Source organism: Nuphar pumila, chromosome 4 (genome assembly GCF_984573655.1).
Source record: "Nuphar pumila chromosome 4, dmNupPumi1.hap1.1, whole genome shotgun sequence".
Classification (NCBI taxonomy): domain Eukaryota; kingdom Viridiplantae; phylum Streptophyta; class Magnoliopsida; order Nymphaeales; family Nymphaeaceae; genus Nuphar; species Nuphar pumila.
Window position 1 is genome coordinate 127,188,688 of NC_143252.1, and position 262,099 is coordinate 127,450,786.

The window sequence follows — 262,099 nt, forward strand, 5'->3', positions numbered from 1 at the left end:
CCCTGAAGAGGTTATTCGTGTTATATGCTAAGTCGTGGAGACTTGAGTGACGTTGTTTCGAACTGCGGCCCTAAGTGGCTCCTTATATTTTCACAAGTTTACACTTGCTTTGAATTTGAATACTTTTCTACTAGACCAGCGATGGTTCTGACCCCGTTTCATGTGGGATACAAGTATTGAACCTATGATGTGATATGTAAAGCATGGCGACATCGAGTTCCAGTGTTTCTTTAAACAGTATTGAACATTTTTATTTATAAAACCAATTTCATAGAATACTGCTTTTTAAAGGTGTGATGTTTGTAATAAACAACCCGTTTTGATAAATGAAATAATTTGGTAGTCAGTGAGTGCTTAGCAACATACTTGTGACTTGCCCAGAGTTTTCTAAAACCGATGACTCATTATCATCTATTTTCGTTGTTAAAAACATTTTCTAAATTTTGCTGCAAAGAAAAAAAAAAGAAATCTATAAATTTTTGACCAAGTATTGTTTTGAAAATTTGGGGCATTACAGAATTGGTATTAGAGCCTAAGTTCAAGATCTGTCATGTTGACAGGATCACACTATAAGTATGGTTTAAAGTTTTTGATCATGTAAAATCATTGTCAACTATAGATGGCAACCCACGATTTGTGAGGTTACTGTTATCGGTGTTGAATTATGCACTCTGAATGACTATGTCCATTCAAAGTTCAAGACTACCAATTTTGTGGCAAAGAGAGGAATTCTGCCAACGAATGCCAAAGGAAACACATCGTCGATATGGGTCGACAGGCATCGCTTGGTCTTAGAGACGAGACCTTATGCATCAGTCAACCCCATCACTCTAGTGTGGGAAGTAGCAGTACCCCATCGACCTCGATAGAATCACCGAGTCTGGAAGGCAATGGTTGGCTTTTCTCTACTAAATTCTATCACTCATCAAGTTATAATCCGAAAATACCTACGCCTATCCTGAACAACCCGAATAAGGGATACAACTCCTTCTATTCGCTCATTTTGATCTCGAACTCTCTGAGTCATAATACTGCAATGGCTCAGAATGGACGGGCATCACCAGTCTACCCATCGGCTTCACTTGAGAGTGCGGAAGTACCACCCGAGACAACTCTAACTGCGCCTAAGACAAGGCGATGTGGCGACCGACGAGCCTATTTGAGGCTATTCACATCGAAAAAGAAATCTAGTTCTTAGAAACTGGTTATGTTTTGAGTCAATGGACTTGTGTGGGGGGGTTTCGCCGCCAATGTCTTATAATTAAAGGCGATGAAAGCTTGTTGGGATACAATGTATATATACAAGTAAAAAAAATCTATTTTCTTATATATATCGAGAAAATTGAACCACGTTGTTTGTATGTGACTAGATAAATAGCTCCTATGATGAGAACCATGACAAGTGAGGAGTCTTACACACAAGGGTTCCTGTTAGAGACTCTCAACAACCTAGTGATTGTCATCCGTGAGACGAGGCAGGAACCAGCCCCTCCTCACAACGAGAGTACAGGAGGAATAACTTATAAAAAGTTCCTTAAACTAGACCCATTGATCTTTACTGATAGAGCCGGTCCAAAACTTGCAGAAACTTGAATCGGGAAAATGAAATGTGTGTTTCTAGTATTGATAGTGTCAGAAGACAAAAAAACAAACTTTGGCATGTACAGGCTGAAAGACAACTCACTGAAATGGTGGGATACCATAAAAAGTATCCAGCTCTTGGAGTACGAGGTTCTCCCTTGAGATGAGTTTAAAAGAGTCTTCCTGGATAATTATTTCTCGATAAATTCTCAAAATAAGAAAAAGATAGAATTTCTAAAACTAGAGCATAGTGGTATCAGTCTTATCGACTATACTACCAAGTTTCAGAACCTTAAGTGGTACTGCTCCAGGTTATTCAAGACTAACCAAGAGAGATTCGACAAGTATATCAACAAGTTACAGTCTCGTATAATAACCAGTATGCACCAGACATTCCAAGTTGTTGTGGCAGCCACTTCAAATATAAACATAGATTGGAAGCGATTCAAAGGGATCGTAGGAAAGAAACGAGTAGCAAGTAATGAAAACAACAATAAGACGTTCTCATGTAGACAGAAATCACGACCACCTTTCTGTAAGAGGGATTTTTGAGTAAAGAACTTCGCTCTACCGGTCGAGAGGCCACCGCAAATGAAGAAAGTCATTCAACCCTACCAACAATCTAGTTTTTGTTGCCCAAGGTGTAGCAATCATCACCTTAGAGAGGCATATCCTCGTGATACAGGGGGTTGTCTATATTATGACAAACAATGTCATTATATAAGAGAATGTCGCAAGAAAGCTTCAGACCATCAATGGAAGAATATGAGATTTGAAGGACCCTCCTAACAAACGCAACAACATCCCCCATTCCAACAGTCGCCACTACCTATGGCAAAACAGAAACCCGTGGTGGGTCGTGTTTATGTTGTGTCAACCGAACAACTCACGGATAATGACCTTATCGAGGAACTTGAATACCCTTGATAGGTAAGAGTTATGTTGGGTAAAAAGCAATAAAAAAATAAAATCAAATGAATGCTCGAGCTTAGACAAGTGGCTCATGAGCTTGTGTATCGTTATTTAAATCGATATGTATTTGTTCTCCAAAGTAATGATAAAAAATGTTAGACTTGTCAAATCAAATTTATGTGTGCTTGTGCCCAAATTGATGGCTATCGACCCTGTAAGTGGATAACTGAGTTTGCGCAATTAGAACACTAAAAGTCACTTATTAAAATTCATAAACCGTTGAAGAAATTTTTTTCAGGAAGAGAACCCTGTGAGGTTTTACATATCCAAGATCAGATAGTCTAGCCAGACTGAGCCTATGAGGATGTATGGCTCCATAATCAGGCAGTCCTAGGAGACCCTGTATGAGCGTATATATCCAAAACCAGTAGCTTGGCAAGTATGATTCTGTGAGGATGTACTATCCAAATATCATGTAAGTCTGACGAGGAGGAGTCTGTGAGGAGGTATATTTCCAATACCATGTAATCTAACAAGAGACTTGTTCTAATATGGTAAATCCTTGTGAGAATGATCAGAGTATATGGAATAGTTACACAGAATGGCTATGCTTGATAGCTAGTTAAAATATTATAGATCTAACTAAGTTGTCATTGTGATAGCATAATTTGATATTGAACTCGGACATGAATAGCATACCCTCATCGATCATAGATCGTGATATGGGGTTATGATTTGAATGAATATAATAATAAACTAGGTAAATAACTTGAAAACCCTCAATTTTTTGATATTTTACAAGAAACAACAATGAACTTAAGGCTAACATATTATTTAAAATTAAGATTAAATTAAATTATAATTTAAGCATTAATCAGGATTCAAAATAAATTTCAAGTTAAGAATCTATTCTGAATCAGGGTTTTGATTTTTAATCAGATTTAACTTGGATTTAAGCTAAACTTAAAATAGAATTTAATTTGAGTTTCAATATTAGTCTGGACTCAAATTAAGTATGCATTTCAATTTGAAGTCTTATTGAATTTCAATTTTAATTTTTGAAGCTTATTAATTTGGATTTCTATTTAGGCATTTGAATTCAGATCAGATTTGAATTTGAACTCGGATTTAATAAATATGTCTCGAATATTATAATTAGATTCGAGTTTGATTCAAATCTAAATGAAGACTTGATTGAATGCAAATTCAAGTTTGAATTGTATAATAATTTGGATTTTTGTTGAAATTAAATTTTGAATCTTAAAATGAACTTTAAGGTTGCAAATTCTTCAGGGTATTTTTAATGAATAAAATAATAATAATAATAAATTTTATGAGAAAGAAGTATAAAAATATAAATTAGCTTAAAATAAATTATAAGAAACATTCTATGAAAAATTAAAATTGATTCGAGTTGATTTAAGTAAAATTCGCATTCGGAATCGAATTTATGAAAAAGATGAAAGCACATTGGGAAAAGAAAGAAAAGAAAAAATAAGAAATTTAGGCAAGACTAGTCAAACTTGCTTGCCAAGCAAGCAAGTTTGACATTTCAATTTGGAAGGAGTGAACCATGGGGGTCGACCACCCCATGTGGCTCCCTTATATATGGGATATAACTATATACTATATTAAGGTGGATCCAAATGTTGAAAATGAGGATATCAATCAAGTCTCTCATGTGAGTAGTTGCTTCAAACAAGGACTCCTCCTGATCAAGGAAACTGAAGTGAAAAATGACTCCTCTTTCAAGAAGAAGACCCGTAAAAAGAAAATCTGTAATCATAAGAAGTCCAATTATAATTGGGTCTTCCTATACAGAGAGAAGACCCAAAAATGTGTAATCTTTGAGCCCATGAATACAAAGTGGAGAGACCCTCTCTCAGGTGTATGAAAAATGAGAGAGAGAGAGAACCCATAGTGGAGGCAGGTCAAATTGGACCAAACCACTCTAAATCATGTTTTTCTTTTGTGTGTGTGAAAATCCCAAGCATTCACTTTTTACATGGTATTAGAGCTACTGGCTCCATCAAGTTCAGTGTGTTAGTTTTGTCTCTCATTATCCAGTGTCAATGGCATCAAGCTCATCTTCCCTGGTTCTTAACTCCACCATACAATGTAATGTGTTTTCCTCAGTGTGTGTCAAGCTCGATGTTTGTCAAGCTCAATTGAAACAATTATTTGTTATGGCACTCCCAAATCGAGTCTGTTATGTACAACTAGGACCTCATCAAGTTTGTAAATGGATCATATTCAACTTTGTGTCAGTATGTGATTGAAGGTGAGCAACTCAAAATTAATCTTAAATATGTTGTTTAGAAACGAGAAGACCAACTTGCATTGAGTTGGATTAATGCTACCATTATTGAAGTTGTGTTGGGGCAAAACATTAGAATCCCCTCTTCCCAGGACACATGGATTGCATTGGAACAATCATATGCCTCCCACTCAAGATTTTACAGTTAAAATGTGGTCCGCAAAACATAAAGAAAGAGGACAAAAACATGATAGAATATCTGAATCATGTTAAGTTTATTGCAGACTCTTTGTGTGCTATTAAGAAACCTACCTCTAATAGAGATTTGGTCCAGTACACTCTAAATGGCTTAACTCATGAATATGAGAGTTTTATTACTATTGTTACCACATTTTTCCTTAATAAGCTGTCAAAGTTTAGTGAGTTGTTTGATCTCTTGCTAAACCAAGATAAAAGACTTCAATTATTAAATCCCAAGCCTCTTCAACAAGCTGAAACTTCCACCATCGTCTTTTTCTCTTAAACAGGTGGTGGTGGTTGTGGGAGAGGGGCGGGTTGTTTTAACCTCTTCCAAAACTATCAAATTATGAGTGTTAGAGAAAATTAGGGGCAACAAAGGACCTTTCGGCGTGATGGTAGGGACTGACAGGTGGTGTGCTAATTTTTTTGGATGCATGAATCACACAGCACAAACATGTTATGATATCTCAAAAGCCTTTGTGATCATGGCCTTAAACTGCATGCATGACAACTCGCAGTACCCAAATACAGGAGCCACACATCACATGGCCACATATGACCAGGGCATGATAAACAATGAAGAATATCATGGGCAGGACAAAGTCACGATTGGCAATGGCATAAATCTATTGATTGCAAGCATAGGTAATGTTTTCTTAAATCAGTTTATTCTTTTAGATGTTCTTCCAGTTGCCAAGTTTACCTGAGATAATAATTGTGCTTTTGAATTCAATGTTGATGGATTTTGTGTGAAAGATTGAAGGAACAAGACTATTCACCTAAAATGACAAAGTAAATGAGGACGATACCCCACCCCTTCTCCTTCGAGAGAAGAGTAATTTTATTACCTACTTCTGGTTGATAATTATTCTCAATTTTCATGGATTTTTTCTTTGGTTAGAAAATCAAATCCTCTATGATGCTTTGAAAATATTAAGGCCATAGTTGTAAATCAGCTTGACAAAAAAATTAAAATCTTTCATAGTGATGGGGAGGAGAGTTTATCAGTGGTGTTTTCACGGAATTCTTCAACAAACATGGGATAAAAAGATGGCTCACTTATCCACACTCACCTCAACAAAATAACATTGTTGAGCCTAAACATAGGCATGTTCATGAGACAGGGATGAGTCTTCTAGTTCATGCATCTTTAAATGTAAACTTCTAAATTGATGCTTTTCGTATTACAGATTATTTGATAAACCAACTTCCAAGTTCAAACCTAGGTGACAATTCCCCATACGAATTATTATTAAATCATGTGCCTGGGTATCAACATCTCAAAAATTTTGGATGCACATGTTACCCATATTTGAAACCATATGTTGATTCAAAATTGTCACCTACATTCAAAGTATGTGTTTTTATTGGATATGGCACAAATTACAAAGTTTGTTTGTTGTGATCATGTTTCAAGAAAAGTGTATTTTGAAGCATGTTTTTTTATGAATTTAATTTCATTTATGATAGAAGAAACAATAAAAGTCATGTGGGTGATAAGAAAAATGCCTCTTGGATACCGAACTCCTCACCTATTCAACCTCTTGTAATGTTTGCACTTGTCACCCTACACAACCCTATGATAGTCAGTCCTAGACATAGTCTCCCTCAATAACCGAAAATCAAAAATCTTGAAAACGTGGACTCTGACCCAAATTCATAAGGTGGGTCCCATGGTGTGCCACCGAATGAGTCCTTCTCAATACTTGTTCATGAATTGTCTGGTCTAGTAACTATCCATGAATCGTCTACACCAACTCCTAAAGACAACCATACAAAATTGACCGCTATTAGGACTCACAATATGATAACCAGGTCTCAAGATGACACGTTAAAGCTCAGGTCTCCTTTCCATGAAATATCACATTCTTATGTCTCTTAACTGAAGTATTACATGAAGAAAAGGAACCTTGTGACCTTGTCAAGCTATACAGGATCTAAAATGTCAAACTACCATGAAAGATGAAATGAAAAATGATTGTATTGTACAGTAAAAATGACGTATTTCTTAAAAACCCACAATTTGCTAAAATTTGCTTGATAACCAAAATCATAAATAGCCAACTTTGTTAGGACCTTTTTACCCTTTGCATGTGCAAAACTCATGAAGTTTGCACGATATATCGCTCCGCTCGTCGAGTATCGCAAAAAAAAATTGTGAACCTCAAGAAAAGCACAAAATTATGTTATTTATGTGGTCTTCTTTGTATAATCATAAAATCACAAATACCTTAATAAAATCGCATATTTTATACCAAAGTCATGAAAAAATGTGTGAACATCCTTTCTTTAACCCTCACTTAAATGTATGTTTGCAAATATTTTTTTGCGGTCTTCACAAAGCATGCAAAAACAAGTTTTGTGAACCTCCTTGTGATCGTAACTTCTTAAATAGCTTAGTAAAAGCATATATATCTGGTACCTATAAAATATGATTTTTATGAGAAAAAATGCTCATTTAATGTTGCAAACATAAAGAATTTCAAGATATGACATACTTGTGTCTCTCCACGCAATTAGATATGTGATTTTTTTATAAAATATATGATTTTTTATGCGAGTATAATATAAAAGTGAAGATAGAGTTTCACAGAAACTAGGTTTTGTGGTCTAAAAACCAGTGAAAATTATGGCCATTTTCTCGTAGTCAAGCATCAGCGGTAAGATCCGCTGACACTTCATCGGCAAAAAATATTGACAACGAGTTTTTTCAGCAAACGCATCTTATAGTATGGGTAGGATATGAAACAAAACTCCGCAAGTTGTTTGTGAGTATTGTAGTTGATCATCTGAAGACATGTTCTCATCATAGAGAACATGAATGATGATGTAAAATCGATGGGGTTATGTGTCTTTAACGAATTATGATAGTCAGATAGATGTGTTGGATGATGATGATGTAGAATCAATGGTAATAAAGTATTTTCTTTCCATCAACAAAGAGTCAGTGTATCTCACAATCAATGTTCGATCATTAGGATAAGAAAAATCAGGAAAACATAGTGTAAAATCAACAATGGTATACTGTGTTTTCTCTCCATTAATGATGTGGTAATATGCAGCATTCTTGAGGCCCAAGAGATGGAGGTACCTATATGCATACTTTGTCTTCTCCTCATCAAAGAGACAGTGAGAAACAACATTCTTGTGAAAGAATAGAATGAATGCAATGTATGAACAACTTCATTTTATGAAAGAATGAAATAAATGTAATGTATTACCTTTCATTTTGTGAAAGAATGACATGAATGCAATGTATGAGCAACTTCAGTTTGTCAAATAATGGAATGAAAGCAATGTATAAGCAACTTCAATTTATAAAATAATAAAATAATTACAATATATGAGCAGCTTTATTTTGTGAAAGAATAAAATGAATGCAATGTATGAATGACTTCATTTTATGAAAGAATTGAATAAATACAATGTATAAGTGTCTTTATTTTATGAAAGAATGGAATGAATGCAAACAAATTTGTATATATTTTATATGAAGATGAGGAAGTCTACATATATTTTATCAAGAAGATCTTACGAAGTCCGCATAAAATATAAGAAAAAAATAATTAATATTTGTGAGGATGAGGAAGTCCGCATAAAATATATATGAATATCATCCTCACAAATATTGGTTATTTTTTATCTATTTTTTTTATGCAACCTTCATGAAGTCCATAAAAAAACCGTATGAATCTACCTTTTAATCAAAGGGAGCAAAAGCATCAGGTGTCTACACAACATGACATTGTCATGGACATTAACATAACATGTTATTTCCTAAGTAAACAGTGAACCATGTTGAAACATGATCAACACACATTAAACTCAACTATGAGTTTTCATGATTTTGATAACCTTTGTTTTTGTTTTTAAAAGTTTTTTATGATGATTTTTTGTGTGCACATTACAAAGAGAGAGAGAGAGATGCCATTAAGCTCTTGTCAAAATGTTCTCTAAACAGGATATGTTTTCTGATGCTACCCGTACACAGATAAAACTCGTGAAACATTCATAATTATTAACTTAAAATGATCTTGGATGGCATGCCTTTTGAAATTTTTGTCAAACAAAAAAGTATCTTACAACTTTCAAGGGACTTTCACGTAGCCATACTTTTAGTTTATTAATTGCAAGCATAGTCACAAATATCGGTATCAGCTATTTCCCGTGATATTATAGATTTGGTGATAAATCTCAGGAAAATCTTGGGGCTTAAAAACTATAAAAACAACAAAAACTAAGCAATAAAATATCATGTTTAGAAAAACTACATAAATAATACAAAAAATAAGTAAAAATATAAAAAAAGAAGAAAACATATTTAAAATGTAAATAAATAAAAACAGTAAAACTAATTGATAATATCGTGATAATATCACAAGAATATCGAGAAATTCTCAAGATAATATCATGAAAAATCAAGATATTCTCGTGATAATATCATGATATTATCAAATTGACAATATTTTCAAAATACCATGATATTTTACCTATATTATCGCTTGTAGAATTTACAGAGATAATATTGTTGTCACATGCCTACCATGAAGCAGATGGTAACGAGGGCAGTCATGATTTGAAGGGGTGAGCATGTTCACCTGTGACCTACATTGTACAGTCTGTTTTGCTTTGGTTGAGTCTTGATGTCGAGTCACTTGTAACTTTCTTTGGGCCACCCTTATAATTTGGTTGAGGTTGATCAATACCCTGAATGGTTAGCCTATAGATTTGAACTATAACGTGTCTGCGGGCAAAATTGTGAATGAATGCAAATGCGAAGAACTTTCTTTTATTCACCTTCGTTGTGATTGCTTTCGAGTAATTGCAATTTCTCTCCCCCTCTATTCTATCATTTTCTTGCGCTCTCAATTATCAAAGCTTCCACAACGGCAAGGGAGCGATCGAAAGGCTTGTGGCGGTAAGGAAAGATTGTCGTGTACCACTATGTTGCACTGGCGATTGCAACTAACACATCATGTATCAAATGCTAATGGTTCTAAACACATCATGTGTCAAATGCTAATGGTTCAAAGAGAGCAAAACATTACAAAGAATTACAAGAGAAACCAACCAAGGACTCTTTTAGTAATTTACAGAAGTATGCATTAACAAACACTTTGAGTGTTGATTTTCTTCCAAATGATCAACACAATTTAGTGAATTTATTAATAGCTTAGTACCCACCAACTATGTATTACAGAGAAGAGTACAAAACATGGTGAAATCATCTACTAAAGCAATAGTGGAGGTGTTCAGCTAGTATTTCCAGTCTGTTTGATTTGTGGTTTGGTAACTACTGGGTAAAAACCCAACCTTTGTTGTGCATTGTTCCGCTCGTCGAACGAGACTCTCACAATGTTCTGAACCAAGCTCACATACCACTTTAATGGTCGAACAACCCAACCCTTGGGACATAATACTGCCCAGGTGGCAAAGATCTGACCCTTTTGAGCTCGACCAGAGTAGGACAGGACAGTGCTAGCTCAATGGTGAGAAAGAAATAGGAATTCAAGCAGTAGGAAGGCATCGAGAGGGTTCCTGAGTGGGAAGCCCGAGCAGAAAGAAACGTTTGTACTCAGCTACAAAGTTCTTGTGGAGGAAAGGAAAGAAGATAAACTTTTGACTGAAAAGAGCTTACTAAGGACTTCTTGTGCATAATGTTGCTTCATTCTATCTACTAATTTCTTCTAGGCATCATCCCTCTCCTTCAATTTTGTTTGCAATCAAGTTTCATTAGATCAGAATACTAAGAGAAAAAGGAAGTGTGAAAGAGGGATAAGAAAGACTTATATATGTCTTGCCACTTATATGAGCATTGTACCTTCTTCATCCTCTTGATAACAACATTAGTATTTTTTAAACCAAATTGTTGTTCATTATTGCAATGTACGAGCAACTTCATTTTGTGAAAGAATAGAATGAATGCAATATATGAGTGACTTCATTTTATGAAAGAATTGAATGAATGTAATGTATGAGTATCTTTATTTTATGAAAGAATGAAATAAATGCAAAAAAGTTTGCATATATTTTATATGAGGATGAGAAAGTTCGCATATATTTTATCAGGAAAATCTCACGAAGTCCGCATAAAAAATAAGCGAAAAATAACCAATATTTGCGAAGATGAAGAAGTCCGCATAAAATATATACAAACTTCATCATCCTCGCAAATATTAGTCATTTTTTGTCTATATTTTATGCAAACTTCATGAAGTCCATAAAAAAATCGTGTGAATCTACCTTTTAATCAAAGGGTGTACAATACAACTTCATCCAATTCATTCAAACTAAACGTAGTCATACATATATTCATTTCATTCATTCAAAAATGAGCATGCTTTATATATATATATATATATATATATATATATATATATATATTTCAGTCATTTGTTCATACATATATTTATTTTATTCATTCGAAAATAAACATGTTACAAACATTCCCAATGCATAACTCAACATTAGAGAGTTTGGTCATTAATTGATGAAATAAGGGAAGGCTCAACATGGGGGGAGGGGGAGGGCCTTCTGTATGGATGATACAAATATAGATCATTTTGTCCATAGAAAAAAGAAAAAATAATGCACTTGCATATCCTAAGGACAACTTAAAATGATAAGCATGTACCATCCATACAGAAGCCGTATGAAACTGCTGGCAGGTCTTATGATACAGTTCGCTACCATTCCTTTCTCCTTACTAATGGAATAGGAGTTCTGGAACTGGACGATGATCCCTTTCCTGTAAAATTGTTTGGTTTTGCAGATTGAGATATGCTGTCCGAAAAAACAACAGAAACAAGGTCAGTTCACGTTATGTACTTTAAGAAAATTACACTTCTAAACAACTTTAAACAAATCTTTAGCTGCTATGATATCAAATTTGCCATTTTTCCTCAATTATTGTTCAACCTCTCATCTTTGACCTTTCCAAAGAACACTAGTAATTATTAGGAGACATGAATCAAATGATGTCATAATATAGATCACGAGTTTTAACCTTATATACTAAAGAATAGAATTCAGAGGCTTACTTTCAATTGACATTTATTGAATACAAATTCACTCAGTTCAATGATTGTGTACTTCGCAGACTCGGTCAGAGTGCGATTGATCCCAAACTTAGTTAAACCAATAAAACAGTGGACTAAGTTAGCTCTTGGAAGCTTCTGCTTAACCATATGGAGTAAGAACAACCCAAGTACTGCCTAATTAGAAGTGACAACCAAGTTCTGGCTGCAAGAATCAACTTAAGCGATTCAAATAGTGAATTATGATAAATTCAATCTGCGAAAATGAAGCTTAGATATTTTCAACTGACTCTTTTCTTTCAAAAATTCTGGTTTTAAATTCTTAGCCGCATAAAGAGGGGAAGAACCAAACAAAACGACAGTTTTATCCAAACTTGGAACTCTCTCTCTCTCACACACACATACACACACATATCTGTTAGATATATCTGTTTCAACAAAAGTTGCATGTTTGAGACTCACCTTGATTGTGAGATGCACTTCTTTTGCAGCGCATTTTTCCTCATATCTGCATGCACTTTCGCCTCATGGCTATTATAACCCAACAGAAATCAATATGGTTAAGATGCCAGTGGTGGATTAAAGATTATTTCATTGAATAAGGTTATACTACTAAACAACAATTAAAAACTAAAATGTTATGGATGCCCAGTTCATCAGATAACCTGTTCAGGTATTCCATTTTTGCCTTCTTCATCAGATTGCCCTTTATATTAGAGAAGTTATTGCAAGATCCACTACCTGAGAAGATAATGCACCAAACATCAGGCCCACTGTATGCTTATATATCTGCAGATGGTATGTCTGCAAGTTAACTGATGCAGCTCATATGAAAAAGCAAGGATAATTAATAAAAACACCTTCAAAAAAGGGTCTTTTCTTGCTTGAAGGTGGAATCTTTGAACAAATCTGAATTTGCCGACTCTGCTTTTCTGCAAGGTAAGAAGCACAATGCATTGTCTTCATTAAGTACACATGCTTTAATGAATAAAATATCTCATATCACAGCAAAAAAGGAAAAACAGAAAAAAAGAGAGTTCGACCTCTAAGTTTGTCATTTTCCATTATGCCTGATGACAACTAGATGCCCAGAGTAGTTTTTTTTATAGGTGACTGAGAGATAAGCCCCAAGACCCCTCCTCGGTTACGATAGTATGACCTCACCATACAGTTATCTCATTCGACCCGAAATCGAGTTAATAGTAAGATGAATTTAGTCCAGCTTCAAGCTGTTTAGGCTAATTTGGCCTCTGCGAAGGCAGTTAGTTTTGAAATATAGACTGTGACACAAGTACACTTAGCAAGAGAATCAGGTGTCTACACAACATGACATTGGCATGGAACATAACATGTTATTTCCTAGGTAAACAGTGAACCATGTTGAAACATGATCAACACACATTAAACTCAACTATGATTTTTCATGATCAACACACTTTCAAGGGACTTTCAGGAAGCCATACTTTTAGTTCATTAATTGCAAGCATAGTCACAAATAACGGTATCGGCTATTTCTCGTGATATTATAGGTTTGGTGATAAATCTCAGGAAAATCTCGGGGCTTAAAAACTATAAAAAACAACAAAAAATAAGTAATAAAATATCATGTTTAGAAAAAAATACATAAATAATACAGGAAATAAGTAAAAATATAAAAAAATAAGAAAACATATTTAAAATGTAAAAAAATAAATAAATAAATTTAAAACTAATTGATAATATCGTGATATTATCAAATTGACAATATTTTCAAAATATCACAATATTTTACCTATATTATCATTTGTGAAATTTACAGCGATAATATTGTAATATTTTGAAATATCGCGCTATCCTAGACTATGATTGCAAGTAACACATCATGTATCAAATGCTAATGGCTCTAAACACATCATGTGTCAAATGCTAATGGTTTAAAGAGAGCAAAATGTTACAAAGAATTACAAGAGAAACCAACCAAGGACCCTTGTAATAATTTATAGAAGTATGCATTACCAAACACTTTGAGTGCTGATTTTCTTCCAAATGATCAACACAGTTTAGTGAATTTATTAATAGCTTAGCACCCACCAACTATGTATTAAGAAGAGCACATAACATGGTGAAATCATCTACTAAAGCAATCAAAGTGGAGGTGTTCAGCTATTATTTCCAGTCTGTTCGGTCTGTGGTTTGGTAACTACTGGGCAAAAACCAAGGTTGCCAGACTAGGAAGCGAAAGCGGGAAGCGGAAGCGGGAAGCGGAAGCGAGAAGCGATGCATTTTAAAATGTATAGGAAGCGGGAAGCGAGGGATAAAAAAATAAATATAAGAATTGAATGCGAATCAAAATGAAACACAAATAAAAGTGATTAATATTAAGTTTCATGATTTTTTTGTGTAAGAATTAAATTTTTAACAAAATCTAAAAGTTATGACTACCAAATTAGAGAAAGCACACGAAAGTGAGTGAGAGAAAATACATAAAAAACACAAAAAGTTGAGTAAGAAAACATATGAGAAGAATATATGAAGCGTGTGGAAAGTATAGGAGAAGTGTGGGAGAATCGAGGTTCTCATCAAGTTTCGGAAGCGAGGAGTATTGTGCTTCTGAAGCCAGCTTCCCACCTATATAAGAATCTTCTAGTAACTTTGGTAAAAACCCAGCCTTTGTCATGCACTGTTCCGCTCGGCGGACGGAATTGTCTCACAACGTTCTGAACCAAGTTCACATACCACTTTAATGGTCGAACAACCCAACCCTTGGGACGTAATACCGCCCCAGGTGGCGAAGAGCTGACCCTTTTGAGCTCGACCAGAGTAGGACAGTGCTAGCTCAATGGTGAGAAAGAAATAGGAATTCAAGCAGTAGGAAGGCATCGAGGGGGGTCCCGGGTGGGAAGCCCGAGCGGAAAGAAACGTCTGTACTCAGCTACAAAGTTCTTGTGGAGGAAAGGAAAGAAAATAAACTTTTGACTGAAAAGAGCTTACTAAGGACTTCTTGTGCATAACGTTGCTTCATTTTATCTACTGATTTCTTCTGGGCCTCATCCCTCTCCTTCAATTTTGCCTGCAATCAAGTTTCCTTAAATCAGGATATCTTTCATAGAGAGCATAAAGATTAAGGCTATGCAGATTCTGCTACATACTAAGAGAAAATGGAAGTGTGTGAAAGAGGGATAAGAATGCCTTATATAAGTCTTGCCACTTATATGAGCGTTGCACTTTCTTCATCCTCTTGATAACAACATTAGCATTTTCTACACCAAATTGTTGTTCATAGTGTCTCTTCCACAAGCTGTTAGTTACAGGACTCAAATCTCTCCCCTAGCACAAGTTGAACAAAGACAAATGAAAGTTGCATTTACCAGAATCAAATTGCATGCATCAGGCATTCTAAAACAGTCACATTATGGATAAATGCAAAAAATAAAAATCATGCTACAAGCTAGTGCAAGGTAGTAGTCTATGCAGCTGAAATACATTACTACTTGCACTTTAGCATTAATAAGAACGAATTGCAAGGAAAATAGCTAGCTTACTTCAGAAGAAGTTTCAATGTGCATTAGTTGATCAACGGTGCAGTGTGGTAGAATGAACTTCAACAGATTTATATCTGTCTCTCCAACATCCCCAATATATTTGATGTTGTCAATTGCAGTCTGAATACAGATGTCCACCAAAGAGGGAATCCTGACTACCATGTTTTTATTGAGAAAACCAAGTCAATCTAGTAGCAGGAAACAAGCACAGGTACTATTTCCCAAGTGCTACACAAAATGTGGAAAAAATGTATTAGTCAGTTCTAAATTTAAACCCTGAAATGTGTAAGCAACAATATGGCTCCTGATAAGAAAGTAAAAATCTAATTTACAAGAAAAAGGGGTCAACCGGAGCAATAATAGGAAAAAAACAGGAATATAAAATAAACAATTCTCACCACATAGGAAAAGATGAGTTCATTCAATCATTCCATCAAAATAGTACATGAGAAAAGCTTAGCGTTAGTAGCTTCTTCAAAGTTCAAACTAAAGGTGTCAGACCCATTCAGTTAAAGAGGCCATCATATTTCCACTGGACCTTAGGGTCCCATGTGTTGAAAGGCTCGTGAGGGAACCCCCCTTCATATGAAAGGGGCCATGCCCTTTGAAATAATGCTGGGAGGTGAACCCACACATGCCAGCATGTATTTTTTGTATGAAACACCTTCCAAGGAGGGAAGGAAGGTGTGGATGGCAATTCGTGAGAAAGGGCTTTAGGCTATGGGAAAACCTGGGGCCCACACTGCCACATGGACTTTTCTCTCCAGTGTTTCCTAGCTGTTGCCAGCTTTGACTTTTCTAATGAAAAGGGGTCATATTCCCTTGCACCAAACAAGCCTCAGGAGAACTGCATGTTGACAACTGATACAATAAAATACTTTAAAGTCCTTAACAAATTTACACAGATTCCTGTAATTTCTTAGGTTTCTTGCTTCTGCAATTGTGTGTGAATTGGCATTTTTATTGCTTTATTTAAAAATTTGGCTTAGGGTTTGGGCTTTGTGTACAACAGTTTTTTGTCTGAAAGGAGCTGAGTCTTGTTTGGATTTAGTTTGAACAAATTGTGTGTGGGTCGTTGGAAATGAGACAGTTATGCTTTCATTGGGGGGAAGCATTCTTCAAATCCGATTGATGGGTTTTTTTTATAGTAATGGAAATTCCCGATTTCTTGTTAACAAAACTTAATTTCTGTAGTGAATTTTGGGTGTCTTGTGCCTAGTTTAGTGCTTAATGAAGAACTTAGAGGTTTTTACTTTCATGTACAGTGTACAGTTTTTCTTTCAATATGTCCTTTTCTTCTGTTTTCAAGGAAATTCTAGAATTTATGGTCAAATAGCCCTAGCTTCTATATTTTTCGAGTTTCATGTTTTCTCTTTTTCCATCTAGGTTTGATCTTTGTATCATTATTAATTTCAGGAGAGTGCCATTTTTAATTAATGTTATTTCTAATAGATCTCTGAAGTCTGAAGTGTTGCTAAGAGGTTCCTTATCTTTTCTACAGCTAGGACACTTTTAATGCAAACCAACAAACAAAAAACACATAATGTTCAGGAAGTTTATCCTCTGGACAATAATAATATCTGGTGTTTATGATGCACCAAATTTTCTTTGGATTTTGGAGTATGGATTTCTTCTGCTTTTTTTGTTCAATCTTTTTGAATGATGTCTCCAATTGGTCACACCAATATTAGGTCAGAAATTTCTCTTTTTATTAACTTTTTCTAATATGGTGGAATTTATGAAGTAGAAAATAATGTAAAGGGCTCTAGGGGTTAAGTTGCCACCTTTGGAACTATTAAACTCTGCTATTGAACCAAATCAATTTGTGACATAATCTTCAGCTTATTGTTGTTTTTCTTGTTTCCCCTTTTCTTTCTCACATTTTAGAGTTTCAATTTTCTATGAGAACCATGCTGACACTAGGCACCAAGAAAGTAGTAAGGTTTCATTTTTGACAAATCAAATTGCTATTGTTATAATCTTATTTCTCTTGGAATTAGAATCTTGTTCTTGCTAAATGATTCTGGTTGAATTTTATCTTTTTTTTTCCTTTTACCATGCATGCTTAGGTGCAAAGGCGATTGCTGCTATGTATTGAAGCTCAAGGAAAGTATCTTCAGAAAATCATATAAGAACAGCAATGCCTGGGTGCTGTACTCAGTGTTGATCTTTCACTGCCCAATGTGTATCACCTTCTGGTGAGTGATCTTTGGTTGCTGACAACAAATCTAGCCCCTCTGACTCAAGCCACGATATCACAAGCACCATCATTGCAAGGCGAAGCCACCAGTGAGTCCAACAAAGAACTAACAAACTGCATTATTGCCATCTTTCCAGGGGATGAAAGATCGTCCTCACTTCATGTGGCCTAACTCAGGATTCTGGCTGACAGCCCCTCAGCAGAAAGTCCAAAAGGCTAGAGGCCTGATAAAAAACAGCAAATGGTGATGCCACAAGCTTCAAATGGAAGTTCAGGACAGAAGCATGTGCAACCAGACAACATTGAGGCCAACTAGAAGCAACACATGCAAAACTAGAGATGTGGTCTCAAGCCCTATACTTGAATCAAGCACTAGGTAGATTTTTCCGGCAGCTGGAGATGTGCCATGTGATGTTTATCGGGTTGGCAGTGTGACTTTGTAATTTTGGTTCCTGAGCACCACTTTCTGAGGGATATGAATTTGATAATATCCCTGATGGCAATGGCATGTGGGACTGTGCATTGTGCTTGTTCTTCAGCTTTAGGATCAAGGTATCTGGTCTTAAAATGTTACATGTAAATGTTAGCTCACTGCTTTTCACCCTTTTTGTTTTCTTTCCCTTCGTAGAAATTATCACGTAGAACCATAAATATCCAGTATAAAGAATAACTTTGTATGTTATTACTAGTTTTCTAGTAATTGTTATCTGAAAGCAGTTTCTTTGTCGAATGAAAGCCTAAAAATTTTAAGAAAGAGTTCTTCAAATTTTTTTTTTATGACAAACCACCTTGCCTTAAGTGGCCCACCTCCAAAAGCCACGGACACACCGGTGTGCCATCGGGTTTTGATCTGGGGTCTTCAATTCAACACCTTCACAAACCTCCCACTGGCCACGTGGGCGACGTGGTGGTTGTAATTCTTTCTTTTCTTACATGGCAACCAGGATTTCTGGTTAAAAGGTAGAAATGTCAACAATAGGGTTTGGAAAGGAATAGCGTGGGGGAAGGGAAGGCAAGAGGGGATGACAGGGGTGATGCGTGAGGAAGGTTAGGAAAGAGGAGGAATGATGATCTGCCAAAGTGAATGTTCCAGTAGGGTCAACTATCATCCACTTTGACAAAAGTGATGGTCTTGTAGAGAGAGAAAGAGAGGGAGGGGCTGGATGGAGAGCAAAGTTGCATAATATCGGTGATGGTTAGCAAGCAGTCACTGAACACCTCTCCATATCCTGATGAATAGTTACAATCTAATATCGATGGTGCACCTTGAGTGCATGGAAACTGGAATATGTAAACCAGCAAAATATGTAAACTGATAAGAACTGAGATTTTCATAGGTTTTTTTGCAAATCTAACATTGCAAATGCAGTCGGTGTGGTCCACTTCCAACATTTTTTTCGCAAATCCAACAATGTGGATGTGCTTGGCATGGTGAATCTGATAGGAATCAATCATTGGATTGTGTATTTACTATGAAAAAATGCAATTTTTGAATGCTTGAATATTTCTGAAGATTATGAGCCATTGATTTTAAAGCCTTAAAAAAACTAGTTTATGCATCAAGATGGGATTATTCAAGAGTGGGTTATTATAAAACATTCAGACCACATCCATACAGCTAGATTCAAGAGAAAAGAACAAAAAATCCACGAAAATTGCAGTTCACATATTCTAGTGAATATATATATATATATATATATATATATATATATATATATATATATATATATATATATATATATATATATATATATACGCATCTAAAATCTTGCAATTATACCACATTTTACAAAATGCTCCGCTACTAAGTTATAGACTGTCAATCGTGAATTAAAGCCTAGAACAAGTCAATGATATATAGTTAATTAAGAAGAGTTAATGATGAACAAATACATAAACAATAAACAATTTTGATGCCGCACATTGACCAGATGTTCAGATCATAAAATCGATAATATCGGTCGAATCATGTCCGAAACCCATTTGACCAGTACCTAGGAGTACCAATACCGGTACCGGTGACATGCTGTGTCCACACCGGTATTAGGTCCTGGTGGAGGTACACATGTTATATTGATTCTGACATATTTTTCTCCGATCATCCATCACTTATTCGATCTACATCAACCGCCATCTTCTTTTTTTTCTGTTAATTATACTCACCAGACTTGGTTGATTCCTTGCATTTAACAACTTAAAATCATCATCAGAACACACGCAAATATGCTTTTCCGTAAGATCAACTCAACAAGAATCACAATCTTGATCAAAGGAGGGAAACAAAAACACTATCAAATATATCAGAAAGAAACGATATAGTGCAATTCTTAAAAGAAAAGGGACCAGCCGAAATGACAAAATATTGACCTAAATTAATCCAAATTTCTGATTAGTTTATCAAACGAGTTCATGAAAAAGAAACAGCATGCGTATTCTCGATCGAAATAACAACCAAACAGAGACAAAGAAAGAAAAGAGAGGGATCATTCGTCACATCCAATCTAATGATCGACGAGAAATCAGATCGTCGTTTTAATGAGCTACAAGAACAAGAAATCAGATTTCGGGGAGGAGAAAGATCATCAGATAAAACACTAATTTGGACGGAGGTGATCGAGTTCTTACCAAATCAACGGCGACGATCCGATTCCCCGCCAGAAAAAAAATAATGATAATAATGATTTTAAGGAGAAAAAAAGAAGGCCTAAAAATAGAGGGGTTGGGAAGGAAAGCTTTTCTTCCACGCCAACCCCCTCTCTCTCTATCTATCTCTCTCTAAATGCTAATATGGTTACCTGCTTTGAGACGTTCAATTGGAAAAAGTCCCAAGAAGGGGTTGTTGCCACCTGTCTTTCATAGCGTGTATTTCCTAGTAAATGCCCTATCATTATTGAAAATACCATTATTTTCCCGACTCATGCACGTGGCAGAATCTCAATGTTTGATTATGGCGGGTAGTCGACCCGGACCAAACACAAATTTTCCGGTAGGGATGTCAATGAACTGGATTTTGTCCGATATCCAACCAAATTTGATTCTGATTAGTTTGCATTTGGTAAGCCAAAACAATATCTGAGTATAATCAGATGCGGATATGGTTTTGATATTTTGCTACCGAATCTGAGAAAATTTAGAATTTGATAGATATCCGAATCCGTTTGTGGTATTTGAACTGAACTATTTACATCCTTATTTCCGAGTCCCAGTAATTAAACCATTTAAAAGGAAATATATAAATTTCGTGTAAACATAGATTTTTATTTTTATTTTTTAATTTAACCGTACGGATATGATTTGGGTGGTGATTTTTACTTCTAGGATCGATAGACCATTCCTAACAAATGGACCATGCCAACCATTATTTGACTCTGTCTTGAACTCTGACTTTTGTTGGACATTCGACCCGAATTGAACCTGCTTTAATGTATTTTACATGCAAATATAGGCAGTATTTTTTTGGTAAATCTCAAGAAAAGTTAATAAATAAAAAGAATTGAAATTATAAAAATATGAAAAAATCAAGAAAGAAAACAAATAATAGTTTTTTTTATTGTGGTAATGCAATCTTTTGCCATATTTTAAAAAATATCACATTATCTTTTAGATTATATCGGCTTCTAATTTTTCAAAATATCGCCTGTATTTGTTACATAAATTTTAATTCCGTTTTAATTTCATTTCAGTCAGGTTTGGGCTTCCATCTTTCCTACCCAATACTAACCGGAGCCCAAACACATGATGTGGACAGGTCTCAGTGCACCCAAAAGGGTCGGATAAGTCCCTAAATACAGGAACCACAAGGACTCAGCGATGTTTGGAAAGGATATCTAACTGACCCAAGCTTGTTTAGTCCAGTTCTGTTATAATTTTTAGGACCCGTTGAAGTAAATGGGTTGTATTTGGTACGGTATGATAAAGTATAATTGGATCAGAATTCAGTTTATATTTCCATTTTATCCGATTCTCATGAGATGTAAAATGGGGGCCTTTGTGAGGTTTAAACCCAACACATGGGCGTCTGGATCAACTTATACACATGGTGTCATTAGAACCCGTTTGGTATGGATATGTTACTGACCGATTATTGCTCTTCCAATTCCTAGGGCCACTAGAATATGAGAACTATTGGGTGAACTAATATTTTCATGGGTTTTTTGCTCTTTTCTCTTGAATCTAACTACACGGATGTGATCGGAATGCGTTTGTTTTAGCTCTTGAATCATCTGATTCTGAGGCATAAGCAGGATTTCTTAAAGCTTGAAAATCAATAGCTCGGAATTTTCATAAACATTCCAGCATACAAAAATCATCTTTTTTGTCAAAAAATACACTATCCAACTGTTGATTTCCTAGCAAATTCACCACGCCGAACTGTTGGATATTTTATTTGGTCTTGCATAGCTTTTAATAAAATCCATTAATAATCAAATTTGGTATTGATCATGTTCATGAACCATTGTTTTGGTATTGCATGCAACTATAGAAATGGGTGGGGCTGGGTTCGTACTCAGGTGGAACCTGACCTGACCTGACCCCAATTTTTGGGTATAGTATCAAGTCTAGACCCAGGTCTAATCGGACCTACTATAAGACAAATCCATACTCGGACCCGATAAGAACTACATAACCAGACCTGATCCATACCTAGTAAAATGATATATTTTACATTGAAAATTTGTGGGTCTTAATTGAAACTCGAGTCAGACTCGGGTCTGGTATAAAATTTCACAAACTATGCTCGGCTTCATGTATTAATCGAACCTTCGAGTTTGGACCTGAGTCTTGATCGGGTCTTCTTATTTATCATTTGTAATACATGTGAATTTTATTCATTTTAATTTTTAAATTTGAGCAAAATTCAAGTTAAATTCATGTTAAAATTAGGCTAATCCAGGCAAAATTTAAGAGTTTAAGTTGAAATAGAACTCTAGTTAGATCTGTTATCAACCATAGATCTTGTAAGAGATTCGATTTGGCAATTTTTTATATGGGTTGGTTCAGAAAATATAATTTTTAAATTGGACTAGCCTTCATTTTTGGTTTTTCAACTTAAATCGGATTTAGAATTTGATTTTTTTAAATTGACTGGGCTATGTTTTGAACTCAACTCAGGTTCTTTATGAGACCCAGAGGTCACACCCAACCTAGTGGGGTGCCATGTATCAACGTGGTGGTCCACAGGGTTCAGGAGGTGGCCAAGGGTTTTATGAATCTTGAATGGGTCATATTTGGATCCAAACCTTAGTATTCAAATCCAATATTGACTTGGATTTCATTAATAGATATGGACCTTCAATTTAAGTGATGGATTTAAAATTAATAAATGGTTTTTGGATCCAACCCAACTAGGATTGGATACGGTTTGGGGTTTCAGATCCAGTCTTCTTGGATTGGACCCAAGTGGGATGCCACCTAGGTGGGACCCGCTTTAGTTTTAGATTCCTCATGGATGAGGCTCTCAAACAATTGAGAGGATTCTAGAGAGGGCAGGACGCCCTCCCTAGTGGACCCCATATTTGGTTAGAAAAAAAAAATAGGTAGGACTCTTAAGAGACCAAGGAGATTTGTCAGTCAAAATCTATAGAGAGTTTGAGAGTTGGGAGTCTCCAAGGTGTGACGTCATGTAACGACTCGATAGATTTCAACCCAAATATGCCAAGAATTTTTTTTTTCCAAAATAACAAGTTGTTGATTTTCTTTTTCCTTTTTAACATGTAATAATGCAATAATCTCACTAATAGACTTGTTTCAAGTACTAGACAGCTCGTTTGAGCGCAAGTATGAGTGTGTATTAGCCTCCTAGTACGAAATCACCATTAACAAATCTAATTGAACCATTACATAAAAAAAAATATTTCTAAAGAGTGAGACTGTGCATGCACCAATGTTTAATAGCTCCTTAGAACAAAGTTTGAGATAAAGAAGACCAAATGACAAAATCCTTATACCTTTATTTATGTGAGAAAACACAGCAAAAAATATTGATTTGAAATCAATTTAATATGCTGATTTTTTTTGTTAAACCTCTCGAACACATTGCATTTAAAGACATTTTCATTCAACCACCCATAAAAAAATAATTAAAATATTAAACAGTCCAACTAAATATCAAATCATTCAAGCATCTATTCAAAAATAGACAATTAAATAGTCAAATGAGTATCAAATTAAAATTAGATAAGTAGCTTCGGGATTTCGAAAACATCAGCCTCTCACAGCATTCTGCATTCGCTCCTCAGCTCACATGTTACCTGAAAAATATTTTATTTTGAAAGTATGAGACTTTTAAGAGTTTCAGTAAGATTTATACCGCTAACGCAGGTATACAACACATTAAGCTTGCATAGCATGCATCAATCACAATATACATCATTCAATATTTAACAGGGAGATAAATGATTAAACAATAAAGTTCATGCATTCATGATACTAAAAATGCACTCAGGCATACACAACTGCAATATAATTTATTACAGCATGATTAAATAAATATTTATTTATTTTCATGTATTTACAGTATAAATTATATTTCAACAAATTTATTTCCTGTGTTTTATGATGATTTTACATGCTAGCATCTTAAACTAGAACTAGTTATTATGTGCATAAATCGTGAGTTATATTGCTAATTTAGGCTCTAAAACATGTTCTAGGATCATATGATGTTTTTATGAATTTATATGATATTTAGATAATGTATATATGGTTGATGAAACACATTGATGTTTGTGTTTTTCCTATATTTATCATGTTTTATATTATGATGCACATGCTGTCATGATTTTTTTAATTGACTCGTTGCGAAAAAATAATTATAGCTCTCAAACTGAATCACCTTTTGTTAAATCCTTTTATGGAGACCTTTCAAATATCGGGTAGGTGTCTCAGCAAAAAATTGAGCCTTAGTGGTGGTACATAATTAAGGGTTATACATGTTGCAACACAAGATAGAAATTTTATCCTATGTGCAGAGCAGTTTTTGATAGTTGATTTTGCAAAAAATCCAATAAATAAAAAATTTGGTGTTTATAGTTGATTTTTTGATATGTGATGGTCAATATATGGATAAATCTAAGAAAAACAAGTTTCATTTTCTATGAATCTCATAGTCTCACACAAGTTGTTCAAAAATTAAGATTCTACAGAAAATCAGGATCTGAAATTATCTCAGATAGGTTTCGATCCAGAAAATGCAGAAAATTCATATGATGGAGTTTTCAGTGAAATTATATGATTTAGAAAGGTAACATATATATCTATTATCAAAAAATTTTGAGAAATTAAAACTTCACACGAATTGAGGTTGATATCAATTTCTTTGAAGAACATATTTTTGCATTGTTCCGTCATGGCAAAAAAATAGGTTTTAGTTTGTGATTTACTGTGATTAAACGAAAATAGATTTTTATGATCTGTCACTTGGTTATGAAAACTAACACCTAAGAGTGTCACCATAAAGTTTGGTGAGTCTAATTTTATTATGTGTGTTTACGAGCTTTTGATAATACATGTATGAAGTACGTAGGTATGACTTGAATGACGTACATAAAAAATATGTATGCTTGAAGTTTAGATATTTCATATTATGAAATACACATGTTTTAAATTATGAGATATAATTGATTCAATGAATCTAATACGCATGCTTTAAGGTTTAATTTATGAATGTATTGATTTTAAATAATATGAAATGCAATATTACATGTAGCTATGTTATGATGTCAATGTGTGAGATGATATGCTTCTATGTAATGTTGAAATGTCATATGAGTTGAGGTTATGAATATATGCGATAAAAGTTTAAGATCAATGATGGAGCTATTGGATCACAGAACCCTATTGATATGCTAACATTGATTACATGTTGAATTGTCATATGATTGTAGCCTATAATGTGATGCACGTTGAATTTATATCTGCTTGTGCTCGAATTTGTGGCTATTGACCATGTGACCAGTTCATTGTGTTTATGCAAGTATGGCAATAGATCTATTAAGAAACTGTTACAAAAAAAATATCTATGAGGGTGTTTATGATCAAGATTAGGTGATACGGCTATGGCAATAAATCTTTGTGAGGAGGTGCATTATCCAAGATTAGGTAACTCGCAAGAACAATAAATTTCTATGAGGAAGTGAATTGTCCAAGACCAGGTAATCCGATTAAGACAAAAACTCTCTGTGAGGTTATACATTTTTAAGATCAGGTGATCCAGAGTGGAACTTGTTTTCAAGATACAGTGAATTTCTAAGGATGAACATTTAAAGTAAATTTTGATATAGTAGATTAAGGATGTATGTTTGTGATTACTCATGTTGATTACGATTTAAGGTTTAATATTTGATACTGCAGAGTAGAAATTGATTTTCTAGACCACTGTGAGTCTCTCTCGATCACAAACCATTTTAGTGGATATTTTTTAGACTCTTCAAATCAATAGAAAAATTAAAATACATTGCATAATAAACACCTCTTTTGATTGCTGAGTTTGAGTTAATTTTCTGAGAGTATACCCTTAGAAGATAGAGAAAGAGTAACAATGTAATAATTCATTAGATCAGGTTCATAAGTGTTTAAGTTTTCATTGAATATTGGAAAAAATGTCATGTTAGGTATGGTTTTGAGTTTATGCATATATTGGCATATATGATTTTGTCTTATTGTGATCTTGATTACTAATGATGTGGATGCAAGTTTGTTATTTCAAGGTAAGAATGATTAATTGTGCAATATTATATATTTATCATTGTTGTAATCATGATTCTTGTTGTGCTTATATGTTATGTTAATGTCATACTATGAATTGTCTGTTTGGGGAAAGATATATGCTTTATGCATTTGTATTCTTTTCATGCCTATGTTATAGGGTGTTTTCTATTGGATCCATTGTTAATGCCTCTACTTTTAATATTTTCACGTAATGAGTAAGCGGGCTAGTGATGATGGGAGGTTCGGGTTGGTGCCAAGAGAGTCACATTCTTGTAGAGCTTCTAGAAGGATTTGAAATATTTCTTAATTATGATTTGAATTCTTTAAACTTGTAAACTATGATTAAGTGAGCTAGCACTTTGATATATTTCAATCCAATTCATGGTTCACCAAGTGTGTTCCTTGTGAAATGACCTAACTTGAGAAAAATGTTCTAGTAAGAAAAGGTAATGCATTGAATTGCGGTTAGGTTAAAGTCTTGTTGTAGCTGCACTACCTACTATTGGATAAAAGCTCAGTAGTAGTACATTAAATTACGATTAGGTTAAAGTTTTATCGTAGCTACACTAGTATCATTCAAGTGAAAGTCATGTGGTAGTGCATTGAATTTTGGTCAAGTAAAGTCTTGTTGTAGTTGCACTACCTACGATCAGGTAAGTAGCATGTAAGAGTGCATTGAATTTTGGTAAGATTAGAGTCATGTACGATGAAGTAAAGTCCTATCGTAGTTGCAAAAAAGGCAGTCAAGTAAAATCTTGTCTTAGTTGCACTAATTATGATCAGGTTATGAAATACGTGGTGATGTTGGCTCATGATATTGAGGTTGATCAAGTGGGCCAGATATAAACCTACACATCACTATTCATGTGGTAATTGAGAGGCTATATACAAAAGTTGTTTACATGTGTCACTTGTGAAAACTCTTCTTTCTTTTCCTTTCTCTTTTTCTTTCCTTTCTATGAAACTATGTTATTTCATTTGAATTGGTTGTGAACTTGATAATGGCATGCATTAGTTGCTTGTGAGTAGGGTTGTATACCTGAATGAAATGCATAATTATATGCATGAATGGTTTATGTGCCTAGTGGCAGGATTTAAGTGAATTATGAGATAATTATATGCATTAATTGTATGTGAGCATAACCTGCACACATAAGTATATGTGTTAGTATGAAATTTTATGATTATATGTTGTATTGTTTATGTGTATCCAAGTATACACGAAATTGTATGTGATTGTCTCTCAGACCTAGCAAGGATCTGAGGAATCGTACTAACACATGATATCTTACTTCACGTACTTAATATTTTTCAAATGCGTGCATGTAAACGAATGAGTGTCATAGCACGGAGACTTATAACGTATAGACTAGACTAGACTATACTCTTTTGTTGTCTTTTTGTTCTTATTGGATTGTGAACCTAAAACTTTATTTTGTGAAATGAATGATTTAATTTTCAGTTATATTTGAATTGCAATGGTTTGAATGGTTTGGTTCTAAATTGTGATGTGCCTGGGTCTTGGGATTGTTTTGAGAACTCTTCCATTGTGTTTATATATATATATATATATATATATATATATATATATATATATATATATATATATATATATATATATATATATATATATATATATATATCGTCTAGTTTTTTAAAGTCGGGGTGTTACACATGCTTGCAACAGACTAAACATTGTCTCTCTGCCAGTTAAGCTATTTGAAACGTGCGGGGGGGGGGAGGCAAGTATTCCTATTGAGAAGCAATGGTTAATAATCACACTCATTAGCAGCCTTCGAGACAGGATTGGTTGCATGAACTTTGGTCTTAGACAATCAGTGTGTCCTTTATTGATACTATATATCTACATACTTGGTGAGCAAAGTTTTTTTGATGTTCGTAATAGTAACTAGCATGAATGCATTATATTAAGGTCAAACCTCTAGTACATTTTTTAATGTAGTCCCAATTAGTATACTAGTAAATATGCACATTGAGTCAAAGTTGTGATTTGTCAAACAAGTTTTTTGTAAATCTTGTTTTGGGGACATGTTCATAATTATTATATTTGTTATTTTTTATTCTTTGTAACCTTAAAATCCCTACAATGTTTAGAGTCTTATTTTAATAAAAAAAATATTACCTAAATGGAAGATGACCTTATCAATTAAGAAAGTATAGTTAGAGGTCGGCATCAACTGTGGCTCCTTTTTTTAATGGAAGATTGGAGTCTACATACTCTATAAATAGAAGATTTCACCCTAGGGAGGAGCAATGGAAAAATCTTAATAGATCACATTATGCCTTATAGCCAAGAAGAAAGTCCAAGTCTACCCCATTTGGTATTCTCCTAAAGCAAGAGTGGACACAAAAGCTTAAACTTAATTCTCTTTTGATGATGATTCAAGTTAAACTAAGTTGATCTAGCCTTTTGCCTTATATTTTTTTCTTTCTTTTTAAATCAATATGAATATGGGAGATTTGGTTGGTGAAGGGTCTACTTTCTCTTTCTCTCTTTCTTGATATTGTTATTAATTTATATATATTATTTATTCAAATTCATACTTGGATCCTACACATATATTTAGGTCAGATCAAAAGCCAAAATCAACTAACACTTGATATAGTCTGCTTGCGAAAGCCTTAACTTCGCAACCATATATCAGAATTCAGTAATTTTTTATGTGTTAAAAAGCTTACTTAATTCTCTAAATTTTGTCTTTTTAAGATAAAGAAAATTTATCTCTTTCATGTCTAAAATTGTATAGCAATCAAATGGTTTTTGTTTTGGCAGATTTAATTACTTATTTAAATAAGTTTGATCTTATTTTTTATCTTAATTAAAATCATGTTGATGATTGTTTATTATAATTATATGTTTGTTTCTATTTGCAAGTATAAATTATTTATAATTTGATTCATTTATATGTACTTAAATATTTTAATTGATCATTTGTAATCTTATATACTAATTTAGATAATTGATTTGGTCATGGAGATTTTATTTGCATATTTAAATTGACATGTTATATGAATAATATATAAAAGTGTATTTCTTCTCTCGTTACTATTATTATTTTAAATAAATAAAAATAAAAAGGCAATGTAATTATTTTTCATAAAACAAAGTAATGAAATTATATACTTAGTTACAATCATATATAGATATGTCATACTTGATTGATAATATTCTTTGTAGTATTTGAAATTTATAAAGTTTATAGGTTATTTTTAGTATCTTGACTTACCATCTTTTCCAACACAAATACATCTTCATGGTTAGATTTGCAAAAAAGGTGTTGAAAATGCCCAATTTACACGGTAGATCTTACATTCTAGCAACCCCTAGTGTTTGTACTTGATTACCAAGTATGTTGAAAAACATGATATGTGCTAACAAAAATTAAATAATATATAATATATAAGTCTTTGACTAGGAGCTTGGAATACATGAGAATAGCATACATGCAATCTAATTGAACACACTATTTTTTACAATTTTCTTACATGATGTACATAGTTTACTAATTTAGTAGAAACAAGTTTTGAGTATTTTATTTACAATATGTAAGTTGGCTTTCCAATGGCATTAAAAATCAGTGATGTTAGAATGTATATTACTCAAATAATCATAACTTCTCATATTATAAACCAAATTCATTATTATAGTATCATTGACATCAACGTCACTCACACATTTGCTGGTGGTTGTCAATTATCTCAATAATTCAATTAGCCTCTTTTAATTGAAACTAGTCAACATCTAACTCTTCATTTAAAATAATATATGAAGCATACATGCATTAATATCATTTTTTATCAGTGTCTTGAAGCAGTATTGCGTTGGAGTACTTGGTAATAATGTGGTTGTTTACAACAATTAATTTCATAAATTATTGAAAAAATCATGAGAAACAATGTAACAAAGGCAAACCCACATATTTCACAATAAAAATCACTTGAGTAGCAACTTGACAATAAATCAAATGGTAAAAATAATGATGTCTCATGATTCACCAATAATATATTATTTCCCAAAAAAAGGGTAAGAAAATCATGAATATCATAAGAAATTGCTTGAAATTTTGGGTTTTTAATGGTTTTCTTCTTAAATGTTGATTGGACATGTAAACAAACATTTTTTTACCAAAATAATTGGTTTATATTTATATATAGAAAATGTTATTTTTACAAAGAAATATTCATCTTCTTGTTTTCTCTTTGATTTTTTATTAAGTCTTTTCTTTTATTTTATAGGTGATTGTTGATATTTGAAGGTTGCAAAAGTCATTTCTCCACCAATTTTGTGACATTTTAAGGTTGGAAATTTTAAATATCTTTACATGTTCGATTCTTTATTCAACTTCTATAAAAGAAGGTTGTGGTTTTATAGGTAAGAACATGAAAGTTAGTGCACGAGAATTATTTTTTTATAAAATTCTAAACTGGAAAGTACTAAATTGTTTTATTTTTTATCTATTTCATCCACTTAATTTTAGTATCTGATTATATCATACAAGCTTGTTTGTGCATATTTTAGTTTAAAATAAAATTAGTTATTTATTATTTTCATTTATTGTCATATATATTTAAAAATTCTCAAGATCTTGAAAAAACCTCATTGATATTATTGTGACCTAACAATAGTGTTCTCTCTCACTATTTGGCTTGCCAATTGAGGTCTAACACGTTCACATCAATTAACTCATTTGTTACATTTCCCTATTAATATAGTCAATATTAGTGAAGAATATGCAGATTTTGTCACTTGAAATAATAATTACCATGATCTTTTATCAATTTAATGAAGAAGTTTAGATTTTATTGTTAGAAGGAAAAATATGTGTTATCCTTGCCTTTGTTCTTGTTTGTTGTTGGCATTCAGGATAATAGTACATCAATATAGTTTACCTAATTAGAAGCACTTCAAACTTGTGATATTGTTGAGAAACTTTAATATAAAAGATGATAAACTTTTTGGCTACAAGATAGTATCAAAAAATTATTCACAGAGACAATGGCAATTTGCCCATAAACAACCTTATAGGAAAATAAAACAAAATTGTAGAATTTGTATTAACATAGCAAAACATTCAATACATACTAAGAAACAATTTTGAAATCTAATCACTTCATTAGTCTAGCACATTTAGGGTCTCTTTTAGCCTTGTAGTCCACTTATTGATATAGTAGAAAACTCCAAGAATATCTTTGTTGCTAGCTCCAAGATGACCCATAAACACTATAAAACCTATTAGCTTTGGGTTTGTCTTTGAAAATTGAGAGAATAATTCAAAATGAGAGCCATTATCTGCCAGTTCCACTATGAGAATCCAACCAAGTTATTTTATCGTTTACTTCCTTTTGTCTTCAATAAAATATGATTGCAGATATCAACCACAATTATAAAAAAGGTTGTTTTTTTGTTAATAGAGCAAATGTAAAGGAATTCCACACCAAAACAAGGTCGGCCAACTACTTCAGTTTCCCACTGATCGTAAGTCGCAGACCAAATTTATATATGGATCACAAAATTTGAGAAAAAATCAAGCTAAAGTTTGAGTATTTCTGATGGTTAACTCTGCCATTTTAACCAAAATCTTTAGTGAACTTGCACATATAGTTTCAAAAGGTTTTATATGCCCAATTAAACTCAAATTTGAGTCACAAGAAGATTTTTTTTTTTTGAAAGGCAAGCTGGGGTTCGATCCTGAGCCTTCAGCTTGGCACAGGACCCTGCTTACCACGTCGTCTATTTGTGTAGATAGTGGTAGAATAGAAAGTTTGTGCAAAAAGATGTGATACTTCAGGAGGTATGAGATGAGGTTTGTGCACGGATCCACAAATCTTTAATGTCACAATGGATTGCATTACAGAAGGCACACAACTAATTGCATTCTTCTTCACCAATCAATGTGAAGCATGTATAATGATGGATCATTGGCTTGAAGATGCACATCTAACCACATTTTTTTAATATTTCAGATTCATGCCCCATGAAAATACATAATCATTTTTATTCTTAGTTATTAACTTACTACTATGTAGAGTAACTAGAATGTGAGAACTAGAAATATGGGCATTTCCAACACTTTTTTTGCAAATCCAACCATGTGGATGTGCTTGGCATGGTGAATTTGCTAGGAATCAACCATTGGATCATGTATTTTCCATGAAAAAATGTTATTTTTGTATGCTTGAATATCTATGAAGATTATGAGCCATTGATTTTAAAACCTTAAAAAAATCACGTTTATGCATCAAAATGGGATGATTCAAGAGCGGTTCTTATAAAACCAAGCATGTAGATCACATCCATACGGTTAAATTCAAGAGAAAAGAACAAAAAAATCCATAAAAATAGTTGTCATATTCTAGTGATTCTTACTATGCATGCTTATGTTTACTATACCAACTTTAACCTCATTAATATTTCGTCTCTTTATCCATTTATCCTCATTAATCTCTCTCTCTCTCTCTCTCTCTCTCTCTCTCTCTCTCTCTCTCTCTCTCTCTCTCTCTCAATACAACCCGTGTGAGTGCAAAATGGATTGGTTCTGCTTTTGGGGAGTGGATCCAGATTTAGATATGGATATGACTCAAATCTTAAGCTGTGTTGTAGATCTACCTAGGATTTGAAGCATGGTATCGTATAGGGATGCAAATGGGTGTTTGTATTATTAGAGCCAGATAACATACATCAAAATTCTGAGTCATATATAGTGGAACAAATGCAGTTGGATCTAGCCAAATCCATATTAGGTTCGAGTAAATAAATATGTTTCGAACTAGGTAAGGAATGAGTCTTACCTAACCTGTTTTACATGTGGTCCACATGAAAACTCAAAACTATTGTAATTTGATCCACTTTGGCAGATCCAATGCCAAAAGTTATCATGCCACATTTGGATCTAGGAAATTCATATGATACCCATGCCGAATTTGGATCTAAAAACCAACTCACTTTGAAATCTGAATTTAATCTCAAGTTAAGCTTGACCAGACTTATGTCTGATCCATTTGCAACCCTAGCATTGGGTTTGTTCAAAACATGAAAATCATTTTGATGTGCATAAGAAAAAACGAACATGAGTAACGTTATGCATGTTGACCCAGATCCAATTATATTTACCTATCCAACTTAAATTCTTTTGGAATGCCCTAGAGTGTTGTAGATGCAAAAGATTGTTACATGGAATCTTAGAAGCCAGAATTATTAGAAAAAAGAAAAGAAAACTTCAAAGGGGATGGGGATGAGAGAAACAGGGGAACACACGTTAAGGGTAAAACTGACTTTTTCAATAATTATGAGGGCAAAATGAATTTAGAAGGTGAAAACATGAACTGTCACCTTGGGGCTTGTCTGATGCCTTGTCTAAGATTGGATGGAATGAACAAACAAAATGGACAGAGCACACGTTTTGCTTGTTCTGTTATGTAACAATTGTACCAAGTCTAACGTTTGTTTCGGCTCAACAAGAAGTTGTGTTTCATATGTCCAGTGTTTGGTTTTTGTGTTGTACGGATAGCTTGTACACATATGGATAATGGTTAGGATAACTTCATTTTGGATCGTACAACTCGATTTGCCGAACCACCCGAGTATTTTAGTATGTTTATTATGGATTTTATCTTCGGATATGAATCTCGAATTGGATCTAAAAACTAAAAAATATTTAAATTTTAGGTAATTTGAGAAAAAATAAAAACTGATATTTTATTAATATATATATACTTTAATCGATGTCATATTGATCTAGTTATAAAAGTTTATCAAAAATTTATGGATTTTAGCTTCAAATATGGATCTCAAATTAGATCCAAGTATGATTTAAAAAAAAAATGGGTAATTTGAAAAGAGGGAGAGAGAGAGAGAGCTCACCTTTGGCCTCGTTGGCAGCCACTACATAGGGGGAGAGAGAGGGTGGGGAGAAAATGAGAGGGTGTCCATTTTTTTTTAAAGGGTGCCGCCCATCCTGTTCTTTGCGTAACAAGGGATAAAATAGTGAAAACCCATTCTTGAGACGCAAAAGATGCACGTTGCGCGTGTCCATCCCGTCCCTAGTTTGTTTTAATGGGCATGATTTGCAGTCATGCCATCCCAAATCACGCCCATCATGCGGCATCAAACGTGCCCTTAACGGTGCTTCAAAGTGCGGCTAAAGCCCCTTTCATAAATATCAGGCACATCCCTATGATGCTTTAGCAGCCTTTTGAAGCATCGCTAAAGTGTCATTTTTGCCTTAGTGTTTTGCGGGGTTTTCTTTAGTGTTTTTGCATGTTGAACATCCATCAAGTGTGCGCTCAGGGTGCGTGGGTTTGATTTAGGCAACTATAGATTAAGCAGCTACCAGTTTACGTGTGTGTATATATATATATATATATATATATATATATATATATATATATATATATATATATATATATATATATATATATATATATATATATATATATATATATATATAGAGAGAGAGAGAGAGAGAGAGAGAGAGAGAGAGAGAGAGATTGGGGATTGGTCTGTCCTCGTGTCTTCTTCAAAAATCTGATTGCACAGATATGTTTTTTGACAAATCTGACATAAGATGTGATATCCATAGTGTAAACCTACAAATAGTATCTTGGCTCAATCTTTTTTTTATATGTATGTAGGATTTTGTAAGGATCTAAAAACCAATGGTTTTGAAATTTCTGAAATTTTCTACATAATGAAAGTGAACTAGTAAATCTAAACTATGAGATTGTGCATGTAATCCTAACGTCAACTAATTTTGAAGGTAACCATATGAGATTGTGCATGTAAATGTTAATTTTGACAAAAAAATGTTGCAAGGGTAAATAGTAACTTATGGACATGAATTAGTGCTAACGCAGTGACAAACTAACGGCCGTTTATGAATGAGGGCATTGGATTACTGGTGACGAAACTTTGGAAGAAGGAAATTAGAAACCCCAAATGTTTCGTGCGCACGTGTATTAGAGTAAAATGATTGGTAGGCATTTTAAATTTTCCTCATGAAAAATTTTCCACTTGCAAACATTACACAAGGAAAATGAGGAGGGGCAATTCTTGGTTACCAACGAGAAACTTGCCAATGGATAGGGAAATGGCCTTTTCCTCACATTTGCGAAAAGCGTCAAAAGACTTTGAGTTCCCTCAAAACAAATAAATGCAGATGACCACATTTGTTACGTTTATAAACTTTTCAAATTTTTATTCTTCAAAAGGGAAAAAGGAAACAAAAATAAGAATTTCCATTGCCGGGATTTGAACCCGGGTCGCCTGGGTGAAAGCCAGGTATCCTAACCGGACTAGACGACAATGGATTGTTGTTACAAAGGTCTCTCTACCGTTATATATACATATACAAAACCTTGCACAAAGCCAAGTTGAGCTCTGGATCGGGTTCCCGACCCAGGGTCGGTGGTCTTGGAGTTAAAACTAAGGCCCAGGCTTAGACAGACATTTCAAAGGAAAAATGAGCCACCGGCGCAGTCCCATTCAATTTGATATATAAATGGGCCCTTTTGTTGAGACTGAATCCAGTAAGTACCAGGCGGGGATGCATATGCAATTTGGATATGCATGCAATCCTAGTTTATTCAAATTCCAACCCAAACTTTCAGCAATAGATTTGAATCCAAATCCAGATCTAAATAAGATCTAATGAACTGAGTTCCCGCAAAACAAATAAATGCAGATGACCACATTTGTTACGTTTATAAACATTTCAAATTTTTATTCTTCAAAAAGGGAAAGAAAAGGAAGCAAAAATAAGAATTTCCATTGCCGGGATTTGAACCCGGGTCGCCTGGGTGAAAGCCAGGTATCCTAACCGGACTAGACGACAATGGATTGTTGTTATAAAGGTCTCTCTATCATTATATATATACATATACAAAACCTTGCACAAAGCCAAGTTGAGCTCTGGATCGGGTTCCCGACCCAGGGTCGGTGGTCTTGGAGTTAAAACTAAGGCCCAGGCTTAGACAGACATTTCAAAGGAAAAATGAGCCACCGGCACAGTCCCATTCAATTTGATATATAAATGAGCCCTTTTGTTGAAACTGAATCCAGTAAGTACCAGGCCCATGCCAGACGGAGATGCATATGAAATTCGGATATGCATGCAATCCTAGTTTATTCAAATTCCAACCCAAACCTTCAGCGATAGATTTGAATCCAAATCCAGATCTAAATAAGATCTAATGAACTGGAGTTGTACCCAGATGCGAGTTCTATATGGTGGCACTGGATCTAGGAAAAAGAAAGACTGGGAAAACATTCTTTGCGTGCAAAAAGTACAAAAAGACCGGATTTGATCTGAAACAAAAACCAAATCTGGAAAAATCCAATTGGATGAGTCCAATATCTGATTTGATTACACATTCAGGTCTTATTTTGAGAATTGTAATCCATATTTGAGAGCAAAGTGTCGGATTCAAACCTAAGGTTTCTATAACTAAACCGATCCAATTGCACTCCTAGCTGCATCTCCCAATAATGTATGTGTCATGCCCAAATGGCTCTTGCACGCCTGGCTGCCTCTCATTCTAGGTGTGTTACTGGACCAGTTTTGGGTTGAGTTCAGGTCTAGCTTCATCAGAACTGGTTTTGAATTGGGTCAAAAACTAGATCCAAACTCGAGCAAATTTGGATCGGGCTTCATATTTCCTTTTTGGTATATAGTTTATTTTAGAAACAAATGGGCCATTGGATTTTGGCATTTGTTGGCTCAGGTATAGATGGGTCATTAGATATCTGGTCAAACATCTTATGGTTCGGGCCATGTTTGGTTTGGATGCAAAGTAATCCCGATTGGTTAAGTGTGGTTCGGGTTGGGTGTATGCTAGATGGTTAATTAGATATCGGCTCAAACATCTTGTGGTTCAGGCCCGATTTGGTTTGGATGTGAATTAAGGCCCGTTAGTTATGGTTAAGTGTGGTTCGGATTGGGTGTCTATTTTTTGAGGGGTTCGGATTGGGTGTATAATAATCATAGTTATATTGGTTAGGCTATGGATAGGTTTGGATACATAAACAATTTGGATTTGGTTAGTTTGCGAACATTGTACCGATTGGATTTGGTTCAAACCAGCTGGTTAAATCAAATTGGTTGTCTTTTGATGAAGAAATTTAATCATTTTCGGGTAACTAGTGTTTAATATCTATAAAAAAAACTAGTGTTTAATAAAAATATATTCAAAAGATCCTATGTTAACATCACAAACTTAGGTAGTGAAATGTTGTTCTGAAACAATCGGATCCGTGGATGTGATCAGCATAACCAAAATATTATGAATAAATGATAATTACAAAACATCCAGAACTGTGATGATAAATAACCCTAGTTAAATTTTGATGCCAACATTTTTTTAAGGAAGAAAAGATGTAAAACTCATAAATTTTTAATATTTTACAAGAAATAACAATGAATTTAAGGCTAAAATATTATTTAAAATTAAGATGAAAATTAAATTATAATCTGAGCATTTATCAGAATTCAAAATAAATTCCAACTTAGGAATTTATTCTGAATCAAGGTTTCAATGTTAATCGAATTTAATCTGATTTTAAGATTAACTTAATTAAAATTTAATTTGAGCCAGGATTCGAATTAAGTGTATATGTCAATTTAAGAGTCTTATTGAATTTAAATTTTTGTAGTTTATCGAATTTGAATTTTGATTTGGGAAATTAAATTCAACTCGGATTTGGATTTAAATTCAGATTTTATAAATATGTCTTGAATATTATAATTAAATTTAAGTTTGATTCAAATCTAAATTAAAACTTAATCAAATATTAATTCAAATTTGAAATATACAATAATTTATATTTTTTTTAAAATTAAATTTAGAATTCTAAATTGAATTTAGAGGTAATAACTGTGAATCCTTCAGAATGTTTTTATGGAATAAAATCATAATTAATAAATATTTATATAAGAAAAAATATAAAAATATAAATTAGCCTAAGACAAATTATAAGAAATATCTTATAAAAAAATAAAGTCGATTCGAGTTGATTTTAGTAAAATTCGCATTCAAAATCGAATTTATAAAAAAGATAGAATTTAATAAAATGGTTAATAAATTTTATTAAAATAAAGTCGAATATGATTTCATATGAATTTATGATAATTTGATATGTATGTAATGTAAATTCAATAAATTTGAATTTAGTTTCAGGAGTTTGAAACATATTTTACAAATAAATAAATAAATAAAATGCTCAATTCGACAATGAGTCATGCCGACTATGGTGAAAATCGCTTTCGAGGTTTATTTCTAAGAAAATGATATTTTTAGAAAAAGAATTTCATAATCTAGATAAATTGAATATGTTAATCCATACTAAGTGATATACCATGGGTCATGAAAGACTTAGATAAAATTTTAAATGTAGAAAATACACCCACATGCCCAAGGGTCCTATCGACCCTAGTGAAACCCCTTTTGTCAAAATTTATTTTTGAGGAATTTAATATTTGATTAGACAAAAAATATTGAATAACAAATATAACCAAAATTTAAGTAGAGGCACTCACCTCCATGTAAACCTAATTTAAGTTTCATTTAGTCTCATTTCACTTAATCCTAAATTCTAGTTTTGAAAGAATTGAAATCTAAATTGTAATTTAATTAATTAGAAATTAATTAAGTGAAATAAAAATTTTGATTCAATTAAATTTAATAAACTTGTAAGATTTCATAGGTGGGTCGTCTCATCTTATGTGGCACCTCCTTGTTAATTTAAACAAAAAAAAGTGAAATTTAAAGCTTTAAAAAAAGGGTTTTTTAAAGTTACCAAAAATTAAATCTTAATACCAAAGTCAAAACTTACCTAATTGAAAAGAGAGTCTCCCAAGGTGGGGACGTTCAATCCTATAATCTTTTAGGATGGGGCTGAATAATAAGAATGAAGAAATATAGAAAGTGAAGAAAGGAAAGTATGAAAGAAGAAAAAAAATGACTAAGTAAAACTTGCTTGCCAAGCAAGCAAGTTTGACAAAGTTCATATTGAAAAGGGGAAACCCCATAAGAGGGTAACGACCAATTTATGTGGACTATCTCTCATACCATATACATTATGGTATTCCACAAAATAGCCTAATCTAAGAACCTAAAAAGAAAATATATATATTAACATGATTAAGTCAAATTTGCTTGCCAAGCAAACAAGTTTGACAATAAAGCATTAGGGAAAGGAAGAACCCCATATAGGGGGGGGGTGTCGACCAACCATACCCTCTTATTTTATGTATTATACCATACTATAGTATGAAATGTATAAATATATGATATATGTTAACCTAAGCTAAATAACTTAAATAAAACAAATAAAAAAAAGAAGAGAAAAGGAAACAAGAAAGGTAGAAGAAAAGAAAGAATAGTCATGATTAGATCAAGTGCTAAAATTTAACCCAGCACTTGACCTAATCTCCAATTCCTATAAAACCATGGGAGGGGCTCATACCCCCCCTTCCCCTTATTTGCTCACTTTGTGATTTTTCTCTCTTTTGCTTCCTCTTCTTCCCTTGTTCCCTTTATTTTCCTTCTTCATTCTCTTCCTCTTTATGTATTCTTGTGCATCCTTCCTTGGCCGAACAAGGAGGATACCCATGTATGTGTGAGGAGTAGGAGTTTGTTGGTGTAGTCATCACTCATGTTGAGCAGCCGGTTCGTGGTTGAACTTCGTTTTCGCAAGCGTAGGAGCTGATTTCACCAAAGAGGTAGGGAGTTATATTTTCTATACGTAAATCGAAATTCGTAGGCACAAGTTTTTTCAATTTTTTATACGGATAGACTCTAAATCATGCCTCCCACATGTGGGTTTGGCTTAGGACTATCAAAATATTAAATGAAGAGGGTTTTCGAAAGAAAACCCCCTCTAAAAACCAATTTCTCTAAAATCGGGTTTGAGAACCTGAATCAATTTTTTGATAAAAGAATAAAACATGAATTTATGTAAGAAATTTGTATTGAACTTAATAGAAAAGGGTTGATTTTGATTTTCTCGATAAGGAATCGATTGACCCTCAAAAGTAGCTGAATTATCACATTAAAAATAAAAAAGAAAACATATATGCATACTATCGGTTTTATCATAAATAAAATTTATAAATTTTAGAAAATACATATATTACTTAATTTTTTTCTATAAATTTTGATTGGAAATAGTAGATTATGTTCACGTGAATGTATTGTAAAAATTAACATGCTTTTTATTGCTTTCATCATAGAAAAAATATGTTTTTCATGCTATCGGTTTTTTCATAAATAAATTTTGTAATTTTTGAAAAAACCATGTAATATCTAGATGTTATAATGCAAATTTTAGTTAAAGATTGTAGTGAATATTTATGTGAATACATTGTGACTATTAGAATGATTTTTTTGAATTTATGTCATGAAAAAATTATGTGTTTTATATGCCTTATTGCAAAATTTATTGAAACTATTGATGAGGAAATAGGCTTCAGGGAGACAGGTTTGTTTTCCAACCTAACAGCTGCGAAAACTAGATTTGTCCATGGTAGATTAGTTAAAAGTAGTGTAGTTATGATTTTATGAATTTTTTCAATATGTTCATGTGAAAATATTTTGAAAATATGAACTCAGGTGGCCTGTTTTGGCCCACGTGAATGCCTATTTCCCGTTAATACATAGTTTTGGCCTGACACTCAACCGGTAAATCACTCATATCTTCCTTGTTTGGAGAAATTTTTATGAGTGATTTGTTGCATTAAAAAGATAACAAAAATTTACTGCTCTTGAAAAATTTTAAGCTTTGTTCATATACTGAGTATTGTTCTGTGACAGTAATAATAGAAAAGTATAGGTTTACACCAAAATATTTGTAACTCTCTCATTTGGATGAATTTTTATGAACGGTTTAAGGCATCAAAAAGTTGATAAGATTCTATACAATCTATAAAAAAAAAAAAGCTTTTTCTAATAAATGAAAAAAATTCTGTAACCTCTGTAACAGTCAACCAAAGTTGGGTGTTCACAAGTTTGGAACCGAGTTAGGAATTGGCTACCATGTACTTGGGTATTTGATGCATTTACGTGCATACTTTTGCGAATTAATGTCAAACTGTATATGCACTGTCAAAAACAAATTTTTTGCGTGGACTTATGTGCATATCCATGAGACACGAACTCAATGTTATGTGAATGAATAAGCTTGCCTATGTGGCCTATAGCTAACTAAGGGATTGTAGTGTCCATCTTGCAAATTTAATTGCAAATATAAAAGGACTGCATCTGCTATAATTTTCATTCATATGACTGCTATGATGATGATGATGATGACATATGGATGCATGAAATGTTTAAAAAAAATCATCATGTTGTTTATGCATATGCTTGAAAAGAAAGAAGTTTTGAATAATGTTATCGAATGAAATTTATTTTAATATATACATCCATTGGCCCTAAAGTGGCCAAATCCCTTTAGTGGATTTATATATGGTATTGCATGTAAATTAGTTAAATTCAGAAGTTGAACATGTAACACTAAAGAAAGGTGCTGGCAAGGAGATAGCAAACGATACTTATGTCTTCGTGAGAATATGTTTTGAGCACGGAAGGTTGCTCCCCCAAAACCATGAAGATAAGGAAAACCTCTATAATAGACTGCAACGTAGAGGAAAGAAACTCATGAGTGAAAATCTGATGCATCAGGATGACAATGTTGGGAGCGCTCTCCCGCTACACTCATCCCTCACCCGTAAGACTGATGAAAGGTGCCCAACTAGGCCAAGGCCACCTATGTTTGAAAATATTGTATGCATCATGGCTCTGATTCAAGTATAAACCTCTATTAGTACCCATAGGGCTAAGAAGTGAAACTTAAATGATTATGCATTAGATAGGCATGACATGCATCATATAACAAAGAAAATTTAATTAAAGATAAAAAATGGCTCATGCATAAAATCAGCTTTTGCAATGGTAAGTGGCTGCATTTTTAAGTATTCATGCATATTAAATTATTCATGTTTGAGTGGATGATTGGTCTAAGTTAATTTCGTGAATGAATGCTTGCTTGATATATCAGAAATTCATGTTTATATTTGTGTTGCATTTAATCTTGTTGATGTATGAAAAATCATAATAACTCATGCTTGTTAGTTCTAATTTATGTGTTCTGAATAGATCTACCCTACTAAGACATGTTTTTCTGACCCTAGTGATTTTAATATTTTTAAGAAGTGAGTGAACTCATATGCGAAGGCGGGAGGTTGCAACAAGGAGGAGCCAAGCCTTTCCCAACCTCTGAGTGTTTGAACTAAGAGCAATTTTAATTGTTCAAAACTTTGATATTTTATTTAATATATTAAATGAACTTTTATTATTATTTTGGACATGTATAGATGTTTATTTAATTTATAAATGTTTAATTTTTTAATTAAATGCATGTATGGATATGAATGTAAACGAGAATATAACATGCCAAGTTTTCGTCCTAACTAGTTTTTGTTGCAATTTTATAAAAGTATTTAAAAAAAACCATGGTTTTTGGGATACAAAATTTGAGGTGTTACAATCAACTCTTGAATCATAATTTTTTGACATAAAAATAAATTTTTATGAGGATTTGAAATTTTGATACATTGTATGACATTGATTTTTTAACCTCTGCAAAAACTTATATACACATACCAATACACATACCAAATTGTGCTAACTCAAACATGTAGATCACATCTAGAGGGTCACATGTGCAGCAGACATAAAAAAAAATGAAGGTATTACGGTTTTTCATTAGGGGTTCTTTGCCCATGAGGGTAGAAAATGTTAACAACCCCTCCCCCTCACATACACAATATTGTACCACCATACTTGATTTATATAGATCTAAGCTCCAAAAGCAAAATCTAATTGTTGATCATGTTTAACATATTTTATTTAATATTTTTTTTATTAAAGTTGATTCAAATATGATATTTTATTTTATTTTTAACCCATCATTATTTTCATGAATTTGAGATGTTGATTTTCACAATATCAAAAATAAAATCTTATGGTGTATTAAACATGCTAAACCTTTTACTTTAACAAATAAATTATGCTAGTGTACCACTATATGGTATTATGGCAAAATATATATATATATATATATATATATATATATTATTTTCTATTATCAATTGTATATACACTCAATTTGTAACACCCCAAATTTTGTATCCCGAACATCATAGATATTTTTTTTAAATACTTTAATAAAATTACAGCAGAAAACTAAACATGACAAAAACTTGTCGTGTAACTTTTCGATCACATTCATTTCCATACATGCTTTTAATTCAAAAAATTAAACATTCATAAATCAATTAAATATCCATTACATCTCCAAATTAATAATAACAATCTATTTAAAATTTAAGTCAAATAATCAGAATCTTGAGCATTTTAAAATGCTCGCAATCTAAAAGACACTCAAAGGATGAAAAATGCTTGGCTCGATCCCCATCACAACCTCTCACCATCATATGTGAATTCACTCACTACCTAAAAATATTTAAAATAATTAGGGTAAGACAAACATGTCTTAGTAGAGTAAAGTTATTCAGAATACATAAATTGAAAACAAGCAGAATTTGATTTGATCTTTCATTCATTCAATAAGATAAAATACAACACAAGTACAAACATGAATTTCCAATATGTCATTTAAACATTTATTCCCGAACTTGCCTTCAATTAATCATTCACTTAAACATGAACAAATAAAGATGTATGAATAGATAAAAATGCATGCACTTACAATTGCAGAATCTGAATTGTATTAATGAGTGACTTTAACATGTTTAATTAAGTTTTATTTTTAAATGCTGCATGTTATGCCTATCTAAATGCACAATCAATTAATATTATAGTTCTTATCTTTGTGAATACAAACAGGCAAAAATCCTACATCAAGACCATAGTGCAAATAGTGTTTTCAAACAAGTGTGACTTTAGCCTGGGTGAACACTATTCACTAGTATCGGGTGAGAGATGTCAAAAGCAAGAGAAGTTCTCACACTACCATCCTGATGCATCGGACTTTACTCATGAGATTTTGTATCCTCCATATTGCAATCTAATGTGGAGGGTTTTCCTATCTTTGTGCTCAGGGAAAAGCAACCTTTCGTGCTTAATTTGATACTCATGAAGCCAAACTAGTATCACTTACCTTTTCTTAGTAAGTATCAATATTTTAGTATCATATATTTAAACTTTCAAGTTAATTATTTTACATGCAACACTCACATAAGAATCCACTTAAGGGATTCGGCCTCTTCAAGGGTCATGGATGTACATTTTAAAACATATGCTTCCAGTATCATTGCACATGTCTTTCTTTCATTTCAAACTTAATCATGTGCAACATAAAGCATTGAATTTCTTTACATTTAAATGCATCTAATCATTCACAACAATATCATCATGTATATGGCAGTCATATGAAAATAAATTACAGCATGCATAGTTCATTAATAATCCACATTTAGCTTTGGGCTCGGTACTATTGTATATGTTTAGTTCATCTCAATTTTAAGCCCACGTGCATTACTGAAACAATGAATTTCTTTTTGCAGCTAAATGCATCCAATATTTCAATCTTTAATAGCAAATACATGTCGGTATTATATCAGAAAGAGACAACATGCATAATCACATAATATTTGCATTAATTCGCAAAACGAACACTTTGGTCCACTTATTCGTTGGGGGTTGCAAAGGCATGCTTGGTCCTTAGCACATCAATCAAATTGTGTCTCAATAGAGTACACTTAAATTCCCTGCATCAAACTCATTTTTTCAGTCTCTAATAGTACAACATAAATTTACAAGGGTATGCATACAAACACATAAGATGTGCAAGCATTCAGTAATCAATTCCTAAACCAATTATAAACTTGCAAAAATCCAACTCTGTTTGACTATTATAGAGGTTACAAAAAAAATCAATTATCGATTAAAGCTGAAGTTTTCACAGTTTATAGATAATTTCATCAGTTTTGATGCCATAAACTATTCATAAAAATTTATCCAAACAAGGGAGTTACGAATATTTTAGTACAGACTTGTACTTTCTATTGCGACTATCACCAAACAGTTCTCAGTCTATAAACAGGGCTCAATTTTACAAAAGCTGTAAAATTTTATTAGCTTTCCAATGCAATAAACCTCTTATTAAAACTTCTTCGAACGAGGGAGATACAAGTAATTTACCAGTCAGATGGCATGCTAGAAATACGTATTAACGGGTATATGCATGGGTGGGCCCAAAACCAGCCACCTGAATTCATATTTTTGATTTTTTTTACAATGGTACATTAAGAAAATTTTTGAAAACAAAACTACACTACTTTAGACTAATCTACAATGGACAAATCTTGTTTTTGCAGCTGTTGGGTCAGAAAATAGACCCGTCTCCCCCAAAGCCTACTTTCTCAGAAATTATAAAACCCAAGATTTTTCTTTGACAATTAAAATAAATAAATAATGAGCTTTATGTATATCTATGGCATGAGTGCAATTTATTGGTTTTCTTAAAATTATTGAAATTCTTGATTTTTTTTTATTTCAAAATATTATGAAATTAAGTCTCAAGTTATGAAAAATATTGCAAGAATAATTATAAATTTTAAAATATGGACTAAACAATAAAGTAAATGATTTATATATTTTAAGATTATGGATCTTGGATAGATCATATTCAGATCCAAACTTTAGTATTTAGATTCAATTCAGATTTGGATTAAATATAGATTTAAACCTTAAACTAGGTAGTGGACTTAACTAATGGTATTTGGTTCTAACCCAATTAGGTTGCATATAATCTATGACATTTGAATCTAATTAAGGATGGATTGGACTTGATATAACTCAGGATATTTAGATCTAATCTCATTGGATTAGACCCATAGGGTCAGATGCTCTAAATAATGTTATTATTGTTTTTATAAAATTTTCAGTTGATTAGTGGCTCAACTATTATATTCAAGTTGACCATGACGTTCTTTATTTTGAGGGCATCAAAATCAACTATCTACACGCCTAAATTGGTGTTGATTTGAGCATTTTATCATCGACAAAAGTTCATGCCTAATTGTACGTCAAAATTAACATTTTTCAACATCAACTAATTTTTTTTGTTGATCCATATGTGTACAACATAATGACAAATATCGCAAGATTTATAAAAATCTCGTGATAATATCGCAAGAAAATGCCTGAAAGTTTAAAATGGCAATTTCTCGCGAGATTTTCAAAATCTCATGAAATTTATGAAAAATCATAAATATCGCGATTTAAACACGATATTTACATTTTAAACAGCTATTTATCACCTAAAATGTGTATTTTTATTTTTATATATTTTTTATTAAAATTTTCTTATAAAAATAAAATTTGTTTTTTTTATTTATTTTTTTATTGCTGAGATTTTGCCAAAAAATGCGAGACTTATAAAAAATTTCAATTTCTCATGAGTTTTTGAGAAACGAGAAATTTCCGTTTAAAATGTTTGTCACTATGGTGTATGACTAAACTTAATATCACCATCAAAATATATGTTTTGAGGGCTATCAAATCAACTATTTAAACATTAAATTTTGATGAGTCTTTGGGTCTCTAGGCCTCCCGGAAGGTTACCATGTCACTGAAACCCAAGCCAGGGTAAGAAGTCCACACAGTTTTACTCTAGCTTAATTAATTTTAAAACTTAATAAATTAGAACCCATAATTTATTTTCTCATTTGATTAATAAAAAATTTAATAAATATTAACATCTTATATTAGAGATAAGACTCGTTCCTATGCTCATCTATAAATAGAGGCCCTAATGAGGAGGATTAACAAGGTTAGTTCTTCCTCCCTCGCTCATTCTCATTAGAATTCCTCATCTTCTTTTTTTTCTTGCTTCTTGAAGTTTTTCCAACAGCCATTAAAGCTCATCTAAGGTTCTAAGATGGAAGACAAAGGTTGATCTATATTTAAGAACTCGATTAAGGTAGGATTCATCCTACACATAGTATAGATCGAATGCAAACACATAAATTGTGCATTTTATCGATTCTATGGGTTGATCCATGATGCATCAGATCTGGAATAGGTTTGAAAAAGGTTTTGAAAGTGTTTTTAATTCAATATCATGCGTTAAATCATATCTATAAAATTGTGATTATAAGGATTTTTACCTTGAATCCTGTTTTTGCTTCTTTGATTTTGTATGAGATTGAATATTGGTCATTATGTTCTCATTTTTTTTATCCTGACATATTTTAGAAAAAAATTTGATATCTTTATGAAAACAAAGTCAATAAATAAAACTAAAAATGTTGGAGTGTTCTACATATCCAGGGCTTCAATTTTGAATCTCGTTTCATTTTGTTTGGATCTGTTTTGAGGCCAAAACGTCTATTACAATAGAGCATAGGTTTTACCAATGCTTTTGATGGTTTTAAAGACCCAACCAAAACTGATTAAAATAAATTAAGAAAAATCTGCGTGAAAGGTAACATGTATAAAATGATCTTGTAAAAAGATTTTTGTTAAAAGATTTTTTTTTAGGTTTATATAAATTTCTCAAACTGGGATAAATTTCTGCATATGACACGATTTGTCTTATATTTTTCCTGAATAGGGTTTAGTCCCCAAAAAAAAGTTTTATTTTATTATAAAAAACTTTTTGGTTATGTTTCTTAGATTGTTTTTCTAAGACATGGAGGATTTTTCAGTAAAATTGAGAGAGTATAATTCGGTTCCTATGATTTTTGGTGGGCTTTCCAAAATTAGGTTTATAAAGATCCAAATTTATAAATTATGAGATGTATGGATGTTTAATTGTATTTTACATTATGCAGCATGATTAAACATGTTATTATATAAAAAAACCATGCTTTAATGATTTCTTAGGGTTTCTTATGATTCTTGCATAGATAAAATTATATTTGAGATATTTTTCAAAGGTTTTGAGATTCTTGAATGATGTATGTTATTGTTTAAGCAAAATTTACATGAATCTCATCAAATATGAATTATATGATGATATAACAATTTTTATAGCATAAAAAAAATTTGATTTATTTTGATAGTTTAGATTTCAAATAATGTATTGTGAATATATGATATCTCTTTGTGACTATAGATGATGTTTAGATACTATTCATGGGTTGATGCATGATAAAAGCTTGATATTTTACGTTCATGTTTGAGTTTTCTTGCTTTTCTCATCATTTATATTGTATTTTTCATGCAGTCTTGATTTTCTTGATCGATCTATTATGGTAAAATAATTATACCTCTCAAATCGGATCACCAATGGCCAAACCCATTCATGATGACCTTTCAGACATCTGAGAGGTGTCTTAAAAAACTATTAGGCTTTTTTATGGTACGAACGTGAAGGTTATGGCTGCTGCAACCCAAGACAAAGTTTTGTCCTTCGTGCAGAGCGATTCTTTATAATATGTTTTCTAAAAAAATCTATTAAATCAATGATTTTTAGTTCATAACTAATTTTTGGATAAGTCATTCACGTCATATGAATAGACCTTAAAAAAACAAAAGAAATATGTTTCATTTTTTATAAAGCTTAAAGGCTCACACAAGTCGTGAAAGATTCAAGATTTTGCAGAAAACCTAGATCTAAAACTATCTCAGGCAGGGTTCAATCCAGAAAACCTAAAAAAATCATATGATGGAGTTTTTCAACAAACTCAGTTGATTCTAAAACCTAATAAGCATGCCTTCACCAAAAAATACGAAAGAACAAAATCCCTCTCAAATTGGGCTTGGTGGCTGCTTTTTTAGGAAACATGATTATGGTAGGTTATGTAAAAAAATAGAAAAATAGTTTTGGGCCCGTAAAATTTCACGGGTAAAGGACATCATTTTTTCTTAGATCTACCACTTGAAATTGAAAGCTAATATCCTCCAACATGACATTGAATTTTTATAGAGTTATATTTGTTCCTTTTGATGGTCTGTCAAACCTGTGAACAACATATAAATTTTGATATTATACAGTTCTTGATTTTAGATAATATCTTGATTTGTGAAATTATGTTCCTAAAGTCATGTGTTTGATTTTGATATCAGATTTTAATCACGTATATGTTAATATGAAATTTGTCATGAATATGTTGTATGTATATATGTGAATTATTTGAGCATGATAACATATGATACTCTATATTAAACATGAGAATTAAGCATGATAATTAGACCAGATGGTATGCATGATCATGCATGTATTATTCTATAAAATTTATGGTTCATGCTAAATTGAAATGAGTCATATGCATCATGGAGTGTAGGATATGGCATGTGATATATTGTAAGTCATATAAAGCATGCATATATATGACTCGAATGTGAGTAAGGTTTAATAGAACCAATAAGATGCTTGTGGGTACTTGTTTTGACTTTGTTATACATGCTCATATATACACACACTCTCTAACTGGACTCTTGGGTCTTCTTTAAGTTGAGTATGTACCTTGAGATACTCTTGGGTACTCCTTAATGTGAGTACATACCTTGAGATAGTCTTATGTGCTCCTTAAGTTGATTATAAACCTTGAGTTGAGTTCAAATGAGCTATGTTAGGCCACCTCAGTAACTGTAGGAGGTGTGGGTTCATGCCTTGCGAGGTCGTGGTTTGTTGAGCTATGCATAGTGGAGCTTGGGGTTGTTAAGCCTGGTGTTGAGTGTACCTAGTGTTGTAGTTGGACTCAATATAAATAACACCTAATATCTCATTTGTTCTAGTGACCTACCTTTGAGTGGGTAGGAGGTACACTCACTGACTAACATGTTTGACGACATTGACACCTCTTGGGGCCCCAGTCATCGGTGTAAGAGGTTGGGAATGTCAATTTATCCTAGGCAGACAGTCATACAATGCAAAGTAGGAATCTATTCCCTAGACCACTGTAAGTTTCTCTCTCGGTTAAAGACCGCTTCAATGGATGTTCGGTCTGTCTCTTTGAATCAGTGGGTTAATTAAAATATATAGCATAATAAACCCACACCTGATTGTTGAGTCAGGATTATGTTCTGAATGTTTACCCTTTAAGAAAGAAAAGAAAAACAATGCATTAGATTAGGTTCACCAATGGTTAAATGATTCATTGAATGTTGGCATAAATTTTTATGCATGTCTTGTGAAATTTTTAGTTTCTGCATAGGTTGACATGTATGGACCCTTTCATTATTGTTTATTGACTATTAATTATGCAGGTACATCACTTTATAGTAAGATTGAATTATTATAAAATCTTGCATAATTAAATTATTAGAGTTATAATCATTAACTGTGATAGGTTTATATGCTATGACCTGCTATGATTGAGTGTATTGGAGAGGTGTATGTTTTATGAACTTGTATTCTTTTAATGCCTTTGTGTAAGGTATTTTTCTACTGGGGTTGTGGCTAATGTCCCTATATTTTAATATTTTAGGTAATTAATGAGCTAGAAGACCATGAAACGAATTTCAGGGTGGTGTCAAGAGAGTCAGAGTTCTTTATGGCTTTGAGAGGACTTAATATTTTATTATTTGATTAAGTTATGTTAACTTTAATAATAATTGATTTATTTTAAATACAAAATATGGTTTGATGGAGTTATTTTAATCTTACTTATATATGTATTCTATTTGTAACCCGCCCAAGGCTTGAACAATATTTAAAAAGAGTTCTTGTTGTGTTTCTTGAAATCCATGTAAAGAGGTTTTAAAAAAATAAAAATGAAAAATCTAAACTTTTTTGTTTTAAAATTTGGGAAGTTGCAGACTTGGTATCAAAGTCTAAGTTAAAAAAGTTGTGACTCCTGACCCGTCGAGGATCTGGTCATCACAGTAAGTATGGTCAAGCTGAATTGTGATTATTTGATGTTATTGTTGCTAGAAAAATATTGTGTAATATGTGATCATGCATATATTTCACATTTTATTAATCAATATTCATGCATGATCCATGTTAAAATTGCCTTAAAACCCCATTTTTACCATTAGTTTTGATAAACTGCATTGAATTGAATTTTATCATAAAATCGTATTTTTCAAAGCTTTCCGTGTATATATTTTTTTAGTGTTTCTATTATAGTTAGAATTTCTTAATTGTAGTTTAGTTTTCTTAGGTTTTTATTAGCTAATTTGTAATTTTTAATTAGTTTAGGAAGATTGTTTTTTTTAGACAATAAAACAGGTTTTACTAAAGTGGGTCTTTTGGAAATTATTGAAAATTGTTGGACTTACTTTGAAAATTTTGTTTTACCCTAATATAATATTATAAATAGTATACTAAAGCAGGAAAAAAGGGGTCTCTCTCTAGGGAATTCATGCCTCCCACTTTGAAGCTCTCTCTCTCTCTCTCTCTCTCTCTCTCTCTCTCTCTCTCTCTTTCTCTCTCTCTCTCTCTTCCCAACCGGTTTCTTATTCTCCTCCCTTCTTCTTCTTCTTCTTTATTCTACTTCTTTTCCTCTCTTTCCTTTATTCTTCTACCCTTCTTCTCCCGGCGGTTTCCTCTTTCTTCATCAAAGGGTGCAGCGTGACGATCTCATTGAGAGAGACCATTCTCTTCCTCAACCGTCCATCGGAAACAAGCTGCAACAGGTTATTTATCTCTTCTTCCTTTTTACGTAGTTATAGCATTGCATTCCCTAATTGTATTTCATTTCATACATCTCTGCATCGTGCATATAGATCTAGCATCATCTGAAAACAAAACGAAAATAAAAATCAGAAAATAAAAAGAACAAAAAAAAATATATATGTTGTTTTGGTTTTGTTACAACGTGTTTGACGCTGCCAATAGCATCAGCGTTTTTCTCTAGTGAGGTTTAGCTTTTATGTGTGTTAACTGTCTGGTCAGCAGTCTCGTTTTTACCTAGGTTAGTGTGTGTTGTTTAATTAGGTTAGTTTTGTTTGTGTCAGCAAGTGTCACTTGGTTACTAGTAGTTTGCATCTAACGTCTATTATCCATTGCCTTCAACGTTTTTTTTTTCACTTTCTCTATTGCATTGTTGTCACAACCTCACGTTTTGTTACAGCATTACATTGTGTCTTTTATTTTCTGATCAACATTGTTTGATTGAATCCTTTTATAGTATATAGTATATTAGATAGGTTAGCCTTAGTCCTTTTCTTTTTTGATTCAGTAACATAGGCCTTAGTTAGTTATTTTAAATGTTTAATTCATGTGTTCATTTTAATTTCTCTCCTGCTTCTCGGTTAGTTTAATTCTTGGATTGTCTTTTAGATAGTAATCTTGTCCTTTCATTAGTCTGTGAATAGTTGAAACTGATTCTTGTTAATTAGATCTAAGTTAGTATCATATTAAGTTTGCTATTTATTGGTCAGAGTGGATTTCATACAGTGAGTTAGCACTTTGAGTTAGTTAGTATTCTATTAGAATTAATACTTTCTTGGGAAATTGAATTCAGTTAGTGTTGTTTTCTTATTCTTGATTATTTAATTAGTTAAGTCATGATTAGTTAGAATATATATAAGTTGTTAAAGTATTCATTAGCTACTTTAGTTCTTGCATTCACATTTTTTATATATAGCATTAGTTAAGTTCGATTTTTTTGTACGGTTAGCATATTTTGGCCCTTTGTGTTAGTTAATGTTGCATGTTAATTCTTGTTTCATAATTAAGTACTGATTTGCGTAGTGTGTATTAGTTTAGTGTAGTTCATGTTACTTAATTCCTGGGATTTTTTCTTTTTTTCATCATATTTCTAGTTGATTTTCTTGTAGATTTCTTGTTTTTGCGGCGTGTTTTGTATTTTTGTTTTGCAGGAAAGCGTTTGGACGTGCGAAAGAAGTGATCTCAAGCCTCTGAAGATCCCTCAGCCCTTCAGGAAGGATCCCTCAGAAAAGCCAAAGTTCAAGAAAACATACATTACCTCAAGAAGGGATAGAAAGCCTCAAGCACTGAAGACTTGCTTTTCTTTTTAGATTAGGATTTTATTTCATTTAATTCAATTCATTTGGGTTTGTAATAAGGCACTTTAATTATTTGTTTAAGCCCTTTGTGTAGGATAGTACTCTTTAGATATTCATTCATTTATTTAATTATTTTTCTTTATTTTGGCAATAAAGAGTAGTGTAGTTGTGTGTTTGAATAAGAGTATTTCCCGTTCCCTGAGTTCGACCCGGACTCCACCACTCGTGCGAGCCGGTTTTTATATTTTTGGTGTCTAGCTTTCACTGGATTTTCATTAAAAATATTGTTTTAAAAAGGGTTTTCATAAAACTCACACCAATATGTGAACCTAGAAACATGCCAGGAACCTCATATGACAGACCTAACATTAGGTAATTAAACTTAAATAAACATTTAATTTTTTTAGGAGATAAGTATTAATCTTTGAGGGTAAATATTTTATCAGAGTGCACAGTGAAAGTGTGATGAACTATATTTTAATAGTTCTTTTGTTTGATACTTATATTGAATTTCCAGGATGAAATTCTTTTTAAGGGGGGTAGGATATAAAACCCAAGAATTTTCTTTGATAATTAAAATGAATAAATGATGAGCTTTATGTATATCTATGACATGAATGCAATTTCTTAGTTTTATTGAAATTCTTGAATTTCTTAATTTTCTTGATTTTGAAATATTATGAAATTAAGTTTTAAGTTATGAAGAATAATTATAAAATTTAAAATATGTACTAAACAAGAAAGTAAATCATTGATATATTTTTAGATTAGGGATCTTGGATAGATCATATTCAGATCCAAACTTTAGTATTTAGATCCAATTCAGATTTGGACTAAGTATGGATTTGGACCTTAAATTAGGTAGTTGGCTTAACTAATGGTATTTGTATCTCACCCAATTAGGTTGGATATAATCTATGACATTTGAATCTAATTAGGGATGGATTGGACTTGATATAACTCAGGATATTTGGATCTAATTTCATTGGATTGGACCCATAGGGTCAGATGCACTAAATAATGTCATTATTGTTTTTATGAAATTTTCAATTGATCGGTGGCTCGACTACAAGCAAATTTTGATATTATATAGTTTTTGATTTTAGATAATATCTTGACTTATGAAGTTATGTTTCTAAAGTCATATGTTAGATTTTGATATGATATGTTAATCATGCATATGTTAATGTATAATTTGTCATAAATATATTGTATGAATGCATGTGAATTATTTGGGCATGATGGTATATGAAACTGTATATTAAACATAAGAATTCAGTATGATAATTTGACCAGATGGTATGCATGATCATGCATGTATTATTCTATAAAATTTATGGTTAATGCTAAATTGAAATGAGTCATATGCATCATGGAGTGTGGTATGTGGCATGTGATATATTGTAAGTCATATGAAGCATGCATATATATGACTCGAATGTGAGTCAGGTTTGATAGAACCAATATGGTGCTTGTGAGTACTTGTTTTGACTTTGTTATATATGCTTATATATACACATACTCTAACTAGACTCTTGGGTCTTCTTTAAGTTGAGTATGTACCTTGAGATACTCTTGGGTACTCCTTAATGTGAGTACATACCTTGAGATAGTCTTATGTGCTCCTTAAGTTGATTATAAACCTTGAGTTGAGTTCAAATGAGCTATGTTAGGCCACCTCAGTAACTGTAGGAGGTGTGGGTTCATGCCTTGCGAGGTCGTGGTTTGTTGAGCTATGCATAGTGGAGCTTGGGGTTGTTAAGCCTGGTGCTGAGTGTACCTAGTGTTGTAGTTGGACTCAATATAAATAACACCTAATATCTCATTTGTTCTAGTGACCTACCTTTGAGTGGGTAGGAGGTACACTCACTGACTAACATGTTTGATGACATTGACACCTCTTGGGGCCCCAGTCATCGGTGTAAGAGGTTGGGAATGTCAATTTATCCTAGGTAGACAGTCATACAATGCATAGTAGGAATCTATTTCCTAGACCATTGTAAGTTTCTCTCAGTTAAAGACCGCTTCAGTGGATGTTTGGCCTGGCTCTTCGAATCAATAGATTAATTAAAATACATAGCATAATAAACTCCTATCTGATTGTTGAGTCAGGATTAGGTCCTGAGTGTCCACCCTCAAGAAAAGAAAAGAAAAACATTGCATTAGATCTGGTTCACCAGTTGTTAAATGGTTCATTGAATGTTAGCATAAATTTTTATGCATGTTTTGTAAAATTTCTAGTTTGTGCATATGTTGGCATACATGAACCCTTTGATTATTATTTATTTAATTATGATTATGCATGTACATCACTTTGTGGTAAGATTGAATTATTATAAAATCTTGCATGATTAAATTATTAGTGTTATAATCATTAACTGTGTTGGGTTTATATATGTTATGACATGCCATGATTAAGTGTATTGGGAAAGATGTATGTTTTATGAACTTGTATTCTTTCATTCTTTTGTGTAAGGTGTTTTTCTACTAGGGTTGTAGCTAATGCCCTTATATATTAATATTTCAAGTAATGAATAAGCTAGAAGGCGATGATAGCAGGCTTGGGGTGGTGTCAAGAGGGTTAGAGTTCTTTATGGCTTGGATATGACTTGATATTTTATTATTTGTTTATTTGATTAAGTCATGTTAACTCTGATAATGTTTGAGACTAGTATTTGATTTATTTTAAATGCAAACTATGGTTTGATTGAGTTATTCTAGTATTACTTATGTGTGTGTTGTATATGTAACCCACCCATAGATTAAACTTTATTTAAAAAGAGTTTTTACTATATTTTTTTAAAATCGTGTTAAGGAGTTCTAAAAAAAAATAAAACAAAAAAATCTCTAAAATTTTTGGTTTCGAAAATTAGGGCATTACGAAAATAGTTTCGGTAAGTTTTGCAATAACATATATAAAACACATATTTTTTTCATGACATAAAATAAGAAATCATGCTAATCATTACCATGCATTCACATGAACATCTACTACTATCTCTAACTAAAATTTGTATGAAAACAATTTGATATTACATAAATATTCTAAAAATTATAGAATTTATTTTTACAAAAACCAAAGCAATGGAAATCATGGTAATTTTTACAGTATATTCACGTGAATATATTATACTATTTCTATACAAAACTTATTGAAAATGATTAAGTAATACATGTATTTTTCTAAAATGGTATAGATTTTATTTCCGACAAAATCGATAGCATGCATATATATTTTCTTTTGATTTTTAATTCATAAACCTCTTTTTAATTATTTTTGTCAAAGTTCAAATCGGCTCCTCGCACTAAATTTTGGAAAAAATGATTTTTACAGGGGTTTTCTTTTAAAAACCCTCCCCATCTTATATTTCGACAACACTAAGCAAAACCCACTTGTGGGAGGCATGGTTTAGGGTTAATCTTTATAAAAAATCAAAGAAACTTGTGCCTATGAGTTTTGATTTACATGTAGAGAATAGAACCCCCTAACTTTTTTGGCAAAATCGGCTCCTACACTTGAGAATTCAGACTTCAAGCACGAATCAACTGGCCAACAAGTGTGATGACAGCGCCAACGAACTCTTTTCGATCCTCGCATGCATGTTGGTGACCATCCTTGATGGGCCAAGCGAGGATGCACAAGAATTTTGTAGGAGAAAAGAGGAGGAATAAAGGGGAGAAAAGAGAGAGCAATACTCAAAATTGCAAATAGGGGGTGTAAACACCCCAAATTTTCCTCATTCATTCTCAGACACTCTCCTTGTGTAGGTGCCAACCCTGGTAGGTCAATGTAGGAGTCCAACCCCGAGTCTGTGTCAGAAAATTACCATTTTACCCATTTTTTATTAAAAATTTACCATTTTGCCCCTAGGTCATCCCAGACCCCGAGTGAGTCAGATTTGACCAAGATCATTAGTAAGCTTAGAATAGTTAGAATATCAGTCATTTCAAATTCATCTGAGCTCATTATGAGCAGACCATTTCCATTTCTGACCATTCTTGCCAAAATGGGATTATTTCTTCAGAAATGAGCTTATTTCTCACTTAAATCTAAGCCAATTGTCTTCGAGTTAATCCTATTTCTCTGAGTCTAGCTTGAGCTCACTAGGAGTTCAAGTGCTCCTATTTCAGTTTAAAACCACTTCCAAGTATCTAGGATCCCATTTTAGCCCATTTTAGCTCTTTCAACTGAAATTGAGCTGAGTCCAATCAGTTGAGCTAGTGTTCGAGCTTCAATTTTAGTTCATGTCAGCATTACTGATCTTTGATTCAGCTCTGGTCTATAATTCACTTCACTCCAGTGATCATTTCTCACAATTTCTCTACAAATGGTAGCTTTTATTGATCTTTTAGTCCCGGAGTTCACTTGAGTCAGTATCTTGTCAACCCAGTTGAGTTTCGAAACCCTAAAACCCGGCTCAATCTAATTTATTTCAGTTCAAATTAGTTCAAACCCTAATTTTCAGTGTCACTCTTACCCAGCAGAAACAAAAATCATTTCTTAAACCATTTTGCCCATTTCTATCAAAATTGTCATTTTCTGAATTGGTACAGCTGTCAAACGGAGTTTAATATCCAAATTTTTTCATTCAGAGTTAGCATTTCGCATGGCATTTCATATCATTTCTCATCATTTCATAACATTTCATCACATTTCATTTCATTTTTGAGGTCCAGAACTCTAATTTTGAAAATTCTAAACTAGATTGAGTTTTAAAAGTTTTCAGAAATTAATTTCAAACCCTGGGTTTTCAAAATTGACATTTCTACCACTAAGATTCTAAATTTAGAAATATTTTCTCAAGAAAAACAATCTAGATTTCTTTCAAACTCAAATTTTCAAATTCGAAACTGGATTTGCTTCGCAACGGGATATAAAATTTCAAATTCGGAGCTCGTTTCAAAAACTGTCAAAAAGAGCTTATTTTGTCCAGAAATCTTTTCTGAAAAGACTATTCTACCTCTCTGGTCCTCAAAATGAATTTCAATTTTGGAAAGTGAGCCCACTCTGAGATGGCTTTTTCATTTACATCTACATTTTCGTTTTAAAATAAATATATATATATATATAATATTTTTGTTTATTTTATTTTTTTTATTTCATTTCATTTTATGGGACCCACAAGGGGGTCAACCCCCTTAGTTCCCCTTTCTTGCTTTTCTTTCTCTATTTCTCCTTCTCTATTCTTTTTCTTTTCTTTCATTTCCTCTCCTTTTCTTCTTTTTCTTCTTCTTCTTCTTTCTTTCTTTCTTCTTTTCCTTTCTTCCTTTCTCATCTTCCTTCTTTCCCTTCTCCTTCAACTCATGTAGCCCTTTCTTTCCCTCTTCTTTTTCTTCCCTATTTCCCTCTTATTTCTCTCCTTTTTTCCTTGCTTTCTAATTTCTAAAACCTCATACGGCTGGACCCATTCACGTTTTTTTCTTTTTCTTTCCTTTCTCGTTAGCCTCTCTCAACCTAACTTTACCTCTTAATTAAAACCTAAGTTTTTGGTTTTAATAGAGAGGGCCTTACACAGCTGAGCACTTTGGCCCTTCTCTCTCACCTCTTCCCATCTCTCTCTCTCTTCCTCTACACCACCACCTTCAGCTGCCCCTTTGAGGTTTCCATCCAGCACTTACCTCCATTAGCTCTAAGCCCATCAACGAGCCTGCTTCTTTCCAACTGGTCCAGCATAGCAGACCACCATCGTCACCTTGGCAGTCGTCCCCACCAGCAAGAGCATCTCCAGCCACAGTCCTAGCAGCAACTCCTCCTTCCTCCAAGGCAACCAACCATTGCAACACCTTCTCCTCCAAGGCAACCAACCATTGCAGCCCATCAACAAGCACTCCATATCAATTGATCCAAGGTAGGACCCCTTTAACTATTTTATTTGATCTCATCCAAAGTTTATTTTCTGTTTTATCTTTTGTTGCAAGCTTGATATAAAAGTCATTTTTTTTTATGAAAGAGATGACCATAGCTTGATGTCAATCAAGCCATGGTGATGTTCGTTTTGAACCCATCATGTGAGAGATAAAAAAAAATGATGAATGGCTAATAGATAGACCACTGCATATAGATTAAATTCATGTTATCCTCTTCTGTAGGATAGTTTGTTTTAACTTTAAATGTTTCAGGTTTACCATGTAGGTCTTTTATTTTCATTATTAAGCATTCTTCATGTTCAGAACACACATACTATATGTAGGGGCTAAGAGAACAAAAGATCCATCTAATTGATAGATTGAATCTTTCATTTCATAAGTCAATATCATGAAAATGAATCTATTCCCCCATTGAATTTCATTTTAGTTTTATGTTTTATGAAATTTTATTCAAAAATATTCATTTAGGTTAGTTTATTAGTCATTTCATTCATGTTATATAGATTTTATTGCTATTTTACTTAGAATTCATTAGATTTCATTTTAGTACAAAGTCCATGTGTTATTTCATGTGAATTTCTTCATCAATAAAATTTGTAAATTTTATGGTTATTAGAATTTACATGTCCTTAAATTTTCATAAAAAGTTTGATTTAATTTGAAATTGTTATCATCATAAAAAAAATAAAATATCAGCCTCTATTTTGAGCTATGTAGAAATACAGTAAATAGTGATTACAGAATCTTAGAACTGATATCTTCCACATGAAAGATCCAATTAAAAATCCAAAAATTGCATGATAATCCTTGTTAAGTCTAGTATTTAATAAGATTTTTTGGGACTTTTTCATGGATTATCCTTTTCTGTAAAAATCAAACTTTTGTACCCCTCTGCAGGACATGTTATAGGTCTGATAGAACCCTCGACCAACTTGAGATGACTATGGAGCCCAATCCATAAGTCGGATGCTCAAGCTTTCAACAAAGGAATTGTTCCTCCCCATTCCCTCTGTCACACCCCAATATTTTAGGATTTTAGGAGTACCCTAGGTATTTTTATCAGAGTTATTTTCTTGTCTATCAGAATCTAATCTCTAAGAATTACAGAGATTTAGATCTCTGATAATCCTCTGCTCATTCCCAAACAGTAGCTTGGATCCCAACATTGTCAAAAGAGGAATTGTTCCTCTGTTGTCAGTAAAAATTTTCCAAAAATTCAGCCATTTTGGCCTACTTTTACCATTTTTCCTTGAATTTTTAGTGAAACCCTATCAGTCTGCCATAAATTCTAGAGTCATCGGATTTTGATCTGACTTGTCGGAGCTGTTAAGCTCCGACCATAGATCAAATCCAGAATCTGTAAAAAGCAAAAATCTTTGCCTAACTTCCCTCTGTCGCACCAAAAAAATTTGGGAATTTTTATGGTAGGTTAGTACCCGAAATTCAGTTTTCATTAGGTTAGGTTTAGACTTTTAGGCAAAAATCTTGATTTTTAGTGTTTTTAATTAATTTCTATATTAAAAAAATATCAAAAAGATTTATTTTCGATTTACATTCTGTTTTTAGGGTTAGTCTAGGTGTCCATGTTAAATTTGAGTCAATTTTATGCTCATTTGCCTTTTGTGTTAATTGATTTTTAAAATTAAAGGCGAAATTTAAGCGAAATTCGGCAATTTTGTGATATTTTTGCATTTTTATAGTTTTAATATGTTTATCATCATCTCATATCATATTATAGTTGATTTCCATATCATTTTTATTCATTAAAATTTCAAAGTTTGCATTTTTACAAAATTTATTTCAGAAAACCCTAATTTTAGGGCCATAGTGTTGCTATCAGGGGCATTTTGATCATTTTACCTCAATTTCTAGTTTCCAAACTTTTATTTTCATATTTTTAATCATATCATATCATATTATGTTTGATTTGTTTTCATTTAGATTTCAAAATCTCATTTTTACAAGATATTTTTCTGAAAAAACCCTGATTTCAAGGCCATAGTCTTGCTATCAAGGGCATTTTGGTCATTTTGACCCCAATTTTGAATTTTTAAGTTTTATCTTTTGAATTTTCATTATATGCTTCTCATGTTTATATCAGATAGGTATGAATCTGGGTTTATATTTTGATAATATCCGATATTTTTTAATGTTTTTAGATAAATCCAGATAAACCTACATTTATGTGCTAACATGTTTTCTAGTTTTGCAGAATTATTCAAGTGGAAGACTTAGTTATTTTAGTTTTTTTTATTCAATTCAATGTAATATCATACGTAATAATTTGGAATAAGAGTTACATTTTTTGCTTAGAATATGAGGTTTTGCATATAGTTTACTTTCGTAAATTCAATATCTGATGTATCATTCATGCATATTCTTTGCAAATCCACTATGGTTGACATGAATGGCATGTGCACAAGTTCTTATGGAGTTGACAAACTCGGTAGAATTCGTATTTATGGCCATAGTCAGAATACGAATGAAACTCAGATTTGTGATATTCGTATTAGCCACATTCAGCCTAAACTCTTTGGCTAACTTAAAAAATGCATTGCATTTCTCAAAAACTCAAAAGGATTTTCCCAATTCCTCAGAAAATATCTTTCAAATCCATGTTCATTCATTCATTTCATTCAAATTGTATCATTTTCTAACTCATTTCCAAATTCTATTCCAGAGAAATTGATTTTCTCAAAAAATTTCCAAGTCTTTCTCATAAATTGATTTTCTCAAAACTCTGAGTTTTCCAATGACATTTCAAGTATTTCCCAAGTTCAAATCATGATTTCCCAAGATTTTCACATTCTCAATTTCATTTTCAAACCCAAAATTGATTTTCCCAAAGTCCTTGAATTACTTATAAAATTGTTTTTTCTCAGAATTCTCAAATCCATTTTAGAAATCAATTTTCTCAGAAAAGTAGTCTAAATCTCAAAATCGATTTTCTCAAAGTTCAAGTTTTTCTGAGAATCCGTTTTTCATTCAAAATTCATTTTCCAATGCAATTCCTGATTTTTCATGAAATTCAATTATTTTTCCAAGCATTTCTCAAGCATTTTTCCAGAACATTTCAATTTTCCAAGCAAACATCATATTTCTCAAAATGTGCATATTTTCAAAACTCCATAGCACATGCCTGATTTTTTGTGCATTTTAGGAAAATAGAGCATGATTTAGATAATTAAACTTGGATAAAGCACACATTTGATCCTTGGTTTGATTACCCCTGATAAAGGCGCCAGGAACGGTTGAACCTCATACCGACAGGCGGTTCCCATTCCACAAAATTTTCCCGCAAAATTTCAAAAATGGAGGTGAGTAATTTTCAAAAATTATTTTTAAAACTTTGGTCGAGTTTGACTTACAGAATCGTCTCTCTGTCTCGTAGAGGGAGGGAAAATTTTTGCAATGATAACAAGAGGGGAGGCATGAGCCCCTCCCATGTTTATATAGGGGTTGTGACGGGGTCAAGGGCTAGAAGAAATCCCATCTTTTGATCTCAATCAAGCTATTGTTTTCATTTTTCAAAAATCTCTACTTTTCTTTCTTTTTCTTTTTCTTTTCTAACCTCTTTTTTTGTATTTCTAGTTTTAGCTACTTAAGGTTTATGGTTTATTTCATATAACATATATATTATACTATATAAGTTATATCACCTATTTAAGGGGGGCACATGGGTTGGTCGACCCCCATGGTTTACTCTTTCTAAGTTTAAAATATCAACTTGCTTGCTTGGCAAGAAAGTTGACTAATAAATGCTTATTTATTTATTTATTCTTTTTTTCTTTCTTTCTTTTTTTCCTTTTCTCAATGTGCTTCTATTTTTTTTTCTTTTTGGAACAGCCAACCCCCTCCTAGAATCCTCTAGAAAGGTACGCCCATCTCATGGAAGCCTCAGACTTGCAAAAAGGCAAGTTTGACTTCTTAAGGCTTGCACTCTTATTTGGCAAGTTCCAAATTAACTTAGTTTTTAAAGTCTTATTTTATTTTTTTTATCATTTTAAAGTTTTAAATTGGAGTGCCACACAGGGTTGGATGTCCCACCTATGGACTCCAATAAAATTATAGATCTTGGTTTATTTCTAAGTTTCATCCCACTAGATAAATTCCAAATTAATTCACTTGAAATTGAACTTCATTATTTTTCAAAACTAAAATCTGAAATTAAATGAAATGGCTCTAAATAAAATTAAATTTGATTTCAAGGTAGGTGAGTGTCCTCTATTGGGATTTCAAATATATATGTATTTTAATTATTTATTATATATTCTAACTAAAGATATTTCGAATTCTTCAAAAATAATTTCTAAAGAAGAGAAATCCAATAGGGTCGATGAGACCCTTGGGCATGTGGGTGTATTTCATACACTTGAGAATGTTTTCTAAGTCCTATATAGCCTATAGCATAACACTTGGTTTAGATTATTGTTTTGATTTATCTAGATTATGTAATATCTTTTCTAAAAATATTGTTTACTCTGAAAAAAAAAACTCGAAAGCGATTTCCACTAGGGTTGGCAGGCCTCATTGTCCTTTTGAATGTTTTATTTTATTTTTTTGTAAATTAGATTTCAAACTTATTAAACTAAATTCAAATTTATTGAATTTACATTACATATCAAATTATCCTAAATTAGTCTAAAATCCTATTCAACTTTATTTTGATAAAATTTACTAGTTATTTTATTAAATTCTATCTTTCATAAATTCAATTCTAAATGTGAATTTCATAAAAAGCATTTGGAATCAGCTTTAAATTTTTATTAGATGTTTCTTATAATTCATCTTAGGCTAATTTACATTCTTATACTTCTTTCTCGTAAAAATTATTATTAATATTATTTTATTCATTAAAAATACCCTAAAGAATTCACAGGTATTACTTCTAGATTCAATTTAAGATTCCAAATTCAATTTCAATAAAAATGTAAATTATTGTATATTTATAACTTGAATTAATATTCGATTAGGTCTTAATTTAGATTCGAATCAAACTCAAATCTAATTATAATATTTGAGACATATTTATGAAATTCCAATTTAAATCCAAATCTGGTCTGAATTTAATTTCCAAAATCGAAATCCAAATTGGATAAACTTTAGAAATCGAAATCAAAATTTAATAAGATTTCAAATTGAAATATACACTCAATTCGAATTTTGACTAATATTAAAACTCAATTTAAATTCTAGTTAAGTTCAACTTAAACCCAAGTTAAATCCAATTGAAAATCAAAATCTTGATTCAGAGTCAATTCTCAACTTGAGATTTATTATGAATCCTAATTAGTGCTCAAAATATATTTTAAATTTTATCTTAATTTTAAATAATATTTTAACCTTAAATTTACTATTATTTCTGGTAAAATATCAAAAAATTGTGGGTTTTACACAATTTGACTTTAGAGATGTGTTCAACAACTTTTATTTGTTATGGTTTACACTTTAGATCATACTTTCTTGACATATATTATGAATTTTTGAGTCATGAAGTTTTGTCATATGTGATAAAAAAATGACTAAATTGTTTGTCCTAACCAAAGAGATAGACACAACTAGGTGGGCAAAATCATGAGCCAAGCTCCCGTAAACTTGTCTTGTAGTAAAATATTTTAGCCCTAAACCACCAATAATCATGATTCTTCACAAAAGAAAAATACTGTGCGGTAAGTCCAAAGCCAACTTAACTCAGCCCAAGAATTTTCAAAAGTAAATGAAAAATATGTTGACATTCATACAATATAAGGTGAGCCTCAGCCCCCTATTTCACATGATGCCCAATGAGCTATGTGCAACCTCATAATGTTAAGAGCAGTTTCAGCTGCCTCACTCAAAATGCGATAAGGGCAAAGTATTGTACTGGAGCAACTTTTTTTTCTAATAGGCTCATCTTTTCTGCTGAGCTTTAACTAATGCTTCATTTGGGCAAAGGTGGTTGAGGTTATGGCTGCAACAAAAATAAGATTAACGCAATTAAAAGCATATAATTTTAATACGAAATTTACAAGTTTTACAAAATTTAAAATGGTAGTTAACTAAAGCACATGTTTTAAAAGTATTTTGGTGATACCATAATCAGTTGATGTCTATTATAAGTGGGTGGTGTCAAAAGCTTTTCCTTTAGTATGGTCAATCTAGACCACAACTTGGGCAGACTCTGACCACTTAATCTAGGCTAAGTGGCAAAGATATTCCAAATGGATTGATGACCTTAACCATAGGTGGTTGATTTGAAGTGGACTACTATCACTAGGAGGACAAGTTCAAGGCCCAATACCTCTTTTTCCTAGCAGAAAGTTGCTTGAAATTCCTCCTCGGGGATGCTTTATTTAAACTGTACCCTAGTAAAACCAAATATAGTCTCAAGGCAAGGCCCAGTTCCCCAACTCACTCCATTCAAAGAGTGGAATGAAAAAAATCTCAGCCTCAATATGTCAAAAACCCCATAGCTTTGATATCTCCAAGCAGAAATGGAGGTTTCTATGGTCATAATAAAGGATTCTATTATTATGATTTAGATTAATAGTCTATTGGTGGGGTTCAGACACAAAAAGGGTTTGACTCAAATAGGCTAAACTGGGTCAACTCATGTAGACAAGGTTGGCTGGGTCAAATCTCTACGCTATTCTACTCCTTAAGATAATCAAAACATGCAGAAAAATGTTGAAAATGTATAAATTTTTAAAAAAAAACTTCAATCATTTGTTTCTCTAATCCCTCCTCACATAACAAGTATTTATAAAAAAACAAAACTCTAATCTTATTTTGGAGATAGATTCAGTACCCGAATAAAACTCCAAAACTCATAAGAAATAAAATTCATAATGATTTGGATCCTAGACCATCATCAGTCCTTCAATCTTTTCTTGCCCTTCTTTTTGGCGGATCATCCTGGCATCATCCTGCTCGAGTTAGAAAGAAGTTGTCCCCAACGAATCCTAGGAAGTGGCATTGGCAACTCCACGTGCAAGGGTTGCAATGTCATATTCACAAATATAGATTGTCTTCTTTCTATTCCACATTGTTGGCCTGTTCTACACTTGCCTCCAACCCGATTATTCAAAGTTGGACATTGGACTGCCACCTGCCCAACTCCATCACAACAGAAACACCTTGACCTGCCCTCACAAACTCGGGTATGGGCTTGAGCATTTAATGTGGATCCCTGATCCTCTCACAATGGTGGTAGCTTTGGGTCCTTTTGATTGACATTAGAAGCATCATGGAGGTTTGAGTTTGATCCTTGGGTTGGGAAAGCATCCTTAGATTGCAATGTTCAAGAATCACTCATTGACTTCAGTTTTTCCTCCATATTTAAGGCATATTGGTATGTCTAAACAACTGAAAGAATTGAAACATAACTAACATCATCAAAAAATGAAGACTGAAGTCTAGAAAATGTACCTGGACACACATTGTTCTTTGGTCTCCTTAACCCACTTCTCAAGCTAAGTTTGTAAAAATCCTCTTGTATTCGGCAACTGACCTTGATCCTTGTTGAAGCTACAAATCTTTTGTAGACCAGTTGAGCATAGTTGTGCGGCATAAACCGATCCTACATCACTCGCTTTAACTTGACCTACGTGTCAATGGGATCTCAATCCCTATTCTCCTCAAGTTTGGAGCATATCCATCCACTAAACTGTGCCCCCCCCCCAAGACGGTCGCTAGCTACATCTCATGTTCGGGGTCCCAATGAGCGCCACGTATGTAAGCACATGTGGCTCGTATCCCCATGTTTGTCAACATCAGTTAGAGTCAGAGTCCGGTGCGATTGCAAAGACTTAAGTACCCTTTCCTTCATTGGTGCCATAAAATCACGATTCTAGAAAAAGAGCGTTTGCAAAGACTTAAGTACTCCGAATATGGTTATTTAAGACTGAGTCACTGCACTGCAGGATTATCCGAGAAAGGAATCCTCCCTGAAGAAGGCCATGAACATCAACACACTCTCTCTCCCCCTTCTCTTTCTACCTTTGTGCACATCCAGCAGACGATCATACATTGCTTCATCAAACAGTGACTGCTATGCACACTGATTGTAGCATGGTTCAACTTGATGAGTTATGGAGCTTGATTCAGAGTTTTTGCCCTTACAAAAGGGGGTTCAAGGGCTCTCCTCTCTGGCGCAGGTCCCGTTGTGCAGTAGGCGGGCGAGGGTCCAAAGGGGGCCGCCCTTGGCAGGGGGTCTCTGTGGGGCAGCGCCCCTAGAACAAAAAATTTTTTTGGGCCTTGTATAAATTATTTCTTTTCTTTCCCTCTTGTAACTGTCGAAAAAGAGTAATAAAGTATTTTGTTTGATCGTGAAGCTCATATGTTTCCTTTGGTTGTTTCTTGATCAAAGTTTTCGTAACACCCTTTCTCGCGATTTTATATATATTTTTTTACTACGCAATTTTCGTAAATCGCTACTCAATTTAGCAATTTTTTTTCTTTTTTGCTATGCAATTTTTGTAAATCACTACTCGATTTAGCGATTTGCCATTTATTTTCGCTATGAGATTTTCGTAAATCGCTACTCGATTTAGCGATTTATGAAAATCGCATATGATTTGCAATTTATTTTCGCTACGAGATTTTCGTAAATCACTACTCGATATAGCGATTTACGAAAATTGCATAGCGATTTGCCATTGATTTGGTAAGGAGGTGGGTTATGTCGGAGAGCACGACACTGGAGGTCGAGATGAGGACCTCGCGGTACCAAAACCCAACGAATGTCAGCCAAGACTTGAGGGTGCGAACGCCCATGTTGAGAAGCGTCAGGGTGCCCTGGAAGGCATATCCCTGATCGAAAGTATTGCCAACGTAAGGGTAGACGGATTGTACTTTGAAGGACTCTGTTGTAGGTATACTGGAGGAAGTTTCCGCTGTAGGTGTCCCTCGAAGGCGGTGGTGGGGTCGCCGTAGTTGGCTGCCTGCTGGACGAAGGCAGCATCCTGTTCACTGCTAGTAGAAAGTGCACGCCGATCACCATCGGATCGCCGACTCTTTGCCTCCCTTAATACAATGTTTCACAAAGAAGGAAGAAAAAGAAGATGACAACGAAAAGTTCAAACAGAAAAGGAAGAGAGAGAGTTTCAGGTTTGTTTCACTGTTTGGAGTTTGAAGAGTTAACATCATCCTCGACTTTCTCGGTGAAAGATATTTTTGCCCTTTTTTCGAACCATCATTTCCCTTTTATTTGAATGAAAGACATTTTTGCCATTTTCTCGAAGTGTCGTTTCATGGCGAGAATAGCAAAAAAGGGTACTTAAGTCTTTGCAATCGCACCGGACTCCATCGCTAATTAATGCTGACAAACATGGGGATACAAGCCCCATGTGCTTACATACGTGGTGCTCATTGAGACCACTCAAACATGCGATGTAGCTAACGACCATCTTCGGGGGAGAACACACACCATCCTCTCATTAAACTGCGTAGACGAGTCAAGGCTAGGCCTACTCTATAATTTTAGGGTACGCGATGGTAGTTCAAGTGTCGCTCTACTGTTGCACACTTCCAAAAAAGCACTTGTAAACTCATATAGATCCCACTTGATATCGTAAGTCTCTACTCACTCAAGACGAAGCAGGTTATATGTTCCCCCAGGAACACACAAGTGCGTGTTCTCGGGTCTCAATGAGCGCCACATATATAAGCACGTGGGGCTCATTTCCTTGTGTATGTCAACATCACTTAGCATCAGAGTCTGGTGCATTTACAAAGACTTAAGTACCCTTCCCCGCCATTAGCACCATAAAATAATGTTTTGAGTAAAGGACAAAAATGTCCCCCTATCAGAAAGGGTTAAAATCATCATTGTTTTCGCCCTAAGGAGTAAACTCCTCTGCTTTAACATGAGCTCCTCGCAATATGTCACCTTAAATATTCTAGATCACCCTTTGGCGATGCACCATCTGCTGTAACAGAAGCTCCGATTGACGACGCACCCTTTGTCGTCGTCTGCTGCTGTCAAAGCACCCTTTGCCGTCGTCTGATGCTGCCAGAGCACCCTTTGTCGTCGTCGTCGTCTATTATCGTAGGAGCACCCTTTGTTGTCGACTGTTCGTGAGAAATAGTTGAACTACCAGAAAAAGTAGCATTTTGTCTATTGTTCATTATGATACGAGGGTGCAAACGTCGAACTAAGTAGATAGAGAATAACAATTTACAATATAGATAATGATGGTAACGTCAAACTAAGTAGAGTGGTGATTTACAATAGAAATCAGATAAGAGAGTAACAATTTACAATAGAAATCAAATCAGAGAGTAACGATTTACAATAGAAATCAGATAAGAGAGTAGCGCTTTACAGTAGAAATCAAATTAAATAGTAGCGATTTATAGTAGAAATCAAATCAGAGAGTAGTGATTTACAATGGAAATCAAATCAGAAAGTAGCAATTTACAATAAAAATTAGAGCAAAGAGTAGCGATTTACAGTAGAAATCAAATCAGAGAGTAGTGATTTACAATAGAAATCAGGTGAGAGAGTAGCGATTTACAGTAGAAATCAGACCAGAAAGTAGCAATTTACAGTAGAAATCAAATCAGAGAATAGTGATTTACAATACAAATCAGATTTCTACTGTAAATCGCTACTCTCTATTTGGATTTATATTGTAAATCGTTATTCTCTGATCTGATTTCCATTGTAAATCGCTACTCTCTGATCTAATTTCTACTATAAATCGCTACTCTCTGATTTGATTTCTATTGTAAATCGCTACTCTTTGATTTGATTTCTATTATAAATCGCTACTCTCTTATTTGATTTCTACTGTAAATTGCTACTCTCTAATTTGATTTTTACTGTAAATAGCTACTCCCTTGTCTGATTTCTACTGTAAAACACTCTTTTCAACAATAAGAGAATAAAAAAAAACATGTTCGCTTAGAGAGAAATCTTATTACTATTTTTAACAGTTACAAGAGAGAAAGAAAAGAAAGAATTTATACAAGGCAAGGGCGACAACCCTAAACCTAAACAAGTTATATCTGATCCATAAGAAATCGAGTCTCAAACATAAGCCCAGCACGACCCCCCAACAGGGGCAGCCCCCCTGGACCTTCGCCCGCTGGTCGCGCAACGGGTCCCGCATTGGGGGAAATCCCCAGACTCTCCTTTCTGTAAGGAAAGAAACTATGAATCAGACTCTACAACTCATCAGACAGGAACAAGAAGGCAACAATGTTTTGTAACACAAGCTAGAAACAAAGGTGAAACATGCAAATCTATTTACGGGGAGCAAGATGACATTTTCATCCAACACATATCTATCTTACCAGAGGACATTTTTGTCAAAAGCATATCTACCTTTTTTATATGTTATTTTATTATAAAGTTATCATGGGCAACATTTGCATATGAATTATTGCAGGTCCCAAGATATTCCTTCATACACACAGGAACACGCAATTTGTGTTTTGGAGAGAACACACACCACCCTCCCCACTCAAGATCATACTCTAGATGTTCTGAACGTGCACAACATGATCACGAGCAGCCGATTGCATCAATTGAAACTCATCAGGAACTGGACTTGGATCCAAATGCACATGTGGACCATGGGTTTAAGGGGATATAAAATAATGTTTTTTGTTCTCTATGATGGGCCTAGGTGGGTACATAGGTTGTTTTGGGATGGGTTGAAACTGAGTTTGGAGTTGGTTAGGTGTTGGTTCAAATTTGGGTCTTGGGTTTGGTTTGAGTATATCTTGGGTAGGTAGGGATGTAAATGGTTGGGATTCAGATCAGATGTAGCCAATACCATACCTGACCAATCAAATTTTGGCTAAATGGATTCGAGTTAGGGCCAAATCCACTTTTTTACATGTAAACATATTCAAATATTTGCCAAATCCATATATTTTTCATATTTAATAGCAAAAAAATCAAAACCATATTTGCATATGATTATAATCGGATATGATTTTGGCTTACCAAATGCAACTAAGTGATCAAATTATGCAAAATATCAAATAACATACGATTCATTGACATCTCTGTCAGTATGGTACCTAACTAGACATGTTGACCCTTAACCAAGGGTTGAGACACTTAAAAAGCGGTAGATTTAAGAAAGTGCACAAGCATAGGCAAGTGGATAGGATGCACACAAGTCGGGTTCGAGTCGAGCTTGGTTTGGCTCAGCTCGAGAAGAAAATCTAGTTGTTCAAGCTCGACTTGAGCTTTGTCCGGGATCAGCACAAGCTGAACTCCTTTAATTTAAAAAGTTTTCAAAGTTTTTAAAATTTGTGTTAAAAGCTTTCTTTGAAAAGGAGGAAAATGATAGGATTTGAACCCATGCCACCAGTTAAGATAAAACTTCTCTTTGTGGTGTATACATATCCTATGCCACCTGTTAAGGTAAAACTTTTCTTTGTGACTACATTATGAACAAAGTGCATACATATATAAAATCTAATTTATTTATATAAGCTTACCGAGCTTATTCGGGCTAAATGTTCAAGTTCAGCTTGTTTACGTGTACCTTGTTCAAGCTTGACTCGTTTATTTTTTATTTTTTCGAACGAGTTTGAGTTGAGCTTAAACGGTCGAGCCCGAGGCAACCTGAGCTAGCTCGGTTCGCTGTACAACACTACTAAAGGAGGCTCGTTTAAGGTAAGGTAATCCTCCCCTCTATTTAGAGTTGTGCAAGTGGAGCCCATCTTGCCAGCGAGAGAGAGAGAGAGAGACCCTTCTTTCCATCCGCTTCTTGAGAGGAGTTAGGGTTTAGTGGGGGCGGTAAGGGAGGGGTTTAGGAGGATGGTTACGGACAAGAGCAAGCGGTCCAAGGCCTCTGAACCAGCCGAGGAGGATGGCCACGAGCACATTGACAAGGAGCTCGTCCTCTCCATCGAGAAGTTGCAGGAGATACAAGATGAGTTGGAGAAGGCAACCTCTCTCTCTCTTTCATCTCTCTCTCCCTTACTGTTGATAAATGTATGTGGCCATTGCCAATAGTTTTTTTTCTCTCATTCATTAGGTTGGGTTGTCGGTAATTGACATATTGGTCGATCACCCACAAGACAAAAATCGCAATTGTTTGTTTGCACTTGGCTTTGCATGTTTCTGAAGCGCCCACATAAGTTTCTTTGTTAGTTTGTCACTTTGATGATCAAATGCCCAGAAGAAAAAGAGAACGAGTATTTGGTAAATTTTGGGCTTGTTTTGGAGAATTTCTGCATTATTTGTGGAGTAAATCAATTCGGACGTTATGTTTTTTTACATAGGATGATTATGTGCAATGCTTATTTGCTACTGGTAATTCGTCCTCCTGTTGTTTGGACAAATCGATTCTTTTGGTGTCATTTTGTTCGGTTTGTTCTGTGGAACGGGATGTAACCCTTCTAATTCTTCCTCCTTTTTGTGAATGCCGGTCGTATCTTAGTTGGGTGCCCCATTGTGTGAAAATTTGAGAAGGTGGTCTATTATTGGTTGCATGCATTCACATAGCATACTGGATATAAAATTCATTGTAAACAGGGACTATGGGCTCATGATTTTCAAATGGAAAAGGACACAGTTTGTTCTGTTTGGGCAATTTTATTCATATTCTACTGCTTGTATAAGGGTAGGACTGATTTTTTAGCTTGTTATCTAAGAAATTGTTATTGCTTCATTGTTGAAAACGTGGACCAACAGTTGCACTATAATGTTGTGTAACTTTCATTAAAGAAAAACAAAAGCACAGTGTTTTTTATCTCTAACCTCAACCATGCATTGGTCAAACTATAGGCAAGACCATCTTAGTAGCTTGTGATTGCTTTCACAATATTCTATTTTACCAGCAAACTAAGGTGCAGCATTATACAGTTATATCATTGAACTCTAATTTTCTCAACAGAACAGCATCCCATTTCAATGGCTGTGACTAGTTAGTCATGGTGGAAAATCCAATGTTTAGCAAGTAGTGACCTCCTTTTTCAAGATAAGAAAAGAAGAGGAAAAATAAGAAAAAAGAAAAGAAAAGAACAACACTGCAGCATCATAAAAAGGATTTGGAAATTATAATAGCCTTGCATCTCCTTACATTTATAAATCATTAGTCAAAAATATGAAAAGATGATAATTACCTCTTCTTTACCTTTCATGAAACTAGCAGGTGGAAAATGCTACCATCTTATTTTTTCAAACACAATAAAGGATCCCACAATAACGGCTAGAATCATGGAAAGCCAGATTCTTATCATATGCTAGGAGACTGCTTATTATTCAAAACACTCTTAATGCAATTCTTGTGTTTTGGATCTTATCTTTTAAAGTTCCAAAGAAGGTGACAGTGCAATTAGAAACCATGTTCAGGAACTTTTTGTGACAGGATTCAAATTTTGGGAAAAGGCCCCACTTGGTGGCATGGGAGGTGCTCTGTAAATCGAAAAGTGAAGGAGGTGTTGAGCTTCATAGGATTGTGGAGCTGAATCTTACCTACTTGTCTAAGCTTGTGATTAATGTCTTTTTTTGGAGACTCTCCTTGGGCAGATTTCATGTGTTCCAAATACCTTCGCAATAGAAGCTTTTGGGGGTGCTAACTCAGACGTAAGCTCTGGAGCTTGGAAGGGGATTGTATGGGGTTGGAAACAGATTGAACCTCTGATGTCTTGCAAGGTGGCAGAAGGGACTTGTACTTGGTTTTGGTTGGGTCCCCGGTTGATATCTCTCCTCCCTGAGAGGGAAAGATGTAGGCTAGTAAGTATGAAGAAAATATGTGTAAAGGATGGTCTGGCTCTCTGTACGGATCGTTTGGATCCTCTCCTTGGGCTTGAAAGCTTATGGCTTAATGATGCAGAGCAGGCCCAGAACAATGATGCAGAGCACGTCCCAGATCCAGCAGCAGCAGGCAGAGTTCGTTTCGGGTCCAGGTCCAGACCCGAGACCCAGATCCAGCTGAAGCCCTTTAAACTAGCTTCTTAGGGTTGTGTGAAGAGGGGGGAGGGGGATTGAAGATCGAATTAACGCAGCCTCTCTTTTCTTTTCTTTTTTCTGTTCGTTCAATTGCAGCCTTGGTTTCTTTCTTTCCCGTTGATTCCTTCATTTATTTCCTGCATTCAGTCTTACGTGAATATTGTTTATTTCAGCCTACTGTTGTTATCTTATTTCAACTTAGTTCTATTGTTTGCCAGTTCTACGTTTTCTTGTTTTTTTCTATTAGTGTCGTCGTTTTCTTTCTGCCCATTGTAAGTGTCATCAGTTTTCGCAATTAAATCTGCTGCTCGAATCTAATGAACCGAGCCCTCTGTTGCTTCATTTGTCAATGCAATATTGGGTTCACACGATCGTAACTGAGGAGCGTCTGCAACGTCAATCCAGCCACTGGAGACGCTGATCCTGTCGCTGCGTTAATAGCCCTCAGTGTTGGCATCCACACGTCAGCGTCAGCGTCAGATATGTTACGCGGCTGTTCGCTTTTCGGTCGCTGCATCGAAGAGCAACAACGTTAGCACTCGTTATCGCGAGAACATCGTTCCCTCGCTGCATCACTTAATCTGATAGGATTTTAGCTGTCTCCCAGACCTAATAAGCTATGGTGGAGAGGCTCTGTATGGGCTGAGAAAATCAGTCATAAGGATATCTAGGATTCCATTCACAGTGATGCCCCAACCCATGAATGGTTTGGCTATGTATGGGCAAAAAAAGGTGTCACCCAGGGCAACATGGGTTGCATATTTAGCTAGCCACAACAAACTTCTTACTAAGGATAGGCTGAAGGGGTTTGGAGTTGCCTTACCTAACAGATGCCCAGTCTTCTTCAAGCAAGAAGAATCTCAATTACACTTGTTTTTTTCGTGTCCTGTTGCCCAAAGGATTTGGAAATATGAAAAGGACCCCGCATTCTGACTTTATTTATGAGCTAAAATGGTGGATGACGACTTGCTTCCACCCTTTGTGGCTCAAGTTGTGTTGGATCGTCACTTTTCATATTGTTTACTGAAATATTTGGAAGATGAGAAATGCGTCCTATCACGAGAGTTCCGGGCAGATATGAAATAGTTGAAATGGTTTGGGCATCATGTATAGAACACTTTGTTGTGCTTGAGTGGCCGATTTCCCAGCAGAAATTCATATCTTTGTTTGTCAAAATAGGCTTGATAGTGAATAGCTTTTGGCTAGCTGATTCTAGCTCTTTTGCGATTAGATTTGCATCGTGCTCCTATAAAGGCTGGGATCTCATTTCTTTTGCTGTCTACTCTAGAAAAAGACTTATTTTTTTGGGAGGGATGAAGAGAGCATCTACCACCAACCTCGTTGAAGGTGAATGTCTTCAGTACTTATCGTCTCTTCCTTAGGGAACACGTGTGCCTAATCTCCAATAATCAGCCATGGTGCAGGGATGTGAGAGCTACTGCTTGAAGGGTGACGTATTTCAAGACCAGTTTATGATTTGATTAGTTCTTATGTCTGTGAAGTTGTTCTTCTTAAGGGCCCTTTATTGGCTATGGGTTATGAGTTTTTCTTCCTTCAAAATTGTAATGATTTGATTTGGAATCACAATGATATCAAGCACACAATTTAAATCACAACACTGATTTAAATATAATTATCTATACAGTCAAAAATAAAATTTTTCAAGACACTAAAAAAACAAATTTCACATGATAGCTCTTACCAGAGATGTAGAGACAATTTCTGGAGTATGAGTTTGTGACCTTTATGGCGGTTGTTCTAACTAGCTTTGACAACTCTTATTTTGCGCTTTTATACCAACTCTATAACGACCCCAATTGACCCTCGAAAATAGTAGATTTTTTTTTGTTAAAACAATTGCAGAAAACATTCCAAGGATCCGGGGTACATTACAAATTTAATATATCCATCCACAAACCATTCCATGCACAAATTCAATTGAAAATAATAAATTGAACTTTATATAATTAAATCAATAAGTTAGAAGTCCAAAATAAAAATCGACTCAATCACATCTCACACACAAGTCAGAACTCAAGCACCAAGTCACAAGCCTCGAGTCTTCCAGACAGCTAGTCCTACGCATCAATGAGCCCCTGTGCCTGAAAAACAGTTTTAGAAAACGAGTAAGAATTGAAGTTCTCGTACCAATTCCTCTAAAAATCTAACTGTAAAGGAAATAACATAAATTAACTCATGCATAAGTTTAAAAGGAAATCATAAGCAATAATTTACCAAAAATAACTTACCATTCAAGCATTCAACAATATCATGCGAAATAAAATATTCAGAAATGCATGCAATGCAACTAATGTTGAACAGTAAAAGATGCATGATTTAATGCACATGCATGAATAACTTCTTAAGTTATTTATCAGAGTTGCTTTGCATGTATATCTCTATTAAATGCACAACAAATTAATTTTCGCTTTGTCTTAAAACCCACGGATATGCAAAACAAGCAAAATTCCCAAGGTTCAAGGTAGTTTTCAGTTATAGCTTAACACACAATTTGTATTTTAATTACTGGGTTCTACTTATTCCCCGACTGATTTTTGGAATCATCACCATCAATCGAAACATTAGGAATCATCACCTAATGTCAGAATATCAAAAAAATCAACATCCATTGATGCCACACTCTTGGTATACCAATAACTACAGCTGAGTTAACAACACCACCTCAGGCAAAGTGGCTGAAAGCTTCCTAAAATCATGGCCGAAAACGTGAACCTCACGTTGGGTTCCGGGGACACAATTACACGCGGATTTTAGTATCCTTACGGTTCCCCATAACTGTTATCCAAGATTCTTACACTATAGAAGGGACATCAAGGAAGAGCATAATTATACTATTTTAGTCACTTTTACCATTTAAATCAATTTCAAATTCTTTACACAAGAACCGTTTTTCAAATCCACATGCAATAACAATTTTGGGACATGACCCTCACAATTTAACAATGTAATTAATTTTAGAAAACCAATAATTTTCATAAATCATTTTGCAATGCATAAGCAATTTCAATAACACTAGAGGAACACATGCGCCTGACCTACATAGACCCATAGTGGTTCACACTTAACTACTAATATAATCTCAAAAAGTGATTCATGCCATTGCAAAATTTCAGTGAATATACATGTATATTCCCAAAATTTCAGTGAATATACATGAATACACATAATTTTACTATTTCTTTTCACAATGAACATTCAAGCACAAAAATAACACGCATTTAGCCATGCACATACACATGCATATAGAAAGCTTGCAGACCACACTATTCATGATCAAATTTATGCATATGATCAACAAACATGCAAACAATTTAGACAAGATTAGATTTATGTATATGATCAATAGTCATGCAAACATTTAATTATAATCAAATTCATACTTATGATAAAAAACTACAAACTGATCTGTTTAGGATTAGATTTGTTTACATAATTGGTTGACAGGAATTCAGCTGACAATATATATATATATATATATATATATATATATATATATATATATATATATATTGATTGCAAACATGCACATGATCAGCTTCATGCACATGAATCAGCTAGCAACAATAGGTGTATATATTCTGATCAGATTCATCTACATGAAGTTGACTGCAAACATGCACATGATTAGTTTTATGTATATGAGTCCGCTGACAGAAATAAGTATATATATTTTTATCATGTTCATGTACATGATCAACTGACTCCAAACTGCACATGATCAACTTCTTGTACATGAATCGACTTACAGAATATGCACTTATATTCTGATCAGATTCATGTACATGATCAGCCATCAACTGACTGCAAATTGCACATGATCAACTTCATGTACATGAATCAGGTGACAAAAATTAAGCAATATATACACACATTCTGATCGGGTTCATGTATATGAGCTGACTGCAATTATGCACTTGATCAACTTCATATACATGATCGACTAACCTCAAAAACATGGTCAGATACATGCACAAGATTCGGCTAGCTCCAAACATATATAATCGGCTACATACACAAGAATGAGCTAGTTGCAAAAAACATATGCCTATACATCAGATTCATGCACATGATCAATGAACAACATATGTTATAAATCAGATTCATTTGCATAACCGACTAGCCAGAAAAATATATTTATGTTTATAACTGAAAAAAGAATACATATATCATATCCAAGCTCATGAAATCGGCAAACTGAAAAGCAAACATTTATCAGATTCATGAACCTGAATAGGCAGACTCATAATTTTATATATTTATCAGATTCTTGCACAAGGATTGGTAGCCTGATAAATATATATTTATCAGCTCCAAACACAGGGATCGACAGTCTGATATATATACATATATTAGACTCAAATACATGCTCTGAAATACATATATGTATCAAATTCAAATACATGATCTGATATATATATATATATATATATATATATTTAAATAAGATTCTAACACATGATCAGCAGTCTGAAGTTAATAAACATTATCAGGTTCATATACCTGAATCATCAGACTGACATATATATTAGGTTCTTGCCCATGAATCGACAGAACTGAAATATATATCAGTCAGGTCCATAAACTCGACAGACTGAAAAATAAAACATGTGTGGTCAGGTTCGAATACATGAATCATCAGACTGGTATATATATCATATTCTTGCACATGAATCGGCAGGACTGAAATATATATCAATCTGATTCATGCTCATAAAATCGACAGACTGAAAATTAAATACATATATATAATGCATGCTCATGAAATCGAAAGACTAAAAATATGTGCATATATTATATCAGATTCATGAAGACGTAATTGGATACTAGAGCAAATACATGTATCAGATTTCATGAAGTGGACAACCTGAATATATATATATATATATATATATTGTGATCAGATTTCCCGTTTTCCTCTCTAAGCCCATGCTTAAATCAACTTACACAACTCTCTTCCCGTTCAGATTTAGAGAAAAACCTGTACCTTGATTCGAAAGTTGAAAAAAAAAATACTAGTGGAAGGATGAAATACGTTGAAAAAGCTCTTCTTCTTCTTCTTCTTCTCTCTTCCTTTTTTCTTCTCTCTTCTTCTAGCTCACAATTTTCTCTCTCTTCCCTCTCTTTCTTTTTTCCTCAACTCTCTCTCTCTAGAAATCGAGTTATATAGAGAGAGGGGTTCCAACCTCTTTTTATAATAGTGTATAGTCTCTAGAGGGGGGGGGGACGCCCCCTTCTAGACTCTTTTAGGGGTAGAGGTCTACCCTGGGAGAACGCTACCTCTAGCTAATCTTATCTTCTTAATTTTTAAATATTTTATTTATTCTTATGGAATATTCTAGGGAGGACGCCCTCTTCTAAACATCCGTATGGGGTAGAGTTCTACCCCAGGTAGAACTCTACCTCTTTCTTAGTCTTTAATTTAAAGTAGTTGCTTTTAAAATTTTAAATCCATTTTAGTTTAAAAATAGCATAGATGGATTATGGATACAGGTTAGATCCATGATCCAAATCCATATCCAAAATCTAATTGGATCTCAACCCAGACCGGATCTTACTCAATATGGATCATGGATTGGGTTAAGATCCATATTAACATAGATCCAACGAAGGAGGTCGAGTCTGATCCAAACCGAAAAAGACTCAAAGATAGTGGTTGGTCATTTTAGAAAAATGTTTTTTTTGAGCCAATCATGATCCGATTTCTAGAAAACAGATCTCCTCAGTGATCTACCTTCTGAAACGGATCTACCAATGGTCTTAGTACAATTTCGCTTCCGAATTTTGCCTGAATTTAACCTAAATTTAATCTAAATTTAATCCAAAGTTTGCTTGAATTTAAAGGTTAAAAACAATTAATTTCATAGATTTTACTTAACATTTATGGATCTTGTCAGCGGGCTCTGGACCAAGCCCAAATCCAAGCTGACGTCATCCCATAATTAAATATTTTTCAGGATTTTATCAAATTAAATATAAATATTTAATTTTAAAATTATATTTTTAGGCTTAGAAATCATGGAAAAATTACAAGATATTACAATGTTTCTTGAGGCTCTATCCGATCTTCTCGATCTCCCACGAGTCTCTTGAATGCATCAATAACATCAAAAGATCACCAAGGCTTTGATACCATGTAATGAAATACAAAAATGTCACTTGTGGACATAGACAATCACAATGACCACTTATGGGTCAAGTACATAAGCACAAATGCACAGAAATAAGCCACTTAAGGGCATACAACAAACATAAAAATATAGGATTTGTATTCAAAAAATGCTCTAAGCAAAAACATATTTTGAGGAGGGGTTTCAATCAACCCCTATATATACAAGAGGGAGTGCCATATAGTTATTGGGCCACTGTTCTATGGCAATTTACCATAAGACCCATGGCCTATTTAATATTTACAATTAAAGTAAAAAAATAAAAGAACAAAAGTATAAGGAAACTACTCCAGTGACAGACATGTACAATGACCAAAATGCCCCTACATAAGTAAAAGACCAAAATGCCCCTATTACATTGACATCACTTTGCTTGTGTTCAATTGTTTCTCTAGCCCACATGCTGCATGGTAGTTGACCTGTTTGATGGGACTGAAAATTTCTCCATCTACGAAAAACTTTTGGTTATTGGTGGACCCCAGTCCCTCCATCAACCACTTCAAAAATTCCTCTATTTTTTCTGCCATTTGGGAGAGTGTTTATCCTAAAAACCGGAGATAAAAAGTCTCTGGGTGCCCCCAGCAACTTTCCTATGCATCTAGTTTCTCGGTTCTTGAGTACTGTTTGTAGTAACACTTGTAAGTAGAATTAAATAAATTAAGTGACTATAACAATTGCATGTCTGATGTCTCCCTGTGCGTTACATTTTAGGTGGTTTATGAATTATTTTGTTTTCTTATTCCCCAAAGAATATGATTACTATAAAAGTAGTGTGCCAAGAATGTGAGGGATATTCTATTTAAAAGCGCCATTTTATCAATTTCTGCACCAAATATAATCAGGCTTGCAATTTAAGATATGTTGTCAGATCATCGACTAGTCCCATAGCATGTTAGATAGTCTAGCTCCTCTTCGTTTTATGAATGGGTCCATCTATTTTGAGAAATTTGTCACATTTTATGCACGTCTGTTCTCTCGTTCAATGATGGAATCTTATTCAAAACTCTCCTTTTTCGTAGCATTTGCTGCAAATGGTTGGCTAAATGGCTTTAGAATTAGGTCATTCTGTTTAAGTCATCCAAGTTTAGGCAAATCTTCATAATTATGCCATTGAGCACTGAGTTGCAAAACATTATTACTTGGATATTTGAAGGCAATCTACACATTCAAAACTCACTGAGCAAAGAAAATAAATGACTGTTAAGGTGATTGCACACATGCATCTTGTTCTTTGCTTGGACGTCCACTAATGGCTGTTGTTGGAGTGGCGTGGAGGTGAATTTGCTACAGATGCTTCTGCAACCCAATGCCCTTTGAGTATTGAGTTACAAAGTTTCATCACCTAGGTCCTTGAATGCGACTTGCACATTCAAACTCACAAACAAAGCCTGTGTGTGCTTGGATGCATGCATGTTTTTGGTTCCATGCTTGCAAGTATGTTGACATAGGGTTGGAGTTGTGTAGATGGGGATATGCTGCACGCACTTTTTGAAATATATCTATGTGCCAACTTGTAGCAGTTATGTGAGGGTACAAAACAAATTAAGATATTACTGCCCTAAAGAAGGACCGAGAATAAACACCAAAGAAAGGGAAAAGAAAATTTGCTTTATTTTGATGAAGGTGAATGTATGCATTTTAAAGCACTTAATGGTTTGAGGACAACCTTTTCTCCTTTTCCTCCTGATCACTTAAAGGAGCTTATAGTTAACTGAACCATTGTCACAAATATTGTTCTTGGGAATTTCTCAGCAAGGGAAAATCTTGAGAGATTTTGAAAAAGTTATTTTCTTAGAAAAATCTCACTGAATTCAAAATTTGTTAAAAAATGAGAAAAATTAAAGAAAATGAAATAACTCGCCAAGAAAAGAGAAGGATAAAATATGTAGATAAAGAAAAGAATGCCAAAATTGGAAACTTTATTCATTCTCTAAATCAAATAGAAGTAAAACCTACTTTCCACTCTCTATGTAGGGAAATGAACGTTGAACTAGAAAATAAACACGCATCATTGAGAGAGAGAGAGTCCAAACTGAAAGCTTAAGCCATATTACCACTCTATTGCTCTGATCTCATCTTTACCTTCTGCCTTGTTAACTTTTTTAGGAAATTATAATGAAAGGAATATGATTTTTACTTGAGGAAAAACATTAAACGGCCATAGGCAGAGCTAGATTCTTCAAGACCAAGGAAAAAGGAAGAGCTAAGCATCTACAGATAAATTTGTAGTTAGTTACTGTCACCTGGCTTTGGTAACTTTGATCAAATATGGTATCATGGCATAAACAAAGTTGGAACTTGGAAGTAAGACAACTAACCTGCAGATCTAGAAGTAGGGAAGTCCTGAAGCCTTCATATAAAGTAAGAACTAATACAATGGCAACATCAAATGGCATATTATAACAATTAACCATATTCATCAGACACAAAGCATGGGCATAAGAATGAATAACAGGATATATCTCTAATGAATTTGAGTGCTTCCCCAATTGTAGAATTCCTTGGCTTGTTCTGCAAGTGCTTCAAGGACCACAAAGAAAATTAGGGGAAAAAAGGAAAGAAGAAATGGATTGAGGAACCAAAGAGCAATCCAAAGAGTAGCTAAGACCATTGCTTAGGGCAATCTAATCAAAGCAAGAGTAGCACAAAGTGCTTGGGGGAGGTGTAGAGGTGGCCATTCGGCCCTTCACAAGTTGCTTCTTTGAGGGTTTTGTTCTGCCTTTACTGTTGCTTTGAGTAAAAAAAAAAGGAAAATAAATGAAATAACGACTCTCATATCGACCAAGAATCAAAAGTGCTCCCCTCCCCCTCCATGTCTTTAAAACCCTCCCCAACGCCCAATGTTGTTTCATGCTAAAAGCCTCATGAGTCATGACTATAAAAGGACTTTAAAAACTTTTCAGGCTTTTAAAATTTTGAATTTTTTGAAGTGTTTTTATCACAGCTTATTTAAAAACTTGTGAAAAAAATCATGGGAAATTAAATACAGGTATTTTATTGAAAATAGCACATTTTAAACATGAAAAGTTCCGGCATTATAAAATTTGCTTTTTTCACGAGAAATTGAAAATCTTGTCGAGATTTGTGATTATGAATTGAATAGAGGTCATTCCAATGGGGAAGTTATCGGTCACTTTTGTTTGTTGCTTGTTTCTCCATTATTTATTTTTCATGGAGTTTATTTTTAGCAATACCACTGGGTTTGGCCCCTCAATCTTATCTTGCTGACACACCTGAAAGGCCTCACTCTTCCATTTTTGGCTGGTAATATCCCCCATTCAAACATTGCTTGGGTCTCAAAAACTTATCCTTTGATACTCTTGTATGTTTGCTGTGATGCACAGTTGATTTCAAATCTTTTTATCTTTATCCAATATGGTGTTTGTCCCTTATACTTTCATTCAAGAGATAAATGGGGTGTGTTGTTGATGCATATAATCAGAGGAAAAAGTCAAATTATTTTGAATGTAGCCTTAGTTCATGTGCACTGACATCGCTATTAAAAAGATGTTAAATAATAGTGAATGGTTGCTTTTGTATTCACTCCTCCCTTCTTTTGCTGAAAAATTCATGGTTGTTTTTTTGCATGGTTGACTGAGAAAGGGATGCACACAGTCTGCATTTGAGTATTGGTGAGATGATATGATTTTCATATATATTTTTAACTTGGATTTTGCATCTAACCTTCGATATTCATTATTATAGGATTTTGGTTGTCCTTGTTTCAGATGCCATCATTATTCACAGGAAACATCATGATATTTTGGTGATGTCAAGATGCACTTGTGTGTTCTCATGTAATCAGAAATATAGGAAGGTTTTTAAAGTATCATGGATTATGTAAAATGTTTTGTTCTAGGCTGGTGGTTCATCATATTTTTTTGCATTTGGGGTCTGTTTGCCATTTCTGCGGGCCCCACAATGCAACACACACACTGGACCCCCCTTTTCCACAGATTCAGTTCCTGTGTCGGGGGTGTGGTCCGATTTGTATTCCACGAAAGAATGTGCTGCGGCAGGTTCTGCCATGGCACCTTCTTCTGTGACATGAAAACACCACCTTGTTCTTTGTACATAAGGGCATCTATATGGAATCTGTTTTAGGGGTTGTATAGATACCAAACTTTTATTGCAGTGCTAGCTCCTAAAAATAATCTGTCTTTGTTTGCAGTGGATGTAATTGTGTTGCCTAGTCTTCAAAGTTCAAACAGTACTATGAACCAAATGTAACTTTGTAATCTTGAACCTTGTTTGTTGGAGTTAAGGGTGTTTTCTTTCCATGTATGTCTTTTTTGTGCAATTAATTCTTTTCTTAGTTAATTGTTCTAATATTCCTATTTTATTGATGTTCTACCCAGTTCAAGATTTGCAATGTTCTGCACCATAGACTCTCTCTCAAAAACAAGAGAACATAACAGTTAAAAGGATTCTATGTTTATCTAATCATTGATCTCTCTCCACTTATTAAGTGTAATGGCAAACTTTTCTCCATATTATCTATTAATATACTTTGTAATTGTCTTGATAGGTCAATGAGGAAGCAAGTGAAAAAGTGTTGGAAGTTGAGCAGAAGTACAATGAAATACGGCGGCCTGTTTATATCAGACGGAATGAGATAATTCAAACTATATCTGACTTTTGGCTGACTGCAGTTCGTGATTCATCCTCTTTATTCCTAAATTTATCTGTTCGCTTCTTTTTCTGTTTTTTTTTTTTTGGGATTCAACTTAGAATCATTTTCATGATTAGATATCAGATGTTGCTACTTCATACAATAACATAACTTTGAAATTACACATTGCAGTTTATGAGCCACCCTGCGCTTTGTGATCTCTTAAATGAAGAGGACCAGAAGGTCTGCTCTCTTATGCACTTGATGTTTGTTTTGTGTCATTCTCTTAATTCCTTTTTTTGTACCCAGTAAGCTTTCCTATATTTTATTTCTTAATGATTTCAAAATATTGATATATTGCCTAAAGATGGATCTATTAATGCTTATTTCTTGATTGACCTAGATTTTCAAATACTTGAAGTCACTGGATGTTGATGACTGCAAAGATCTAAAGTCAGGCTACACCATCACATTTGTGAGACTCTCTTCTCCATTTTCAGTGTCCAAAATTTAGCTTTTTATAATTGTTCCTATATAGAGATATGATAAACAAGAAATTAAATACTGGTTTCCAGTTCTATTATTTAGGCCTTTTTAATTATTTATATTCTTGAGGGATAATATAACTAAGAAATACTAAATGCTGCTTTTCTACTCTGTGTAATTCTGTAACTGGATTGTTGCAGAACTTTTCACATAACCCTTACTTTGAAGATTCAAAACTTACTAAAACATATTCCTTTGATGAAGAAGGAATGCCAAAAATCACTGGTACAACCATCAGATGGAAAGATGGAATGGTAAGGATACTTCTGGTGGTTTTGTAAGATTCCTCTGATGACTCTTTATGTATGTTTTTTTATTTGTATTTTCCTATTTCTTATTATGCTTAAACTTTGGAAGGATATTGCTAATGGTGTTGGTAATGAGAAGATAGGGAACAAGCGCCCATTTACTGAGGACAGGTAGGTCTTGAGGTCACTTTTGTATTTCTTCTGTAGTCAGGTGTGTGTGTCTATATATTGTGACTGGCAATTCCTGTGATGCCTTTGACTTTTGATTACATCACCATATGTATGTGCTGTCTAATATTGATTCTAACCGATTGAATAACTCATAACTGGGAACAGTTGCAGGGAATCTCCATAGTTCTAAGAGATTTAAAAAGCTTTATGGAAGGGCCTAATTAATGATCATGGCCATTTAGTATTTGCCTTTTCTTTTCCCTGTCTGAAATTTGTTAATGATTAACCATTGGCTGGAATGCTTTGAAGGCAATAGTTTCCTTGATCAGCTTTTTTGAATGGTTGGCCAAGCAAAATCATTGAAGGAACATCCATTATAACCATACCCTAAATTGATGCAACTAGCCTTTGGTTTCAAATAGTCATTCTGTTTTTAGTAATTGTGCAACATGTCAGTTGTCTTCTGCACGTGATTCATGTACAAAGGCTGAAGTGGACAAAGTTTAGGTCTGTCTAAATATAAATGCTGTTAATTTGTAGGCCTGAGGTGAATTCTTACTGATTATCAGTAGATCTTTACTTGATAATTTTGCTAAGCTACTTTATAACTAGTCTGCTAGAACTTAGTTATGGTATTTCCTTCTACATCTTGATGTGACCCGTTTTGTGATGAATTTTACAAATGGGGTTTCTCCATTTGGTTGGCTTTAGCTGACGCCTGACAAAATATGGATATGATGAACTAGGTCAACTTGGCCCTTTTTTACTCCAGGTTACTAATCTTTCCATATATCTTTAGTTTAAGATGGCAACCTGATATTACATGAGTTTGCTTGCTTGGCTTGGTCTCATTATTACCCTTAGTTCAATGTTGTCAATATCGGTTTGGGACCCAATTCGGTTTGATTCAGAGAACTGGCTGATTCAGACTCAAACCAAATTGAGCTGAATTGGTCACTTTTACTTGTTTCATTATAAAAATCACTAAATTTTTAAAAAAATTAAAATATTAAAATAAGGGTCGATCCAACCTTGATTCAGCCCCGACCAGGCTGATTCTTCCCAATTTGAGATGAATCGGGATTGAATTGGCAGCTTTGATGCATATCTGCCCATGCAGGCTGATTCACATTGATACTGACAACATTGCCTTGTCTTTTAACCACTCATTGCAATTGTTGTAACCTGCTCATTCCAATCCATGCCAACTTATCATACAGTGATATGCTCCAGGGGCCATTCTTCTTATTCGCCATTGCGTGTAGGGCTGGGAAATGAGACGAGTAGCTTGCCGTTCGGCTTGGCTTAGCTTGGAAATTGGGCTCCACAAACCTGTAATGAAACAAGCGTGGATACAAATAGAAAACCCACAAAGGGATTACAACAAACAATAGAAATTGCACAAGCAATAGTCCACTATGGGACAATACAACATTCAAATGAAAACAATCACAAAGGCACAATATGTGCATACAAGAGCCACAAAGGGCGCAAACAATAAGTAAAATAAATATCTTTGTTATGAGAAATGCTTGGAAAAGCATTGAGTTACACAATAGGGGAGAACTCTATTTATAAGCCAAAAAGGAGGCAGCCCAACGACTAGTTGGGGCTGTTCCAACAGTCACATTGTACATATTAAATAAAAAAGAAAAGGAAGATTAAAAAACAAAAAGAATAACAAGGACCCCTAATGGGTCAACCCTACAACAAAGGGAAATGACTGATGAGAATCACAAAGGCACAATATGTGCATACAAGAGCCACAAAGGGCACACACAATACATAAAATAAATATCTTTGTTATGAGAAATGCTTGGAAAAGCATTGAGTTACACAACAGGGGAGAATCCTATTTATAAGCCAAAAAGGAGGAAAAGGGGCAGACCAAATAGTGGTTGGGCTAGCCCCCAATGGTCATATGACTGTTTGGACTGGCCCAACGACTAGTTAGGGCTACCCCATCCGTCACATTGTACATATTAAATAAAAAAGAAAAGGAAAATTAAAAACAAAAAGAATAACAAGGACCCCTAGTGGGTCGACCTTACAACAAAGGAAAATGATTGAAATACCCCTGATGGGTATTTTAGTTTACACAGACACACACACACACAAATATATATATATATATATATATATATATATATATATATATATATATATATATAATGGTGTGATCACCGAAAGTTTGCCAAGAAGAGACAAAAACCGAGGTGAGGAAAGGCCTTAGTGAAAAAATCTGTCAAGTGACATTTTGAAGTCATGTAAGGCAACTCAATAGTTCCTCTAAAGTGTTCCTGACGAATATAGTGGCAATTTATCTCTTTGTGTTTGGTTCGTTTGTGGAATGTGTGATTGCTTGCAACGTCGATAGCACTCTTATTGTCGCAACACATTTTCGAAGGATTAGAGATGACTAAACCTATATCTTTGAGAAGACTTCACAACCAAATAATATCCATGGTTGTCATTGCCATGGCTCGATATTTCACTGAATGACAAATAGACCTTCTACTGGTTCTTACACCTCCAAGATACAAGAGAGTCCCCTAAAAACACTCACAAACAGTAGTTGGAGCTCTATTATTAGGATTACCTCCCCAATCTGAATTAGTATAAAAAATTAAATCTAAAGAAGAAGAGGAGGATAGAAATAACTTTTAGTTATAAAATTCCTGATATATTTGATAATTCGTAAAACAATACTCATTTACACTGAAGATGGTGCATGTTGGAACTAATTGGTTGAGTGTACCACATGAGCAATGTTTAGTCTTGTGATGGATAAGTAGGTCAAGGATTCAACCAGTTGTCGGTATTCAGTTGGATTTTCAAAAGGAATTCCATCCTCTAATCTTAGTTTTGCATTTATAACTTTTGGTGTGTCAACCTTCTTATCATCAAAGATTTCAGATTTGGCAATAACATCTGTAGCCAGTTTCATTTGAGACAATATATATCCTCTAGGTGATTAAGCAACTTCAATACCTAGAAAATATCTTAGAAAACCAATTTCAGACATATCAACATGTTTTTCAAGAATATTTTTAATTTCACTAATTTCCTTTTTGTCATTCTCTGTGATGATCATATCATCAATATATAACAAAAAGATAACCATAACAATAACTGTATCTTTGGCAAAAAAAAATAGTATCAATATAACATAATTTATATCCCAAGTTTAACATAACATTGCTAAGCTTGTCATACCAAGCTTTGGGGGCTTGCTTAAGCCCATACAAAGCTTTCTTTAATTAAAAAACTTTCCCTCTCTCAATCTCAAGACTGAGAGGAGGATCCATGTACACTAGTTCATTTAAGCTACCATTCAAAAAGGCATTCTTAACATCAAGCTGGTAAATAAGTCATTTTCTAATGGATTCTAAAGCAACGAGTATTCTAGTACTCATCATACGAGTTATGAGAGCACAAGTTTCTTCATAATTTATTCCATATTCTTATGAATAACCTTTGGCCCCACTAACCTAGCCTTATATTGTAACGACCTCAACTCATCCTCGTTGAAAAGTGATTTTTTTTAAACAATTGCGGAAATCAAAACCCAAGGAGTCGAGACATCACGGACTTAATACATTCCAAACCACAAGGGATCTTACATTCAACCATCCAACAAAATAACTAACTTCATTAATCAATAATCAAAGTTTAAGAACATAATCAAATCAATGTCTAAAATTGTGAAGCCACACCGTTCCAAATAAAATATCATAAGAAGTTAAGCAGTCTCATAAGCTCCATATGGCAGACGTCCTCGTCATTGGGCTTCAGGTCCTGTGAAAAACAGAAATTGTACTGGATAAGAATCGAAGTTTCTTATACGAATTCTTCTAAAAATCCAAATAGGCAAGAAACAACGTAAATCAAATTCATGCAAGGTTTCAAAGGAAATAAACTACAACTATCTTATAATCTAAATAACCATTCATGCTTTTAACAACAATTATCATGCAACAATATCTCATATGAAACAGAACAGGTAAGAATGCATGAATTAATGCAGAATAATAAATATCCATGATTTTAATACACATGCATGAACACATTATTAAGTTATTATCAGAGTTTTCTTTTGTATGTATGTCCATATTAAATGCACACAAATTTAATTTCATTTTTCATTAAAACCTGTGGATACTCAAAACGGGCACAACAAATTCCTAAACTTTAAGATAAGTTTTCAATTGTAGTTTAATACACAATTTGTATTTTGTAACTAGAATTCACTCTTGTTCTTCGATCGATATCAGGATTCAACACCATCCATCAGAACATTAAAAATCAATATCTAATATCGGGACACCAGGGAAATCAACATTTACTGATGCCACTTTCTTGGTATACCAATAACAACAGTTGTATCTACGCACCAACCTCAGGCAAAGTGGCAGAAAACTCCCTAAAATCGTGGCTACGAGGTTAACCACTATATCGGGTTCAAGGGTACAATCACACACGGAGTTTTTAATATCTTTACGGTTTCGCAAAACCGCCGTTCATGATTCCCACACTGTGGAAGGGACATCAAAAAAGAAAACATTAATTTTATTGTTTTATCTCTTTTATCTTTTTATCAAAAGATAATTTTTTTTCAAAGGTTCATTTTGCAAATCAACATGCAAACCACAACACATGACCTTGGCCCGTTACAAAGTTTAACAGTGCTATTAATTCAGAAAACCAATAATTTCAAATGGATTTTGCAATGCATAAAACAAAACTTGGAGCAACAAAAACTCCTAGCTCACGTGGCCTGTAGTGGCTCACATCTGACCACCGATGCATCTTATGTTAAAATCCTCAGTGAACATGTTACCACGTACATTCAAACATGTCCACAATGCACATTCATTGATACACAATAAGAATGCACATATAAACACAATTTACATATGAACACATGCTTTCATGATTCATCTCATGTATCTCATTCACTTATGCACATGATCGTGGTGATGCGACTTCAATCTAATTTTAAAATTCATGTGTTCATGATATGCACATCTATGCGAACATGATATTTAAATTCATGATCATGCATAACCATTAGACATCCTTACCAAATTTGGGCATGCTTGGGTTACAAAACATAAATACCGAGACAAAGCTAAGCTGCCCCCATACACCGAACAACACTGACATGCTATTGGCAACATGTTTCTCATGCATAAACATGCAGCCAATAGTGTTTGACAGCAGACAATGTTGCACATAAATATGCAACCTTGTTCTGCCCTATAGCAGCCCACCAAAATCATAAATGGGATACCTCTCACAACATTAAGAAACAATACAATTTCAGCCAAACCATGACAACATAAAGGAAACTACGATTTCAGCATGTTAAAAAGAAACGGAAGAAAAGAAGTCTAAGCAACACTGTTGTTCATAGAGTAAACAATTTTGTATGCTCGGTAAACTTCCAACCCTACCAACCAATACACATAACCAGATAGTATGCAGCTTAACCTATGTCCGAACTTGACACGGGTCCATAAGCATCTAGTTAACATGAGTCAAAATGAATCACTACACAAACCCAAATTCTATATAAATGTACCCAGTTCACTATGCAAGGTTAATTTGCAACAACATACTTGTCTAATTCACAATCTCCGTGACTTAAGAAAAGCATATTGATTCCTTCACATGCTTAATAGATTAAAACATATAAGTCCTATCACATGCGCAGTACAAAAACCATAAATTCCTGTAAACAACCTTAGGAAATTCTAGAGACCAAAACAGAATTTTAACCGATCATTGTGACGATATCAAAACCTGTTTTGGGACCACCTAACAGAGTCCAATATAGTCTGGATATAACACTGTTAATACTGTCTCGAATTAACGTGATTATGAAGCATCAACAACAGTGGCGAGAAATAATATATCACTGTTATACACTTTGCAAGTTATCGACCCTACTGTCCTTACACAACCAACAGATTTTTAACTCATGTACGCCTTACTGACAGTTTTTAAAACACACTCTCAAAACCGTTTCGATAAACATAATTATAGTGACAGCACAATACATCGATAAGGGCCCTATGATAAAGCTGGGTAAAATATATCCGCTGCACAACTTATCAAAAAGAAAAACTCAGACCTGCGAAAATTTCATTAACAGCCAATGGTTTTCATTTTATGTGATCATGTCTTAATGACAGTCCAAAACATAAACACTTCAACAGTTAAAATCAGTCTGCTAAGCGTGTGACAGGCAAACCTGTCCGTCATGAGTTAAGAATAACCCTGTCTGAATCCCACTGATATATATATATATATATATATATAAATATAAATATAAAATCATGCATAAAGCACGTTCTTGTCATGAAATCAAAAGTCTGAATCTGAAATACATAACACAAGCCATGCATACTTCTAAAACATTGGATCCTACTCTTGTGCATCAATACATTGATTGAACATGAAAAAAAAAATCAGATTCATAGTTTCCATCTAAAAACCCCACATAAATCTGATTTAGAGTATTTCTCATTATTCAAATCAAGAGAAGAACCCGTACCTTTGTTGAAGTTTGAAAAAGGACTGGAAGAAATATCGGACGATCGGAGAGGAAGAGGGTCTCCTCCTTTTTCTTCTTTCTTCTTCTTCATCTCTTTTTTCCTCTCTTTCTCCTCTTCCACGATTTTCCTTTCTCTCTCACTCTCTCTTTCCTCTTTCTTTCTTTCCCATATTTTTTTGAGTTTTTATAGAGGAGGGAATCCTCTAGAGGGTGACACCCCCTCTAGGTTCCCATTTGGGTTGGGAGATAGAATCCTCCTTCACATGGGATTCTATCTCCAACCTCTTTTCTTTTCTTTTCAAACTTTTTTTTGTTGACTTTTCTACTTTCTGTCTCTTTTAATTGCTTACCATTTTTTTTGTTTACTCAACTAAATTAGGCTCTTCTGAATAAATTAATTATTAATATTTATTTATTTATTTATTTATTAATTAATAAATATCCAAAAAGTTCCAGAGGATGCCTTATATCCCTCTGGGAGTCTTTCTAACTTCAAATTTCTTTAAATTAAATCTTTATACTGAATTTAAAACTTTAATTTCGTTGGACCTGCATTTTGGCTTTGGATTCAAATCCAAGATCCAAGATCCAAGATCCAAGATCCAAAATCCAAATCCATATCCAATATCCATATGGATCTTGAACTTGACCAAGTCCTAATTAATATGGTCTTGGATTGGGTCCATATCCATATTAACTTTGATCATACGGATCGGATCCAATCCGATTCAATCCAGATTCGGTCTCATCGAGGTGGACCTTTTTTGAAAAAAAGCGATTTTCGGGCCAACCGTAGCCCGAATTCAGAAAAGTAACATATTGACAAATTCAAAATTTTGAGGTGCGTCTAATGATATATAACTTGAATTTTACTTGAATTTAACCCGAATTTCGCTTGATTTTAAAGGTCAAAAATACAAGTTTTATCATATCTTGTTTGGCTCGTTTAGGTCTTATCAACAAGACTTGGGCCAAACCCAGACTCAATTGACGACACCTAATATTGAGTATTTTACCGATTTTTCTACAACGCATCCAATTTTTTTGAAAGTCTCATAACTTAATATAGTATAAATCCACACTATATTACATATATCTTTCTAATGATCCATCGCCTTTGGTGCTGACTTTATATACCCACCTACATCTTATAGTATTTTTCCCTATTGGTAATGGTTGGATTTCCTAGGTCTTGGTTTTCTCAAGTGCTCCTAATTCTAGGTTCATGACATCAATCTGTTCAGAAATTTCTTTAGCCTCTTTATAGATTGAGGGTTTATAAAAGGAGTGGATAGCCATAAGAGAGACTCTATATCTAGGTGAGAAGCTTTCATAAGACAAAATCTTTCAGAATGTCTAGAAGTTCTACTAGATTTCCTAATACTAGTTCTCTTAGATTTTGTTTTTGAGAATACTTATCTAGTGCACATGGAGGGTTTTCAACCGTTCGTCTATAAAGTCATCAATATGCATATCATCGAGATCATTATCAACATAATTAAATTCATCATAAGATTCTTTTGGCAATAAATCAAATAAAAAGGAATACTCAAGATCGTCTGCTTATCAAAATCAAAACCAATTCCATTTTTGAGAAAGTTAACATTTCTTGGGACATATAATGTCATTTTTCTTATCATAAGATCTATAACCTTTTTGGTTATTTGCATAACCAAGAAACACACATTCAGTGGCTTTGGAGGATAATTTGTCTTTTTTTTTCAATAAATACAAAACACTTGCATCCATTTTTTTAAAAATTTTAAATCTGGAGAAGTTTTATAAAGTTTTTCAATTGGCGATATGTTTTGTAAAGATGATGAAGGCATTCGGTTGATAAGATATATCACGGTTAAAGCACCTTTAACCCCAAAATTTTTTGAAACATTTTTGGAGATTGTAGTTTCAACGATATGATGATGCTTTCTCTCAGGGAAACCATTCTCTTGAGGACAAAATCTTTGATGTGAAATCTCATTTTCTTTCAAATAATTTTTGAAATCATTAGATAAATATTCTCCCCCTGAGTCCAATTGAAAAATGATAATATTAGTTTGAACTTGATTTTGCACAATTTTATGAAATTCTTTGAAACAAGAGAATACATCAGATTTTTGCCTAAGGAAATAAATCCAAGTATACCTATTATAATCATCTATGAATATAACATAATAGGAGAAACCTCCTTTTGACATGACTGGAGCCGGTCCCTCATACATCCGAATGCACATGTTCAAAGTGTCTGGTAGAGATAAAAGTTCTAGAACCATAAGGAATTTTCTTCATTTTTCCAAGAATACATTCATTACATATGAACTCTTTGGAACAAGAGTCTTTAAAAAATAAAAAAGCGCTAACTTATATACAATAGGATGACATAATCTTTGATGCACACAAAAACATCTTTTTTCTTAACAAAATTACAAAATAATTCTTTAGGAAGATGAAAAAATCCATGTAGTAGAAGGTTTCCCCTCCTATCTCTTTTCTCAATCAGCTTCCCTGACTGTCGATCCTGCACCCAACATTTTTTTCATGAGAATGATACCTCATACCCATAATCTGAAATTTGAGAAATCGATAGTAAAAAAATTTAGTTTTGGAACAACTCTAACTTTAAGAATTTGATTTTTTTTTGAAATATTTGAAAATGTTCAAATACTTTTTATTTCTAAATTAGTTCCATCGGCCATAGTAACACAAATTATAAAAGGATTTTGTGCATTCAAATACAAAGGGTTTTAAAGGAGTCATGTGAAAGGGGGCACCAGAGTCAAGAATCCAGCAAAGCGTACCTAAAGGAGAGAAAGTAGACACAACGACATCAGAAGTAAATGCAGAGGAGTTTTTAAGGAATAGTTGAAATGCTTCTGTTAGATGTTTAATTTAATCCTTAAGTTCTTCTTTGATGGTACTTTTACCACATTTTGGTGGTGTTTATTCAATGGTTGTCACCTTTCTTCTGAGCTTACGACAATTTAGTCTAATGTGTCCAACTTCTTGGCAATAATGACAAATAACTCCTCTTCTTCCTCCATGGTTATATGTACCTCCTTCATTATTATTTTTCTAAAATTGAGGAGGTTTATACGTTTTGACATTGTTACCGAGTCTTGTCATGGCAAAAACCTCCTCACTTCCCTTAGTCATGACAAGTCGTGTCTTGACTTGGTATATTTCACCAAGAGCATCATCAATAGGGGTAGTTTTGATCCTATGTAAGATGTTGAACCTAACTTGCTCAAACTCGGGTCCTAACCCAAAGGGGAAACAAAACAAATGTTCTTCCTCGAGTTGCTTTTGCCTCATTTCAATAAATGCTAATTCATCCCAAAGAGGTGAGAGGATATCATAGTTATGTCTTAGACTCTTATTACCTTGTTTAATCATACAAATTTTCTCTTGAAGAAAATATTTTCGTTCCAAATCTTTTTGTACAACATTTTCTTGAGAAAATTTCAAGCCTCACATGTTTTTTGAATTTAACTATACTTGGCGCAATTTTGAGTTCCATACTATTAAAGAGCCAAAAGAGAATTTGGGTGTTTCGGCTTTTCAGTACTCCACCTTGATGAGATCATCTTTGGGTGCTTTTTTTCTTGCTTCTTTGCCATCAATTTTATTAAGAGTGAGTTGTGGTTCACATTAAGTACTACTCACCATAGTGACAAATGTCATGAGATTTATGAAAATATCGCGAGAAATTGCCTGAAAGTTTAAAACTGCAATTTCTTGCGAGATTTTCAAACTATTGCGAGATTTATGAAAAAACATAAATACCATGATTTAAACATGATATTTGCGTTTTAAACGGCTATTTATCGTGAAAAATCATGTATTTTGATTTTTAAATATTTTTTATTAATATTTTATTATAAAAACATTTTTATATTTTTTAATTTATTTTTTAATTGTCGAGATTTTGCCGAAAAAATGCGAGATTTATGAAAAAATTTCAATTTCTAGCGAGTTTTTTGAAAAACGAGAATTTGCCGATAAAAACGTTTGTCACTATGCTACTCACATGTCCCCATAACTTCTTTTCCTTGATATGTTGCTCCATGGTGGTGGCCCACATCAAATAATTGGAGTCATTTAGCTTGAATGCAACCACCGTCATGGATTCTTTTTCGCCCATCTTAATGAAGAGAAGTTGGAGAAGTCTCTTTTCATGCAATCATGAACTTTGGAGAAGTCCCTTTCCTTGTAATCACTTACACAATCCAAGAGCTGTAGGCTCTGATACCATGTAACAAAACAAGCAAAAATACAAATAGAAAACCCACAAAGGGATTACAACAAACAATAGAAATCGCACAAGCAATAGTCCACTATTGGACAATACAACATTCAAATGAGAACAATCACAAATATCTTTGTTATGAGAAATGCTTTGAAAAGCATCGAGTGAAGAACCCTGTTTATAATCCAAAAGGCAGGCAAAGGGGGCAGCCCAACAACTATTTGGGGTTGTCCCAACCAGAGTTACCGGAAGCGCCTAGGTAAGTGGGGAAGCGCGTTTCGGAAGCACGAAACGTCGGTCTTTCGAAACGCGCGGGGAAGTGCCATTTTTAAATGGGAAGCGTGCTTCCCTTTTATGGGAAACACGCTTCCCATCACGCTTCCCCCACACTTCCCCTAATTTTTTAAATTTTTTTGTATTTTTTATTTTTTTCGCTTCCTAGGTCGCTTTCGGTTCGCTTCCGAGACGATTTTCGATTCGCTTCTAAGTGGTCCCACGCTTCCCTCTTCCTAAAATTTTGAAAGTGCGTCGCTTCCCGCTCCCGCTTCCTCAACTGGCAACCATGGTCCCAACAGTCACATTGTAGTTATTAAATAAAAGAGAAAAGGAAAATTAAAAAAACAAAAAGAATAACAAGGACCCCTAGTGGGTTGACCCTACAATAACAGAAAATGACTAAAATACCCCTGATGGGTATTTCAGTTTACATACACAGTAATATATATATATATATATATATATATATATATATATATATATATATATATATATATATATATATATATATATATATATATATATATATATATATATATATATATATACAACTTAACAAAGCCGAGCTATGAGCCAACTCATTTAGGTAAATGAGTCGAGCCTGAACATGGCAAGCTCACTCATGTAGGCTCGTTTTACATATTATATATTTTATACATTATCATATGTGTTATATACACAAGATGCATATTATATACGTTTTATGTATGTGTTATGCATATATTCTAATGAAATCAAAGAGTGCACAAAAGCAATCCCACTAATGGGCTATAAGAGAGCAAAGTGTGCACAAACACAAAAACCACTAATGGGCAAAAATACAATACACTAGAAGGGCACATACCAACCACTAAGAAAGTGGGAGAGAGCACAAATAAAATAATAAAAATATTTTATAGAATGCTTGAGGCAAGCATCACATGAATAAGGACAAGAGGTCCCTTTATATACAACACATAGGGCCTTGGGAACTCCCAATAGTCGTTGGAGCTCCCAACGGCTAGAAATATGATCGTTGGGAGATCCCAACAACTCTATGGTCTAAATGACCATAGAGCCCCTAACCTATTTCGAAAGGACAAAATAATAAAAATAAAATAAAAAAATACAAAATTGTCCGTAGAGGACAAAACCTATTACATTGAATAAAAAGGACAAAATCTAGAGGGCATTAATTATTATAATACAGAAAAATAATGGCAATCCATCTTGATATACGTTGTTCATTCATGGAAGTTGTGGTTTCTAGCAATGTAGATTGCACTATTGTTATTGCAACACATCTTCGAAGTGGTTGCTAGCAATGCAGATTGCACCATTGTTATTGCAACACATCTTCGAAGGAGTGGAAATGATGACACCCATATATTTGGTCAGACTCCTCAGCCAAACAGTTTCAGTAGTAGTAGTTGCGATCGTCCTGTATTCAGCTTCAGTTGGGGAGAATGACACTTTGTTGTTTCTTATATCTCCACGATATAAGTGAATCCCAAGAAATGCATAGTATCCTGTAGTAGAAATATGATTATTGGGGTTGCCATTGTGTATATATATGGATGTTCTCCCTCTTTGATTACTATGCCTTTTGGCACACTCTCTTTATTGAATAAATTATATTTTTATCCTCTTTGTGGAGTTTGTGAGAGTGATTATTTGGAACTCTTTGTGGTTATCCTTGTGAATGTTGTAAGTGTGTTCCTTGAGAGAACACTTTCGTTGATGATTGGAGAACCTTTGGTTCGTGATTGGAGTCTTCTTGTTTCATTACACCACATTGTGCCAGGTCGAGTTGAGTCTAACGTAGACCCGAACCTAAAAAAAAGCAAAATCTTCTTTCTCCCGAAACCCTTGACTCTCTTCTCCCCTCTAGCTCTCTTCTTCTCCTTTCTTGTTTCCCCCTTCTCTCGGTGACTGCAAGGTCACTTGAGAGAGTGAGAGAGAGGGTTGGGGGAGGGGGAAACGAGAAAAAGAGGGAGAGAGGGGTACCTAACTCCTCCTCCATCTTCTTCACCTCTTTTTCTCCTTCTTCGGAACCCGGAGAGAGAGATGGGTTTGTTGGGGATGTCACTTACGACTTTCTCTCAGGCTCGCCACGCGATTGAAGAGATGATGATGGGCTCCCCGTATTCTCTTAATCCACCGTGAAAAGCCATTTAGGCACATTCAGAGAGAGAGAGAGAGAGAGAGAGAGAGAGAGAGAGAGAGAGAGAGAGAGAGAGAGAGAGAGGTGTTCCTCTTTTTTATTATCTTTTAAAATTTTTGAACACCCCCTCCCTTTATTCATTGTTTACCGAACACCCCCTTTATTCATTTTTTACCAACCCCCCCCCCCCCCCCTTCTTTATTTATTTTTTAATTATACCCCCTCCTTTATTCAAAATGCCATCTCACAATTCCTGCATTGGATTGGACCTTCATATATATGAATCTTGCATTGGATCCATATATATATATATATAGCTGTGTCCTTGTACCCTCATTTTAAATTGCCGTGTCGTACCCGTACCCATGTGACATAGGTAAACACAACATGGTAATGAATAATTATTTTTGAGAGAGAAAACAATAAACAATAAATTCATTCTGTGCCAGTGTTTACAATTAATGACCCAACAACCTGGCAACCTTATCTTTACAAATGCATGATTTTATGAAAAATAAAAAAGGGAAGAAGATGTCGCAATTAGAAAAATGTCTTTGTTGGGTAAGCTTTGGACTTTGTTAGTTGGATGAATCCAGTCCGTTTAACCTGTTTTACTGGATGACTAAATCATAGCCACCCATTTGTTTGTTTGTTCAAATGGTTAGCTTGACATGTTATGTCCAATGAACTCTTTCGTTCTTTTTCTTTTTGGCACTGGCATGTTAACTTCCAGATGAATTCTCAGGATTATGAGAAGTGGAATCAGAAGTGTATTATACGCTCCATTTAGTTTTCCTACTTTTTTGGGAAATTTGCCATGACTTTCTAAGATTTTTCTTTTGTGTATTCTCCGGCAAAATTGCATTGCTGATATTTTAATAATAATCGCATTGAAGACCTACACCCTAGAAAAACATGCCAAAGCAACAACTATCTAAATTATGACTTGTAGTAATTTATCTAGTGTTCCTTTCTAGATATTTTTTCTAATTTATGGTTTTCTCTTGTTGATGCAGTTTTTTTACATGGTTTAATGAAACTCAACAAAAGGATGATATTACAGAGGGGATTCACGATGAGGTAATTTTGACCTTTATTACCAGTTTCTGGCTGATCTAAGAAACAGCCTCTGGTGCATCAAGCATGATGCTGATAATGGCATCTATGTTGTGAGTTGCATCATGCCAATGTGACTTATATTTTGTTCCTATATGAAAGTGGAAGACAACTCTCATCTGCTTACAGATCATGGCTGCGGAACAGAGCTAAACCCAAAATATCTTTGCTTAGTACCATTAGGTTGATGTTGTTGTGGTTTAAATCTGTACCCTTCTGCTTTTTCAGGTGGCAGAGATAATCAAGGAGGATTTGTGGCCCAACCCTCTAAAGTACTTTAACAATGTAAGTGACTTCTATGTCTTGCTGATTCCTCTCTTTATGCAGAGTGTCGTATGTCTTTTTTATCTAATTTTATTGCCAATGTAGGAGGCTGATGAGGAGGAGTTTGATTCTGATGAAGAAGATGATGATGGTGAACTTGTAAGATTTCTTCACAGTTAAAACATCAAATACTACATTTTTGCCTATTTCTTTTTCACCTTTTACATGCTGTATTTTGGTTTGGCATAAGATTTTGTCAAACATGTGAAGCTATTTGGTACAACATATCTTAGTTCCATACTTGACATGCCTGTTTGGTGGAACTTCATGTGTGGTTAATGGTGTTCAATGAACTGAGTAGTTCATTAATTACTTGGCTTCAGTTTGATAAGAGTTCCTCTTGAACTTATTTATTTTGTGAACCTTAAGCTTCCGTATATTAAAACAAGTCAAACTCAGACTTCTAACTTAGTTCGCTAAAGTTCAATAAGATTATTTAGAGATTGTTCACAAAGTAACATGTGTCTAGTATTTAGTCACTTCATTTCATAAACAAGTGTTCTGGCATGGTCATAGATTGCTTCACCTGTTTTAAGGTATCCCAGGTACAAGTCTACTTTTCTATTACATTCTTTACAAGTTTAAAAAATATTATCTTTATTGAAAATGTTCTTAATGAGCAAACTGAGCTGAACTTGAGCTTGGCTCATTAAACTCAAAGCCAAATTGGCCTCAAACCTATGTCACAGGGACTCGGCCAACTGGGTGCCGCACCCCGGTGCGGTCAACCTGACCCTGGGTGCAGACTGCACCCAGGGTCATTTATGTCCAACTTTTGGACTTTATATATATATATATATATATATATATATATATATATATATATATATATATATATATATATATATATATATATATATATATATATATATATATATATATATGTCACATGGATGCGGGTGCGGCACTTTCAAAAAACTTGGGTGCGGCAAAAAAATAATAATATATATATAAAGTCCAAAAGTTGGACATAAATGATCCTGGGTGTGTTGACTGCACCCAGGGTAAGGTGGACCGCATCGGGTGCAGGTGCGACACGGGTGCGGCACCTAGTTGGAGAGTCCCTGTGACATATATATATATATATATATATAATATTTTTGCCTCACCCCCGCACCCAGGTTTTTTGAAAGTGCCGCACCCCCGCACCTGCACCCATGTGACATAGCCTCAAACTCAACACAAGCTTGAGATCAGATGAGCCAAACTCAACTCAAACTCAACCCTAAGTGTAGGAAAGTATGATATTTTTGGCAAGTCTGAGGTTTGGATAGTTCAGTCAGAAAGTGCAACTATTGGATTATTGGAGTTACCATACTTAGGGTGTTGGATACATGTCATGCTTGGCTAATGACTTCATGACTCCAACCTCCCCTCCCCTCCCAACCTCTCCTCCATCCACCCCATTCAAAATAGAAAAATGAAAAAATGAAAAAATGAAAACAAAAAAGTTACCATCATGGAGTATTTTCTTGCAGTTGTTCATCCTTATTCCGCCATAAGTTTGAAGTTGTGATTTGGTTTTCTTTGCAAGAATCAAGGTGCTTTTCATTCTCATTAATCATTATACTTGTTGTAATTCATATGGGCTTTGATTGGTTTATATTGGAAGAATTACCTCCCTCCTTTCCTCTGCCAGTGAAATCAGCAGCAAATCTAATCCGAGGAGAACAGTTTCCTTTTAGAGAATATCAATTGTAGTGCCCATGTAGGATATAGACATCATATTTCGTCAAGACTTTGATTCTCAAGATTTATCTATTGAAAGGGAAAATTGTATAAAATCTTAACATGCAAGAGGCCATCAAGATGCAGGCCTGCTGTTGTAGTTGTTCCGTTATCATGCAAATCGTAATTTTCAGTGCATTCTTTGCTAACGAGTCATGTCTTTCTAGAGAGCTGGTAGGTTGGGTCTTGACATTGAATATTCAATGACTGATAAGAGCCTTTCACCAGCAAAACATTAATTTGTAATTTCACATGCACAATTTGGTTGGCTGATTACTTGCTTGTAAGATAAAGGCTTAAAGAGGCTGTAAAGAGAAGCCATGGAAGGACTGTGGAGGATAGAATCTTAGGGAATGAATCTACTAGGAGCAACAAAAAAGGTGAATAAGGTGAAGTACCTTGCAACAAAGAAGATTAACAACTGAAAGGGCAAGCAGAAAGGAAACTTCTCTTTGTTAATGCACTTAGGGTCCATTTGAATGCCCTGATTTTGAAAACCAATCTTGAATTTGTGAACTGAGGATTTGAGATTCGCATATTTCTAGCCTGATACCTCCCCCCCATCTCTTTCCCCCTCTCTCCTGATCGAGCCAGAGATCCATGGATCTGAATAAAAAATGTATCTTTGATCGTCATTAAATATAGGTCTGAGATTGTGTTTTAATCAACTCAAATTTGGTATAGGCTCTGTTGAAAGAAGCACCAAACCCTAGGTAGAGAGAGAGATAGAGGGAAAGATAGAAGAGAGAGAGAGAGTGAGAGGGAGAGACGGCTGCATAGAGAAAACACTTCTTACTTTCATTAGGGCTTCTCTCTATGTTAAATAGAGAGAGGCTAAAAAGATTAATTACATCTAAGCCCTCTATGAAAAATAATTTCAAATAGCCTCTAATATAAAAAGACTTAACTTAAAACCACCTATTCTCAACACTCCCTCTCAAGCTGGAGCATAGATATCAATCATGCTCAGCTTGTCACAACATTTTGAGAAATTAGGTCTCGCCAGGGCTTTGGTAAAAACATCCGCTACTTGATCTTCGGAAGATACATGATCGGTGCAGATAAACCCAACTTGAACCAGGTCACAAACATAGTGACATTCAACTTCAATATGTTTAGTCCTTTCATGAAATAGTGGGTTGTTGGCAATATATGTAGCAACTCTATTGTCACACATCATCAACATAGGAAGGGATACTTTCTCTTGAAGCTCGGTCAAGACTGATTTTACCCACATAATCTCAGCTGCTGTCTGGGCCATTGCCCGGTATTCAGATTCAGCACTCGATCTGGCTACAACGGTTTGTTTCTTACTCCTCCAGGTAACAAGATTTCCTCCCACAAACACACAAAATCCAGATGTTGACTTTCTATCTTCGACAGATCCTGCGTAATCTGCGTCAGTGTAGGCAACCACATCCAACGATGGATTTTGTTTAAACAACAGACCTTTACCAGGAGATGACTTTAAATACCGAAGAACCATCATAGCTGCATCCCAGTGAACTTTTGTAGGTTTGTCCATGAACTGACTGATTTTACTCACGGCTAATGAAATGTCAGGTCTATTAACAGTCACATATAGCAACTTACCCACCATGGATCTAAAGCTGACACTATCCACATAGTCAGACTTCTCATCGAACATGTGAGTTTTGGGATCCATTGGAATATTAGCTGGCTTAGCTCCTAGCATTCCAGTCTCTTTTAATAAGTCCAACACATACTTTCTTTGAGACAACACTAAGCCCTCTTTGTTTCTTGCAACCTCGATACCCAGAAAATATCGAAGGTGATCAAGATCTTTAGTAACAAAGTGCTTCTGAAGATGATCTTTTGTTGCAGAAATATCTTGGGCACTGCTCCCTGTTAATATGATGTCATCGATGTATACCACCATAACAACAATTTCAGTACTGGTTTTCTTGATAAACAAGGAATGATCTGAAGCTGACCTGACAAATCCAAAGCTCGACATTACCTCAAAAAATTTGTGAAACCATGCCCGCGGACTTTGCTTCAGGCCATAAATAGCCTTCTTCAACTTGCACACCTTTTGACACTCCCCCTGAACCTCGAACCCTGGAGGTTGTTGCATGTAGACAGTTTCATGCAAATCCTCATGCAAAAAGGCATTCTTGACATCCAACTGAAACAAGGGCCATCCATGGTGCACAACAACAGAAAGAACGAGACGAATAGTGCCAAGACGAGCAACTGGGGAGAAAGTTTCAAAAAAGTCAATCCCATAAGTCTGAGTGTAGCCTTTTGCAACCAACCGAGCTTTGTACCGTTCAATCGACCCATTCGAGTTATACTTAATGCTATATACCCATTTGCAGCCTACAATATCTGCATCTGTGGGAGGATCAACCAAGTCCCAAGTGTCTCGAGACCATAGGGCATCCATCTCATCACGCATAGCCTGCATCCAGTTGGAGTCGACTAGAGCTTGACTGTGATGAAGCGGAACAGAAGAGGCAGACAGAGCAGAAATAAAATTCTTTATAGATGCCCCAAGATTAGCTTCTGATACAAATTGCGTGATGGGGTAAAGAGTGCACTGTCTCTTTCCCTTGCGCAGAGTAATGGGAAGATCAACATCAGATGTAGGGGCAACAGTTTGCTCAGAAATACTTACTTGAGGAGAAGGAGGTGATGGCGGCATGGAGGTAGGAGGCACCCTGTGCGTGTATACTATGGGAGGGTTTCGGAAGCGAGACACACCTGACACTGGAACCAAGGAATGAGGAGGAAGCGACTCTAACGGAAAGGGAGGAATCGGCAGAGGAAGGATATCACCAAGGCTCTCCTGTAGTCTGGGAGTAGTACTTGAAAAATAAGGAATAGACTCAAAGAAGGTAACGTCCGCACTAACATACTCTTTATGAGATATAGGGTCGTAGCAACGATATCCTTTTTGGTTCTTAGGATACCCAAGGAAAACACATTTAATAGACTGTGCAGCAAGTTTATCTCGATCCTGACTCAGCTTATGCACAAAACACACACATCCAAAAACTTTAGGGGGGATAGGGAAGAGAGGAGCCTCTGGATGGAGAATTTGAATAGGGATCTGGTCTTCTACCGAGCTTGACGGCATGCGATTTATCAGAAAACCAGCTGTCAGATCCGCATCGCCCCAGTATGAAGCAGGCATATTGGATTGAATCATTAGGCACCGAACAACATTAAGGATTTGTCTATGTTTCCTCTCAGTCACTCCATTTTGCTGGGAGGTATGGGGGCATGTAAATTGAGGTTGAATCCCATTACCAGAATAGAATTGAAGTAAGTCTTTGGATTTGAACTCAAGAGCATTATCAGTGAGAACAATTTTAACACATACATTAAATTGAGTTTTTATCTCGGCAATTAAAGATTTAAGAATAACAGGACCTTGAGACCGATCTTTTAACAGGAACACCCACGATAACCTTGAGAAGTCATCAACAATAACTAGATAATAACGACACTGAGACCTATTCGGAATCCTACTCAGACCCCACACATCGACATGAAGAAGATCAAACAATCCTTGACTTGACGGACTCTGACTAGTGGGGAAAGAGCTTCGACAATGTTTTCCCAATTGACATGTTTCACACTGAAAAGAAACTGAGGGAGGTATATGAGGAACGACACGACGAAGTTTTGTCACTGGAAGGGGACCCAAACGATGATGCCACAATAGAGGACTTGAGGATGATGTACCAGTTGAATAGGCCGAAACTTCTGGTTGGTGTAGGTAATACAAACCACCTTCCTCATAGCCGCCACCAATCTTTCTCCCCGTCAGCAAGTGTTGAAAGGTGCACCCCATAGGATAAAAAATCACTCTACAATTCAAATCTTTTGTCATTCGACTGACAGATAGTAAATTCTGTGGAAACGAAGGAGCATGAAGAACATGCGACAATTGAAGAGTAGGAGAAATAGACATGCTTCCCTGCCCTACAATTGGGGAAGAACTACCATCAGCAAGACGTACCCCTTTTTGACCAGTCACAAGTTTTAAACCCAAAAAATTACTCGAATTTTCGCACAAGTGACCAGAGGCTCCAGAATCAATGATCCACCTATCACCTTGACCAGATAGGCCATCACCTGCCGAGCACACAACCTCCGCAACAGAAGACTTCGAAGTGGATGATCGTAAAGTAAGGAGCTCGTCATATTCAACCCTGCTAAGTGTTACATAATCATTAGAGGAATCTGCATCTGATTTAACCACTTGAGCCATAATATAAACTAATTGGCTAGATTCACAAAATCAAGGAGCAACCACACGCGCACACCCACAATCAACTACGAACCCGACTATATCAAGTTTTGATTTCACCAATGAAATATGAGAAAAGCGACTTGCTACTATTCAGATCCAAACTTAAAAAAATTTAAAGAAACTTGACCAGCACCTTCCACCTCAACCGCGGATGGCTATTGGTTGCAAATCAAGATCACACATCCAACACGATAAAGATGTGTCTGGTTTTCAGACTATCACACATCAGTTTTCCGCGACTACACAGTTTTCCACACCAGAGATAAACTCTGGACAAGCTTCAAATGACACAAGGAATAGCGTGTGTTATCATCACACATCAGCCACTAAGACAACCAGTAGCAGAACTCAACACAGAATCCCTCGACAAAAACCAATTCCCACAAACAAAATATTTTCTCACACTACAGGGAATCACGCCTGCTGCTTAAAAAAAATTCTGCAATAAGTTAACATGCTGCTTTCACAACACACACTTTCCAGCCAAACAGATCACGACACAGCAGGGAACAGGGCTGCTAATATTCATCTTCTGAAATCTAATCAACAAAATAGAATCTGAGATAAACTCACCATCCAGATTCACAACTAGCGATAACTTGAGCACGCAGAAACATAGGCCTTCAAAGAACTCGGCAACAATACAGTGCAGGAACCACGATACTCCCAGCCATATACTCACAGAAACCACGACAATAAACGAACTCGGCAACAATACAGTGCAGGAAATTACAGCATCACGGCAGAGATAAACACAGCAAGGACTCACGACAGGGGATCACGGCATCACAGCAGAAAATCAGGGCAGAAAACCACGATCCACACGCCACAGTCAACTTCCACGTCAATCTTCAGCAGACCCGATCTCCACTTGATGGGTAGCACCTGGCGACTTCAACCATGACAGAAAATCGAAGACTTGATTTTCTTTCCCAAGCCTTGATCACAACAAACATACCCAGATCTGAGTAAGATCTGATTCCTCCCCCTTTTTTTTCAGATCTTCACCCTGTACACGACGAGTTCTGGCACCCACGACAATTGGGTCTTCATCCACCTTCCAGATCTGGCTTCAGATGTGAGTCATGACCTCCAGTCAGATCTTCATTGTCGTGACTAGGTCTGACTACAAATCTGTCGCCAGATCTGATCTTCACCAAGAGGCGCTGATCGCTGATCAGCAGAGGAGCGATATCCACCAAGAGGTTTTATGCAGATGCTGATATTGCTTGAAGGAAACTGAGATTGGAGCTCAGGCACCCAAGATCGCACGTGGCTTTGATACCATGTTGAAAGAAGCACCAAACCCTAGGTAGAGAGAGAGATAGAGGGAAAGATAGAAGAGAGTGAGAGAGAGTGAGAGGGAGAGACGGCTGCACAAAGAAAACACTTCTTACTTTCATTAGGGCTTCTCTCTATGTTAAATAGAGAGAGGCTAAAAAGACTAATTACATCTAAGCCCTTTATGAAAAAATAATTTCAAATAGCCTCTAATATAAAAAGACTTAACTTAAAACCACCTATTCTCAACACTCTATGTATGCACAATCTGATCCCTTGGATCTAGATCCAAAGGATTCAAAAGCATCCTTAGGGTGTGTTTCACACTAGAAATGGGAGTCCCTCGAAACCAAAAGCTGCAAGAAAGCCCCTCATGGGCAGAAAATGTTTCCAAAGGTGGGGAGATGTGCCCATTGTTAAGATGGATGTACTATTTTATGTATATATACATATATATGTATGTGTATATATATATATATTAATATATATAATATATATCTTCATATATATGGTATGTATATATATATTATATATTTATATATATGATATGGCATCTTAGTTAACCTAGGTTGACTAAGACTAGCCGTTGGACCCTCTCTAATGGCTAGAAGGGCTCCTCCTTTTCCCCTTTTTTCTCTCTCTTCTCTCCTCTCTTCTTTCTATATATTGTGTGTGTGTGAGTGTGGGTTGAGAGAGTGATGGTTAGTGTTATGCATTTTGTGTGCATTTGACATCCAATAAAGCCTTTATTTTTTATGTTGTGTGTATTTTTTTAAGCCTCTAAGTGGCTATTGTGCTTGTGTTTATTTCTCTAACCCCTAAGTGGCTATTGTTCTTGTGCCCCTTTGTCTGAGTTTGTATTTTCCTCTTGTTTGAGGTGTGTGGAGACTTCTTGATCTCATTACATGGTATCAGAGCCATTGCAATCTTTATCGCAGTAAAGCTTGCTCGTGTGGATGCGAGATCGTGGTGCTCAAAAGAACTCCGTTTTCATTCTCTCCTTCCTCTCTATTTCTCTACCTTTCTCTCTCTTTCTCTCCTTGTATCTATGGAGAATGAACTAGAAGTGATTGCCACTATGCCCGTGAGACTCAATGACACCAACTATGTGATGTGGGCATCCATAGTGAAGCACAAAATTTAGGAAAAGGGTCTATGGGACTTGGTGGATGGATCCGAGAAAGAACCAAAGCTTATGCTTACCAAGAATGAAAACGACAAAGAAATTGCACTTTAAGGAGAAAAGATGCATAAAGTCATTGCCGACTATGAAAAGAGATGAAAAGAGTGAAGGATGAGTCATTCCAAAATCATGGGATGACTCATTAATAATGTTGAAATAAAAAAATGTTCTAGTTTAGCAAAGTTTGAATTTGCTAGTGATTCTTGGAAATATCTCCAAGATATGTATTCCTTAAGGCATGTAGCTCATATATGTAATCTCCAAAAAAAAGAAAGGACAATGATACAAGGAGATATGACCATAAGAGAACACTACAATGTTCTTTCTCTCCTTTGGGATGAATTAGGTCTCTTAGAGCCTAAGTGACATTGTCTACTTGACATAGAGCTTCGTAAAAAACAAATCAACTTGGAGCACTTTTATCATTTTATGAATGGGCTTAGACCCAAATTTGAAAGGACTAAATCGGCCCTTTTTCATAGAGGAGGCGTTTCATCGATAGTAGAAACTCTAGAAGAACTAACTATGGAAGATAATAGATTGAAGAAACCCTCCTCTACCAAAGATGAGGAATCGGTACTTGCTATGTGCTTGTACTCCTTTGTGTGGGTTTGTATTTTCCTCTTGTTCGAGGTACGTGGAGACTTCTTGATCTCATTAGAGTTGTTTCAAGTGAAAACAAGCAAACCATATTCACTCTTTCTCACCTGCAGATAGAGAGAGAGACCTTTGTCGGAAAGACTCATTTGAAGCCCTCATCGCATCTATAAGATCACTAAAAGGGGAGGGTTTAAGAGTGGAAAGGTTCGACAAGCCTTGAGGGGTCAAAAAGGAGTCCTAACTATTGGGTCCCTTCCCCTTTATGGCCATTTTTCACTTTGGGTCAAATGGGAGCTTTGACACCAATTTGACCAGCTCTAATGAAGCACAAGCCTCACCTTTGAGGGGTGCCTCGTAGTGAGGCATGTGCCACGCGGTTGATGAGGTGGACAACTCATACTTTGTTGCACCTCAAGGTAGAAATCACCTTGTCTTGAGGCAAGTCGCATTGCCATAAGGCAAGCTTTTAATAACAGTAGCAGAAATGGATGTAGGAAGAATTAGAAGAACGTAGGAAAACTTTTTGACAAAATTGCACATGTCGAGTGTCATAGGGATGAGCATGGAATGCAATGGCTTGGAGCCTAGGAGTGAAAGTGTTAGATCAAGAGTGGGAGTAGGCAAGAGCAAGGCCAATGATTCACCTGGTGGGTGCTTTGAATACACGCATGTACACTGGTGCGCACGCACACATGCACACACACACACACACGTGATGCACACACATAGGTGCCTAATCCAAACTCACTGGTTAGCTAGCTTCGGGTGGGTCCATCGTGGCCCAAGAAGACAATTTTCTGAGTTGGTGCCATTTTGAGTCAACAAAATATTAATTGGGATGGGAATAGTTGTAGGGGCTTTTGGGGAAAGGGTATTTGAGCCTATAAGTAGTGGCCAATTGTAACTTCATTGACTTGTAATCTATGTCACATAGGTGCAGGTGCAGATTGTTAAATTATGTATATATATACATATACTTATATATATATACATATGTATATATATATATAAGTATATATATACATATATGTATATATATATAGTTTTTCCTTTTTTGATTCTCAAAATACCCGATAGGGATATTTTGGTAAATCCCCATGTAACTCCTTTTTTCCTTTTTCTATTTTTCTTTTCTTCCTTTTTTCTTTTTTCCTTTTCTTTTTTTCTTTTTTCTTTTTACCTTTTTGTAAGACCACAAGGGCCCCACACATGTAGCCGTTGGGGCTCCCAACGACTACATGGGAGCCCCTTATGGTCCCTTCTTCATTGCTCCCTCCTCTATAAATAGAGGAGGTTTTCCTCTTGTATTGCAAGGGTTGTTCACCCTCTTTTTTCCTTCTTCAATAATATCCAACTTATGACTTTTGGTCATTTTCCCCTTTTGTGGGTTTTTTTATACACTTTTAGTGTTTGTGTTCTTGGCTCTTGGAATCACTTTTAAAGAGTGATTTGCTTTATTGGTGCTTCCGCCGCTCCCCCTTTTCATTACATGGTATCAAAGCGAGGTTGGTAATCCGGCTTCTACCTTTTTGGTGCCTTGGGACACGTGCCTCTCAGGCTTTTAAAGAAGGAAAGAAGATCTTTCGGCTCCTATGGAACGTGATTCTAAAGTTGAGCTTTCTTTCAAGCTCAATGGATCCAGTTATCTTATGTGGGCCTCCGTTGTGGAAAATCATCTAAGAGGTAAGAAACTTTGGGGTTTTGTTATGGGAACTACTCTCGAACCCTCTCTTGTTCTCACTAAAATTGAAAATGATGTTGAAAAAGCTTTAGATGGCGATGAACGCATCAAAGCTATAAATGATCATCAATCCAAAATTGAGGATTGGGAAAGTAATCATGCCAAAATTTTGGCATGGTTTATGAACAATGTGGAGCTCAAAAACTGTGCAAATATTGCAAAATTTAGAAGAGCCAATGAGGCATGGTTCTTCCTTAAGGGTATGTATACTCAAAAGGATCTTGCTAGACAATTTTTTTGTCAAGAGAAAATTCGTTCCACTAAACAAGCGGATATGAGTGTCCGTGACTACTTTAGCTCTTTAACCCCTCTTTGGGATGAACTTGTTCTTCTTGAGCCTAAATGGGTGGCTCCAGAAGATATTGAGTTAAGAAGAGAACAAATTGAAAAGGAGCACTTTTTCCAATTTCTTCATGGTCTACGATCGGAATATGAACAAGTTAGAGCATCTCTTCTCCATAGAAGTAAAGCCTTACCCATTGAAGACGCCCTTGCCGAAGTATGCCAAGAAGAAACTCGACTTGGCCTAAGTATCAAGAGTGATGAAGTTTTGGCCGTTTCTAGGCCCGGATCAAATATAAAAGCATATAGACTTCTCCACTTTAACAAAAATAATGGATATAGAAAGGGTGTGATTTGCCACTATTGCAATGAACCGGGTCACATTAAACCGGTTTGCCCAAAGCTTAAAGGAAAAGTGGCCACGGTTGGAGAAAATTCTCCAAAGAAGGAAGAAAAGTGTCAAAGAGGGAGATATCAAAGAAACTCTTAATCATATCTTTGAAGTTCTCCAACATCTTCTCAAGACTTCTTCATCTTCAACATCCAGAGCCGCCATTGTCTACTCTTCATCACCTCCAGGTACGTGGATACTAGACTCTGGTGCTTCTTTTCACATGACATCTCATAAAAACTCGCTTTCTAATGTTTTTTCCGAACCCATATCTTCTTATGTTTCAACGATCGATGGGACATTTTTAAAAATTGAAAGTATTGGAACACTTGGTTTTGAAACTTCTCAAACCTTCTTTGTTCCTAAAGTAAGAGTCGTTCCAAAAATTAATCTAAATCTTTTTTCCGTTTCCCAAATCACCGATCATGGATGCTAAGTCTCTTTCTCACCTAAAGATTGCACCGTGCAGGATCTCCAGTCAGGGAAGCTGATTGGGCAAGGCCATAGAAGGGGTGATATCTATTTTATGGATTTTTTGACTCTTCCATCTAAGTCATCTTGCAATCTTGTAAAGGACAAAAGTATTGGAATTTGGCATGAGAGACTTGGTCATCCAAATTTTGTAAAAATGTCTCTTTTTCCTTTTTTGAACAATACTTGTAAAGACAATCACATGACTTGTAAAGATTGCATTTTTGGGAAATCTAAAGCTACTCCATTTCCTCAAAGAAATTATTTCACCACTCGGCCTTTTGAACTTGTTCATTCCGATGTATGGGGACCTTCCCCTATTTTGTCCAAAGGAGGATTTTCGTACTATGTGGTCTTTATTGATGACTTCACTCGATTTACATGGATTTACTTCTTAAGTCGCAAATCCGAAGTTTTCTCCTTCTTTAAAGAATTCCATGCGATGGTTAAAAATCAATTTTTGGGAAATCTATCAATTCTTAGGTCCGACTCAGGAGGTGAATACATGTCCAATGAATTTCAAAATTATTTAAAAGAAAACAGAATTTGCCACCAACGTTCTTGTCCAAACACTTCGCAACAAAATGGTCTTGCGGAAAGAAAGCATAGACACATAATAGAAACCACAAGAACCTTATTAATCTCAAAAAATATTCCAAAATCTTTTTGGGCCGAAGCGGTTCTAACCTCAACGTATCTTATCAATAGAACTCCATCTTATTTAAAAAATCTTTCTCCATTTGAGAAACTTTACAATGTCTCTCGATTATAAAAGACTAAGAATTTTCGATGTAAATGCTTTGTTTTAACTCACAAAAATGATAAACTTTCTTCTAGAGCTATTGAATGCATTTTCTTAGGATATGGTGAAAAACAAAAATGTTATCGATGCTTTGACATATCAAATAATAAACTTTATATCTCAAAAGATGTTACTTTCTTAGAAGAAGAAAATGGTTTTCCGCATAAACCAAATGAAGATATTGATTATTCCTTTTTATTTGACTTATTGCCTCAAGAAAAGGTCATTGATGATAATGTTGAATCTAGTGAATCGCTCGTAGACGATTTTTTTGAACCTCCAAATGATGACCAAAATTTACAAGAAAATGTACAAAGGCAAATACAAGTCTACTCTAGAAGAAATGAAAGTAATCCTCCTTGTGCCCTTGAAAAATTCTATCAAAATGAGTTAACTGAGGAAACCGCTCAAAGAAGATTAAATCGTATTTCAAAAATACCAAATAGATTTGTATCTTATGATTCTTTTTCTCCAAATTTTCGGGCATGTCTGCTTGCTCTTCACTCAATTCATGAACCAACTCATTATAATGATGCTAGACAATATGCCATTGGAATGAAACAGTGGAACGGGAACTTAATGCACTTAAGAGGGCTCGAACTTGGGAAATTGTTGATCCACCCAATGGCAAGAAACCGATTGGATGTTGATGGGTTTTTAAAGTTAAAACTAAGTGCGATGGATCTTTCGAAAGATATAAGGCCAGGTTAGTGGCTAAGGGATATGCCCAAGAGTATGAGATAGATTATGATGAAACCTTTGCCCCTGTTACTCGAATGACTAGTGTTCAAGCTCTTATTGCAATAGCCTCTGCTAAAAAATGGCCAATTTTTCTACTAGATGTCAAAAATGCCTTTTTAAATGGAAATTAAATGAAGAAGTTTACATGGAGCCACCTCCGGGTATGAATTTAAATGGTAAAATTTTGAAATTAAAAAAGGCCTTATATGGACTTAAGCAATCTCCTAAAGCTTGGTATGATAAGTTTAGTATTGTATTAATCAATTTAGGATTTACTTCTTGCTATACTGACACTGCTCTTTTTGTTAAAAAAACAGGTAATTTTATTGTTATTCTTTTGTTATATGTTGATGATATGATCATCACTGGGGATTACAAAAAGGGGGTAAATGACATGAAGTCCATGTTAAAAGAAACTTTTGATATGTCTGACCTTGGATTCTTGAGATATTTTTTAGGAATTGAAGTGGCTTACTCCCCGCGAGGATACATTTTATCTCAGATGAAATTGACAGCAGACATTTGTACCAAATCTGGAATATCTGATGAAAAGAAAGTTGAGACTCCCGAAGTTATCAATGCAAAACTGAGACTTGAGGATGGTGTTGTTCTTGAGGATCCAACTCCCTATTGTCAATTAATTGGATCTCTCACCTACTTATCCATCACCCGTCCAGACATAGCTCATGCGGTTCATGCTGCAAGCCAGTTTCAGCATGCACCTACTACAGTTCATATGGCGGCTGTGATGAGAATTGTGCGATACATCAAAAATACCATCTCCAAGGGACTCTTCTTATCCTCTTCCTCATCTCTTGAATTAACTGCTTTTACTGATGCTGACTGAGGAGGAAATCCCAATGATCGTATCTCAACTACTGGTGTTTGCATTTTTTTAGGTGAATCTCTCATATCGTGGAGATGCAAGAAGCAACAAAAAGTCTCACTATCATCCACTGAAGCTGAATATCGGGCTATGGCAATGACAACAATGGAAATCGTGTGGCTCAGAGGGCTCCTTGGTGACATGGGTGTCCTCATTTCCTCACCCACCAAGCTCTGTTGTGATAACAAAAGTGCGATCTACATTGTAAGCAACCATACGTTTCACGAACGGACCAAGCATATCGAGATGGATTGCCACTACGTTCGAGATGAATACCTCAGAGGAACTATCACATTACCATACGTCACTGCAGAATATCAACTGTCTGACTTCTTCACCAAAGCGCTCCCAACTCCACGATTTATGTTTCTTCTTGGCAAACTTTCGGTCTTCTCCCCGTAAAGTTTGAGGGGGCGTGTTAAATTATGTATATATATATATATACATATACTTATATATATATACATACGTATATATATAAGTATATATACACATATATGTATATATATACAATTTTTCCTTTTTTGATTCTCAAAATACCCGATAGGGGTATTTTGGTAAATCTCCATGTAACCCCTTTTTTCCTTTTTCTATTTTTCTTTTCTTCCTTTTTTCTTTTTTCCTTTTCTTTTTTTCTTTTTTATTTTTACCTTTTTGTAAGACCACAAGGGCCCCACACATGTAGTCGTTGGGGCCCCAACGGTCATATTTATGACCGTTGTGGCTCCCAACGACTACATGGGAGCCCCTTGTGGTCTCTTCTTCATTGCTCCCTCCTCTATAAATAGAGGAGGTTTTCCTCTTGTATTGCAAGGGTTGTTCACCCCCTTTTTTCCTTCTTCAATAATATCCAACTTATGACTTTTGGTCATTTTTCCCTTTTGTGGGTTTTTTGTATACACTTTTAGTGTTTGTGTTCCTGGCTCTTGGAATCACTTTTAAAGAGTGATTTGCTTTATTGGTGCTTCCGCCGCTCCCCCTTTTCATTACACAGATATGTGTGCGGATGCAGCGACATGGCACTTTGAAAAAACTTGGTGCGACAGTGCTGGGTGGGTATATATATATAGTTTTAAGTTAACACTTTGTGTATGTGTGTTCATTTATGTATATATACATATATAATATAGATAAAACTGGACTTGGTTAGGGTTAACCGAATCTACTTTTGGATAGAAATTGACCTCAATGTGGTTGACTTCACCTGACACAAAGGAAGCCGTGTCCAAGTGTTGCATGGGTGAGACGCGGGTGCGGTGCCCTGTTAGAAGAGTCTGTGTTACATAGCTTGTAATGAAATATGCGGAAAAACAAATGCATAGTGCACAAATACTATTACAAGTCCAAGAGAGAACAATACAAAAGCACTAAGGCACTACACAAACACAAAGTGCATATACAAGACTTCAAAGAATCAAAACAATAACACAAGAACATAAAAAATATAATCTTTATTGAGTAGAATGCTTAGGAAAAGCATTAAAAATACAAGAGGGAAAACACCCTATTTATACACAAAACAAGCCACACATACAGCCATTGGGACCTCTCCAATGGCTAGAAATAGAGCCGTTGGGGAGGTTCCAATGACTCTACGGGTCCTTGACTTAGTTGCCCTCAACTCTATATTTAATTACTAAGTTACAAAAAAAGGAAAATTATAAAAAAAGACTATTATGCCCCTAATGGGCACAACCGATTTCAATACTGCTAAAAGATCGAAATACCCCTAATGGGTATTTCCTATTACATCACACACATATATATATATATGTGATATATATATATATGTGTGTGTGTGTGTGAATATGTATATATATATATATATGTTACAACTTAACACTAATAACATTTGGAAGCTCTCTCTCTCTCTCTATATATATATATATACTTCCTGAAGCTCTCTTTCTCTGCACTTCACGCCTTTAGTGTAGATCTGAAGCTCGTAGAGTTACCTAGAGGCAGCTGCGTGAACAACTAAAGAATGAAAGAGTACAAGAGATCAAGAGGTCCCTTGAGGAGGACCCGAACAACCACCCACACTGCACTGTGCGAGGTAAGGCTGTTCTCTACAAGGGTCGATTCCTATTGCCTAGTGATACACTACTATTACTCAACTCTCATAGGTGGACATGAGGGAGTCTTCAAGACTTACCAACAATATGTGCGTGAATGCTTGGTGTGCCAAGCCAATAAGTATGAGTCCATCAAACCGACCTACATCCCCTACCAATTTCAAAAAGGGCATGGGCTGAGATAACCATAAACATAGTGGAGGTGTCACCTGAGTCTCGGAAAAAAGATGTGATCTATGTTGTTGGGGACTGATTCACCAAATTTCCCATTTCATAGCCTTACCTAGTTCCTACACAATTCATTCAATAGTGATGGCCTTCCAACAAAATCTATGCAAACTCTATGTAATGCCTAAGTCCATATTATGTGTCTCTGACCAACCTTTATAAGCAATTAATAAAAATAGTATTTTGCTATACATGGGACCAAGATGAAGTTCAGTTCAACAAACCATCCTCAAACCGATGGCCAAAGTGACGATGTCAATAGGACTCTTGAGACCTATCTTAGATGCTTTGCGAGTGAACAACAAAAAACTTGGGTCACTTACCTTAGGTTGAATGATCCTATAATACTTCTCACCATTCCTCTATCAACATGACCCCCTATGAAGCCTTGTATGGTTATCCCCGACAAAGACTACTACAACAACAACAACAATTACTACTACTACTACTACGCCTTCATCCCAAAACAATTGCGGTCGGCGATATGAACCAACAAAGAAAATCATTCTGGGTCTTCCACATGAATCCTTCTCCTCCAATCATTTCTATCCAATGCCATGTCCTCGGTGAGGTTCAAAGCATTCATATCCTTATCATCTCTATCCAAGTCTTCCTAGGCCTACCTTGACCTCTTTTAACTAATATATTTTCCCATTTCTCCATCCTTCTAACTGGAGCATCATTAGGCCTTCGCCGAATATGTCCAACCCACCGTAAATGATTCTCTCTCATCTTATTTTCAATGGGTGCAACGCCTACCTTCTTACGTATCTCCTCGTTCCGAATCTTATCTTTTATTGTATTTCCACACATCCATCTAAGCATTCGCATCTCAACTACACTTATTTTTTGAATATGATGTTTCTTGGCAGCACAACATTCCGTACCATATAGTAAAGAGGGCCTAATAGTCGTCCTATAAAACTTTCCCTTCAACCGCAATGTCATTCTACGATCGCACAACACTCCAGTTGCACTTTTTCATTTCATCCCCCCAACCTTTATCCTATGATTTACATCTTCATCAATTTCTCCATACTTTTGAATGATAGATCCCAAATATTTGAAGCAATCATCCACCAGTATTTCTTGCTCACCAAGCTTCACTATACTCCCGTCACTACTTCGTTGCTTACTAAACCGACATTCCATATATTCTGTCTTATTCTTACTCAACTTAAAACCTCTTGCTTCCAATGTCTGTCTCCATAATTCTAACTTAGCATTAACCCCAACTCTAGGCTCATCAATCAAAACAATATCATCAACAAACAATATACACCACGACACATTTTCTTGAATTGATCTCGTAAGCTCATCCATCACTATAGCAAATAGGAAAGGGCTTAAAGCAGATCCTTTATGTAACCCAACCGTTATAGGAAAATTGGTTGTCACCACTCCACAAGTGCGGACATTGGTTACTACTCCTTCATACATATCCTTAATTATAATGTACTTGAGAGAAACACCTTTCTTCATCATTGTCCCTGACAAAGACTAATGCATATAAAATTGGGAGTGCTTGTTTCACCAAGATAGACCAACTTCATAGTAGGGATGAGAATTTGAGGACTCTCAGGCACAATCTAATTAAGGCACAAAATAAGATGAAGCAAGTGAATGACGAACAAATAAAGGATTGCAAGTTTAATGTTGGAAATTGGGTGTGGTTTAAGTGTATGCCCTGGGGACAAAACTCTTTGCCTGTGCCAACCCATTCAAAACTCATCCCTCGCTACTATGGGCCATACCAAGTGGTTGAGCATATTGGGCCAGCAACATATAAGCTCAATCTCCGATCAAGTGCCTTAGTGCACTTGGCTTTCCACGTTTCCATATTTAAGCCACACTTTGGCACCTCCCCCAAGTCATCCTTGAGGATGTGTTTGAATCGTGACCACACGTGGACAAGACGCGTCGGAACGTCCATGCACATTCGCAAACAAGACATGACACACTATCGTGCCTTGTCCACGCCCCAATTTTTTTTTGTTCTTTTTTTGTCCATGAGTGCCCTTTTCTCCGTTGTTCGGGGGGTGCATGGAGCAGTGGTGGACACCAAATAACCATCCACATAACGCACCAATATTGTGCTCGTGCATTCCACATTTGTGTGGGTGTGCATATGTGCGTGGGGCCTGTGCTTCGTGTGTTTCAGGAACGGGTGTGGACAACCATTCAAATGCGCCTTGAGTTACCAACTAAAGATGCAAACTGGTACCACCACAATAATCCTCAAAACAAGGCATGTCAAGAGTCTCAAGACAAAGGATCATAAGGGGAAGAGATACTTAATTGAATGGAACCATGGAGAGGCTACAACAACTTGGGAGTATGATTACACCATTCAAAAGGAATACCCCAGTTGCTTACCTAGAGGACTAGGTAACCCTCTAGGGGGAGGGAATCGATGCACACATGCATAGGTGCCTAAGTCAATCACACTAGCTGACTAGCTTGGGGCGGGTCCATAGTGGCCCAAGAATCCAATTTTCTAAGTTGGCGCCCTTTTGGGTCAACAAGGTCATAATTGGGATGGGAATGGGTAGAAGGAGTATTTTGGGAAAGGGTAACTAGCTGAGCCTATAAGTAGTGGTCAGTTAGTTGTAACTTATTGACTTTTGTCATTTGGATGTTAGATCATTTCTCTCTAAGATTCTACTCTCCTCTCTCTCTTCTCTAGCTCCTTCCTCCTTTCTTCTTCATGTAGCTCTTCTTCTTTGCAATTCACACCATTAGTGTAGATATGAAGCTTGTGGAGTTACCTAAAGGCAGATGGGTCAACTACAAGCCAACCCAATCCTAGTTGGTTCACCCGATCTTCACCTCTGCAACTTCTCGGCAATTTCGGCGATCTCACCAACACTCCTTAATATCGTGTATTTTTACACTTAGTTAAATTTGATGATTTTTGAAATTTTGGCCAAGTGTTGTAGATAAATCAATAAATGCTCGATTTTAGGTGGCATCAATTGAATCTAGGTTCGGCCAAAGTCTCATTGACAAGACCTTAACGAGCCAACTCAAATGTGATAAAAACTTTTATTTTCAACCTTTAAAATCAAGCAAAATTCGAGCAAAATTTGGGTTAAATTCAAGTGAAATTCGAGTTATATATCGTTAGATGTGCCTTAAAATTTTGAGTTTAACGATATTTTATTTTCCTAAATTTGGGTTACGGTTGGCCCGAAATTCATTTTTTTTTCAAAAAAGACGTGTCTCAATGGGACTGAGTCTGGGTTGAATCCAGAGTTACCAACAGCTTCTTAGATAGGTGGGAATCTCGCTTCTCGGAAACTCGCTTCGGAAGCGCAATACTCCTCGCTTTCGAAACTTGATGAGAACCTCGATTCCCTCACACTTCTCCTATGCTTTACACACTTCATATATTCTTCTTATATATTCTTTTATGCGTTTTCTCAAACTCTTCTCACTCACTTTCATGTGCTTTATCTAAATTGGTAGTCATCATTTTTAGATTTTGTTAAAAATGTAATTCTTACACTAATTTATTTTAATTTTTATTTGTGTTTCATTTTGATTCTCATTCAGTTTTTATATTTCTTGTTTTATTCCTCGCTTCCCGCTTCCTATACATTTTAAAATGCATCGCTTCTCGCTTTCGCTTCCCGTATCGTTTCTCGCTTCTGCTTTTTAGTCTAGCAACCTTGGTTGGATCAGACCGGATCTGATCCGTATGATTTAAGTTAATATGTATCTGGTCTCAGTCCAAGACCCATATTAATTAGGATCTAATCTAGTTCAAGATTCATATGGATATTGGATATTGGATCCACATCTATATCCAAAATCCATGTCCAATGAAATTAAAGTTTTAAATTCAATATACAAGTTTAATTTAAGGAAAATTCAAAGTTAAGAAGACTCTCAGAGGGAAAAGACACTCTTTGGAACTTTTTGGATATTTATTATTTAATAATTAATTAATTAAATATTAAATATTAAATAATAATTAATTTCAAAATTTTATTTCTGATATGACAAGAGTTCTACATTTGTGGAACTCTACCCAGAATTAGGGATTCTAGAAGAGCTCACATGTAGTAAAAGGTAAAAATAATAAAGTAATAAATTTGTTAAAACGTGGAAAAGAGGTTAGAGATAGAGTTCTACACTGGTAGAACTCTATCTCCAAGCCGAATGGGTGAGAATCTCGAGAAGGATGTCACCCTCTCTATAGAAGTCCTATATATATATAAGGGTCTACCTTGCCGTTCTGATTTCATTTTCTAGAGAGAGAGAGAGAGAGAAGGGAAAAGAAAGAAAAAAAAGTGACAAAGGGAAAGAGGAAGGAAAGAAGGAAGAAGAAGAGAGCTTGCTTCCGTTCTGATCATCCGACGTTATTTTTCGATCTTTTTCCATCTCCCATCGAAGGTGCAAATTCTTCTAACGGTTTGAATGGGAAAAACGACCTAAGTCGAACTCATGTGATGTTTTGGTGGAAAAGAAAGGGGAAAACCTGATTTTTTATGAGAGTATATTTTTATATACTTGTAGAACTTCATGGCTTCGGATTTATATATGCGTATATGGCTTAACGTATGTGTATATAGGCCGATTTGCACACATGATGGTCAATTTTTCTTATGCACCGAATATGTAGATGTTTGGGATTTCATGTACCGATTTGATGTGTGATGGTATTTTTTTTTCTGTATATGCATCAAAAGAGGACAAAGAATACAATATACATGTTCTTATAGATCGGATCTGTCATATGTACAGGTGAACAAGTCTGCACAGACCTGTCCAACAGTATGTGGACAGATCTAGACAGATCTGTCCGACAGTACCGATGGACAGATCTGGATAGATCTTTCCGGATACATACTTGGATAGATCTGCCGACATACACATATGCGCAGATCTGGTCCAGATCTATTGGTTTTAAAACTGCCTTCAGATTTTGCTTGTCATACCTTTGATTTCTTTTATTTCATATATATATATATATATATGGGAATCAGCCCCCAGCATGTTGTAGCCATGGTTTGGGGATTATATGTAACGACCCCAACTCATCCCCTTTGAAAATGCGGATTTTTTTTTTTTTTTTAAACCAGTGCGGAAAACTTCCCAGAGACCCGGGGTCCTCATAGTTCCAATTCCAACTGGATAGCCACAACCCACAAAGGAACTTGCAATTAACATCCATAACTAACCATTACCTTTATTCATGAATTAAAAACTAATCTCAAAAATAAAGTGTCTGACTCAAGTAACTACTGATGACAATAAGCAAATAACAAGAACACTAGATTGAAAAACCAAAACAAAGAGCCACTCTGTCCACAAAGAAGACTGTCAAAACTCATTGTGACTCTCGCGCCCTCGCAGTAGCTGTCGACTTCACTGATCACCTGTTTCTGCGAAAAACCAACGAAGTAGGGTGTCAGAATCGAAATCCTGAGCACAACTACTTCTTAATGAAACAAGTGAGATAAAGATTGAAGATGAGATATCATGCAACAATTAATGGAAATACATACAAAACAGTTTGTAGCAATTGAGAATTTATTCATGCAACAATCATAATTGCTAAGCACGCAAAGACAGTAAAGCAGTAGCATCTACTAAAATTTCAGCATGCAACAAGAATTTAACATTTAACATCTACCCTCATGTATTGGGTAAGGAAACCATTAAAGTATGCATGATCTAATGCATAACAGGAAAAATGCATGTCTTTTATGCAATGCATGAATCATTTTATTATCTTCCATTTAAGTCTTTTGTTTTCTTATGCATGCCCTATTAAATGCATACAACTTTAAGTTTCTCTTTTTAATTACCGTTGCCCGCGGATACACCAAACGGGTACAAACCTCGACGTTAAGTTAGGTTCCCAGGGTAGCTTAGCACACAATTTATATTTTATTACTGGGTTCTAACTTAGCCCTCGACCGAATCACCTTCGGAACATTAGACCTCCACATCTAATGTCGGGGACACAAGGGACACCCCACGCCCACAAGTGCCACTTCCTTGGTACAAAAAACAGCAACTGTGTCAAACACACCACTCCCGGGTAAAGTGGCGGGCTCTCCCTAAAACCGTGGCCAGGAAAAGGAACCTCAATATCGGGTTCAGGGGACCAAAATTAAGCACACGGAGTTTTGTATCCTCACAGTCTCCCCAAGACCGGATTTCTAAGATCCCCATTCTCCAGATGGGTGATCCCAGAAGGTATATTACACTGTGCTTTATTATTTCTTTTATTTAAATTTTAATTTCTTAAGTTTTGCAACATCACATGCAAAAAGAAAGAATAAAAGCTCGCATCTACCTCGCGAGAACCATCACAGGACTCCGGCCTGTGGAAACATATAGAACAGTGCAATAAAGCTGAAATATTTATGAAGCATGATCTTTGAAATGCATTGAAATGAGTAAGGGAAAAATATTCCCACAGCTCGGGTTTACCAAACCCTCGATGATTCATTTTGATCACCGGAACACTAATACAGGGATCACAAATTCAATACCATCTTTAATTTCTAAGACATATGAGAATTAAACCATGGATGAATTATCATCTCATTCTAACCATTCAAAATAAAAATAAGAATGCCTAAAAGCATGATAAATCCGATGCCAATTCATTTAAACAACATCAATATTTTCCAATCATTCAAATTAAAATAGGAATGCCTAACAACATAATAAATCTGATGCCAATTCATTTAAACAATATCAATATTGTCCAACCATTCAAATTAAAATAAGAATGCCTAACAGCATGATAAATCTGATACATTTAAACAATATCAATATTTTCCAACCATTCAAATTAGAATAGGAATGCCTAACAGCATGATAAATCTGATACATTTAAACAATATCAATATTTTCCAACCATTCAAATTAGAATAGGAATGCCTAACAGCATGATAAATCTGATGCCAATTCATTTAACAATATTAATATTGTCCAACCATTCAACTTAAAATAAGAATGCCTAACAGCATGATAAATCTAAATGTTTTTCCATAAAATTTCATATCGATATATGAAAACACAAAATGGGTCAACAAGGATGGATCAGAAGCTAAGAAAATATTTATATTCATAATGGAAGATTAGGATGGATCACAAAGAGAGTTGACTTGATTTAAGTTGAACAAGAAACATATACTGTATGTATCACAGATACGCACATGCATCATAGTGATATATTCATGTATTAAAAATACAAATTGAGACTTGTTATTGTTAAAAAAAAACATGATTAAACATGATGTGTAGAAAAACAAATCAGCCCAAAAAGGCTTATAACTTAAATCCCATCCTTCTCTTACTGTCCACAACTTAATCCAACAACGTAAGCACCTTTGTTATTATATTTTTTTTTTTGTAAGGAGGAAACACCCAGCCCAACCCAGCCGACCCTGTCGGCTGGGTCCACCAGTATGTGCACAGGCCCAGTTTGGGCCTGTGTATGCTGTCAAAAAGAACAGCATACCTGCTACAAGAAACTGATTTTTTTTTTTTTAAAAGGAGAATAAACCCAGCCCAACCGACCCTGTCGGCTGGGTCCAAAAGCATACACACAGGTCCAGTTTGGACCTGTGTAGGCTGTCAAAGGTGACAGCAAAACCCCCCCACAAAAACTGGATATCTTTTGTTTTTGGTTAGAACACACACCTGCCCCAGCCCAGCCGATCTTGTTGGCTGGGGCTTAGCAGCATATACACAGGCCCAGTGTGGGCCTGTGTATGCTGCCAGCAATCAACAGCATACTCTATTCGCACAACTGAACTTTCTTTTTTTTTTTGTTCTTCTATACAACAAAAGCACAGAAAGTGCAAGGGAGCAACAGTGGAACTGTTCTCCAAGATTTTCCATCGACTGCTACATGGAATCAAACCTCCACCGATGCCCCATTTGAAATCAAAAAGAGGTACCCGTACCTTTTTTTCACGGTGGCTTTCCGGTGGCTGGAGGCTGCTGTCGTGAAGAAGGGAGTGGATGCTGCTTGCCGCGACCTTCAATGGCAGCCGGTAGCCCACGCTGCCTGACGATGGTGGTTTGCCCTCCGGCGTGCGCACACCGAGAGAGAGAGAGAGAGAGAGAGAGAGAGAGAGAGAGAGAGAGAGAGAGAGAGAGAGAGAGAGAGAGAGAGAGAGAGAGAGAGAGAGAGAGAGAGATGCTGCCAAATAAAAGAGGATAGTGTTGACGCATATCCGCCTCAGGCTCCCAAGTGCATTCATCTAGCCCATGATGCTGCCAACGCACCTTTACAAATGGAATCGTCCTACTGCGCAGTACCCTTTCCTGGCGTTCCACAATCTCTATCGGCTTCTCGTCCGTTGTTAAGTCAGGTTGTACCTCGATCGCCTCATAGTGAATTACGTGTGAGGGGTCAGGCACGTACTTTCTCAACATCGAGACATGAAAAACATCGTGAATCTGCGAAAACTGAGGAGGAAGGGCTACTCGATACGCAGTCTCTCCGACACGTCCAAGGACTTCGAAGGGTCCCACATACCTAGGACTCAACTTGCCTTTCTTCCCAAATCCGAAGATACTTTTCGTAGGCGAGATTCGAACAAACACATGATCGCCTACCTCAAAACTGAGCTCTCTGCGCCGCCGATCGGCATAACTCTTTTGCCTACTTTGAGCTGCAATCAACCTTTGCCGAATTAAACGCACCTGATCCGCATAGTGCTGAACGATTTCTGGAGACTCTACTGCTCTCATTCCAACCTCATCCCAACAAACCGGTGATCTACACGGTCGGCCATACAGTGCTTCATACGGGGCCATACCAATACTAGCATGAAAGCTATTGTTATAAGAAAACTCTGCAAGCTTCACATGTTTGTCCCAATCACCGGCCCAATCCAAAGCGCACGCTCTCAACATGTCCTCGAGTGTCTGAATCGTTCGCTCTGACTGCCCGTCTGCCTGCGGATGAAAAGCAGTACTAAACTTCAAGGTAGTGCCAAGGGCTTTCTGAAGCTGTCGCCAAAATCGAGATGTGAACCTCGGATCTCGATCGGACAATATCGAACGAGGCACTCCGTGAAGCCTAACAATCTCTTCTACGTAGAGATCGGCCAAGCTTTCCAAGCTTTGACTAATCCTGATCGGAAGAAAATGAGCACTCTTTGTCAAACGATCCACAATCACCCATATGGCATCTCGTTGTCGTCGGGACTTAGGCAGCCCTACGATGAAGTCCATCGAGATATCATCCCACTTCCACTCTAGAATCTCAAGAGGCTGCAAAAGTCCACCTGGTCTCTGGTGTTCAATCTTCACTTGTTGGCAAGACACCGAGATACGAACTCCGCGATGTCCCGTTTCATCCCATTCCACCAGTACGTCCTCTGAAGATCTTTGAACATCTTGGTGGAACCAGGGTGAACGGAATACTTCGACCTGTGAGCTTCACTCATCAACTCTTCCCGTAATGCTTTAGGAACCCACCATCGATCTCCGAACATAATGGTTCCGCCCTCCTCCCGGCGAAACTGCGCTTCAGGTTTCTAAGCACTATCGCACAACTTCTCAAAGTCCGGATCTTCTGATTGGAGTTCCTCGATTCGGTCTATGATCTCTGGTCGTGCCTGCATCCCGGCACAAAGGATGCGTTCGGAGTCGTCAGAAAAAGGTTGCCATCGTACGAACTCCTCGACCAGATTCCAACTGCGTCCAATTAAGCTAGCTGCTGTGATTGACGCCTTTCTACTAAGCGCATCAACCACCACATTCGCCTTACCCGGATGGTAAGCGATGGAGAAGTCATAATCCTTTAGGAATTCCAACCACCTACGTTGCCTCAAATTCAGGTCCTTCTGGGTGAAGATATATTTGAGGCTCTTGTGGTCAGACATGACCTCAAACGTTTCTCCATAAAGGTAGTGGCGCCAAATCTTCAGCGCGTACACTACTGCCGCTAACTCCAAGTCGTGTGGGGGATAATTCTTCTCATGCACCTTTAGCTGTCGGGAAGCGTATGCTATGACATTTCCATGTTGCATAAGAACACAACCCAGTCCAGTCCCTGACGCATCACTATATACCACAAAACCACCCGCCCCGGAAGGCAATGTCAACACCGGCGCTGTGGTCAACCTCTTCTTTAACTCTTGAAAACTGTCTTCGCAGCGAGAGGACCATTCGAACTTCACTCCTTTCTGCAACAACCGAGTCATCGGAGTCGCTATACGCGAGAAATCTTGAATGAATCGACGATAATAACCCGCCAATCCCAAGAAACTCCTAATGTCTGTCACCGTCTTCGGTTGTTCCCATGACAAAACGGCTTCCACCTTTGCTGGATCAACCTCTACACCTCTCTCGGATATCACGTGACCAAGAAACATCACCCTATCGATCCAAAACTCACACTTTGAGAATTTAGCGATGACAAAAGAATCCAGCCATAACTTGAAAACCCGATTCATTAGATCCATAAATGCCGCAGGGGCATTTGTAAGTCCAAATGACATCACTAGAAATTCATAATGCCCATATCTGGACCTGAACGCTGTCTTAGGAATATCTTTGGTTTTAATCCTCAGCTGATGATATCCTGAACGAAGATCGATTTTCGAGAACACCTTGACCCTTCTCAACTGATCAAACAAATCATCGATCCTAGGCAAAGGGTATTTGTTCTTCACCGTTACTTGATTCAACATGCGGTAGTCAATACAAAGTCGCATTGAACCATCCTTCTTCTTAACAAAGAGGACCGGGGCACCCCAAGGGGATACACTCGGTCTAATAAATCCTTTGTCAAGAAGCTCCTGCAACTGCTTTTTCAGTTCCCCTAACTCAGCAGGTGCCATGCGATACGGAGCGCGTAAAACTGATGCTGTACCAGGCACTAGCTCGATCGAGAACTCAATTTCTCGATGCGGAGGCAAACCTGGCAAATCCTCGGGAAAAACATCCGGGAATTCGCGGACAACGTCTAACTGCTCCAAGGATGGTGCCTGACTGTCTTGAGCAGAAACACTAGCCAAGAATACCCTGCAACCCTTCTTGTGGTACTTGGAGACCTTCAAAGCTGACACGATTTTCACCCCATCGATTGGTCTCGTCGAATGGCACAACAATGCAGACAATTTGGGGTGCTCCAAGATTACCTTCCTGCCTCGACACTGGAGGGTCGCATTATGCTTGGACAACCAGTCCATGCTCAAGATGACATCATAGAATGTCATATCCAAAATGACCAAATCGGCCGACAACTCATGGCCTTCTATCACCACGCCTACGGACGGAAAATACTTCCCGCAGGAAGAGGATGCACCCATAGGTGACATCACATCAAGAGCCCTTTCGAGGCTAGATGGAACCAAATCAAGCAACTTTGCAAACGAAGAGGAAATAAAGCTGTGTGTTGCACCCGAATCAAACATAACACGTGCAAAGTGTTCGGCGACTAAGAATATACCTTCGATCAGATCAGCCTGATCATCCTGGGAGGTTGCTATCGCTGCGTAGACCCGTCCATTGGTCTTGCGCTGACCCTGCTGCTGTTGAGGCCTCTGCTGCTGTGGTTGTTGCGGCTGTCCACCCGGAACCGCAGGCTTGTTCGGACAGAAGGGGGCAATGTGCCCTGGCTGTTGGCACTGGTAGCATACCCCCTTAAACGATGGGCAAAAACCTAATGGATGATTCTTGCCACATCTGCGGCATGCCGGTTGGGCCTTCCCCTGTTGTCTCCGCGGCTGAGGTCGGCCCTGTTGCGCGCCCTGCTGTCGCCCGTCCCAGGTCCGCTGCTTCTTCCCGTTCTGCACTCCCCCTCCTGTTGGAGGATTCTTCCTAGTCCCGCCTGAAGAACCTCCTCCGCTGCCACCCTTCTTCTGAAAACCACCTTTGGATCGTTCCCCCTCCTCGGTCAGTACGGTGGCCGACTCGATCGCCTCGGCCAGGGTAGAAGGACGACCCCCGAGCACACGAGTCCGCAACCCGTCCTTCAGTCCACGCACGAATCTAGCCGCCCTTGTCTTCTCATTCTTGAAGAGGTTTGGGTTATACTTCTCCAGACTCCGGAACCTAGTAGTGTATTCCACGAGACTCATGGTCCCCTGAGTCAGGTCGATGAACTTTTGTTGCATCTGCTCCTCGGCGTAAGGGGGAAAGTAGGCGTCCAGAAACTCCTCCCTGAACGTCTCCCAAGGAATCTCATCCCAATCAACAAATTTCACCCTTCGCAGGGTGTCCCACCAGTTCATGGCATCGCCCTTTAAGCGGTACGTGCCAAAGGGTGTCTTTCTCTCCTCAGGGACAAGTAAGACGTCAAACACCCGCTCAATCTCCTCGACCCAGCTCGCAGCGGCCTCTGGGTCTGCCTTTCCTGAAAAGGAAGGCGGGTCCAACTTCAGAAACCTCTCGAACGAAACGCCACCTGCGTTGGGAACAATGTTGACCGGAGGGTCACGAGTCGCTGCCTGCACGGCTGCCTGTGCAGCCTGTGCCGCTTGGGCCGTTTGTGCAACTTGTGCCGCCATAGTCTCTGTTAGGGTATGGATGGTCTCCATCATGAAATCTCTTTCCTCCTGCCAGTTCGTGGGAGCAGCAGTAGAAGACGAAGCACCTCTGCGGGTATAGTGCGACATCTACAATGCACCACCTTTTTCAAATTAGACTATTATTGACACTACCCCTTTAGGGTTGATCATGAACAGTATTCGTTCCCGAATCACATCAGACTTTTAATTCACACCAAAGAACATTAAATTTTAAGTAACATAATTACACAGGACTTATATAAAGTAAAAGTATTAAGCAACATACCAGTGAAGATGACTGCTCTGGAGGACGAGTCACAACTTGTCGACGCTTCAGGACAGGGCTCACATACCAATTATGAGAATTACACATTAAAAGACGATAAAATTGCAAGTATTTGTGGTCGCTCTGATACCAAACCTGTAACGACCCCAACTCATCCCCTTTGAAAATGCGGATTTTTTTTTTTTTTTTTTAAACCAGTGCGGAAAACTTCCCAGAGACCCGGGGTCCTCATAGTTCCAATTCCAACTGGATAGCCACAACCCACAAAGGAACTTGCAATTAACATCCATAACTAACCATTACCTTTATTCATGAATTGAAAACTAATCTCAAAAATAAAGTGTCTGACTCAAGTAACTACTGATGACAATAAGCAAATAACAAGAACACTAGATTGAAAAACCAAAACAAAGAGCCACTCTGTCCACAAAGAAGACTGTCAAAACTCATTGTGACTCTCGCGCCCTCGCAGTAGCTGTCGACTTCACTGATCACCTGTTTCTGCGAAAAACCAACGAAGTAGGGTGTCAGAATCGAAATCCTGAGCACAACTACTTCTTAATGAAACAAGTGAGATAAAGATTGAAGATGAGATATCATGCAACAATTAATGGAAATACATACAAAACAGTTTGTAGCAATTGAGAATTTATTCATGCAACAATCATAATTGCTAAGCACGCAAAGACAGTAAAGCAGTAGCATCTACTAAAATTTCAGCATGCAACAAGAATTTAACATTTAACATCTACCCTCATGTATTGGGTAAGGAAACCATTAAAGTATGCATGATCTAATGCATAACAGGAAAAATGCATGTCTTTTATGCAATGCATGAATCATTTTATTATCTTCCATTTAAGTCTTTTGTTTTCTTATGCATGCCCTATTAAATGCATACAACTTTAAGTTTCTCTTTTTAATTACCGTTGCCCGCGGATACACCAAACGGGTACAAACCTCGACGTTAAGTTAGGTTCCCAGGGTAGCTTAGCACACAATTTATATTTTATTACTGGGTTCTAACTTAGCCCTCGACCGAATCACCTTCGGAACATTAGACCTCCACATCTAATGTCGGGGACACAAGGGACACCCCACGCCCACAAGTGCCACTTCCTTGGTACAAAAAACAACAACTGTGTCAAACACACCACTCCCGGGTAAAGTGGCGGGCTTTCCCTAAAACCGTGGCCAGGAGAAGGAACCTCAATATCGGGTTCAGGGGACCAAAATTAAGCACACGGAGTTTTGTATCCTCACAGTCTCCCCAAGACCGGATTTCTAAGATCCCCATTCTCCAGATGGGTGATCCCAGAAGGTATATTACACTGTGCTTTATTATTTCTTTTATTTAAATTTTAATTTCTTAAGTTTTGCAACATCACATGCAAAAAGAAAGAATAAAAGCTCGCATCTACCTCGCGAGAGCCATCACAGGACTCCGGCCTGTGGAAACATATAGAACAGTGCAATAAAGCTGAAATATTTATGAAGCATGATCTTTGAAATGCATTGAAATGAGTAAGGGAAAAATATTCCCACAGCTCGGGTTTACCAAACCCTCGATGATTCATTTTGATCACCGGAACACTAATACAGGGATCACAAATTCAATACCATCTTTAATTTCTAAGACATATGAGAATTAAACCATGGATGAATTATCATCTCATTCTAACCATTCAAAATAAAAATAAGAATGCCTAAAAGCATGATAAATCCGATGCCAATTCATTTAAACAACATCAATATTTTCCAATCATTCAAATTAAAATAGGAATGCCTAACAGCATAATAAATCTGATGCCAATTCATTTAAACAATATCAATATTGTCCAACCATTCAAATTAAAATAAGAATGCCTAACAGCATGATAAATCTGATACATTTAAACAATATCAATATTTTCCAACCATTCAAATTAGAATAGGAATGCCTAACATCATGATAAATCTGATACATTTAAACAATATCAATATTTTCCAACCATTCAAATTAGAATAGGAATGCCTAACAGCATGATAAATCTGATGCCAATTCATTTAACAATATTAATATTGTCCAACCATTCAACTTAAAATAAGAATGCCTAACAGCATGATAAATCTAAATGTTTTTCCATAAAATTTCATATCGATATATGAAAACACAAAATGGGTCAACAAGGATGGATCAGAAGCTAAGAAAATATTTATATTCATAATGGAAGATTAGGATGGATCACAAAGAGAGTTGACTTGATTTAAGTTGAACAAGAAACATATACTGTATGTATCACAGATACGCACATGCATCATAGTGATATATTCATGTATTAAAAATACAAATTGAGACTTGTTATTGTTAAAAAAAAACATGATTAAACATGATGTGTAGAAAAACAAATCAGCCCAAAAAGGCTTATAACTTAAATCCCATCCTTCTCTTACTGTCCACAACTTAATCCAACAGCGTAAGCACCTTTGTTATTATATTTTTTTTTTGTAAGGAGGAAACACCCAGCCCAACCCAGCCGACCCTGTCGGCTGGGTCCACCAGTATGTGCACAGGCCCAGTTTGGGCCTGTGTATGCTGTCAAAAAGAACAGCATACCTGCTACAAGAAACTGATTTTTTTTTTTAAAAAGGAGAATAAACCCAGCCCAACCGACCCTGTCGGCTGGGTCCAAAAGCATACACACAGGTCCAGTTTGGACCTGTGTAGGCTGTCAAAGGTGACAGCAAAACCCCCCCACAAAAACTGGATATCTTTTGTTTTTGGTTAGAACACACACCTGCCCCAGCCCAGCCGATCTTGTTGGCTGGGGCTTAGCAGCATATACACAGGCCCAGTGTGGGCCTGTGTATGCTGCCAGCAATCAACAGCATACTCTATTCGCACAACTGAACTTTCTTTTTTTTTTTGTTCTTCTATACAACAAAAGCACAGAAAGTGCAAGGGAGCAACAGTGGAACTGTTCTCCAAGATTTTCCATCGACTGCTACATGGAATCAAACCTCCACCGATGCCCCATTTGAAATCAAAAAGAGGTACCCGTACCTTTTTTTCACGGTGGCTTTCCGGTGGCTGGAGGCTGCTGTCGTGAAGAAGGGAGTGTGGATGCTGCTTGCCGCGACCTTCAATGGCAGCCGGTAGCCCACGCTGCCTGACGATGGTGGTTTGCCCTCCGGCGTGCGCACACCGAGAGAGAGAGAGAGAGAGAGAGAGAGAGAGAGAGAGATGGGGAAAGATGGGGAAGAGAGAGCCCGAGTGAAGAGGGCATAACCCTCTCTTCACCCCCCTTTTATCGACCCCAGGCCCCCTCCTTCCTCGCCGAGATGGGAGGGGGAGGTCGGTTACGCCTTGCGTAATCCCCCCTTCCCCCCTTTCCTTTCCTGCTAGGGCGTATCGGGCAACCCTTATCGGGTTGCCCTTTCTGTTTTAAAAAGGCTATTAGTTTGGGGTGGGGCTCGGGTCCGAACCCGGGACCCGCAACCCAGCCCCAAAACGAAATGGGTCCACAAGTGGATCCAAATGGATCCACTGTGGATCCTCGAATTAAAATAAAAATTTTAAATTAGAAAATTTTTTCATTTATTTATTATTACCCTTTAAATCAAGATTTCAAATAATCAATCCTAATTACCCCCTCCCCTTTATGGGTCCTGGATCCGTAATGTGGGTCTAGGCCCAAATTGAAATTTTTTGAGATATTTTCAAATAAGAAATCTCGGGTTTTACATCATATCTGACCCAAACCAGGCCAGACGCAGGCACAACATATATATAACTGCACACTGGGCTGATGCATCCAGGTCTGGTTTTGGACCAGATCTGATCCAAAACCAGATTTGTGTAAAGCCTCAACTGTCAATCGATGTTTGTTAAAAAAACAAACTGTATGGCTCTAAGTCTCATGTAAAGTTTATAATAGACAAGCATGCTCTTTACTTTTCATATAGTATCTGTATGAGGTTCACGTCACTGAGCATGTGTTCAGATTTCCTCTATTAACAGTGCATATCTTGATTGATCCAGCATTAAATATTTTTTTTGTGTTGATCCATGATCATGTTGGTTCATTTTGAAATCTGATCTGCATGTTATATGACTGTTTTTCAGATTGTCATATGACTGATTATTGTACTGTTTATTGGACTGGTATAAGGCTGATTTTTTGGCTTGTACATAACTTTTTTTTTTGCCTGTACGTGACTGAATTATTGGCATGATATTTGGCAATTTTTCAGCCTCTCATATATGACAGATTTTTGGCCTGTTACATGATAGACTTTTGGTCTGTCATATAGCTGATTTTCAACCTGTTACAAGACATTATCTAACTGCTTAAATGCATTTTCATGTGACTGTTCATGTATGTCATGATAAGATTGTTCATGCTTTATAAAATGTCACAAAATGCATGCTTCTATATGACTGTTATGCATACTTTTATGTGACTATCATGCCTTATGATTGTTGCAAAAAACATGTGTGACTAATTATGCATGCTTGTATATGATTCTTTATGTGTCATAAAATGTCACAAAATTTTGATATGGTTAAGTGTCGTAAAGAGACACCACATATGTACAGAAATCAACTGCATATGGTTATCGGTTCGGACTGAGATGGTTTTGCCTAAGCCCAGCTGATTGCTAATCAGGTCCCCTGTAAAGGCAACATTGCTTCGGGGTCGATATGTTTCGATTGGTAACCCGAGCATTATCGAATTTGGTAGAGATGTGGTTGTTTACATATGCTCATTAACTTTAATATTATGTTGGCTTAAATATGCATATAGTGAACACGTGAATTTTGAAATTACATTGTTGTTGTATTAGCATGATCATGTTCACGTTTGCATGTTATGCATCAGATGAATCATGAAAATAAAAATGTATATTGCAGGCATGTGTTCATGTGCATATGTAAATTGTTTATTCATGTACATTCGTATTGTGTGAATGAATGTGCATTTGTGGACATGTTTGAATAATTGTGTTATCACATGTTCACTGTGGTTTTTGCATAAGATGCATCATGTGGGCTACGAGCAAGTGTTGTTCTAAGTTTTTATTTTATGCATTGCAAAAATCTATTTGAAATTATTGATTTCTAAATTAATTGCACTGTTAAATTCTGTAACGAGCAAAGGTCTCGTATTGTGTATTTCATGTTGATTTGCAAAATGAAGCCTTTGTAAAGAACCTATCTTTTGATAAAAAGATAAAAAGAGATAAACAGTATAATTAATGTTTTTTTCTTAGATATCCCTTTTTCCAGTGTGGGAAATCCTGGATTTCAGTTTTATGGAATTGTAAGGATACTAAAACTCCGTGTGCGATTGTGTCTCTGAACACAACTAGGTGGTTCACCTCTTGATCACAATTTTAGGGAGTTTTCCGCCACTTTGCCTATGTGTGGTGTTGTAGACACAACTGTTGTTATTGGTATACCAAGAAAGTGACATCAATGAATATTGATTTCCTTCGTGTCCCGACATTAGATTTTGATTTCTGATGTCGGTCGAGGGTCAAATGTAGAACCCAACAATAAAATACAAATTGTGTGTTAAGCTACAACTGATAACCTAACTTGAACTTGAGGAATTGTTGTGCTCGTTTTGAGTATATGTGGGTTTTAATGAAAAGTGAAACAAATTTTTGTGCATTTAATAGGGATATGCATACAAAAGAAAATTATGATAATAACTTAATAAGTTACTTATGCATGTGCATTGATATCATGCATATTTACTGTTATGCATTAGTTCATTTCGCATGTAAATTATTGGAGTGTATTTGTGTGTTATTTGGCTCTTGGTAATGATTTATAGGGTAGTTTGCTATTTTTGGCTAATCTTGTTATAATTGGTATTTTTTGAGTTTTTGGCATTTGCGATCGCACACGAAGGATTCATTGTATTGCTTGGGTAGCGGTCTTTGCAGACTTTGAAACTCCTCAATCTTTTGAGTTTCGATTCATTGTTCTTCATATTATTAAGGTAAGATACCTTAACTGAAGTTATAGAGAGCATGTTTAGGCACTAATTGTGTAAGTATAATGTTGCACTGAATATCTAAATGAATTGGAAATACAAGTTATGCTCACACACTTCACTTTGTTGTGGATATCTAGGACTCTTGTGATTGTAGTGCGGAAATCATGCTTGTCATGATTGTAGTTAGCGGAATATAGAGTGTGTTATAGGTACACCTATGTATGGGTTTGAATGCTTGTGCACTTATGAATGTATAATATGTACGCAATGTGTGTCATCATACTTTAGTTTATGTATACTATGTTGCTTTGTGTGTTTGTATGAATTTGATACATGGTGCACATATAACTACTATGGATATTATAAGTCGTGTTCGATGCATATTGTGAATGTTATATATATTGTCTTGTCATATGATGGACTCATTTATTCTTGTATAGAAGAAAGCATGCGAATGTTATAAATTGTTTTGAACTTGTATGTCTTGTTTGCTTGGGAAATATATGTGTATGATGTACGGTAAGATGGTCAATGAGATTTTGACCAACCCTTACACAATTATATCTAAGGTGATATATCGATTCATGTGGTGAAAAATGCATATGACTTTTATTGTGTGTGCACATCTCGAACTACGTAGAAGTTATGTATATTGATGTTTAGTTGCTTCGTATTATGAAATGTGCATGTTCACATATGCATGCATAGAACTCATGTTTTGTTTACGCATGCTTCGAGGTTCAATTTACGAAGTGCAATGTTCTTTATGACGATGATATGATGCGTAGGATAATATGCTTCTGTATGATATGATTTAAATGTCACGTGAAATGAAATTATGAATGCATGTGATAAATGCTTAAGTTCAATAGTGAACTTTGGTTCATGAAGCCTTATTAGTTAAATGTGTCATTTTATAATTTTAATGTCATATGAAGTGATGTATGGTGTGATGCTTTGATTGTATACATGCTTATGCCTTTGTTGATGGCTATTGACCCTAAGAGTGGTCAATCGTATTGATGCATTTTTCACAATAGTTTTTCATTGGATATGGTACTCGTTGAAGAACTGTTCTCAAAGGATTCTTTGTGAGGGTGTGCATGACCAAATCAGGTAATCCGGCTAGAGCGGTAAGTCTCTGTGAAGAACTGCATTGTCCAAGAGCGGGTAGCCCGCGAAGACGGTATATTCCTGTGAGAAAGTGCATTGTCCAAAACCAGGCAGACCATCCGTCTAGGGTGGTAACTCCTTGTGAGGTTGTACATTTTTCAGACCAAGTGATCCAGCGTGGATTTTGTAAATCTTTATTATGAATAAATGAAATGCTATGATGAATTGTGATGATCTTCTGAGTTGATTGAGATAGTCAATTATGAATCTATAGATTTGGCTTTTATATTATAGCATGATTATATATTGAACTCAGATATGATAATCAGATCATTATTGATTTTAGATCTTGATATGAGGTTATGATTGTGACGCTTATGTTAGCGTATAGGTGAATGACACATCACGCCTACAAATGACTAGTTTTGACTTATTAAGTGAATGATACATCACACCTACATAGTTTCATTGCAAATGTTTGTCTGAGTAAATATATCACACCTATGTATCATGATTGATGTTTATTATAAATATCTAACTAAATTACTTATAAGGTATGTGCGTGTGTTTCACGTTGGAATGGTCAAATGTGATTTGACTTATTGTTTATAAGAATTATGAATGCATATGAAAATGATGCAATGATCTGAATGTCTTAGATGCATATATATATATATATATATATATATATATATATATATATATATATATTTATGCGATGAGTTGTATGACTTGAATGCATATAGATTATGCTTTATTACGTGAGTTAAGGTTAATAGAATATTAAGTGATGAAATGCTTTTAAATGATTTATGTTCGAATGCTTGAAATGAATGGCTCATAGGAAGTTGTTTCCTTGTCTATCACTTGACGATGGATGAATAATATATCTTTACCTTTAAATGCTTGATATGTTTTCTTTAAGATTGAGTTTGGGTTGCTTTACCAGACCTTAGCGAGTCTGACCCCATTTTATGGGGGACAGGTAATGCAGGTAAAGTATGATGAGTAGTTGGAGCGAAGGGTTGGTCGAACCTCATCCTTGAGGATCCACTCTTACCTTGCGATCTTGGTATTCATGATTTTTTCGTTTTAAGTACTTGATCATGTAGAGACTGAAGTATTGTTTTCATACTCTTGAAATGAAATTAAAACTCTTCGTATTTCAGTCTTATATTGTACGTGGTTTGAAATGTGTATATCCTGTACATTTTGATTTGATTGTTATCTTTAGTGTAACCGCGCCAAAAGTCTTAACCGTTTTTAAAAATCGTTTCCGCATTATAAGATCTGATTTACTTATACTTATAAAAAAAAAATGGGTCTCGAAATTTCAATATTTAAACTATAATTAATGTTAAAATTTTTGGGGGGTTATACACTTTGGTAGAAATGCTCCGTTTTAATTTGATTTTGACGGAGTTCTACATCTTGAGGACAATGCCATTTTGGCTTAAGAAGAGTCAATTCATTCCAAAAGAGAGAAAGTGTATTGTAATATTCTCTAATATTCATTTCTCCTTGGGTCATGGTTCTCACCTTGTTTTGGACATTGCGTATGTATGAAATATCTTTAAGACTATACATGTCTTTAAGATATTTTCATGCGAAATCAAATTTCGCTAAGCTAGAACATATGTGGATGGCTACACTACTGATGAGCCATCCAATTATTTTGGAGTGGCCCATCCTCCACTCTTTTCATTTTTTTCGCATAATCGAAAACGGCTTTACCCATTTTCTATCCTTGAAGAGCAACCTCTTTCCCATTCTCAATTTTCGTAAGAATGAGCTTGGGTTCTCTTTCGGTACCGTCTACCAAACCCCATAATCCCTTTTCCCATATTTTGTATTTAACTATGGATACCCACATCACATAGTTTGTATCATTTAGGCATACATGAATGAAGACCATTACCTTTCTTTCATTCTTCATTTCCTTACAAGGCTAAGAGAAAGGGTAGAGAACGAAGAAGAACGAAAAAAGAGTGAAATACAAGACTTATTTGAGAGATGGTACGCTTTCCGATGCAACACTCCTCGATTTGTTGTATCCCCTTGGCGTACGATTCTCCTTTTGATATCGTCACAAACTTTCTTCCAAAAGTTTGCCTTTGGACCACCAAAGCTCTGATGATACCATGTAATGAAGTGGATTGAGTCCAATACACATGCAAGAACACACTTTCAATCAAGTAAAATACTTTATTTAATCACGAAACCACCCTCACAAGGGTATACAAACTTGTTATTGCATAGAAGCACTCAAAAATGAGTTGGGAATACAAGGCCACAAGAGGCCAATTTATAATACAATCGAGCCAACAGGGTGCACCCAACCGTCATAAATATAGCTGTTGGGGGCAGCTCCAACAGCTATACGGAGCTGTCCTATCAAATCTGAAAAAGACAAAAATAAATACATGAAATAAAATGCAGAAATGTCAGTCCCTAATGGGCTGACGCCTATTACAAATAAAAGACCAAAATACCCCTAATGGGTATTTCGGTTAACAATAAACACATATACATATATATGTATATCTTAACACTGTCGCTCACCCAGCCAACTGAGTGGTTGTGTGCGCCTAGTCGGTGCTTGGCAAGCCTGCTATGCCTCGTGTGTGTGCAGTTGCCATATCTACTGAGGTGTGCTACACATGGTGCATATTTAAGTTTCAAAATGAATAAATTTGAAGGGAAATATTTATTATATTATTGTCTATACATGTCTATGATTCTGTTATTTTGTTCTTGGTGCACTTTAAGATCCAATGTTTATTTTGAAGTGCAGCAAATTTATAGGGTATACACAATGTTTTAAACTTTTAAATATTTTGTTCAAGTGTGTGTCTTCGCCTTTTCAATATGCAGTTTATCCAAAATTATTAAGCTTATCCAAATGGTATATGCATTATCTATTGAAATTATATAAACATGAAATAAGAAATTACAGGTCTATTTGTAATTTTGAGCCTCTCTCTCTCTCTCTCTCTCTCTCTCTCGTGTGTAAGTGTCATTATAAATGGACCTGGAACTATTGAAATTCTGATTCTGTGGTGGTGGTGAGGAATTGAATAGAATTCTAGTCTTGTTCACATTCACAGTGAGTGGTGACATTTTCCAAATTTCTATAATGGAGTTTTCATAAGCAAATTCATTAAAAGGCATGTCATGCACCTCATCCCCTGGAATCTCTGATTGCTTACTGGAACCGTAGCATCTTCTTGGACGAGTATTTAAAGTTCATTAGCACTCCAAAAATCAAAGTCATGTCAGGGTTTTAAAATTTTCCTGGGAGGTGAATCAGTTTGATGGGGATATATATGGTGATACCTATGTTACATAGGTGTGGGGGTGCAGGAGGGTATATATATAATTTTTAACAGTTAACAGGAACACTAATGAAATAAAAAACAATTATTATATCATCAATTCATCATGCATACAATAAATCAAATTAACAATCTATAATTCTATTCTTCAATTGCAGTCACCGGACGAGAGAGATTGAGAGACAGAGAGAGATAGAGACATACCTTGCACGTGCAGTCGACGGATGCAGTTGTCAGAGGAGCGTTGGAGGAGAAGAGTAGGAGAGGACTCAGAGGAGAAGGTGAGGCATAGGGGGAGGGAGGGCGGTAAATTTTTTTGCCCTAATCCCCCGCCCAGCCCCTTTCATCATATTTTTTTTCGAGTCCAGATTTGGACATTTATGACCCTGGATGTGTTGATCACACCCAGGGTTGGCTTGACTGCACCGTGTGCCACACCCGCACCTGAGTCGCATCACATCGATGCAGGTGCGGCACCCTGTTTGCCGAATCCCTCTGACATAGGATGATACATTTGAAATGAAATACCCAAACAGTTTCAAGTATCACAAGTTCCTTGCTTAACAAATGCTGAAGTGGTGTTGGTCATGGGAGGATATTGGTTTGTCAAAATCACATAAAAAACATGCTTCTACCAGTTTTTGTCCATGATAAGGCCAGAATTTTCCTTGGGCCTGAATGATGACAGTCTAATTTTGATTTCATCGTCTTTGTGACTTGTCATCTCTCTCAATTTTGATTTCATCGTCTCTCTCTCTCTCTCTCTCTCGTGTGTGTGTGTGTGTGTGTGTGTGTGTGCCTATGTGTGACTGACCTATCTGTCTGTGCATCACTTGGCCTACAACATGAAGTTCTGCCCTCAACATCATGAAATGGTAGTGATTGTGTGGGCATTGGATGTATGCTGATCCTGAAAGACCTGTTCTAAGCGTGAACTTTATTGTGGTTGTGTATGTGGATGCCATAAAATAGTTTGTAAGGAATTGCTCTCCTAGGTTTGCAAACTTGGATCTACTGATGACTACCAATTTGGATAAGTTTCTACCACTTGTTGGATCTAGCTATTAAGTTTCCTATAAGATGGACCTGACATCTAAGTGATATTAATGTTTGCTTAGGGTTTATTTGTTCATGTATTTAATCATTTCTACACAGTTTAAATACTTCGCGAGTCATAATCCCTTGTTTCATTGTCAGGGTAAAAGCACTGATGGCCATGATGATGATGATGGACAGGAAGAGGACGAGGATGATGACAGTTGAGCGGTTGGTTTAGGCCATCATTTTGTAAACCTTTAGCAGCAGCAGTAGTTGTAGCTCATGCGTAGAAAGTGGTGTAGCTATAGAAGGGCCTAGAGGGTGCCCCAAGGGGCTTTTGTTCTAATTCCTTTTTCCTATATTTGCTTCTCTGTTATGCTAATTGTTAATGAAATGCCGTTCTGGTGGGGTTTAATTTTTATCTGAGTACAGGGCGTCATATTGAGTATTCTTGCAGACTCGGTCACTCGGGGTTATCTCTGAGTTGTGATTGTTACATCCTGTTATGTTTTCGTTCTCAATTGCATTTGGATAACTGGCGCCATCTTTTTGCAATTCATTAACATATGATGCTCAGAGAATTATGAAGGGAATTTCACAAGGTTTTATACGTTTATCATCAAGAAACTTGTTTATCTATTAAAGAAGGGAAATCTACTCTATGACCTTAAGTTTGTTAACCATGAAGAGAATACAAGTCAATGTTGTAGTGACATAGCCCCGTGAGACCCATGTTATTACAACCAGAGGGCGTGCTGCTCTCTTGCAGGCACCTTGTCCGATGGTGTCTTGCACCATCTCTAAGGGTGCATGAAAAAGCCTGAGGATTTTTTATGTTTCTTTTTATTTTGAGGATTGTCGAAATCCCAATCCTAGGATATTGGCAGTGTTCAAGGTTTTCATTTTTGCATATAATCAAATTAGCCAGATGCAATCTAACCAAGATGTTTGCATCCTCAAATGTTGGTCTAGCTGTTATGTTTGGATGAGTCCAACTGCCCTCCATGCTTCTGGTGTGTTTTTAACAAACTTTTCACTTATGTTCTCCACAAACCATTCTTACTATTCTTAAGAGAATACCACTAAGAGAGTTGCTTGACTGCATGAGTTCGTGCTTTATTACTCATACCCGCTCACATAGTTCCAGATGATAAACCTATCTATCAAATTCACTATTGTTTCATCTTGAGCCAGCCACCCATGACTCTCCTACTCAAGCTGCTCAAACCTTGGACGTCATTTCCTTTTCAATCCTAGGTCTGTTCTTACCCATCTCCAACTGCCCTCCTCTTTGTCTCTTGAGCCAGTTTATGACTTCCATTAATATAATCACTCTATCCCCCTCCCCCTGGCGCTATCTTCTTTTTCCTAGGAGTATCTATGAACTATTTTTTGACTCACTTTTTTACTGTGTAGTATTTCCTGGTTTTGGCCAATCTCATGGCTTTGCCCATGACCACGCCGCAATACGCTCTGTGAACCTTATTTGCTTCTTACGAAAAATAAGATAAGTATAAGTTTTAGACTATTCGAGTAAGAAGCATAATATCAATATGCATATGTTCAATGTCGTGTACAAGCATAAGTGCATCATATAACATAATAAAATTTTAAAAGAGTTTTATGATAGTCATTCAATGCAAATAGTTCATGATGTGGTACATAAGGAAAACATTACTGAACAAAAATTAACATAAATGAACCTTAACTATGTTATAACAAATACTTCTAGAATTATATAAAACATCTAAAGGAGAGCAAATTTTTTTGTTAATTATTTTGTGGGTACGCACATGTATTTGACATCGTAGCAAACCAAGACTACATGGGGGTCTGTTATACTTTTTCAATTAATAACTTGTGTGATTAATCGTATGGATACTCAAAATAGACGGTTCATGACCGAGAGGATACTCCTTAATGGCAACTAGAAATAGGATGCACCATGAAAATGTCTACAGAAGACTTCGATCTACCACCTAGGATGCATTGGTAGTCCTAGCCCCTTAACTTCGAGGACTGGAAACCGGGTGAGACATCTCGCTCTCACAAAAACATAATTGTCCCACAGAGCTTGTATCATCTACCCTCACCAAGGTAGAATATGGGTCCAATAACATACACCGTCTTTCAGGTGTACTCAGAATCTTAGGAAACCAGTAACATATATCATCTTCCAGGTATACCCAGAATCCTCCAGTTAGGTTATATGTGCATATATTAAATTTTGTTTATTTCTTGGTGTGAGTCATTGCACCACAAGGAATTTTCAAAATCTCAAACCCACCCTCGGAGTGTTTTAGTATATGCATATTACTAACCTAGTGCCTAATAAGCACCAACTACAATTTTCAGAATCATGGCTCAAATTCGAGTTGAGTACTTGTATTTAAACTATTTTAAATATTATTTTTTGATTAGGGTGTACGCATCGTACCCCACTGATCATGCAAACACATGACCTGTCTCAAGTACAACATTTCAGGTGTGTTCATATGATATTACAAGGGCTTCACGAAATCGCAAGTTTAGTTTCAAATTTTTGCATAATTATGACCATGTAATTTTCATTATTGTGCAAAAGTTTATAAGAATATGCATTTTCTATTAGACGATCCATACATTGGACACAGTCATAACATTCACATGCAAATCATATACAAATTTCATAATGCTCATATGGCACCACAAGAGTTTTGCAGAACCGCAAGCTCAATTTTGAGCTTTCACATAATTCATGACCTTGTAATTATCAAAATAATGCATTTAACAATAAGTGTTTCATGCATTGGACATAGTCATGTGAATCATATATTCAATTTATATGCAGGATAATTAGCATTATGGATATCTTATTCATGCTATGACACATTCTTTTACACTAATAAATGTACATATGAACACAATCTTAATTTCGATAAAACCCCGCGTATAAATAATTGTCTTCAATATACGTTTACGTATGTCAATATGTATATGACTTTTCTCTAGAGTTATAACTCAACATAAGTCACAACAGTTTTGCATCTGAACATAATCTTCCTTGCTATTGCGATATACATATCTCTCATGAAACGTATTCAATTAAATCAAACAAATACACAAAATTCAAGTTCTGGATGTGTAGATCATGATAGAATCCTTATTCTCATTTATTGGATTTGTTATCTAGGAGATACATGTCCTTCTTCGAAACTGGTCGAGTTAGAGAAATTTGTACAGTCCTACAACAGGATAGAAGCTAGTACCATTGTTACAATGGACATATCTTCTAGGATACAGATTCAAATAAATCAAATAAATACACCAAGTTTAAGTACAAAATGTATAAATCAAGATATAATCCTCATTTATATTTTTCGGATTCATTTTTTAGGAGATACAGATGTTCTTTCAAAATAGGTTGGACTAAAACATCAATACAGTCTGGCAAATAGGATAAAAACTAGTCTCCTGTTGCAACATACATATCTTCTAAGATACTACTGTAATTAAATCAAATAAATACACCAAATTTAAGAATAAAATGTGTAGATTAGAATAAAGTCCTCATTTATATTTTTTTGATTTGTTTTGTAGGAGATACAGATGTTCTTCTGAAACAGGTCAACAACAATATGAATACAGTCTGACAAACAGGATAGAAACTAGTCTCCTGTTGCAACAAACATATCTCTTTGGATACTATTACAAATAAATCAAATAAATACACGACATTTAAGTATAGAATGTGTAGATTAGGATAAAGTTCTCATTTATATTTTTCAGATTCATTGTTTAGGATATACAAATATTCTTTCAAAACAGGTTGGACTAGAACATCAGTACAGTCTAGCAAATAGGACAAAAACTAGTTTCTTGTTGCAATAGACATATCTTCTAGGATACTACTACAAATAAATCAAATAAATACACCAAATTTAAGTACATAATATGTAGATTAAGATAAAGTAAAAAAAAAAAGAATATAAAGTTTGAAAGTTTGAATTAGGAAGTTAAATGTTTTTCCTCCCACATCCACGATTTTCATGATGTGCTTGTGTGTATAGCTGGAAGAAAGGCAAGTGTGAAAAAGGCTATTGAGAAATCAAATAAGGGAAAAAGTGAATAGGCGTGAGTGAGGAGAGGGGCAAACTAGTAACTATCATTTTGATAACTTTATCGAAACAATAATCTCAAATTATGGCTTAAGGAAGGGCGATTTTCAAGAGTTCAAAATTTTGGCCATGAACTAAAAAAAAGTTAAAAAGGAGAAATTCTTGAGTGCCAAAAGACAGGTTACACGATTTTGGTGGTTGGATATCTCTCGTTATCCCTTTCTCATTTTACTCATCTCTCTCGATTTATCTTTTCTTCCCTTCTATCTTCATCGCTACCATGCGACCATCCTTACTCGAGGTGCTAGACGAACGAACAACCAGAGGAGGGTGTGTGAACATAGATCCGGCCAAACTGTGCTAGACTATTTGGTGATTCGACTCATCGAAAGAGGTAGAGATCCTTATATCTCTATGCGTGTGTCCGATGTTATGTGTTCATACCGACTAGTCTTGGAAAACTGGTTGGATCTCCCTCATATCTTAATCAAAATTCTCAAATAAGGACTCTATTATAATCTATACATTCTGTACTTAAATTTGGTGTATTTATTTGATTTTTTTGTAGTAGTATCCAAGGAGATATGTATGTTACAATAGAAAACTAGTTTTTGACCTATTTATCAGACTGTATTTATATTGTAGTCGACCTATTTTGGAAGAACACATGTATCTCCTAGAAAATAAATTCAAAAAATATAAATGATGAATTTATTTTGATCTACACATTTTGTACTTAAATTTGGTGTATTTATTTGATTTAATTGCAGTAGTATCCTAGGAGATATATATGTTGCAACAAGAGACTAGTTTTTGTCTTATTTGCCAGACTGTATTGATGTTTTAGTCAAACCTGTTTTGGAAGAACATTCATATCTCCTAAAAAATAAATCTAAAAAATATAAATAAGGATTGCATCTTGATCTATGGATTCTGTGTATTTAAATTTGGTGTATTTTTTTGAGTTTATGTCCTAGGAGATATGTCTATTGCAACAAGGGACTAGTTTCTATCTTGTTGCAGGATTGTACAAATTTCTCTAACTCGACCAGTTTCAGAGAAAAGACCTGTATCTCCTAGATAACAAATTCAATAAATGAGAACAAAGATTTTATCATGATCTACACATTCAAAACTTGAATTTTGTGTATTTGTTTGATTTCATAAGAGATATGTTTATCGCAACAACAAGAAAGATTATGTTGAGATGCAGAACTATTGTGACTTATGTTGAGTTATAACTCTAGAGATAAGTCATATACATATAGATATATGTAAACGTATATTGGAGACAATTATTTATACATGGGATTTTATCAAAATTAAGATTGTGTTCATATGTACATTCATTAATGTACAAGAATATGTGATAGCATGAATAAGATATCCATGATGCTAATTATCCTGTATATAAATTGAATATATGATTCACATGACTATGTCCAATGCATGAAATGCTTGTTGTTAAAGGCATTATTTTGATAATTGCAAGGTCATGAATTATGTGATAGCTCAAAATTGAGCTTGTGGTCTCGCAGAACCCTTATGATGCCATATGGGCATTATGAAATTTGTATGTGATTTGCATGTGAATGTTATGATTGTGTCCAATGTAGGGATTGTTTCATAGAAAATGCATATTCTTATAAACTTTTGTACAATAATGGAAATTGCATGGTCATGATTATGTAGAAATTTGAAACTCTGTAAAACCCTTATAATGTCATATGAATACTCCTAAAATATTGTACTTGAGATAGGTCATGTGTTTGCATTATTAGTAGGGTAGGATGCGTACACCCTAATCAAGAAATAATATTTAAATTAGTTCAAGTACAAGTACTCGACTCATATTTGAGCCATGATTCTGAGAATTGTCGTTGGTGCTTATTGGGAACTAGGTTGGTGATGTGCATACATTGTATCACCCCGAGAGTGGGTTTGGGATTTTGGAAATCTCTTATGGTGTAATGACTCGTACGAAGAAATAAACAAAATTTAATATATGCGTATATAACCTAACTGCGGGATTTTGGGTATATCTAAAAGGTAATATATGTTATCGGTTTTCTTGGGTTCTGGGTACACCTAAAAGACGGTATATGTTATTGGACCCATGTTCTACCTTAGAAAGGTTAGATGGTACAAGCTCTGTGGGACAATTTTTTTTGTGTGTGTGATAGCGAGGTGTCTCATCCGGTCCTGAGTCCTCGGAGTTAGAGGTCAGGACTACCAATGTGTCCTAGGTGGTAGATCCAAGTCTTCTGCAGAAGTTTTCAGGGTGCATCCTATTTTTAGCTGTCAATGAAGAGTACTCTCTCAGCTGTGAATTGTCCCCTTTGAATATTGTGAACCGTTCACTTTGGGTATCCGTACAGCTAGTCACACATGGTATTAATTGAAAAAGCATAACAGACCCCTGTGTGGTATCGATCCACTATGATGTCGAATGCTTATGCGTACCCACAGGGTAATTAATAAGGAAAACATAAAGTTTGTTCACCTTTAGATGTCTTGAAGTACATATACTTCTAGATATTGTGTTTGTCATAATATAATTGATGTTCATTTATGTGAATCATCGTTCAATAATGTTGTCCTTATGTACCGCATCATGAACTATTTGCATTGGACGATTATCATAGAACTCTTATGAAATTTTATTATGTTATGTGATGCACTTATACTTGTACACATGACACTGAGCATATTCATATTGATATTATGCTTCTTACTCAGACTGATTGTAGTCTGAAGCTTTTACTTCTCTTATTTTTCGTAGAAAATGAATAAGGTACATGGAGCGTATTGCGGCGGCATTGTGAGTGGAGCCATGAGATTCATTATTTATGATCCTGCATAACTCTTATAAACCTTTTGATATTTTATTAATGAGTTTGTATTAATTTTAGATATATCATTTATTGATGATATTAAATGTTACTCGAGTATTCTCTGTTATACCCTGTAACTCGCTCAATTGTTTGATCGAATAAGTTAATCGGTATTTCGCTATGATATATAAAAAAATTTATTCCAAAGTTTTTGAGTCAAATTTTTTGAGCGTTACAGGGCATGCTTACACTGCAACGAGATGAGACACTTCATCAAGGATTGTCTCAAATGAGTACTGTAGAACGGTCAGAATAGTGCACATAGAGCACTGCAGCTACTGCAACAAGGACAAAAGAAGGCCACAAGACGAGTTTACACTATAACTGCAACAAAACTAGAGTAGGATGCCGATGTCGTCGAAGGTACAATTTTTACTGTAGGATATAATGCTAAGGTGTTGTTTGATACTGGAACCACACACTCTTTTGTGGCTACTCGTTTTGCTGAAATGATTGCATCATCCCATGTTATCTTAGAGCACATCTTAAAAATAGTTACACCTTCAAGTGATAGGACTATTGCACGTACATGTCTACTAGAGGTAGAGGTCTTGATTTTGGGGTAGAACCTATCTGTCAATCTGATTGTACTCGATATGATTGAGTACAATGTTATCTTGTGTATGGATTGGCTCTACGAGCACCATGCCTATGTGGAATATCATGCACGTTGGATTTGATTTGACCATCTAGACTGACCTATGTTGAAGTATTAAGCCACAAAAGGAGATCAAAATAAAAGGACGATCTCAACTTTAAAGGCCCAACACCTTGTGAAAAAGGGATGTGAAACCTTTTTGACTAGCGTATCCCTAGCAAAGCCTGAAGTAACTCCATTGGAGGACCTCGATGTAGTGAAAGGATTCCCATATGTGTTTCTCGATGAACTTCCTGGAATTCTCCCTATTCGGGAGATTATTTTTGCAATAGATTTGGTGCCTGGAATGACTCCAATATCTAAATCTCTGTATCGGATGACACCAACTGACTTGGAGTTGTTAAAGAAGAAGCTTTAAGAACTGATGGACAAAGGGTTTATTAGACCCAGTATATCAACGTGGGGTGCACTCATTCTTTTGTAAAGAAGGACAAATCAATGTGTCTCTGTATTGATTATCGATTGTTGAACTGAGCGATGATCAAGAACAAATCCTCCCTGTCGTGCAACCAAGGTAAATATTGATTTGGATATGGTTAGACTCGTACCTTGAGTTTTGAATCCAATGTTCAACAGAACTTCTAACTTATTTTGTCAATTTGTTGAAGGCATTTTCTAAGATAGATCTCAGATCAGGCTGTCACCAGTTGAGGATCAAGGAGTCCGACATTCAGAAGACAACATTCTAGACTTAATACAAACTTTATGAGTTTTTAGTTATGCTTTTTGGGTGTCCAATGCATCGGCAACCTTCTTGGATTTAATGAATCAGATCTTTCGATCCTATCTAGATCTCTTCATGAGTATTTTTATTGATGACATTCTGATTTAATCAGAGAGAAGGGAAGATCATAGTGTATATCTTTGGATTGTTTTAGAGATCCTTAGAGAGCATTAATTATTTGCCAAATTCTCTAAGTGTGAATCTTGGCTGGATAAGATAATGTTTCCGGGTCATGTAATCTCTAAGGATGGGATCTCACTAGATCTGGCTAAGGTAAGCAAATCTTTTAATAAGATAATAATGTTTGGTCATGAAATTATAAATTTCATTGAAAGTTGATTAGTGAAATCTAGTATTTTAATAGATGAAAGTTGTATTGAATTGAAAGAATCTAAAGAGTATCACGAACATCCAAAGTTTCTTAGGACTCGTTGGATACTACATAAGGTTTATCCAAGATTTTTCTAAGATTGCAATGCCATTCACTAAGCTACTTCAAAAGGGTATAAAGTTTGTATGGACACAATAGTTTGAAGAGAGTTTTTAGGAGCTTAAGAGAAGGCTTACTATAGCCTCAGTGCATATTCTCCCATTAAGACACGGAGGCATTGTTGTTTACAGTGACGCTTCAGGAGTAGGCTTGGAAAGTGTTTTAATGCAACATGAGAAGGTGATAGCATATGTGTCACGTCAGTTGAAGATTCACGAGCGAAACTATCCCACACATGATTTTGAATTGGTAGCAATTGTTTTTGCTCTAAAAATATGGAGACATCTATTTGAAGAGCAATTTGAAGTCTTATCGGATCACAAATATAAGACCCACGAAATTCTATGTGTTTTTCTTATATCCATCTTATTTATGATTCATAATTCTAAGATCTATAATAAGAAATTGATATGATTGATTGAACCTAGAATAATTAGTCAGAAATGAATTTTAGAAAAATATAGACTTGTAAATAAATCTTGGAAAAATATAGCCTTGTAAATGAATTTTAGAAAAATATAGTTTTATAAATGAATTTTGGAAAAATATAACCTTGTAAATGAATTTTAAAAAAATATAATCTTGTATATGAATTTTGAAAAAATATAGCCTTGTAAATGAATTTTGAAAAAATATAGCCTTGTAAATGAATTTAAAAAAAATATAACCTTGTATATGAATTTCAAAAAAATATAACCTTGAATATGAATTTTGGAAAAATATAATCTTATATATGAATTTCAAAAAGCGTGACCTTGTAAATGAATTTTTTAAACTATAGCATTGTAATTGAATTTTGTATAATACAAGGTTCAATATGAAATTATCTTAAAGTGGGCAGGAATATTCTAATAAATAAAAGATATATAGTTAAAGTAAATGGAAAGGGCAACTAAATAGTTAGAATCTAATTAAAAGAAATAATAAACAATTAAAACTAACTAGAAAGTATAAATTAGGTAGAAATTACCAATTTGATTCAAACCAAATGCAAGTACATTAGAGGGGGGTGATTTTTTCTAATGATTAGATTGAATTTTCTAAATCAAATAAAATCTGTAAAATATTTACTAATTCTCAAAATATCTTCTAAGAAGCTAAAATATCTAGCCTAATAGGTCTTCATAATAGGGTCAAGGGTTATGCTTGAAAGAAAAGTGTTGGAGAATTGAGATAATTTAATTTCAACTTTTTATTTCTTGTAATTCATCTCAACCCTTCATTTAGAAAGTAATTATTACCCCCTATAAATACCACAACAAATTGAGAGTTTTAAGCATCCAATAACTTCTCTCTTCCTTCTCTTTCTTGTTTTTTTTTCTTCTTTCTTCACTTGAGAATAGTGGATGGTGCCTCTCTAGGAACTCTTCTTTACTCCCTTAGTGCTTTGAAAGAACCAAAGCAAGAAGAAGTTCAAGCCTAAGTCCCAAGTCAGGGTAAGTAAAGTTATTCTTTATGCATATTGATACTATTCAATTTATATTCTCTCTCCTAATCCCTATTCTCATCTATATGGGATGTGCTTTCATAACACATATTGTATTAGAAAATGAGTTGTTATTATACTTTTTAATTTTTTTTACCCCTTCCCAAGATACACGATTTTCTTTATTATGATCATATGAAAAAAAAATGATTTTCATGTCCTAATGATAGTTCATTATCATAGAAAAGTTTAATTAGCATTAAGAGAAATTTTCTTTGATATAATGCATCATGCATTTTAGAATTATACAAATCATGCTTCATCCCAATTTAAAAGATTTTTTGAAAATCCATGGGCTAATGACAAGTTGGAATTTTACTCTTGAAAAATCGTGGGAAAGGATATATATTAATTATACTTGCAATCTTGAATGTTATTCATGTAAATATAGGAAAATGTATGCTCAAGATTTGTATGATGTGAAATCAATTTTTGAGAAAACCGTGCAACCATGATCATTAGAATCATGACCAAAGTAAAGTAGATGAATTAAAGATTCAAATTGAAGAAATTCGAATAGTTGTAGTTCATCGAATCAAAAGGAAATTAGTTTTTTGGAAATTTGGATTTCTTTAAATAAAAATTCGGATTTCTCTTTGAATGAGTATAGATTTTGGATTTGGATTTTCTCTAATTGGATTTTGGATTTGGATTTTCTCTAAATGGATTTTTGGATTTGGATCCTCTCAAATGGATTTGAACTTTCTCAAATGGATTTGGATCTTCTCAAATGATTCTTTGGATTTAGATTTTCTTAAATAGATTTGGACCTACTCAAATGGATTTGGATCCTCTCAAATGAATCTTTGGATTTGGATTTTCATAAATGAATTTGGATATACTCAATTGGATTTGGATCCTCTCAAATGAATATTTGGATTTGGATTTTCTTAAATAGATTTGGATTTTCTCAAATGGATTTGGATCTACTCAAATGTACTTCGATTCATTCAATAGAAGCTTTGTAAATTGGATCTACTCAAAGGAATCTGTATTCACCCAACCACACCTTGGAAAAACATCAAAAATATTCTATCAAAGGAATCCTTTTTGAATATGAGTCTTATGCAAATCCTTATAATGAATTCGATGTGAAATCCACGCACCTTAAGGGTGTAATGCTCAAAAAAATGAGGTTACCAAAAAGCTCGCATCCAACATTCAAGTTGACATGATTTCAATTGTCAAATGATTCACAAATATTGTTGCCTTAGAAAGGGGCTAGGCAAGTATATAGTCAAACATTAAAAGGAGTTCACATATGCAATAGGCAATAAAAAACTTTATGAACTCAAGCCAAGGGCTAGGCAATAATACAACAAAGTTGCATGTGAAAAATGCATACATGTGCATATAAATATGATGAATGTACATTGACTTAGACATACAACTTATGCTTGAATTATATATTTGTCTATGCATAGGCCAAATAGTATATGGATATATGCAACACTCATGTGATAGTGTGTGTATTGCCTACAAAATAAAAGGTCAGGAAAAGAAGATGCATATGACAAATGAAATGCATGAGTAGCATATGTTGCATATAGGTCAGTGCTATTGATGTTCATATTTTCATACATGATGCCTTTGTAAAATGAAATATTGTTGCACTTAACTTAGCATGGTAATTATTATTGCATTAATGCATGATGAACATCTCATATGTATATGAAATGAATGAAATTGCATAAGGCAATAGTGTTCTGTTGAGAGTTGGGTGGTTGCACCCCGTGAGATGAAGTCTTATTACTTGTACTAACTCCCATACATTTAAATATGATATTTATGCCATCACTGGCAAGGTGCTTTTCGAAAGAGCACGTGATTTGGGCTAGGCATAGACCTTGTCATGACATACTACCTTGTAGGAAGTATGAGATTGTTGAGCCTTTAAATCTCGTATGACATGAGAGCATGACTACTAACATACCCATAATGAAGATGGAGCCGCCCATGTCACCCATTCACAACTGGTTCACCAAGAGAGGGTGGATGATATACCTCAAGTGACAAATGACGCATATAGAGTGTTATAACTACATGTCATACCCGATTTGAAAAACAAGGTACAAAGCATCCTTAGGCCTCCGTCACTCGAGGCGTAGAGGTTCGGTCACCTGAGGGTAGAGATTAGATGCTACAGTAGTAGGAATTGCAATCCAAATTTACCTATGAACTGATCATCTCTCGATCTTGAGGAGACCGCGGCTTGGGTTAGGGATCTGGGCAGCAAAAGCTATGACAAATTTACCCTTGCATAATAAACTCTGTAGTAACTCTCGTTGTCTCGATGTCCACCTCTACATACTCGAAGGAATAAAACTATCAAAACTTAATACTAACCATGCCAACTCACTAACATAGTTAGTTGCAATTTATTTTGATTATATTGCTAAGATCATGATGTTATTATTGGTGTCTCATTATCATCTTGCTACTATTATAAACTCCTGGTCATGACATTTTATATGATTCTAGCATGTTACATACTACATAATAGATATTAATGCCTTATCATAATGCATGATGTTTAATTTTACTACTTGCTCGCAAGAGTTGACCTCGTTTGTTATGGGGCGCAGGTAATGAAGAATGATACAATACAAGACTTGGATGCATGGCGGGACCCTGATCCAAACCTCCCTAACTAAGTTTTGATCTTGGAACTAACTTTTGTTGATCTCATTCTTATGAGATATTTTGATTAAACTTTAATGATGTATAAACTTTGATGACTTATTATATTTCAATGCATGGAATGGTTTTAATTTCTTAAGATTATGCAACTCTATTTTAAACATATTTCTCATCTCTATAACCCGTCGAAATTATTTTCGTTGTGCTATTTAAAAAAAATGAGGTTAAAATTCTAAGTTTTTAAGTTGAAAATTTTGGCGCACTACAACAAAAGCCTTAAATATATCTTCTCTCAGAAGGAGCTTAATATGAGGCAACGTAGGTGGTTGAAACTTCTGAAGGACTATGATTTCTCTATCTCTTATGACCCTGAAAAAGCTAATGTAGTTGCAGATGCCCTAAGTAGAAAAGAGAGTAAAATGTCTTGTCTCATTTACAATGAGAGAAAGCTTTTAGAAGGCTTTGTTCAGTAGAGTCTTTTTAGATCTGAGCAAGGCATGATCGGGATCACTAATATGGTTGTTAGGACCGTTATCATGAACTATATCATTAATAAGTAGAAGGATGATCCACGGTTTAACAAGATGATAGCAACCCGTCAGCAAGATGAGTCAAATTTGTACCTATAAGATGGTAGCATATGGTATGGATAGAGATTATGGGTGCTAGAAGATCCAAAATTTAAGAAAGAACTATTAGATGAAGCACACCGATCCAAGTATATTATTCATCAATGCAACACCAAGATGTTCAAAGATATACAAAGGAATTTTTGGTGGAACGGGATGAAAAGAGAGATTGCAGTGTATATTTCTAAATGCTTAGTGTGCCAACATGTCAAAATTGAACACCAAAAAACAGGAGGACCGGTGCAGACTATAGAGATACCCCAGTAGAAATGGGAAGATATCACCATGGGCTTTGTGGTGGGATTACCTAAGACTAGGCATCAATATGATGCTATATGTATGATTGTAGACCACCTTACGAAGTCAACACACTTCTTACCGATCAGGATAAGGCAGACCTTGGAGAGTCTCGGTTTACGCTATGTTGTATGCTTTATATTGTCTGTGTGTGTTGTGTGTGTTCTTGAGCAGATTCATAGCCTAACATATATATATATATATATTTGTCTGGATTGTTGTTGAACGGATACACGACATAAAATAGATATAAATGTTATTTTCTTTTTTAACAGCTTCACGTCAATATATGTGGATATGTAAATATGTTGTCTGTATTTGAACATGAAATTTTGGTTATTATGTGTACTTCATGTTCACTGAAAAAAATCTTGTAATGCTAATTTATCGTGGTAATGAGTATGTGTTTCTTACAAAATATTAAATTATGATTTTTGCATTGCAAAATAATTTTGTTGAAAATTGGTTTTTCCTAAATTAATTACACTATTGAATTTGATGGAGCAAGGACTCAAATTTGTTATTGCATATGAATTTGCATAATTGTTCTTGTGTAAAGAACTCTTAATTAATTAAGATGATAAAAGAGACCAAACAATATAATAATTTTCTTCCATGGTGTCCCTCTAAAAAGGTGAAAACCTTGGATAACGGTCATGAGGGACAGTGAGGATACTAAACACTGTGTGCATTTGTTGTCTCCAAGAACCCGATGTATTGTTCGTGTTTCCAGCCACAATTGTAAGGAACTTTCAACCACTTTGCGTCGGGGTTGTGTTGTTGACTCAACTGTAGTTATTGGTATACCAAAAAAGTGGCATTAATGGTTGTGGATTTTCATTGATGTCCTGACATTAGGTGTAGATTCCTAATATTTTGATAGATGATGTGGACACTTGATATCAGTCAGAGAACAAGTGTAAAATTCAGTAATTAAAATACAAATTGTGTGTTAAGTTACGATTGAGAACTGCCTTAGACTTCATAAACTTTGCCAATTTTGAATATTTGTGAGTTTGTAAGAAAGTAAAAATTAAATTTGTGTGCATTAAACAGGGACATATATGCAAAAGTAATTCTGATAATTTAACTTAAAAAGTTATTCATGCATGTTGTATTGATTCATGCATCCTTAAATGTTTAATATTGATTTTATACATCTCTAAATGTTTTATTTAGCATAAAATTGTTGATTGCTTACCTGAATTGCTTAGATGGCAAGTTTGTTATGATGATATGTTACCTATGATTTCTTTTAAACTTATACTTGATTTACTTTATGTTATTTTCTTACTGTTGGAAATTTAGAGGGTCTCATATGAGAACTTCAGTTCTTACCCAACTTTTAAAAAAATATTTTTCCGGTACTGAGGCTCTGTGATGAGGGGGATTGACAGGTTGGAGGACTTGAGGTTTATGGTCTAGTGGCCTGGGTTTTGATGTGCACAGATTGGATAGAGTAGATTTTAGAATTTATTTAAATTTTTTTAATATTTGATTAAATAAATGAAGTTCAATTCATGGTTTAAATTTATTCTCTGTCTGAAATGGTTGATGGGTTGTGAATATTAAATCTATAATGTGCCCCTCATCCTTGGAAGATTTTTCACAATTATTAAAAAAAATGTATTTTTTAAGCGTCAATTTAGGGTTGTTACAATTTATGTATATATATATATTTCAATGATTCAAACAAAACAAGAACTACCACATGATATAGTCACCACACATTTTTCTTTTCTTGAACATATAGACAAGTAAAGTTCGAATTCAAATAACAATTTTCAAAAATATAAATTGCAAATTCAAGTAACAGTTTTTTTCCCTCTTAGTATAAAAAAAAACACAGACTGTTGTGCACACATACGTATTTGTTTTCCATTGCTTAAACAAAATCTTCAATGTGAAAATGTACATGACAGAAAAAAAGTATGACAACAACCATTATTTTTTTCTAAAAAAGAAACAAACCTTGCATGGCTCAGTTTCTAAAATAAAAGCCCAAAATCGAGTAGGCTCAGTTTCTAAAATTAAAACTCATAACCGAGTAGGCTCGGTTTCTAAAATCAAAACTCAAAACCGAGTAGGCTCGGTTTTTAAAATCAAAACTCAGAACCGAGTAGGCTCAATTTCTAAAATAAAGCTTATTATATATATATATATATAATCTTAGGTTATATAAAAGAAAATCCCAAATTCAATGATCAACACTTTCTTTTTGTTCTTTTTTTTTCAAAGAAGATAAACCGTAGAGGACAACTTATATATATACACGTATAGCATAGATATATCAATACTTTTTTCTAGATTATATCTAGCATATCATATCATTTAAAAACAGAACAAAATGTCCACTTAATAAGGGTTCACAACCACCCAAAATTTTAGACAAATCATATCTAGAATCGAGCTTAACACATGCCACTATCACAAAGGCGGGGTCGACACCTACCTTTGTATGCAAAAATCCAACATGAACTCTCAAGATGCAGCTAGATATGCCCTCTAGCATGGTTTCCTTGTTAGTTCTCCTCCTTAAAATCGTCCAAACACAAACCACGAAAACCAAATTGAGAAATCCAAAAACACAATCTCATGGAAATGAGAAATAACAAGAGGAGGTGGGAGGGCCAACCTACCCAGGGTCTACTCGTTCTTTACCCACTAAGTGTTGGGTGTTCTTCAAAATCGACCACCAACCAAGTTCTCCAGCTGGTTGGCCTCCTCAATTGCACTAAGAGCGGCATCCAACAAGCACAAGGTAAACGAGAGAGAGAGAGAGAGAGAGAGAGAGAGAGAGAGAGAGAGAGAGAGAGAGAGAGGAAGGCAAAGTCGTGTGACTTGCCACCTCTACTCTCCAAACCCCTCCTTAACACCCCGCTTTTCCTCTCTTATTCCTTCCTTCCTCTCATCATTCACTTTCATCATTCTTCTTTGTTTTTTTTAAGTTATATATATCTTTTTTGTTTTGATTTTTTCTCTCATATGAGAGGCTAGGTTAGGCAGCAAGGAGTCTCTATACTCAAGTGAATGAGTAACAGGCTGCTGTCAATCAATACAAACCAAGCTCTTGGTGCTTTGACCCAAGGTGAGATGCTTTATGCTATAAATTTTTTTATTTATTATTTTTTTTTTGTATGGTCAGCTTGGGCGACAAGGGAATCTCTACTTTCAAGTGGGCTCATGATGAGCCCAATGCACGAGTTTAAGGGGCTGACAATGCATGCAGCATGCATTAGTCTAAGGTAAAAACCACCCTAGTCAAAGCCTAGTTAAAGTGCTTGAGAGCAACATGGGTCTCACGTAGTTGACCTGGTTGGTCAGCCCAGAATGGGATGACCATGACCCTCGAGGTAAAAAATACCCCTGTTAGGTCTCAAATTTACTCAAATTGCCCTCAAAACTTGTTGAGGGTGTTCTAAAGCCAATTCAAACCCGAGTTCGATGAAATAAAAGTGAAAATTCATCAAAATTTTGTTGTGAATCTATTCTCAACTTAAATAATAAGGTTTGCTGGCCCTAAATGTCCAAATTCTTTTTAAAAAGAATTACTCAAAAATCAGGGTTTTAACACTTATGATATGAATATATCATGAAGGAAAAATCCAATTAGTGTATGTTAAACCTCATGATGTCATGGTTAAACCCATACTATATGTGAAAAAGTATTATAATTCATATGATGAAGAAAATTCATATCACTATATGGAAAACAACCCATAACATATGTGAAAAAACTCATACTTGAATATAATGATGAAGGACATTCATATGACTATCGAAAATAACCCGTAGCATATGTTGAAAACCTCATACTTGAAATTTAACGATGAAAAAAAATCACATGATCATATGAGAAGTAACCCATAACATGTGAGAAAACATCATTTATATAACCTAAAAAATTGTGTATGGTTATTTGATGTATATTTTATCATGAACCCCGTAGGACCAAGTGAGAAATGTTGGATCTTAAATTTGGATCTAGTGTGGCCATAGAGTCTCACAACTGAATCCCATGAGCGATAAGTCAAATTATGAAATAACTTTATGGGATGTATGTAACCTAAAAATGGCTATGGAGGAAGTTATTGGATTTTATGAAGTATTATCTCTAATTAGTGATGGATTAAATCCAATCCTCATAAATGCCTATAAATGAAAACCATGACTATAATAGTTTACTAAGAGAGCTTAATTAGATGATTGAAAAGAGCCCCACGATTAAAGATTAAGCAGAATAGCTCAACCGATAAAGCATATGTTTTTTCACATAAATAAAGGTTTGAGTCCTCCTTGCACATGCCCCCATTCGATCCAGTGATTCAGTTGGATTTTTGAAACCAATTCAGACATCCTTATAGTTTGTGGGTCACATATAACACACGAACATGCAACCCATTTTGATGCCACCAACTGTTACAAAAGCCACTCCAGTGGCTTCAACTCATCATCATAACTCATGAAATGATTGTTTTAGGTTTTCCTTAAAAGTTACCATGAACTCACCGATAAGGTAGATACAGAGCACACCAAAACCCACTGTTTGTACGCATTACACCACCCATCAAACAGAAAATCCTTAGACACTTCCTCTCGCTGCATAGAATCGATTCCAGAACCGACTCTAGAGAGAGTACCTTTGTGCGAGAGTTCATTACCGACTCAGCGTGGGCTGGAGTTTGCAGAGAGAGAGAGAGAGAGAGAGAGAGAGAGAGAGAGAGAGGCGCAATGGGGGCGGTGAGGTTATTCGAGGGTTTGGGTCGGGAGAGGAGGGGTTAAGGCCGTGTTCTGGGATATTATGTAACCTATTTTATTTTATGTTTTCGGGTTTTATTAATTCAGGTATCCATTGGATTCACTTTTTTTTAGCCAAATTTTAATTTTCAAATCGATACTTGGTGTTAACCAAACAGGGCCTAAAAGGAGTAATTTTCAGAAACCGCATGAGCATAGCCAGGGGATCCCCCATATATAGACGTGTTAAAGTTGAGCCCGTCTTTACTCCGGAGCGCGCGCGCGCGAGAGAGAGAGCCTTGAGGCTTACGGAGTGCACTCTTTCCCTTCTTTCCATCCGCGCTTATAGGATGGTTACGGACAAGGGCAAGCGGTCCAAGGCCTCTGAACCACTCGAGGATGGCCACGAGCACATTGACAAGGAGCTCGTCCTCTCCATCGAGAAGCTGCAGGAGATACAAGATGAGTTGGAGAAGGCAACCTCTCTCTCTCTCTCTCTCTCCCTTACTGTTGATAAAATGTCTGTGGCCATTGCCGGTAGTTGTTTTTTCTCATTCATTGGGTTAGGTGGTCGGTAATTGACATATTGGTCGATCACCCACAGGACAAAAATAGCAATTGTTTGTTTGTACTTGGCTTTGCATGTTTCTGAAGTGCCCTCATAAGTTTCTTTGTTCGTTTGTCACTTTGATGATCAAATGCCCAGAAGAAAAAGAGAACGAGTATTTGGTAATTTTTGGGCTTGTTTTGGAGAATTTCTGCATTATTTGTGGAGGAAATCAATTCGGACGTTATGGGTTTTTACATAGGATGATTATGTGCAATGCGTATTTGCTAATGGTAATTCGTCCTCCTGTTGTTTGGACAAATCGATTCTTTTGGTGTCATTTTGTTCGGTTTGTTCTGTTGTTGAATGGTCACATGAAAATGCTTAAAATGCTCCTGGTTCCGTAAGTTTGTTTATCCTTTACGCATGGTGGTCGTTGGTTTCAATAAAATTCAAGAATCGCTATTTACAGTACATGCATACATCATAGCTTATCTAGAGGCTGTTGCTTTTCTGTACTTTTAAGTGTTCCACCTCTGTCTCATAATCACGTGTTGAAAATGAAGTTTCTCCATGTAGAAACTTTATATGTATGATCTGTCTCCTTTCTCTCTCTCTCTCTCTTTTTTTTTGAATTTTTACCCGGAGAAACTGCCCCAGGGGCAGAGACCTAGCCGCGCTGGCTCAGCCTGCCGAGCTACGGTCTCTGTCCATGTCGGCGTAAAACTCTGAGGGCTTACCCCTCTACCCCAGGGAGTCGCCAAGCTTCTGCTTGCGCAGGGGGGTGCCGGTCTCTCTTTACTCACATGTGCATGCTTCCATATCTGCATTATTCTATGGTTCAAGATTGTAGTTCAATGGCATTGCTTTTATGTTCCAGTTGTTTGGGTGCTTTGTTACATTGAGTTATTTATTGCAGTTACTTTGCAGTAGTCTGTATATTTTTATGCCTGGCTATTCTATGTGGCACTACTGGATATCAAGATAATTGTAAACAGGGACTATGGCTCATGATTTTCAAAGGAAAAGGGCACAGTTTTTTCGTTCTGTTCTGGAAATTTTATTCATAATGTACTTCTTTTATAAGGGTCGAACTGATTTTTTAGCTTTTTATCTAAGTGTTGCTTCATTGTTGAAAATGTGGATCAACAATTGCATTGGAATTTTGTTGTGTTAGATGGATTTTCTGTTTTTATAAAAGAAAAATGAAAGCACACTGTTTTTATCTCTAACCTCAACCATGTGTTGTTCAAACTATGGGCAAGTCGATCTGAGTAGCTTGATTGATTTCACAATATTCTATTTCACCAGCAAATAAATGTGCAGCATTATACAGTTATATCATTGAACTCTATTCTCGTCGAGAGAACATCTCATTACAATGACTGTGAATTGTTAGTCATGGTGGAAAGTCCAATGTTTAGTAAGTACTAAGTAATAATAACCTCCCTTTTCAAAAAGAAAAGAAGAAAAAAGAAATAAAAAGGAAAGAAAACAACTGTGCTGCAGCATAATAAAATGGACTTGGAAATTATAATAGCCTTGCATATCCTGACGTTTATAAATCATTATGCAGAAATATGAAAAGATCATAAATACTTCTTTATCTTTCATGAAACTAGTAGGTGGAAAACGTTGCTATCTTATTTTTTTCAGACACAATAAAGGATCCTTCTTTTATTAATGATTAATAAAGTATTGTCACACCTAAGCATTACCTGGGCAACATTTTCTGAATGGGATTGAGAAGAAAAAAGGATGAAAAGACAGTGTCGACCATAGTTTGTGTATGTGCTTGGGTGTATGTATGTATAGTTTCTCACACATACATGTACGGCATGTGTGTATGTATGTATGCGTGTGTGTTTGTGAGCACATGTAAAGGTGCATACCCATACATATATGGAATGTGTATATGTGTCTGTGTCTGTGTATGTGCTCAGGCTATCTGTTTCTTAAAGTTGCTTGTATATAGTTTTCTCTTGGCCTTTTTAAGCTTATAATATTCTCTTCAACAAACTGAAAATGTTGTTAATTCTAGCTTCTCCTTTAAATGTATTCAGGAATATCCTGAACAGGGTTAAGTCATTCTTGATTTGGTAACCCTTTATCTATATATTTAATATTTAGATACGAGACATACAAGCAAGCATAATGCTCTATGTGCATCATGCAAGGTTTGAAAACCATTGTCTCAAGAATCGACCCAGGCATACTTGACTTGGACTCGGTTGAGTCAACCCATGACCTTGCTTGTACTAATCTAGTCGGTTTGAACAAGTTATTTGGGTTGACTTGCCAGATATTTGAACAATGGTATCGTGGGTTTGGAATCTTTGGATTAACTTATTGGAGCAAGAATACTCTTGGCTGATGATTCCCACCAGTATTGTTTGTTTGCATTTTTCCCATTTACTTTTAGAAAAATCTCCTAGACAGGTTTGGATCATTTTGGCATTTTCTTTTGAGCTGTACTATGTTATTATCGACATGTACATGTACTTGTGCATGAACATGAGTATATATTAACAAATAACAACTTCAAGTTACAAACCAAAATACAACATATGGATAGACCAAAAGGGCTCTGCACACCTGGTTAGGTGGTTTGAATTATCATTCAAGTTGAAGGATGACATGAGTTCAATATCTGGATGTGTGTCCATTGCTGCAAGGTGGAAGTGATGTGTAACTCTCGTTGGGCAGTGAGGGGGTACCTAGAGGTTTTATACCTATAAGGTGGCTTGGCAATGGGCCGGATGAGCCCATCCCCAACTCTCCTGCATGGTTGGTTTCCTTCGTTATCAGTAAAAGTGAAAAGCAGAAACAGCATATCTACTTGGTGCTGATAAAATATCGAAACATAAAAGTTATTACTTATTAGCTTTCAACAAGTATGTAAGTTTTGGAATTTTACTATGCTAGATCTTTTATGGTCTGCAGTTAAGGTAGACAAGTTTAACTAATAGATTATAATTCATGTTAGAAACCTACCTACCTCTCTCTTACAGCTATCAATAGATCCAACTAACTGAGAATATGCCCTCATTTGAAAAATCCTCGCTCCACAACTAGAAGTAGGCGTATGAGGATTAGCAGTTTTAAAAGTGAGGATTTGGGAAGTGGGATGCAACAGAGAAACAATGTTCTGAATAGTTTGGGAAGTAAATGGGTTTTCAAGGAACAGTGGGGTATCAATGGGAGTGACAAGTATCAATGGGAGTGACAAGGGAATGGATATCATAATATATATGTTAAGGACAGGACAAAAATATACATACGACATTAAAAAACAATGATTATGGAGCAATGAAGACTTGAATGTCATTGATAAATAGTAAGTTCACCTTATGTGTCATGGTATAAAAAATAAGAACATATTTGTTGCAAACAATTGAGATATATTTTACCAACAATTAATGCATTATAGATTCTGAATAAATGTAATCCAAGATGTGTAATCATTTCTAAAGAACAACAATTTAATATTGGAATTCAAACTACTTTATTTGTCAGAAGGCTTGTAAAAGCCAATCGAGAGAGCACAATAAAAGGAGAGCATCCATTGGGCCACTTGACTTCGTGCTTTGCCTATTGCTATAATTAGCTAACTGTCCCTTATTTTTAAAAAAATTTCATGAAAAAATAAAATAAAATAAGGGAAATATGAGTTTTAAATGTCCCTTGCTTGTTTTGAAATTGCATGTGGGTTTCCAGGAATCACAATTCCCTTTATCCAGTAAAAGTAATTCTTGAAAACAGGAGTATGCTTCTTGAGATATGGGAATTGCAATTCTTGGTGTAGAGGGAATTGCTGTTCTTTGTAACAGGAATCTTGATTCCTTAGCACTCACCACACATTTAGGAAGCAGACGGCTTCCTTCTTCCACTTCCCATCATGATAAGTTCTAGTAAAGCTAGCTTTGCTCAATATGCAAAAATGTGTGTGATCATGTTAGTAAAACAACTATGTAACTTTCAGGATTCTCATTTTTCTTGCATGCATATATATGTAAACAATATTTTATATATCATAATCATGCATAATCACAATTCTTTTTGCCATTTTGGCAAGCTCGGGGTACAACACACATACCCGCCGAGTCCAAACCATGCTGCCTGTACACGGGACAACATTGGTAGTCACATACCACCATTCCAATGCTCATATGAAGTCATGCACAATTGTTCAGTCATAAACATGCGCAATCTAGTCGTTTACCGTGCATGAAGTCCGGACATTTATCATATGTAAATCTGGAACTAAACATGAGCAATTTACATACGTGAATCTAAACTTAGCTATGAGCATTTAACAAATATGAATTTGGATACAAATATGTCTGCATCATGAGCATTAATTATATTCATACATATAAGCATGTAAATTCGGAATATGTATATGAACATATAGATCAAATTATTCATCTAAATCTGATCATATTTCTAAATCTGCAATTATGTATAATTCTGCACATGCGTGTGAATCTGGTCATATACAGAAGCATGTAAATCTGGACATTAGCATGCACATATATTCCTTTTTGAAACTGCCCTGAGTTGTACCAGTTTTACTCTTTTTAAATAGTCCTGAATCTGCCCAGAAAATTTTCTCAGAATCTGCCCAGAAAATCGTTGCCCAAATTGCTTTTTATTTTCTGTTAGTCTGCCCCGAAATTTTGTTTTTCAGTTTACCATACTGTTTATATCAGAGTTGCCGGAAGCTTCTTAGGTAGGTGGGAAGCTCGCTTCCCGAAAACTCGCTTCGGAAGTGCGATACTCCTCGCTTACGAAACTTCATGGGAATCTCGATTCCCCCACGCTTCTTCTATGCTTTCCACACACATGGTCTATGCTTCCTATATGCTTTTCTCATGTTTCTTTTCATGTTTTTCATATATTTTCTTTAAATTAGTAACCATCAATGTTAGATTTTAACAAAAAATTTAACTCTTTTACTGAAAAATCACGAAATATAAGAATGATCAATTTTATTTGTTTCTTGTTCGATTCCTATCCAATTACCATATTGCTTTATTTTTTTTAATATTTTGCTTTTAAATTGATACTTCGCTTCCCGCTTCCTATAAAATTTAAAATGCTTCGCTTCTCGCTTCCGCTTTCCGCATCGTTTCCTGCTTCCGCTTCCTAGTTTCGCAACCTTGGTTTATCTCTCTCTCTCTCTCTCTCTATATATATATATATATATATTTGTTGTTTTGGTGAATCTGCCCAGCCGACAGTCGGCTGGGCTTTAACAGGTTGTATGCCTGCCCAGCCGATTGCAGGTTGGCTGGGTTTATTCGTAAATACCACTGCCCAAAAATTTTTAAGATCTGCTCAGATGCTACTCTTTATTATTATTTTTTTTTGACAGGCATGTTGCCAGGTACAGAACATACCATTGGGTTTTGATCTTGCAACATCCCAACACCTGGTGACGTGCACTAACAACTCCCACCAAACAATCAGAGACCCTCCAGTTTTATATAACTGTTTGAGGAGAATCTTCTCTCCTTTTCCACCTCACCACTTAAAGGAGCTTATAGTTAACTGAACCATAGTAATAAATATCGTCCAAGGGAAAATCTTGAGAGATTTTTGGCAAATTTGGAAGCGAGAAAATGGTAGAAAAAATACAAGTAGAAAAGAAAGTGACAACTTTTCCATCTGTCAGATTTTTGATGGGTAAAATATTCCTCCACTTTGGGAGGAGGCGTGGAGGAATTTTTCATATTCAAACTTTTCTTTTTGTATTAGAGCAATCCATTATCTTCAAAGAATTTCATTCCATTGGCTGCCACTTTGTTGCCTTCATCCATCTTTATCTTCCTCTGGTGCACTTCCATCTTCATCTCTCTCTCTTTCTCTCTCTCTTTGAAAGGGGTCTGATCGAGTCCCTCCTCCAATAGAGGGAGATTTTCCAACCCTAATATTCTTGCTACAACAAGCAAATTTTTTTAATTTGGAAAGTTCTCATATCAAAACTTCTCATAGGAAATTTTTTCTTATGAGAATTTTTTCTTGCTTGCCAACGTGGTCTTTGAAGAAAGTTATTTTTCTCATAAAAATCTTGGGAAAATCTTGATAAATTCAAAAAATGTTAAAAAGGACAAAAATAAAGAAAATGAATTAACTTGCCAATAAAAGAGAAGGTTAGAATATATAGATAAAACAAAGAATGTCAAAATTAGAAACTTTATTCATTCTCTAAACCAAATAGGAGAAAAAAGCTTACTTTCGACTCTCCATGTAGGGAAATGAATGTTGAACTAGAAAACAAGCTCACATCATTGAGAGATAGGGATGGCAGTGGACCGGGGCGAGGGACAAGGTCTCCACCCTCACCCCGTTTCAACATCCGAACCTCCATCCCCGCCTCCATCCTCGCACGAGGATGGATTTCAACCTCCACCCCCGTTTCATGTCCTCCCTCCCTGGTCCAAACGGGGGCGAGGCGGGGCCCCATTTCCCCTTGGTCTATAGTCATTCCTTGAAGGATTGGGGACGGGGCGGGCCGGGGGAAAGACGGAGATTGAGACGGAGATGGGGCGGGGCGGGGGAAAGCGTAAGTTCATTCCCGCACGGGGATGGATTTTAACCTTCATCCCCGCCTCCATCCCCGTTTCATGCCCTTCATCCCCGATCCAAACGGGGCGAGGCGGGACGGGGCCCGTTGTCCCCCGGTCCACTGCCATCCCTATTGAGAGAGTGATGCAGTGGAGGAATCGACGTTGATGCTGTTGACGTTGGCTGGTGAAGGCACGAGTGCAGCGAAAAGGAATCAGCTTTGACACTGTTGACGTTGGCTAGTGAAGGCACGACCCTCACGGTCGTGCGTTGTGCAGAAATGAGAGAATGCCCAAATGTGAAAGATGGGCCTCAAACTTTATTTGATTAATAAATCCAATGAACAATGTAAGTAACTGTAGAATGACAGGGAACGAACAATGAAAAGGCAAAAAAAAGAAACAACTGATACGGCTGGAAGGAAGAAGACAATTTAGAAAAAAAACAAAGGGAAAACTGCTGAAGACAAAATACGGCTGCTGCAATTCTGAAATTCTCTCCCTGCGCACAAAACCCTAGAGGGGTTTTTAAAGACTTTGGTTGGATCTGGGTAGCGGGTCTGGCCTCGGACCCGATGTTGCTCCGGCATGATGTTGGATTTGGAGCTGTCCGACCCGTACTCTCTATGCTTGCCTGGCATTGGTACACAGTGGTACCTCCTCTCTATGTCTTGGAACCAGTATGGGAATTGGATCCACTGCTTGGATTCGATTCCCAGAGTGCAAATCCAGTCCCCTACGTGAGTCACGCTGTATGAACCCGGGTCCATCCTGCTCTGCATCATTCTCCCCTGGTTGGGAAAAAGTCGGCTCCGACAACTTGTTCTCACAGTAAGCATTTAGATCATGCATAGTAAATGTAGGAGGAAAGTGCCAATTTTCGAGCAGCTCAAGGAGGTAACATCGATCTAATAGGTTCGCGAGCCGGGGAAGCTCGGGCTCCTTGGTGGGAAGAAGAATGATCTTGTGGCCCTGAAAAACAAATGTGTACGTGTTCCTACGGCCGTCATGAATGGTTTTATGGTCGAACTGCCAGGGACGATCCAAAAGGATGTGACACGCACTCATAGGGGCCACATCACACCACACTTCATCGTGGTAATGCTCCCCCATGGAGAATCGAACTAGGCAACGTAGGGTGATGGGTATATCGTTCCCTTTTTTTAACCATGCCATTTTATAGTGCTGGGACAATTTTTTTGTTTTTAAACTCAAGGCGGACACAAGACTCTTGGACACCATGTCTTGCACGCCCCAATATCAATGATAACATTACATGCGCGCCCCTCACAGTTGCACCAGGTTCTAAAAATATTATTCTGCAACCATTTTGTCGGGGTCGACTCTCGGGATGTGGTCAAAACACGACGGATGATTACCAAGTTTTCGAGGCTGCCATCGAACTCTACGACTTTCATCCCGTCATTTTCCTCAACAGGTGACTCACCCTCGCTCTCACTATCAGATGCAGACTCAACAAGGCCCTCTACTAAATGGGTGTTCTTACTCGCAGTGGGACACTTGGACACAACATGACCTAACTCTTGACACCTAAAGCAACAAATGGTAGACTCATTGGACTTACCTTTGGATCTGGTGTGGTATGCGGGTCCAGACTGATTGGTTTTGCTAGGGTCGACTCCTGGGGTGGACTTTGAGTCTTCTTTCCTAGGGGAGCTCGCTCCTCTGGTTGGAAAACTCGACTTGGGTTGTCTGGACTGGTCACTACGAGAAGTCCTATGTTCTTGCCTCCTTTTCAGTTTCTCCTCCACATTCATGGCATAACTACTGGCCTGATTCAATGACTCGACTGTGATACAACTGAAGTCGTCAGAAATAGCAGGACGTAGACCGAAAATATACCTCGTGACCTGCTGGCGGGTGGTCTCCTCGATCTGCACTCGTAGGGAAAGACGATGAAACTCAACAGTGTAATCCGCCATAGTATTGGTGCCTTGATGCAGGGTCAGATACTCCTTGTAGGCTCTCTCAGCGTGATCTGACGGCACAAACTTAGACTGCATCAACCGCTGCATCTCTTCCCAAGTCTATACGTGCCCTAATCCCTGTCGCTCCCTCGACCTCTGCAGCTCAACCCACCATGTCTGCGCTAGGCCTCTCAACCGGGTAGAGGCTATAGAGACACGACAGTGCTCGGTGACCTCGTGGTAGTCGAAGAAGAACTGGACGACATATGACCAATCGAAGAACTGTTTCGCATCGAACCGACCTGCGAACTCTGGAAGCTCCAACTTCACCCCGTACGTGGAGGAGCGCTTTGGTGCTCTCTGCTGACGGGCCTCCACCATGCTTGCGGGGTACTCGTTCCAAAAAGTATCATCCTTCCACACTACTCCATCATCGCGGTTCTGCTCTCCTGGCTGCTGGTGCTGTTGTACCCCGACGACGTGTGGTCGACGCTCAGGTCGCGGCGGTTCTTGCTGGATCTGCCTCGGTCTGGCTGGCCCGTGGGCGGGAGCTAGCTGTGCCCGACGTTGGGGCACCGGGGTGACAGGAGGTCCAAGGTAAGGTGGATGGGTCTCGGGTTCTAGGTGGGTAGGAATGGCATAATATGGGTTTGGGTTAGGATACTGGAGTTGGGTCAGATATGATATTGGATTCTGGATCAGGGTTGGGTTGATGGGTTGGTTCGGGTTTGGGTACAGGGTCTGGTTGGTATATTGTTGGGTTGATTCGCCCGATGGGATGTGGATCGGGTCTATTCCTAAACTACTCGTCGGACCCAGATGTGGATAGGTTGGATCGAGGATCGAGTTGTGGGGATAAGAGGCTTGGTTTGAACTCGATCCGCGATCCATATGATTATGTGTCTGGTTTTGACCCGACTCAAATCCAAACTGGAGCTCCGTTCGGGTTCGATACGTGTCTGGGTCGGCATTGAATCTATTTTGGGGCTCAAAAACAATAGATTGGACCTGGTTCGGGGCAGTCTGCTAATCAGACCCAACTGGGTAGGTCGAGTGAAGGGGTTCGAGACCCAGACCCTCTCCCTGAGACCCAACGGATGGTCTCAGCGAACCGGGTCTGTCCTGTTGAGGTGAATAGTGGGCCGGACTCTCTTGGGTTCAACCCAATCCCAAGAGGCCCACCTGCTCCCGCTCGCGGATGTGCTGCCACGGGGCCTCCTCGCACGGGATCAGGAGGGCAAAGAGAATCCTTACCGGGTCGGGTTGACAAACCCAGGCCTAGAATAGCACTCAGCGTGATGCTGGGGTCCTGCAGACCCGACCCGGTTTGCGGCACAGTCCCCGTGTATCACTGCCACGAGCCTAGGCCTGCGGCAGGACCCGACGTGACGCTGGGGTCCTGCAGGCCCAGCCCTGTTTGCGGCGCAACCCCCGTGACTCGAGGCCAGGGCAATATTGCACCCGCGACGTGGGGTTGCCCTGCCCTATTTTCCTGGTTCAGATGGATGGTACCAATCGCGTGTGACGCCGCTGCTGTCGAACCCGGGAGAGGGGGGGGGATGCTGGTTGCGGGACAGCGACACAGTCGGGTTGAAAGGGCGTCGGCTGGACTGTTTCCGCACCTGCTACGACCTCCAACTCAGCCCCTATCCTTTGCCGTGAGGTCGCATATGGCTCCATCTGCGACTCAAGGGCGACGACTCGTCCTTCGACCCTATCAAGTCGCCGTGATATGCTTGCCGCGTCCCGGCTGATATGCAACACGTTTTCCTGCATCTTTGTCATCATCTCCATCATCCACATGATTGGGTATGTGTTGTCGGCATCCTCCTGCTCGATTTCTGTCGTCGGATCGCCCCTCACCTCTGAAACCATCTTGCTGACGAGGGGAACGACGCTGACTCTGATACCACTTTGATGCAATGGAGGAATCAACGTTGATGCTGTTGACGTTGGCTGGTGAAGGCACAAGTGCAACGAAGAGGAATCAACTTTGATGCTGTTGACGTTGGCTAGTGAAGGCACGACCCTCACGATCGTGCGTTGTGCAGAAATTAGAGAATGCCCAAATGTGAAAGATGGGCCTCAAACTTTATTTGATTAATAAATCCAATGAACAATGTAAGTAACTGTAGAATGACAGGGAATGAACAATGAAAAGGCAAAAAAAAAAAAAAAGAAACAACTGATACGGCTGGAAGGAAGAAGACAATTTAGGAAAAAAACAAAGGGAAAACTACTGAAGACAAAATACGGCTGCTGCAATTCTGAAATTCTCTCCCTGCGCACATGTAACGACCCCAACTCCTACCTTTGAAAAATGCGGAATATATATATATATTTTTTTTAAAAGAGTCGCGAAAAACTTCCCAGAGACCTAGGGTCCCTACAGTTCCAATTTCAGTTGGATAACCACACACCACAAAGCAACTTACATTTATCAATCATAACCAATCCACTGAATTCTTTTATTAATGAATCAATAAGAGTAATATGTTTCATGTCAAAAATGAAATATCAAACTGCAGGAAATCAGAAGAACTAAAAGAAAATAACAGTAGAGCCACTCTGTCCGTAAGTGAAGTCGTCTGAAACAAATGTGACCCTCGTATCTCTCAGAAGCTAGTCGACTTCACTGATCACCTGTGCCTGGGAAAAACCAATAAAATAAGAGGGTCAAAAATCCGAAGAATTCTGCGTACAGGTTTCCCTAATGAATCAAATAAGAAAAAGAGCATAAATAAGATCCATGTAATATTTTGAGGAATACAATTATACTCAATTCTTAAGTCAATTAACCATTCACGCATAATTAAACAGTTAACAGGAGGGAACACGAAATATGCAACATTGATCATAACTTAATCAATAAGGCAATTAAATGTAAAATAGATTAACATCATACAATGATCAACATAAACAACTAAGTGAACAGGTAAATATGCATGAACTAATGCATAGTAGGAATATGCATGATTTGTGTGCAATGCATGACCCATTTATTATCTTCCATTTAAGTTTTCATCTTTTCATATGCATGTCCTATTAAATGCACACATCCTTAAGTTCCTCTTTTTAATTACAGTGGCCCGCGGATACACCAAACGGGTACAATCCCCGAGGTTAAGTAGGGTTCCCGGGGTAGTTTCACACACAATTTGTATTTTGTTACCGGGTTCCAAACTTAGCCCACGACCGATATCAGGAAACAGCACCATCCATCGGAACCTTGGAAAACAGCATCCAAAGTCGGGGACACCAGGGAAAACAGCATCCACTGGCGCCACTTTCTTGGTATACCAAAACAAACTCACAGCTGTGACTAACACACCACTCCCGGGTAAAGTGACGGATTCTCCCTAAAACCGTGGCCAGAAGAAGAACCTCAATATCGGGTTCAGGGGCAACAAAACGCACACGGAGTTTTTGTATCCTCACGGTTTCCCCTAAACCGCAATATCCAAGATTCTCACGCTAAAGCAGGGACATCAAGGAGAAAGTGAATTACACTGTTCTTTATTTAATTTTATTTGGTTATTAATCCATTTCTTTTACATTTGCAAATTTACCTGCAGAACTAATAACATAAGCTTGCACATCAGCATGCTAAGCTTTTCACGGGACCACAGCCCGTGACAACATAGAACAGTGTGGTAAAACAACAATATCACATTTGATTTGTTGCAATGCATCCAAAAACAATTAAAACGGAGAACAACTAGTCCTCGCGGCTCATCCAGCCACAATTGATCCAATTTGATCATTGCCACATGCATAAGCAAAAATCATAAAGAGTATGCCACTTATGCATTCTTTTCACATGTTTTTCAATGCGCATTCATTTAGGACAATTTAAAGGTGTACATGAAACAATAACCTACATATACATATGCATGAGTTCACAATTTCAATTTAAATTTCATGCTTTCATTCCATACATATGCTCATATCCCATGTATGATTTTATTTAGCCTGTCAATGTATACTTTAACATACATGTTCATGTCACATACACACTTTGATGAAATTACACACTTAAATCAGCATGTGAACCTTCAAGTGGTGGTGCACGTGTCAATACATCAAGTTAGTGTACAATATGCATAAGATGTAGCTTTGCAGCAAATACTTTGATTTTTGGCTTAATGTATGAAATGCAGAAAACAAAACATATCATGCTCTTACACACATAGGTCTGAATATCAAGTAAGCATAGATATAAAAATTTCAAGAAGAACTGAACCTTACACAAGCTAATTTAACTCAGCCTATAATATTTAGTTTAAGCCTTGGAAAACAGCCTGTACGATTACATATTTAGCTAAATTATGAGAGTCACCCATAATGTTTGTGTCATACAGATTACATGGGTGTATGCCTAACAATCTTTACACGTCCATATGCCTCTTAATCACCTTATAAATAGGTATGACAGAATGCATGACATAGATCAATCATACTACTAAGCAATTTAACAATTATGAAGCAATTGACCACTTACACATGAGTATATACAAATTTTATAACCATGCAAAGCTGGACTAACACAGGTATAATGTAGTCTTATTTAAGAAGCAATGACCCAGCCAATGCCCTTGGATGAGGCTCCACAACCACCAGGCTCGGCCTGTCAGGCCAGCCCAATTCGGCTGGGCTGATAGCCAGCCCACCTAAAAGAACAAAAGATTGTCCTAACTGATCACCATATTGCTATTTGATAGATAAAAGAACAATAGATTGAGGAAATATTCCCCATACTTAGAAAAATGCTAGAAAGAGGGTGTACAGTGCACTAGTTGAAGTAGAAGGCAATGTGCAGCTTTAACCATCTTTTCAAACCCAAATTCTCTCATAAAGCAACAACCAAAGTAAGAAAGCTTGCATTTGTTTTCTTTAACAGTACATGTATGTAAAATAATGGATATTGTAATCCAAGTTACAATTTGTTTCTCTTTTTTTTTTTTGTGGCCAAGTAATTTTATATAGAACCTGTTTCTGCAAATTCTATGGAGCCTAAGGATGCAAATAAGTTTTCAGAAGCATAGAACTTACATATGGGTTTAAACGCAGGATCAGGACCATAACATACCATAATGTAGTTCATGTTATTTGTATCTTAAATATAATCATCAAGATGATTATGAATTGCAAATGACTTGAGAATGATGGGTCTGTATATCATCCTTTTACAAAGACAAGCAACTATCACAGACATTTCACCCAAGGAGATATTCCAACTCTTACACCTCTGTAAACTTTCAGCTCCAAAATGGAAAATGGCCATGTTTTATGTTTTTGATTTGGTTTCCACAAGAACGCAAATGACCAACTTTCTGATTAGCAAGAATACAAAATACAAACATTCAAGAATATAGTTTAAACAACCAAACCAATAAAATAGACCTCCTTGAAATAGAGAAAAATCTATAGAAAGTTGATGACAAACCAACGGATCCAATTATGCCAACTTAAACGCAAGATAGCACCCATGATAGCAACTCACTATGCTGCTGACAAGCTTCCAAAACAAATAGACATATCAAAATCCTCCACCCCAGCAAACCAAAATCAGGAAAAGTTTCCCAGCCACAAATCATGAAAGGCTTCCCAACATAACGAAAATCTCACAAATATGTCGATTTGGGGTTTTCGGCCCCTCAAAACCCCAAATCTGCCTCTCTTTCCAATGATTCCCCTAAAACAATACCTAAATCGAATTTAGGTTCTTTTTCCCCATTCGAGCCAAAAGAAAACCCGTACCTTTTTCGCTGGTTTTCCGGCAATCTTTCCGGCGATCGGAGACTGGAGGCACGGTCGGCTGGGCTGCTCCTTGTTGCTGCCGTGACCTGCGGTGGTTGCAGCCTTCCGGTGATCTACCACCCTCCGGCGCACGCACACAGATCGAAAGAGAGAGGGAAGAGGGAAGAGAGAAACGAGGGAGACGAGGGAGAGACCCCTCTCTTTACCCTTTTATCGGCTGATTCCCCCCCCCCCCCCTTCCTTCCTTCCTCTTTAGAAACAACAGCTCTTCCCCATTTTTTTTTTTTTTAAAAGGCTGCAGCTCGATATAGGGTTTTAAAAACCCTATCGGGTTATGGATCCGGGTCGGGTCCGACCCGGGTCCAAGAGTTCACTTTTTTTTTTACCTGCTAAGGGGGAGGCACGGCCCGGGTCCGGGACTGAGACCCGAGATCCTATCACTATCAGGGCCAATGGATCCTTTGCCGATTTGGGTCTGTGAATTGGATCCATGACTTACTCGAAAAGGTGGATCCACAGGTTGGATCCAACTGTGGATCCCTGCACTAACCCTTTTATTTTTTTTTATTTCTTTTTATCTACATATATGATATTAACTATATATATATTCCCCCTTATGGGTCCTGGATCCGAAATACGGATCCTTAGGCCCATTCGCACATTTCGCATTATTTTATAAATGAAAATTCATGAAAATTTCTGGTTATTACAGCACAAAACCCTAGAGGGTTTTTTAAAGACTTTGGTTGGATCCGGGTAGCGGGTCCGGCCCCGGACCCGATGCTGCTCCGGCATGATGTTGGATCTGGAGCTGTCCGACTCGTACTCTCTATGCTTGCCTGGCATTGGTACACAGTGGTACCGCCCCTCCATGTCTTGGAACCAGTATGGGAATTGGATCCACTGCTTGGATCCGATTCCCAGAGTGCAAATCCAGTCCCCTACGTGAGTCACGCTATATGAACCCGGGTCCATCCTGCTCTGCATCAGAGAGAGAGAGAGATTCCAATCTGAAAGCTTAAGTCGTATCATCCACTCTACCTCCCTTTAGACTTTTTCTTTCCCCAACTTAGCAATTTGCAGCATTCTCCAAGCACTTCTTGAAAAAAGCCAAAAAGTCTTGCTAGCAAGCTTCTCTTTACCACCACGATCTCATCTTTGCCCTCTGCCTTGTTAATTTTTAGGAAATTACGACAAAAGGGATGACTTTTTAGTTTAGGAAAAATGCTATATTGCCATAGGTAGAGCTAGATGCTTTAAGACCCAAGCAAAAAAGAAGAGCCAAGTGCACCTAAAGATAAATTTGTAGTTAGTCGCCATCACCTGACTATGCAAACTTTGGTCAAATACAGTATCATGGCACATGCAAACTTGGAAAAAACACAACCAGCCTATAGATCTAGAAGTAGGGAAGTCCTCAAGCCTTTCACATAAAATAACAACTAATACAATGACAACATCAAATAGCACATTATAACAATTAACCATCTTCATCAAGCACAAATCAAGGGCATAAGAAAGAATAGCGGGATAAATCTCAAGTCAAATTGAGTGCTTCCTCAATTTTAGAATTCTTTGCTTGTTCTGCAAGTGCTTGAAGGACCATAAAGCGGATTAGGGGATAAAAAGGAAAGAAGAAAAGGATTGAGGAACCAAAGAGCAGCTAAGACCATTCCTTGGGGCATCTAAATCAAAGCAAGAGTAGCACTGTGAGCTTGGGTGAGGTGTAGAGAAGGCCTTTTGGCACAAGTTGCTTGTTTGAGGGTTTTGTTTTGCCTTTTCCATTGCATTTGAGCAAAAAAACTAAAGAGGGAAATAAATGAAATAACGATTTCAAATGCTATGGGTTTTATTCATATGGGTTTATGAATAATCCCATATTGACCAAGCATGGAAAGTGGCCCTCCCTCCACGTCTTTAAAATCCTCCTGATGCCCATATTCTTTCATGCTAAAAGCCTCATGGCTCTTAAAGGCCTTGAAAGAAATTTTAGGCTTTTAAACATTTGGGTTTTTTGAGGCATTCTTATCGTGTTGCGCCTTATTTAAAAATCTGCGAAAAAACACGAGAAATTGAATACGCATATTTTATTGAAAATAGCAAATTTAAAACGTGGGCATTATAAAAGTTTGCATTTTTTTGTGAGAAATTGAAAATCCCGGAGATTTGGGACTATGAATTGAACAATGGGGATTGTTTCTGGCAGGAGGTCATTTCAGTTGGGAAGTTGTCGACCACTTCTGTTTGTTGCTTGCTACTCCATTATTTATTTTTTAGTGGAGTTTATTTCTTAGCAATACCACTAGTTTTGCCCCCTCAACCTTGTCTTGCTGACACACTAGAAAGCCCTCACTCTTCCATTTTCGGCTGGTAATATCCCCTATTCTGACAATGTTTGGGTGTCAACTCTGTCACAGAGACACTTCACTTAGCATGCATATCTCATATTGACATGATACAACACTCGGACACTTCATGGACATGACACAATACTTCATAGGCACAGTCTAATCAGTTTCACACACTATCAATATTGTGTCATTAAGTTAATATATTTTAGTTTGTAATCTTATTTACTTATTTTTCATATTTACTTGAGTTTTTTTTAAAACTTGTCATGAATTACGTTACAATTCAAATTTCAATTTACTTTCATTATTTCATATTCCTAATTATAGCGATTTAGAATTATCGTTTTATACATACATACGCCCATACATATACATCTGTCTACAGCTGTGTCCCCTAATCCTAATTATTGAAAATTATCGAATCGTACCAAGCGAATCCTCATCGTGTCTTGCTCCCACATCTGTATCCATGTGACATTGGGTGTCAACAAGTTATCCTTTGATACTAGGGATGTGAGCGGATCTGATATAACTAGATATCCAACCTGAATTCGATTTTGATTGCCAGATTCAGTTGCCAAATCTGGATCCGATAAAAATCGGATTCGGGTTCGGTATTAATTTTGCATTGAAATCCGAATCTGAATCCGACTAAGATTCAACCGATTAAGTGTAAATATTGGGTTTTAGACTAGTCGGATTCGGATTCAGTTTTATCTTTTTCCATCTGATTCTGAATCCGAATAGGTCAGATCTGATTAAGTTGGATTCTGTAATGCCTAGATCCGACCTGTTGACATCCCTAATTGATACTCTTATATGTTTTGTGACACGTAGTTGATGTCAAATCTTTTTAGCTTATCCAATGTGGTGTTTTTCCCTTGTAATTTCATTTAAGAGATAAATGGGGTGTGCTGTTGGTGTGTATAATCAGAGAAAAGAGTCAATTTATGTTGAATGTGGCCTTAGTTCATGTGCACTGACATCACTAGTAAAAAACTGTTAAATGATAGTGAATGTTTGCCTTGTATTCACTCTCTTCTTTTGCTACAAAATTCATGGTTGATTTTTTGCACGACTGGCTGAGAAAGGGATGCACCCAGTACACATTTAGAGTATTGATGAGATGATTTCTTTAGGTATGATTAACTTGGCTTTTGTCTCTTTCTATTGATATTTATTATTATAGGACTTTTGTTGTCTTTGTTTCAGATGTCATTACTCACAGGAAACATCATGATATTTTGATGATGTCAGGATGCACTTGTGTGTTCCCGTGTAATCAGAAATATCTGGAGGGTTTTAAGGATCATGGATTTTGTAACGTGTTTTGTTCTAGGTCCATCATATTTGGATGCATTTGTTGTTCTTTGTGCATAAGGGCATCTATATGGAATCTGTTTTGGGGGTTGTATAGATACAAAACTTTTATGGCAGTGCTAGCTCCTAGCAATAATCTGTGTCTTTGTTTGCAGTGAATGTAGTTGTGTTGCCTTCTTTTCAAACAGTACTTCAAACCAATATAATTTTGTAATCTTGAACTTTGTTTGTTGGAGTTAAAGGTGTTGAGTTTCTTTCCATGTGTCTCTTTTTATGCAATTAATTCTTTTTTTAGTTAATTGTTCTAATATTCCTGTTTCATTGAAGTTCTGTTCAGTTCAAGATTTGCAGTCTGCACCATAGTCTCAAAAAAAAAAAAATACAACAATTAAAAGGATTCTATACTTATCTAATCATTGATATCTCTCCACTTGTTAAATGTGTAATGATAAACTTTCTCTTCTTCTGTATTGATATACTTTGTAATTCTCTTGATAGGTCAATGAGGAAGCAAGTGAAAAAGTGTTGGAAGTTGAGCAGAAGTACATTGAAATACGCCGGCCTGTTTATATCAGACGGAATGAGATAATTCAAGCTATTTCTGACTTTTGGCTGACTGCAGTTCGTGATTCATCTTCTTTATTCCTAAATTTATCCGTTCACTTCTTTTTCTGTTTATGTTTCTTTGGGATTCAACTTAGAATCATCTTCATGATTAGATATCAGACATACAATAAGATAACTTTGAATTTACAACTTGCAGTTTATGAGCCACCCTGCGCTTTGTGATCTCTTAAATGAAGAGGACCAGAAGGTTGACTCTCTTATGCACTTGATGCTTGTTTCAAATGCTGTGTCATTCTCTTAATTCCCTTTGTTTTCACCAATAATCTTTCCTGTACTTTATTTCTTAATCATTTCTAAATATCGATATTCTGTGCTACAGATGGATCTATTAATGTTTATTTCTTGATTGACCTAGATTTTCAAATACTTGAAGTCATTGGATGTTGATGACTGCAAAGATCTGAAGTCAGGCTACACCATCACATTTGTGAGGCTCTGTCTTCTCCATTTTCAGTGTATAAATTTAGCTTTTTATAATTGTTCCTATATAGAGATATGATAGAGAAGTAAGAAATTAACACTGGTTTTTAGTTCTATTATTTTGGCCTTTTTAATTATTTATATTCTCGAGGGTTAATATAACTAAGTAAATACTAAATGCTGCTTTTCTATCTGCGTAACTCTGTAATTGGATTGTTGCAGAACTTTTCAGCTAACCCTTACTTTGAAGATACAAAGCTTACTAAAACATATTCATTTGATGAAGAAGGAATACCAAAAGTCACTGGTACAAACATCAAATGGAAAGACGGAATGGTGAGGATGCTTTAGCTTGGATTTGTTTATCTTTCTGTAATACTTCTGGTGGTTTTATAAGATTCTTCTGATGATTCTTTTTTGTGTGTTTTTTTATTTGTATTTTCCTTTCTTATTATGCTTAAACTTTTGAAGGATATTGCTAATGGTGTTGGTAATGAGAAGAAAGGGAACAAGCGCCCATTTAGTGAGGACAGGTAGGTTGTATTTCTTCTGTACTCAGGTGTGTGTGTCTATATATTGTCTGACAATTCCTGACTTTTGATCACATCACCATATGTATGTGCTGTCTTTTCCCTGTCTGAAATTTGTTAATGATTAACCAATGGCTGGAATGCTTTGAAGGCAAGAGTTTCCTTGATCAACTTTTTTGAACGGTTGGCCAAGCAAAATCATTGAAGAACATCCATTATAACTATATGCTAAATTGATGCAACTAGCCTTTGGTTTCAAATAGTCATTCTGTTTTTAGTAATCATGCAACATGTCAGTTGTCTTCTGCCTGTGTGATCCATGTATAAAGGCTGAAATGGACAATGCCTAGGTCTGTCTAAATGTGAATGCTGTTAATTTGCAGGCCTAAGGTGAATTCATACTGATTATCAGTAGGTCTTTGCTTGACAATTTTGCTAAGCTACTTTATAACTAGTCTGCTACAATGTGGTTATGGTATTTCCTTCTATGTCTTGATGTGACTCGTTTGTGATCAATTTTATATTCATAGTTTCAAAGAAAATGGGGTTTCTCCATTTGGTCTGCTTTATCTGATGCCTGACAAAATATGAATATGATGAACTAGGTCAACATGAGCCTTTATTTATTCCAGGTTACTAATCTGTCAGTGGACCTTTATTTTAAGATGGCTTGGTCATATTACCACCCCCTTGTCTCAATGTTGTCAATATCGCTTTCGGACCCACTTCAAATTGATTCAGAGAATTGGCCAATTCACACTCGGACCAAATCAAGATGAATTGGTCACTTTTACTTGTTTAATTAAAAAAACATTAAAAATTAGTAAATATATAAAATAATAAAATGAGGGTCAATTCACTCTGATTGAGCCCAGATCAGGCCGATTCTTTCCGATCAAGGTGAATCGGGGTTGAATTGGCCTATTTGATGTGTATCAGCCAATTCAGGCCGATTTGCGTCGAGGCTGACAACATTGCCTGGGCTTATCACCCCTCAGTGCAATTGTAATAACCTGCTCATTCCAATGTACGCCAACTTAACGTACGGTGCTACTCTCCCAAGGGCCATTCTTTTTAATCGCCATCATGGGGGCTGTGGGATCACCTTCCCTTTTGTTTGCGCTTTTTTGTAGGAGTGGATACAAGAAACAGCATCCAGATATTCAAGTCGTGGTTATTTTGTGAATTTCTAACACGACTTAGGCTGAACTGGAATTATATATCTTGGTATTTATTTTATTAACTGTCAATATTATTATTTAACATACTGGTCTCATGCAACTTTAGCATCCTTTTTATTGGAGCATTTGAGGTGGTGAAGGTGATTTAAGCCTTAGCATATGCATAGGGCATGGGAGGATGACATCAGGGTTATTTGCACTTGTTGGCACTTAGCAGTAGGGGTGGCAAAACCTGACACGACTCGCCAACCCGCCTCTTAGGCGGGTTCGGGTTTGGCAAAAACGGACCCGTTTAATAAACGGGTCGACCCGCCTAACCCGTTTATTAAACGGGTCGGGTTCGTGTTAGGGGTATGCCAACCCGCCAACCCGGCTGACCCGTTTAATAAACGGGTTAGGCGGGTGGGTCAACCCGCCAACCCGTTTACCCGACCCAACCAGTTTATTAAGTGGGTTGGCAGGTCGTGTCGGGTTACCCGTTTAATAAACGGGTCGGGTTCGGGTTGAGGTATGCTGACCCGCCAACCCGACCCGATTGCCACCCCTACTTATCAACTTTCTTGAACAAAACTTATCACATGAACTGTCATGTGAGAGATCAGATTCTATAAAAAAACTCGTTATCCATAAAGATGTCATGTAATCCTATTGCCATACTGCTTGTGAAATTCTACTATTTATAAACTTTAATTTCAATATTTTTGTTAAGGTCATGCATATTTATGTACGAAAGTGTATTAAAATTCATCAGAATCTTATGCCGTTGTCTATCAATGTCTCATGCTAAATAATTTGGAGGTGTGCCTCCTTCAAGAGGCATGATATTAAGAATGTTCTTGAAATGAGCAATTTAATCTCAATTTTTGGATCTAACCAATAGTGGTTTATTAAGTATCTATTGTTGTGGAGTTCAATCGTCCAGTTACGGGATTTGTCTTTGGAATGGTTTCAGAAAGAAATCTTGGCAATATAATCTGATCTAATTACTGCTAAAGTTCAAATTGGGGCTAACTCTCCTGTATTGCCCCATCCTTCCTATTTTATGTGTCAACTGGCATTGCTATGGATACATCTATATGTAATATTGCATATTTTGGTACTTAGTCATTTTATAATTTTGATGAAAATTTGGCTAAGTCTTAGAGAAAAATCGTTTGAGGCTCATTTTTTAGACTGAAGTCTTTGAGTCTAGGCATGACCCAGGTCTCATTGACAAGGTCGAGGGGAGCCAAACGAAGCGTGAGACAGAGTTTTAATTTTGACCTTTAAATTCAAGCGAAATTCAGGTTATTTTTGGGCGAAATTCAAAATTTTATATGCGTGCAATATATCGTTGGATGCGTATCGAAATTCTGAGCGCAACAATATTTTGTTTTCCTGATTTCGAGTTCTGGTTTGCCTGGAAATCACGTTTTTTTTTAAAATTAAGTAGTTTGTCGAAACAGATCCAGAGTTGGATCAGATTGGATCCAATGTATAAGATCCGAATTATTATGGATTTGAATATTCTGTATGTCCTACTTAAATCTGGATTTGATCCAGGTCTTACTTCAATTTTTGTTTTGGGTATGTGTTTGGATCTTGGATTCGGATCCAGATCCAACTTTAAGCCCCACGTTTTTCCAGCTTTAAATTGAATATAAAGCTTTATTTTGGGTTTAAATAAGGTTAGGGAGCTTTTTGGGTTAATTTGGTTATTTTTGGGTAGCTTTAGATAATTTTTAATTAATTAATAATTAATAATTAATAATTAATTAATTAATTAAATAATACTAATTCTGAATTTTGGTTTAGGGTTGAGTGGGACTCCTTAAAAGAGCCCTTACACTTACTTAAAGAGAGTTTTATAAGGGTTGGGAGAGTTAAAAAAATTACCAAATGTGGAAAAGTCAACGTTTGGTAGAGTTTAAAAAAAAATAGGAAATAAAAATGGGAGAAAGTTTCACTTTTTGGGAACTGTTAGAGAGAGAGAGATGGGGAAAGGGGGGGGGGGGGGGGCGTCACCCCTCCCCCACCCATTACTTTAAAAGAGAGAGAGAGAGAGAGAGAGTTTCTCTTCTCCATCAGCCCTTGTTCCACTATCATTCTTCTCTATTTTTCGATTTTTATCAAAGGTATGGGTCATTTCTTTTGAATATAGGTGAAAAATTGAATGCCAATTCGATTTCATGTAATAGTTGGCGTAAATCCATGGTTAAAGAGTGAATCTATGAGTTCACTCAAGTATACATGGATGAAGATCCGTAGATCCTCCTTTACATGGGTGTTTTCGGTTCGTTTCAAAAAAAATTCTGTGTATGCGTTTTCTATACAAAAACAGAATTTTATTTTATGTTAAAGTGGGCTTTTTAGCTCTTGTTTCATAGGCAATTCGATTTGCATAATATACATCTGATAATTGGATACATATGTAATTGTTAAGAATTGGAAAATTTGTGTAAGCCTTATGGTTTCATAATAGTCTACATAAGCATGCCAATAAATAATGCATATTAGATGTTGTTCATGAGATAGATGTATATCCCTTGGTGGATTATTGTCTCCTGAAAAATTGTCATATGAATCTGTATAAGCAAGCGTGTTAGTTTACGAATTTGTGCAGATATTAAAGTATTTGTATTCCTGGATGTGGATATACATACCTCATTTTGCGAATCTGCATGCATAACTGGATTGAAAAAAAATCTTTATGTGCATCTATTTTCTCCTGACATTTGTATGTTATAGGTACACGCATGTTTAGCCATCAACTTTTCTTTATATATATAAATATATAAATGTTTAGGGAGGGGTTTTGCAGTCGGGCCACTGTGCCAGCCGAGTTAGGCACGTCTGGCCAGGTCTGGCCTGACCTGGCAGTACCTTGACAGGCCTGCCTGGTTCAGCTGAACCAGTTCTGCTGGCCTGGCATGGCCTGCGAGGCTTGCTGTGCACACAGGTGCCAGCCGAGAGGGCTCGGCTGGGCAAACACCTCAAAAAAACAAACAAATACAAAAGTTTGTTAGACTGTTGGGCCTAGCCGACCTGATGTCGGCTGAGCCGTGGGCATTCAGCCCCAGACGACCCAGTCGGCTGGGCTGGGATTACCGACCCAGTCAGAGTTACCAGAAGCGCCTAGGTAAAAGGGAAAGCGCGCTTCCCCAAAGCGTGCTTCGGAAGTGCGAAACGTCGCGCTTCCGAAACGCATGGGGAAGCATCCACCTTTTTTGGGAAGCACGCTTCCCTTTTATGGGAAGCGCGCTTCCCCCTTGCTTCCCTATTTTTTCATTTTTTTCGCTTCCCCCTCGCTTTCGGTTCGCTTCCTAGGTCGCTTCCGAGACGGTTCGTAATTTTCTTCTAAGTGGTCCCACGCTTCCCCGCTTCCTAAATTTTTGAAAGTGCCTCGCTTCCCGCTCACGCTTCCCGTATCGCTTCTCGCTCCCGCTTCCTTGACTGGTAACTCTGGACCCAGCCGACCGAGACGACTGAGTCAGGTGTGGCGGTGTGACAGACCCAACTAAATGGGTCGGTTGGGTCACAGGTAAGTAGTAGGGGCAGCCGGCCCTAGCCGACTGGGTTGGCTGTGCTGGAGACGAGCCCCAGCCGATTGGCAGTCAGCTGGGTGCTGGATCATATAAAAAAAAGAAAAAAAATACATATATATGTCTACTGGTGATTAAGTATTCTGTTACAAAATTTTCTCTTGCATTGTGATGTGTGTGCACTAATGTTCATTTGAGTGAGACAACTCATTAACAGTGAGTGTGCTTGAGGTACCTTATGGTTATGCTAAGGTGGAACAGTGTATTGACAAGCACATATACTAAAAAAATTATATAGATGCCTTTTTACTAATTACGTACAAAATTTACTCAAAACATGCATTTCAACATTAGTAAATGCATTACATGAAAATATGTATTTGACATATTATGCATAATAAATGAAAGCATGCCAGTGAATTTAATATGTGCATTACATGAAAACGTGCACTTGTTACTATTATATGAATTGAACGTGAACATGCTTCTAAATATCTCTGTGTCATACGCATAACTGAAAACTGCATTCATGACTGTGCATTTAGAAAACATGTAAATTATGGCATGTTGATATGGTTTTTGCTTAGGGTGCAGCGATAATTGTAATGAATCATCGTGGGCTCGGTGGGCCTCGAGCAGTGGGTGCTCCTTCTTTACTTACTTTTAAATGCATTGCAAAAATCATATTTATTTTTATTGCATTGGGTTTACACTGTTCTATGCTTTTCTGTGGGCGATGGTCCCGTGATGACTCTCGTAGGGCTAGATGCGAGTTTTTGCCTTGCTTTTGCATGCTAAATTGCAGAACTTAATAATTGGCTTTTAATAAAAAGACAATGAATAAGAACAATGTAATATACAATCTGAAATCTCCCATCGAAATAGTGAATATCTTAGAGATTCGGTTTTGGGGGACCACGAGGATACAAAAAACTCAGTGTGCTTTACTTATTACCCCTGAACCCGATATAGAGGTTTTTTCTCCTTACCACGGTTTTAGAGAGAGTCTGTCACTGTACCTGGGGGTAGTGTGTTCGATACAACTGTTGTTTTGGTGTACTAAGAAAGCGACACTTGTGTGCGTGAGGGGTCCCTGGTGTCTCGACATTAGATGTGGAGGTCTAATGTTCCGAAGGTGATTCGGTCGAGAGATAAGTTTGGATTCCAGTAATAAAATGCAACTTGTGTGCTAAGTTACCCTGGGAACCCTACTTGACGTCGAAAAATTTTACCCGTTTGGTGTATCCGTGGGCAACAATAATTAAAAAGATGAACTTAAATTATATGCATTTAATATGACATGCATGTGGAAAGGAAAACTTTAAGGAAAAATAATAAAGTGTTCATGCATTGCACATAAATCACGCATATTCCTGCTATGCATTAGAACATGCATATTTTACCTGTTCTCTTAATTGTAACATGTTGGTGGATGCATGATGTTTAATTTCTAATACATGTTAAATGTCATTCTTACTTAAATTGTGATTCATGTTGTTGATTAATGTTCTATCATGCTTAATAAATGTTCCCTGTTGCATGAATGCTTAATGGAATTATGTAATTGACATAATTGCATTCCTCTGAACTATTGTATGAAATCTTATATGTGTTCTTTAGCTCACTTGTTTCACTAGAAGTACCTATGCTCAGGATTTTGATTCTGACATCCTAGTTTTATGATTTTTCGCAGCCGCAGGTGATCAGTGAAGCGATTGGCTTCTGAGGGAGTTACGGGTGTCACGCATTTGCTAGACAGTTCACAGATGGACAACGCCACTCTTCTTTTATTTCCTTTTTGTTTCATTTATTTGTTATTGCACTATGAATTTTTTATTTATGTAATTGTCTCGAGACTTATCACTTATTATTTAAATAAATGTTTGGTTTGGTATGGATGATAATTGTAAGCTCTATTGTGGTTGGTTGTTTTATTCAATTGGGAGTGTAACTGTAAAGACCCAAGGTTTTTAGAAGATTTCCGCAATGGTTTAAAAAAAATATGCATTTTCAAGGGGTATGAGTTGGGGTCTTTACAGGTTTGGTATCAGAGCCACCACAAAATCTTATATATTTATCATCTTTTTAGCATCCAAAATTTTTATTTTGGTAAGTGAGCCCTGTCCTGAAGTATCAGCAAGTCGTGCCTCGTACTTTAGAGCAGTCTCTTTCACTGGTAAGGCTATTTAGTACTCTTATTTAAGCATTGAACATCTTATGTTTGTTTGTATTCATGGGCAATTCTCTTATAGTGTGCATTAAGAGTTTTAATGTATTTGTATGAAAGATTATTGTTCGGGATCAACCCCAAGGGGGTAAGATTGATAATGGTCTAAATTTTTGTGAAAAATATGTGTGTTGTAGATGTTGTATGCAGGCCGAGGTGCTTCGTCTTCCACTGGTGCTCCCGCGAATTGGCAGGAGCAGAGGGATTTCATGATGGATGCCATCCACACCCTGATCGAGAGACAGGCGGTGCAGGCTGCATAGGCAGCTGCGCGTGACCCTTCTGTTGAAGTTGTTTTGAACGCAGGCTGTGTTTCCTTCTAGAGGTTCCTAAAATTGGACCCGTCGATTTTTGCAGGCAAGGCCGTCCTAGAGGCAGCAAAGAGCTGGGCCGAGGAGATGGAGCGGGCGTTCGACGTCCTATCTGTCCCCGAGGATAGGAAGACACCGTTTGGCACGTACCGTCTGAAGGGCAATGCCAAAAAGTGGTGAGACACCCTGTGAAGTTCGCCGACATAGACGCGATTCCCTTGGAGGTGTTCAAAGAGGAGTTTCTGGACGCATACTTTCCTTCCTACGCCGAGGAGCAGATGCAACAGAAGTTCCTCGACTTAACTCAAGGGAACATGAGTCTGGTGGACTACACCACTAGATTTCAGACTCTCAAAAGGTACTGCCCGAATCTCTTCAAGAATGAGAAGGCGAGGGCGATCAAGTATGTACGCGGGTTGAAGGACGGACTACGGACTCGTGTGCTGATGAGCCGACCTACTACTCTAGCTGATGCGATAAAGTCTGTCATAGTCCTGAGAGAGGTCCAGAACCACATTTCAGAAGGGAGGTGGCAATGAAGGTGGTTCTTTGGGCGGGACGAGAAAGAACCCACCTACAGGCGAAAAGGTGCAAGGTAGTAAGAAGCAGCTGACCCGTGAAGGGCAACAACAAGGTCGACCCTAGCAGCTGAGGCAGTAGAGAAAGGCCCCGCCAGTGTGTCGCAAGTGCGGCAAGAGCCATCCACTAGGCTTTTGCCCGATGTTCAAGTGGGTCTGCTATCAGTACCAACAACTAGGGCACATCACTCCATTCTGTTCGAACAAGCCAGCGGCTTAAGGAGGACAACAACAACAACAACCACCGCAACAACAACAGAGGCCTTAGCAGCAACAAAGTCAGCACATGACCAATGGGCGAGTCTACGCGGCTACAGTAGCTACTCAGGGCGATCAAACCATGGTTGCCAGTTGAGGAAGCGGGAGCGGGAAGCGATACGGGAAGCGAGAGCGGGAAGCGAGGCACTTTCAAAATTTTAGGAAGCGGGGAAGCGTGGGACCACTTAGGACCGATTCGGGAAGTGTCTCGAAAGCGACCTAGGAAGCGTCTCGGAAGCGACCTAGGAAGCGTCTCGGAAGCGAGAGGGAAGCGAAAAAAATTAAAAAAAATAAATAAAAAAATACAAAAAATTGGAAAAAAAAAAACAGGAGAAGCGAGGGGAAGCGTGTTGGAAGCGAGGGGGAAGCGTGATGGGAAGCGCACTTCCCATTAAAGGGAAGCGCGTCCCCCATTAAAAGGAAACACGTCCCCCATTAAAGGGAAGCGTGCTTCCCAAAAAAGGGGGACGCTTCCCCCCACGCTTCGGAAGTGCGACGTTTCGCGCTTCCGAAGCGCGCTTCGTGGAAGCGCGCTTCCCCTTTTAGCTAGGCGCTTTCGGTAACCCTGGATCAGACTGACCTAATTGAAGGTATCTTCTTAGTCGCCGATCATTTTGCGCGTGCGATGTTTGATTTGGGCTCGACCCATAGTTTTATTTATGCTTCGTTTACAAAATTGCTCGAATTGGTTCCTTTCAGCCTTGAAAAGGCTCTTAATGTGATGTCACCTATGGGTGCATCCTCTTTGTGCGGAAAGTATTTTTCGACAATTTGCATTATGATCGAGGGGCATGAGTTGTCTTGTAAAACCCGAGATTTCCTAATTTAAAATATTTCAATTTTTTTTTCAATTTGGGCCTAGATCCACATTAAGGATCTAGGACCCATAAAGGGGGGGGTAATTAGGATTGATTATTTGAAATCTTGATTTAAAGGGCAATAATAAATAAATGAAAAATTTTCTAATTTAAAATTTTTAATTTAATTCGAGGATCCACAGTGGATCCATTTGGATCCACTTGTGGACCCATTTCGTTTTGGGGCTGGGTTGCGGGTCCCGGGTTCGGACCCGAGCCCCACCCCAACTAATAGCCTTTTTAAAACAGAAAGGGCAACCCGATAAGGGTTGCCCGATAAACCCTAACAGGTTAGGAAAGGGGGGGAAAGGGGGTGTTACGCAAGGCGTAATCGACCTCCCCCTCCCATCTCGGCGAGGAAGGAGGGGGCCTGGGGTCGATAAAAGGGGGGTGAAGAGGGGGTTATGCCCTCTTCACTCGGGCTCTCTCTTCCCCATCTTTCCCCATCTCTCTCTCGCTCGGTGTGCGCACGCCGGAGGGAAAAACACCATCGTCAGGCAGCGTGGGCTACCGGCTGCCATTGAAGGTCGCGGCAAGCAGCATCCACACTCCCTTCTTCGCGACAGCAGCCTCCAGCCACCGGAAAACCACCGTGAAAAAGGTACGGGTACCTCTTTTTGATTCAAATGGGGCATCGGTGGAGGTTTGATTTTCATGCAGCAGTCGATGGAAAATCTTGGAGAATAGTTCCACTGTCAATCTCTTGCACCTTCTGTGCTATGGTTGTATTGAAGAAAAAAGACAGATTTAAAACTTTTCCTGCATGATTTGGGGCCCAGGTATGCAGTCGGTTGGTTTGGGTATCTTTAAAAAAAAAAGAAATTTCAGTTTGTGCAAGGTAAGTTATGCTGTTTGCTGACAGCATACACAGGCCCACACTGGGCCTGTGTATATGCTGCTAAGCCCAGCCAACAAGGTCGGCTGGGCTGGGGCAGGTGTGTGCTCTCACAAAAAAAAAATATATCCAGTTTTTGTGGGGGGGGGTTGCTGTCACCTTTGACAGCTTACACAGGTCCAAACTGGACCTGTGTGTATGCTTTTGGACCCAGCCCACAGGGTCGGCTGGGCTGGGTGTTCTTCCCCTTTAAAAAAAATAAAAAAAATTACACATGATATTTTTAACAGGTAGTGTGCGTAAATAAAATTTCTTTTATGCTGTTCTTGTTGACAGCATACACAGGCCCACACTGGGCCTGTGTATATGCTGTTAAGCCCAGCCATCAAGGTCGGCTGGGCTGGGCAGAGTTGCAACAAAAACATTTATAAAAAAAAAAAAATCAATTTTCTTGTAGCAGGTATGCTGTTCTTTTTGACAGCATACACAGACCCAAACTGGGCCTGTGCACATTGTCGGCTGGGTTGGGCTGGGTGTTTCATCTTTACAAAAAAAAAAAAAAAAAGATGCTTAAGCTGTTGGATTAAGATATGGACAGTAAGAGAAGGATGAGATTGAAGTTACAAGCCTTCTGGGCTGATTTGTTTTTCTACACACATCATGTTTAATCTTGCCTGTTTTTTTTTAGCAATAACAAGTCTCAATTTGTATTTTTAATACATGAATATATCACTATGATGCATGTACGTATCTGTGATACATACAGTGTATGTTCCTCTTTCAACTTAAATCAAGTCAACTCTCTTTGTGATCCATCCTAATCTTCCATTATGAATATAAGTATTTTCCTAGCTTCTGATCCATCCTTGTTGACCCATTTTGTGTTTTCATATATCGATATGAAATTTTATGGAAAAACATTTAGATTTATCATGTTGTTAGGCATTTTTATTTTAATTTGAATGGGTGGGAATAAATTGATATTGTTTAAATGTATTGGCATCAGATTTATCATGCTGTTAGGCATTCTTATTTTAATTTGAATGGTTGGAAAATATTGATATTGTTTAAATGAATTGGCATCAGATTTATCATGCTGTTAGGCATTCTTATTTTAATTTGAATGGTTGGAAAATATTGATATTGTTTAAATGAATTGGCATCAGATTTATCATGCTGTTAGGCATTCTTATTTTAATTTGAATGGTTAGAATGCAATGATAATTCATCCATGGTTTAATTCTGATGTCTTAGAAATTAAAGATGGTATTGAATTTGTGATCCCTGTATTAGTGTTCCGGTGATTAAAATGAATCATCGAGGGTTTGGTAAACCCGAGCTGTGGGAATATTTTCCCTTACTCATTTCAATGCATTTCAAAGATCATGCTTCATAAATATTTCAGCTTTATTGCACTGTTCTATATGTTTTCCACAGGCCGGAGTCCTGTGATGGATCTCGCGAGGTAGATGCGAGCTTTTGTCTTTCTTTTTGCATATGATGTTACAAAACTTAAGAAATTAAATCTTAATAAAAAGTAATAATAAAGCACAGTGTAATAAACCTTCTGGGATCACTCATCTGGAGAGTGGGGATCTTAGAAATCCGGTCTTGGGAAGACTGTGAGGATACAAAACTCCGTGTGCTAATTTTTGTCCCCTGAACCCGATATTGAGGTTCCTTTTCCTGGCCACGGTTTTAGGGAGAGTCCGCCACTTTACCCGGGAGTGGTGTGTTTGACACAACTGTTGTTTTTTGTACCAAGGAAGTGGCACTTGTGGGCGTGGGGTGTCCCTTGTGTCCCCGACATTAGATGTGGAGGTCTAATGTTCCGAAGGTGATTCGGTCGAGGGTTAAGTTGGAACCCAGTAATAAAATACAAATTGTGTGCTAAGCTACCCTGGGAACCTAACTTAACCTCGAGGTTTGTACCCGTTTGGTGTATCCGCGGGCAACGGTAATTAAAAAGAGAAACTTAAAGTTGTATGCATTTAATAGGCCATGCATAAGGAAACAAAAGACTTATTGAAAGATAATAAAATGATTCATGCATTGCATAAAAGACATGCATTTTTCCTGTTATGCATTAGATCATGCATACTTTGATGATTTCCTTACTCAGCACATGAGGATAGGTGTTGAATGTTAAATTCTTGTTGCATGCTGAAACTTTAGTAGATGCTACTGCTTTACTGTCTTTGCATGCTTAGCAATTATGATTGTTGCATGAATAAATTCTCAATTGCTATAAACTGTCTTGTATGTATTTCCATTAATTGTTGCATGATATCTCATCTTCACTCTTTACCTCACTTGTTTCATTAAGGAGTAGCTGTGCTCAGGATTTCGATTCTGACACCCTATTTCATTGATTTTTCGCAGGAACAGGTGATCAGTGAAGTCGACAGCTACTGCGAGGGCGCGAGAGTCACAACGAGTTTTGACAGTCTTCTTTGTGGACAGAGTGGCTCTTTGTTTTGGGTTTTTCAGTCTAGTATTCTTGTTATTTTGCTTATTGTCATCAGTAGTTACTTGAGTCAGACACTTTATTTTTGAGATTAGTTGTTAATTCATGAATAAAGGTAATTGTTAGTTTATGGATGTTAATTGCAAGTTCTTTTGTGGTTTGTGGCTATCTAGTGGAATTAGAACTGTGAGGACCCCGGGTCTCTGGGAAGTTTTCCGCACTGTTTAAAAAAAAAAAAAAATTCCGCATTTTTAAAGGGGATGAGTTGGGGTCGTTACATGTCTGCCGACTTTATTATACTAGATATGATATTTTATGATGTCATTCTGGGTATGGACTGGTTGTCCAGACATAATGCTACCCTCCAATGTCGGGGCAAGAAAGTTATCTTGGAGTGTTCCGATTTGTCCGCGTTGTCTTTCCATTAGACCAGAACGACAAACGAGGTGAAGATTGTTTCCGCATTGAAGATCTCCAAGTACCATAAGTAGGGTTACATGGGGTTCTTGGCCAGTGTGTCCGCACAAGACAACCAGGCAGCACCCTTGGAGCAATTAGATGTTGTCCGTGAGTTTTCGGATGTCTTTCCCGAGGATTTGCCGGGTTTGCCACCATATTGAGAGTTTGAGTTCTTGATCGAGTTAGTGCCTGGTACGACACCAGTTTCTTGAGCTCCGTATCACATGGCACTTGCTGAGCTCGTGAAGCTGGAGAAGAAATTGCAGGAGCTTCTTGACAAAGGTTTTATCAGGCCGAGTGTATCCTTTTGGGGTGCACCGGTACTCTTTGTCAAGAAGCAAGATGGTTCAATGCGACTTTGTATCGACTACCGTATGCTAAACCAAGTGACGGTGAAGAACAAATACCCATTGTCTAGGATCGATGATTTGTTCGATTAGCTGAGGAAGGCAAAGGTGTTTTCGAAAATCAACCTTCGTTCTGGGTACCATTAGTTGAGAATCAAGACGAAGGATATTCCGAAGACAACATTCAGGTCCAGATATGAGCATTATGAGTTTCTGGTGATGTCCTTTGGACTCACCAATGCCCCTGCAATGTTTATAGACCTGATGAATCAGGTTTTCAATTTATGGCTGAATTCGTTTGTCATCGTGTTCATCGATGACATTCTTATCTACTCGGAGAGTGTGGAAGAGCACTGAGAGCATCTATAGATCATATTACAAACACTGAGAAAACATCAACTCTATGCTAAGTTCTCAAAGTACGAGTTCTAGATTGATAGGTGATGTTTCTCGGTCACGTGATATCCGAGAAGGGCGTGGAGGTTGATCCAGCCAAGGTAGAGGCCGTTTTGTCATGGGAGCAACCGAAGACGGTGACTGACATCAGGAGTTTCTTGGGATTGGCGGGCTACTACCGTCGATTCATTCAAGACTTCTCGCGTATAGCTGCCCCTATGACTCGATTGTTGCAGAAAGGAGTAAAGTTTGAGTGGTCACCTCGATGTGAGGACAGTTTTCAGGAGCTGAAGAAAAGGTTGACCACGACACCCATTTTGACGTTGCCTTCTGGGACGGGTGGTTTCATTGTATACAATGATGCTTCGGGAACTAGATTGGGTTGTGTCCTCATGCAACACGAAAATGTCATAGCGTATGCTTCTCGGCAACTGAAGGTGCATGAGAAGAATTACCTCACACATGACTTGGAGTTTGCGGGAGTGGTATTCACATTGAAGATTTGGCGCCACTACCTTTATGCGGAACAATTTGAGGTTATGTCCGATCACAAGAGTCTCAAGTACATATTCACGCAGCGTGATTTAAATTTAAGGCTGCATAGGTGGTTAGAGTTCCTGAAGGACTACGACTTATCTATCACTTACCATCCTGGTAAGGTGAATGTGATGGCAGATGCGCTTAGTAGAAAGGTGTCGATCACATCAGCTAGCATGATTGGACGCAGTTGGGATCTGGTCGAGGAGTTCGTTAGATGACAACTTTTTGCGGATGACTCCGGACGCATCTTTTGTGCGGGGATGCAGGCACGACCAGAGATCATAGATCGAATCGAGGAGCTTCAATCAGCCGATCCAGATTTTGAGAAGTTATGTGAGAGTGTCCAAAAGCCAGAGGCACAGTTTCACCGCGAGGACGGAACCATCATGTTCGAAGACAGATGGTGGGTTCCAAAGGAGTTGCGGGAGGAGCTGATGAGTGAAGCTCACAAGTCTAGTTATTTCGTTCACCCTGGTTCCACCAAGATGTTTAAAGATCTTCAAAGGACTTACTGGTGGAATGGGATGAAGTGAGACATCGCGGAGTTCGTATCTTGGTGTCTCACCTGTCAACAGGTGAAGATTGAACACCAGAGACCTGATGGACTTCTGCAGCCACTCGAGATTCCAGAGTGGAAGTGGAACAATATCTCGATGGACAACGACAACGAGATGCCATTTAGGTGATAGTGGATCGTTTGACGAAGAGTGCCTATTTTCTTTCGATCAGAATCAGTCAGAGCTTGTAGAGCTTGGCCGATCTCTACGTGGATGAGATTGTTAGACTTCATGGGCTACCACGTTCGATAGTGTCAGATCGGGATCCGCGTTTTACGTCTCGATTCTGGCGTCAGCTTCAAACGGCTTTAGGTACTACGTTGAAGTTTAGTATTGTGTTCCACCCATAGACGGATGGGCAGACAGAGCGTACAATCTAGACGCTCAAGGATATGTTGAGAGCGTGTGCTTTGGATTGGGCAGGCGATTGGGACAAACATGTGAAGCTTATAGAGTTTTCATACAATAACAACTTTCATGCCAGTATTGGCATGACCCCGTATGAAGCTTTGTACGACCGACCATGTAGATCCCCTGTATGCTGAGATGAGGTTGGAGTGAGCAGTGGAGTCTCCAGAGATCATCCAACATTATGCGGACCATGTGCGTTTGATCCGGCAGAGGTTGATTGTAGCGCAGAGCAGGCAGAAGAGTTATGCCGATCAGCGGCGCAGAGAGCTCAGTTTTGAGGTTGGCGACCACGTGTTTGTTTGGATCTCGCCTACGAAAAGTGTCTTCATGTTCGGAAAGAAGGGGAAGCTGAGTCCTCGAAATGTCAGACCCTTTGAGATTCTTGGAAGAGTCGGGGAAACCGCTTATCGAGTAGAACTTCCTCAGTTTTTCATATCCACGATGTGTTCCACGTCTCGATGTTGAGGAAGTATGTGCCTGACCCCTCACATGTGATTTAATATTAGGCAATCGAGGTATAGCCTGACTTGACTACAGAGGAAAAACCTGTTGAGATTGTGGATCGTCAAGAGAAGACGCTGTAGAGTAGGACGATTCCGTTCGTGAAAGTGCGCTGACTACATCACAGTTTGGATGAGTGCACTTGGGAACCTGAGGCAGATATGCGTCAACACTACTCACATTTATTCGGTATGTTATAATTTCGAGGACGAAATTCTTTTAAAGGGGGTAGGGATGTAATATCATGTATTTTGGTACTTAGTCATTTTATAATTTTGACGAAAAATAGGCTAAGAATGGGAGAAAAATCGTTTGAGGCTCGATTTTTAGACTGAAGTCTTTGAGTCTAGGCTTGTCCTGGGTCTCATCGACAAGGTCGAGGAGAGCCAAACGAAGCGTGAGAAAGAATTTTAATTTCGACCTTTAAATTCAAGCGAAATTCAGGTTATTTTCAGGTGAAATTCAGAATTTTATATGCATGTAATATATCATTGGATGCGTATCAAAATTTTGAGCACAACAATATCTTGTTTTCCTGATTTAGAGTTCTGGTTTGCCCGGAAATCACTTTTTTTTTTGAAAATTGAGCAGTTTGTCGAAACGGATCTGGTGTTGGATCGGATTGGATCCAATGCATAAGATTCAAATTATTATGGATTTGGATCTTATGTAGGTCCTACTTAAATCTAGATTTGATCGAGTTCTTACTCCAATATTTTTTTGGCTATGGGTTTGGATCTTGGATTCAGATCCAACTCTAGGCCCGACGTTTTTTTAGCTTTAAATTGAATATCAAGCTTTATTTTGGGTTTAAATAAGGTTAGGGAGCCTTCTGGGTTAATTTGGTTATTTTTGGGTATCTTTAGATAATTTTTAATTAATTATTAATTATTAATTAATATTAATTCCGAATTTTGGTTTAGGACTGAGCGAGACTCCTTAAAAGAGCCCTTGCACTTACTTAAAGAGAGTTTTAGAAGGGTTGGGAGAGTTAAACAAACTACCATGTGGAAAAGTCAATATTTGGTAGAGTTTCAAAAAAATTAGGAAACAAAAGAGGGAGAGAGTTCCACTTTTTGGGAACTCTTAGAGAGAGAGAGCTGGAAAAAAAGGGGGGGGGGGTCATCCCCTCTCCCACCCATTACTTCAGAGAGAGAGAGAGAGAGAGAGAGAGAGAGAGAGAGAGAGAGAGAGAGAGAGAGAGAGAGAGTTCTTCCCATCATTCTTCTCTATTTTTTGATTTTTATCAAAGGTACGACGGGTCTTTTCTTTTGGAATATAGGTGAGAAATCGAATGCCGGTTCGATTTCGTGTAATAGTTGGCGTAAATCCATGGTTAAAGAGTGAATCTACGGGTTCACTCAAGTATACATGGATGGGGATCTGTAGATCCTCCTTTATATGGGTGTTTTCGGTTCTTTTCAAAAAAAAAATGTGTGTGTGGGTTTTCTATACAAAAACAGAATTTTATTTTTTGTTAAAGTGGGCTTTTTAACTTTTGTTTCATAGTGAATTCGATTTGCATAATATACATCTGATAATTGGATACATATGTAATTGTTAAGAATAAGAAAATTTGTGTAAGCCGTATGGTTTCATAATAGTCTACATAAGCATGCCAATAAATAATGGATATTGGATGTTGTTCATGAGATAGATATATATCCCTTGGTGGATTATTGTCTCCTGAAAAATCGTCATATGAATCTGCATAAGCATGCATATTAGTTTACGAATCTGTGCAGATATTAAAGTATTCGTATTCCTGGATGTGGATATACATACCTCATTTTGCGAATCTGCATGCATAACTGGATTGAAAAAAAATTTGTACGTGCATCTATTTTCTCCTGAAATTTGTATGTTATAGGTACACACATGTTTAGCCATCAATTTTTCTTTATATATATAAATATTCAGGGAGGGGTTTTGCAGTCGGGCCACTGTGCCAACCGAGTTGGGCCCGGCTGGCCAGGTCTGGCCTGACCTGGCAGTGCCTTGATAGGCCTGCTACGTTCAGCTGGCCTGGCACGGCCTGCCAGGCCTGCTGTGCACAAAGGGCCCAGCCGAGAGGGCTCGCTTGGGCAAACACCTTAAAAAAACAAAAACAAATACAAAATAATCAGTTAGACCAGAGTTGCCAGTTGAGGAAGCGGGAGCGGAAAGCGATATAGGAAGCGGGAGTGGGAAGCAAGGCACTTTAAAAAATGTAGGAAGCGGGGAAGCGTGGGACTACTTAGAAGAAAATTACGAACCGTCTCGAAAGCAACCTAGGAAGCGAACCAGAAGCGAAGGGGAAGCGAAAAAATGAAAAAATGAAAAAATGGAGAAGCGAGGGGGAAGTATGGGGGAAGTGCGTGGGAAACATGTTTCCCATAAAAGGGAAACACACTTCCCATAAAAGGGAAGCATGCTTCCCAAAAAAGGGGGACACTTCCCCACGCATTTTGGAAGCGCGACGTTTCGCGCTTCTGAAGCGCGTATCGGGGAAGTGCGCTTCCCCATTACCCTAGGCGCTTCCGGTAACTCTGAGTTAGACTATTGGGCCCAGCCGACCTGACGTCGGTTGAGCCTTGGTCATTCAGCCCCAGTCGACTGGTTCGGTTGGGCTGGGATTACCGACCCAGCTGACTGGGTCGGGTGTGGTGGTGTGACAGACCCAACTAAATGGGTCAGTCGGCGCACAGGTAAGTTGTAGGGGCAACCGACCCTAGCCGACTGGGTCTGTTGTGCTAGAGCCGAGCCCTAGCCGATTGCCAGTCGGCTGGGTGCTGGATCATATAAAAAAAAGAAAAAAAAATACATATATATGTCTACATGTGATTAAGTATTCTTTTACAAAATTTTCTCATGCATTGTGCTGTGTGTGCACTAATGTTCATTTCAGTGAGAACTCATTAAGAGTGAGTGTGCTTGAGGTACCTTATGGTTATGCTAAGGTGGAACAATGTATTGATAGGCACATATACTAAAAAAATTATATAGATGCCTTTTTACTAATTACGTACATAATTTACTCAAAACATGCATTTCGACATTAGTTAATGCATTAAATGAAAATATGTATTTGACATATTATGCATAATAAATGAAAACATGCCACTAAATTTAATACATGCATTACATGAAAACGTGCACTTGTTACTATTACATGAATTGAATGTGAACATGCTTCTAAATATCTCTGGGTCATACACATAGCTGAAAACTGCATTCATGACTGTGCATTTAGAAAGCATGTAAATTATGGCATGTTGATATGGGTTTTGCTTAGGGTGCACCGATGATCGTAATGAATCATCGTGGGCCCGGTGGGCCTCGAGCAGTGGGTGCTCCTTCTTTACTTTTAAATGCATTGCAAAAATCATATTTATTTTTATTGCATTGGGTTTACACTGTTCTATGCTTTTCCGCGAGCGGTGGTCCCGTGATCACTCTTGCAGGGCTAGATGCGAGTTTTTACCTTTCTTTTGCATGATAAATTGCATAACTTAATAATTGGCTTTTAATAAAATGATAATGAATAAGAACAATGTAATATACGATCTGAGATCTCCCATCGAAAGAATGGGCATCTTAGAGATTCGGTTTTGGGGGATTGCGAGAATACAAAAAACTTCGTGTGCTTTACTTATTACCCCTGAACCCGATATTGAGGTTTTTTCTCCTTACCACGGTTTTAAGGAGAGTCCGCTACTTTACCTGGGGATAGTGAGTTCGCTACAACTGTTGTTTTGGTATACCAAGAAAGTAACACTTGTGGGCGTGAAGGGTTACTGGTGTCCCGACATTAGATGTGGTCTAATGTTTTGAAAGTGATTTGATCGAGGGATAAATTTGGAACCCAGTAATAAAATACAACTTGTATGCTAAGTTACCCTGGGAACCCTACTTGACCTCGGAAAATTTTACCCGTTTGGTATATCCGCGGACAACGGTAATTACAAAGAGGAACTTAAATTGTATGCCTTTAATAAGGCATGCATATGAAAAAAAAACTTTAAGGAAAAATAATAAAGTGTTCATGCATTGCACATAAATCACGCATATTCCTGCTATGCATTAGAACATGCATATTTTACCTGTTCTCTTAATTGTAACATGTTGGTGGATGCATGATGTTTAATTTCTAATACATGTTAAATGTCATTCTTACTTAAATTGTGATTCATGTTGTTGATTAATGTTCTATCATGCTTAATAAATGTTCCCTGTTGCATGAATGCTTAATGGAATTATGTAATTGACATAATTGCATTCCTCTGAACTATTGTATGAAATCTTATATGTGTTCTTTAGCTCACTTGTTTCACTAGAAGTACCTATGCTCAGGATTTTGATTCTGACATCCTAGTTTTATGATTTTTCGCAGCCGCAGGTGATCAGTGAAGCGATTGGCTTCTGAGGGAGTTACGGGTGTCACGCATTTGCTAGACAGTTCACAGATGGACAATGTGGCTTTTCTTTTATTTCTTTTTTGTTTCATTTAGTTGCTATTGCACTCTGAATTTTTCATTTATGCAATTGTCTCGAGACTTATCACTTATTATGTTAATAAAGGTAAGGTTTGGTTTGGTATGAATGATAATTATAAGCTCTATTGTGGTTGATTGTTTTATCCAATTGGGAGTGAAACTGCAAAGGCCACGGGTTTCTGAGAAGATTTTCACAATGATTTAAAAAAAAAATCCGCATTTTCAAGAGATATGAATTGGGGTCGTTACACCATATGTTATGATCCTCAAATAAAACTCCCAATCATAACCCAATAGACTAAATTCAGGAATGCTGCTCACCTTTCAGTGACTTTATACAGGTTGTTACAAATGGATACCATCAGATTCCATGAGTTAATTCTACTAGTGGTTTATCTTTAGGTCCTGTGAAACAGAGGGTTCAGGGCCTCCTGGTTGTAATGCATAGGATAAACCAATCCGTATTGATATTTTGCTTCAGGACCGAAATTAGAACTATACTAAATAGTGAGTCAGCTGGAAATTATGTCTACAACACTGTACTAACTCATGAATCATAGAAAGGTTATGTAAGCACAATATGGTAATAAATAATTAGTTTTAAGAGAAAAACCAATAAAGAGTAAATACATTATGTGCCGTTGTTCATGGTTAATGACACAACAACCTGGCAACCTTGTCTTTACAAATGCATGATCTTACTAAAAACGAAAAAGGGAACAAGATGTAGGAATTAAAAAAATTTCTTTGTGTGTTAAGCTTATGACTTCTTTGTTAGTTAGGTGAATTCACTCCCTTTAGCCGGTTTTACTGGATGACTAAATCATAGCTGTCCATGAGTTTGTTTGTTCAAATGGGCAGAGCTCCCTGTCAATTTGCCGAGTATCCAAACTCTGAAAAATTGGTTTGACATGTTATGTCCAATGAACTCTTTCTTTCTGTTTTTTTCTTTGGGGCGCTGGCATGTTAACTTCCAGATGAATTTTCAGGATTATGAAAAGTGATGTTATATGCTCCATGTTAATTTTCTTTTTTTTTTGGAAAATTTGCTGGCTTCCTATGAATTTTCTTTTGTATATTCTCCTGAGAATTTGCCTTAATGATATTTTAATGGTACTCACGTTGAATTCTTACACCGTAGAAATACATGCCAAAGCAACAACTATCTAGATTGTGACTTGTAATTTTTGTGTTGTGTTTTCTCTACTGTTCCTTTCCAGATATTTTCTAATTTATGGGTTTCTCTTGTTGATGAAGCTTTTTTGCATGGTTTAATGAAACTCAACAAATGGATGATATTACAGATGGGATTCATGATGAGGTAATTTTAACCTTTAATACTAGTTTCTGGCTGATCTAAGAAACAACCACTGGTGCATCAAGAATGATGCTTATAATGGAATCTATGTTGTGAGTTTTATTAAGGGCTATCATGCCAATATGCCTTGTACTTTGTTCCTATATGAAAGTGGATGACAACTCTATCTGCTTAAAGAAACCAAAATATCTTTGCTTAGTACCATTAGGTTGATGTTGCGGTTTACAATCTGTACCCTTATGCTTTTCAGGTGGCAGAGATAATCAAGGAGGATTTGTGGCAGAACCCTCTAAAGTACTTTAACAATGTAAGTAACTTTTATGTCTTGTTAACTTCCTCTCTTTCTGCTTAGTGCCATGTCTTTATATATCTAAAATTTTGCCAATTCAGGAGGCAGACGAAGAGGAGTTTGATTCTGATGAAGAAGATGATGATGAACTTGTAAGATTTCTTCACAGTTAAACATCAAATACTACATTTTTGCCTATTGCTTTTTTGCCTTTTACATGCTGTATTTTGGTTTGGCATAAGATTTTGCCAAACATGTCAAGCTATTTGGAATAAGATATCTTAGTTCCATATTTGACATGCCTGTTTGGTGGTTGTGACCAACACTACTGAACTTCATGTGTGGTTAAAGGTGTTCAATGAGCTGAGTAGTTCATTATTTACTTGGCGTCAGTTTGATAAGAGTTCATTTTGAGCTTACTATTTTCTCAATGAACCGAAGCTTAGGTATGTCAAAACAAATCAAACTCAAACTTTTTAGTTTGTTAAAGTTCAATAAGATTATTTAGAGACTGTTGACAAAAGTAACATGCCCAAAAACTGGCATGTGTATCGTATTTATTCACTTTGTTTCATAAACAAGTGTTCTAGCATGGTCATATAATGCTTCACCGTTTTAAGGTAGCCCAGGTTCAAATCTATATTTTATTGCATTCTTTGCAAGTTTGAAAATTATTATCTTTATCAAAATTTTTCTTAATGAGCCAGCTGAGCTGAACTTGAGCTTGGCTCGTTAAACTCCAAGCCATAATAAGCTCAAACACAACCCAAGCTTGAGTTCAAATGAGCCGAAACTTGAACAGCCTGATTTCAGCTCATACACAACATTCTGTAATCATTTACAAGTGTAGGAGAGTATGATGTATCTTAGGCTGTCACACAGACACTTCACTTAGCATGCAATGCATATCCCATGTTGACAAGACAAACACTCAGACACACATCAAATTAATTTCATACACAGTCAACATTGCATCGCGATATCTATTTCCTTTTATGATCTTATTTACTTATTTTGTATTCACCTAAGTTTTACTTTTTAAAATTTGTCAACAATTACATCACATTTCAGTTTCAACCTAGTTTCATTGTTTGATGTTCCTAACTATAGTGATTTAAGATTGTGTTTTTATGCACATGCATACATCTATGTGTGTGTAAGGCCGTGTCCCCTTGTCCTAATTTTTGAAAATTATCGTATCATACAAAGCATATCTGCATGGTATCCTGGTCCTACATCCGTATCCATGTCACATAGGTCTTAGGTTTTGTGGCAACTATGAGATTTGGATAGTTGAATTCCATGAAAGTGCAACTATTGGATCATTGGAGTTACCATACTTAGGGTGTTGGATACATATGTCTTGCTTAGCTAATGACTTCATGACTCCAAACTCCCCTCAGCCCCCTTCTCCTCCCCAGACCCCACTCAAAAGAGAAAGAAAGGAAAAATGAAATTTCATGTATTTCTAGCCTGATACCTTCCTCGCCCTCCCCCTCTTTATCCTGGTTGAGCCAAAAATCCATGAATGCCAACTGATAATGTATCTTTGATCCTCATTAAATATGAGTATGAGATTTTGTGTTTGAGTCAGCTCAAATTTGGTACCTTCTCTTATACCTGGCTGCTTCTCGCTCACCTATGCCCAATCCAGTCCCTTTGATCTAGATCCAAGGGATTCAAAATGCTTCCCAAGGTGGGGAGGTGTGATGCAGATTTCCTCTGAAACCCGTTGTTTTTAAGTGAAAACAAGCAGGCCCTATTCACTCTTTCCTACCAGGTGAAAGAAATAAGAAAATGGAGAGAGAGAGAGAGAGAGAGAGAGAGAGAGAGAGAGAGAGAGAGAGAGAGAGAGAGAGCTTTTTTGGAAAGTATCGATGGAAGTCCTTGTCACATCTATATGATCACTAAAAGGAGAGGGTTTAGGAGGAAGGTTTGGCAAACCTTGAGCTGTCCAGCAGGAGTCCTAACTATTGGGTTCCATCTCCTTTTAAGCCTTTCTTTTAATTTGGGTAAAATGGGAGCTCTGACACTCTAAGGTCACAGAAGCCTCACCTTTAAGGGGTGCCTCGTAGCAAGGCATGCACCACGAGGCTGATGAGGTGTGCAGCTCATACTTTGCATCTCAAGGCAGAAAGCACCTTGCCTTGAGGCAAGTTGCACCAGAGTTACCGGAAGCTTCTTAGGCAGGTGGGAAGCTTGCTTCCCGAAAACTCGCTTCGGAAGCGCGATACTCCTCGCTTCCGAAACTTTATGGGAATCTCGATTCCCCCACGCTTCTTCTATGCTTTCCACACACATGGTCTATGCTTCCTATATGCTTTTCTCACGTTTCTTTTCATGTATTTTCTCTCATGCTTTCACTTACTTTCCATGTACTTTCTTTAAATTAGTAACCATCATTGTTAGATTTTAACAAAAATTTAACTCTTTTACTGAAAAATCACAAAATATAAGAATCATCAATTTTATTTTAGTTTTTATTTGTTTCTTGTTTGATTCCTATTCAATTACCATATTGCTTCATTTTTTTTAATATTTTGCTTTTAAATTGATACTTCACTTCCCGCTTCCTATAAATTTTAAAATGCTTCGCTTCTCGCTTCCGCTTCCCGTATCGTTTCGTGCTTTCGCTTCCTAGTTTGGCAACCTTGAGTTGCACTGCCTCAAGGCAAGCTTTTAATAACAGTAACTGAAATGGAGGTGTGAATAGTTATAGAAGAATGAAGGAAAATTTTTCGACAAAATTGCACTTGTTGAGATTCATAAGCATGATCATGGAGTGTAATGGCTATGAGCTGAGGACTGAAAATGCTGGATCACGAATGGGAGTATGCAGGAGCAAGGCCAAGATTCACCTGTTGGTGCTTGAAAGACATGCATGTGCACACGCACACACACACATGCACTGACACGTGATGCATCTTTAAGTGCAAAAATGAACAAATTTGAAGGGAAATATTTATTATATTTATTGTCTATATGTGACTCATGAATCTATGTTTTTGTTCTTGATGTGCATTAAGATCCAATGTTTATTTTAAAGTCCAGTGAAGTTATATGGTATATACACAATGCTATAAACTTTTAAATATTTTGTACAAGCATGTTTCTTCACCTTTTTAATAGGCATTTCATCCAACTAAAGGAAATTGTTGAGCTTATCCAAATGGTACATGCATTACCTATTGAAAGTATGTTATAAAATAAGAAATTACAGGTATATTTGTATTTTTTTGAGTCTCTGTACCTGTTGTATATAATGTCATTATTAGTTGCGACCTAGAACTATTGAAATTCTGATTCTGTGATGGTGTTCAGGAATTGAACAAAAAAATTCTAATATTGTTCACATTCATGATGAGTGTTAACATTTTCGAAATTTCTAGAATGAAGATTATAACTAAATTCATTAACAGTTATTTCATGCGCCTCATCCACTAGAACCTCTGATCGCTTACTGGAACTGTAGCCATAGCGCACTCCCAAAAGGAAAGTCACTTAAGGGTTCTGAAATTTTCCTGGGAGGTGGATCAGTTTCATGGGGATGTAGATGATGATACATTTGAAATGAAATACCCAGACAGTTTCAGTGTTGCAAGTTCCTTGCTTAATAAATGCTGAAATGGTGTTGGTCATGAGTGGATATTGGGTAGTCAAAATCACACCCAAAAAACATGCTTCTACCAGTTTTTGTCCGTGACAAGGCCATCCTCTCTGTGACTTGGATTCTCTCTCTCTCTCTCTCTCTCTCTCTCTCTCTCTCTCTCTCTCTCTCTCTCTCTCTCTCTCTCTCGTGTGTGTGTGTGTGTGTGTGTGTGACCTCTCTTTAGGTCATATTACCTGTGTGCGAATCACTTGGCCCACAGCATGAATTTCTGCCCTCAACATCACGAAATGTTAGTGATTGTGTTGGCAACGGATGATGCTGATCCTGACAAGTCCTGTTCTCAGTGTGCTTCAGCGTAGTTTCTACCACTTCTTGTAGGACCTAACTGTTGAGTTTCCTATAAGATGGACCTGATATCCAAGTGTTAATAATGTTTGCTTAGGGTTTATTTGTTCATATATTTAATAATTTCTACACAGTTTAAATAGATCATGTCATGGCCCCTTGTTTCATTATCAGGGTAAAAGCACTGATGGCCATGATGATGATGGACAGGAAGAGGAAGAGGAGGATGAGGACAGTTGAGCCGTTGGTTTAGGCCAACATTTTGTGGCCCTCTAGCGTCTGCTGTAATTGTGGCTCATGTCAAGCAAGTGGTGTAGCTACAGAAGGGCCTAGAATATGGGGTGCCCCAAGGGGCTATTTTGTTCTAATTCTTTTTGTTACTTTTACTGCTCTATTATGTTAATTGTTAATGAGATGCTGTTCTGGTGGGGTTTAGTTTTTAGAGTACAGGGCATCATATTGAGTTTCTTGTTGACTCAGGACCATCAGTGAGTTGTGATTGTCACATCCTCTTATATCTTAGCTTTCAATTTCCATTTGCAAACTGGGTGCCATCCTTTTGCAATTCATTAATATAGGATGCTCAGAGAATTATTAAGAGAATTTTGCACCTTTATATATTCTGAAAATCATCGTATACAACAAATATGACGCATTTTCTGAAATGTTTCATAATTTTTGCTATTCTCTCTATGTCCAAAATCGGAAATATTTGATTTTAAAAAGACCTTTTTACCTTTCGCATATGTGATTTTCGAAAAATGATTGGACCGTAGAGATAATTTGATCCAATTCTCTAAAAACTATAATTTTTAATATTTTTTTGTACAAAATTGCAAATAGCAGACACCATTAAACTTTACTTATCACTAAATTTGTAAATATCTTACTGTTTTTTATATATTTCTCAAAATTATATAAATTTATCTGCAAAACTTACCACTAAATTCGTAAATATCTTATTTTTTTCATATATTTTTAAAATTCACATAAATTTATTTGCGAAACTCTACTTATCACTTTTTATTCAATTCATAAATATCTCACTTATTCGGATATACTGCACAATTTCATGTAAAGTAATTTGTGAATCACCTTATATCGTACTTAAATATTTGTGCAATTATGACAAATATACGGTATTTTTTATTTTTTGTGAAATATTTTCTTGAATCATATATAAACTCATTGTTGTCTTTTACCTGATTATTTTTGCATAATCTATAGAGTTTTTTTTTTGTCTTTTATCTTCAACTCAACTATTTCATACAACTATTTATAGGAGGCACTTCATCACTATTGAACCATTAACGACAAGGATTTGAGTGTCTTGAATAGCTATTTTTTTTTCAAGAAATCATTTGCCACTTTGTGAATTCTCTTATGTTCACAAGAATTTCCCCAAAACCATTTCCATTTAATGGATATTATCTCCTTCACATGGATTTTCAAGAAACCATTTTTCATTTGTGGATTCTACCAATTTCATACGAATTTTTGAGAAATCAATTCCAATCTTGTGAATCTTTTCATATTTATACAATTTTTCAAGAAATCATTTTTTCCTTTGTGAATTCTCTCTCATTCACAAAAACCCCTTTTCACTTGTGAATCTCATTACCTTCATATGAATTTTTGAGGAAACAATGCTATTAGTGAATCTTATCTTATTTACATGAATTTCAAGAAAGCATTTTTCATTTGTTTATTCTAACACATTCACACGGATTTTCAAGAAAGCCAATTTTCAATTTACACGTTCACGTGAATTTTTCAAGAATCGTTTTTAATTTGTGAATCTTATCCCTTCACACAAATTTTCATGAAATCAAGTCTTATTTTCTACATTCCAAAAATCACTTCTATTGAGAAACATAATGAATCCTTAAGTATGCTTAGAGAGGAATTTAGAATTCGTGAGATGCTTGAGATTTTCAAGAATGAAGACTTCATAAAAATACAAATAATTTTCATGATTGATCATGGTTCTTGAAATGAGAAAACACTATTAGAGTTGGTACTTCTCCGTTTCAAACATGCATCTTGCTAAAATTGTGTGGGGTTCAAGATGTATATACATGAAGGAAAAAGATAACCATAACATGTAAATTCCTTCATCGTGCTCACATGTATTATGAAACACATGTTTATATGGTTTGAGAAGAGAAAGAAGATAAGAGAGAGAGAGAGAGAGAGAGTTTGAATAAATATCAAAATGCATAAAATGCAAATCCACTTACCTTGACTTGTGATTGCAACTAGGCTTAATTTGCTTTACTTTGAAACCTTCAACTCGTTAATGGTGTAGAGTAGAGTTTCTTAATGACACTCTACACTACATTAAAGTGGAGAAGATGAGAAAAATATAAAAATCGTGGGAGAGGAAGAAAACAAGAGAGAAAAAAGAGTTTGAGAACTCGTGAAAGCTTCTCATTCTCAAATTGATGAGATATTTATAGGCTTAAAGTAATGATTACGTCAAAGATGTGTGACTCAGATCTTTTAGAGTGAATAGATGGTTGAGATCTATCTAATTCAATTCTAAAAAATTTTCTTCCATGCATAACCCTTGACATTACATGAAGAGTTTTTCTAATATGAAGCATCAAGGTAAAGATTCTAGCTTTTCTCCTTCTTTTGTTCTATCTAGGATGTTTTTGAGATTCTTCTTGGGATTTAATGGATCTCACTTAGATTTCAAATCCCTATGTAATCATTAGCAAAAATCCCCCTACCCCCCCTCCCCCACCCTTGTTTGTACTTTTATCTAGTTCTAATCTAACTATCTTAACTACCGAGTTATCTTTTTATTATTTATTGATATTCCATTTAGCAACCTCAATTTATGATAATTTCACTTTAGTTCTTATTTTTCTTAAAATTTCATATTAAGTCATTCTTTTTCTAAAATTTTATCTTAGTCTTTGTTTGTTTTTAAATTCCATTTTGAGTCCTTATTTTTCTGAAATTCTATTTTAGTCTATTTTTTTGAAATTTTATTTTACTACTTTTTTTTCTACTTTGGATCTTCTAGTTTGATCTAATCTAATTAGGTCAAAACTTTAATATATATTTCTTTTAGTAAAATAATAGCTTAAAAAGTAATTAGCTACGCTGAGGTTAATTTAGACCTTGTTTCTAACCAATTAAGGTTTATTTAACAACTAATTACAGGTTTAATCTTTTTTGTTAATTAATACAAAAATTCTATATTCTAAAAATATAAACAACATTAATTAGCTAAGTTAAATATAGAAAGTAATATTTTCACATTTTGATTTTTCACATTAAAAATCCTTTTTATTGTATTAAAATTTTAGAAAATTTGTGGGTCTTACATTTCCAAAATCTCTTTTTTTTTCTAGCGCGCGCACACACACACACATATATATCTTCTCTTTCTTTGAAACTGAACCAACCCAACCCAACCCAACCCAACTTAGGACTGATCTGGTTTGTTTATGGTGTTTGATCATAACTAATCTATGAGTGGATCAATTCTTGATCCTGCTCGAATCCGATTTCAAAATTTACATGGCAATAGAAAATCCATGCCTTCAAAGGGTTGAGAACAAATGCTGGTACAATATAAAGAAGGAAAAAAAATAAGAAAACATATTCAAAAGTAAACAGATAAAAGAATTGATTTAGATATCCAAATCGCCATTTGAATGTAATGTTAAGACCCATGTCAAATAAATTTGGAAAGGAAAGTGACCAGACCGACTTAATTGCACCACTAATTTCAAAATACATTTAACCCAACTACGCATATACACACACACACGCACGCATGCACTGAGAGAGATTTGAACCTAGTATTATACATATTATATTTATTTATTTATTTACTTACTAAGACTGTTTAGTCCCAGTGTTAGCAGGGACATATCGGAAGTCGCCTACATAGCATCCGACACTGATCCAAAAACAGATCATTGTTGTATGAAAGTATATTATTATTATTATTATTTATTTATTTAGACCGATCAGACCCAGCCTGGTTGGGGGCTGATCTGATCCATCTCCAACAAATTTATTTTGATACAATAATGCATGAACACGTCAAGAATGCAATGAAAGAATACCAACGTAATAACACATGCAGTCCTAAACCAAAAGTTTGATAACAAAAGTTTGATCTGAAATTCTTTTTTTCTACTATGAATCTGAATTATTTTAGGCACGACTCATAAACTTACCTGTTCCTAAGTGTGGTTACGTAAAACCCACAAAATTTTTAAAAAATTGGTCTCGGGTCGGATCTGGACCCGTTAACCCATTAGGGTTATAATGTGATACACAGGGGGGCGAGGGTCTTTTAAAACCCTCTTCCCCCCGCGCCACAGCTGTTCCTCTTTCCCCACTCGTCGAACAGGGAAACCCACGAAGGGTTTCCCAATTTGCACCCTCGTGCCATTAAGAGCACGCAAGGGTGAGGGAGGAGCCCTCACCCGTGCGCTCTTCCTCCTCCTCTCCTCTGCCGCTCCCTCAACTCTTCCTGCATTCGGCCACCTACCACCAACAGCCCAGCGACAATTCTCCTTTTCTCGAGCACCTTCTTTGGTCTCTCCCTCTCTGTGGTGCATCCCAACCATCGCCGCCAACCACCCCAGTTCGATGGCTCCTTGCGAGACCCTCCGAAGAAACCCCCCTCTGTCTCCCTCTTCTTGTGTCCGACAGACACCCCCGTCTCGTGTCTCCTTCTCCTGCTGTGCAACCGTCGATGACTGAAGCTGCCGGCGACCTCCGTGAACACCTGATCGTCGTCGACGATGATCGTTCAACCACCGCTGCCTCGCTATCAACAGTCCATCGTTGGACACCTTCTCTCTCCCTTCGATCCCTTGCTATTTGCCAGAGCCCGCCTGATGATCGGTTACCTGACAAACCCCCGACAACCTCAGTCTGGCAGCCTCTCTGCCAAACCCCTCTTCTGATCGACACTCCCATCATGCCTGAACCCCTGTACACCACGTTTTGCCGATGATACCCTTCACGTTTGGCCTCCGCAGGTAACTTCTTCCTCATTTTCTTCAGTCATTTTTTTCTCCCCGTCTTCGCAGCGGAGGGGTCGGGCCCCTCCCTGCTATCCTGATTTCAAAGGGGAGGGGTCGATCCCCTCCTTGGTGCCTTGTTTTTGCAGGGGAGGGGCTGAGCCCCTCACAGGCTTTCCGTTTCCTCAGGGTAGGGGCCGAGCTCCCTCTCTGGTCCCTCTGTTTGCATGGAGAGGGTCAACCCCCTTTTTGCCCTCTCTCGCTTTCAACGTGTCTGTTGCCCTGGGCTTGCTTACTCACTAGTTCGACCATTGTACCGGCTAGTGGGTGGAGCTTCAGGCATGCTATGCATGCATGGGCGCATAGCTGGTGTTGGCTTCGATGCCCGACGTCGTCGTGGCTGAGTGTTGTACTATGTGGCCATGAGGTGCCTGGGTACTTGGCTTCTCTGCATGTCTATCGTGCACATGTCTGTGTGCACGATTGGTGCTTTTTGGGTCTCTGTGTTTGCTTTCCCCTTTGCCGCAGCAGAATCCTGTCCATACTCGTTGCTGGCAGGGTTCCTTGTGCCTATTGCTAGAAGGCTTGGAGATGTGGTTTGTCAGACCACACTGCAGCATGCTGTAGTGTGTTGTGGTTATTGGTCCCCTTGCCGCTAGGTTGGCTTTCGAATGTTTGGTAGGTGTTGGCTCAGGTAGGGAGTCATAGCAGCTCTCCTACCTAGACTGACATTTTCAATGTCTGTATCGGCGGATGACGCTTTGCAGTGGCTTGGCTTTTAGGCCAGTACTGCAACGTTTGCAAGGGGTGCTGCCTGGTCGATCTAGCCAGTAACCGTTTGCTTAAGCCATGCAGGTGATAGTATGAACTAATCCAAACTGTGTATCTATGAGGGGCTTATTAAATCAGTTATAGTTTGTTTGGTGGGCCCGATTGCTGTTCGAACAGACAGGGAGCTGGGCTCCCTGCCTCCATCATTTCATGCCTCTACCTCCTTTAATGAATGCCAGGTTAGGTCGGGCTCGCAGATGAGTCTGCCTACCCCTCCAGTTTTCTTTCAAATGGTTAATTGATTACCTTTTTCGCAGCTGGCGCAACAGAGCATGCTCGCCCCCGCGTTGATTCTAAGGTACAAGTCTTCTTATGATCTAGGTGAGAAATTGAGTATGAGTGGGTTCCCATGCTTGATTTAGATGAAAATCTGGTAAGAACGAGGATGTCCTATGCACTGATGCAGTACTAAACAAAATAACTGATTATATATAGTTTTGACTAAGTTTAATGTTCCCTAGTTATATAGAGGAGTAGAAAAACATCAGAAATCAGAAAAAGCAATTAATGAATTAACTATAATCTTACTTAGATTGGAAACTTTTGCTCATAATAAGCTCTGCATATTAATTTCCAACTGTTATCATCGCAAAATTTTTTCCCCTCCTTTGCGAGAGAGAAACGAATTCGCGAGTCAAACTCGACCAAAGTTTTGAAAATTGTTTTGAAAATTTACTCGCCTCCGTTTTGAAAATTTGCGGGAAAATTCCATGGAATGGGATCCGCCTGTCGGTACGAGGTTCAACCGTTCCTGGCGCATTTACCAGGGGTAATTGAACCAAGGACCAATTATGTGCTTTAACTTGACTCAAATATCTAAATTATGCTCTATTTTTCCTAATATGCACAAAGAATCAGGCTTGTGCGATGGAATTTTGAAAAATGCAAGTTTGAGAAAATATGATGTTTGCTTTGGAAAATTGAAATGCATTTAGAAAAGGACTGGAAAATGCTTGAAAATGGAATTCCTGGGAAAATCATTGAAGTTCATTGGAAATCAGAAATTTGCATTGGAAAGTGATTTCTCAAGAAAATTTGAACTTTAGAAAATTGATTTTGAAATTTGGAATTGCTTTTCTGAGGAAATGGATTTGAAAATTCTGAGAAAAATGGGAAGTTCATTGGAAAAGGATTGTTGAAATGGAAAATGGATTCTCATGAAACTGGGTTCTCAAGAAAATAGGAAATCTGAGAAAATCGATTTTTGAAAACTTGGGATTTTGAAATTTGAGAATTTTAAAACATTGGAAAATCTTAATTTGAACCTGGGAAATGCTTTTAAATGTCATTTGAAAACTTAGAATTTTGAGAAAATCAGATCCTGAGAAAGACTTGGAAATTCTTGAGAAAACTGAATTTTCTGAAATTGAAATTGAAAAATGAGTTTGAAAATAATGCAATTTGAATATATGAATGAATGAATATGAATTTGAAAAGGGAATTTCATTGAGGAATTGGGAAATCCTTTTGAAACTTTGAGAAATGCAGTGCATTTTTGAAGTTAGCCTAAGAGTGTAGGCTGAATGTGGCTGATATAAAGATCATAAATCTTGGTTTTCTTCGTATTCTGACTATGGCCATAAATACGAATCCCACCGAGTTTATAAACTTCATAAAAGCTTGTGCACGTGCCATTCGTGTAAACCATAGTGAATTTGAAATAATGTGCATGAATCATACATCACATATTAAAATTTGCATAAATTAAACTATATGCAATGCAGCCCTATTCTAAGCAGAAATGTAACTCTTATTCCAAATATTACATTGATTTTTACATTGAATTGAAATAAAAGAAATAAAATGGCTAAGTCTTCTTCTTGAATATTCCTGCAAAACTGGAAAACAAGGTTAGCACAAAAATGTAGATTTTTCTGAATTTATCCAAAAATATGGGAAATTATCGGATATTATTCAGATATAAACCCAAATTCATACCCCCTTTGATATAAACATGATAAATAATGAATAAATTTCGAAAATAAACTTGAAAATTCGAAATTGAGGTCAAAATGACCAAAATACCCCTAATGACCTTGAAAACAGGGTTTTATAAAAGATTTTTTTTGTAAATTTTGGAATTTTGAAAATCAAATGAAATAAATCAAACATAATATGATAAAATATGATGATATGCATGAAATTTTGGAGAATTAGAAATTGAAATTTCGAAATTTAGGTCAAAATGACCAAAATACCCCTGATAACAAGACTATGGCCTTGAAACCAGGGTTTTCTGAAATAAATTTTGCAAAATTGAAAAATATGAAATGAAAATGAGATTAAAATTAACCCTAATATGATTCTACATGTTTATGTACATGATACAAACCCTAACATGGCGAAAATATCATAAAATATCGAATTTAACTTGATGTTCGCTTCTGAATTTAAAGATAAACTAACACATGGAGCAAATGAACTTGGAATTAAACCAAATTTGGCATGGACAACTAAAATAACCCTAGAAACATAATGGATCTCTAAAATATAATTTTTTTGTATTTTTAAATATGGAAATTCAAATAAAAACCCTAAATTTTGTGATTTTTGCCTAAAATGTTGATTCTAAAGGGGATTTAGGATATCAAATTTCCATAACAATTTTCCAAATTTCATGGGGTGACAGAGGACAGTAATTCAAGGATTTTTTATTTTTACACTTTCTGGTTTTGACCTATGGTCGGAGCTGTACCACTCCGGCAAGTCGGATCGGAATCCGGCGACTCTAGTAAATGAAGGAAACAGACAGGTTTCGGTAGAAAATGTGATAAAAATGGCATACAGATGGGAAAATGGCTTAAATTGTGGTAAAATGTTCCTGACAAACAGAGGAAGATTTTATCTTTTTACACCATTGGGATTAGGGTTACGGTTTGGAAAAGGCCACACTGTTATCAGAGACCTAAATCTCTGGAATTTCTGGACATTGGAATCTGTTAGACAGAAAGAGAAAATCCGGGAAAAATAATGAAACAGATCCAAAAATTCCCAAATTTTGGGAAATGATATAAAATTATGTTAGGAACAACTTTAATGTTTAAAGTTTTTTCAGACAGGTTACAGATTTGACGGACTTGATGCATTAGAACCTGTCTATACCCTGACAAAGGAAAATCGAGATTTTCCCAGAGGTCTGGGAAATCCGATTTTTGTAAGAGGGCAAAACTGCTTGGAAAAACATAAAAATTTCCAGATCACAAGTAGATTCAATTATGAATCCACTGTGATTTTTGGAGGACGATTCGGATCTCCCACAAGGGTGGTGTCGGAGGTTCTTGTCTGCTAAAGCAGGAATTGAAATTTCTGGATGACAGAAAACCCGATTTAGGGTTTGATTTGTTTGATAGGGTTCCAAAACCCAAACGAACCTGGGTTTTTGGCAGAAAAACAAAGACATGTAAAACCAATTATTCTAAAATTTACAGAATTTACTGGTGCAATAACTCATATGACATAACGTATAGACTTTGCACAAAACTGAAATTCTATGGATTCTACATCAAGAATCTATATAAAATGAATAAAATGCATAATGAAAATGCAATTTTTTAATATGAAATTCTATAAAATATGAAAATCAAAACCATTACGAGGGGATACATGAACTCTTATGTTTGATGTTGCTGTGAAAAAGGAAGATCCAGTCCATTCATTGGGCGGATTCCCTACTCCATGTAGCCTTAAGCATGAAAATAAAGGAAATAAAAGAGTAAAAAAAAAAAGTGAAGATCTTACCTTGGGCTGGCTGAAGGTAAGCTATGGCAATGGTGTTGCTGCTAACTTGAAAAAGATGGAGGTTTTGCCGTCGTGAATGGAGGTGTTGTGGCTTGGAGGATGTTGCTGCTACCAAATACTCAAACGTTTGGGAGAGAGGAGAAGTGGCTCTGCCTTGTTGCCAAGAAGGGTGGCTGACGTGAAGGAAGTGGCTGAAGCTGTGTTGAAGGTGGCTGCAGCTTGGTGCTCCCCTTTGGTGGCTGCCTTGATGCTGGAGATGGGCTGCAATGGAGGCTGTCAAGGAAGGGAGGCTGCTTTGGTTGGGCAATGATGGAGATGTGACTGGAATAATGGCCTGCGGTGGTGCTAAGTGAGAGGAGTGGCTGCTGGTTGGTGCTCCCCTCCGGTGGCTGCTGCCTTGGCTGGAAGAAGTTGCTGGACTGCTTGAAGGAATGCTCAAAGTGCAGCAATGGAGACTGCAACCCAAAAGAGAGAGAGAGAGAGAGAGAGAGAGAGAGAGAGAGAGAGAGAGAGACGTGAATTGAGATCAACCGTAGCTTCCTCTTTTGTTTTTTCTTTTTTTTTTTGGTTTTCTTAACTTAGGGAAAGATCCTATCTTTCCCTAAGTTTTAGTTTTAATTAGGGAAGGAAAATGAAAGGGCCTCTACGTGAATGGCTGGGCAAGAGGGAAAAGAAGGGAGGAAGGAAGGGAAGAAGGAAAGAAGAGGAAGAAGAAAAAGAAAGAAAAGGAAAAAAGAAAGGAAAGAAAGAAAAGGAGGGAAAAAGGAAAAAGGAAAGAAAAAAATGAGAAAATGGAAAGTGGGGCTGGAGGCTTGGGTGACCACCTTGTGGGTCCCACCTCCTCTCTAAAAAAATAAAAATATAAAATAAATAAAAATCAATAAAAACAAAAATAAACAAATAAAAAGAAGCATCTTTTTTTTTTTAATAAAATAAAAATGCAAATGAATGGGCCATCTCAGAGCGGGTCCAAATTTCAATTTTGAAATTCATTTTGAAGATTAGAGGGGTAAAATAGTCTTTTCAGAAGGTTTCCAGACGAAACGAGCTATTTTTGGCAGTTTTTTTAAACGAGCTCGGATTTTGAAGTTCAATACTCCGTTGCGAAGCAAATCCAGTGTAGAATTTGAAAATGTAATTTTGAAAGAAATCCAGATTGTTTTTCTCGAGAAAATGCTTCCAACAAAACGAGCTATTTTTGGCAGTTTTTGAAGCGAGCTTGGATTTTGAAGTTCAATATCCCGTTGCGAAGCAAATCCAGTGTAGAATTCAAAAATTTGAGTTTGAAATAAATCCAGATTATTTCTCTTGAGAAAATATTTCCAAATTTAGACTCCCGGGGGTAAAAATGTCAATTTTGAAAACCCGAGGTTTGAAATTGATTTCTGAAAACTTTTAAAACTCAATCTGGATTGAAATTTATAAAACTGGAGTTCTGGACTTCGAAAATGAAATGAAATGTGATGAAATGTTATGAAATGCTAAGAAATGATATGAAATGATGAAAAATGACATGCGAAATGCAGACCCTGAATGAAGAATTTTAGATGTTAGACCCCGATTGGCAGCTGTACTAGTTTAAAAAGCATTAAAATTGATAAAATTTGCAAAATAGCTCAAGAAATGGTTTTCGGGACTCTACTGGGTCAGAGTGACACTGAAAATTGGGGTTCGAGCTGGATTGAACTGAGATGAGCTAGATTGAGCTGGGTTTTAGAGTTTCAAAACTCAAATGAACTCACCAGACACTGACTCAACTGACCTTTCCGACTGAATTTTCAAGAAAAATTGCCATTTTTAGAGAAATGGTACGGAATGGTCACTGGAGTGAAATGAATTACGAATTTGAGCTGGCTTTGAGCTAAAAAAAAAGTCAATAATACTGACATGAACTAAAATCGAAGCTCGAACACTAGCTCAATTGACTGAACTTAGCTCAATTTCAGCTGAAAGAGCTGAAATGGACTAAAATGGGCTCCTGGACACTTAAAAATGATTTTGAACTAAAACAGGAACACTCGAACTCCTGGTGAGCTCAAGTTATACTCTGGGGATAAGACAGACTGTGAATGACTGACTCAGAGATAATTGGCTTGGATTTGAGCAAGAAATGAGCTCATTTATGAAGAAATGATCCCATTTTGGCAGGAATTGTCAGAAATGAAAATGGTCTTCTCACTGTGAGCTCAAATGAATTTGAAATGACTGATATTCTAAATGTTCTGAACTAACCAATGAGCTTAGTTGACTCCGACTGACTAGGGTCCGGGATGACCTAGGGGTAAAATGGTAATTTTCCTAATGAAAATGGGTAAAATGTTGATTTTTTGAAACTGACTCGGGGTTTGACTCCTACACTGACCTACAGGGTTGGCACTACATGAGGAGGGATTTTTAAGAATAGATGAGGAAAATTTGGGGTGTTTACAGATGCCCCTCTTTGCTACTAAGTCGGCTTGAAGACGAGCTTAGTGGCAAAGAAAACACACCAAATTTGGTCTATAAAAATGCCCCAGTTAGAAGGATCTGACTGGGTATGAAGAAATTAGCCCTGATGAAAATGGTAGATATGAAATGGAGAATTTAGAAGAGAAATTTACTTCAAAATAAGTGAGATTCAGGTTTTGCCCTTAACCTGGATGGGACATGAAATACCTCGTGTAGAAATGAAGCTCAGGTTTGACCCTTAACCTGACCGGGAAATGAAATACCTCATCAAAGGAGGCTCAGGTTTGTATCCTTATCCTGATTGGGAAGAAAATGAAATACCTCATCAAAGGAGGCTCAGGTTTATACCCTTATCCTGATTGGGCGAAAAATGAAATACCTCATCAAAGGAGACTCAGGTTTGTACCCTTAACCTGATTGGGAATTGAAATATCTCATAGAAATGAGACTTAGGTTTGCACCCTTATCCTGATCGGGCGGAAAATGGAATACCTCTTTGAATGAGGCTCAGGTTTATACCCTTGTCCTGATTGGGCGGTGGAATCAAGTCCTTAAGAAGGATTTAAAATTGGTGTCAGGATGTATCAAAAACGGACATCAAGCTCTCACTTCACGTCAGGATAGCTAGAAAATATTGTTAAAATGTTGGAAATTTTGTTGTTGATTCAAAGTTTTTGAAAATGATGCACATTGTTGCAAAGATATTCCTTCTTTTCTACCTGAAGCATTACCTCCAAACGAGATTCACTTCGTAGAATCAAGATTTAGCATCCAAATTTCTTGCGATTGACTTTCTTCAAGGAGGTTATCAATTTCCTTGATATGACCAAGAAAGAGAATTTGATATTATGAAAGCAACTGATGAAAGAATATTGATAATAGAATTGCACAAATTTAAAGAAATTCTTGGCAAATTTTGGCAGTTTGATATCCTGGGAGTTTCTCTCATGATAATCTTTCTGCACTCTTTTGGCTCTCTTGGGTTTTTGCTACATTCTCCTTCATTTTGGAGATGTTCTGACTTTTTCTCTCTTTCTTTTTTCTCTCTTGCTCTCTTTTGGGAAGGGTACGTCACAAACTCCTTCAACTTGGAGATGTTTCGATCCTTCTTTGACGATATTGGCTTCTTGGTTGGAGATTTTTTTTTTGAAGGATAGCTGAAATTAAATATCTTTTAGGGATTGTCGGTAGGTTCATCGCATCTGCCTTCATCTCGACAGTGCTTTGGACTTTCCCTAGAAGAATCCATCACAAACTCCGTCATCTTGGAGATGTTTTGAATCTTCTTTGGCCCCGGAGGTCTACTCGCTTAATTCGCCTTCATCTTGACGACAAGTGAGAGATCTCTTTTGCGGATATTTAATTGCAACTTAGGTGATTTTAAGGAGACAGGGCTGGGATGAATTCTCTCTTTTTCTAGCACTCAGGATATTTCCACTGCCTCATTTTCACAAGAATGGTCTTTAAAATGTGCCATTGACTGCGATCAATATCAATCATCTATGGCTTTGCAAAAATATTGAATCTTCTTTTCTGACCATATCGAGGATTTATCCTTCATCCTTTTGGTTGGCCAATAGAAAGAATTTGGTATTTTGAATCCTTCTTCTCAAAAGCTTTGCCTTTTTGGAAGTAATACTGAAGGTAAACTGAGGTAAAAATTTGTGCAATAAAGTTCTGAAATCAACAAATAATTTGATTGACAAATTGACAAAGTTTTCTTGAAATCCTAGGTGAAAAAGAGCATTTGAAGTCCGGTTTAATGCACCCGTGACAAAAATTATCCTCTCCTTTCCCCAAAGGAGGTGACTATCAGTTCACTGGAAACAATATCAGTTCAATTGAGAACGACCATCTGTTCATTGAGAACAATATCGGTTCAATTAAGAACGACCATCGCTGAGAATAATATCAGTTTAATGAAGAACGATCATCGGTTCATTTGGAACACTATCAGTTCAATGAAGAACGACTATCAGTTCACTTGGAACACTATCCGTTCAATGAAGAACGACTATCAGTTTGCTTGGAATATTATCAGTTCAATGAAGAACGGCTATCAGTTAGCTTGGAACACTATCAGTTCGATGAAGAACGACTATCAGTTTGCTTGGAATATTATCAGTTCAATGAAGAACGACTATCAGTTCGCTTAGAACACTATCAGTTCGATGAAGAACGACTATCAGTTCGCTTGGAACACTATCAATTCAATGAAAAACGACTATCAGTTCGCTTGGAACACTATCAGTTCAATGAAGAACGACTATCAGTTCGCTTGGAACACTATCAGTTCAATGAAGAACGACTATCAGTTCGCTTGGAACACTATCAGTTTAATGAAGAACGATCATCGGTTCATTTGGAACACTATCAGTTCAATGAAGAACGACTATCAGTTCGCTTGGAACACTATCAATTCAATGAAAAACGACTATCAGTTCGCTTGGAACACTATCAGTTCAATGAAGAACGACTATCAGTTCGCTTGGAACGCTATCAGTTCAATGAAGAACGACTATCAGTTCGCTTGGAACACTATCAGTTCGATGAAGAACGACTATCAGTTCACTCGGAACACTATCAGTTCAATGAAGAACGGGGACTATTATATAGACTTGGATTGCTTCTATGAACGGTTTCAGGATTATCCCCTTATCCTGAACGGGGATAGAAATTGGATGACTTGGCGATCGAAATTGAGAATTTTGGTAATTTGAAAATTGGAAATTGGATGACCCGAAGGTCGAAATTGAAGAATTATGGAAAATGATTCAGGTTTATCCCTTAACCTGAAGGGGAATTGATGTAAATTTAATGCAAATGAATATGATTAAATGCAAATTGATGCAAATGAATGCAGAATTAATGCAAATGAGTGCATATATATGCAAAATGAGATATTGGTTTATCCTGCCTGCATACAGGATGTTTTGAGGTAAAGATAAATTTTCAAAAAAAAAAAAAATGCCCCAGTGTGACTGGGGAGGAAAATTTTGAATAAAAAAAAAATAATTGACCAGCTTCTTCACTAATATACGTCCTCAAAATCATTCCTCACAAGAGAGACATTTTGAAAAGGAAGAAGAAGCAAATAAAATGCGCCAAGCTATTGAAAAATTTGATGACTTTATTGATGCTTTAAAATCAAGGAAGGAGAATGGGATTACATTATTCTTTTTGAAAAAGCAAGATGAAAAATGGGAAATTGTTGGCATTGTCATCTTCTGGAATGATTATGGAAAAAGCTTAGTCAGGATGACTAGTCCTCTTTTCAATCTTCAACGAGGAGCTTCTTGTCAATGCAGTCTTGAACAATGTTCTTAAGGACGAAGCAGTTTTCTGTATCATGCCCTACTGCTCGATGAAATTTGCAAAACTGTTCTTTGAATCTGCCTATAATTGCTGGAGGATCACTGGCTTTAGGCAACCGAACAAGGTCTTTCTCAAGCATATACTCGAGTATACTCTCGAGTGTCTGATCCAGAGGGGTGAATTCTCGATCAGTTCTCCAGTCCTTGCGCTTTGATTTTTCCTGATCTTTCTTTTGATGTTGAGGACTGGATTGGAGAGGTTTATTACAATTGATGTCTCTCCCTTTTTGCCTTTTGATTCTCTCCAAACTGTTGCCATGATCATTCTTGTTACCTTTGCTATTATTGAAAGATTTGGCCGCAAAAGTGAAGTGAGCCTTCTTTTTGGCATCTTGACTGTTTCTTGCAATGGTAAGGCCTTCATAGACTCCATTCTCTATTCCCATTTCGAGCCATTCAGCTCGTTCAATGAGTTCAACGAAAGACTTGGAGGGTGAGGTAGAGATTAATCCTCTCAGAGGTTGCGAAAAATTGTTGAGGATCAAGGATAAAGCATGCCTTTCTGATATAGGATCCCTCATTTTGTTGCAGGTCTCTCTCCATCTGCGAATGAAGTCTCTTGCCTTTTCATTTTCATTCTGCCTTAGATTGCAGAGATGGCTCAATGTTGGGAGCGCTTCAGTATTGAACAGAAATCGCTCAATGAATAGGTTGACCACCTTATCGAATTCTCGCAGCTCGATTGGATTGATATGCTTAGAGTACCACTTGGCGGCAGTGCCTTCTAGGCTACGAGGAAAACAGAGAAATAGGGACCTATTGTCTCTCTTGAATTTGGAGCATTCGGCGAAGAACATGGCGAGATGGGCTTTGGGATCACCAGAACCATCGAACTTGATAAACTTGCGGGGCAGATTTTCCAGTTCTTCGTCTCCTTCTAATCCATCATAAAAATCCTCACTAGTGAAGGCTTTCTTGCCCTTGTCGCGAGCTTGCAGGTCTTTAACAACTTTGGCCATTTCTTTGAACTGTGACTGCAGGGGCTCTTCTGCAACTTGATTCTTTGATTTGCGACTCCTCCTTTGTTTTAGGCCCTGTTTCTGAAATGCCGGAGGCACCTCATATTCTTCATCGGTGTCTTCCTCTGATTCTGATTCATCTGAAATTTCCTCTGACTGAATTTGCTTCTTGGAGTTCTTCTTATCCTTGTGTCCATGGAACTTCTCTCTGAATGGGTTCTTCTCTGCACTGGTCCCAGCCTGTTCACTCATCATTTTGGTCATCATTTTCTGGAACATGGCATACATCTGTGGGTCTATGCCATCATCCTCTTGTTGTTGATCTTGATTCACGGGATGATCCATTTCTCCTTCTAAGGCTGAGGAGTGCTGTGATGATGTGGTTCTTTTTTCTGACCTTGTTCGAACCATCAAGTGTTGTGGATGCTCTCTGCAGGATGAAGTCTTGATTAGACTCTGAGGAAATTTTGGATTGGAAAAAAAAATGATTATTGATGATGTGGTAGACAATTGGAAGAATATCCCATTACTAGGGATGGAGTCGCCGCTGAAATCACGACAATTGTGTTGTCATTCTTTGTAAGAGAAATAAATAATGGAAAATATGCCTTGTTACCTAGGCGAGGTCGTCAACCACGAGGAAAACACCATTTTGAAGGGGAGAGATATCTTTTGGAAAACACTCCACAAATGGATTTAGAATAAGGAGAAGGCAAGTGGGTAAACAATTTCCACTGCAGTAATCAAGATATGCACGAGGAAAATAAGATGGAGAATTTGGCAAATAGACAAAATGATTGAAATCCAAGGAAAGAAAACATATGATTTTGAAAAATTGCAGGCAAGATAAAAAAATGCAGCTGGAAATTCGAGATCCAGTAGAACGGAAGAAGGAAAAATCACCTGGAGTTTTGAAAGAAATTGGATATTTGGGAAAATCTTCCAGGGTTTGAGGAAATAAAAGGAAAAGATAAAAATATGGGTATTTGAAAATATTTTAGGAAAAATATAGGAAAATAGAGGTAATATAAGAACAATCACATCCTGCACAAACATTTATGCACATACAGCACTCCCTAAAAGGCTGACTCTAAATGCTTCAATTTTGAAAGAGCTTTAGGACTCTAATCCTGACTCTAGGCTCAGATCAACTGTGTCCAATCATGCTATGCCGATATACTCGAGCCGAGGCTCGATGTACGTGGCATAAAACTCATCTCCGGGTCTAGGCTTGTGTTTTTCCAACATCCTTGAGCGTCTGCCGATATACGTTGGACTATGGCCCTTGGTACGTGGCAGGGGGGCGTTAGCCCAAATAAGTGGCCCAGTTGTGAGGCTCTGTCCCGAACTATGGTTCTGGAAGAGAGCCCAGCAACATGAAGACCGGGTAGACATAGGTGGGGTGGTTTTTGAAATATGATCACATGCAGGCAAACAAAGGGCTCTAAATCCTAAAGAGAGAGAATTTTGATTTTTTTTTTGAAGAAGCAAACATTGTTTTCATACAAGTCCTAGATTGAGGACTGTTGTATTTCAGACCTAAGTCTATGTGAGCATGCATAATTCTCCTCAATATGGTCCTACCAAACCATGCCTAATCTATATGCAATCCATGTCAGCTGGGTTCAAGTCTAGGCTCCTAGGTTCACATGATATCAGAAATTAAAAGCTGACATTCCATAGAGCCTAATTTTGATAATTGAGCTAAGTTAAAGCACATACTTGATCAAGCGAAGACAGGTCCCATCTCGGTCGCCAAACCTGTTATCATCGCAAAATTTTTTCCCCTCCCTTTCGAGAGAGAAACGAATTCGCGAGTCAAACTCGACCAAAGTTTTGAAAATTGTTTTGAAAATTTACTCGCCTCCGTTTTGAAAATTTGCGGGAAAATTCCAGGGAATGGGATCCGCCTGTCGGTACGAGGTTCAACCGTTCCTGGCGCCTTTACCAGGGGTAATTGAACCAAGGACCAATTATGTGCTTTAACTTGACTCAAATATCTAAATTATGCTCTATTTTTCCTAGAATGCACAAAGAATCAGGCTTGTGCTATGGAATTTTGAAAATTGCAAGTTTGAGAAAATATGATGTTTGCTTTGGAAAATTGAAATGCATTTAGAAAAGGACTGGAAAATGCTTGAAAATGGAATTCCTGGGAAAATCATTGAAGTTCATTGGAAATCAGAAATTTGCATTGGAAAGTGATTTCTCAAGAAAATTTGAACTTTAGAAAATTGATTTTGAAATTTGGAATTGCTTTTCTGAGGAAATGGATTTGAAAATTCTGAGAAAAATAGGAAGTTCATTGGAAAAGGATTGTTGAAATGGAAAATGGATTCTCATGAAACTGGGTTCTCAAGAAAATAGGAAATCTGAGAAAATCGATTTTTGAAAACTTGGGATTTTGAAATTTGAGAATTTTAAAACATTGGAAAATCTTAATTTGAACCTGGGAAATGCTTTTAAATGTCATTTGAAAACTTAGAATTTTGAGAAAATCAGATCCTGAGAAAGACTTGGAAATTCTTGAGAAAACTGAATTTTCTGAAATTGAAATTGGAAAATGAGTTTGAAAATAATGCAATTTGAATTTTATGAATGAATGAATATGAATTTGAAAAGGGAATTTCATTAAGGAATTGAGAAATCTTTTTGAAACTTTGAGAAATGCAGTGCATTTTTGAAGTTAGCCTAAGAGTGTAGGCTGAATGTGGCTGATATAAAGATCATAAATCTTGGTTTTCTTCGTATTCTGACTATGGCCATAAATACGAATCCCACCGAGTTTATAAACTGCATAAAAGCTTGTGCATGTGCCATTCGTGTAAACCATAGTGAATTTGAAATAATGTGCATGAATCATACATCACATATTAAAATTTGCATAAATTAAACTATATGCAATGCAGTTCTATTCTAAGCAGAAATGTAACTCTTATTCCAAATATTACATTGATTTTTACATTGAATTGAAATAAAAGAAATAAAATGGCTAAGTCTTCTTCTTGAATATTCCTGCAAAACTGGAAAACAAGGTTAGCACAAAAATGTAGATTTTTCTGAATTTATCTAAAAATATGGGAAATTATCGGATATTATTCAGATATAAACCCAAATTCATACCCCCTTTGATATAAACATGATAAATAATGAATAAATTTCGAAAATAAACTTGAAAATTCGAAATTGATGTCAAAATGACCAAAATACCCCTAATGACCTTGAAAACAGGGTTTTATAAAAGAATTTTTTTGTAAATTTTGGAATTTTGAAAATCAAATGAAATAAATCAAACATAATATGATAAAATATGATGATATGCATGAAATTTTGGAGAATTAGAAATTGAAATTTCGAAATTTAGGTCAAAATGACCAAAATACCCCTGATAACAAGACTATGGCCTTGAAACCAGGGTTTTCTGAAATAAATTTTGCAAAATTGAAAAATATGAAATGAAAATGAGATTAAAATTAACCCTAATATGATTCTACATGCTTATGTACATGATACAAACCCTAACATGGCGAAAATATCATAAAATATCGAATTTAACTTGATTTTCGCTTCTGAATTTAAAGATAAACTAACACATGGAGCAAATGAACTTGGAATTAAACCAAATTTGGCATGGACAACTAAAATAACCCTAGAAACATAATGGATCTCTAAAATATATTTTTTTGTATTTTTAAATATGGAAATTCAAATAAAAACCCTAAATTTTGTGATTTTTGCCTAAAATGTTGATTCTAAAGGGGATTTAGGATATCAAATTTCCATAAAAACTTTCCAAATTTCATGGGGTGACAGAGGACAGTAATTTAAGGATTTTTTATTTTTACACTTTCTGGTTTTGACCTATGGTCGGAGTTGTACCACTCCGGAAAGTCGGATCGGAATCCGACGACTCTAGTAAATGAAGGAAACAGACAGGTTTCGGTAGAAAATGTGAGAAAAATGGCATACAGATGGGAAATGGCTTAAATTGTGGTAAAATGTTTCTGACAAACAGAAGAAGATTTTATCTTTTTACACCATTGGGATTAGGGTTACGGTTTGGAAAAGGCCACACTGTTATCAGAGACCTAAATCTCTGGAATTTCTGGACATTGGAATCTGTTAGACAGAAAGAGAAAATCCGGGAAAAATAATGAAACAGATCCAAAAATTCCCAAATTTTGGGAAATGATATAAAATTATGTTAGGAACAACTTTAATGTTGAAAGTTTTTTCAGACAGGTTACAGATTTGACAGACTTGATGCATTAGGACCTGTCTATACCCTGACAAAGGAAAATCGAGATTTTCCCATAGGTCTGGGAAATCCGATTTTTGTAAGAGGGCAAAACTGCTTCGAAAAATATAAAAATTTCCAGATCACAAGTAGATTCAATTATGAATCCACTGTGATTTTTGAAGGACGATTCGGATCTCCCACAAGGGTGGTGTCGGAGGTTCTTGTCTGCTAAAGCAGGAATTGAAATTTCTGGATGACAGAAAACCCGATTTAGGGTTTGATTTGTTTGATAGGGTTCCAAAACCCAAACGAACCTGGGTTTTTGGCAGAAAAACAAAGACATGTAAAACCAATTATTCTAAAATTTACAGAATTTACTGGTGCAATAACTCATATGACATAACGTATAGACTTTGCACAAAACTGAAATTCTATGGATTCTACATCAAGAATCTATATAAAATGAATAAAATGCATAATGAAAATGCAATTTTTTAATATGAAATTCTATAAAATATGAAAATCAAAACCATTACGAGGGGATACATGAACTCTTATGTTTGATGTTGCTGTGAAAAAGGAAGATCCAGTCCATTCATTGGGCGGATTCCCTACTCCATGTAGCCTTAAGCATGAAAATAAAGGAAATAAAAGAGTAAAAAAAAAAAGTGAAGATCTTACCTTGGGCTGGCTGAAGGTAAGCTATGGCAATGGTGTTGCTGCTAACTTGAAAAAGATGGAGGTTTTGCCGTCGTGAATGGAGGTGTTGTGGCTTGGAGGATGTTGCTGCTACCAAATACTCAAACGTTTGGGAGAGAGGAGAAGTGGTGCTGCCTTGTTGCCAAGAAGGGTGGCTGACGTGAAGGAAGTGGCTGAAGCTGTGTTGAAGGTGGCTGCAGCTTGGTGCTCCCCTTTGGTGGCTGCCTTGATGCTGGAGATGGGCTGCAATGGAGGCTGTCAAGGAAGGGAGGCTGCTTTGGTTGGGCAATGATGGAGATGTGGCTGGAATAATGGCCTGCGGTGGTGCTAAGTGAGAGGAGTGGCTGCTGGTTGGTGCTCCCCTCCGGTGGCTGCTGCCTTGGCTGGAAGAAGTTGCTGGACTGCTTGAAGGAATGCTCAAAGTGCAGCAATGGAGACTGCAACCCAAAAGAGAGAGAGAGAGAGAGAGAGAGAGAGAGAGAGAGAGAGAGAGAGACGTGAATTGAGATCAACCGTAGCTTCCTCTTTTGTTTTTTCTTTTTTTTTTTGGTTTTCTTAACTTAGGAAAAGATCCTATCTTTCCCTAAGTTTTAGTTTTAATTAGGGAAGGAAAAGGAAAGGGCCTCTACGTGAATGGCTGGGCAAGAGGGAAAAGAAGGGAGGAAGGAAGGGAAGAAGAGGAAGAAGAAAAAGAAAGAAAAGGAAAAAAGAAAGGAAAGAAAGAAAAGGAGGGAAAAAAAAGGAAAGAAAAAAATGCGAAAATGGAAAGTGGGGCTGGAGGCTTGGGTGACCACCTTGTGGGTCCCACCTCCTCTCTAAAAAAATAAAAATATAAAATAAATAAAAATCAATAAAAACAAAAATAAACAAATAAAAAGAAGCATCTTTTTTTTTTAATAAAATAAAAATGCAAATGAATGGGCCATCTCAGAGCGGGTCCAAATTTCAATTTTGAAATTCATTTTGAAGATTAGAGGGGTAAAATAGTCTTTTCAGAAGGTTTCTAGACGAAACGAGCTATTTTTGACAGTTTTTTTAAACGAGCTCGGATTTTGAAGTTCAATACCCCGTTGCGAAGCAAATCCAGTGTAGAATTTGAAAATGTAATTTTGAAAGAAATCCAGATTGTTTTTCTCGAGAAAATGCTTCCAACAAAACGAGCTATTTTTGGCAGTTTTTGAAGCGAGATTGGATTTTGAAGTTCAATATCCCGTTGCGAAGCAAATCCAGTGTAGAATTCAAAAATTTGAGTTTGAAATAAATCCAGATTATTTCTCTTGAGAAAATATCTCCAAATTTAGACTCCCGGGGGTAAAAATGTCAATTTTGAAAACCCGGGGTTTGAAATTGATTTCTGAAAACTTTTAAAACTCAATCTGGATTGAAATTTATAAAACTGGAGTTCTGGACTTCGAAAATGAAATGAAATGTGATGAAATGTTATGAAATGCTAAGAAATGATATGAAATGTTGAAAAATGACATGCGAAATGCAGACCCTGAATGAAGAATTTTAGATGTTAGACCCCGATTGGCAGCTGTACTAGTTTTAAAAGCATTAAAATTGATAAAATTTGCAAAATAGCTCAAGAAATGGTTTTCGGGACTCTACTGGGTCAGAGTGACACTGAAAATTGGGGTTCGAGCTGGATTGAACTGAGATGAGCTAGATTGAGCTGGGTTTTAGAGTTTCAAAACTCAAATGAACTCACCAGACACTGACTCAACTGACCTTTCCGACTGAATTTTCAAGAAAAGTTGCCATTTTTAGAGAAATGGTACGGAATGGTCACTGGAGTGAAATGAATTACGAATTTGAGCTGGCTTTGAGCTAAAAAAAAAGTCAATAATACTGACATGAACTAAAATCGAAGCTCGAACACTAGCTCAATTGACTGAACTTAGCTCAATTTCAGCTGAAAGAGCTGAAATGGACTAAAATGGGCTCCTGGACACTTAGAAATGATTTTGAACTGAAACAGGAGCACTCGAACTCCTGGTGAGCTCAAGTTATACTCTGAGGGATAAGACGGACTGTGAATGACTGACTCAGAGACAATTGGCTTGGATTTGAGCAAGAAATGAGCTCATTTATGAAGAAATGATCCCATTTTGGCAGGAATTGTCAGAAATGAAAATGGTCTTCTCACTGTGTGCTCAAATGAATTTGAAATGACTGATATTCTAAATGTTCTGAACTAACCAATGAGCTTAGTTGACTCCGACTGACTAGGGTCCGGGATGACCTAGGGGTAAAATGGTAATTTTCCTAATGAAAATGGGTAAAATGTTGATTTTTTGAAACTGACTCAGGGTTTGACTCCTACACTGACCTACAGGGTTGGCACTACACGAGGAGGGATTTTTAAGAATAGATGAGGAAAATTTGGGGTGTTTACACCAACATGTGTTGGGTGCATGTATTTTGGTTTTCTAGATATGTCAAGATTTAGTATTATTGATATGCTTTGACTTGATGTGACATGCTTAAGCACCATACTATATGAAGTTTGGTTTTAAGTGCATGTGCATACATGAAATCGATGTGTCTTTAGCATGTATAATCCTGCATAAATGTTCTCATGTACTTAGGAATCATGAATGAATGCATGTGTGTTAAGTGATTACATGAAAGCAATTTCACATGGATGTTGAACACATGCATATGATTGTAGTAGCCCATGCACATTGTTAAATTTGTATGAATGAATGTGCATTTGAAATTATGTTGGTATTATTGCATAAATTGCATATTGTTATGATTTGTGCATACGATGCATCAATGTTCGAAATGAATCATCATGGGCCTGATGAGCCTCGAGATTTGGTTTGTTCTTCCTTTATGTATTCTAAATGCATCGTAAAAATCACATTTATTTTTATTGCACTATATTGCATTGTTCTATGTGTTTCCACGAGTGAGAGTCTCGTGATGATTCTCGCACGAGCAGATGCAAGCTTTTGCCTTTGTTTTTACATGCTGAATGACAAAACTCAATAATTGGCTTTTAATAAAAAATATAATGAATAAGAACAGTGTAATATACATTCTGGGATCTCTCATCGAAAGAATAAGAATCCTAGAGATTCGGTTTTGGGGGACCACGAGGATACAAACACTCTGTGTGCTTTACTTTTCCCCTGAAACTGATATTGATGTTCTTTCTCCTAGCCACAGTTTTAGGGAGAGTCCGTCACTTGACCTGGAGGTGGTGTGTTAGACACAACTATTGTTTTGGTATACCAAGAAAGTGACACCTGTCGGCGTGAGGTGTCCCTGGTGTCCTCAACATTAGATGTAAAGGTCTAATGTTCTGAAGGTGATTCAGTCGATGGCTAAGCTTGAAACCCAGTAAATAAAAATACAACTTGTGTGCTAAGTTACCTTGGAAACCTAACTTGACCTTAGGGCTTGTACCCTTTGATGTATCCGTAGACAATGCTAATTAATTAAAAAGAGAAACTTAAATTGTATGCATTTAATAGGGCATGTATATGGAAAGATAAAACTTTAATGAAAGATAATAAAGTATTCATGCATTGCATATAAATTATGCACAATCTTGCTATGCATTAGAACATGCATATTTTACTTGTTCCCTTAATCGTTACATGATAATGAATGCATGAAGTTTAATTTTTAATGCATGCTAAATGTCCTGCTTACTTAAATTATGATCCATGCTATTACTTGATGATTCTTCATGCTTATAAACTATTTCATATTGCATGAATGCTTAATTGAAATTATAAAGTTGTCATAATTGCTTTCCTCTAAATGATTGCATGAAACCTTATTTGTATTCGTTATGCTCACGTGTTTTATTAGATGTATTTGTGCTCAGGATTTCGATTCTGACACCCTACTTTTATGGTTTTTCACAGCCGCAGATGATCAGTGAAGCGACTGACTTCTGAGAGAGTTACGAGTGCCACCTTCTTGCTGGACGGTTCACAGAAGGACAACGTGACTCAATTTTACGTTATTTACTTTTATGTCATTTAAATAACTCTGATGTCTCATACAATCATTGTTTAAACATTCTTTCTTTCAAATAAATGAATAATAGTTGAGTTTGGTATAAATGATAAGTGTAAGCTCTATTGTGGTGTGTTTGGTTATCCAATTGGGAGTGAAACTGTAAAGGCCCCGGGTTTCTGGGAAGATTTTCGCAATGGTTAAAAAAAAATACATTTTCAAGAGGTATGTGTTGGTGTCGTTATAGGTTCGGGACTGATCTATAAGTAGATTAGCTCCTTGAGCAATTACACTAACAATTTCAAGAAACTGAGCCGACCTCCCATGTAAGAAAAACTTCTTAAACTACTGACCAGGAAAGGAACCACAAGCAAAAGAGAGACAGGGCAAACCTAAATTATTTTATCTTATGATACAGTTGATGATGAAATCTCATCAGAGCTCGACCATCAATAAGCACTTGTTCTTGCACAAGGAATAAGCAAAGGTAAAAAAAAATGAGAATTAAATTAAACACATGATATAGGGCATAGAGATATGAAAAGGCTTAATCAAGGCATTTCATGTCAACTCCATGAAGGAACGTCTACCAGTTTCAATCATAGAATGAGATTTCAAAGCATGAAAATATGAAAAACCAAAAACTTAGTACCAAATAACCAGTCATCTTAAACCTAGATAGTGGGCTAATAAAACAACTACCAAGGCATAGTAAGACATGGAACAAACCTTTCAAATAAGAGGTTTCCTTCTTAACATCGTTCTTGACTTAGCTGGTCAAGAACTTAATTATGGTGATCGATAATATTTTTTATCAAAATGGATTCCGAGGTTTGACAAATCTTAACCTGTAAGACACACAATTTTTCAGTATAATTCCTGAATAAAATTCACAAGACATTTACTGGTAAAAATAACATTTTCACTCAGAATGCGAAACAAATCAATTTCTATAAAGCAGTTATACTTAGGATATTCGTCGCTTTGCGAATATATGCTCAAACACTCTGGAAGTCATAACTTTCTACCTGGATGAAATCAAGAGATTTTCTCGAGCCAACTTTCTTAGTTACGTCAATACGAAGGGAATGACGTATTCAGAATTTTTTGGAAAAAAATCATCGAAAACTCGACATTTTTGTGGGACTTGCAAGAATCTTGGTGGGACCCACAAAAATATTCCTCAAAAATATCTAGAATATTTCTAAAATATTCCCAGAATATTCCATGAAATATCCTATTTAGATAAGTTCAACTTAGAATTTCTGAAAAAGCAAAGGGCAAAAAGGTAAAAATGAAACTTGGGGCCCAAGTTTCATTTCCTATAAATAGAGGAGCTCCCTCTCTCTCTAAAAATTTCCACCCCTCTCTCTCTCTAACCCTTTCTCTCTCTAGAACCTCCCCCAGTGAGCCTAGCCCACCTGACCTGGTCTGAGCCTGCCTGACCTGGTCCTAGATCACCTGACCTGGTCCTAGATCACCTGACCTGGTCCAAACCCAGTTGACTTGACTTGAACCTAGTTGGGTTTGAAGTCAAAGTCGAAGTCCTTTTTCATCCTGAATCTTGGTTTGGGTTTCTGAACCTAGATTTAGCCTGCATGGGCTAAGACCGAACCTGCTAAACCCACTTGACTTGGACCGAATCCAATTTAGTTTAAACCACTTAGGTTGAGCAGCTCGACCTACTCTATCTCTTTCTCAACTAGGTCGACCTCATCTGACCTAGTTTGACCATTCGAAAGGAGGATCAAAGCTTTCAAAGCAGACAAAGCATCTTGGAGCTATTTCTTCCGCGATTTGAAGTAAGTTCGCTTCGTTGATCCATCCCTTTCAAGTTTTTGCTTGTTTGTATATAACATATACTTTCTGAAGTAGTATCTGACCCTAGTTCTTGGTTGAGCCCTTTGGGACACTTCGGTATTCAACCGTTCGCTTCGTAACTATCGTCGGATATATATGTTGAATACACAGTATATGCGTTCTTAAAAATGGTATCTTCCCCTAGTTTTTGGTTGAGCCCTTCAGAACACTTCGGTGTTCACCCGCTCGCCTCGTAACTCTCATTGGATGCCACACTTTGTGTATATCGTCTAGTGACTGCCGTCACATCTTATATCGCCAAGGTCTTGTAATTTACCTTTGTCGTTGCGTCATATGATGCTAAGGCTCCCTGTTTTCTACAATTTCCAATTATACATTTACGATTATGCATTTACATTACGCCATCGCGTCGTATGATGCCAAGGCTCCCTGCTTTCTGCAATTTTTGATTATGCACTTTCGATTATGCATTTACTTACGCCGTCGCGTTAAATGACGCCAAGGCTTCTGCTTTCTGCAAATATATATATATATATATATATATATATATATATATATATATATATATATATATATATATATATATATATATATATATATATATATATATATATATAGAATATTTCGTTCGGTTACACACTCCGAACAATAAGTATATGCATTTCATTTACGCCACCGCCATGTAAAGCACATGCTTCTGCTTATATTACATATATGACGCGTAAATGAGCGTTCAAATGGAGATCAACTCCAAATCGCCGATGTGATTCCTTTACCGCTCCTCGTTCAAGATTCTACTTGACGAATGAAGCCCCTATTGGAAAGGCTTCGCTTTTTGGCAAAACTGCTCTTTACGTAAATACTAAGTCATTTGCGTATGGCCTGACTATGGCCCAAGCTTTCAATTAACTTTGATGAATGCAAAGTATGCACAATGATATACATTCATTTTTCGAGTTAAGCGTAGCGACTTCCCGCAAAAGAGAGGAGATGCCGCTAAAATGGATAAAAGAAATGCATGCTTTATCCATCAAAGAGAGGAAGTGCTGCAGAAATTTCTGAAGAAACTAAAAATAGCTTAGAAAAGAACGTAGCAGGATACTCCGTCATATAGCAGAGTGCTACCCAATTCAATACCTACGTAAGAGGTTTAACGTAAATCAGGAATTTTATTTTCTTTTTGTTTGTAGAGTATAGGAGGAAGTAGTTATTGAGAAAGGCCTTCCAAAAATTCTCTCACGGGCTGACCTCATTTTCCAAAAAATGGATCTATTTGATGTTGTCCCGGCACTTCTGCACGTTGTCTTTAAGATGATAGGTGTCAAAATCTATTTTCCTTTCCTCAGGCACCGTTTAAAATAGTCAACAGGGTTCTGTGAACCATAGCTCTATTATGAGCTTAAACATTCATCACATGTATACATACATCATCTTCAAAACATGTGTATACTTATCTAATTTCATACATGCATATATAAAATATCCAATATATGTGAACATAATTATCATACTTTATTCATAAAATATCCAATGCATGCGAACATAAATATCATATTTTATTTGTAAATTATTCAATACATGCAAACATATGTGAACATAAATTATCCAATGCATACAAAAATATCATATTTTATGCATAAAATATCCAATGCATGCAAACATAAATTTTATAGTTTAATCATAAAGTATCCAATGCATGTGAACATAAATTATCCAATGCATATGAACATAAATATCATATTTTATTTATAAAATATCCAATACATGTGAACATAAATTATCTAATGGATACAAACGTAAATTATCCAATACATATGAACGTAAATATCATATTTTATTCATAAAATATCTAATACATGTAGACATAAATTATCTAATACATGCAAACATAAATATTATAATTTATTCATAAAATATCCAATGCATGATATGAACACCACAAATTTTTCAAAGGTTTGTAAAAAGACCTTTTTGCCCCTGGTTCCATTTTTTGAGAAAACCAAGGCTAAATCTCAATCGTTCTTCAAATTTTCTGGATTAAAATCCATATTGATATATTCAAATTCAATTTCGGATCCAAACCCAGTGTTTTAAATCCAAATCTGAGCCCCGTTGTCCGATTTTCAAATTAAAATTACAAAAATATTGAAAATGGTTTTGAATGGCTCGGGTAATTCATCCGACATCCTGTTGGATCCACAACCCTATATTTCTAAGTTCGAGGTTGTAAACCTCGAATATTTCCTAAAAATCCAGATATAAATCCATTTTTTGAAGAAATTTTCTCAAAATTTGCCTTGAGTTCTTAGAAAAACTCCCTTTTATAAATATTTTGCAAAAATACAAAAAATTAGTTTTTAATCTTTGTTTTCCCGTAAAACTTTAGGATTTTATTCAAAAAATACAAAAAAATGAAAAATAACACAAAAAAAATTAGAAAAATTACAAGGAAAACAAAATGGTTTTGAAACTTTTTAAGTTGATTTTTCTAAAAACCTCACTTTTTAACCATTTTACAAAAATTTCTTAAAAAGGAAACCTCCTTTTTGGAAAAAAGGAAAGTTTCCAACAGACTCCCTCCCGCATATTTTCTTCTGGAAACCTCCATCGCAGGAAGGCCTCTCTCCATCATTGATCTCAAAACAACCTATCTTCTTCAGACCATTGATCTTCAACGATCGAACCTCTCATTCCCTTTAAAAAGAGACACCCAAGCCTCCTTAAGGCATCAATTTTTCTTCAGAAGGAAGGGTTTCAATCCATCTTCACGCATCAATTTCTCCTCCAAGCTTCTTCTGGAGAACTACTTCTTCTTATCGAGGTACCATCTTCAACCTTCCCCCTTCGACCATTTTCCACGCCTCTGCTTCTCCCCCTTTCCTCTGAGCGATTCCCCTCAAGGCCACAGAAGAAGTCGCCTCCTTCCTCCTTCAGAATTCCCGTAAAGAAAGGAAGCCAACCCCTACAACAGGATTACAGAGCCATACTTTTCTTCTCTCAATCTAAGCTTAACCGTGGTAAGAAGACCCCTTTCCTCCGCTCTCTTCGTTTGATTCCTCTTCCCTAGTTTTCTTTGTTCTTGCTTCAGTAAAGCACCGACTGATAGTATCGATTTGCGCATGGCAATACCGATCTATCGATGTGCAAAATAAAGAGGAGGATCATGTTCCAACAACACTTGTCGGTTTTCTTTTCTTCTTTTTTTTTATTTTACTTCTCATTTATATTTTTCACTCTGTAAAGACATAAATAAAAAAAATATGTTATGCATCTTGACGATTGGCATCTTTGAATGACGCTTCTGCAAGTTGTGAATTAAAGGGGTTATTCATCTGAGTGACTGGCATTTGTGGAGATAATATCTCTACGATTAATTGCTAATGTATATTCTTCATCCAGTTTTCATCTCATCCATGTTAGGTCTTTCCTCACCCCGTATACTGCTATTCTAATTAGTATCCTGTTTCATTTTTTATTTCTTTTTTTTTACTTCGATTTCTGGGTTATATTTACTCCATGATCCATTCATCACTGAACGGAGTGCCTCTCTCAAGTGCAAGAGGTACCTTCGATTAATATGGATATGGCCTTGATACAGCAGCTTCCATCCCCTTCCCCTTTTGAGTTTTTTTTTTTTTTGCATTTCTTTATTATTAGTTACTTTTCTTGCTTTCCTTCCAAATATGATTCACGGTGTCAAAGTTGCACCTGCGTGTCATGATATTAGTTTGTTCCCTTTTCCTCACTGTTTATATTCAGCATGCCATATACATCTGTAGCATAACGTTACCTCGTTTCATTGCATTTCTTCCTGTGATCATCGCAAATTTTTTCCTCTCTCGTTGGTTTCTCTCTTCCTTCTCTTTTTCCTTTTCTAACCTCTATTCTCCTCCTTTTTGAAGGGAGTGGAATAAAAGAAAGAAAAGAAGAAGAGAAAAGAAAGAAAGAAAGAGAGAAGAGGAACTATTGTGCGCGGTATCACTTGACCTTAATTTAAAAAATATTTAGCAAATAACTCGCCTCCGTTTTGAAAATTTGCGGAAAAATGGAGAGACATGATTCGCTCGTCGGTACGAGGTTCGACCGTTCCTGGCGCCTTTACCAGGGGTAATCGAACCAAGGATCGAATCTATGCCTTTTACTTTGCCTAAATATCATCTAAGAATTTATCCTAAAGATCTAAATGCACAAAGAATCATGCTTGTGCAATATAAGGATGCATGCTCTTTTTGAAAGATGTTTTGAAAATTTCCAAGTTTTCTGAGATGAACTTGATAAATGGAGTGAAGAAAATGGTTTTGAATGGTAAAATCTAACTTAGAACTTGAGATAGATCAAAGAAGTTCGAAGTTTTTGAAATAATTTAGAGCTGGAAGAATGATTTGAAGCTTTGGAATAAAAGGAGATGAAGTTCCAAAGTCAGAAATGGACTTTGAATTTGAACTTGAATTTAGGAAAGGAAATGAATACTTGAGATGGAATTGAATTTAGTTTTTGAAGTTGGGAATTTAGAATGGATCTGAGAAATCCAGATGGTATCTAAGAATAGAAGTGGATTTAGGAAGTTTAAATGAGATCTGGAAAGGGCTTTGGGTTTTGAAATCTCGAATTGGGAATGGGATTAGATCTTAAAAATGAATTTGGATTTTGGAATCTAAGATCCAAAGTGAAATTGGAGTCTGGGTCCTAAAATGGAATTGGATCTGAAATCTAAGATCCAAAGTGGAAGTTGAGTTCTAGATCCTAAAATAGATTCGGATCTGAAGTCTGAGATCCGAAGTGGAGTTGAATTCTAGATCCTAAGCTGGATTTGGATCTGAAGTCTGAGGTCCGAAGTAGAATTGGATGCTGGATCCTAAAGTGGAATTGGATCTGAAGTCTAAGGTCCAATGTAGAATTGGGTCCTGGATCCTCAAAATGGATTGGATCTGAAATCTGAGATCCAAATATAGTTGGATTCCGGATTCTAAAATGGAATTGGATCTGAAGTCTATGATCCAATGTAGAGTTGGACTCTGGACCCTAAGATGGTTCTTGGATCTGAAGTCTGAGATCTTAAAGGGGAATTGGATCTGAAGTCTGAGATCCAACATGAATATTGAATCCTGGATCCTAAAATGGATTTGGATTTGTTAAATTCAGAAGATGAATTAAGAATTTCCAAGTTTAAATTGAACTTGGAAAATGAAATTTAGAATTTTGAATATACAAATGAATTTCAAAGTCAAATTGGATTTTGAATTTCGGGGCTTGAATTGGAATTTAGAAGAGGAATCAAGAATTTCAAAGTTAAATTGAGCTTTGAGTTTGATTGGAGTTTTGAATATAAAATGAATTTGGAATTTCAAAGCCAAATAGAACTTTGAAATCCGTTTTGAATTTGAATACAAAAATGACTTTGAAATCTCAAAGTTAAATTGAACTCTGAGATTGAAAATGAAATTGAATTTGAAAATGAAAGGATGAATTGGATTTTATAAGAATAGATTGAGGAAGATATTTACATCACTTGGAGTTTTTGAAAAAGGAGTTTTGAAAATATGATGCAGTTCTATCCTAAATGATGAATGAATTTAAGGAATTTGAAATTGGATCTTGAAAAGCTATTTCATTCCTTGGATGAATTAAAATAAGATTGAAGATATAATACATCCTTGACTATGGTCATTGGATGTATTATATAATAATCTATGTTTAAATTCAGGTGAAGAATGAAACACATTTGGTGCTTTTATAGAATTTAAAATGAAATTAACTCACAATATACCCTGACTATGGCCATTGGTATATATTTTGAATTAATTTTAAGTTAAATTCTGATAAAAGAAAAAATATTTAAGGAAAATATGATGAATTTTGAAAATGGATCAAGTGTGGATCTGGTGTTATTTTGTAAAAGATAGAAATGCTAAGTTTTGTCCACACCCTGACTATGGCCATTGATGTAGATCATCAACTTAGTATCTATTATCTCTTACGAAATGGTGCACGTGCCATTCGTGTTTTGCCATTGTGAGAATTTTGAGAAATAAAGGTAAAAATGCATGAAAACAAACAATTCATGGCATTTTATAATGCTCATTCATTCTACCTAAAGCAGGAAATGTAAATTCTCATTCCAATCTAACTATTACAATAGATAAAATCAAATGTACAACCCCAAGTAATGATATCTTTTTCACATTCCCTGCAAAATACTTTGTTAATATGAAAAATAGAAAGATGTTGTACATATTACATGGGGACCAATGATGAAATGCTCATAGGTCAAGATATATAAAGAAAATGGAGAATGACATACATATGTATATATATATATATATATATATATATATATATATATATATATATATATATATATACATGAGGGTTTATACGTGTATATATATATGAGCACATACACACACACACACATATATATATATATATATATATATATATATATATATATATATATACATACATGCATATATATGCATACATACCTATATATATTATGTATAAACATACATATATGTACACATGTATATATAACATATATAACACGTACTTAGTGTAAATAGATGAAAGCTAATGAAGGGATAATCATGCAAATGAAGGGATTAAAGCAATTTATTGAGTTGCTGCAAAAAGAAATTTGCAGCAGTTCTGTGGACTTTCGGGCAACTCTCATGATCACCAATGGGGTACACATGACAGAAGACAATGCAGGGGGTTCCTGAAGTGCTGTTCATGACAGTGCAACAGGAGGGTGTAGGAGACTGATGTTCTTGACAGTAGTGAGAGTATATGTATCTACTGTGGGAGTTGCAGGGATTTACTAAAGGTATCATGGCTGTATGTGGTAAATGACAATGAAGACAGGGGATTTCCAGGTTTTACAGCTAACAAACGTGAGGCAAAGTGCATGGGGTAAGGTAGTAGAAAATAAAGACACATGCTTACAACAATGGTAGGAAATAGTTATAATGAGTGGCTGTAGCAGGAAATCTGTGATGGTGAACAATACTAGCTGGAGCGTGAAGATGGAAAACTGTGTACAAAATGTGTACAGGGGACAGGTAACAATGAAGGCAACGTATGAGGAAAGTGGATCGTAGCCAATCGAGAGGCTACATATATGGGTTATGTGAAAAATGTGAATGCTAGACTGAGCACCACAGATATGATAGGGATGCAGTTAGCGTCTGAGCGAGGAGCTTGGTGCTCTGCACATGTGCTGAAAGTGTGGTTAAGGCTGTAGGTAAGTGACGGAGGGCACTGATGAGATACAAAGTGTAGGTAAGTTATGCATTGATGAGGTGAAATGGTGGTGATGGAGTGTAAAAAATACATTAGCGCTGGTGACACTAGTGTGGCAAAAGATAAGTAGAGTGTAAGTGCATGACATGCTGAAATTACTAGAATGGGATATATCAATGGAAGATGTAGTAAAGTGGGTAAATGCCAATACAGATGGACTAAATATTTGATTGTAGGAGAGACATAATCCCTTGATGTTCCATTCAAGATGATTTAATTATATCAACAACATGATCAAGCAAAGAAACCACATGCCTTGAAATTGCCAGATATGATCTATCATACATATATTCTACTATGTTATTCTCAAAGTTTCAATGTACAACCCCTGCTACATAAAGTGTTTACGAAAGGATTGCAATAACCAAAATCAGAGGGTACCACCTAAATATTTCAAACAGATTTACAGAACTACTAATATGACATCGATTTTAAAAAAAAAGAAGTAAAGGTGGAAACCATAGACTACAGAAATTGTAAAGCAACCGAAACAATATTGACAGTTAAAATGAACAGCAGATTGTTCTGAGACAACAGAACCCAGATTGAATTCTGGTTTGAAGTGACAGTGCCAGCAGTTCCAGGATTCTGATTATGAGTTTTGAAACTTTAAACAAAATTGAATGCATACCTCAATCAGGGATTTCAAAATTGAACTTGACCGATCCGTCGATTGGTTGAAATTTGAAAGGATCGTGGGCTCATCCTTTTGACTTGAGGAATAGATCGATCCTGACTGGTTCTTTAATGATCTGTAATCTTCAGCAGAGAAGCATGTGAAGAAATTCACCTATATACAGAGATTAAATGGAATGATTGCAAACCCTTGCAAAAAAAAACCCTTCCGACATAACCTGTTTAGTGAGAACAATTATTTTTTCAATATGGGAACAATGCACAGGAACCAGGCACCTCAACAGAACAATTTAGAACAGGAAATGGGAAACGGTGATCTGTAATATACGATCCAGGAGAACACACTCAATCGGATCTGAACCTTTTATGTGATTCAAATTTTCCTGTCATACGTTGGTATTTTCAAGTTCTGTCATATCTTTGAGTAGATCCTCTTGCTTCAGAGTTTTTACAATCACTGTAAAACCCAGCTGATGCAATTTTCATCCCACGATGTTCATCTGAGGGATCAGGGCATTGTGGAACAACGAATGATCACCATTGCTTTTCAATACGTAATTGCTGAGTAATGGTTTGAACAACAGGCCACGAGTGCCTCTTCAACACACTGGCCAAGCGTCAGAGATTTTCCACAGTGGATTCCTTTCACGAATCCAACTAGCGTTACCAAGTGATTCCATCTGTTAAGTTAATTTCAACAATCGATTTTTACAGAATAAAATAACCCAGCATGCTCTGTTTACATTATGAATGACTAATATTAATGTTATTTGAATCATCATCGGATGACGCTTTACCAACATTCATGCTTATGTTATGAGATGCAAAGGATGTTAAAGGCAGGGATTATGTCGATATGAAAATACAAACATGATGCGATGGTTCATACGAAACAGAAAGTTAAAGATTAATCAGAAATCTGGATGCAAGAAAGCACAAAGATCAAAATATAATGACTAACGCAAACAGAAAATCCAATCCCGAACGCGGAAGTAATAATATGAATATGAAATTGAAAATTCCCAGCAAAATAGAAACAAAGGCAAAATCGAGGATGGGATTCGGACGCAACATATAGGATGATTGAATTTGATAGTAGAACTAAAATAAAACCATAGATTAACAAAACAAACAAAAGCCCAAAAACTGTTGGAACATGATCCTCCCTTTTGTTGTAGCACAGTGACACATTAGGATTGTTACAGACAACCCAATGCCATCCAGGGTGCGCTAATGGGACAGGAAAAGAAAAAGAATCCAAAAACGTCAATGAAATAAAGAGAAAACAACAAAAGAAAGCAAAAAAAAAAAACGAGAAGATGGAATGTAAGACTCACCGGGATTCTACAAGGCTGAAAAAGAAAGCAGGGTCGTGACCTTGCAGTAAATATCGACTCTCTTCGACTTAGAGAGAACCAGAGGGATGACTTTGAGAGAAGAAGAGAAGCAGATTGTGAAGGAGAAAAATGCAGAGGTGATGTGCGATCGATCGTGCCAAGAGAGACCAGAAGATGGTGGGGTGATAACGGATTGAAAGAAGCAGAAGAAAGGGAAATGCGGGGGTGAGGGCGGATGATCTAAAGAGGTCTTTCGTGACCCTTTTTAAAGAGAAAGGAGAGATCTCCAGAAGGGGAGGCCGTTAGGCATCAATGGTGGAGGAGGAAGATGGGTTCGGAGATGGAGGTTGAGAGGCTCCTGGAGATGGCGATCTTTTGTGAAAAAGGGGAGAAGGCGCCTGAAAACCCTCTTTTACAAAAACCTTAAAAAACGAATTTTCAAGGGACCCCCTTTATTTTCAAGTTTTTGCGAAGAGGGGGCTCCCTAACAAATTTTTGAAATATTTTTGTGTTTTTGTGTTTTTGTAAAAAATATTTTACAGAAGGGAATTTTTCTGAGAATTTAAAAGCTATTTTGAGAAAATTTCTTCAGAAATGGTTTTGGATCCGGATTTTGAGGAAATATGGATTTAGAGTACTGGATTCGGATTCGGAGTTAATTTTGAATATATCAATATGAAATTTTAATTCAGAAAATCTTGAAGAAATGACTTGATTTTCTCAGAAAACGGGGTTAGGGGCAAAAAGGTCGCTTTTGGATTTTTTGGAAAATTTGGGGTGTTCACACTTCCATATTGTTCTAACTTTTTTTTTCCTCTTCGCCTTCTCTTGTTTATGGAAGGCATAAGAGGTGGCACCGGTCTACCTATAGGCAGTACCGACCCACACGCAGCAACAGGGTACATGCTTCATTTTTTTTTGTCTGCGATTACTATCGAATTGTTTATGCTTCAGAATATTGGTCTTTTGCAACTCATTATTTCATTATTATCGTCAGAAACAATTTGATTATTTCTATTTTCCATCAACACCTACCATGCTAAATTCACTTTTTACATTTCACGTTTTCATGGAATTTGGGCTAAGATCTTTATTCCATTTATGTTTGCACAAAGTTTCAATTTATAGCATCAGTTGTCGGTTGATTTACAACATTTCCCTTGTTGTGTTATCTTCTTGTCTGTTTATTCCCTTTTTTTTTCTCCTCTTTTCACATTTAGTCATATATATATCTCATCACCCATGCATCTCATATGTTTATCTTTCTCATCTTGCATTTTGTCACCATGTCTTTCACTCCATCCAAATTGTTTTGGATATGCTGCGCTCAAAGATTGCCCTGTATCTTTGCTCCATCCCTTGTGTCGCTGATCTACTCCCAGACTATTTTTCAAACCTGCTAAACAACATGGCAAGTAAGATTACACATTCTTTCAATATCAAATATGACCTGTAAGGGGTATCTCTAAGGCCCCTGGACTCACTGCTCTCAATAAAACTCCTTCAACAGTTTGGTCTATAGATGTGTCAGAAATAACAAATTATTTTATCAAATTTGGAATCCCGGAACTTATTCATAGCTAGTTTTGGAAGTAACAACCACTGAAATACTTCCCCTACTATTGATTGTCTATTTCTGTTCAGTTCATTGCCCATAACTCAGTATAAGCTGTGGAATTAGAGCAATGACAAGCGTTGTTAAGCAGGGTATAGGTCTGTCAACATCTTCTTCAGATGGAAGTAGAGATATCTGTGAATGCCAACCGATCTACTCAATATCTGGGAGCAATTTTGACCATGTCTGTCTCAAAATTTAATCACACGAGTCCATCATTCATTGGTTTGATGATTTAAATTCGTTGTCATACATGACAACCCAAGCTCGTGGGCTATAATTAACTCAACTCCCACCAGATTTTTATATACAACTCTATGTGGGTGCATTTCGTGTGATCAAAGGGGGTTAGTAGCTCACGCAAGCAATAAGGTCATCCAGGGAGTTAGACCCTGCTGCTGGATGCATGGTGAGAGCCAACCCAGTTTATTCAAGATAATACTTAAGCAGTCACTATTGTTCCATGGATTGGATATCAACTGATAGAAATGATGTTGCCGACAGGTTGTTTGCGGCACATTCACCCTTTCCGGCATCCCAAAAAATTTCAGTTATTTGTCTTTGGAATCCCTGTGTAAATTTCCTGATGTTATATGCTAATATATTTCCAGTTCATCCATATTACATTAGTCTTCCATGTACGTCACACTCTCATTTCCCCCATATCTGATGCCTCTTCATATCATATTTTCATGTTTTTGTATCCTATCACTGTCTATCTCGTAAATTAAATGGGTGTTCCTATAGTGTCACATTTGATTTTACAGTGCATCATATCATTGGTAGGTCATGGAATTTCTCGACAGCATTCAATCCTTAGAGCATGTCACTAGATTTCTTTTTAACAGCGTCCTATGGTATACCACCAGATTTTCCCCACAATATGTCATTAGCATATCACCGAACACCTGCTTCACTGCACAACCTTTTGTGCACCTCCCACTCACAGCAACACTTATCATTTTTTGTTGCATAGGTCCTCACTACCTTATGCCACCACCTATTCACAACATCATATGAGCACCTCCATCGCCATACCCTCTTTTCCACCCCTTTTCCACATTCACTATGCCACAATCACCACTGTCCACCCCACTCAAAATACTTTCACTTCACAAACCATATCACATCAGCCCATCATTGAAAGGGGCTCCATCCATTGCTACTACTGTAGCAGTACTCCCCATTATTACCACCATTTGACAACACATTCATCTGTGCTGTCACCAACAACATCTTGTCTATAGCCACCCTGTAGCTATATCCCTCCAGCACTATTGGCTCCTACATACCTTCCTGCAAACATCCACATCACTCCTCTATATTTTCTGCAAAATGGTACTATTCATTGTAATAGTACCCTTTGCAGCTCATGTTGCAATATATCACCATCACCATCTGATATACCCTGCAACAACAACATCATCACAACTGCTTACATTCACCTTGTCCAAGCCCGGCCATCACCCAGCCCATTCATTCGTACCCATCACAACCTCTGTGCATATATTCCATCTCATATCTTTTTGCACATGCCATCACCTGCACCTTATTGCTGCCTATCATCCACACTAACCCCACCACATTCATTAGCTATATCCTAGATACCCATTTTCACTGACCTTCATCAGCATCACTCTCATTCACCTATATTGAGTGCATATCATATGTGGTATATATATATATATACTCACATATATAGGCATGCATGTATATATATGTATGTCCTTTTTTTTATCTTTTCATCATGTATATCTTGGCATATGAACATTTTACCATTGACATCCATGTGATATGTGCAAATTTTCTCCATTGTTATACTAACCAAGTATTTGGCAGAGAAATATGTAACAAAAGAAAAGTCATTATAGGGAGTTATAAATTCAATTTTATGTATTGTAATAGTTAGATCTTAATGAGAATTTATATCTCCTATTTTAGATAGGATGAATGAGCATTGTAAATATCATAAATTGCTTATTTTCATGCTTTTTGCCTTTATTTCTCAAATTCTCACAATGGTGAAACACAAATGGCATGGACACCATTTCGTAAGAGGTAATTAATCCTAAGTTGATGATTTACATCAATGACCATAGTCAGGATGTAGACAAAACTTAGAATTCTTATCTTTTATAAAATAACACTAGATCATTTTCAAAATTCATCATGTTTTCTTTAAATATTTTCCTCTTTTATTAGAGTTCAGTTTAAAATTAATTCAATACGTATACCAATGGCCATAGTCAAGGTATAATGAGATTTAATTTTTTTCTAAACTCTATAAAAGCACCAAAATGTGTTTTATTCTTCATTTGAATTTAGATATGATCATTATATAATACATTCAATGACCATAGTGAGGAGTGTATTATATCATTAATCTTATTTACATTCATTTAAAGAATGAAATATGATTTTCAAATTTCAATTTCAAAGTTATTTAAATTCATTCATCATTAAGGATAGAATTGCATCATGTTTTCAAAATTCCCCTTTTAAAAAAAACCCAAGTGATTATGAATATCTTTTCTTCAATTTCAATTTCATCAATTCTATGTCATCTTCAAAAAGTCCAAAATTTGACTTTGAAATCAAATTCAAAGTTCAATTTAACTTTGAAATTCTTGATTCATTTTTCTAAATTCCAAAATCAAATTCCAAATTCAAAATCCAATTTGACTTTGAAATTCATTTGTATATTCAAGGTTTAAATCAATTTTGAAATCCAAAACCAAAGTTAGAATCCAATCTCCACTGTTGGGTCTCAGACTTCAGATCCAAAATCTATTTTAGGATCCAGAGTTCAATTCCACCTTGGATCTCAGACTTCAGATCCAAAATTCATTTTAGGATACAGAGTCCAAATTCCACCTTGGATCTCAGACTTTAGATCCAAAATCCATTTTAGGATCCAAAATCTAAATTCCTTCTTAGACCTCAGATTTCAGATCCAAAATTTATTCTAGGATCCAGAATCCAATTCCATTTGGATCTCAGATTTCAGATCCAAATTCCATTCCAAGTTTCGGATCCAATTCCACCTTGAATCTCAAATTTCAGATCCAATTCCCATTAAAGATTCTCAATCCAGAATTCAATCCAGACTTTGGATTCAAATTCCATTTTTAATTCCAGATGTCAAACCAACTTCCATTCCCAATTCCAATTCTTAAATCCAACTCCATTTTATTCTAGATTTCAAAAACCAAGTTTATCTTGATTCCTAAAAATTCCAAAAGCCAATTCCATTTCTCAATCTTATTTGGATCTCTTAGAACTCATTCCGATTTCAAACTTCAAAGTTAGAATTCAATTACATTCCAAACATTTGTCCAAGTTCTAAACTCTAAGTCCATTTATGACTTTGAAGTTTCCTTTCTTTTTTTTCTCAATTTCAAGACCCTTCCTTTCAAAAAGTCTAGATTATTTTTCCAAAGCTCTGATTATTCCAAAAACTCAGAATTTTAAATCTTAAGCCCTGAGTTAGAAACCATTTCTTTACTCTATTCATCTCAGAAATACTTGGGATTTTTTCAAATAATTTTCAAAAAGAGCATACATCCTTACATTGCACAAGCATGATTCTTTGTGTATTTTAGACTTAGGATAAATTCTTAGGTAATATTAAGGCAAAGCAAAAGGCATGAATTCGACCCTTGGTTTGATTACCCCTGGTAAAGGCGCCAGGAACGGTCGAACCTCGTACCGACGAGGGGATCCCATCTCCCAGTTTTCCCGCAAATATTTCAAAACGGAGGCGAGTTATTTTCTCAAATATTTTTAAGGTCAAGTGAGACCCCATAAAAGAGTTCCTCTTTTCTCTTCTTTCTTTTCTTTTCTCTTCTCTCTTTCTTTCTGACTTTTATTTTTCTCTTCAAAAAGGAGGAAATACAGGATTAGAAAGGAAAAGAGAAGGAAGAGAGAGAATATTACGAGAGGAAAAATTTTGCGATGATCACACATGCAAACATAAATTATCCAACACATGCAAACATAAATCATCTAATGCATGTGAACGTAAATATCATATTTTATTCGTAAAATATTCAATACATGCGAACGTAAATTATCCAATGGATGTGAACATAAATTATCTAATGCATACGAACATAAATATTATATTTTATTCATAAAATATCCAATGCATGTGAACATAAATTATCTAATGCATGTGAACATAAACTATCCAATTGTCAAAATAGTTCATCTTGCATTTGCTCGACAATCATCCAAGCTTGTTCTGCATGCTTGTAAATATCTTCAGTTTTAATATTGTTAAAGAGTAGAAGGTCCATTTGAATATGTTCACTTTGATACCACTTGTTGTGGTCACTACCTGCAACCCTAGGATCTATGTAGTGGTACATTTTAGCAGTTTGGGAGGTACAAAAAAAAACAGGACAAGACAAAACAATTAAATCAAATAAAAGCAGTTTGGACCCAGTAAGTGTTTCAGGTGTAGTTTCGGTCCAAAACTAAAGGGCTTTGGTCGAGAGGTTCTAGGGACACCTAAGAACACGTGTGAAGGTCCAAAATATGACCTGAACATAGGAAGAGGCTGCTGACGGCCAGAGGTTATTGGTTTACAAAATTCAACATTTTGAGCACCCAATAGGATGAGATTTCGAGTTTTAGAAAGACAATAAAAGTTAATCTAAGGCTAAATAGGGTTACAGAGGTACCTTGGCGGTCTGTAGCAGGCTGGGATGGAATTCTGCATATTCTGGAACTTGAACACATGATCTGCAACGTGAAGAGGTCACTCGACTCATCGAAAAGGCAAAACACATGGTCTGATATACTTGGTAAAGCTCAGGCTTCAGAAGAGAGTTGGACGTCCAACCCTTGCAGACCTGGTAGGACCAGAGATATAATGAGAGAGGAAAGAGTGAGTAGAGAGAAAAATGAGGAGAGAATGGCTAGAGAAAGGGATGTAAGAACTTAAATAATCTTATTTAATAATGAAATAAGCTCTCTGAGACCTCTTTCTATAAAGAGAGTTGGGGTTGTGTCCTAATTATCTAATACTTTATCTAATTACAAAAGTTAATAACCCATCTAAGTTAGGACTCATACCTAGTTAAGAACTCCACACTAATTAATCCAACTAATTAATTAAAAAACAATTAATGAACTTCTAGAAGAGGAGACATCCCTTAGGTCTCTTCTGGATTCACACCCCCCTCATGTGGGGCACCTCTGCTAACTAGCTTGCCTCCAGATGATGTCACGTGTTCAACTTCTCCCCTTCCTGTTTCAGATTATGAACAATTAGTCATTCCTTAATTAGAAAAGTCACCTCAACTGCCATGTCATCACCCTATGACCCACACATTGTTGGTCGACCCTTATAGGTCTTTGGAGGTGACATATGGATCCTGGGTATTGGATCTAGATCCTTTACCATTATCTGGACTGTAACATGGAGCAATGATGGTGTAGTTCACTTCATCACAACCTTCGGCTCCTTTTTGTTGCAGCTTACTTGCCTGATTGTAGCATAAACCTAAGAAACATTTATCAGGCACATGCATGGGGGTATGTCCTATGGACATCACCACCTCATCCATTTTGCAATCTGCACCTTGGGCAGCAACAACCATTGGCACAACCATTTAGGAGCAGCAAGCTGAGTTCTTCGTGTATGCGCGAAGCGATGCTTATTCTAATTTTGATGCAATATAGTCGTGTCCCAAACCTCTTCGCCTAGAGTCAACATAACTTGGGGTTTTCACAGTGGTTAGGAAATAGCGAATGACCAATTGAGAAGTTGTCGCAATACATGGGGTTTATTAAAACCATGTTTGATCTTGGTGGAGTGGCTAATCAGTTGGGACGTGGTCTATCTCACTTTGAAGGCAAAGTAGTGCATAACATGGTGGTCTATTACGGTCTAGAATCAGCTCCAATTTACTTTCATATTCTTTTCATTTTAGTCAGATTTGAAGTTTTGTTTTTTACATCTAATGGAGTGGGTGTAGCAGGTCTTTGGGTTTGGATATTAGTATTTGATCCATTTTATTTTAAAAAAGTGGGTTAAATCTGTATGGATTAAGGTCCATCAGTTGTCACTAACCCAAATCTAGCTGGAGCTCCAAATCCAACCAACGATCTAGATCTAGATAGCACCTTAAATCTAGTGTTGAGGTGAATTACCTAGATAGCGTCGGAGCCACACATGCTGATATGGCAGCTTAGGTGGCAGATCAGGAGTGAACCCAACTCAAGAAGTGCGTCAACATCCTATTGAGTTTTTGGAGTTAAGATAACATCTTTAGCATATAACACATGTCGACACTAGAGCAAAGGAGAGCAAACCAACAACGCCCACAAGGAGGACGTTCCCCCTCTAAAACATCTTCTACTTCTCCTGCATGTCTAGAGTTTAATTAGGTATACTTAATCTTTTATGATTTTACGACTTTAGGCTTGTGTGGAATAATGTCAGAAATAGAAATCTAGAACCCTCTCTCTAGTTTAGTTCTTGTTTCACATTAGATTTCTTTTATGGATTATGAATTAGTTGAATTCATTGTTGGATTATGAATTAGTTGAATTCATTGTTGGATTATGACTTTGCTCCAGACCTTCGTAATATAAATAAAGACTTGGAGAACCCCCTTTTATCATTGATTGATTAATTAAGTGTTTGTCTTAAGCTCTCTCTAGGTGTCCCCCACTCCCTCTCCCTCTCTCTGGATGTCTTTCTCTCTCTCTCTCTCTCACTCTCTTCTCTTTGAGATTCATGTGAAGCCAAGCCTCCTTATGTTGGTCCTTTATCCCTTCCAAGGGCTTAAACCCTTGATCCCTACTTTGGGAATCGATATAGGAGCCTTGGCAGTCATTATTTTGTTGATCAGTCTTTCTTCTGAACGTGTCTAAGGTATTTTGATACTCTCTAGACCTCTTTCACACCCTACAACTAGTCTCTAGCCTTCCCTACATTTGCCTAAACCGTCTAGGCTAAGACCGCATCCGCAGAATCATTGCAATCCTATTTTGTTGGATGTTTCGTCTTCCCTAACCCCCTGCACCTTTCCTAACCCTGCCTGAATATGCAGGGTGCTTCCAAACCTTCATAGGACTGTCACATAACCCCTGAAACTAACCCACAACCTTAGTCTAACTCTGGTAAGTCAAGCCAATCCCCTTTGCTAGCCTAAACTCATCCTAGAACCCGCTTGACCCAATCTTGCCTAAACTTGAAACCTGATAAACCCTGAAATTAGCCAAACTTTAAAATTTTTCCCAACCTAAACTGTGAACCCCCTGAGTCTAAAATTTAGACCAAAAATTCCTTAGGATATGTAGTTTGAACCCTCTAAAAATCTTAATTTTTTCATATCTCCATTTTGAGATATCGATTTTACAAACCAAGTGTGTATGCCCCCAAACCCAGTCTGATCTTGTCCTATCTTATTTGTCTATCATATTCCATAAGCCATACCAACCTGTCCCTTTATCGCCTCACCCTAAAAATCAGTTTGTGCCTTCCCTAAGGTGTCTAGAACATTCCCTTTAAATTTTGGATTTTTTCTCCACACCGTTTGGGCATACCAATTTTTCTACTGAAACCTTTTGGAATCAACTTACCTGATTTTGACTTTGACTAAACCTACATTTAACTGAGCCCACCTAAGCCTCAAACCTAACCTAGGTCCACCTGGAACGCAACACTACTCTTCTTGGCGATTTGGTTGTTTGCATAATTCATTCTTAAAAAATTTAGAGGAACGAGGATTATTCACTTTGATACCACTTTGATGTATTTCGGTGGGCTTAGGTTAGGTTTAGGGTTAAGTCAAAAAGTCAATTCGGGTAACATAGTAGGTTGGTTCTGACAGGGTTCAGTATAAAATCCGGTACACCTAAATGGGGTGACAAACGAATCCCAAAAATTAAGGGATGATTCTATACACACAATGAATGTACGTGCCAAATTTCAAGGTCAGGGAATTTGTATTTTGAAAATTAAAAATCAGACAAGTTGCAAGTCATGATTGGGTTTTTTTGCATACTAGGTTGGGTTTGGGTAAAACAAACCTAATATATAAAATCAATATCTCTGTATAAAGATATGATAAAATTTTAATTTTTAGAGGGTCTAGTTTAGGTATCCTAAGAGAGTTTGGGTCGAAGTTTCAAACCCAAATGACTAAAGCTTTGGGTTAGGCGATGTCTGCAAGTCTGACAAAAATTTTGCTAGGTTAGAAAATAAATTTTGGATAGTTTCAGTCTTAGGAGAGTTTAAAGCTAAAGTAGGGCTTAAGAGAAGGGTTCCAATGACTTACACATTTTAAGATGAATATTCTAAGGCTGGAGAAAGGTTTGATCTATCAAGGTTTGGCCAAGGTTCCACGTTCAAGGCTAGGTTGGGTCGAGTCCTCTACGATGTTGATGGAGTCTACACGAACTCAAAGTAGAAGCAATCCTTCTTTGTATTTAGGCAATTTTAGTCTCAAGCAAAGTCTAAACCACCTTTAGTTGATAAAAAGAAGAGCACTTAGAAAAGGAGGAATGAGTCAAGGGATAGGGACTCACAGGGGTAAGAAAAGAGAAAGAGACACTCACGAGAGAAAGGGGGATGATAACTAGAGAGAGGAGAAAAGAGAGTGAGACAATTTTAAGAGAGAAGAGTTTATTTTCATTCAATATATTTCATATTCATATGCATCAAAATAAACCTTATATATAGGATGAGATGAGACACATAATGGCTTTACAATTTACACAGTAAATTAATTTTGAAAACACCTAAAATAGATAAACCTACTTCTTAGATAGAACCTCCCTTGGCTTATTCAATATAGAGCCCAATTCACTAGGTCATACTTGGGATTCCAAGGTCCATTAAGGAGGAAATCCAAATGGTTGCATGAGTTTCATGGAGAGGGCTTACTGTCCTTAAGGGCGTCTAGAAGGTGGGGCCCACAGATCCTCTTTAGAGCCATCTAGAGGCGAACCGCTTGGGCTGAGTCTTCCTAGAAGGCTCCCAGTCGTCTAGCGACACGAAAATCATCGTTACCATCTACTTGGGGTTGTATTTGGGAAATTAAAGAGTCAGGTTTTCATTTTCCCACCTGAAGTACAGTGATCATCTTGATGGCCTAGTTGAGATTATGAGGACAACTGGTAAACACACGGGTCCTCAGTCTGTCATGCAGCCCATGAATGTACTTCTTTGCATGCTCTTTGTTGCGAGCAATACTTCTCTAAGTGTCAGAATCGTGTAATGTATTCTGCCACCTTCATGAAACCTGCTAGAGATTCAAGAACTCTTTCATCTTGCGATCCTGAGCGAACTGGGGAAAATAGGTGTCCAGAAACACCTCAGAGAACTCCTCCCAGGTCAGTGTATGACGCTCCTCCGGTGTGTAGCGCACCTCACGTGTAGTCTCTCATCAACTCTTGGTGTCACACTGGAGTCGGTAGGTGGAGAAAGGGACTTGCCTCTCAACGAGAACTTCAAGGATCTCAAAGATCTTGTTGATAGCACAGACCCACTCTTCTACCGTGTCTGGGTCCTCCTTCCTATTGAAGGCTGATGGACTTAGTTCCATGAAGCGTTTATAGGACACTCCATGGGTCGTAGTAGGCAGTGCTGCATTGCCATTTGGATGATGGTCATTCCCATTTTCATTCACCCCGTTATTGGCGAGGTTTTGGCACATGGCAGTCAAAGTCGCGAGGGCTTCCAAGAGGAAGTTCCTCTGGGTAGTCCAACATGCGGGTTGTCGTGCAACCATCTACAATAAAATTTTAAATTCAATTAACTCTAAGTTTTGCATAACCATTATTTGTTCTGATGACCCTACTAGGCATCAAAGTTTTGATTTTGCAATAATTTATAAAATGTAAGCAATTAAAGAATATAATCTCCACAACACAATATAAAAACATAAAAAGTGGAACATACTCATAACGATGTCAGTTGGTTGGACGAGCTTTGAGCCACACTTTCTCTCTGCTCTGATACCTAGTTATAACACCCTAGTTTTTAAATCCCAAAAATCATGGATTTTTTTTTGAAATAATTTTAATTAGTTTAGCAAAATAGCAATGAAAAAATCTATTGGGGCTAAAACTGGGTGCGTTACTTCTCAATTACATTCATAACCATACGAGCATTTGAATTGAAAATTAAACATTTATAAATTGAATTAGATGTCCATAATTATCCAAAATTAAATACAAATGTCCAATTAACAAATAATTTTAATTATCAGAGTCTTGAACAATTAAAATTACTCTCAATCCAAAATGTCAGAGGTATGGAAAAAATATGGTTCGGTCCTCGTCGCAACCTCCCACCATCGCACGTGAGCTCACTCACTTCTTAAAAATCATTAAAACCATAGTGTTAGACATACATTGTCTCAGTAGGGTAGAGCTATGCTAAACAAGTAAATCAGAATACGTAAGCAGAAATTTCATCAACTTTTCATGCAATTAATCAAATTAAATATAGACGAATTCAACATGCATTGCAGACATCTCAAGTAAGCACACTATTACAAAAATAACAATTATTCATCAATTGTTCAAGCTTAAACCAATAAAAATGCATGAACTGTTAAAAATGCATATATTTACTAATGCAGAAGTCATTCATATGCATGAACCAATTCTTATCTTTAATTATCTTTTTTTTTATGATATATGCTATGCTTATCTAATACATATATATTTAGGTTTCACTACTTAACCTTGTGAGTATAAACACAGGTAGATACCTGGATCAAAGCCATGTCTCAGGCATTGTTTTCATACAGGGGTGGCTTTCGTCTAACCGAATACCATTCACCAGTCCCGGTTGAGGGACAACTAGAGCAGAAGAAGCTCCCAACACCACTATCCTGACACATCAGACTTTCACTCATGAGTTTCTTTTCCCTACACTACAGTCTATTGCAGAGGGTTTTCTCTATCTTCGTACGTGGGGAGGAGCAACCTTCTGCACTCAAAACATATTTTCATGAAGCCAGATGTACCGCTTACCCTCTCCTTGTAAGCCCTTGCTTTAATGTCACATGTTTTACTTATTTGAATTAAATGTCTTATATGTAACATCATGAATGAATCCTTCAAAGATGATTCAGCCACTTCGAGCAATGAATGTATATTTAGAACATTGCATTTGATACATGCCATATTTCTTGCTTTGCAAATATGCAAGCATACAAATAAGCCACATGATAAATTTTCACAACTTTGCATACATCCATACATTCACATTATCATTATTATAGAGATATACACATACATACAACAGGGATCAATGTGACAAATATTGCAAGATTTATGAAAATCTGGCGATAATATCGCGAGAAATTGCCTAAAAGTTTAAAACGGTAATTTCTAATGAGTTTTTTAAAATATCGCGAGATTTATGAATAAAACATTAATATCATGATTTAAACACGATATTTATGTTTTAAACGACTATTTATTACAAAAAAATCATGTATTTTTATTAATATTTTCTTATAAAAAATAAATTTTATATTGCTGAGATTTTGCCAAAAAAAATGCAAGATTTATGAAATTTTTTCAAATTCGCGTGAGTTTTTGAAAAATGAGAAATTTCCAATAAAAATGTTTGTCACTTTGGCAGGGATAACATCATAACATTTATCATTTAGGTCACAACTCGGACCTTACGATCCCTTACTTACCGCGTAGTCTTATAGGCGAGCATATTCATTCATTAAGCATTCAATCATGTCTCAATAGGTGGGCATATTGTTCTATGTAGAAAATCAGACCTTTATAGAGCATACACAGGCTGAAAAGTATTCGTAAAGGTATTCATATCGAGAGATGATTTATGCAATTATTCAAGGATTGATCCTTAACCGGTTACAAACTTGCGAAAAATTTAACTCTGTCCGACTGTTACAAAAGCTACAAAAAAATCCTACACTCAGTGGTCAAAGCTAAATTTTTCACAGTTTGTAGAAAATTTTATCAGCTTTTTAATGCTGCAAACCGTTCATAAAAATTCATCTGTATGAGGAGTTACAAACATTTTGGTGCAGACCTAAGTTTTCTAACTCTACAAACTGCTCATTAAAAATGCTCCAAATGAGAGAGATACAAGCGATTACCGGTCGTGTGTCAGGCTAAAAATATATAATATTGGGCATATGCATTCGGGTGGGGCCAAAATGGGTCACCCGAATTCATATTTCTGATTATTTTTGTATTAACTAAGCAAGAAAATTTATTAAATTTTAACTACACTAAACTAAGACAAACTACTATGGACAAATCTTATTTTTGCATCCGTTTGGACATAAAATAAATCCGTCTCACATAGGGCTTATCTTTTAAGAAATAATTTTAGTAAATTTCATAATAAATGAAATAAATCACATAATTTGCATACAAATAAAAATAAAAAAATTATGTAACAATTCCAGAATATTCACATACATGTACACTACAACTTTCAATTAAATTTTGCACAAAATTATTAAGACATATCATGGTTTTTACAAAAAATTACCGACTTTTTAGAAACACGATAACATAAAATACATAATTTCTAAGAAATTCGACCATGAAAATCATTCAATTTTTTATAAAGCATCCATATTAACATGATCTATTAATCCAAATTGAAATTTACAGAAAAATAACTAGATGACTCATGTATTTTGAAATTTTTATGGTTTTACTTTTTAAGAAATCAACTTGTAGGAGAATATAATTTTCTGAGAGGTTTTCTTTCGAAAACCCCTTTCAATTGTATATTTTGATAGCCCTAAGACAAACCCACGTGTGAAAGGCATGGTTTAGGGTCTATACTTTTGAAGAATCGATGAAATTCATGTCCTCGAATTCTGTTCTACAAGTAGAGCATAGAACTTCCTACCTCTTTGACAAAAATTTGATCCTACGCACATAGATCGTTCTTCTAGTATGAACCGGCTGTTCCACACGAACAACGGCCTCACCCATGACCTCCTTACGCTCCCTTTACGTATGTGGAAGCATCCCTTGTTGAGTCAAGGAAGAAAACACCAAGGATTTGGTGTAGGGAAGGAAAAGAGAAGAGGGATTTGGGAGAGAGTGTGTGTGTGTAGTGGGGGGGGGGGGGGAGGGACGTGAGCCCCTCCTCATTGTTTATAGCTTTAGGGCTTGGGTCAAGGGTTGGAATTAATCTTAGCCATTGATCCAAATCAATGTTTCTTTTTTTTTCAAAGCCTTTTTCTTTCCTTTCTTTTGGATTCTTTTCTCTTTTTTTCTAATTAGCATAGGTTATATAATGTATAATATATTTAATATAGTATGTCATATATAATATATATATTACTCATCAAATGGGAAGGGTTGATAGACCCCCATGGGTTGACCCCCTTTCCATTTTGCAAAAATATCAACTTGCTTGCTTGGCAAGCAAGTTGACTTGGTAAGTTTTTTTCTTCTTCTTTCTTTTCTTTCTTTGTTTCTTTTTTCCTTTGTTTCTTTTTTTCTTTCCTTGGTCAAGCCCTCTAGGCTTGACGGCCCCCTTATGGGGCATTGTTTTGAAAAAATGAAGGTTTTGACTTTTACTACCCCCTTGTTATTTGGTAAGTTTATTTTAAACCTTTATTTTCAAGTTTTCTTTATATACATTTATATATTTATTTATTTTAAAGTTTAAATTGGAGTGCCATATAGGATGGGATGGCCCACCTATGGTCTCCTACCAAATTATATAATTTAATTAATTTTCAAGTTCCATTCCATTAAATTAATTTAAATTAAATTCAAATAAAATTTTATAAAAATTCAAATGTGAAATTACATGAAATGTCAATACATAAAATTTAAACTAAGCTTAAACATAATTACATTCCATTTATAAATCTTCGAACTCTCATATATTTAAATTATTTATTTTAAATTTCCCTTAAGGGTTAATTCAAATTTCTCAAAATAATTTATGAAAAAATCGAACTCAATAGAGTCGATGAGACCCTTAGGCCTGTAGGGTATTTTTTCACATTTAATTTTTTTCTAAATCCTAAAAACCTTCTAGCACAGTGCCTGCCACAATTCAAAATTTTGTATTTACTATTCAATAAGGAAAAATGCAAAACTCATGAAAATGCCTCTAAAAATTATGGTATTACACAAATAAGGTGAGAGAGATGGAGAGAGCGAGAGTGAGTGAGAGATGGGGAGAGCGAGAGAAGAGAGATAGAAAGAGCGGGATAAGAGAGTGTATGAGAGAGAGAGAGAGAGAGAGAGAGAGAGAGAGAGAGAGAGAGAGAGAGAGGATGTGTAGTGATGTATATACCTGAAGATACCCATCACTAGAGGTCGAAGGTTGCCGAAAGTCTGTGGAGGGCACCGAAGGTCGGTGGAGGTTATCGAAGATTGGTGGAGCACTGGTAGTCATCAAGAACTCGAGAGAGAGAGAGAGAGAGAGAGAGAGAGAGAGAGAGAGAGAGAGAGAGAGAGAGAGAGAGAGAGAGAGAGAGAGAGAGAGAGAGAGTTGTGAAAACGTGAAACAGAAACCCTATCGATTTGGGCGGTTTTGTCTTTATGTTTTTTTTAAATACCCATTTTGCCCTCATTACCAAAATGTTTTCTTTTATTTTTTTGGTAAAAATAGTTTAAGAAAAGGGTAAAACTATTCACCGACTTTAAAACATTTTTTAACGAGGTAACTTGCTCCTTTAATAGGAAGCGAGCTTCCCTTAATAGGGAAGCTTGCTTCCTTTTAATGGGAAGCTTGCTTCCTTTTAATGAGAAGCAAGTTTTCAAATAATGGGAAGCATGCTTCCCAATAAAAATAGGCATTTTCCTACACATTTCAGAAGCATCATGTTTCGTGCTTTCAAAGCACATTTCGGTAAATCTAAACTCTCACTTGCATTTAGTTCTCCCAAGAAAGGGCGCTCATGGGTGGGTCCCACCTAGCTGGTATGGCTGCTGACTAAGGTGGTTGCAAGGATGAGGTGACAACATTTGACATGGGTCCCACTTGGTTGAGGAAGCTTGCTTCAAATAAAGCTTGGATCTTGAGTCTGGATCAATCATACTTGGATCCATTTGAAAGATTTGGACCCTTGGAGTTGGATATGGACTCTTCCACCACTTAGTTTATCAAGGTTTTGGGGTGATGGATTCAGAACAAGGTCTTTAAAATTTGGTCTACATTACAAACACACACATTTTGCATTACAAATTGCTCAAACATATTGTTATGTGTGCTTCCTCTTGTTGTGGTAAATCTCACTACATATACTATACTTGTATGATATAACATTCTTTAGTGTTATTTTCTATTTCTTCACCTTAGGTTACCCTGGTGTATGCATCGCCTTTGGTGGATAGGCTAAAATAAGAATCAATAGAGAGTTGTGCAAAACATTATCTACTATTAAAAAAAATATGAGTGTGTGATATACAACTTTATATTAATCAACTTTGAAGTATTTGTTGCAACAATTTTTTAGTAGCTTACCCTCAATAAAATGCATGCAATTTTATGTTCACATGGAATTTCGCTTACCTACCACTCCTTACAAGAGCATTCCATCTTCTCAAGATTAACGTTATAATCGTGACATTGGTTACAGGTCTCATACCATTGTTAGTGACAATATATGACAACCACATGTAGTTATTGTATCTTTTTTTAAGTGCCTCTATCTTTTCTTTTACCTCGTGCACAATAATACAACAACAACAACTACGCCTTCATCCCAAAACAATTGGGGTCGGCGATATGAACCAAAAAAGAAAATCATTCTGGGTCTTCCACATGAATCCTTCTCCTCCAATCATTTCTATCCAATGCACAATAATACCTAACATTTTTTATCTAATATTGCTTTTTCTCAAATGATGTTATCAACATGATACAAAGTTTTTTAAGAAGAGGCATTAGGAGCTAGTCACATATAGGAAAAAATCACAAATTGAAGCTCTCTGCTAATATTAGATATCAAACACCGATATCTTTTTCTTAAAAAATGAGATGTAGCCTAAATATTTTGTTTCAAATCAGTAACAATATAATCATATATGGATTAATTTTGCTCCTGAATTTAAAAAAAAATGTATATTACTCTAGCATGACTGCTCATGCTGAACACAACCAAAGTGTACCAATTTTTCTTACAAAGTTCTCTCTCAAGTGCTTCATGCAATATCCAATATGACAATTATGCCATGTGTACGAAACAACATACAAGAGCCTTGGGTGCCTCTCTGAGATAACTGTTAATTGTCTTCTTTCTTCAAACTCGTCGTAGTATTTGAGTTTTTGCTTCATACCCTTTAGAAACCATGCTCATGACTTCTAGGACTCCTTATTACAATTGCAAATGCTACAAAAAATGTCTCTCCAGATCAATAGTGCGTTGACAATAATATACTCATGTATTTTTATTTTAAAAATGTATTATTTACCATAAAAATTGAAGGACACCCTTTTAAAAATTCCTTGATGCATAGATGAAATGATAAGGTACTTAAATCAATCTTCCTTAACAGTTTCAATGATCCTTATAGATACTGGGTTTGTCTTCATCAGGTGATCTAAATAGGTAGTAAGCATCTTGAAAGACTTCAAATGTATCATATAACACTTCTTTTGTGTGTTCTCATCCACGTCATGCTTGTTTATAACTAATTTTTACATACAAGCAATTGCGAATAACACCTAAAATTCTCTCAAAATGCACTTTTTTCACTTAAAGGTTGCTTAATGAACCACCGCATAAATGCGCTCTTTCATATATTTTTACTTTAAAGAATGATGCTTTATGCACTTTTGTACAATAAATCTTTCACTGACAATCAACCATTGTTTGCCAATTTTTTTTTGTGCATACAACAATCACTTTATTATTGTAGTATTTAAAAAAATTTGTTATACAAATCATGTAATCTTTTAAAAATTGATGACAATGCTTTAGATCATTAAATTTTTGGCTGACAGCAATGTCTCTATCATTTGAGTTTATTGTTACTAAAAGATTCTCGATTATTAAGTTTTTTTAAATTGTTAATCATTTTAGATATCTCTAATTCAATTATTTTCAATTAATCTTTATTATTTTTTATTATTTGAAGGTTGGAGAAATGGGAAAATATATTAGTTAAAAGAGGTCGGGGTAGGCCTAGGAAGACTTGGATGGAGATAATAGGAAAGGATATGAATGCTTTGAACCTCACCGAGGACATGGCGTTGGATAGAAATGATTGGAGGAAAAGGATTCATGTGGAAGACCCAAAATGAATTTCTTTTTTGGTTCATATCGCTGACCCCAATTGTTTTGGGATGAAGGCGTAGTTGTTGTTGTTGTTGTTGTATTTTTTATTATTTGAGAACAGATTGAATGATAACTTCTTTAACCACGTCTCGTAATTCTGATGCCCAATTGCATCATTTGCTTTCACCTTTAATTGTCCCATGTCATCTGTCCTTGGTTTTCTCCTTTGAGAGTCACCGACTATTTTAACTCAACGAGCACCCTTTCTCGAGAAAAAAAAAACATATACGTCCATAAAAAAAAAAAAGAACAAACAAATTTATACCTTGTTTCCAAGCTACCAACAAAAGAATACCATCCAAAACCCCATCAAATCGAACCAAAGATCTTAGTACTCCGATTTTCTCACAAAATTAAAAGCCGCTCAAATACAAATCACAAAAAAACACAATTTAACAAGCACCCAGTACACAAAATCATCAATACATCAAGAAAAACTGAAAAAACAAGAGAGATTTCTTGTTCCAACCATTTATAAGCAGCCAACCTCAAGCAAGCATGCATCTACAAAGTAAAAGAGAAGAGAGGGAGAGAGTGGGAGCACCGTTGGTGAGCGACACCCATGTGAGAGAGAGCACGATGGTTGGATAGAAGGCGCTGGTTAGAGATAGGACGTCGTTCAAAGAGAGGGGCAGGTCACAAAGGACGCTAGTTGAAGAGAGGATGCCACAAGCGAGGGGGACGCCGGACGGAGAGAGGACGCTAGTAAGAGAGAGGACGTCAATCAGAGATAGGATGCCTTAGGCAAGCGGGGGATGCCAGCCAGAGAGAAGAGCATGTCACAAAGGATGCCTCATGCGAGGGGACGCTGGTCAAAGACAGGTCACGGAGGACGCCGGTCGGAGGTAGATCACGGAGGTCCGGAGGACACTGACGGGAGAGAGGCAGGCAACTTAGGCGAGGGGGCGTCGATCGACCGTCAGAGGAGTGAGGGGTTGCGAACGCAAAGGTAGATAGGAGACTTGCGAATGCAGAGGCAGAGGGGAAAAACATCCCTAATTCGATAAGGGTTAAAGGCTTAAAGCCAGGTGGGGCGGGTCCATGGGTTTGGAATACCCATTTATGAGGACCGAGCCTTATCGAGTTGACCAAGCCTT

The 262,099-nt window shown here is 36.4% G+C and overlaps 3 protein-coding genes and 2 non-coding genes across 14 annotated transcripts; 2 read left to right on the forward strand and 3 right to left on the reverse strand.

Moving 5' to 3' along the window:
- Window positions 1-11,387: 11,387 nt before the first annotated feature.
- Window positions 11,388-20,502, reverse strand: LOC149840979 (elongin-A-like). 3 transcript variants are annotated; one of them, XM_090004604.1, is made up of 9 exons: window positions 20,374-20,459; window positions 17,741-17,972; window positions 15,549-15,776; window positions 15,196-15,333; window positions 14,998-15,076; window positions 12,888-12,959; window positions 12,693-12,768; window positions 12,490-12,558; window positions 11,388-11,773 (listed from the first exon to the last, which is right to left on the reverse strand). In XM_090004604.1, exons 3-9 carry the CDS (start codon window positions 15,708-15,710, stop codon window positions 11,677-11,679), a joined length of 693 nt encoding a protein of 230 aa, XP_089860730.1. In that variant the 5' UTR covers window positions 15,711-15,776; window positions 17,741-17,972; window positions 20,374-20,459; the 3' UTR covers window positions 11,388-11,676. The 3 variants fall into 3 exon arrangements, with proteins under 3 accessions (XP_089860730.1, XP_089860729.1, XP_089860731.1); XM_090004603.1 differs by lacking the exon at window positions 17,741-17,972 and having other exon boundaries at window positions 20,374-20,502; XM_090004605.1 differs by lacking the exons at window positions 15,196-15,333; window positions 17,741-17,972 and having other exon boundaries at window positions 20,374-20,492.
- Window positions 20,503-35,710: 15,208 nt separating this feature from the next.
- TRNAE-UUC (transfer RNA glutamic acid (anticodon UUC)) lies at window positions 35,711-35,784 on the reverse strand. The gene has a single exon. It is a non-coding gene; the product is annotated as a tRNA-Glu (tRNA).
- Window positions 35,785-36,239: 455 nt separating this feature from the next.
- TRNAE-UUC (transfer RNA glutamic acid (anticodon UUC)) lies at window positions 36,240-36,313 on the reverse strand. The gene has a single exon. It is a non-coding gene; the product is annotated as a tRNA-Glu (tRNA).
- Window positions 36,314-71,951: 35,638 nt separating this feature from the next.
- On the forward strand, window positions 71,952-142,102 carry LOC149840982 (NAP1-related protein 2-like). Of its 3 annotated transcripts, XR_016431621.1 has the most exons (11): window positions 71,952-72,175; window positions 84,902-85,024; window positions 85,178-85,228; window positions 85,389-85,460; window positions 85,672-85,785; window positions 85,889-85,950; window positions 100,188-100,251; window positions 100,516-100,572; window positions 100,657-100,710; window positions 140,682-140,804; window positions 141,721-141,982. XR_016431621.1 is itself a non-coding variant. In XM_090004606.1 (10 exons), exons 1-10 carry the CDS (start codon window positions 72,047-72,049, stop codon window positions 141,784-141,786), a joined length of 792 nt encoding a protein of 263 aa, XP_089860732.1. In that variant the 5' UTR covers window positions 71,952-72,046; the 3' UTR covers window positions 141,787-142,102. The 3 variants fall into 3 exon arrangements, 2 of the variants coding, with proteins under 2 accessions (XP_089860732.1, XP_089860733.1); XM_090004606.1 differs by lacking the exon at window positions 140,682-140,804 and having other exon boundaries at window positions 141,721-142,102; XM_090004607.1 differs by lacking the exon at window positions 140,682-140,804 and having other exon boundaries at window positions 85,919-85,950; window positions 141,721-142,102.
- An 18,198-nt stretch (window positions 142,103-160,300) lies between these two features.
- Window positions 160,301-231,008, forward strand: LOC149840983 (NAP1-related protein 2-like). 6 transcript variants are annotated; one of them, XM_090003518.1, is made up of 11 exons: window positions 160,301-160,321; window positions 160,416-160,689; window positions 179,187-179,309; window positions 179,452-179,502; window positions 179,671-179,742; window positions 179,958-180,071; window positions 180,207-180,268; window positions 201,444-201,507; window positions 201,755-201,811; window positions 201,895-201,945; window positions 205,923-206,292. In XM_090003518.1, the coding sequence occupies exons 2-11, from the start codon at window positions 160,423-160,425 to the stop codon at window positions 205,986-205,988; spliced, it is 927 nt and encodes a 308-aa protein (XP_089859644.1). In that variant the 5' UTR covers window positions 160,301-160,321; window positions 160,416-160,422; the 3' UTR covers window positions 205,989-206,292. The 6 variants fall into 6 exon arrangements, with proteins under 6 accessions (XP_089859644.1, XP_089859645.1, XP_089859643.1 ...); XM_090003519.1 differs by lacking the exons at window positions 160,301-160,321; window positions 205,923-206,292 and adding an exon at window positions 230,919-231,008 and having other exon boundaries at window positions 160,409-160,689; XM_090003517.1 differs by lacking the exon at window positions 160,301-160,321 and having other exon boundaries at window positions 160,409-160,689.
- The last annotated feature ends 31,091 nt before the right edge of the window (window positions 231,009-262,099 follow it).

Bases quoted from the DNA above. Each gene is read 5' to 3' on its own strand.
- LOC149840982 (XM_090004606.1), top strand. From the start codon at position 72,047: ATGGTTACGGACAAGAGCAAGCGGTCCAAGGCCTCTGAACCAGCCGAG. The intron at 85,229-85,388 runs GTCTGCTCTCTT...TGATTGACCTAG, and splicing joins TAAATGAAGAGGACCAGAAG to ATTTTCAAATACTTGAAGTC. The intron at 85,461-85,671 runs GTGAGACTCTCT...GGATTGTTGCAG, and splicing joins CAGGCTACACCATCACATTT to AACTTTTCACATAACCCTTA.
- LOC149840983 (XM_090003518.1), top strand. From the start codon at position 160,423: ATGAGCATAGCCAGGGGATCCCCCATATATAGACGTGTTAAAGTTGAG. The intron at 179,743-179,957 runs GTGAGGCTCTGT...GGATTGTTGCAG, and splicing joins CAGGCTACACCATCACATTT to AACTTTTCAGCTAACCCTTA. The intron at 201,508-201,754 runs GTAATTTTAACC...TATGCTTTTCAG, and splicing joins CAGATGGGATTCATGATGAG to GTGGCAGAGATAATCAAGGA.
- LOC149840979 (XM_090004603.1), bottom strand. From the start codon at position 15,710: ATGGTAGTCAGGATTCCCTCTTTGGTGGACATCTGTATTCAGACTGCA. The intron at 15,077-15,195 runs GCATTCTTATCC...ACTTGATTGCAG, and splicing joins AGTGGCAAGACTTATATAAG to GCAAAATTGAAGGAGAGGGA. The intron at 12,769-12,887 runs GTGTTTTTATTA...TTATCTTCTCAG, and splicing joins GAAAAGACCCTTTTTTGAAG to GTAGTGGATCTTGCAATAAC.